At 47.1% G+C, this 277,364-nt stretch overlaps 19 protein-coding genes across 36 annotated transcripts in view; 9 read left to right on the forward strand and 10 right to left on the reverse strand.

Moving 5' to 3' along the window:
- Positions 1 to 18,111: 18,111 nt before the first annotated feature.
- On the reverse strand, positions 18,112 to 28,838 carry snx5 (sorting nexin 5). Its single transcript, XM_088933710.1, has 13 exons — positions 28,632 to 28,838; positions 25,033 to 25,137; positions 24,634 to 24,744; positions 24,288 to 24,409; positions 23,803 to 23,926; positions 22,557 to 22,652; positions 21,997 to 22,102; positions 21,829 to 21,904; positions 21,618 to 21,657; positions 21,287 to 21,373; positions 21,044 to 21,203; positions 20,036 to 20,121; positions 18,112 to 19,830 (listed from the first exon to the last, which is right to left on the reverse strand). The coding sequence occupies exons 1-13, from the start codon at positions 28,665 to 28,667 to the stop codon at positions 19,780 to 19,782; spliced, it is 1,200 nt and encodes a 399-aa protein (XP_088789836.1). The 5' UTR covers positions 28,668 to 28,838; the 3' UTR covers positions 18,112 to 19,779.
- Positions 28,839 to 28,934: 96 nt separating this feature from the next.
- mgme1 (mitochondrial genome maintenance exonuclease 1) lies at positions 28,935 to 32,806 on the forward strand. The gene is made up of 5 exons (XM_088933711.1): positions 28,935 to 29,128; positions 29,720 to 30,336; positions 30,961 to 31,183; positions 31,651 to 31,783; positions 32,126 to 32,806. The coding sequence occupies exons 2-5, from the start codon at positions 29,790 to 29,792 to the stop codon at positions 32,258 to 32,260; spliced, it is 1,038 nt and encodes a 345-aa protein (XP_088789837.1). The 5' UTR covers positions 28,935 to 29,128; positions 29,720 to 29,789; the 3' UTR covers positions 32,261 to 32,806.
- Positions 32,807 to 33,476: 670 nt separating this feature from the next.
- On the forward strand, positions 33,477 to 34,369 carry pet117 (PET117 cytochrome c oxidase chaperone). The gene is made up of 2 exons (XM_088933729.1): positions 33,477 to 33,611; positions 34,226 to 34,369. The coding sequence occupies exons 1-2, from the start codon at positions 33,516 to 33,518 to the stop codon at positions 34,367 to 34,369; spliced, it is 240 nt and encodes a 79-aa protein (XP_088789855.1). The 5' UTR covers positions 33,477 to 33,515.
- Positions 34,370 to 34,827: 458 nt separating this feature from the next.
- Positions 34,828 to 41,215, forward strand: kat14 (lysine acetyltransferase 14). Its single transcript, XM_088933702.1, has 10 exons — positions 34,828 to 35,154; positions 36,138 to 36,259; positions 36,482 to 36,603; positions 36,707 to 36,888; positions 37,345 to 37,764; positions 38,318 to 38,913; positions 39,197 to 39,330; positions 39,495 to 39,670; positions 39,961 to 40,151; positions 40,529 to 41,215. Exons 1-10 carry the CDS (start codon positions 34,884 to 34,886, stop codon positions 40,700 to 40,702), a joined length of 2,388 nt encoding a protein of 795 aa, XP_088789828.1. The 5' UTR covers positions 34,828 to 34,883; the 3' UTR covers positions 40,703 to 41,215.
- A 364-nt stretch (positions 41,216 to 41,579) lies between these two features.
- Positions 41,580 to 54,656, reverse strand: dzank1 (double zinc ribbon and ankyrin repeat domains 1). The gene is made up of 20 exons (XM_088933730.1): positions 54,548 to 54,656; positions 53,895 to 54,048; positions 53,039 to 53,219; positions 52,753 to 52,837; positions 52,119 to 52,243; positions 51,646 to 51,728; positions 51,286 to 51,403; positions 50,582 to 50,695; positions 50,051 to 50,143; positions 49,321 to 49,443; positions 48,740 to 48,895; positions 48,079 to 48,310; positions 47,874 to 47,977; positions 46,508 to 46,582; positions 45,960 to 46,059; positions 45,690 to 45,778; positions 45,361 to 45,441; positions 44,137 to 44,264; positions 43,859 to 43,933; positions 41,580 to 42,874 (listed from the first exon to the last, which is right to left on the reverse strand). The coding sequence occupies exons 1-20, from the start codon at positions 54,654 to 54,656 to the stop codon at positions 42,709 to 42,711; spliced, it is 2,391 nt and encodes a 796-aa protein (XP_088789856.1). The 3' UTR covers positions 41,580 to 42,708.
- A 2,626-nt stretch (positions 54,657 to 57,282) lies between these two features.
- polr3f (polymerase (RNA) III (DNA directed) polypeptide F) lies at positions 57,283 to 64,297 on the forward strand. Of its 2 annotated transcripts, XM_088933714.1 has the most exons (9): positions 57,283 to 57,451; positions 58,065 to 58,182; positions 58,663 to 58,730; positions 59,377 to 59,444; positions 60,449 to 60,561; positions 60,879 to 61,022; positions 61,834 to 61,941; positions 62,284 to 62,475; positions 63,440 to 64,297. In XM_088933714.1, the coding sequence occupies exons 1-9, from the start codon at positions 57,396 to 57,398 to the stop codon at positions 63,515 to 63,517; spliced, it is 945 nt and encodes a 314-aa protein (XP_088789840.1). In that variant the 5' UTR covers positions 57,283 to 57,395; the 3' UTR covers positions 63,518 to 64,297. The 2 variants fall into 2 exon arrangements, with proteins under 2 accessions (XP_088789840.1, XP_088789841.1); XM_088933715.1 differs by lacking the exon at positions 61,834 to 61,941.
- rbbp9 (retinoblastoma binding protein 9) lies at positions 64,093 to 68,209 on the reverse strand. Of its 2 annotated transcripts, XM_088933726.1 has the most exons (5): positions 68,115 to 68,209; positions 67,045 to 67,150; positions 66,708 to 66,793; positions 65,022 to 65,100; positions 64,543 to 64,741 (listed from the first exon to the last, which is right to left on the reverse strand). In XM_088933726.1, exons 1-5 carry the CDS (start codon positions 68,146 to 68,148, stop codon positions 64,663 to 64,665), a joined length of 384 nt encoding a protein of 127 aa, XP_088789852.1. In that variant the 5' UTR covers positions 68,149 to 68,209; the 3' UTR covers positions 64,543 to 64,662. The 2 variants fall into 2 exon arrangements, with proteins under 2 accessions (XP_088789850.1, XP_088789852.1); XM_088933724.1 differs by lacking the exon at positions 65,022 to 65,100 and having other exon boundaries at positions 64,093 to 64,741; positions 68,115 to 68,208.
- A 1,945-nt stretch (positions 68,210 to 70,154) lies between these two features.
- On the reverse strand, positions 70,155 to 74,183 carry LOC148819831 (glycine N-acyltransferase-like protein 3). Its single transcript, XM_088933716.1, has 5 exons — positions 74,085 to 74,183; positions 73,379 to 73,486; positions 72,068 to 72,191; positions 70,992 to 71,124; positions 70,155 to 70,739 (listed from the first exon to the last, which is right to left on the reverse strand). The coding sequence occupies exons 1-5, from the start codon at positions 74,157 to 74,159 to the stop codon at positions 70,304 to 70,306; spliced, it is 876 nt and encodes a 291-aa protein (XP_088789842.1). The 5' UTR covers positions 74,160 to 74,183; the 3' UTR covers positions 70,155 to 70,303.
- A 634-nt stretch (positions 74,184 to 74,817) lies between these two features.
- Positions 74,818 to 80,005, reverse strand: LOC148819832 (glycine N-acyltransferase-like protein 3). The gene is made up of 5 exons (XM_088933717.1): positions 79,750 to 80,005; positions 79,471 to 79,578; positions 79,264 to 79,384; positions 78,626 to 78,758; positions 74,818 to 77,488 (listed from the first exon to the last, which is right to left on the reverse strand). Exons 1-5 carry the CDS (start codon positions 79,822 to 79,824, stop codon positions 77,089 to 77,091), a joined length of 837 nt encoding a protein of 278 aa, XP_088789843.1. The 5' UTR covers positions 79,825 to 80,005; the 3' UTR covers positions 74,818 to 77,088.
- A 2,108-nt stretch (positions 80,006 to 82,113) lies between these two features.
- LOC148819833 (cystatin-like) lies at positions 82,114 to 84,638 on the reverse strand. Its single transcript, XM_088933728.1, has 3 exons — positions 84,370 to 84,638; positions 83,973 to 84,089; positions 82,114 to 82,443 (listed from the first exon to the last, which is right to left on the reverse strand). Exons 1-3 carry the CDS (start codon positions 84,586 to 84,588, stop codon positions 82,363 to 82,365), a joined length of 417 nt encoding a protein of 138 aa, XP_088789854.1. The 5' UTR covers positions 84,589 to 84,638; the 3' UTR covers positions 82,114 to 82,362.
- Positions 84,639 to 87,439: 2,801 nt separating this feature from the next.
- Positions 87,440 to 90,309, reverse strand: LOC148819834 (cystatin-like). The gene is made up of 3 exons (XM_088933727.1): positions 89,818 to 90,309; positions 88,582 to 88,698; positions 87,440 to 87,760 (listed from the first exon to the last, which is right to left on the reverse strand). Exons 1-3 carry the CDS (start codon positions 90,034 to 90,036, stop codon positions 87,680 to 87,682), a joined length of 417 nt encoding a protein of 138 aa, XP_088789853.1. The 5' UTR covers positions 90,037 to 90,309; the 3' UTR covers positions 87,440 to 87,679.
- On the forward strand, positions 90,155 to 97,404 carry LOC148819835 (cystatin-like). 6 transcript variants are annotated; one of them, XM_088933721.1, is made up of 5 exons: positions 94,131 to 94,238; positions 95,172 to 95,207; positions 95,427 to 95,710; positions 96,198 to 96,317; positions 96,921 to 97,404. In XM_088933721.1, the coding sequence occupies exons 3-5, from the start codon at positions 95,519 to 95,521 to the stop codon at positions 97,002 to 97,004; spliced, it is 396 nt and encodes a 131-aa protein (XP_088789847.1). In that variant the 5' UTR covers positions 94,131 to 94,238; positions 95,172 to 95,207; positions 95,427 to 95,518; the 3' UTR covers positions 97,005 to 97,404. The 6 variants fall into 6 exon arrangements, with proteins under 6 accessions (XP_088789848.1, XP_088789847.1, XP_088789844.1 ...); XM_088933718.1 differs by having other exon boundaries at positions 94,141 to 94,238; positions 95,485 to 95,710; XM_088933722.1 differs by lacking the exons at positions 94,131 to 94,238; positions 95,172 to 95,207 and adding an exon at positions 90,155 to 90,226.
- A 152-nt stretch (positions 97,405 to 97,556) lies between these two features.
- Positions 97,557 to 104,710, forward strand: ephx5 (epoxide hydrolase 5). 2 transcript variants are annotated; one of them, XM_088933708.1, is made up of 9 exons: positions 97,557 to 97,722; positions 99,745 to 99,964; positions 100,816 to 100,996; positions 101,172 to 101,384; positions 101,568 to 101,697; positions 102,302 to 102,516; positions 103,130 to 103,238; positions 103,577 to 103,702; positions 104,133 to 104,710. In XM_088933708.1, the coding sequence occupies exons 1-9, from the start codon at positions 97,700 to 97,702 to the stop codon at positions 104,200 to 104,202; spliced, it is 1,287 nt and encodes a 428-aa protein (XP_088789834.1). In that variant the 5' UTR covers positions 97,557 to 97,699; the 3' UTR covers positions 104,203 to 104,710. The 2 variants fall into 2 exon arrangements, with proteins under 2 accessions (XP_088789834.1, XP_088789835.1); XM_088933709.1 differs by lacking the exons at positions 97,557 to 97,722; positions 99,745 to 99,964 and adding an exon at positions 100,501 to 100,663.
- Positions 104,711 to 105,002: 292 nt separating this feature from the next.
- Positions 105,003 to 106,878, reverse strand: mad2l1bp (MAD2L1 binding protein). The gene is made up of 3 exons (XM_088933713.1): positions 106,626 to 106,878; positions 105,746 to 106,008; positions 105,003 to 105,590 (listed from the first exon to the last, which is right to left on the reverse strand). Exons 1-3 carry the CDS (start codon positions 106,876 to 106,878, stop codon positions 105,072 to 105,074), a joined length of 1,035 nt encoding a protein of 344 aa, XP_088789839.1. The 3' UTR covers positions 105,003 to 105,071.
- Positions 106,879 to 110,579: 3,701 nt separating this feature from the next.
- Positions 110,580 to 123,385, forward strand: LOC148819838 (GTP-binding protein 2-like). The gene is made up of 12 exons (XM_088933707.1): positions 110,580 to 110,936; positions 113,133 to 113,159; positions 113,634 to 113,818; positions 114,125 to 114,233; positions 114,499 to 114,696; positions 115,574 to 115,748; positions 117,500 to 117,719; positions 118,171 to 118,306; positions 118,747 to 118,805; positions 118,893 to 119,064; positions 119,771 to 119,935; positions 120,327 to 123,385. Exons 1-12 carry the CDS (start codon positions 110,742 to 110,744, stop codon positions 120,489 to 120,491), a joined length of 1,806 nt encoding a protein of 601 aa, XP_088789833.1. The 5' UTR covers positions 110,580 to 110,741; the 3' UTR covers positions 120,492 to 123,385.
- Positions 123,386 to 126,039: 2,654 nt separating this feature from the next.
- On the reverse strand, positions 126,040 to 134,621 carry polh (polymerase (DNA directed), eta). Of its 3 annotated transcripts, XM_088933704.1 has the most exons (12): positions 134,516 to 134,621; positions 134,059 to 134,169; positions 133,385 to 133,535; positions 133,155 to 133,289; positions 132,676 to 132,911; positions 132,286 to 132,458; positions 130,313 to 130,416; positions 129,895 to 130,014; positions 129,448 to 129,571; positions 129,182 to 129,247; positions 128,339 to 128,511; positions 126,040 to 127,640 (listed from the first exon to the last, which is right to left on the reverse strand). In XM_088933704.1, the coding sequence occupies exons 3-12, from the start codon at positions 133,519 to 133,521 to the stop codon at positions 126,695 to 126,697; spliced, it is 2,214 nt and encodes a 737-aa protein (XP_088789830.1). In that variant the 5' UTR covers positions 133,522 to 133,535; positions 134,059 to 134,169; positions 134,516 to 134,621; the 3' UTR covers positions 126,040 to 126,694. The 3 variants fall into 3 exon arrangements, with proteins under 3 accessions (XP_088789830.1, XP_088789831.1, XP_088789832.1); XM_088933705.1 differs by lacking the exon at positions 134,059 to 134,169 and having other exon boundaries at positions 134,516 to 134,582; XM_088933706.1 differs by lacking the exon at positions 134,516 to 134,621 and having other exon boundaries at positions 134,043 to 134,160.
- A 3,882-nt stretch (positions 134,622 to 138,503) lies between these two features.
- Positions 138,504 to 174,460, reverse strand: tp53bp2a (tumor protein p53 binding protein, 2a). 2 transcript variants are annotated; one of them, XM_088933692.1, is made up of 19 exons: positions 173,969 to 174,460; positions 161,252 to 161,399; positions 159,243 to 159,356; positions 158,577 to 158,638; positions 157,315 to 157,416; positions 156,634 to 156,805; positions 155,455 to 155,636; positions 154,777 to 154,941; positions 152,225 to 152,272; positions 150,659 to 150,866; positions 148,278 to 148,394; positions 147,828 to 147,973; positions 146,319 to 146,724; positions 143,845 to 144,665; positions 142,453 to 142,590; positions 141,927 to 142,060; positions 141,319 to 141,485; positions 140,399 to 140,598; positions 138,504 to 140,122 (listed from the first exon to the last, which is right to left on the reverse strand). In XM_088933692.1, exons 1-19 carry the CDS (start codon positions 173,993 to 173,995, stop codon positions 140,081 to 140,083), a joined length of 3,399 nt encoding a protein of 1,132 aa, XP_088789818.1. In that variant the 5' UTR covers positions 173,996 to 174,460; the 3' UTR covers positions 138,504 to 140,080. The 2 variants fall into 2 exon arrangements, with proteins under 2 accessions (XP_088789818.1, XP_088789819.1); XM_088933693.1 differs by lacking the exon at positions 152,225 to 152,272 and having other exon boundaries at positions 173,969 to 174,442.
- Positions 174,461 to 177,886: 3,426 nt separating this feature from the next.
- Positions 177,887 to 206,765, forward strand: xpo5 (exportin 5). Its single transcript, XM_088934377.1, has 32 exons — positions 177,887 to 178,132; positions 179,819 to 179,940; positions 180,261 to 180,333; positions 180,579 to 180,716; positions 181,224 to 181,406; positions 182,608 to 182,634; positions 183,465 to 183,650; positions 184,125 to 184,201; positions 184,664 to 184,763; positions 185,307 to 185,390; positions 186,191 to 186,316; positions 186,568 to 186,658; positions 186,881 to 187,009; positions 188,101 to 188,216; positions 189,015 to 189,170; positions 190,457 to 190,498; positions 190,931 to 191,020; positions 191,387 to 191,586; positions 191,948 to 192,047; positions 193,219 to 193,400; positions 197,606 to 197,706; positions 198,274 to 198,370; positions 199,330 to 199,465; positions 199,753 to 199,851; positions 200,523 to 200,569; positions 201,242 to 201,345; positions 201,812 to 201,871; positions 201,973 to 202,073; positions 202,167 to 202,274; positions 202,741 to 202,878; positions 203,620 to 203,784; positions 205,110 to 206,765. Exons 1-32 carry the CDS (start codon positions 178,028 to 178,030, stop codon positions 205,260 to 205,262), a joined length of 3,636 nt encoding a protein of 1,211 aa, XP_088790503.1. The 5' UTR covers positions 177,887 to 178,027; the 3' UTR covers positions 205,263 to 206,765.
- A 32,960-nt stretch (positions 206,766 to 239,725) lies between these two features.
- Positions 239,726 to 277,364, forward strand: part of efemp1 (EGF-like fibulin extracellular matrix protein 1) — a 39,412-nt gene continuing 1,773 nt past the window's right edge. The window contains exons 1-11 of one of the 7 annotated variants that reach the window (XM_088934442.1): positions 239,726 to 240,339; positions 241,050 to 241,140; positions 242,281 to 242,329; positions 243,642 to 243,848; positions 269,247 to 269,369; positions 270,005 to 270,124; positions 272,101 to 272,220; positions 272,845 to 272,964; positions 273,960 to 274,083; positions 274,514 to 274,706; positions 276,135 to 277,364. The exon at positions 276,135 to 277,364 is cut by the window's right edge and continues 1,773 nt beyond it. In XM_088934442.1, coding sequence (XP_088790568.1) covers positions 239,849 to 240,339; positions 241,050 to 241,140; positions 242,281 to 242,329; positions 243,642 to 243,848; positions 269,247 to 269,369; positions 270,005 to 270,124; positions 272,101 to 272,220; positions 272,845 to 272,964; positions 273,960 to 274,083; positions 274,514 to 274,706; positions 276,135 to 276,296 — 1,800 coding nt within the window. In that variant the 5' untranslated portion in view covers positions 239,726 to 239,848 and the 3' untranslated portion in view covers positions 276,297 to 277,364. Of the gene's footprint in view, positions 240,340 to 240,396; positions 240,548 to 241,049; positions 241,141 to 242,280; positions 242,330 to 243,641; positions 243,849 to 269,246; positions 269,370 to 270,004; positions 270,125 to 272,100; positions 272,221 to 272,844; positions 272,965 to 273,959; positions 274,084 to 274,513; positions 274,707 to 276,134 lie in introns of those variants that run through there. The other 6 variants (XM_088934443.1, XM_088934448.1, XM_088934444.1 and 3 more) reach the window with 6 other exon arrangements.

The following is a 277,364-nucleotide window of genomic DNA, read 5'->3' on the forward strand; positions in this document are numbered from 1 at the left end:
ATCGTGTTTATTTCTCATTTCTTTCATAAATACAGTAAAGTATTAAAGATCAATGAAAAATAAAAGACATAATCATAAAAAAATCATAGGAATGAATCATAATAAAAACATTCTACAGACTCCCTACAGCAATTTCTGGCTGGCTGACACCAGTTCAATACTGGGGGAGTGAAGTGTCATGGCGGGTGTGCCAGCAGCCCTGCACAGGACACAGTGATGCTCAGAGCTTGGTTATTGTTTAGTCTGGGCCACAGCAAGCAAGGATTTTATCTGCCTCATCAGAGCTCAGGAATTTCACTGAGAGTGGATTAGGAGGTGATATAAACAAACCTCTGTCTTGCAGCAGAATCCAGCAGAAGAGGAAACTGTCTGTGACCATTTGGTTTCTGTTCTGTTACTTTTCATCGACCTTAGTATCCATGGCTCCAAGACTCTTCTTTTAACATTTTTGCTTAAATTTGTATCCATCTTCTTTATTGGGTGGCATAACAGACGTTCTGCATGGTGTCAGCAGCTGGAATCAGGTATTTTGTCCAACAGGTGTCAATCCCATGAGACCCATTCCAGATGTGTCTTGAAAGCATGTCTAGATACTCCAGGAACACACCATTTCCTCCTGCTGTCTTCCAGACAGCCATGAACATGTGGTTGGACATTCACTGCTTATGATGTGAACCACTTCAGTCCAGTCCCCTTATAATCCTTAATGTTCGGGATTTAAGAGATGCAGTTCTCTGACCCCGTGAGATCAGGAATGGTTAATATGCCTCTTGTTTTTACTGTTTGTTCTCCATCATCAAGGAAAAGTGCCTGTTCAAGAGCAGCACTGCAGTAGTGTACACCTACCCATGCCTACCCATTCACATCCTCTGCACCACATCTAGAGGTGGTCAAGTGTCCAGTGAAACACATGAGGTCCAGCTCAAGCCAAGCAACATGCACACACTGGAATTCAGATTTTCACAGACTAGCACCATTGACTAGTACACAACATCACTCTGCTCTGTAGCTCGTGAACGATGACACTACATTAAAGCGAGGCTTGATCTCGTATTTCAAGACCCAGCTTTTCCCAGTGCTTATCAATGATTGTGGAGTTAAAAGAAGCCATATGTTCTGTCCAGCAGATGTTGCTCTAATCTATAGACACTATAGGCACTCTGTAGGTTGGAGTTTAGCAAACATTTAGCTTCTCCCAAAAGCCAGATCCCTAGTAGTGAAGATCAATCAGACTTGTGCACTTAGAAATATGACAGAAGTAAAAAATGAGAGGAAATCACTGATCCAAGCCTCCAGGTCTGAAATACCTGCTGTTTTCAGCCCTAAATACTTCTGCTTTCAATTCTAGTTTTTTAAAAAACATTTCAATTTTAACCTGAAAAGAGCAATCATGTTCTATACAAAAAAAAATGTATTTAAAAATTAGACTAAACCATAATATTTAGGTACATGCATTTGGAAATGAGTAGCTCTTAGCTAAATTCTTACATAAGATATATTTTCAGTACTTTACATACTAACTGTTATTTGGCCTCTGAACTGAAACCAGCCTTCAGATCATATTTGTATTGCTTATATTTAAAACCTATTAATTAGGAAAATGTCTAAGTGTTTGCTGTGAGCAAGTATGGGTTTTGCATAATGAGCCCCATGGCGATGACAGTCTGTGATCTGGCTCTTTTTCAAAGATAGACTGTGGATTCTCAAAGTTACAGTGAAAGGTGCCAACACAGCAAGAGACAACATATGGATGCAGACACAGATGCAGGAATAAAAAGTGTTTTCCACTTAATCAGAGCTCTGGCAAATCAGAAAAACTATTTGTGGTTGGAAAAAAAAAGGTGCCCTGGAGCAAAGTCCTGCTGAAAGCCGATACTTCAGAAGCAGGGCTATCTGGAAGCAGAGGAGAAAATTCCCAGGACAGGATCATGTGGCACCTGAGTCCCACAACCGTGATGAAGCAATGTGAGTGATACAGCTGTTCGCCACTGACACAAGGCAAGCGCCTGGCAGTCTTCCCCAGCTGTGCTGACATGCTCCTGGTTCAAGAGCCAGTTAGACAGTTTGTGTCCTGTTTACCAGGATCCTCCACTTCTGTACACATAGAGCAACGGTTTAACTACCTACAGGAGCATTGTTGTATGTATTTAACCTCTGCACAAGCCAATGGAGCATGTCCTTTATTTAAATTTGGATCTCGCGAGGTTTGCATACCCCTGCTGACTCCGTGTACCGTTTCCTTGCTGTGGAACCGCCAGGATCATGAAGACTTCCGGGCTGGCAGCCCGGCCCGGCTCAGCCCGGCCGAGCCGCACCAGCGCAGTGCCAGACAGAGAGGGAGCGCTTGACCCTGAACTGGCCGGGGGCCCGAAACGCACCTCAAAATCACAACATGTGCAGATTCACAGCACCAAGGGGCACCGGCTGCTCCCAGGGGAGCTGTCAGACTGGGAAAGGACAGGCTTTCAATCTGTCTCTGAAAGGAAAGAAACTGAGGGGTGAGTTGATTCATTTCCCTGACTTACTCCCATAGATGACCTATTCCTGGGATGAGTTTATGCAAATTAGATGGATATTCTAATTATTTCGGAAGGAGAAAAAAAATCAAAGAAATGCTAAATTACTCAATTACAATGAACACACAACTAATAAAATGAAAACAAAATAGACAGCTATGTTTTTAGTTCCCTTTCAAGCCTTCCTCTAACTGAGCAGCAGCACCCGAGAAGGGGCACGAGAGGCTCTGTGCACACATGAGCCTGTGTCCCAGCAGACCGAGTGAAGCCCATAGGCCTGTCCAGGTTGCTCTTCTGAAGAGGGCACTGGGCCTGGCTCCTGTTCTGTGTGTGGATGTGTGGACTGGCCAGCTGATGTTCTAGTGAGTCCTCTCACAGCTCCGCTCCACACGCTGGGGCAGGACCCACTGCGCTGCTCTTACCACAGCCACTTTTCTCTGAGGACACCACACGATGAAGACATGTGCCTGTTCACATACATATGCTCAATCCTCTTCATACCGTGTACAGAGCACTGCGGCAGCCTCTGCCTCTGAGACACACAGGCCTGGCTGACAGCTTATCCATTGTTGCACATGGATCGGTGTGTTAAGAGATGCCAGTGATTCATTTAAAGGGCTTGATTAAACAGATCGATAATGTGTTTAATCAGTGTGAGGCTGGAGGGCCCTGTTCTCAGAGCTGTGCGGGGGAAGGCAGGGGGTGTGCAAGCTGTCTGGGGGGGTGGGGGCAGGGGAGGCATTATGACACACAAACAGTGAGCCTTCGCTTTGAAGTTGACCTCCTGCCTCAACGCAGGGTTATGTAAACTGCTGCAGTTTGAGGACGAGAGCTGGGGCAGAAACGATGACCACTGTGCTGCACACACTTGTGCAACACTTCAGTCGAGCAGCACGCTTAACCCCTGAGGGGACTCAGCCCCCGCCACCCAGTACTTTTCCTGAGGCGCCCAGGGAGTCAGACACTGTGAGGATTTCATTAGAAAAGTCCGGCTGGTGTCTGAGGGCAGGAGGAAACAAGTAGAGAAGCTACTTCCTTTTCTCAGAGACACTGCCTGTCCCCAGTCCAACCCCAGTCAGAGGCAGTACACCCACTGGGTCTCAGTTCACAATGATTATTTAATTACTGCACAACTGTAATACGTCTAACGGTTCTGAGGTGGTTTATAGGTACTTATGCCATTATAGAATGTCTTGTGTAACCAGTCATAAAAGACCTCAAGAAAATGTCTATATGAGTGCAACTTAGAAAATAATTAGGTTAATTGGTTAATTCACTCCTCCAGGAACTGGGTGTGAGTTGCCCTGCTGAAGCCCCTGGTAGTCACAGGGCCTGTTGCATGAGTTCCTAATTACCCGATTAAAAGTGTTTCTGTTCCTCATTTAAACTAAACTTTCATTTAGCTTAACGTACTAACAACAGGCTCAGCAGGATCTGACACCTAACATCTTTTAAGACCTTTCTAAGCTGCTGATTTAAAAGGCAAATGTAGCTATAAAATGTTTTCAGGTGTGGATGAAAGCAGGTAATTAGGCCGAAACAGTTAAACAAGAGCCAGGAATGCTGTGACCCCAGGAGACTCAAGTGTGAAAGTTGATCTTTACAGGATTGCACATGCTGTCCTTAGCCATTTCTCCCAGTGCTTATATCCTCATGATAGCACCGTGGTAAATCTGACAGCTGTGATTTTAATAGTTTTTGTCAGGTTTTCTAATGGGTACATACCCTGTACCAATCAGTGAATTTCAGGACAACCCTCGTCCAGTTTCAGCTGAAGTGTCAACACTTGGACTTGTGCAGCATGAAAAAGACTGTTTGATTGTGACACAGTGACACTCCCACCTGTGTCTGCTCATCCCTTAAACCAGCAGAGATGAGGGGCTCCAGGCCCAGGACTGGCCGGTGAACTGTGGGGTCTGCTGGGTGGAATCTGAGTTTGCAGCACCAAAGGTCTCTGGTCCCAGTGGATCCAAGTCCAGCTTGAACAGCGTGTTGCAGCCCTGTGCTGACACCTTGACACGGGCCTCGCCGCCCCCAGGCAGACAGGATTTGGCCGGAGAGGTCCCAGATCCGGGAAGAGCCACAGGCCTGGCTAATGATTAGTGTCCCGTCATGAAACCAGAGAGCAGAACTAGTCAAAGCTCTGTCTCTAACCAGTCAGAAAATAAAAATAAAACCAAGCTTAGAAATTCAAAAAGAAACTTAAAAACCTTCTTTAAAATCCTTTTCTTCTGTCCTGTTGAAAATGCGAAGCACTGGGAATAGTAAATCACATTATCCTGGGGTACAAGGAATTAGATAGTACAAAAGGTCCCAGATTAGAGGAGGCCACTTATCCTGGTCTGGTAGTCCAAGAATCTTGCATTCTTGAAAAACATCAGGGTATCAACAATATGGCTGCTCAACGTGTTTCGCACTCCTACAACCTTTTGTGTAAAGAAGTGTCTCCTGTTGACAGTTTTACAAGCATGTATTTACAGTAGTTTCCATTTGTGCCCTCTGGTTCGTGTTTCACTGTTGAGTCTGAAGAAGTCCGCTTGATTGACCAAGAACAACAGATTGACTGTATTTCCACTAGGTTTAAAAATCCTCTGCATTTGACATCGAAGCAACACCAGAATAAATCTGGTTCAGTATTAGGCTTATTTTATCCGCCCATTGTAAGAACGTATGTGGGCTGACATCATTTTGGCATTGAAGCCAAACATTTTACAATTATTTCATGTATGTTGTTGCTGACTTATTTGTTACTTCAATGTATGAAATTAGACCACAGCAGGTTTTTGTTGAAAAATTAATAAAATTGGGGTAGACTACTGTTTGTAGCAGTATGTTTTTACGTGTCAACTGTGTGCTTCCAGAATTGCATATTAAATAAATCAATTCATCTGATGGTAATAACTGTAAGATTTGTAAGAAAATATACTATTTGCTTTATTGCATTTACTCCTGTCAGATTTGATGTTGCTTTCCTGATCCCACTGTTAGCTTATAAGACTCTAACCTGCACACAAATTTATATCATCCAGCTCTCAAAGCTACTGCTGGTCTGTTTTTCAATAAAAATAGTCTCATGAGCTGCAATCAATAGAGTATTTCCTAGCTTTTAACTAAGGTTGCGTGTACAGTACATACACAACAAAGTTTTAAATAAAGTTGTAAACTAGTCAAACACTGGAGTATGACGTGCTGTAGTAAAACACTGCTGCATGTCACTTTGTTTGCCATGATAAACCATAGTATCCCAAAGTACTTGAATTTGGTGCCAGGACCATAGAACAGGTTTTGCTGGAATAGTTGTTCCAGAAGACCTAAAAATAATCACAGCAATCACAATGACAGAGACTCAGCATGAATACACACAACAGGATGTGAAACTAGTCAAAAACAAGATAAAATGAGAGAGCAGATGGTACCAACTAAATTTTTAAGCACAGTTGTGGCCAGTGTTACATAATTGTGGTAAACTGTAGCTGGCAGGCATCACCAATAAAGTAACTAATTTCATCAAGTATCCTGGCTTGGGAACAATTGAACACAGTTCCCTAAATTGATAACAAAACATATATGTTTACTGAAAAACCATATGGCTTGCTCCTGTGTGTAATGATGAGCTGATTCCATCATTAAAATTGTTATCTTTAGATGAACAGCTGAGGCAGTGCTAATTACATTTTTTTTTATTTTTCTGACTTAAAATCGATAGTTATTTTTCTTATTAGAAGCCCACCCAATTTCAGAATTGCTGGGCTCACGGCTACAAACCCTGTAGCCGCACACGGGGAGAGTGAGGCTCGTGCCAGAGGCTCAGTGCCGATCAGAGTGGTGGGCAGACTCATTCACCTCTGACAGCCCCGTGTGCCTGCAAGTGTTCGTAAGGCTGCAGGGGGCGCTGTGTTACCCTCCCCCACCTGGCTCAACCAATCAATCAACCAATCACTTGGGTACCCTGTTTGAGTCAGCTGGTCACATGACTCAGGCTCAATCCCACGATGCTCAAAGATAAAGGAGCTGAACCTGCATTCGGGCCCTTACTGGCTGAGTGCTTCAGAACTGGCTGGGTGATGCAGTCACTCATGAACCCCAGAAAAGCAGAATTTCTGCTAGGTCGTCAGCTCTCAAGCTGCATCTCTGACCTTGCAATATACTAAAAAACTGGATTGTGCCCTGAACCTAGATCACGTCAGTTGAAGTATTAGTTCAATGTGTCCCTGTTTACTAATGATATTAAACCCCAAAGTTTCTGGGGTAGCATATACCCTACAACTCCTAATTTCCTATCTCAAGCACACAAAAACACTAGAATACAGTATCCAGTGGAAATAATAGAACATGGATATTTCTGCCCTAGAAAGAGCTCATGTAAGTATAATTATTTCTAATGCAGGGAACGAATTATTCAAATGTGCCTCATTAAGTATTCAATATCCTCAAATGTATTGACAACCCATAACCAAGCAAAGCGAAAACTTTAAGATCAGTAAAGCAAAGACACGAGAACAAGAAATGTAAGGAACGGCTCATGTAGAAATGAAAACATGAGGCCCTACCTCGCACAAAGAGTTGTGGATGTCTGGAGTAAATTATTCATGCATTTTGTTAAAAAGAGTTTGTGTCGGAATTTCTAAACATAAATTGAGCTAAACAGGTCAAAAGCCCTCCTCTCCTTTGTAACCTTTCTTAGGTTTTTATGTCCTTATGGGAAGCTGAAGTAGTTGCCTTGGTTCTTCGTGAATTAAAATAACTTCCTCTGCAAAGAGCCATCAGAAAAATAAACAGCAAAATTCCTTCCCCCAGGCTGTTCAAACGGGAACAGTTTGGAGTCTGCTGTTGCATTGAGGAGGCGAACACCACAGTGCTGGAGCAAGGCATTCAGGCTCTCCCCTCTGGGCATCCTGGCTCTTCCTCCTCGGGAGAAATAACAGCGACCCAGTTCACTGCACTGACAGAAACGGCTGAGACAAGAGCATCTTTCTAAAAAAGGACAATGCAAATCCCTGAAAACCAACAATCTTTAGAAGAGGCACCACAGAACATTCTTCTCCTGAGCATTTCAGGAGACTAGGTCCGCTTTTCAGTGCTAACGATCACCTCAGCTCAGGCAGCTGTTGCTCAAAGACTGATTTGTCCCAGTCATTACTCTTCTGACAAGGCATATTTCTCAGAGCCCCTAGACCCTAGAGAAAAACGACAATACCAGGCCTGTTGAATAAAGCTCTGCTTTTATATAATGATAAAAATAGAATTTATCTGTAAAACATCCATAGTGGATATATTAAATCACAAGACAACAGTCCTTGAAAAGTCCTTTAGAAAATGTGACTTATTGCTGCACATATCGACTAAAACCTACATTTGGCTTTATTCTTATCTTGTGCTGAGGTGCTGTGCTGAATGGCAGACATTGTAAGAACACAACAACAGTTACAAACTATTTGACCTGTTTGGTAGTTAGTAATTGATTGATCCCAGAATCTCATTAATCCATTTTTTAAAAGAAAAAAGGATATCAGTTTTAACAATGTGGTTAGTTAGTTTGTTTCACACTACCACATTGTTGGAATCTCTAATTCATGTTGCAGTGTTGATGCTGAAGACGTCTGCTAGGTTAAGCTGTGACAGTGACTGTGAGGCTTTTGAATATGTGGGAAAAAATCCTCTCGTAGTCTTCTGTTTCTGCGATTAAAGAGTTTTGGTTTTTTGAGCCTGTTGAATATTGGAGTGTAGGACAGTCCCTTAAGTCCCAGAATGGGACTTCTCTGGACTGATTCCAGATTAAACTTTTTGTGTCATGGTGACCATACACTGTATTGTGACTGGGGTCTGACTAGTTACTGTGCCCTAATGAACCCTTTTCACCACGTGACTTGGTCACAGTGCATTATCTTCGATATGCAGCTGCATTTCGGTTCTCAGAATGTGAAGGGAAACCCCCAGTGTTTTTTAATAGACTATGTTGCAATCATTCGAAAGCAGCCCTTCCTTGTAGCAGCAGCTGTAAAGGGCCAGGCTGCATGACTGTCTTGCGCACTCAGGTTCGAAAGTGGCACTTGCAGAGGCAGCGCAACCTCTCGCCACCTCTCCTGTTGGTAGTCCCTTGATTTGCAGAAGAGCTGCAGGTGTTTGGGTCTGAATGCCTTAAAAAAGGCTTTTTCTACTGGTAAGAATAGGAATGATCTTCATTCTTTGCAGCCACTGTACATTTCTGCAGTTTAGAGTCATGCTGGTGCTCTTTTTTTATTGGCCTTCTCCCACCTCAAAACACTCAGGAAACAAAACTAGATCTGAACGGAGCCCAGAACAGTCACACAGTAAGAAAGAGTCCATTTGAGCGGCATGCAGAACTGAGTGCAGAACTGCTCCTGTGGCCTGGACACGGGCTGGGCCTGGTGCAGCCAAGAGCCCTTGGCCACCTGTCTCCACTCCTGCTTTCGCCTGCTGTCCTGCCCACCATCAGCCACTTCCATCTGCACTTCCTCCTCTCTCCACCCCCTCTTCTATGCTTCTATGTTTTCAGCTGATTCCAGATTGACCCTTTTCCAAGAATGGTGGCAGAACACTGGTGTGCTTCTTATCAGCTGATATGAAACTAGGCTTTATAGCTGAACTGTCCACTGGACACGCAGAGAGTAAGTGTTGCAGCAGAGTGCCAACCAGAGCGATTTCCCAATCTGTGGGCAGCACGCAGTCAGATTGTCACGATCGTAATCCCTCCTCTTAAGGGCGCTCTGACTCTTTCGTATTTTAGTTGATTACGCGCACCTGCCCCCTGTTTTGTCTGTTATCATTTAAGCCTGGTGCTCTCACTATTCCTGGCTCAGCATTGGGAGAAGGACGCCCAGAAGCCCGCCTACCAGCGGGTCCAGGAGAGACCTGATGGCATAGGCTTCATCACGGCGTCCTGACCATCTGAGTCTGGGGCTCGGGTGCCCCGTTAACCTCGTTACCCTGGTTTTACTCCCTGTTCCTGTTCCGGATTTTAACCTTGTTTGTCTTGGATGGATCTCCCAGTTCCTGGACCCTGGACTGCGCCCCACATTCCCCCTTTGGACTGTCTGGATTTGTTTGGCTGCGCTACTCCCCCCGAGCACGGGATCACCGTTGTCACGCCCTCCTGTCTGTCAACCCGTCCTGATCCTCTATATCTTTTCCCTGTTGTCCTTCTCCACTTACTTCCGTCTGCATAGGGTCCTAAACTACACTTCACGGGAGCCTGGACCAGCTCCCATTACACAGCTGTGGGAACACTTTCCCAGACATCTCCCAGTCCACTTTCAGTTCTTAGGCCTGGAAGTCATTACCAGTCACTTTGAACTCTCGCCACTTCTGCTGAAAAACTTCCTGTTTCCAGTCATAGCAGAATGCTAAGGTCACTGGAGCCCTCACTGAGCTTGCTGTCCAACCACTGTGTGCCCTGGGCTGTCTGTCTGTTACATCCATGTTGTTTTCCATCCAGAGCTGTTATCAGAATATTAAAGGGGTAGCTTCTACCTATCCTGATGTGTGTGTTTTACTAAGCGAAACAGAAATGCAGCAAATTGGGTTACCTCCGGCACTGAAGCTGCCTCTCAGAAATCTGTGCCAGCCTCACTCCTCTCAGTCCCTGGGTCTGCAAGGAGCTCCCGGCTGGTGTTTCCTCCTGTTCCTGCTCATGTGCAGAGTCTGTAGGCAGCCACACTGAGCAAGCCGCCTAATGGCAAAAAACGGCAAGAGTCCAGTAGCAAGGCACAGGAGAAGGAGAGGAGTGAGGAAGAGGAGAAGGAGAGGAGGAGTGAGGAAGAGGAGAGGGAGAGGAGGAGTGAGGCACAGGAGAGGGAGAGGAGGAGTGAGGCACAGGAGAGGGAGAGGAGGAGTGAGGAAGAGGAGAGGGAGAGGAGGAGTGAGGCACAGGAGAGGGAGAGGAGGAGTGAGGAAGAGGAAAGGGAGAGGAGGAGTGAGGCACAAGAGAGGGAGAGGAGGAGTGAGGCACAGAAAATGGAGAGGAGGAGTGAGGAAGAGGAGAGGGAGAGGAGGAGTGAGGCAGTGGAGAGACGAGGCTCTGCTTTCTTCCATGGGCAGTTCCAGATCCCGGCACGAGATCCGGCGAGCAGTTTCGTTTCAGAATTTCTGTTGTTGTGATGAGGGGATCTGTTTAAAAAATGACACAGCCCAAGAGCACATTTATTGACTTGATGTTTTTGGTTGTGGGGTATATAAAGACTCGTTCGACACCTCTCTTCCCTGACTGAACTGTGGCAATAACACATTCTCCAGAACACACTTCATTCAAACACAACACTTGCTGACATGTGCTATCATATGAACAGATGTGCTCTCCCATGGCTCAGCTAAAAGCATTTCTGTAATGTGACAAAAAACATGGTGAAGTTCACGACAATTTGCTTTCATCACATTTTCTCCAATTGTCTGACCAACATAAAGCTGCTCTTAAATCCCATTGCTGTCTTCCAGTCCTAGGTTCCTTGTTGAACTTGAAGCAGCTGAGCTGAATTGTGTCTCTTCTCGTGGGAAGTCTATAATTTCACACTCAGGATTTAAATATGTGGCTTGTAGACCATGGAGCGCATGCAGTGTTGCAGTGTTCCTCTCCCCTCAGTGTTTATTCATCCTGCAGAATGGGTCTCCGTGAGTCAGGCACTGCTACATGTCTAATCATTGACCTGGAAAAATGAGTTAGAAAGCGAAGCTGAGAGAGGCCTGCTCTCTGTTCCAGTATTCAGCAGCTTAAGAAGGTAACAGTGGCCAGTGAAGTCCTGCCTGTCACTGCAATGTGGAAGACAGCAGTGTTTGCTTGGCTCAGTTCAGCTCCATGTTTGGTCTGAGGACCTTGGGAAATCAAAACTGCTGTTCTCTCCAGATGACCAGAGAACACTAGTACACACACACACACATAAAACCAAACACACAAAGACACACAGTACAGGAGAGAAATCAGAATCTTGGACACAAGAGACTTTTCCATGTCTTGTGCTGCCTATTGAGAATAAGTGGAATGAGACCCACAAGAGCACCTGACACATTGCTTGTCCAACTTTCTTCACAGCACATACTTGAAATATCTATTTCACATGGAGAAAAGTTTTTAAAAATGTTCTCTTTAGCTGTAAACTGTTCCACACTATTTGTAGTCTTACACTATTATGTTTTCTTTGTTTTTTAACTGAGTTACAGTTTTGTAGCATTGCTTATTTTGTTATTACTCTTTATATTCAAACATTTTACATCCTGGAGTTGCTGACATTAGCAGATGTGAAGCAGTTTTTAACAAGGGCGGTACATGCAGGAACAGTGAAACATGACACAGGGGACAAAGGTGGGAACTACAGGAAAGTGCATTTAGAACCAAGAACAGGAAACACATCTTTACACAAACGGTGGTGGGAGTATGGAACAAGCTACCGAGCCATATTGTTGAAACCGATACCCTGGCTTCTCTCAAGAACATAAGATCCAGACATCAATTAGCTTCTGACTTCCAAACAAGAAAAGACAAATGCTCTTGCTTGTAACCGACCTCACTTTTTATGTTATGTTCTTATGCATAACCAGGTTTTCTAAAGTTGTAGTCATGAAAATGAACAAATCAAGTCAGCAAAACTCCAGTGTGTGTGAACTGTGTTATCTGAGCTTCACTTCCAAGGTGCCAGTGTAAATTTCCTGTTGGCATAGGGCAGGTGGCAGGTTGCTGCAGAGCAGGGAACTCTGCACTGGAGCAGTGCTGTGTGTTTACTTGCTTTGCCTGTGGTATTTCATTTAGGTAGTGTTTAGCCCCTGTCTGACTGGAATATGTCAGTCAGCAGGGGGTCTGGCTCCAGAGTCCACACAGCCCCACTACAGAGAAACATGCACAGATATAGTACAGAAACATATTTACAATCATGTGCTGCATATAAGAAAACAAAAACAATTAATAGATTAAACAATCATATTTTAAAATAACCTTCAAATATTCCTGTACTGTTTGGAGACTTGCCCGCTTACGAAAAGATCCCAGATTCATGAAGGAACTTCACAGCACATCACGGAAAGAGAATCAGGCTCATTTCCTGATATACCTTTATTTATTTTAGGATACATTAGTGTAGTGAAGTTTCTCACTCCTATCTCACTCTTTTTCAGTCAGAGGTCACACGGGGTTGGGCTAGTATTCGGTTAAGTGTGATGGCTAAGAACCTCAGCAGGCTGGAACAGCTCCACCTGATAGAAGCTGAGTGTCAGGATAAAGGAGTGTCAGTGTGGTGACTGCAAGCCTTAGACTGGACTGCATGGGTGCTGGACAAACATCTGATCCGGCCAAGTTACACAGCAGCCAGGAAACTCCGACAGTAGGATGTCTGCACAGTACATTACAGGCCTTCTGAAGAGAGCCTGTTTTGTTTGGGTCCTGTTGCTAGGCAACACTGCCCCTGACAGGAAGTGGAGTGTGTGTTTTGGTTGTGGCAATTCTCTGGAGGTCTTTGGCATTTCCTGTTGTCCCTCTGTGTCAGATGGAGCTCACCTAGAGGCCAGTCTACTCGCAAGTTTCTGCAGCTCTCAGTATCACCACTCACAGCTCAATTATGTCTGCATTCTGTCTCCATGCAGAGTCCTGCCTCTGTGTTTAAAGTGTCACGACTGATAAGTTACAGTAGCTACAGAAGGCTTTAAGCTTTAGATCATTTCAAGCACGTTGGCTGCTGTGTGCAGCATACAGTGGCAGAAGCATGAGAAGCACAGATGTCTCAAGTGTCTCAACATTGTGGTTTTATTGTAGAGTCTGGCTGGCCTTGTACATCATCGCTTTCATTTGTGTACTGAAGACAGTGCGGGACTGTCTGCCTCTCTCTAGGAGCAAGGATGGCAATTGGTCTTAAAAATAAGGAGTGATTTCATTGCAGTGAATTTTTTCCAGGCTGAGATGAAATCACACCTGTACATTTCTCTCTAAACATGTTGCTCTGGTGCTTAGGTCCACACAGTCAGAAGCCAACTTTTCATCTCATCAGCAGAAGACACAAGATGGCATTGCTGTGTGTTTATCCATAGAAACCCTTCGGTGGAAGAGTCCATGGTCTGATGTGTCTCCTGTAGGTGGATACTTCAGGCCCTGTGCTGACAACAGTGTGAAGGCTGTAAACTGTAAAGGAGAGACGTACGTACCATAATCTACCCTTGGGCCTGAAACCTGATCTTTCAGGAGGCAGAGATCTCTGTACTGCCCAAGGAATGGGTGGCACAAAGAGTGCTATACATAGTGAAAAACAAATTGCTCCACATTTTCTTGATAAACAGATGCTATTGGACTAAAAATGGAAAAGTAATCACCACTTTTATGGGGTTGATGTTTTCAAAACAGGAAACCAGGGTTGAGTGCTCCGTGCAGCCCGACTGCAGAGTCTGGTCGGCTCTCCAGTCCTGGCTTGGTTCCACGCAGATTAAGATCTGAAGCATCAGAGAGTCAAAGGAGATGCCAAAACATTCCATTGCGTCTGACTGGCTCTGCTGGTACAGCACTCCAGACAGGAGTCTGATGGCTCTGCCCCTTTTGTGAAAGAAGCAGAGCAACACCACCCCAATGGCTCTCACAGTGCCCACTGGTCTGAGCAAGCTGCTATGAAAAGTCATTGTTTTTTCTGCCGGAAAGCAAACGTCAAACAAATGTACTGTGAAAAACACACAAGACTTTCTAGACCTACTCCAGCCACAGTAACACGGTGGGGGCTGGTACAGAAAACACAGGTGAGAATCTGGAAGGTGTTTCTTAATGTCCTCAGTCCTTAAATCCAGTTTAAAGAGTCATTGAAAGGTAGGAGGAGCCTGTAACAAAACTGTTAATTACGAAATGGGATTTCCTGGCTTTTCCTTTCTATCAGTATATTATTTCCATTACCAACCACTGATCAGTTTTACTTTCTGCATATCATATTTGAAGGGCATTGATTGTTGATTGCAGCTTTATCTAATGTGCATTATACAGAATAAATACTAAATACTCCAGGATCAGACAAACATTGTTCCTTACAATGACAGATCTAATCCCGGAAATTCCACACCTGCCAGAATCAGAACATCTTCTAGTCCTGCTGGAGGAGGAAACTCAACAGAAGCTGCAGCCCAGTATATCCTGTCACGCCAAGGGAACACAGAGTGAGTCTCTCAAATAAAACTAATATTTTTGTTCTAAATATCTAAAACTAGTAATATATTTTCTGTAATTGTTTTACTAATTATTATTGCTTTAGCTAATTTGATTGTACAAAGGAATAATCATCCACAAGAAATTAATAACATAAGAACTTTTTTTTTTACAACCTTCTTAATGCAAGGTCAGACAAGTCTTTTGATAGTTGTGCATCTCAGTGGACAGCCGATCTCTGTAGGGTCAGAGGACATAGACTGGGACACCGTGTGGCACAATGTTAGTTATCCATTTAGAGATATACATAGCAAACTGCTTCAGTACAGAATTTTAAACAGACTCTATTATACCCCAGAAAATTTGAAAAAGATGAAGTGGCATAATACAGGAATGTGTTCAAAATGAAGCACACATAAAGGATTACTATTGCACTGAATATGGTATTGTCAGCACATGCAGTCATTCTGAACCTCCACAGTGGGGAAAGCTCTAAGGTACCTAAATATCTCAATTCCACTTACTCCCATTATATGTATCCTTGGTGATTTATCAAAGGTTAAAGTACCAATTCAATATAAAATACTTTTTTGACTCTCTGTATTCTTTTTTAAAAATTAATAATGCGAAAATGGGTGGACAGTACAGGACCGTCGTACAAAGAATGGATTAAAGAGGCTGTATCACAAGTTAAATTTGAAAATATTTCATATAATTTAGAGGGGAAACTTAATGGGTATAGGAATGTTTGGGCCCCATTAGAGACATACTTGAATGGCACTGGATGTTCAGAATATTAGTAGGAAGTTTTTGAATTAATATTTTTTGTGAAGTTTATTTTTGTTATTGTCTAATAGGAACAGAAATTAGTCCTCCAAAGTTTGGGGGGGGGGGGTTGGAGGTGGGTTTAAAAAAAAGGTCTTTAAATTGCATTTCATCATGTCCTTGGTGCACAGGGTGTGAATGGAGATGGAGGGTATAAACACAAGAGCCTGGTTCCTTTTCTGGTCTGACTGTTAGGGTCCTTCTTCTCTCCACCGGGCACCTGCTCCTGTGCCTTCGTATCACAGAGGGCAGCCTGCCCCTGCCGTGATTCTGCCCTGGGGATCTCCCTTCAGGCAGCCTGGGGGAAGCCTGCATGCTAAATTTAAAACTCCTCTTTTGGAAAACAGCTTTCATGCAGCTGATTGTAACTGGAGCACAGCTGGGTCAAGGACATCGATGTTTGTAAGGATCCTCTGTGATGTAGGAGCAACAGTAGGGAGCGGCATATTGGATTGTGATTAAATGCTTAAATAGAACTTGCTGTCTCTCCATTTGCCTGTGTGTTTACTTGATTTTCACCTCAGTGGCCCTGCCTGGGGAGCATTCAGGTCAGCTTGGTCAAACTGACCCCCAATCCAGACGAATAGCAACACCTTTCCAAATCCCGTGCCTTGTTTCTCAACAGGGAGCCATGATCTTGATATGGTTTCACACGGAGCACAGAGTACAGATGGGAAGAAAGGGCTAACACAGGGAAAGGTAAAGGGCAAATAAAACATAGACTCAGGCAAAACCATGTGAAAAAACCTAAATGGAAGCAAAAAGAAATTTGGCTTCCTTTTTTGTTAGGTTTGGAAGTTAGGAAAGCAGTTTTGTGCTTTACAACACATCTGTACAGCTGTATTAGAGCGAGAACATTTGTAGTTTCCTTTTGCAACACACAGCCAATCCAGAGTCAGACAGCTGCTAAGGTTCCCCTGTCTCAGTCCAAGACAGGATTTCCTGTATTCCATAGCAACCGACTGGTATTCCTGGCATGATCAGACACACAAATAGATATTTCCATAAATCCAAGAATAAATTCAGCAAAACAATGCACCATTTGTATTCTTTCACACCTTTATTTATAGTACAGGTTTAAAAAAAAAGATAGCTGTAGCATCTTTTCTCCTCCACAGCGTCCTTTAATCCTAAGGTTTCTGGCGCTTCATTTTCAGCCTGCCTGGATGGCTGCAGATTTCTGTTGAATCCTGTTTACTTACAGTCCAGTCAGTCCCTGAAGCAGGAAGTGTGGATCCTAGCTGAGCAAGGCAGCGCTTGTCAGCTTAGAGATCTCTCTCATGTGCTGGTCGACAGTCTGTATGAGAGTCTGGATCTGTACGACAGACAGGATCAGCAGCATATGCAGGGACTGAACAAATATGCAGGACAGTTCCTAATTGAACAGGATCTCCAGCACAGAGGGTATTTACAGAAGACAAAGATAGCATTCCGGTATGTAAACCGCCTAGAGGAAAAGCAAACATTGCTGTTGACTTAATGCATTAAACCAAATGTAATAAGGAGAGCAGTGCCAACCCAGCTCTCCTGCAGTGTTCCAGGTCTAGAGTCCTGGTCTACTGGGCTCTTTTAGGCCTTGGTTTCCCTGCTGTACTCCTCCTTGCTTAGGTTGTGTGGCAGAATGACCTTGCAAAGCAAGATGAAATAAATGGACACAAATTAAGAGCAAATAACCCAGCTTTGCTATTTCCAGATTTTGGAGGTTTGATTTAAACCTAAATTGACCCAATCTACAATATGTTTGATCACATGGTCCAAAAGAAATGCTGTGAGCTGACAACCTAGTTTGTAGGAAATGTTCAGATCAGTAGCAGCTCAGGACATGGACTCTGCTGGAAGTTTCCAAAATTGAATTGATTTCGATGTGTATTGTGGAGCAAAACATAGCTTGTGGCACTCAAATTAAACACCAGAGTTGCCTTTTAAAAGGCGAACTGAGGGAATTATTGTATTGGAATCCTGCAGCAGCCTTTTTGTATGAACAAAGCTGCATTTTCACTGTTTCCAGGTCTTTAATTGCCAAACACAGTACAGTTTCTATGAAACCTGCAGGACCTTTACAAACATTGACCCAATGTGTGTTCAAGCACATGATCTGAAAGTAATGCTGTGAGCTGAATTAACCCAGTCTGTAGGAAATGTTCAAGTCAGTAGCGACTCAGGACCAGAGATCAGAGATCCATGTTCTTCTCTCCAGCTCGGTGAATGGTAATCCTTGCAGGAAAGAGTACAGCAGACTGTGTGAAAGTATGGCTCGTATAACAGCTCAGCAGAGCGACACAAAGTCTTCACTCACCATCAGCACACTTTAGCTGCTGAAGAATAGCCACGTAGCTTTAGCCTCGTGTGCCATTACATTCTGGAGATGGTCAAACACTGCCCTCTGATGATAAGAAATTAAGTTGCAGCTTCATCTGTTTACATTAGAATATCTCTGCACTTAAAAAAAATTGCTACAGCAAGTACCTACTTAGTAGAAGTTCCCATGTAGAAGGCTGTAATGGTGTATTGATGATATACAAAAAAATACTATGTGTGAAAAAATAATTAATTGCACATTCAAGGCATAATGTGTTTCAGAAACGTCTACTTTTTAACACTTTAACTCACAAGAGTGTCCCCGTGTCCGTGTGATAAAGACTCGTGCACAGATCAGAATGGCTAGAGTCCTTTATTTAAGTGTTTTCAGTATTACAAGTTTCTTCATAAAACGAACAACTCCAGCCATTCTGCGGGAGGAATCACATCTAAAGAGTCTGAAAGTTTTTTCTCTATTAGAAACAGTTATAAAAAAACATAATTTCCACTTGCCGATGAGATACTGACATTCTTTCTATAATGACGTAATACATTTTTATTATTATTGCTTCGTTTTTATTAGTGTGACAAGATTAAACATTTTGGTCCCTTACAAAGTGTCGCTTCCACAGGTAAATAAGCTTGGTACTATCCGAAGAATTCAACACCACGCAATTGTAAAACTACAAAACAAATTAATGCATATCTATCCCAGACACGGCCCCGTACGCTGTGCATAGAGATGACCGGACACGAGGAGCTGGGCGAGGGCACATGCGCCTGTCCGAGGCGGAACCGAGGGGAGAAACAGTCTCGAAACGCCTCAGAGCGCTTGCAGGACAGGACGGCGTAGGCACATAGGACTTCCAAACCCGTCTGTCTGCATCGCGGGTGCTGTGGGATGGTACATTCCTTCGCGCCCCTCGCGTTACAACACGCGCCGTTCAGTACGAAAAAACAATATGGGACGGCCAACTGCTTTTCCTTTTCGACCCCCCAGTTTCAGAATCGACAGTTGCTCCTGAGCTCGGATGACGGCGCCGTCACGGTCTAACGTGGGGTCCCCACGCCGCGCTTCTAACGGCGGACAGATACAGCTCTTATAACAACGGTGCAGGCAGGAGTGTGGCCACGCCACAGAGGGGCGCTGTTTCCCAGCTGGCTGAGGGACTGTGGACTACAGGACCCTGTTTGCACGCAGAACAGAGGTTTTTAAAATGTATGTGGACGCCAACATAGAAAAAGCGGTTTTCTAACTCCTGGCAGGACTTTCTCATGCTGCCAGGATGCCCTGTCCACTGGCTGAGGGCCCCGTCACAGCACCGGAGACTGCAGTCCTCCTAGCTCCTAGCCTCCTGAGGAGTGGAGGGCTGGATTCCTGAGCCGCCAAGTGCCAAACTCCTGTAGGCTCCTGAAAAACCAGCACGTTGTTTTTCCCTGCAGCTCAACATCGTCATGCTGTTGCAACTGTGCTCAGCAGGATGCCTTACAGGCCGCAGGCCCCGCGGTTGCGTGGCAGAGAGCCTCTAGGGGAAAACTCACATCGACTGGATTCCCACAGTTACCAGTCAAACAGCAGCGCGAGAAGAAGGTGCAAGCATGGCTTTGTTTCACGTGTTTTGAAAAGGACTGCGGGGACAATAAGAGACAGAGGACAGTTTCACCAGGCTCCTCCAGTTAGCAGCCCTCTAGCTTATGACCTGAAGACATTCAGATGGCTGAAAGATGAAATGTTTCCTTTGCATCAATTTTGAATTATTTAATACTAGTGAGCTTGATTTAGCAGGTCTGCCACCTGGAAGCCTTTTGCAAAACTGGCACAGAATTTCTTCACCACCCCCCAGCACACGGGAGACACACAAACGAAGCTGCCCGTTGGACAAGACAGAGAGGGAGAAGAGGCTGGGAGGTTCAGTACAGGGAAGGCTGGTCTTGTAAACACAGAGGCAGCTGCGCAGGTGCTGTGGAGACTGACCACGGCCCCCAGAGCTCCTGCTCAGCCCTAAACTGCACCAGCCTGCACCCTCAGTTGGTCTTCAGCAGCTCAATGCAGTTTTGTAGGAGAGACATGTTGCTCTGGAAATAAAAGCAGCACAGAGAATACTAAGCGTGACTTCTGTACATTATGTTCTGCTTCCAATTCTCTAAAATCTTTTTTTTACAGAGCAAAGATAAGAAAAAACAATTGGAATAATAAGAAACAATGAGAATTTAAGTTATATTTAGCATTAATTTGACCTAGATTTTAAACGTGCACACTTTCACTGCGATGAGAACTTACTTTGGCATGTTTGATTTCTAACTCGGCCATTTCTATGAGATTCTTGCGAAAAGCCACCACTCTGCGTGCCTTGAAGGTTGTTAGTTCTGTAAAACGACAAAACAAGGATTTTTTATCTGCACAACACGCAGGCTTTTCTCATCGTTCACTGGCGTTTTCTGTTTCTCCACCCTGGACAAGAGAGCCCAGGGCCTTTGGAGAGAAATGAGAGAGAATCACACGACGGGCTCTATTCTTCCTACCAAAACTTACACACTGCAGGCTCTTATTCATCCACAACTGTGGGAACAAATGCAAAGAAACTAATCTGTCCTAAAATAGAATGTGCTTCTGGAAAATCTTATCATCTCCCAGTTCCTGTTCCTTTAACAGTGTATTTTTCACTGCATGGTCAGCACTACCCCACTGCTGCTGTAGCTCTGGGTGTTTCTGTGGAGCACCACAGCTCACACCTCACACAGCACAGCAGTTCATCCCAGCTGTGATGCTTAAGCACTCTGGGTTAGAAGATAAAACCACACAGAGCTGATTGTGGCGTGGGGCAGGAAAACTCTTCAAAACCCAGTAATGACTGGAGGTCAATATCCAGGACAAGAGTGGGCCACCCTGGTCTCAGAAGGCCGGGGTGTCTGTAGCATTTCAAGGCCTCTTTAAAGTGGCAGTATCTGGAGAGCAAGGAGAAGCTGTTGATTTGGTCCATGTTAACCAGTTCATTTGGCTCATTAAGAGCTGAGATGGAATAAAAGCTCACAAACACAAATGCCCCACAGGACAACGACTGAGCACCCCTGATTAAGGACATATTTTAGAATGTAGCGGTTTGGCCAGTCTGTCCCTGTCCAGGGTCTGATATAACCCGCTGTCCGTACAACTGACTTGATTATCAGGCAGTCATGTCACAAACAAGCTTGGTGCTGCAAAATCCTGCTGTGAAACATGCTGGAAGGACTACCTGGAACCTGCTAGCTAGTGCACAGTGAGGACACAGAGCCCTTAGCGACAGGGTACCTTTCTTCGCCGACTCGGAGAGCATTTCGAATTTCCGACAGCACAGCTGCTGTTGTTCCTCCGCTTGCTTCACATCCTTGCTTTTCAGGCGGGCCTTATCCAGGGCCTTGTTGGAGTTCTCGTAGTTGGCCAGCGCCCGCGCGCGCCGGTACAGCAGGTCCTGACGGGAGAGAACAACCCATACAGTGTGGTTCCCTGGCATGCGTGGACGTGTCACACCACAGCTCTGAGCCACACGCTTACCTTGGCTGCCTGTATGTCTCTCATGTAGTATCTCAGCAGCTCAGTCAGCTTCAGCTCCTGGTCCGAAGCCACTCGCGCTTCCACTTTCTGCAGGATCACAGGAAACAGAAAGTGAGCAGGAACAGCCGTGTCCTCTCTCCGAGAAGAGCGTCACGCAGGGTTCTCAGCATACCATAAGTCAAGGCTACCTGAACAGCTTTCAGTTCCCTTGCCTGCTGTGTTGCCTTATAAATGATTCAGCCAGGGCTTCTGTTCCAAATTAGGACTAAAAATATTATCCACAATTTTATAAATTCTATTAAAGCAAATAATTACCAAACCCAAGTCTTACCTTCAGCTTCTCAAACAGCTCTGCTAGCTTTACCAGGTGCCTACGACAGGTGAAAGATCAGGCTTTAAAATCCCATCTTTGAACAAGTAGATGTAATATAAATCAGGTAAAGCACAGTTCCAGTATAGGACAATAAATGACTTGTTAGTAATTCCTTTCAGATTGTGACAGATCTTAAGGTTGTTATAAGACAGTGTGGATGGGATCTCACCCCTTCAGCACTGTGTTTTCACCTGCAGACAGGCTGTTCAGGGTGGTCGAGATAAGGATGTAATCATCAGCCACATCTGAGGAAGCAAAGAGGAGCAATCAGGCCATTCGTAAAACAACAGTTCATTAAGAATCTTAACAAGGACAAGAAAGTGAAATAAAAACACACTTTTGTGGGACTGGGTCATTCTCTCGGCTTTGGCAGTGGAGTCTTTGATCTTGCTGAAATAGTCGAGGAGGAAAGTCTTTTCCTGGTCGAAAAAGTCATCCACCTCCTGGAAGACAGGAATTGGTTAAGCACCATACAAAACACTGCTCTCCTAGGAAAACTGACATTCCAGCATTGGAATTACCAATTTATTTTGCTTTCATAACTGTAAATCATTAATCAGCTCCACTGATTGAGACAAGAGGTGAAGACAAGGAGAAAACAGGATAATGGCACATCTATTCCACCTCTATTCCCTCAGAGGTGGAATAATGGGGTAGAAACTGCTCAGATGCTGGTATGGCCCCTGTAATTTGTTATTCTACAGGTAATTCTGGTATGTTGAGTGCAAGTGAGGCGAAATGAAGGTGCTTAACTCACCCCCTCACTGGCCTGCATCTCGTATGTTTATCTCGAGACCCCTCTGAGCGAGACAGTGCTGCGCAGCAGGTCTGGCCCACAAGTCCCTGACAGTGTTTTGGCGCCAGGTGGGAGCTCATTTAGGAGGAAACACAACTGACCCTTATCCCAGAGATGATAACTTCGTCCGCAGTCTTCACCATGTTCTTCAGGAAACCCCCAAACATCTCCTTAGCGTTCTTTCTCCGGACGCTGAGCTGCACAAGAGCGAACCGAGAAAAGAGCTTTGGCATCTACAAGTCTTGTGCTATTCACATGCAGGCCTGCAATCAGTCTCATAATAGAAAGTAACACTAAAAGAGAAGCCCAGATTTTGAACTTGGATTTTTCCAACAGTGAAGAGATTGCTTGAAGGGGGCGACAGCTCGAAGCCTGGGTGGGGCAACACCAAGATACAAGATCCTGCTGGCCTAGTTTTGTTTTTCTTCAATATTCTGGGAATAATGTCTGCAGCTTCTCTGGTCTCTCTGACGCAAAATGGCCTTGTTCAACTTGTATGAATTATCTCTGTGCCTGCAGTTCTTAGTTTGCCTATCTTAATTTTACATTATGATATATATAAAAAAAAACAACTGCTCCAGGGGCGCCGTTTAAATGGCTGACCCTGCGCTCTGACCACGAGCTTCTCTCTGTGTGTCTGTGTGTCTCACGGAGAGCAAGTTGGGGTCTGCGAAAAGACAAATTCCTAATACAAGAAATTGTATACGGACAATAAAGTGATCTTAGATCTTAAGAAAACAGCTGACAAAGGCTCTGCACTATACTCATTTGTGGGTTCGTTTTATAATAAAGTTTAAGATTCAGATTCGGAACAGTATTTGTGTAACAGGAAACCACAGATTCTAAGACTAATCACCAGAAAGAGGCCCAGTGTACACCCACCAGAAACAGAATTAAAACAGAGCTACTGTTCAAGTTTCCCCCAGGTGTCCTTCGGCCCGCTGTAAAAACAGCCACCTTTTTGTATGACTGTCAGAGCTCAGGCCAGGCACAACACACAAGGCCAAGATACCAGACTCCGCTGTGTCTGTGCCTTCTGTGACAAACAGCTTTCGGTCAGGAACGCACATGATTCTAAATCAATATCAGCATCAAATCTGAACCACTCTGCATCAGATAAAAAGGACAACGTGCAACCTGATGTCACAGATTCCTCACATCAAGAAGCCTCTAAGTACCTTGAAACTAGGGTTTGTGAAGACCTCAGCACAATGCTTCTGCCAAATGCTAATTCACTCTCACTGAAAAATGCAGGGTGTTTGAAAGGAAATTCAAAACGGAAAGCAAGCACCCCCTCTCTACTTCCTGCGCGTACTGGGGAAGAGGAAATGAAAGAAAGCTGCTTACATCCTGCTCGTATTCCAGGAATATCTGGAAGTTGCGATCTTTGCTGAACACGGGATGAGAGGAGAGTCTCTGCAGGAACACTTCATGGACTTGCACTGTCTTCTTAAACACTGCCAGGTACTCCCTAGCGCAAGTGAGAGATAACGTCATGGGAGACTTCTAGGGAGGCTCCACGAGGAGGAACGTTGTTTGAATTAGTAGCCTGAACCTTGGTCACTGCAGCTGACTGTCAATACCCCTGAGGAGTGTGAGCTCTCCCAGTCTGTCCTGCCCAGGACTGCAGAGACGCACCTGGTACTCCTGCACCACACAGCCCTGAACCCAGCCCTCATCACTGCTGGCTAGTTTTAGAGCAGCCGCTCAGGCTACAGAGGCCAGCGCAGTTCTCTGAGCAGGACCAGACCCTCAGGCCGCCCGGGGCTCTGCTTCCCGTAACCCCACCCTGACCCCGCCTGAACCCCAGGAACTGCCGGGCTTCTTCTTACGCCTCCAGCTCCTGCTTCATCTTGGCGTACTCCTCCTTCGTCATGGAGGCCTCCCCTTCCCCCAGCTTGTGCATCTTCTCCCGGGGGCTCTCGAAGTCGGGCTTCGGGGGTGCTGGGGGGATCTGTGGGGACACAGGACTCCAGTGAGCACAGGGGCCAGGCAACACAGGGGCTGCAGACACAGCTCTGCAAAAAGGCTTGGGAGGATCAGAGCCCTTCATTGTTTTCTTCTGCAACTATCACCTTTTTACAGGATTGTAACAGTGACAAGCAAACCTCCCAGCTAGGTCGGGAATATGAATGTCGACTCCCCAACAAGCCTCCAGGGCCGCCGCTGGACACTCACAATAAGGCCGGCGTACTCCTCCGTCTCCACCAGGGTGTCATGCAGCCAGATGAAGTCCTCGTGCTGCCTGGGCACCGAGGACTCCGGCTTCTGGAAGGTGCCCAGCGTGGTCTGAAACACAGCCAGGAGAAAGATCAGCACAAAGGAAGAACGTGTTTCCCAGGCAGGACCCATGCTGAGCTGCTCGACAAAGGGCCAAGCAGAGCACGCGCTGATGTCTGCTCACGAAGGAGGAGCGGATCAAGAAGATGAATAAATCAGCACTCAGAAAACAATGGACAATCTTCATGCTTTCATGCTGCATCATTACGTTGAAGTTCAGGGACTACGTGGCCTGTCGTTTCTGACTCTATATATCAAGAATCCAAGACCGTGAAGTCCTTCCTCCGGCACCCTTACCTTGGTGTGCACTGTGAACTTGACCTTGTCTCGCTCACACAGGGCGTCGGGAATGTCGATCATGAGGGAGGAGTCGTTGTTCAGATCCACGGAGACTGAGCGCACCTGGAGGCAGAGTGAAGGAGAGACTGCACAGGCTGGTGGCAAGCAAGCCATCTTTATCACTACACACTGCTGAAAATGTTCACAGACAAATTCCCCTTTGCCGATAGTGTTCCAAGCACACTGGTGAAATGCAAGAAGTATTTTAAACATTTTTAAGATGGAAATGACTTGGATGAAACATGTTTCTACAACAGCTATTAGCAAGAATAATTTTGAATCGAAAATCAGATGACTAAAAAAACACCTGAAATATCTGAGAATCTGGGACACATCAAGAGCACTATTCTTAACCATGCAGTGCTGCAGAAACATCCTGAGCCCTGGGCAGGACACATCACAGCAGCTGACTGCTAAGGCACTCGCACAATCGGGACCTGCCCATGTGATGTGTGGTGTCTTGCAACAGACTGCAGAGTATTTGGCAACCAGGGCTGTGTTCTGCCCCTGCAAGTCAGAATGCACACTGTCTGCAAAACAGCCAAAGAGCCAAACTGACAAGGCAGTACTTAATAGCAAAGGGATCTCTGTTCCCTGAGCTGAAGCTGAAGTAGCACTCCTGCACCTCAGAATGCTACAGCAGCACAGAGGAGTATTTCTTAAAGTATTTAAATAGGGAAGCTACACTCAGATGTGCAACATGCTTGTGTTTAACGTTCTTCCAGACTCAGAAGCAAAAGCCTGGAAATAAACTGTTTTCCCTGATTAATAATTCATCATAACAGCATTTCCACACCGGCTGTGTTATAATGAAAGGACAAAGAGGCAGTGGAGGAAGTTAAAACATGCAAAAAGACCAGAATTAAATGACTACCTAATGGGAAAATTTGATAACATTTGTTAGACCTCAGGGAGGAGAGCTTACGATGCAGAGAATCCAATTCTAATGGGAACAGCTAAAACATCTGGCTACACGTTCCACAAGAGTTTCAACAACTCCAGATGTTTCTCAGAGACGTGCATCCAAATGGCACTTTTCCACACCATTTGTTAGCTCAGATTAGAAGGCTGCCAAAGCAGAAAAATTATGTTATTCTCATCCCCCCATATTTCAATGATCTGTTTTGATTTATCATGCCCCCTGGAGAGCCACTAAACAAGCAGAGGTGGTCTGAAGTCCTGGAGTGAATCAGCCACCTCCTGGCCTTGTCACACCACGACTGGGACACGAACAGCTATGTGCCAATACAACGTTTGCCATACAGAAGCTTTTAAAGGTCCTATTCATTTCAAGGTGTAGGAAAACCCAGCCCTACAAACATCTTTCTGTTGACATTCCTTCTAAACTCACCGGCTAGCCAGATGTGTGGCTGCAGCAATACAACTGCACTCGCCTGCGCTGACACTAGCAGGAAGTGTCTCACACTGGCTGACATAACTTGACAGGCGTACAGTATGAAACTGCATCAGGTTACACATATCTCGAGTCCAAACGAGAATCAGTGATATTTAAACCTCAAGGTGCTCATTGCAAACACATGGTACCCATATATGATGCACAAATCTCAACACACCCCATTTCTGTGTACCTGACTAAGACTATAAAAACAGGGTTTCTGTGCACTTGTAGCTTATACACGTATGGAATGGTGAATGGTACACTGGCCACATTGATATCTGTGTTGATATCACATGTCCAGCAATCACTTTTGAATCAAAAATATGATGAGTCAATCCCACGATTCCCATAGGGCCAGTAACTCAAGGTCTAGATGATCCTGCTCTAGAAAGAGTTCAATGACAGGCCATAGAACTTCATGACAGACACAGACTTGTTCCTCTCGTCCTGAACCGAGGAGGCTGTGTGGACCAGACCACAGCTCACCAAACCCAGAGGAATATCTCAATGTCAAATCTAACAAGGTAATCTTACTATGGGATCAAAAAGGAAGCAAGGACTGAAAAGGAAAATGGGAGTTATTTAGAAACTCAAACAAGGAGGTATGTCTTCTTTAAAAATGTGGGGATTCGGAACAAACTTCCCAACCAGGCTGTGGAAACGATTCAGTGATTCAATTAACTCTCTCAATAGTGAGCAGGACAAGATCAAATAAAGTGAGTTCATGAGCTGGTAATCTTCTTCTGAGATTATTTTGAAACAAAGAAAACTACAGATCTAAGAGCCACTGCTAAAACCTTAAGAAGTTCAAAGTACTCTTGAGTCTGTGCTTTAAACAGCTGACTGCACTGTGTGGACTGATGACTCAGCAGAAAGGGCAGAAAGGATAAGCTGGAAATAACCGTTTCCTCTGGAATGCCTTTCAGGAAGTTTTAAACAAACAGGACCTGTGAAATGCTGACTCCTGAGGTTTCTCCCTGTGCTTTATTAACTCTTGCACACTCATAATAAAGACACAAAGCATCCAAGTCGCATGGAGAAGAAAATGTCATCAAAAGCTAATTCAATTAACTGCCCAGCCAAGACAGGCAACCAGGGGCCCAGCTGGTGACTTGGAAAACACCTTCCTATCCCGGACATTTACTGTGTTCTCCACAACCTCTTGCAATGCAAGTCCTTTCGAGCTGCTGCTAACAGTCACTAGGACAACCCGCAGAGAGAGCTGAAACTTCATATCTGAGGATGCCTGTAACTAAACCTTTTCTGCCCGATACCTGTGTATGTTAACACTGCATCATCCTCTGCAGGACTGCACCAGAGTTTACACTCAATCACATACCGACATGGGCATTTCAGAGGGGATAGCACCTCCTACAGTGTCCCTGGCCACCATAACAGTTTGGAAATTCCTGTCCAGGGGGCTGTGTGCCACCTACTGGTCCACCAACAACCTGCCCAAATCTGCAAGCTCTTTCTTTGAAGCAGTAGGCCTCAGCATCTCATCTTATCCTTGGGAACGGCTCTCTCCATGACCCACAGAGGCCAGTGCAGAAGAAGAGCAGCAGTGGAGTAAAAACTGATATTTATAACCAAAACCACAACGAAAAGACTGGAGATAGGTTGCTCTCAATCGACAGCCCCTCTGCAAAGTGCAATTTCAATCTCTTGCAAGCATCCTAAACCTTCTCTTTCATTAACAGACCACGGGTGCAATAATTCACCATACAATCAATGCATCAATCGCTACCACTTAATAAGGAATTTCATATAAGGAATGCTGAAATTTGATCAGCTAACTTCTTTAACACGATCTCAGGGGCTACAGCTTTTTTAACGGACAAAAATCCAAAAACGGAGCATCCGGAATGGGAAGTTTATTGCTACACTTTCGAGAGAACTGACTAAACACCAGAAGTGAACGACATACAATTCTTCTATCAGTCTTATGCTTGCTGACACGCAGGGCAGCAGGGCGAGGATCTGCGGTTTCTTGATCTGAACCTCCCCGGATCCCACAGCGCAAGGCGCCGCTGAACTTCACAGACCGACTCCGCTGGAAGCGCGTCCTGAACAGGAAACCCACATGACTCGAGCTGCGGATGGCCAGCTGTCTGTGGAAAACAACACTTTTCCAGTAACTCCGGCATTTCTTCCTTACCTTGTCGTTTTCCATTTCCTCGGGAACTGATGCCATCTTATGCGAAACGACGTCGAAATAGCAACTATCTCAGAACCCAAAAGCTTTTCGCACAGTGATAGTAAGTTGGTACATCAACTCACAGCTGCCCAGATACCTCCCTCCGCCGTTTCGCCGTACCGTCCCTGTCACTCCACCACTTCCACTAACCCTGCTCAAGCCCCGCCCACCACCGCTTCCGATTGGCGGGGGGTCAGCGACTACCGCGCTCCTATTGTATAGATTGCTTGTTAATCACAGCAGATCCCATCGTTTCAGTTAACTCCAGTCGAGGCAGGAACTTGCTGTACCCACACGGACGGGATTGAAAGACGCACACGAGCGGAAGTACTACACTGTGGGATCTGTAGTTTACAGACGTGGACTGAAGTCTTTGGCGCCACGAGAAACTATGATTCCCGACACCCACAACCGGAAATAAAACAATGCCCAGGCGCTCGCCTAGTTCTAGTTCAATGGTAAGAATGAAAATGAATTGAATCGGGATTGTGTGCACTTTAACTTCATATCTTACAGTTATCTACTGGTGTCTTTTTCATTGCTACATCTATATGGTACTGTTGTACAGTAAAGGGCCTCGTGTCTGTTTTTTTATTTTTTAATACTAAGTACAAAGTTTATTTTCCACGGTGAAACGTTAAATGCGGAGAACCAGGGATGTGTTGTAATAAACTGACGAACGTGACTCGATATGTTATTGACACGGATTTTGTAGACAGTATAACCGTCCAACACCTTCACCATGAAACCATTTACCAGTTCATTCATCTGAGTTATGAACCACGATTGAAATGGAATTTAGTAATGCAATAATAATGCAAATTAATGAATTGATTTGAAGTTGTATTCAGATATTAATAGAGGTGTTTCCACTACATATCCACTATACCTAAAACAAATCTTGGCGCAATACGACACATGCTTTTTTTTATTTTGCACTGCATTTCAGTATTGACTAGTTTTATCAAAATCTTTTTATTCTATAAAATATCTTAGGTTCTTAATTCACTTTCATTGAGTCACTGATGTATTTCCCTTGGCTTTTAAAGGCGTGTTTCCTGCGGTTGTACATATAGAAGAAGCTGCAGAAGAGCTCGGTGTGAACCGAGTGCTGGGAGAATGAGGATCTATCGGCTCTTGAGCGCAGTCAGGAGCGCGAAATCACGGAGCTTGTCCGTCGCGCTGGTTTCCCAGGGCAGCTTCAGTGTGGTCCGGCGCTTATCCACATCCTGCCCCTGGAATGGACGCAGAAAGTCCAGCCAGTACGACTCCGTGGACACGGAGAAATACTCCTCGCTGGTTCACTCGGTTGTGTCCTCGAAAGTTAGCTACCAGACTCCAGCCAGTCTAGAGGAAGAGGACGGACAGCTCTATGGACCTGTGGTCAAATCCAAGCCTGCTGCTAAGGAAGCCGAGGCCAGGACTCTGAAGAACATCGTCCCTTTGCTGAACCACGCGAAGGTGCTGGAGCAGCACACCGCAGAGGCAGAGCTGCCACCTCCCATGCGCATCGCCCTGCAGAAAGCCCAGGGCAGGCCCGCCGCCCCCAGTGTGACACGCATCCTGCAGCACAGCATGCCCCTGGAGCAGGCTTTCTACCTGGAGAGGTGGAGGAAGAGGATGATCGGGGAGCTGGGAGAGGAAGGCTTCAAGGAGTACACTGCCAGTAAGCCAACTAGCTCTGCTCCAGCGTCAAGGCTGAACATCAGGCCCCAGAGGCATGGCGCTGTGTCTGAGCTTGTCTTCCCTGCCTGCGGAGCTCTGCCACGCCGTGCCAAGCTGGAGCAGCTCAGTCCTCTGGGAAGGCTCCAGCTGTGGAGTTCTGTTTCCCCAGCAAGGAGAACCAGAGTTTGAGCCTGGGCCTCAGTCCTTCTGCAGCAGGGGCTTCAAGCTCCGCTTGGATTTACTGTCCTCTGATTTTTAACCTTCACAGCTCTATTATATAGTTTGTCTAATTAATTGACATCTTAACTGTAATACTTCTAATAAGATTCATTTGTGTTCTTCAGTAACTACCTTTAACAAAGATTTTTGTGAGTTTTCAACTTTGAAAGACCTTCATAAAATCAAATATGTGTGTAACTAAGAAATAATTAGGTTCTTTGCTTAACTGGCAAAAATCATCATGATGACTAAGGAGCTGACTGTAATATTTATAAATGCAGGAACCCTGACTGAGAAGAATATTGTCCACAAATACTCACTGAAAGCAAGGATCTCTTAATTGTCTGCTGAGCAGTGGATTGTTATAAACACCTGACTGCTCAATTAGTCAAATTTGTCTCTCTAGATCTTTTTAGGCAAGGAAAGCAGTTCCATGCAGCACTCGAGGCCATCCTGATGTCGACAGAGGTGACCGAAGAGGCGGAGGCGCCTGCGGGGGGCGTGTGTGGGTACATGCAGAGTGTGCAGCACGTGCTGGCGGACATCAGCGGGGTGCGCGCCATAGAGAGTGCCGTGACCCATCAGACTCTGCAGTACGTCGGCCTGGTGGACTGTGTCGCCCAGTACAGGTGAATGGCCTCTTAACAGTCAGTTTGCTCCTTGGATTCGGTCATGCGGCATCCCATGATGCATTGAACTCCTTATTCTGACATTGAGGATCGATCTCCAGGCTCTCTCCCTTCAAAACACAGGAGAAAGGCAGCCATTACTAGGCTCAAAGGTAATACTGTGTTTAATTAGGCACCCCAGAATCTTCCTGAGAAAATGGAGAAATTGTAACACTGCAGGACCATCATGCTCTGTAAATGTCACCACACACAGGCATGTGAACTGAAAATCAATGTATCTTTCATTTTTGCTAAATATCATCCTTGTAGAATATTATCGTCTTTAATATTTATTTAGGTGGAATTGTCGTCTGTGGTGTTTTCTTTCAGATGTATTTTTAGATTTTTTTAGCAACAGCACAGAAGCTCTGTCTATGAGTGTCTGATTCATGAGAGACACGGTGTGACCCAGGATTCTTTCCTCACAGGGGGAAGCTGTGTGTAATCGACTGGAAGACCTCAGAGAAGCCCAAGCCACTTCTGCACAACACGTTTGACAACCCCTTGCAAGTTGCAGCCTATATAGGAGCCATAAACAATGATGACAACTACGGTTTTCAGGTTTGTGTGATTAAAACTGATGACTTCTTTCATTTGTGTTTTTTTTTGGTCATATAAACATTTTTAATCTCATGTACTTTGAGTAGTTACTGTTTCTTCGTGTTTCAAGGTGTCACTGGTAATCTAGCTAGAGAAGTTGGAGTTCTGTGAATTGTGAGCCCTGTGATGAAACTAGTGTTATGAAACTCCAGTACACTGAAGTACAGAAAGGATTGCACATAGAAGCCGATTTGCTGAAGTGCCTTTTATAAAGAGACTGCAAAGATCTCAGGAATAAATATACTACATTTAATCAAGATGGAGGTGTGCATGTTTCCCTGTTTCCCTTCTGCTTGCCTTCAGGTGGAAGACGGGCTGATTGTGGTGGCCTACAAGGACGGGTCCCCTGCCCACCCTCACTTCATGGACTCCGCGCTGTGCCTGGAGTACTGGACCAAGTGGCTCTTCCGGCTGGAGGAGTACCTGGAGAAGCAGTAGAGGGAGCGGGAGAGAAGAGCACGGGAGTGCACAGCTCTTAACCGGGACACGGCTTCCAGGCTGCTTCCTTTTCGCACACTCGTCACGTGCTGCCGCGGCTAACAGTGCGTTTGTCACGTTCACCCGCTTTCCTTTCTGGTTGTTTTCAAATAAAAAGTGTTTTCTTTTTCAGTTCTCGGTGGTGAACAGTCGTGGCCGAGGGTGTTGGGGCAGTTCTGAGCCAGAGCCTGGAACCAGGCAGCCCGTGCGCTTGTTGCACTGGGGTGAACACACGCGTGCACGTGTGGACACAGCCATAGCCAAGGCAAGGAAAAACGGGAAAACAAAGAACCCAGCGTAGGCAGCACCCCTGGGTTTTATTCCTCAAATTGACCTCGGAGAGCAGGGAGACCCCTGTGATTGAAGAAAACGCTTGTCTGTAATCTCCGTCATCTTGATGCACTGTATGTTTGTTCTGTTCCTTCACGGCAAAGGATCCACTGTATTTACATTTAAGTCACTACTAATAAATAAAACTCTTAAATTGCCCCTCTGGGGATGAATAAAGTATTTTGAATTGTGTTAATTACTAATTATTCTTTTCTATCTTCATGGGTAATAATTTCATAGGGACCTGCAGACCCTGCGGGACTGTGTTTCTGGCCTGGGAGATCAGAGCAGAGGACAGGAGGTCCTTGATTTCACGTACTGCTTCTCCTGGGTTCCCTTGTAGTTTCAGGTGCTTAATATGAGTTTTTATTGTCCTCTGTCAGAATTAAAAACGTGGTACAATCTTATCTACTCTGACAAACATTTTCATAAAATATATATTTTTTTAAATTTGTGACAGTAAATTAAGCAAGTTGATAAATGGGAACGTTTTATACCCGATGAAAGTAATTGGAATTAAATCTTATTATAATGAAAAAAAATTGTCTACGAAGAGATAATAGGAGATCGTGTGTTAGTAAAAACTCTCATCACTCGTGTGCGCTCGTACTGTCAGCTTATGGGGGGAAACGTGAAGCCACCTGCCAGGACCTGGGTACGTACAACGTTGTGCATCTCTTCAACGCTTTCAGACTGTCCCTGACCGCGCTGTGGTGAACCTCGAATAGTTCTATACTCAATTGATTTTGACTGCGCGATTATTGCGTCATCGCCATGCGCCGGGACGGGTCTGCTGTGAAAACACATTGGTTTTACTCGAAGTAGTGCCCTTGACAGATAATGTGGTGTTGGAGCGTTTCGGATTTTTAAGTGCATTCCTTTAGCTATGTCTACAACCTCCAAGGTGGTGTTAGGGATTTCTCTGGCTCTGACTCTGGGAACGGTGGCGGGAGTTCACATCAAACAAAGTCTGGATCGAGAGGTGAGAGCCCGGAGACGCCTCAGCTTTCCCAGGCCGGTTTGTTTATTTCGATAGCGTTTCAGCTTCTGCTGCTGTATTCCCGTGAGAACTCACATCGTCGCAGCATTTGTTTCCTTCTCTACACGGACAAAGGCTTGTAAACGAATGCACCAATAAGTCTGGGGGGGGGATAAAGGACTTTTAGCAATGCATAGAGTTTGGCGTAAGAGGTTCCCTGTGAGGTACCGACTGGATACAGGATATGTGGGCGAGTTAATTGAAGGTCAACAGATTTAAAACAATTCTGGACACAGACCTGTTAAATACATTAACAACAGTGTGAATTGAAAAACGTTGTTTTTTCTATGAAAACACTCTGTTGCTATGCTGCTACTGCAGTAAGTTAGTTTTAGCTGATGAATGTCAGAATCTTGTGTATGTGTGCACGCATAGCCGTGTATCTATACTTGTGTTTGTCGTGAATTAGTCAAAAGAATGAACTAGTCCTCCTGTGCTTTAAAGAGACGTTTAAGGGGTTAAATCAATTGCAAATCCGACAGAGTTGTCTCAAGGAGTGTGAGAGCCACCTGTTGGTGCTCTTGTTCTGATCGTGCTGCTCCCTGGATCTCCGGCAGAGACTTCGGGAGGGTGTTGTCCGGGACCTGGAGCGGCAGGCCAGGAAAAGGGAGAACCTGCGGCAGCTGGAAGAGCAGATCAGTCTGACCAGGGAGCTGGAGAAGGAGCGGGAGAGGAGAGCAGCAGGCGCTCAGGGCTCTTAGACTGGCAGGCCACCCTGAGAGAGGCTCAGACATCGCCAACAGCTTATGTGAGTCAGGCTGGTCCGCTGACTGTGGGTGTTCTGGCCTGTGTGGCCGATGCTGAATGACTCTGTCCTCCAAGCCAGGTGTGTGTACCTGAACGTGTTGGATGGGCTCTAGGTCAGCAGTGTCTTCAAGTTTTAGTTTATTACTTGAATTTACTTGAAATTTTCAGCAGATAAACATAATTTCAAAATGTGGTGCTTAAGCAAGCGATCTGTTCAATCCCAGGCTCAATCATTTAACTGAGGGTTTGCTCCTTGAAAGACCTTGTTGCACCACTGGTCTGGATAAAATCCTATTATTACTGATTCTCTCTCTTCCTCTGTAGTATCAACGCAGGACCTGCTTTGCCAGTTGCATCTTGTTTCCCAAATGTATCAGTTGAAGTGAAACTGTCCTCTATCCCGCAGGGTTGCGGGGCTCTGCAGGCAGCCGGCCCAGAGCGCCCCTGTCGAGCGAGTACGTGCCAGCGATGGACGGGGGGCCTGGTGAGATGAGGGGCCTGTCCAGCCAGCGGATGGACGATGAGGCCACGCGCACCTCAGCCTCGGAGGGGCTGGAGGAGGGGGAGGTGGAGGGGGAGACGCTGCTGATCGTGGAGTCGGAGGACCAGGCCTCGGTGGACCTCTCCCATGACCACAGCGGGGATTCCCTCAACAGTGACCTCGGCGACGAGCCCGACTCCAGCTGGACGGAGGAGATGTCCTTCTACTGTGACAAGTGTCACAAGTGGATCCCGGCCGGTGAGACGCACCTGCAGCACGTTACAGCTCACTGCCAGCTTCCGAATCTGTAATAGTGACTGTGGGCTTAAAGCTTATGTTGCTCCAGTGTGGATTTTCGTCCAGATAGCCTGTCGTTGTTCCATAGAGGTTCAAAGTGAAGGAAATGTATTCCCATATCTCCTTTGTCCTTTTTAAACTACAGTCTAATACTGGCTCTTGTAAAGAAGGGAAGGATTATCTCTGCAGCCAGGAAGCTCTCCCCAATGCACTCAATTCCGTCTTGGCCAAACTCCCACTTTGATTCAGCCAGCCGGATGATGGACTCTGACAGACGTCAGCTACACCTCTGTGGCTCTCCTTGTCCTTTCTATTCCTTAATGCTCTACTGCCACTCCATTACTCTGGTCCCTCTGTTGGCTCCTTATTGACACACACATCCCCCTCAAAGCCCTTGTTCTTGCACACTGATTTCTCAGCGCCTCTGCTCCTGCTGGTCCTCAGTCCCTTATCTCTCAGCCTCCTCACGTCCATCTCTGCCCCTCCTCTTCACTCCCTCACGTATGGAGTCTGTTCATTCTCCACCCTCACCCCTCAGGGGTGGAGTAGACCTCCCCCAGAAATTAAAACTGCTCACTCAGTCCCTGAACACCTTTCGGCACCTGCTCAAGACTGGCCTGTGTAGACAGCTCCTGGGATCTCAGCTCTCATCTGCATCCTTCAGTATCCCTTATGCTGCAATAACATTGCTAATTCTTAGACTGGTAAAGTGGCTTGCTAAGTTAAGTTCCTCACAGTAAAGAAGGCATAAAGACTTACAGGGTGTTGACATCACAGCTCTGTATTCACACTGTCTGAACTCTGACTATTCCTGGGAGGGCGTTGACCTTAGAGTAATTCAATTCAATTTATTTTTATATCTGCGCCCAAGGTTGCCCCAAGTAAAGTAAAATCCTATTTTTCTGTGCTGATTCTGAACATTATCTTTCTTGTTCAACATCCAGGTCAGCTGCGAGGAGACCAGCCCAGCTACCTGAAAGGCGACAACTTCTTTAAGTTCACCTGCTGTGAATGCTCAGAGGATGACAAGGAGCACTTTGAGAGGATGAGGCTCACCTGGCAGCAGGTATGAACCAGGGATATTCTCTCTGGGCCACCCCTGACCGCTCAAGGGTCTCCTGGCTCCAAATCATCTGAATGAGTCCAGTTTAAAGGTCTTATTGCAGCTCTCCAGAAATATAATTACTTGTGCGGACATTTACGATTTTGGGCCATATAATACTATGACGTTATCGACACTGTTGACACCTGTTGATGTTTGAGGTGGTCATGACTTCCTGTCCTCCAGGTGGTCATGCTGGCCATGTACAACCTCTCGCTAGAGGGCACCGGCCGACAGGGCTACTTCCGGTGGAAGGAGGACATCTGTGCCTTTATCGGGAGACACTGGACCTTCCTTCTGGGATCCAGGTAGGACGCTGGGGGTAATTGCTAGCACTGGCAATTGAGAACAGAGAGAACGGACGACAGCAGTGTGTGTGGCTGATCTGCTGCCTCTGACTCTACCGTGCAGGAAGAAGACATCCACATGGTGGAGCACAGTGGCGGGGTGTTTGTCGGTGGGGAGCCCCATGTTCTTCCGTTCTGGAGCCCAGGAGTTTGGGGAGCCAGGCTGGTGGAAGCTGGTACACAACCGACCGCCCACCCTGAAGCCCGAGGGGGACAAGACCTCCGTCTCCTTGCTGAAGACAAAAGGTGAAACGCTGCTCTCTCCTCTGGTTCTGAGCTGAGGCATGTGCCTGGAGCACAGGAGTAAAACAATCCAAAGAATGGTCTCATGAGAACATCTCATTTCTGTCTGGATAGAGGTCATATGGCCATGGTGATCAACTATTCTAGGAAAATGGCTTCTCAAAGCTTAATACCAGCAGTCAATCAAGGGAGACAAAGGACTTTTTCACCCTGACATGATGGGCTTCCCAAACATCAGCAAGGTTACAAACACCTGCAAGAGTCTTGGTCCAGCTTTTTCTCGCAGGCCTGCCTGGGGAAAGCTTCAGCAGTAAATCTGTTTTGCCTGTACTGCTGAACTTGTGCATGGAAAAGTTCTCATTCTAGTTAGTGCTCAGTTCCTGCTCCCCTGTGTCTGTGGGGAGGGGGGAGGCGGCCGTTTTCCTCCTCATCTGATTGTAGTGTGTTTTGCCCCCTCAGCCCCCTCCAAGCCCCCGCTGGACCCCATCATCACGGTGGAGGGCCTGAGGAAGCGCGGGGGGCGCAACCCGGTGGAGAGCGCCATGCAGCTGAAGGAGAAGCGTTCGCGCACCCAGGAGGCGAAGGACATCCGTCGGGCCCAGAAGGAGGCGGCCGGCTTCCTGGACCGCAGCGCCTCCTCCACGCCCGTCAAGTTCGGCAGCCGGGGTCGGCGGCCGGAACTGGTGCTGGAGAAGGGGGAGGTGATCGATTTCTCCTCCCTCAGCTCCTCGGACCGCACACCGCTCACCAGCCCCTCCCCGTCCCCGTCGCCTGACTTCTCCGCCCCCGGCACTCCGGCCTCCCACTCCGCAACCCCCAGCCTGCTGTCCGAGGCCGACCTCATCCCGGACGTCATGCCCCCCCAGGCGCTGTTCCACGGTGAGGCTGCCCTCTCTCATGTGCGGCTGGGCTGCAGCAGACCGGGCCCGAGAGCCTTTTCCATCTTCCTGGCGATGGGTGTCTGTAAAGGCTTGAGTTTTCGCCATGTAAACATTAGGGGGTTTGAAAGAGACCCTGGGGTCTGACCAGCAGCTGTGTTACAGATGCAGTGGATATGTAAAGGCTGAAGTCAAGACAAATCATGTCCGACCTTTTTTACTTTTAATAAGCTCTTGTAACCAACAATATTTAAGTGAATAACATGGACACTGATGGATCATTTTTAGGAAGAATAATTCAAAATAAAACATTTAAACCAGAGATCTTCACTCCAAGCTCTTCATTCATGCAGCTGGTATTGATTGGCATTGTTTGTGGTCTTGGGGGAGTTGCAGTTTCCTATGAAGAATGCAGAGCTGTGAATCTCCAGGAATAGGGCTGAAGACTGTTGCTCATCATAATGTCATATGATATGGCACCCTTGCAAGGGAAGAACCCGTTTCTGTATGGAAAGCGTACATGTGCTGAATCCGTCTTGCTTTTCTTCCCACAGACGATGAAGAGCTGGATGGGGAGGGTGTGATCGACCCTGGAATAGAGTACGTTCCCCCTCCCAGCCTACCCCTGGCCACGGGCGCCCTGATCATGCGGAAGAAGCTGCAGCCGGCCGATCACATTAAGCAGGAGGTGGAGAGCGAGGAGGAGAGGGGCGGGGAGCGGGGCGAGGAAGAATCAGACCGCGGCCCGGACGAGGGCGGCTCCGCACAGGCCAGCCGGGGCAGGGGGGACAGGAAGAAGCCGCTGTCCTCGGAGAGAGAGGACGGCTCCCCTGCGGCCGCCGCCAGCCCGCACTACGCCCCCCTGAGCCTGTACGAGGAGCGGCTGCTGCTGCGGCGGCTGGAGGCCTGCCCGCAGGCCCTGGCCGTCACCCCCGAGGCCAGGCGGCTGCACAGGAAGCTGCTGGTGCGGCAGGCCAAGCGCGAGAGGGGGCTCCCCCTGCTGGACCTGGACCAGGCCGTCAGCGCCGCGCTCAGCCTGGTGGGGGGCGTCTACGGCGCCCGAGAGGACGCTGCGGGCCAGCGCGGGGGGGCCTCTGTGGGCACCTACCGTACCACCAGCCAGGACCTCCGAATCCTCGATCGCTTCCAGGTACGGACAGGACTCCACCCTCGTGTCCATTACTGTGCGAGTGAGAAGGGTCACAAACAAGAACAGGCACAGTCGGCTCCTCCTGCTCACTTGGCTGCTGGATGCCTAGTTGCTCAGAGTGCAGGTGCTTTTTGAAGGGCCATGGCGCTCGGCCAGACACGCTGTGACTGTTGGCGCAGTGCAGACCTGATCTGGGGGCACAAAGTCTGGGCCACACTTACAGCTGGTTGAGGAAAGCCTTCTTAAGGGGTAGTGGTCAGCTTTGTTTTGTTTGATCTTCTAGACCACTGTGTCCACGAGGAAAGGGTACAATCAGCCCACCACCTCTTTTTGGCATCGGCTGATGGGGTTGGACTGCACCCTCAACCAAGGCATCAGAAGCCCCTACACCTCCCGCACCCTGAAGCCATTCATAAGGTACAGTTGTGCACGTGTAGTATAGGAATCCCGGTAGCCAGCACCACATTGTAAAAGGAGTCTGGGGTTTTATTACGGCCTCATGCAGTTTTGCTTGATGTTTTTGTAATAAAATGTTTGTCCTTTCCAGCAGCAGTTTCAGTGTGTCGTGTGTGTGTATGCAGGAGAGACTTTGAGAGCAAGCCGCTTAAATTGCGCCTGCTGGCCGAGATCAGAGCCTACCCCCACAGGAACGACCCCAGCTGGAAGCCCGAGCCAGAGGCCCCCATCGACTACTGCTACGTCCGGCCCAACCACATCCCCTCGGTCAACTCCATGTGCCAGGAGATCTTCTGGCCTGGTACTCCTGCACTTCTCTCCCTCCTTCTACTGCTCTTTGTTGGGACTGCAGCTGACATAATGTCATGTCTTGCTTTAGTGAGATTAGGTCCAGAGGCACGCTCCTGTTTCTGGGTTGATAAAATGAGCAGGCAGACATTTACAGAATTCACTGAAGAGCAGCAGGTCTTCTTGTGATCAGAACAACCTCAGAAAGTTTTCATGCCTGCACATGTCGTTCATCCTTGACAGTTCCTTCAGCCTTGATCATGTTATATCTAAGATTCCTTATCACCTGTGTGTGTTCAACAGGCATCGATCTGTCAGAGTGCTTGCAGTATCCAGACTTCAGTGTTGTGGTTCTGTACAAGAAAGTGGTCATTGGGTTTGGGTTCATGGTCCCGGATGTGAAGTACAATGAAGCCTACATATCATTCCTGCTGGTTCACCCGGAGTGGAGAAGAGCAGGCATTGCCACCTTCATGATTTACCATCTTATACAGGTATTTGCCCGTAAAGCTGTTACCTTGGGTGTAGAAAAGGCAAGTTCTGTTACAGGGTATCATCTTAAAGAGGTGCAATCTTATAATCTTATACAGGCATTGTCTTATACAAACACTGTCATTAATGTTACTTTGTAGGACCAAGACCCCAACCTTTGGAAATATCATCTGTAACTGTTTCAAGGTCAATGTTTTTAATGCTCTAAAGCAAGTTTGGGCATGAATGTAAAGCTTCAAATCTGACTATGAATTACATCTTGTTTCAGACTGTAGCAAGACGCATCTGAAATGAAAAAAACATGCAGATGACAGGTGAAGCTGCAGTGTGTCTTTCCAGGTGCCTGGCTAAGTCTGCAAATGCCTTTTCTCTCCTTCAGACCTGTATGGGCAAGGACGTGACCTTGCATGTTTCTGCCAGTAACCCCGCCATGCTGCTGTACCAGAAGTTTGGCTTCAAGACGGAGGAGTACATCCTGGACTTCTACGACAAGTACTACCCCGTGGACAGCAAGGAGTGTCGCCATGCATTCTTCCTGCGCCTGCGCCGGTAAGGGCCTTTGACTCCGCTGGGCACCCCTCTCCTGGCCGACCGCGAGGGCACTGGGCCCGCTGTGCCTGAGTGCAGGAGCCCGCGGCCGTAGGAGCACAGAGAGGACTTCTTCTGTTTCGAGTGTGTGTCCAGAACCCTCGTTCCTGTGGTGAAATCCAGACAGTTGTAGGAAAAAAACACCTTGCACTGAAAACGGTGCCCAGGCTGTTTTCTGTTTTCAGTTTTGACAGAGAAACAAAGGGAATCTTCTCACAGAAATGAGTTTCTTTTGTTAATTTAGTGTTGTGTTTGGGCTGCAGCATCCACGAAACATGTGTTTCAAAGGTTAGTACAGCGTCCAGGGATTTACTCTGGGACTGTTTTTTCTTATTTTAAGGACTGGTCAGTGTTATCAGCATTGTTCTTGATTTTGGAAAGTCATGTTTCTAAATTATCGGTCTTGTAAATCCATGTTTTTACACATTCTGATGTGTAGCCCATGTGTTACTTTTCCTATTAAAAGTTTTTTCTTACATGTGTTCGTCTTTCCTATTTATATCAGCTATAGCAGCAGTGTTTTATGGAGGAATATGTTTTATTTAAAAGACTGATCTACTCTTTTAAAAAGTAGAGAATTTGAAAAACGGTATCCAGTATATTTTAAACTTAATGGCTTATAAATTGTGCAGTTCTTCAGCAATAGGTTGGTGACAATAGCAGGCATTAGAGCAGAACTGAACCAGAGGATTATTCAGACATCTGTTTAGTGTTAACTGGATAACTGTTGCTTAACCCACAAGAAGAGATGCAATGCTGCACAGATAAAAAAGGTAACACTGATTTAACTGAATTGAGTTAGATTACAAACATTCTTGAATAAAAAGTAGAAGACCTTTGTCCTTTAAAGACTGAAGATAAGAAACGCTTTAATCAAATGTAAAGTGTTTTAATTAAAATATTGTATTTTCACATGAAAATCCTTAGAATTACACAGGGAAATCATCATATAGCCTCACCATCATTTCTAATAGCTAGTTAACGGGCTCTGAATAGTCATTTAATTCCATTTGATGTTAGCACCAGCAAAAATATGAAGCTAGAAATATTTTAAAATGATTGATCTAAAAAGTTTGTATTTCAGAGGCATAATGGTGACAAGTGTAATTTAAATTATAGTATTATGATTTGTCCACACACAGCTGATGATGCAATAGATCAAAAACACAAAAGGCAAAAAGAAATTGGCTGTTCTGAAGTAAGATTTATCTTAAGTGAATTTTCATGTGTAAAACTCACAACCCCTATCAATCCTTTGTTCTTACCATTAATAATATTTGAACATTAACAATAATGCAGAAAGCTAAAGCCAAACAAAATGTTAGGCTATAAGGGCAATCAACGGTGTATAATTCAAATTACGGGATGTTATGTAGTTTTACATACACCAGTAAGGATTCGTTCTTCAGAATACTGTGCACAATTTTGGTCACCACTTGAAAAAAAAGATATTGCTGTTCTGGAATCAGCCCAGAGAACAGCAACCAGAAACATTCTGGGGCTCAAGGCAAATGTCCTGCATTGATATCACTGAGGGAACAAAGCAGCGAAGACTAAGATGGGACCTCATACAAGTATTCAAAATGTTGTTAAAGCCGATACACTGGCTTCTTTCAAGAAACAGATAGATGAGATCCTGGGATCAATAAACTACTAACTACCAGATAGGCCAAATGGTCTCCTCTTCTTAAGAACCTTATTTTGGCCTAGGTCTGTCAGAATCCGTTAAGATTCTTTCATTGTGATTTAAATTACTTCACTGTAATTCATTTGCCTACTGCACTGGTGGATGGATTGCCAACCAAGACAAATCCTAGCACACGCAATAGAAAAGAGTTCATAAATTGATTTGATTTAAAAAAATACACTCCCATAATCTGACATTGTGAAATTCCACTTCACAGAAACAGGCCTCTAAGTAGAGGACTGTAGCAAGCAGATGTATGTGTATGTGGGCCTCGGTGCCTGTTGTTAAAATGCATCTAAACTAACGGTCCTGGGCTTGGACAGTTTGTCCACCAGGCCCTGGCCCATTTTGGCAGCAAACAACGAAATTAGTGGATTGCAGCCCGACTTCACAGCCAGGTCATAAACCGTCAGACCCTTGTCGTTCTTCTTCCTGATGCTGGCGTTACATCTGAAAGACACACAAACAGCCGCAGTCTGATCACATGCAAACCAGCAAGACCCAGACAGTGGCCTTTCTCTTGAATACACTCATACCCTGGTATAAGAACGTTTGGTATCCGAATTTTCACAAATCCGAACATGAAGAATTGATAACTTGTAATTCGTTATAAGAACAACATTTTGCTAATCTGAACTTTGAAGTTCGAAAGTGACCGATTTTGGCCAAGAACCTCCTGCGAACATGTGAATTCAGCGCCAATGAACAGCTGCTTGTTTCTGCGTGGGCACAAGGCATTGTGGTTGAGGACGCCATGGGGGAGCAGTGCTTTGTTTACGATACCAGCGAAAGCTTATGCTCTCATTTTCAAAGTGTTTGTTTTGTAGTTGCTGTTCATTATGGGCCCTAAGGAAGAGAGAAGATTCTTTAGCGTGATGATCGACAACGGTATGCACATCGTTCTAGCCGATCGCTTCGATAGCGATCTATTGCGAAAGAATGAAAAATGTAAATATGATATCAATTATTTTACAGCTATAGTTGGCTTTTTTGAGTAGAACTGCATTGTTCAATAAGCTTCCTATAATGCTCTGTATGATATTATATATTTAGGGTGGTTTTTGAATGAACTTGTCTTCGGTTCAGAACGGGGTGGAATTTTCCCCATAAGAAATAAAGGAATCTTTATTTTCAATTTACTCCCGCCTTCCGAACAGATTTTCAGGAACAAATTCAGTTTATATATCGGGGTATGAGTGTACTGGAAAGTATTGCAGTGAGTTTAAGTGGTGGGTTTTCCCTTAATGTCACTGTGCTCTACTACAGACACAAAACAACCTACTCTGTTACTGATGCTGCTTAGTTTTTACTTGCAAGCTGGATAATCCCTGCAAAAGGCACTTCTCAAAGGTGTTCTACAGGCAGTACAAGGTTCTCACTGAACTCGACTTCGGCTCTGGAAGGACACAGACGAGCCAGACGGGCGGTTCTCACCCCAGCAGTGTCTCGGCGCACTGCAGCCCCTGGTTCCCCAGAGCAGCCGCCTCGTGCAGGGCTGTGTTGTTCACCCTGTGGAGTGGAGGACAACAGGGACACACAATGTGAAAATAGTCCATAACGGCTTCTGTAGATTATTTGCACCACAGGCACAGATCTGGGTGTCACAGGCTCAGCAGAGCGATGATAATTATCCCCTTTTCAGTACGTTAATGGGCATCACTTAAAATAGAATAGAGCCTTTTAAAACTGCCTTAACATTAAGCGTTACTCACGGTCCCGACTGCTGGTCGATGTCGGCTCCTTTGTGAACCAGCACAGGGATAGCCTCATGGTGCCCACCCAGCACAGCCACAGTAAGAGCTGGGCGCCCGTCGCTGTTCAGATGGTTCGGGTCAGCGCCCTACAAGGAAAAGACATGAGGTTTCTGCACAGGTCTGACCTGCAGGCTGTGGGCAGTGCTCTGAGGACATCTCCATCCTGTCGTGGACACGCTTCCTGAGAAGCCCAGGCCTCAAGCATTACAGCCTTGGGAACCTCCCAGAAACCTCTGCTCTCAGGCAGACGAAGCACAGCTCTGCCCTTTGATTCTGCCTCCTGAACACAGAGCACCGTGGGGTATCTAAATCTACTCTGAACAAACTGCAGTATGTCCAAAATTCAGCAGCCAGAATCCTGACCAGGTCTAGTGCAAGTGTTCACATTACTCCTATCCTGGAGTCCTTGCACTGGCTTCTGGTCAAATTCCGTGTAGACTTTAAAATCCTCATGCTCACCTATAAGGCTCTGCATAGCTTGGCACCTCAGTACCTGTCTGAACTATTATCGCCCTACTCCCCACCTCGCAACCTTCGCTCCTCTAATTCTGCTCTCCTTACTGTCCCCCAAGCCCGTCTACATTGTATGGGTGACAGGGCCTTCTCCTGTTATGCCCCCAAGCTCTGGACCTCTCTCCCCAAGGATATCAGAGAGTCATTTTCTCTAAACTCCTTCAAATCCAGACTCAAAACCCTCTTCTTCAGAAAAGCCTTTACTTAACTGGTTCCATTCTTCACCCCTCTGCTCTTCTTAATACCACCTTCCACGGTCTCCTCTATTGTTATTGTTGTATTGTTGTAATTATAATTGTGTCCTATCTTGTGAAATCTTCTTATTTATTGTTGTAATCTTCTTATTTATTGTTATTGTCATCCTGTAAAGCGCTTTGAGAAGCCACCTTTAAAGGCGCTATATAAAATAAAGTGTATTATTATTATTATTATTATTATAAAGCCTAGAGAGGATAGTAAAGCAGGATACAATCTATACCAACCACGGTAAGTCTTGCACAAGGAAAATAATTTTTAAGATTTCAAAATATAGCAAAAACGTCTTTCTCCTGCCCAGAAACACGCAAGCTACAATGGGCAGGAGCCCCTGTGAGGCAGGAGTGGACAGTACGCTGCTGCAGGTCTGCTTTGACACAGGGGGCATGCTGGCACGCGGCCTCTCACTCTCACCTCATCCAGTAACTGCTGCACCACGGAAATCCGGCCTCTCCCCTGGGGCCCCAGCTCCTGCAGCAGCTGCCTGTCCCGGGACTGCGAGGAGACAAGGAGACAAGACTCAGACCAGCCTGCAGCTCAGACCCCAAACCAACCCCCTGTCGTCCCAATGGAGGCAACGCATGAGAGACACACAGGCTGTGAGGTGGGTAAGGGAATGACACAGTTCTCCAACTTGCTTTCTGTTCTAGGTTTAGGAAGCAAAGGGAGAATGTAAAGTTATTACAGCCCCTCGCCTGTATTCAGCAGGTTTGTAGCCTACATGCCTTGTGAAAACAACTTACTGGTACACTGTCCTGCGTCTCCAAGGGCTTTCTTTTCTTCTTTTTGGATTTCTTGGGAACTGCAGCAAACAGGACATTGTTTTCACTTCCTACAAACATGCAGAAAACAGACTTACAGACATTTGTCCATCCTGCGTACGGAGCACACAGACATCACAAAGATTTCAAATGAGGTCGCTTGAGACCCCAGTGGCCCAAGCTAACACAAGCCAGCTAATGTCAGTTCAGTGCCTCACGTCCTGAACACCCTGAGCAGAAACATCTCCTCACCTAGGCTGGCCTGGCTGCCCGACAGGCTGCTCCTCCCCTCCGTCACGCTGCTCAGTAGGTTGTTCTCGGACGGCCTGAACGGATTGCCTGTGAGGCCGTGCTGGCAGGAGGGAAGGAGCGACATGAGTACCAGTCTCCCGTCTCCCGTCTCCCGTCTCCCGTCTCCCGTCTCGCAGCCAGACCGTTTGGCTGACGCACATTCAAATACAAATGTATTAAATTGTACTGCATTTTACAACTTTGTGTGAAGGCAAGCTAAGTCAGTACTCTGTAAATACGGAGTTTTATGTAAGTACAGATTCACATAGGAAAAAAGGAAGGAGGTAATTCAGGGGTTTCCAGCCAGACCCCTGGCTCTACTGCCTCTCATTCCAAATGAGTTCTAAACAAATTATTTAATTGAAAACACAGCTAGACAACTACAATACCTTATTATCTGATAGTGCATGGCTAGCATTTAAAAACCCTAATCTACACTACTTTGTGTGCAATACCAGTAATTCTATTGACAGTATTAATGCTAATAGGATGAAAACTGATTTACAGACCTTGTCTCCTGCCAGAACGAAATTGATTCTCAGACTGACTTCGTAGTTGTCTTCATGTATAACAGCTGAGATCATCTGTGAATTATCAGAATGGAATTTTGTGGGAAAACTTCAGCCATCAATATAAAAAGAGTAAACCTCTTTCTATACAAACAATAACATATCCCAGAAACATCATACAAGAACACAACCTTTGAGAAATACTAAAGTAAAAAGAACGTAAAAAACACCCATACTAACTGCACAACCGCTTACTGAGGATCAGTATTCAGTCAAAGTTGAAAAATAGATGAGGCTTCCATTGCACAAGAATTCGATCCATTTCAGGTGTTACAGATTTCAAGATCTGCAGCAAGCTGATGTCAGCAGGCATGATGACAGCTCATGATATTTTGAAAAATACTGCACAGACAATTGTGCCGTGTTAAATATTAAAAATGCTTCTTTACTGCTTCAGTAAAACTTGAAAGAGACCTTAGTCCCTGTCCAGTATGGCAATGGCAGGAGTATGTTACACTTCTGCTTCTTACCAGCAGACACTGGGAAGTCTGATAGGAACATAAATGGACCAGAGTACTGGCAAATCTTAGAGGAAAATCTGCTTTGGATCTAAAACTGACAAAAAAACACTTTTTAGTAGGACAGCGATCCAAAGCACAAGCCTAATGCTACACTGGAGTGCAGTGTCCTGGAGTGTCCAAGTCAAAGTTTTGACTCTGTGGGATCACCTGAAAACTCCCAAAGCAACCTGAGAGATTTTGAGCAAATCTCTCGAGAAGAATGTGCAGGGATTGCACCAAGTGCTTGTCCATTTGCTGGTGGAGAGTTACCCAAAATTACAGTAAGCTGTAAATGCTGCCACAGGTGCTTCCACCATACACTTCACAGGTCTGAATATGTATGCAATCAACACAGTTTACTTTTTTCTCCAGTTTTGCTGTAACTTATTCTTCACCTTGAAAGTATTAAGCATTAAGATTTGAGTATAATTTTAAGATAAAAATATATATACATCATTTTGTAATTTCAATTCAAAATGAGACACTATAGAAAGTGTCTTACTACTTTTGAGCAAAACACTGTAATACTATGTACTGATTTCATCTTGTATGTTAGAGTGATCATTGGACTCGTTGATCTGGATGATCTGGATCTTGTATCTCCTTTAGATGTCAGATAGAATCCACCGTTTCATCTTAGTGCTGCTTAGTTCTGCAATTTCCCTCACAGGATCAATAAAGTATCTATCTATCTGTTTGCTTTAGCACATGTATCTGAATCAAGATTTTGTAAAATCACACTCAGATCTGACTTAACCTTCTTACAAGATTATAAACTAACCAATTTAATCAAATAAATTTATGACCTTCCCCATCCGGGGCTCGCCGATTAGGGCTCGGAATTCGGTGTTGTTCTGCGTGTAGCTCCGGAGGTGGGCGCAGATGTGATCCAGCTGTTTCCTCCAGTACCCTGAAGGGGCAGACGAGAGCTGAGTCAGTAAGACGTGGCCTCGTGTCGGGGGTCAGCGTGTCTGACCCTGAGCCCGAGCCCCTGACCAGCGCCAGCTCTACCTCTGCCGGGGCTGACTGCCGTGAGCAAGGGTTTGCGGTCCCTCATCTGCTCCTGCTTCTCCAGCTGCTGGGCCACCTGCTGCTCCTTCTTCTGCAGCTCGGTGCTGGACGGGTAGAACAGCCCGACTGTCTGGGTCTGCCGGTCCACTCTCTGGGTCTGCTCTGCCCAGGGCTGTGGCAGGGACAGGGAGAGGGGCTGCCAGGTGGCGTCCTGCGCCTGCATTGAGCGGATCTGCGAGGACATGGGTGAGCACAGGTGGGCACACGTGGGCACAAGTAAGCAGAGGTGGGCACAGGTGTGTTATGAAATTGAAAAACATTTTAAATAAATTGAAAAGCAGACAAAGCCCTTCAAAAGCAGCATTTCATGATTAAACAATACAAAAAATCCTAAACAAATATAGATAATTTCATGCACCCAGCTGACTAGACGTATTCAATGGGAACTAACAATGAAATCACACATTACTCCATGTATAATTACATTGGGATTATTTTTCCACCTCTGGAATAATAATTATTGGAATTGAAAGTATTATCACCTACTGCAACATTACACAGCAAATAGTAATTTAAAGTACACTGGGAAATATTACTAAATGCTCTTGGGAATGTGCTGTATTTCAGGCACACATAAGCCTGTCTGAACACACGGACAGACCTGGTCTGGGTCTAGAGCTGACCAGGACATGCTGGCACGAGAGTCTGGTCTGGGGGGCGGCTCCAGGTACACCCCACAGGAGCCACAGAAGTTGGCATAGGGGTGACTGCTTGCCCCACACCGAGAACAGGTCACGTAGCTCACTGGCTGCGCAGGCTGTTGACCAAAGAGACAGACACATCAACAGGACAGGCTCTTAAAGGAAGGGGCTGATTTCACAGGCTGGTGAGCCACAGTTATCTTTTCAGAGAGCAGCACATGCAGTATGGCAATCTCTCAGAGAGCAGAACGTGCACATTTATGTTAATGAAGGCTGTCCTCCAGCGACAAGGTTCTAAAAACAAAATGCATGCAATTGAAAAGAATAAACGAAATCGGTCTGTGCAGCCCCCCCAAAAATTACATTTTAAATGACAATAACAATTTCCTGTCTTCAGTAATATCAAAACCAAAATGCAGAAATCAAAACAGAAGGTTCCTACATGTAGAACCTACACCGTACATCTTACCTGACAGAAACATGAAACAAAAAAACGACAAATGGGGGCTTTCTGGTTTAAGTACAGATGAAGGTTGCCCACCTTGGCGCCACACCAGTCACAGAAACGGGCATCTGATGTGTTGACTCTGCCACATTTGGAGCAGGAGAGCATCTTGCCATCAGAAATGGGCACAGGTGTTGCACTCTGTCCGCCAAAGACAGCCTACACATTGAACAAGGCATGCAGTCAGACCAGTGTGTTTAACACTTTAAATAGCTGTAGACATCCGCAGGCAAGCAGGACGGTACATTTCTGCAACACTGTGTGTTACTCCATAGAACAAGTCAGAACTGAGCACTGTGATATTCAGAGCTCTGTGTAACCTGGACCTCTTTGTCTCTTACATTGAGCACAGTGATGTTCAGAGCTGTGTGTAACCTGGGCCGCTTCATCTCTTACACTGAGGACAGTGATGTTCAGAGCTCTGTGTAACCTAGGCCGCTTCATCTCTTACACTGAGCACAGTGATGTTCAGAGCTCTGTGTAACCTGGGCCTCTTAATCTCTTACACTGAGCACTGTGATGTTCAGAGCTGTGTGTAAACTTCATCTCTTACACTGAGCACTATGATGTTCAGAGCTGTGTGTAACCTGGGCTGCTTCATCTCTTACACTGAGCACAGTGATGTTCAGAGCTCTGTGTAACCTGGGCCTCTTAATCTCTTACACTGAGCACTGTGATGTTCAGAGCTGTGTGTAACCTTCATCTCTTACACTGAGCACTATGATGTTCAGAGCTCTGTGTAACCTGGGTCTCTTCAGTCACTTACATTCAGAGATTCAGGCAGCTTGGTCTCACAGGTGACGCAGTGACTGATGTGCACTGGGTTGCCTGTCCCACACACCTGACATATGAGCTTGTCCTAAAACAGCAGGGGACAGCAGAAGACAGGCTCAAGGTCAACAGGCTAGTATTTCCTCTTAAGTCAGCAAGCACAAAAGCACTGTTCATAGGTCAACATTTCATGAGTTGGCAAAGAAGGAACTTTCTTTCTCTATTAGAAACAAATAACATCCTTCCTGAAGCACAACCCCTCACAATGAAACTATGTGTACTACAGCATACCTATCTGCATTCTATTCTGTTCATACAATGAAAATGAACACAGTAACTGCTGCAGATATTTGGGATACACATGATCACAGCAAATGTGCCTGTCTGTTTGCTCTGGGGTAGCATGAGACATGTAGAAAGAAATTAAGTTTCAAATTCCACTGCTATTGACAGCCACCCGAACCCTGTCAGAGGTTTCAGTAGCTGTCAGTGTAACCACAACAACAGCGCCTCCCCCTGGCTGCACCTGGAGCCTGACGCCGGCCTGGGCCTGCAGCTGCGGGGCCAGAGGAGCCTCACAGATGACGCAGGTGGAGGTGTTCAAGGGCACCATTGTTTTGCAGTGGACACACATCACCATCTGTGGAAAAAAGACAAGTGAGACCAGACTAACACTATAACTGAGCACAATATACAATTACTGTAAAAGGTCCCTGTGACACTGGCTATTCATGTTTATTTTTATAATATACAATTATCTTTTTTTTATTATTTTGGGAGAGAACTAGACACCCAGTCACCCGCCTACAGAGCCTACAGCCTACAGCACCTGACACAATCCTCCCTACAGGTGTTCTAGCACCACCTGGTGGAGCACTGACATCACTGCAGGCCTGCAGGAGTCTAGCAGGTCACAAGGGGGCCCTGTCTGCCCTAAAACTGACAGAACCAATAGTATGCTTATCAAAAACATTCCTTGTATTGGTATTCATAAAGGGTAGTTTCTCACAATTCGTATTTATAGGAATTTCCACAGAAAACCCTACTTGACAGGCAGAGGAATAAAACACAGAGGGCAAAACATCGAACTGCTTAATAACCTAACAAAATGACCGTGCGGCTACAGGACAGGTCCTGGTTCAGGGTTCTCTGACCCTCTAGAAGCCACACAGCACTGATGAGATTCAGCCCCAGTGGTGCTTCAGTGTTCCTGAGTCGTCCCCACAGTACCTGTCCTCCTTCTGGGGGGGGCAGTCGTTGGCCCGGCACTGGGGGCACAGGAGCGCCGCACTGCAGGCAGAAACGGGCAAAGGGGTCCGAGGGGCGAGGAGAAAGGCACTGGGCACACCTGCAGGGACACCAGTGGACAGTACCGCATTGTCACTGGGGCAGTGCGGGAGAACACCACAGTAAACAGGCAGCTATTATCTGGCTGCTGAAAATCCCAAAACTATCCTGACTGGGATGTCCAACTGGCCCATCATTTGAGTTGAAAGACCAGCAAGTTAAAGTCACCAGCCCCAGGGCTCAGACACGAGTAAACACACAGAGGAGGGAATTACAGCACAATTTCAGATGCAGCGCTCTCACCTAAGGAAGTCCGTTTCTCTTTGGATTCGGGACATCTGGGTGCTAGTCAGACTTTTCCGGGGATTGTCTACAGAGTCCTCTGCCTGAAACGACAGGAGAAGATACTTCTGGCTGCCCCGAGGTGACAGCTATCACTTCAGACAGCAGGAGGCCACACCAGACCTTCAACCCACCCACCACTCAGATGTTCAGAACCCCCTTGTCCATTTTGATCAGTGTCTACTCATTTACTAGAACCTGTCTGCCAAATCAAATTAAAGAGTCTATAGGCATGAGTTACACATCAGTAGCCCCTGCAGCACAGCCAATAACAACAGGATCTCAGTCTGATGTCTCAGCTAAAGGAGCACAAGGAGAACAATTTCACACAAGGTGACACAAAGCAAAACGGGGGGCACAGCGAAGGTCTGAACCGGGGACCCAGCAGTACAAAAGCTTTAACTGCTGTCCCACCCATATGGTGCCTGCTGTACCTGTGGCCGGTGAGAGGACAGAGCGGAGACAGGCTCTGAGCCTGGCCAGAGGGGACCCAGGCGAGTGGTCAGGTAGTGAGGTCCCTTGGGAGGCTTGTGGGAGAGGCGGCCCTGGATCTTCACAGCTGAGAGACATTGAAGGATGAGTCAGCTGAAGAGCAGATCAAAGAGTTCACTGGAAATCCATCACAACATGTGTCATTACAGCCTGGGTGCTACAAAACTGCCAATATGCTGAGTCTGAGTCTTAGTGCTGCACTGTAACGCTCACACATTCAATGTAAATATGGAAACGACTACAGATGAATGGCTTTCTGGCTATGTAAAAATGCATGCCAACCCCACAACAATCTTCTTAATTAGCATGTCTGTTGCAAACACAGGCTTTAAAATTGCTGTTTAGATCAGTGGATTTGTGATACGGATCACTGTGACAAGTCCTGTAGTGTGTGTGTGTGTGTCTGTGTGTCTGTCCACCCACTGATCTGTCCACCTGTGTATCTGTCTGCCCATTGATCTGTCCAGAGAGGAACAAGGATTAGTGGACATGGCCTCCTTCAAGAGTGATTGTGACCAGGTTCTTAGGCATCTTGAAGCAGCCTCTCGTCCACTCTGCCTGAAACCTCAAACACACCTTGGAGCTTCTGTGCTGTCTCCTCCCAGGCGCTGCCTGCTGCTCTTCTCCCGCCCGGAAAGAAAGCGCTTCCTTCCAGGGATTCCTGCAGGTGGAAAGGCATTGAGAGTGTGGTGAGACCAGCACGGCTGTGTGGCACTGCAGCAGCAACAAAGACCTGAGCCCTGGTCTCACTGATTCACCCTGCCAGGACCAGAGAACTTCACTCTGAGCACACTCGAGCATCAGCAGGTCTGTGTCTAAGAGCCTCGCTGGAGCGAGTTGTGACGGGTGAGACTTCGCTTGCCTTGCGGGCAGTGTCCCGGGACGTGTCGCGGGCAGTGTCCCGGGCAGTGTCGCGGGCTGTGTCCTGGGTGTACTCTTCAAGAAAGTTGTCTTTATCATCTTCAAGTAAGGCTGGGCCATCAGGAGGAGGAAGATACTCTACCAGGAAGAACTTGGTGACGACTGCGCTCTCCCTGCCATCCCTGAAACAGAACGAGAACACGCCGTCATCAGCACCGCTGTACGTGCAGGGCTGAGGAAGCTCAGCTTCTTGGTGACACCACGGTGATCAGATGCCGCTGAAACAAACTGCACACACAGGACATAACAAAAATATCCTACTTGGAAACACAAAACTTTGTCAAATTCAGCACTTAACAAAAAATCTGAAAGCAGCAAAGCAAAGATTTACATGTTAGCCTTCAGAAGGCTGGTATTTAAATTGCAAACAGCTGCTGCAGAGAGAGTCTGTAAGAGTGTCTGAAGGCTCTGGACACCTCAGTGACACAGGTACATTCTAACTGCACTCTACAGAAGCTGGAAACTTCAAATCAGGGTGCCCACATTGAGCCTCCTGCACCTTTGCTAACTTCTTTGACTAATGGCCACTCCTTGCTTGTTGCAATCCACCACTTTCAGGCTGCGAGTTAACAGCTGATCCTCCTTTGTTTTCTAACATCATTATCTCCCGGGATATACGCAGGGCAAGGCCAGATCAGTGCTAGGATGGGAGGTATCAGGATCAAGCTGTTACTGGAGGTGTCGACCAGTAGGTGGCGCTATTTCCTCTTTTCTCTCTGAATCAGGATTTCTAAACCAAACTCCCTGGTTCGGTGGGAGGGGGCCAGAAGCACCCTGGACCTTCCTTTGCAACCCACCTGCTAACAGCGAGTGCTTTCACCGTTACCTTCCCCTCAGGTAAGGCTACGGGCCCCCGGTACCGCAGCGTGCTGCTCTCTCCAAACCCCGGCTTCTTCAGCACCTCTGGTTTACTGCCGTCCAGGGTGAAGAAAATACTGACGTCTGGGGTGTCTGTGAAGGAGACATGCTGTAACCTCGCCAGCCACTCAAGTTCGACACACCAGCCTAGTCCCTCATATTCCCCTCGTCGCGTAGAGAAAGCCCTGAATCCCATTCGCCATCCCTTCCCTGCAGAGAGTGACAAGTCTGCTGGCCAGCACTGCCTCTGCACACGGCCTGCAACTCCAGCTGAGGAACTTCCGTTGAATTGGATCAATTCATTTTGAAACTGACTGGTTTGTTTTAGTGGGAGAGTGACCGACTGACATGTGGAGGATATCCTTATATAAAGGTCAGTTTCTACAAGGTACAGCATTATTATCTACCTGAGAAAAAAATTGCACAACATTATCAGGACATCACTGCAGCCTCCAGGCATTTCCAGTGACTTGAATAACACCTCCAGCATGTTCAGCAAGACAAGCAAAAACCCAGAAAACACAGCAGCTCCCCGGCAGGACACTGATGGTTCCACGATGAAGACTTTGGACCTGGCACTCCTGGCTCTTACCTGACTTGATCTCCACGGGCGTGTTGGTGTCTATCTGGTGCTTGGCCTTGCCGGGCAGGGGAATTCTGATGGGAATGATCTGAGGTGCCACGATCGAGCCTGCCGTCATGTTCACTCAAGAAAACGACAGCTCTACCGAACTGAGCCTGGAAAAGTAGAAGTCCAGTCAAATATAGATGCATAGTTTTCATGCACTCAGCAGACAGTGATGCAGAACAGTATCTGGCTATAATACAGCATCTCATTTGTGATCACTCATGACTACAGGGCAGGTCTGGTTTTTCATCTATTTTCCATGCAGAAGGATCCATTCTCTCATTTTCAGAAAACTGCTTCTGGTGAGAGCAAGGCTAGTACCCCTTTTCCCAGGCCAGTAGAGGTGCTGAACCAGATCCCAGGCATGAACTGCTCTTGTCCTGCTCCAGAAAAACACAACTCTCTCCACAGAAACCCAGACACCCCCTCCAAACCCCGAACCCGAACCTCTCCACTAGCTGTGCCTGGGTATCCTGCCCAGGATCAGAACTGGACAGAACAGCCAGTGCAGCAGGAAGGTGTGTCTGCATCCCAGAGGACAGCTGGAGAGAGGAAAAGCTCATCCGGACAGTAAAGCCGGAATGTTGACCTCCGTCCTGCAGCCCCCACAGGATCACTAGGGAGGCTAAGGCGGGCTGTGTCACAACCTGGAGCACCAGCTCAGCCTGCATCCCTCCGGCCTGGTGCTCTTGAGCCAGGATCTGACCCTGGGCTGCGTTACACAACACTCTCGAACCACACCTGGAGCGGCCCTTTACATGCACATACAGTGTGGGGCTCCTGAGGGCTGTTACAGCAGCTGTAGGATATTCTACCTGCTGATCAAAACGATTGGCTGTTTTGTCCTTACTTTTTTAATATACCATTTGACCCAAAACGTTCCAAACCTATGATTTAATGCAATTCATTTATATGGCTGGCACACTTAAGGCAGCATGAAGGAGGCAGATATTTACCATGTGTGATTGAAAACTACTCACAAGTTACTCAGGTCTAGATCGCTCTGTGTAATAACAATAATAACAAAAATAATAATAATCCCTTGCAACTAGTATCAGTACAGAAAACAACAACTTGCTACACAAAGGGTCCAGAAGGATCGTTCAATACAGGAAGAGACCCATCACGCCCCTCACTGAGTTCAGCTACTGAATTAATGAGAGCGTGAGGGGGGTGAGACTGTGAAGACCCAGAGCGGAATTCAGCCCGAGCCCTGAGGCTCACAGCCCTGCTCTTACAAACAGCGCTGGAATCTGTAATGAACAAATGAACAAGCAGTCAGGACTTCACTCAACGTCACACAACGGGACACGCTATTGAAGACCTCTTTTTCTGATCTTAAGGCTATTTAAAAAGAACTGCAATTGTAAAACTGTCGGGCTACCTCTGAATCAGTTTCCGATCAATTTTAAGCGTACAAGAAACACGACAAGTGTGCATTCGTATTCCAATTACCAGCTGAAGGCGAAACAAATCCTGGATATGGATTTAAGGTGATTTCACGATCTTTCCATTCGTCCCCCGCACGAACTGCGATGATGTATATTTTAAAATCCCAAGAAAAAAATATATTTTCATAAATAAATTGTATCTATTTAATTTAATATCTGCACATATACAATCAATCAATGACCGGACTGTGCAGTCGCACTCCGCACCAGAATTGCGTGCAACCAGCTTCGCTACGGTAACCAACACAACAGCGCAGCTCAGAATCCCATTGGAGGACAGCTTGGCCCCTAGCAACCAGCGGACCAATGGCTGCTAAAACAGCAAAGCTCGGACACCTAATGTACAAGCTGCATTCACCTGGAGTGGAAACCTATAATAATAATTGCTTACACTTATATAGCGCTTTTCTGGACACTCCACTCAAAGCGCTTTACAGGTAATGGGGACTCTCCTCCCCCCACCTGGATGATGCGACTGCAGCCATAGTACGCTCCCCACACATCAGCTCTCAGTGGGGAGGAGAGCAGAGTAATGAAGCCAGTTCACAGAGGGGGATTATTAGGAGGTCATGATTGGTAAGGGCCAATGGGAAATTTGGCCAGGACGCCAGGGTTACACCCCTACTCTTTTCGAGAAACGCCCTGGGATTTTTAATGACCACAGAGAGTCAGGACCTCGGTTTTACGTCTCATCCGAAGGACGGCGCCTGTTTACAGTATAGTGTCCCCGTCACTATACTGGGGCATTAGGACGCACATAGACCACAGGGTGAGCGCCACCTGTTGGCCCCACTAACGCCTTAGTTTTTCCCAGGAGGTCTCTTATCCAGGTACTGACACACCTGCTGAGCTCCAGTGGGGCTGCCATTTGGGAGTTGCAGGGTGATATGGCTGCTGGCTATTGAAACCTATTCTTGAGACTAATAACACAAATATCACCTTTAAATCACAAATTAAGCCGATTAAACCTAAAGATCCATTTAAAAACATATATTCTAAAAATGCATATCATGTATCTGTTCTACAGACGTTAAGTACATCACTTATATACAATTGTATTACAATTCAATTATGTCTGGGTGTTTAAATAGTCTTAATTTCTCGTGCACTTCAACATAAAATAAAAAATATATATTTGAAAGATTTCCTACGCGGTATAGGCTTTTTTAACTTCACGTTTTGGTCAGGCACTCAGAGAGACTACTAAAACTGCGACACGAAGTAGAAGGACCCCAACCTTTTCGGAAATGCAGCATGGTTACCACCTAGAGAAGCCGTGTTGACATAGAGGTGGTGTTCCGGAGTTCATCGTGAATTAGGGATTACTGGATAGTTCAGTTGTGTTCTTCTGTCAGTTGAACATGGCAGAAGTTAAGGTAAAACAAGAATCTGCGGATCCCGTGGACATTGAAAACAGGTTAGGTTTGTCTTTAACCGTATGTCAACACGAAGTTAACAAGACAAAAACGCTCAAGAAACGTTACACACCGTCTCCGACAAAAAAATAATAATTAGGCTGTTACGTTGATTAATAAAGTGCTCAAGTCATGTGGTTTTGCCTAGCGCCATTTCATCTTAGAATTAGATTATTTTAAAAATTGAAGTTCGCTGGAGCTGAAAGTGTCGCGATATCCTTAAATGCAGCGACCTTTGTAACTCGTGCAGTTTTGAAGATACAAGTTACAATAAGACAGTTCACGAACGAGAGGTCATGGGCTCTGTGTAGATCGTTAGGATAATGGATTTGATCGATCTTAGGAACTCGTCCAGTAGTTTCTGAGAGCAGGGAAGGGTATACGTTTAAACAGTAGATTAGGCGTTTTTTTATATGACGTGCACCGAGTTGTTGTAATGTCTTGCTGGGTTCTGCTTGTCTAAGTGTTGGATAATTTGTCCAAACCAAAACTTTGTATGCAGTCCTTCAAGGAGCTTTAAATAAGGCGTGTTGTAAATTAAACACATAGAGGACAACTGAGAAATGACAGCATGAGAACCTGGATAACTGACCCTCAGTCATTCCCGACTTCCAGAATAAAGGAGCTGTGCCAGCAGTTCCCGCACGGAATTACAGACCAGGTGATCCAGAACGACATGCCGCATGTGGAGCCACAGCAGCGGGCCATGGCCATCAACAGGCTGCTCTCCATGGTACATCCCGCGAACCCTCTTTCATTGCTGTCAGCACACTAGCTAGCGCTGCGCTCCTGTCAGGGACTGGGGAGGCCACACTGGTTTAGAGGAAGAGGAATGGTTTGTTTCCAAACTATTTTCCATTTCATTCATTAGTTACTCATTTATTTTAATGTACAATGGTTGGTATTTGGCAGATTATTAAGATGCTTTTAAACATCTTTTTATAATCTCCTGTTATTGGAACATTGTGATAACTATTCAGTTATTATGTGGGGATCGTAAACTGAGCCTTCTCCTTCTTTCTTTTCACCTGATACTGCTGACTTCAGACAATAGAAAGACAGAGGACCTAAAATTGTACATTCAATGCAGGAAATTAATAATTGACACACAGGGAAACAAATCTAAGGAGTTTATTCCATGCTGAGAAGCTGCTTGATATCTGGTTATTGGCTGATAAATATGTAAGATTTGTAAGTCTCTTGTATCTTTCAGGGTCAGCTGGACCTCCTGAGAAACAGCAATGGTCTTCTGTACAGGCTGAAAGACGCACAAGTGGCCAGGTGCTCATACCTTTTACCTCAACACCATTGGACGTGACAGACCCTGCTTTGATTGAACTAAAATTGGAGATGAGCAGTTTTTCTGTAGAAAATCTGAAGTTGTATTCCAGTCTGAGAGGGTGATATTTTGGCGCTGTACTGCTCTGCCATAGAAGGACTTCTTTGTGCACACAGAAATTATTTCTAAGCAGTTAGATATTTCTTCAACTGTGTGGTATTTAGTGTAATCACTGTAACATGACTCAAAAATGACAGTTGTCCAGTAGGGTAAAAATGTTTCACATGATTATGTAGCAGTGTTCAAGAGGCTCAACAAACTAAGTGAACCACAGATTTTCTGCCACCTTAGAGTCTGTCTAAAGCTGTAGTGACCTTCAGTCAAGGAAATAGGTCTTATGCATGCAAGCTAAATTTGTGATTCTCTTTGTAATGTAAGGTGGTTAGCATTGTATAATGTCTTCTCAGTGAGTTTAAAAAAATGCACTGGCTGTCTGTACTTACACTGATGGACACCTACATCTTAACATTTTGCATTTGGTTATATGATTAAATTGAACATCAGTTCATCATCATTCATGTACTCCTGTGTGCTAGTGATTCAAATCACATGCTAGTGATTTCAAGTGAAATTTACTCTTTTCACCAGTAAGATGAAGGGCTCAGACAACCAGGAGAAGCTGGTGTATCAGGTCATAGAGGATGCCGGAAACAAAGGTGAGCTTTCTGCTGTGGAAATCAGGATCTGCTCATTTGCACGCGTGCTTTACCACATTAACGACAACACTGCTGCACTGCTGTAGCTGTAGAGGTTACATTAATTATCTGTGTAGGAGATGAAGACATGAGAGAACAGGAGGTTAAGCCACTGTAATAACCTCTTCATATGGAGCAGTTGTTTGCCTTGAGCCGTTTGTTTTCTAATCACTTCTTCAGATTGACATCAGGAGTTTGTTCAGCTCAAAGCCACTGCCTACATGTCAAAATCCTTAATATGTCCCATCGCTATCATTGAACATCATAGTCTGACTTGAAATGAAATGAAACTGGAGCACTGAGGTCACAAGTGGGGTAGCAGTGCTTCACAGTTCTGAATGAATCAGTGGGCTGCACTACTGCAGTTCCTTGAAAGTAAACGAGTACAATGCTTCTGTTTCATTGGTTCATATTTGCAGACCTCCATGGACCTGAGTTTGTCATATATTTTCAGTGTGTTTTTTGCATTGCATTATTAATAATCTTTGGTTATAGAGAATCACAGAGAACACACCTTTAGTAAGATTACACATATTAAAACTGTTATACAGCTTATCTATATTCATTGCCCCTTAGAAGCTTCACCTCTTCAGGTCTCTGAAGCTAAGCAGGGCTGGAGCAGGTCAGGTAGTACTGGGATGGGGCACACTAGGATATTCAGGTTTCTGACAGAAGTAACTCTGGGGCACTACCAGGAGGCACAAATTCATCACAAACAGAAAATCCAAACCAGTAGCTCAGTATGGCTGATGTCCTTAGTACTATACGTGCACTGTTGCTTTGGGCTCTTTGAAAAGAACTGATAAATAAAACTATTTTATTATTTACCAACATGCCCAGTGTCTTCATTAAAGATAGATCTTTAACTCAAAGATATATCTAGTGGAAAGGAATTTTGATTAAAGTGGTCTTTGTAAAATAAATTTGTATTATAAACACATTCATCTTTCCCTTGACTTTGGCAGGAATCTGGAGCAGGGATATCCGGTACAAAAGCAACCTCCCTCTGACGGAGATTAACAAGATCTTGAAGAACCTGGAGAGCAAAAAGCTCATCAAGGCTGTGAAGTCAGTGGCTGTGAGTGGACTCTTCTGGATCGTCTTTGGGCCAGGTTTCTCTCACTGCGCAGGGCAGTTCTCTGAAGAAGGGCTGGACAGTTCTTGACAGTTCTTTTCCTTGAGGTCTTCTAGTTTGTTTATCTAAACAAATTTTAGTAATGTGTTGGTCATTAATTGGTTAAATAGTCAAAAGATTATTGTAATATAAGTGGGTGAGAATGATCATGTGTTCCAGGTGTTCAATGGTGCAGTGTTGCTGCATGCAGTCTCCTCCAGTTGTACACAGCATTGAAGTAATGCAGTTTACTGACCGATTGATGCTCTTGTGAATTCCAGGCCTCTAAGAAGAAGGTGTACATGCTGTACAACCTTCAGCCAGATCGCTCAGTGACAGGAGGGGCATGGTACAGTGACCAGGACTTTGAGTCTGAGTTTGTGGAAGTACTGAATCAGCAGTGCTTTAAATTCCTGCAGAGCAAGGTAAGAGAAAAAAAAATACTGCTGGGAGCTATGAGCCTGAAACTGTGCCTAAATCCCAGAATATCAGTCGCTGGCCAACATTCGACAAGCACTCTCTCGGTACTGCACACAGACTGACTGAGAGATGCAGGGGTTGAGTAGCTGTGAAATCAGCCATGGCTTCCTCAGCCTGCCTCATCAGTCTGCTCTGAGCTGGCAGTGTTATCACCCAACAGGAGTAAATCGAGTTGACAGTTGGCAATTGCAAAACTCCAGAGACCATAGTGTGAATCCCATGACCAAAATCCCCCATTCTACATTGGAAGACAAAAACTGTAGTTGTGTAACTGTGACCCAGAGAGCTCATTGGCTTTGGTGATTTGCTGACACAGCTGTGCCTGTATGACCACAGCTGGGATCTTTAAACAGAAAGTAGCAGTCTGCTGTGAGCTGGCAGTGTTATCAGTGGGGTGCATCGGGGCTTCATTGCACCCCTAGGTCTCTGTGTTGTATTGTGTAGTATTGTTGTGCTGTATTCACTGTGTGAAACAGGATGACAATGAGGTCATTAGAGGTTTGATTATGGAGTCTTCACCATTCACATAAATCGAATTGACTTACACTTGGCAATTGCAAAACTGGGCTGGCAGAAATAAAAAAAACTCCACAGACCACAGTGTGAGTTTCATGACCGAAATCCCCCATTCGAGCCCAACTACATTGGAAGAACAAAATCGCAGTTGTATAACTGTGTCCCCAAAGAGCTCATTGGCTTCACAGCTGGGGTCTTTAAAGAGAAGGTTCACTTCTTAACGCTGGTGTCCCTCTGTAGGCGGAGGCAGCCAGGGACAGCAAGCAGAGCCCCATGGTGCAGAGAAACAGCTCCTTCGCCTCTTCCCACGAGGTGTGGAAGTACATCTGTGAGCTGGGCATCAGCAAGGTGAGGCAGTATCCGTCACAGACACAGGAAGCCGGTCTGTCCGAGCTGTGCTCATGGATTCTTGGTGTTTGGTTGGGTTCTTAACAAAACTTCCACTACACAACCCATTGGTATGAACAACAGTTAATGTGGCCTTTTCATAATATCTGCTGCCTTGCCCTCTTTCTCCGTCACTATAAAAATACGGCAGCTCCTCCATTAGTCCTTATGTGCTGTTGCTACAGTCCAACTCTGGGATTTTAGATTCCTGGGGAGGCTCTTCCTTATTGAATGGATCTTATTATTTGGTTAAAGAAAAACATCCACAACTGCTAGTTTTCCATGCAACTGCTTGTTCGGCAGGTGGAGCTATCGATGGAGGATATCGAGACCATCTTGAACACGCTGATCTATGATGGGAAGGTGGAGATGACCATCATCGCGGCCAAAGAGGGCACTGTGGGCAGTGTGGATGGACAGATGAAGCTCTACAGAGGGGTGAATCCCATCATCCAGCCCACAGGCCTGGTGAAGACGCCCTGTGGCGTGTGTCCTGTGAGCCCCTGTTATTTACTTGTGTTTTGGTTACATCTCCTCGTCTTGGGCCATGTGATATTAACCCCCATAAATCACCAACTGTGGGTGCTGGGATGTCCTGTGAAGTTGGCACCCGTACAAACAGCACAGTGAAACCCACCATGCTCGTTTGCACTGCTGAAAGTACCATTTGTGTTGCTTACGTTCCTGAGATGCAGCCGGGGAGTCACGAGACTTGTCGCCGTTGTCGGGGGCCAATTTGCCAGAGCTGCCTGTGCACCCCTGGGGTCACGTGTGACGCATCGTGGAAGAATGTGCAGATATTTCTAGATTTTTAGCCACGGTATTGGTTTCTGACGCTCTTTGCCGGGGAACCGTTTCTTCTCTCTGAGGACATGCAGCTGCAGTTTGGGTCAATATTCTGATTTAAGCTGAGCCCAAACTTAACCACTCTTCTGAAAGTTAATGTAACCTAATGTCCACAAAACATCTCTTTATCAGAAAACTGCTGGTGTTTGGTGTCATGGCAAGCCAGAGCCTGTCCCAGGGGACACCACACCTGTCACACAAGTAGTCCTTTATACTGAGAATTTTGGGAGATTTTATATGAGTATCCTAGATTTAGTGTACGTGACCCTTACAGCTTGCTTCCTCTTGCATGCTGTGTGTGGTTTATAACAATGCTACACCAGCACCTTCGGTTCATTTCTTGCGCCTTAATGAGATCCATGTACGAAGCCCACAGGATTTGTGACTGATTAGCTTTTAGGTTTCAACTCTCAGAAGAGAACATTATGAATGATAGAAAAGTGTAGAATCCTTACAGATGTCTTTTAAAGCTACATTAATTTTGTAGTCTTGGTTACATTGGAAAAATTGGTATTTTTTTCATCTAGAAGAATCTACTAATTTCTCCATGCTACTAGTTGGGTGAGCAGTTCAAAGCTCAGACCTGAAGTGAGTGAAATCCTTTTTCTTGAAGGTATTTGATGACTGCCACCCGGGAGGCGAGATCTCGCCCTCTAACTGCATCTACATGACCGAGTGGCTGGAGTTCTGACTGGGCTCCCATGTGTTCTGGATTCTGGACTCTTCCGCGTGCCGGACTTTGCCACGGGGGTCGTTGCAAGATCGCCAACTTTAATTTGGTCTAAAGAGAGAGACCGAAGTGATGGCAGCAGTTTTGTTTTATTTAACCTGCAGCAAAAATATTTTATTTTGTCTAAAATTATTTATATCTCCTAAAATAAAAAAGTAATTGCCACAACACTGTACCAAATCCACCTTAGGGAGATCTAAAGTTTTTCTTTCTCCTTTGGACCTGTGATGTGTGCTGCAGTGTTTCAGTAGTATTGCAATTTCAACTACACCACCTCACAGCTGTATCCCAGTATCTGCACTTACAGCTCAGTATGTATGGGGACAGTCCTGTGTGAAAGAGTCTGTGGATGCCAGTGCTGTAGCCCAGCAGTGAATCCACCTAAGTGGCCTCATAGGACACCTGGACAGCACCACCCACCTGTCCACCTGTCGTCACTGGTGCTGCCCTCCTCTGCACAGCACGGTGCTTTGTGAGCAGAGCCACACAGTGCTGGGACTCCAGCTGCCCGCGTCTTGGACGTGTCGCTCATCTGGTTGTGTTGTAAGGTTGTTTTATTTTTTGATGGATTCTAGATATTTTAATACATCAGCTGTACAGGAAAGACCAGAGTGTTTAACAGAAATTAAGAGTTTCTGCATCACAATGCAGGGCAGCCTTTTAAATGGTAAAGTCCTGTCATGTGAATGGCGAAACACAAGCACCTTTAGTATAAATAAATGTGTATATAACGAACCTGTCTATCTGTCTCAGTTTGTCATTTCTGTGTGATGTTTGGTGTTGAACTGACTCACTAAGAGACAGCAGTCCTGGGCTCAATGTCCTACATTGCCAAACTCTATTTCCAAGTCTTTTTCCCATTTGCTCCGGGACGGTACAAGTCGAGGTTGTGAAGGCTCAGTTTGCTGGGTGAGAGCAGGACTCCGAGAGCGAGCTGTGCTTGCCGGGGGGCTCCTCCTCCTCACACTCCCACATGGATGCTGAGGATGGCGCTGACGAGCTCCGGGAAGTGCAAGCTCTGGAAGTGCCCGCGGTCAGAGTACTTGTGCAGCTGCGAGCCCAGCCCATCCGCCACAGCCTGCTGCTCGCTCCAGGGGAGGAAGGGGTCATCGGTGGAGCCGAACTGCACGATGTGCCTGCAGTTGGCCTTGATCTTCTCCCATAGCCAGGGACGGTTGAAGTAGCCTGGGGGAGAACAGCAGAGGGGTGTTAAGATCCAGTCCTGAGCAACTACATCAACAATCAGGCATCCTGTATGAAAGGATCATACTGAGTTGGATGCTGCATCACTGCCATGGATCCAAGAGGGACATCGTGGATATAGCTATCGTTTAGGAGGAATTTACTGGTCTACAGAGATCTGCACACAAAATACATGATGGCTGGATGGATTAATACCCTCATCCTTTCCTTTTTTAAATTATATAATGTTAGCATGCCCAGAGCGGTTGGGCAACCAGTTTACCTTGGACCCCTAGAGGTTTTTTCTCTCCTTACTAAGGAGTTTTTGGTTCCTCTCCTCCGTTGTCTTCTGGTCTTCTGTTCTATATTGACAAAATGTATCATCAATTGTATTAAGTGCCTTGGGGCAACCTGGTTGTGAAAGGTGCTATATAAAAATAAATTGAATTGAAAGGATCGGGCTTTATTCTCCACCTCCATGTGGAACTGACAGTCTGTGAACAGTGTGTACCGTACAGACAGGAGTTGTGTTTACAGACAGCAGCAGCCTTTTTCACTATAAATGCATGAAAAATCTTCTAGTACTTACACTACACATGTTGTTTAGCACATTGCATATCCCTAGTGAAAAATATCTTCTAGCACTCAGTCATGAGGAATTGTGCACACACAGAAGAATGAGTCTTGAGTGAGAGCCAAAACCCAGCATGTCGCTACTGAGATGTCAACAGGACACCTAGTGTGTTTCCAGGGTCGGCTCTAGGCACAGGAGAACTAGGCAACTGCCCAGGGGCCCCTCAAGGTTTTTTTATAAGCACATTCAAATGTAGAGAAAAATTCCCTGTAGCGGCTCTTCCTGTTTCCACTGTAGGCCGTCCTAATGGGAGGCCAGTCAAAAAATGACCAATTATAATCGAGTATGTAATTTGTTTTTGCAGTGCAGAAAAGAAGAGCAGGATAAAAGCTCTCAAAATAGAGGTCTGAGTGATAATGCATTTGTTTTTCATTTGGATTTGAGTCTGTCAGATCCATGTCACTAGCGAAAGGTAGACAAGCCACATTTTCAAGCTACACACGTAGCCTTCTGGAGGTGTTTTACTAGAAGTTAACAAATTCATGTTTCCTGCAATTGTACACATGCCATGTGGGTTGCCTGCCTAAAACTCAGCACGGGCCGACAAACAAAAGTGTGAAAACAAATGTAGAGTACAAAGACTGCTCAGCAATTATGTGTAATTGGCATTAAAACACATTGTTTTTTTTCCTTGCAGTTTCTCCTGTATTTCAATGAATGGGGGTACTGTGAACTGACTGTGTACTGTGACTGACTACAGTCGCTCTCCCAGTGATAGTGCCAGGAGCAGAGAGGACGTTCTGAAGCACAAGCTGATTAAAACACAGCTGAGGTCAGCCCTGGCACCAGAGTGTCTCAATGGACTGGCCATCATGAGCATCAATCATGCAGGGAGTCAACCACTATTGTATGAAGACCTAATTGGTGATTTTATTTATCATTATTTATTATTAATGGTTCTACTTATTACAGTCAACATTGAAATATATTGTCTTAGTAAAATTTGTGCTTTTAATTCTGTGCTAGTTGATATGTTTTCTAGTTAAATAATTCTTTTTTTAAATTGTTCTAAATAGCAAAATGAGGTTGTGTTGGGAGTTGATAACAGTAGTGTCTCTGCAAATCATGATGTGGAGAGCCCCTTTCCAAGATCTTGCCTAGAGACCCCAAAACAGGGCCAGCCCTCTGTGTCACTGTCGTTCTGGAGGCTCCACACTGGCGCTTACTGACAAGCCAGAGGTGTCAAGACAACTAAGGCTAGATTATTCTTCTCAAATTAGATGCACCTAAAAACTTATAAAATGCTGATTGGGTAGCACAATCCCCTTTTACTTTTTACACTCTCTCGTGGGATAGCCCCTGTTATGGAAATCCCTGCCTATACAACACACTCACCGCTCTCCTGCTCGTTTTCATCACCCAGGTCCGAGGTGTAGGCGCCCACCAGCACAAGAGCATACACCTTGTGCGTCTCTGCGTACCTGTGCCGAGAAACAGCCGCTTCACGTGAATCAAGGACACAGAACTCCTGTGCTGGAAAACCCAGTAGGATATTTTCAGTGTCGAATGGGTGTTTATTACAGCACCTGACTGTCTGACAAACAGCTGTCTTCCACAACTAGAATCCCATTTTCAATAAGCTTTTAATTAAGAAGATCCCATTTAAGTAACAGCAGATTTGGAAGTGTCTTTGACTTTCTTTCTCTGTGTGGACTCCACACTGGGCACCAACCTCATGGCGGCCGCAGCCCCAGAGCTGTGTCCGATGATCACCGTGTCCTGGTCGCACTGCAGCTCCTGCTCCATGAAGGGCAGCCACACGCTCTCCCGGGCTGTGACTGCAGCGAGAGGACGACACACCGCTGAATCTCACACAAGATGTGAACTGTTGGATTAGAATCGCATACTGGACCCTGATAGTCAGGTTGGTGAGAGTCGCTCTGGGCTCTATGTCCACAGGTGTGACAGTTGCTCTGGGCTGTGTCCAGGCATGTGGAACAGTCGCTCTGGGCTGTGTGTCCAGGTGCGTGGGGCAGTAGCTCTGGGCTGCATGTCCAGGTGTGGGACAGTCAGCTCTGGGCTGTGTGTCCAGGCATGTGGGACAGTCGGCTCTGGGCTGTGTCTAGGCATGTGGGACAGTCGCTCTGGGCTGTGTGTCCAGGTGCATGGGACAGTCACTCTGGGCTGCATGTCCAGGTGTGGGACAGTTGGCTCTGGGCTGTGTGTCCAGGCATGTGGGACAGTCGCTCTGGCCTGCACGTCCAGGTGTGGGACAGTCGGCTCTGGGCTGCGTGTCCAGCCATGTGGGACAGTCGCTCTAGCCTGCGTGTCCAGGCGTGGGACAGTCGGCTCTGGGCTGCGTATCCAGGCGTGGGACAGTCGCTCTGGGCTGTGTCTAGGCATGTGGGACAGTCCCTCTGGGTTGCATGTCCAGGCATGTTGGACAGTTGCTCTGGGCTGCGTGTCCAGGCATGTGGGACAGTCACTCTGGGCTGCGTGTCCAGGCATGTGGGACAGTCACTCTGGGCTGCGTGTCCAGGCGTGGGACAGTCCAGTCACTCTGGGCTGCGTGTCCAGGCATGGGACAGTCCAGTCACTCTGGGCTGCGTGTCCAGGCATGTGGGACAGTCTGCTCAAACCTGGATTTCATGGTTCACTTGGCAATTCTAATACAAAATGAAGATATTGTTCTTAACTGTGGAAACCTGGCCTATGCAGAGAAAGTGCAGTAAACAAGCACAGGTGCAGTTTTTCTAGATGGACTGACAGATTTCTCATAATATGAAAAGACTTCGGACTTACTGGGATCAGGCATGTTTTTAAGCAAACACGACATGTCTGGAATCTGCAACGGGAAAATCGCCAAGCGTTAGAATTTTTTAATTACAGTGATATTTCTGATTTTCTGCAAACAACCTAGATCATCTGGTCGTCTCGCAGCTGGGATGAGCCGAGCATGTGGTAGCAGTGCAATGACGAAACAGAAAACTGCTTTCTGAAAAGATTTCCATAAAATATTCACTGCTGAAAGGATTTCACGTCGGATTTATTTTGGATGGGTGTGTGTAAAGGAAACGGGAGACTGGAATGAGACGCATTGCTGGAGACGGCAGTAAGACTGGAGCTCTCCTGCTCTGCTGCTCAGACTGCGATAACTCCAATAACAATAGGAATAGAGTTGCATGTGTTTTTGTCAAATCCTAAATGGACGCGTCCTGAACAGATCTAATTCTTGAACATGTGATTTAATCATTGTCCTAGGTTCAGCTTTCTACTGCTGCAGATTTCATTGAAGTAGAATGATAAAAATGGTCAATTTTGCTACAAATCAAATATGGCCATCAGACCATATACCAGCGTTAGTTTCACTGAAACACAAGTTCCCACTTGCCTGTAACTTTGACACATTTCAGAAGTTTACATCCAGAAGTTTAGATTTTTTTTTTACATTTAAAACCTCTTCCCTGGATGTCCTTCTGTCTGGACACTTTTCTCAACCACTGTCTTTTGTTCCCTGCTGCTTTCCTCTCTGATTACTTCCTGATCTTTTATTCAGAGCAGCTTACATTTGTACAGTGTATAGTTGTATGATTTTCCATTTATACAGCTGGGAGTTTACTACAGCACCTTGCTCAGGGGAACAAAAGCTGTGTCTTCCTGGGCTTTGAATCCACCAGCTGTAAAGTAATAAGTCCCAAACCCAGATCACTGTTACTCTCTCTTCTTCACACCAGAAGAAGGCTTAACAACCCAGACAGTGTGTTTCTCCTTTTGCTTTTCAGTGCAGAATTAACCTTGAATTAATTTAATTAACCAGCGCCGCACTCAAAACTCTTTTAAAATATCTAGGAGAAAAAAATAATCCAAGCAACATAAATAAGCTTGGTCCCATCAAAATATTAAAGCTGCAGAGTCAATACAGCTCTAACCCTGTGTCCTGCTGAGTGTCCTGTGTAACTGAAACCCCCTGCAAGAGCTCTCTCTGAGGCTTCACCAGCAGGCGGAGAAACAACAGGACACAACAGGACACACCCACCTGCAGCTATAGCTGTAATAATAATAATTGCTTACACTTATATAGCGCTTTTCTGGACACTCCACTCAAAGTGCTTTACAGGTAATGGGGATCCCCTCCACCACCACCAATGTGCAGCATCCAGATGATGATGATGCGAAGGCAGCCATAGTGCGCCAGAACGCTCCCCACACATCAGCAATTAGTGGGGAGGAGAGCAGGGTAATGAAGCCAATTCATAGATGGGGATTATAAAGGAGGCCATGATTGGTAAAGGCCAATGGGAAATTTGGCCAGGACGCCGGGGTTACACCCCTACTCTTTTCGAGAAACACCCTGGGATTTTTAATGACTACAGAGAGTCAGGACCTCGGTTTTACATCTCATCTGAAGGATGGCGCCTGTTTACAGTATAGTGTCCCCGTCGCTATAATGGGGCCCACATGGACCACAGGGTAAGCGCCCCCTGCTGGCCCCACTAACACCTCTTCCAGCAGCAACCTTAGTTTTTCCCAGGAGGTCTCCCATCCAGGTACTGACCAGACTCACAGCTGCTGAGCTTCAGTGGGTTGGCTGTAAGCCCAAAGACTGTGGCAGGCAGGTTCTGCAGTCAAACGATTCCTAAGGTGTAGCTTCTTATGCTTATTTGAATAAAGCTGGTGCCTAGAGCAATTCATACAAATTATAGTGAGTAGTTGTGAGAATGCAGTATAATAAAACTAACTTTTAAACTGTCAGAAAAATTAATAATTTTCAGTACTATGCAGGAACCAAACTGCCATGAGTGCTAAAAAAGGTTCATTCATTATTTCTGATTCATTCACTGCTCTTCAAACTATTTATTTGTACTCTGAGAGTATTTTACTCTGACAATGCTGCACATGAAAGCCTTCAACACAGAGCAGCTCTCTTTCCGAACCAGGTGTCTGTTCTCCAGAGGGTGAGGACAGCACTGCAGGGCAGGACTCCAGGGCCGTCACAAGGCAGGAGCTCCACTGCTTCCGGCCTGTTGTCGGAGACTGAGCTGGAACCAGACTGCTCTGTAATCTGGTTTGTGCCTGAAGCCCAGAGAGGTGAATAACTGGTAGGATATTCGGTTTTCTTCTTCCACGAAGCAGTAGACAGGGTAGCCCTGCTCCAGGAGCTGCCTGGACATCTCGGTGACCAGCAGCCTGGCGTGCCCCTGCCGTCGGTGGTCTGGGAGGGTGTACAGCAGCCCCAGGGCGCAGTGCTGGTACATCAGGATCCAGGAGATGGGCTTCCCCCTCTCGTCCAGCACGCACAAGCTGGGATTGTGGGAGATGTAGTTCAAAACGGAGTTGTAGCTGTTCCTGTCACCTCCAAATGACCAGTTTGCATTCACCAGCTCAGCATGAGAGGGACTGAGCCGTGCCAACCTGCATCTGGCATCACTGTCAAAGCAAAAGAAATCAGAGCCACAGGTGAACTGATGAAAACACACCTATGTGCCAGTGTAATATATATAGGTGGATATTGAGCCAAAAAGTGGACAAGGCCCTTCTGATCTTAAAAAGGCAGGACAAATGTGAGCCAATATTGCCTCCACCAACTACAATCAGCGGTCAAGTCAACCGAATGACCAAAAGCCCATGGCTACCAGTCACCAGTGGACATGTCCTCAGTTTCCTTCTCCTAATTATTACCTGTGTTCAGGCAGCTGCCTGAGCTGACTGCTGTCTTCCAGTGTCATCACATAGACAACAGTTTGTGTTCTTGCAGGAACATTTCTTGAAAGTGCCAGATCCTTCACAACATCCAGATGGTTGAGGTCGACACCTTAAACAGAGGCAAAGATGAAAACCCTTGCCTGACCTTTACTTTTTCAGGATAGGAAGATACATGAAAGACACACATGAAGACACGCATGAAAGAAATCATTGATCACGTCATTGATCATACTGCTGGTATGATTAATGCTTTATTAAAAAATAACTCCTAGTGAAGATTTTTCTGGGGTAGCATGGTGGCACAGTGGTTAACATTACTGGAGCCCTGGGTCCAATTCAATTCCTGGTGTTCTTTCTGCATGGAATTTATATGTTCAATCTGTGTTCATGCGGGTTTGCTTTGGGTGCTCCAGTTTTCTTCCACAGTCCAGAGACAAATTGGTAGGCTATTTGGCATCTGGGATAACTGGTCCTGGTGTGAGTTTCTGCATGTCTTTGCCTGTGTTTGTGTGTCTCTGCCCCGTGATGGACTGGTGTCAGTCCAGGGTGTATCCTGCTTGAGCCTGTTCCCTGCCAGGATGGGCTCCAGCTCCCTGCAACCCTGAATTGGATGAAGTGGTTAGAAAATGGATGGATGGGATGGAAGACTTTACTCAGATTGACATATAATGTCCACTGACTGCTGACAAAAAGGTTTTCAACATCTGTGTGTCCTCCTGAGATATGATTCCCAGACTCGTGCCCTCTGTGCCCCTGGCCAGTCACTGCTCAGGGCTGCTGCAGAGGGACAGGGGTCCAGGAGAATATCTGAACTGAAGCATGACTCATGTTTTCTGTTTTCTGATATACAAGGTTTTATTTTTTTAAGTAGCCCTTGGATCGCACAAATTCACCAGCCTGTGCATTGAAGGAAAATTATAACAGCTCTTTCAGCACAGGTCACTGATGAAGCTGCACCATAAGACGTCTTGAGCTGTGCAAAAACCTTTAGTCAGTTACTGATCTGTAGTGGTGCGTGTCACCTTCCATAGGAAAGGATTAGCTCTTTTCACCTGCTAGCAGAGAAAACCGGCTCCAGTCAATAACACCAGGCCTTTGCAGCAGTTTCCCCAAACTCTCTTTGTCCCTGGAGAAGATGCTGTGTATGTTGAAGTCTCCCTCTCGGTCCAGGACGCCCTGTGACACAGCACACCAGTGTCAGGGCTACACTCCTACAGAAGCTCAGGCAGAGTGGGGTATAAACGAGAGGAGCCCTTTCAACTCATGCAGCTTGTTTTTCTCCAAGCAGTGAATTAATCAAAAGAACTGCAATCCACTCTCCTGAGCAACACACGCTTTAACGCTTTAAGAAATGGTTGAGACAGGTGAGATGAGTAAGATGTTAATCACAGGGTATGAAGTCCAGCTGTGACTTCCCAGATCAGGCTGGAAGGACTGTATCATTTAATTATTTAAGTCTTCCATGTCTAGATGATTAATGCTCAGACACAGTGTCCTGAAGCTGATAGTCTGGGCAGTTGACACAGTTGGTATGCTGCCAGGTGTACAAAACATGGCTCAGCATGTCAGTCCGAGAGGAAAGAGCTGCTTCACTTCAGGAATAAGTGTTAGTGCAGACGCCCAGATTAGACTTCAGATCTGTGATGAAACTTCTGTTCTGCACAAAGAAAGATTGTCACTGACCAGAGGACACAAATCAAGTGTGTGAGGACTAAAGTGCCTTTATGACTGAGAATAGGATGCACTTATTTTTATAAAGAATCATGAGAGTCTGGAACAGTCATTGGGAACAATTGTGTTGTTAAAGCAAACAACCTGGAAATCGTCAACTAGCTAGATTAGATTATTCACATGGATTTCTCACATTTGTAACTCATTTGGCAGTGCAGCTACCTGCAAGGATATTTTTTGTATCTTTTTGTTTTCACTTTTTGTTTTTGTGTTACAAAGGAGCAAAACCTTGTCTAAATGAAGTAACATTGCTGCTGCATTATAAAACTAGAATTAATCAACTTTTTACTGCTTCCTGACTCTGTTTTTGAAGTTGTATTAACTGACTGTTATTTCTCTCACTGTTAAAAAAGAAAGAGGTTCCTCTAGATTAGATAGATTCTGAAAAATTGTATTATAGAAATGTAACAAGTAAGAAACAAAGAAACAACACAAAATTAACAGATGGCAAAGTTTCAAGTTCTAGCACTGCGGTATGTCACAGCGCATGTGCAAGATCGAGAACACGCTGTGAATTCTGGGTACTGCGTCATGGTTCTGTAAACTGTAGTTATCAGAAGACTCCAGAAAGAAACGTACCAGGACCGACTGAATTGTTTCTCAGCACAAAGCCTTGCCCTACAAGTCTTTACCTGTCGTTTTGGTCGGCAGAGGATGACTTTAAAGTCAGGCCAGGAGTCAGCAATGACTTCTATGTTGTGCGGTTTGCCTCTGTTGATGTTGAAAAGGCAGCCATACACCTGAAGAAACAAAGTACAGACACAGGCAGCAAGTTAACCAGACATTAATGCAGCAGATTATCCTCCAGAATTAGCAACGATAATTGATGTAACTGTTTTTGTTTTGTATTTGTGCCTCCATGTATGAAGCACTGAAGCTAATAAACATTTGCTCACAATAAAAGTATCTGAGTGCTGAGGAGGATAATGTCTACCTTACTAAATTTGCTTAAATACTGTGTAAGAAGTGAAGGATTTAGGTTAAAATGCTGTGTGACAGTGAAACGCCTCTCCCACTGCACTTCGTACTCAGCGGCGCGTGGGAATGTGCAGCTTCCACACCTGACGCCAATCAGCGCTGCGATTTAAGATCCCCACACGCCCACAGACGGCGTTCACTCGTTCACTATAGAACCGAATTTCTCCCTTAGAGAAAGATTTTCCTCCTGTACGAGAGAACCACAATCTCTGCAGACGTCTGCACACCGCAGAGAAGACATCACGCGCTCTGCCGGTGTTCAGGCAGCCTCCTAAATCTACCGACACTATTACAGCTGTTAAAAAAAGTTATCAAAATGAAAACGTGGCCTGCTTCAACTGTGTTCTGTCAACAGCTCACCTTCAGGGACTCTGGGAGGAACTGTCTCAGTATCCCCTCTGCTATCTGGAGCTGTTCTGACTCCAGCACTGCCATTTTGTTGCAAAGCTCTATTGTGTAGCTGACAGGATCGCAGCTGGGGCAGGAAGTCATTTGACCTACGACTTCACTCTGGGAGGAGTCAGTGCTGCTTGAATGGGATGGGCTGTGGTGTGGAGTCTGGCAGCTAAGGAGGATCTCTTCAACACTGGCCAGATTATCAAACATGAAGGATAATAGGTGGACTTTCATCTTTTCTGTCTTTAAAAAAAAAAACTGTTTATCATCAGATAATAGTGTCCAATTCATTTACATACAATACATTAACAAAAAATCACAATGAACAAAAGTTGTATTAAATATGTGAGTACAGTAAAATGGACTTAATATTGGTAGATACTGTAATTGCTCATCACCATACATTGTTAATTATGTACATATATTAGAAAAAGCCACTTACAATGACTGAGAATTAAAACAGGTTAGTGCAGTGCAGGCTATGGTTATAAAGACATTGACTGTAATGTGCACAGGCTCTGTGCTGAAACATTCATGTTCTTCTGCTGTCTCTGCACCCTGAAGGGACTCTCTGTGAGAGTCTGTGCTAAAACTGCATAAGTCTTCAGCTGGATTGTGATCCTGCAATATGAACTTTTAGTCCAGCTCCTGTTTTGTGACTTTTTTATTTATGTTAAGACATAATTATACTGTTGGAAGCAGAGTAGAAAGTTTTTATTTATAAAATGCTTAAACCACACTGTACAGAGGTGCACAACAATGCTGTTATAAACTGGGCAAATAAAACTAAAACAAGCCAGAAGAAAGATGTTGCATGATATCACAGAGGGAGGCAACTTAAACAATGAATATCTTCATTCTCACTCTTGTACAAAAACTTGAGTGAGCCCTTTAACTCTTTACCAAATCTTCCCCGCACCTCTTCTGTCTCTCCTCCATGGTCCCGGAGCACAGCAGTCGCACAGCACCAGTCAGGCAACTCTGAGCAACGAGCTCCTCGGAGACAGCAAGCGTGCACTAACTGCCCCAGGCCTCAGCCTCTCCACAGCAGAGCGGTTTCCTCCCGCTGGGGAAGCAGCTCCATTATTCCCTGTGATCAAAGCCTTGGAAACCCACCCCCCTCTGTGACATGTAGATCTGCTTTTCCTGCAAAGACCAGCTGCTCCCTATCTCTGCCTCAGTTACACCAGTTCTGTGCAGAAAGATGTCAGGAGTACTCAAGAAGTGTTTGAGAAGAAAATACACCCCCAGATCCTTAACAAGCATTCTTGTACAGAGGCAAAGGCAAATGAAGAATAATCAGCACTGATGATCGGAATGGTTGGGGGCAAAAACATTATTCTTTAAGAATGGAAATGTGTCATTGAACCCAGTGTCAAGAGCTGGCTCGATGAGATGATAACTTACAATGTCATCCCTATAGGATTTGGGGTCCCTTCTTTGAATGTTTTGAAAGAGACCGAGCTTTATACAGATCCCCGATTGTTTTACACATCCAGTCTGGCCGTTACGTGGTGGTCCGGGCTGAGTCTGAAGATGTTCAAGAGGTGCTCTGAGGCTGGATGTCCTGTGCTTGGGAACTGTGTTCCCTTGGGAACTGTTCTGCGCTTCCCAACTGTCCTCCCCCACGAACCGTTTTCCCCTCGGAACCGTTTCTCAGGAGCTTTGTGTTGCCTGTTTTTACAGGAACTGCAGGTCATTCATTGGTTGAAAGTTTCATGGGCATGGCATGGGCCATGTGGGCTAACCTGCCCTACCAGTTCCTGATTGGCTGATGATGAGTAACTATGCACTCTGACCTTAGGGTCGTAAACTCAACTTTGAATAACACTTTCCCTTGGAATCTCAGACTTTTAGGCGCCAGAATTGAGATTTATTAAGGTGGTTGATGGGTACCAGCTTTTGGGAGTTGCTCCTTACCAGGACACTATCAGCTAGAACAACACCTTAATTGTGAACTGTATCAGGCACCACTGAGATGAAGGAGAGAGGGACTGGCAAGGGAGCAGAAAACTTAATTCCTGTATTTTAATAAGCCTCGCCGCTACAAGTCATTCTGTGATTACTTCTAGATTTTGACTCTATGCTTATCTCCATAAGAAAACTGTAAATGCATTAGCAAGTTTTGAGCTTTTTGTTCTTTGTCTGGCTGTAGTTTTCCTGTTTGTTTTTTACATGTTGTGGTTTTATGTTTCTTAGATTTTGAAAAAGAGACCAGAGCCTTACCTGCTGCAGGTCAAAGATGGAGAGGCAGACTGACCCAGCAGCACTGAATTCAAGGACACCAGCAAGAGCTAACTCTCTCAAGACTAGTCAGGACCAGAGCTGCATTTCAGGCAGTACAATTCTCCTCACTCATCTGAGTGTATGATTGAACGGTACTAAGCATCCTGAATTAAGCACGTCACACTGATAAACATCTTGCAACACGGTGCAGGACTGTTTTGGTGTGTGACTGACCAGGAATCTGAGTATTTCAAGGTGATCGCCCCCTGCTGGAAGCCTCTGCGTATTACAGCTGGTGTACAGACAAGCAGAGGTAAGCCAGGTACCAGGTCTTGCTGATCTGTCTCAGCTGCCAGGATTACAAGATGGATATTGGCCTGTACTAGCCCAGACAGAGCCAGCAGGGGGATCTCAGTATTGCAACTTGACAGCATCTCCTGTCTCTGTCTTGTTATCCAGCAGAGTCACTCTTGCTTGTCTTCTGACTGGCACCAAGCTATGACCAGAAGGTTGCATTACCTTAGCTTCAGTCACATGTTAGTATTCCTTTAATAAGACTGTTTACTGTAGCATATAAGGGAAAGCAGTACATTGCAGCAGAGCACAGGAAAACCATGTTAAAAGTGTGCTCATAGTCAGGGAAGCATGATAAAATGTGACAAAATCCCAACTAAAGATTTTCCAGGAGAAAGAGTTCCAGCAAATGGATTTGTCTTTGTATCACATGGACCACAACACCTTGTTAATAATTCAGCTCATACCAAGAGGCTCTGTAGTCAGGGGCCTCCGTGAAGCCCAGGCCTTTGAACAGCCTGTAGGATAGCTCGTTCTCTTCTTCAATGAAGCAGTAGACTGGGTAGCCCTGGGCATGCAGCCTTCTGGCAATGGTGCTGACCAGAATCTTGGCATAGCCCTTCCCGCGGTGCTCCGGCGCGGTGTACAACATTCCCAGCGCGCAGTAATCGTACAGAAGCACCCAGGAGATTGGGCTCCCACCGTCATCTGTGATGCAGCACGAAGGGAAGCAGGATATCAGTTTGTTAATGAGCCGAAAGCCCTGCTCGTCACCTCCAAACTTCCAGGCCTGGTTCACTAGGCCCACATGAGATTCGTTCAGAGAGGAAATTCTGGCCGCTGTGTCACTGAGAAAAGGAAATGAAAACAGAACATGTGTTTGTTCTCTGAAAAAATAACTCTTTGTTACACGTTTCAGCTCGTCTCCTTCAGAATAATTTGCTCGGTTCAGATTCCCCAAGGAAGAAACTTACAAATGTGTTTTTTTCCAGAGTAGATGCCAGGGCTCTTAAATATACAGTCACAAATATTTTCACAAAGTCCCCTCTCAGGAACTGTTTTTCAGACCTGAGCTGCATTAAACCTTCATCCAGGGGCCAATTACAAACACAATCCTGAACGGCTTGTATACTTTGCATTGAAGCATAATGTCTTGGACAAACCTCAAGCCACATCAAGTACTTTGTGGACTGCTCTTATACAGTGCTTTTCATCCTGAAGGATCCCAAAGTCCCTTTCCTACAGGAGCAGACCCACCTCACCCACTGCTGAAGAGCAGCTCCACTGCAGAGCTGATCAGGTGCAGAAGTAAAAAATGATTTGTCCAATTAAACTAAGGGTGTGCATTAAGAATGCCAGATTTTAAAAGCCTAGAGTAGAATTTAGCGAGGAGACCAGGGTTAACATCCCTACTCTTACAAACTTGCCCAGGTATCCTCAATGACCAAGTAGCTAGAATTGTACATTTTTCTTTCATTCAGGTGCCATCCTTCAGGTGAGACGTAAAACTGAGGTCCTGACTCTCTGTGGTCATTAAATATCCCAGAGTGTTTCTCAAAAAGAGTAGGGGTGTTACTCCTGGCCAAATTTTCTCCAGGTCTTCACCAATCATGGCCTCCTAATAATCCCCATCTCTGAACTGGCTTCATCACTCTGCTCCCCTCCCCACTGAGAGCTGGTGTGTGGGGAGCATACTGGCGCACTCTGGCTGCTGTCACATCATCCAGGTGGGGCTGCACACTAGTGGCAGAGGTGGAGGAGAGTCCCCAGGAAAGCACTTTGAATGGAGTGTCCAGAAAAGCACTATATAAGTGTAAGGAATTTTTTTCTTCTGCCCATTGTAGCTATTGTTATTGCAAAATGGATAAAAGCTAAATTCAATGCCCACAATTCACTGAACCAGAAGCAATGCATGATGTAGTTTTTACCATGGACTTGTAATGATGTGCTGAGTGCATTAATATCACACAGATTCAGTCTTTTACCTGTCAATCTTGAGGTCAGGCAGGTGACTTGGGTCCTGCAATCTCATTAAATGCTCGACAGTGAGGAGTTTAATTCTGATGCCCCTGTAGGCAGCAGCCTCCTTCAGTATGGTGGCATAGTTGACATCCAGTCCTTTCAAAAAAGAAAATGAAAACAGCTTCAGGACAAAACAAGTATGGTCTCACTCTCAATGGTAAAATGGGAGGAAAGCAACAGGAAACTGGGGCTCCATCAGGTGTCAGACTGTAGCTGTCCAGGCAGGAGACACGTGTATAAAACCGTTCAGCACTGCAGCTGGTTTCACAAGATCCTTTGAGGAAAAGTGGAATTAGAGTCTGGAGTTAATAAATGACAAGTAACCAGCAAGAGAAGGCTGTCAGGAATGAGCTCCCCTCATTTACAACGTTTATCTTTCTCTTAGTCTCCCCCAACTGTTAGATAAAACATCCATTTACAGCTCATTCACAGGAAGAAAAGACATAAAACAAATTAGGGCAAGAAATTAAGAACAAATGCAAACAGAAGTCACTTCTTCTCCAAATTTAAAGAGGTACGTAATGCAAACACGTTACAGGTGTTAAAAAAAACATTGATTGCTGTGCTTGATAAGCGAAAGAATCTACTTAAACAGCCTCACCTCCTACCATGAAATAGGCTCTCCAGTCTACAGCGCTGTGCTCAGCCAGGACACTCCTGAGGCCCGCAGCCTCCTTGCTGAAAACTGTGACCTTGTTCAGGAAATCAGCCGACCTCTCATTCTGTTCAGGGGACAAGACAAGTTAGCTAAGGGTTCCAATCGAGGGGACACTGAGAGCTCAACAAGTTATCACAGGGAAACATGCACCTTCGAGTCTGGTCGGCAAATGACGGTTTTAAAATCCGGCCAGGAATCCACCAGGACATCCAGAGTGTGGGGTTTATTTCTGTTAATGGCGAAGATGTATCCGTACACCTGCGAAGAGAGAGGCGCAGAGAACCCTTTGTGAAACGTTAGAGAAGCTGGTTGCTCCGGTTGGTCATTGTGTTCCTCCAGTTGTACCATAAGTCGCTAAGTGAAACAGCAGAACATCAACTCGCCCAGTAGAAAGCGCTAGATCACCGTGGATTGTCATTGTTATTTTACCTTCAGACTCTGAGGAAAGTACGGCTCCAGAGCTGTCTCTACTCTCCCCAGTTCTTCTGAGTTTAAAACCTTCATCGTCCTACTTCTTACTGCCGCGTTCTCATGCCAGGTTGCTGTGTATCTAAAAGTGTTTTTGCGTCATTAAGTGCACATTTTCCTTATTTTGTGACGGTATTAAACAATGTATTTTTATTAAATCCCACATTGAAATGAATAAAACTAACTTTGTGGTCTATACAGAAACACATAAAGTGTAATAGCGACTACCTAGAACGAAATGGGAGGGGCTTATAGAATGACGTACAATTCCGGGGACCGTAAAAAAGCTCCTTGCCGGCTCTCGTGACGACATATAAATGAGGCGTCGTATGCAGATATGTGAGTGGCTGTTCTAAAGGAACTCTCAGCAGAGGGCTAGTATATTAATTAAATGTGAGGTGTTTATTTTATAGGAGATTCTAGTTGGGTGAACATTAAATTATTAATTTTCTTTAAAGTTTGGGAATTGAAAGGATTATATATTGAGTTAGGATGTGTCGTTAAAGAGCGAAAAGGCAAGTGAATCTATCCGATTTGAAATAACATCTTTATATTTCTGTACCAGGTGTGTATGTATATATCGCTTTAAACCACTGATTACAGTCACGATGTTTTCATGAACGTGTTAATTATTATCAGCATTCGATTGTGTTAATTCGCCTCTCTTAGTCTTTCGTAGCCCTTGATAAGACATCAGTCGTTGTCAAGACTTTTGCTGGCTGCAGTCTCCATCTTAATATAGTTTTGCCAGTCGAACAAACTCTGAAAAATACAAATGATAATTTTGTCCCTTATTGCCTTTGTTTTTTTCTTTAACTTCAGGTCACTCTTGCCACATGTTGGTCACTTACACACTAAAACACGATTAAATGTTTGCCATTGCACAATAATTCAAAGTACAGTTGTGCTTTTGTGTGGGTCTGCTGGGGTTAGAAAACCTCCCAGAATTTTGTTTCTGATCTTTGCACTGATAGTTATCAAGGTTTTTCTGTCTGTCCCTGACAGTTCACATCTTCAGCACACAAAGTACTGACCCAGGGCTCTTCCCACACGAGTCAAAGGGAATGGCCGTGATGTGACCGGAGGCGTTTACCTGGTGTGACTGTCAGAGCTGGACTGTAGGCTCTGGCAGCAAGCCTCAGCTGAACATGAGAAAAGATAACACAGGGCATTCAGCCGATCCTGCTCGTTAGGTAGTTTGGTTCTAAGTGAATCAATAATGTAAATTCTAAAAACCTGCTGTCTAGGACGCCTGCTCCAGATTCTCCCAACTCTGTGAGTGAAGAAACATTTTCTCCCTCTGCTGTGATTCCCTCTTGGCAATGTTCCCTCTAATTTTTAATGGCCTGTGTGCACAAACATTTCAAGTTGTGCAAAGTATTTCCCCAGTGACAAAAACTTGTGCATACTAAAGTGAGTGTATGTAAAATTATACAAATGAAATTCATATAGGCATTCTCATAGAAGCATAGAGATCCAAAAGACAGCGATTCAATGAGCCCAGTCACAGAGACTGAGTGTCGAGCGAGCATGAGCAGGGAGGTACAAGACTATGAGAGCAGAGATATCGAGGATCGAGTAGCAGTAATAATGTACACAGCCAAGGTGGGCCTCGCGCAGCCAGTTTCATGTGGTCAATTTAACATTTTTCAATTGACGACCGTGTTTGTTTTATTATTATCATACTTTTTTTGGAATTCACATTTTTATGTGCAGTTCAATTTCCTATGTGCACAGCTTAGAGGGAACATTTCCTCTTGGTTTCCAGCTGTGACTCTTTGTTTTGAACAATTGAGGTTTGCAGCTTCAGCACAGCCACCACTGAGACTCACTACCTGACTTTCTCCTGAATCCTACTTGAATTCAGCTTTTATCTGGACTAAAGTTTCTGCCTTTTTACAATGTCTTACAAGAAAGTAAACTCAAGTTTTCCACCGATTTGAATTCTAGATTCAGAAAACCTTTAAGCTGTGACGTTGAGCTCCAATACCCTGGTTTCCTTCAAGAAACAGATGGGGGAGATTCTCATGTCAATTAGTAACTACCTAAGGTTCCCGATAGGCCAAATGGGGCCAAGCTCCTGAAGCAGATTCCCTGAGTTTTTTCATGAAACAGCTGGCAACCAAATGAGTAAAATAAACCCAGTGGCTCCCTGCTCATTTTAACATCTTTTGCATTTTTAGAAGAATACATCCTCTTTTTGTTTTGCCTTTAATTTAACTGGACTCCAGATGGCAAACACAGCGTGTTCTCTGATTAGTTAAATTAGTCATTCCTTATCCCTTATGTAGGAAAACCTCTTACAAATGACACCCAAACCTAAAAGACCTTAATAAATGTTTATTTCACTTTAACAAGTTGCACAAATTGCATAGCTTTCAACTCCAATATAAATCAGTCAGGCTTTTAAAAATAAACAGAATTAGTAAGAGTTAAATCTCACTATATTTCCGTAACACTGGTTAATAAGCCTGAAAGAGACGTTAGTTTTTGCTTTCTTAGCTCTGGCTGCAGAAGCTTGTTAATAATAGGGTGGATGTGTCTGGACACTGTCCGCCAGGGCTCTGCAGATCTTCACTTCTGGCAAGTATTCTTCACCATCCTCATATCGGACAACCAGGGGCGGGACCACACCTCAAATGTACATCTCTTGGTCTGAAATTGAAAGAGAGATGTATGAACATGAAAGTACTCCATGGAAATACTTTTGGAACAGTACTGTGAATTAAATAAATACCTCAGTAGCTGCTATATGTTACACTAATAGCAAAAGGAGTTATCATGCTTTCTGGCTGAGCAAAAACATTTTAATTATTTGTATAATATCTGTTTAATGACTTTAAAACTGCCCAGAGATTAAAACAGTGGCATCAATAAAGAAAAGGCTTTCGCTGTCCACAGTGCAAGACAAACAAAAGGAAATTTAGCTTTGCTCCAGAGGCCATCAGGCTCACAGACAGTGACTGTAAATCATGTCTTTTGGACAGAGCCCCCCACCCCATCCCCCCCACAGATGGGCTGTGGGGGGTGTACTAATACCTTCCTAATACTACACAGTGTTACTGTCAATTGCTTTTATGGTTCATTTGCCATTATACCTATGTATACTTTTTCTTAATTTTTTTTGGTTTGTCTTTGTTTTTGTTTTGTGTTGTTAAATTGCCACCCTGGGATGAATAAAGTATCTTGAACAGAATTCTAATAATACAAAATCCAATAAATTGGAAAAGACTGCCAATGGTTTTCACTATAATCAACAATGTGTGAATGTAATTCTAATGTCAGTATAATCATCAACATTAACTATGGAGTAAAATCACTTGAAGTCCCCTAACAACCAGGGTTTTAAATAACTTGCATTGGCTCCAGAGCAGCTAAAATACTGCACCACCCACAGGTCAGGTGTGGAAGAAAATAAGATGTTACTAAATGACCAGGAGGGGGCACCACAGTGGTACACTAAGGTGCTGTCTGTGTCTCAGCTTGAGCTTTTCCTTTGGGAAAACTGTAGCAGATTTGCCAGCACAATGCTTTAGAAGATGCTGCAGATCTTGGGAAAGGCTGTTGCAGTTTATCTTACTCATCCTGGTGCTGTTCCCAAGGAAAGGGTAAGGTTTCAGCTGCTTCTCCTTCCAGCCGAGCTGCTAATGACTATGGAGATTGTTAAACAGTTAGAGAAGATCTTTTTTAATCATTTCCAATTATTAAAAGTCTGATTGTCCAAAATCAAAACTGGGTACGTGGCTTGAAAACTACATTTCACATAAACACTTGCCGAGTTAAATTTAAATTGATGAGCAGGCCAGCACAGTGGTGCGGTGGTCAGCATTGCTGCCTCACAGCTCTGGAGCGCCGAGATGCTATCTGTGTGGAGTCTGCATGTTCTCCCCATGTGGTTTCCTTCCACAGTTCAGAGAGAAACTGGTAGGTTAACTGGTTTCTGTAAAAATTGGCCCTGGTGTGAGTGTGTGCATGTCTGTGACTTTCTGCCCTGCAATGGGCTGGTGTCCTGTCCAGGGTATACCCTGCCTTGTGCCCCTTGCTTGCCTAGATAGACCCCAGTTCCCCGCAACCCTGAATTGGAATAAGTAGTTAGAAAATAGATCCTTTGGTATGAAAAACAATCACAGCGCCATGCATGATCATGAGGTGCAGAGCTGTGTGGCAACAGTGTGTTTCATTACCTTGGCAAGCTGAGGATCGTTATAGATGGCGCAGACCTCCAGATTCCCCTCTGTCCCCTTCCTGCAAGCCGTGCGCCCCATCTCCACCGTAATGATGTACTTCATCCCTTCGACCACCTGGAACAGATGCAAAAATCCGACGCTTTTATTGTTAACAGAGCAGAGCTATTCAGTACAGTGCAAGATCCAGGCCTTATTCCAACAGTGTCAGGAATATGCACAAGCAGTGACACCAACACCATTTTAATATCTCTGGTACTGTATATAGGTCAGTGCTCTTGCAGTGCCTTGTAAAACTGCAGGGGATCAGTCTTGTTAAACACTGGAGAGCCGGAGGAGAAAATAAGCGGTCCTGTCAGGTTTCCCAACTTCTTTCCGCCGAAAGCCCGTTACTTACCTGCTTCTTGACGTCGATGACACGGACAGGCTTGCTGAAGAACACGTCGTTGTTGCCTTTGTTATATTCAGCAACTGCAAACTTCAAAGCCTTCTGTACCCCTTCTTCCGAAATGTCAGCCTTGACGGGGGCTCCGCCACTGGGGGATTGATCCGCGACGACTGCAGCCGCACACAGGACGGCGAGCAGCAGCCAGCTCATCTTACAAGACATCGCCATCTCTGCGCAAACAGCCTCCTCTCGCAGCCTCTCCGCGGGGGGCTTTAAACACTGACGTCAGCAGCGGTCTGCCCCTCCCAGGCACGTGAGCGGTGGCTCCCGCTCCGAGTCAGCGGACCGAACCGGGAACCGGAGGCGGGATTCGGTAGCTGCTGTAAATGTTCTACTCAGCCTCTAATTTTCGTAATGCGTAGTGTACTCCGATGAATGGTTGCAGACTTGTGTGTCCTAACAGTATGTTTCACTGGATACCGCAAGCCTTGGGCATCACGATACAACAGCTGTAATTATAAAAGTAAATATTTGCTAATATAGTCCACATAATAAATCATTGCTTCCCATGTTGATTAATTCCAGAAATCAACCAAATACTCTACTCAAAATTGACAGCATCACATGTCTAAATCTGTGTTTTCTGATCTCTCTGGTACGGGTATTAATGTTTTAAAGCAATGGAACATTGATAATTTCAAACAAATCTTCACCTAAACAATTTTATTATCGCTAACTGTGCTTGTAGAAGCAAAATCTGTTAACGCCAAGCAGGCTGTACAGACTGGAGTCTGTGAACGTGCTGTCATTGCTGTCATGTTTGTGGAGCTTCTTATCTGAATCAGACCCCACGAAGTCCACGCAGGCCTGTGAGCACGGAGACAGGGTGTGCAGTTAAGCCCTGTGACCTTGACTCCTCTGCGCGCTGAGGCTCTGCCGTCCAGCTCAGATAACCCGGTTAATCGGCCTTTGTGCCGGATCTCCAGACAGAGCCTGCAGAGCAAATATTAGTCAGAACCGCGCTGGGGTATTAATGCTCCACTCCAGGCTGATGGAGTGATACTGATGGTCACATGTAAGCCAACGGTTAATATCCCTTTTCTGAAACTTGCTCTTGGACTTACCTGTGAGAAAAATGTTGACAAACTGACTTAAAAATACTCTTGTGTTTTGCTCATGGACTTCGATTATCTCCCCGGTCACAGAGGTCAGCAGCCTGTGGAAGGGAAAGGGTCCCTGCTGCAGTTACAGGAGCTGCACGGGGGATCTGCTTGCTGGACTCCTGCAGTAAGAGCTGCCCTGCAGGTTGCATTGGCTTAGCAAAGGAACAGGTGGGGCTCGAGGTTGACCCCTGGCTGTGACTGTCAGCTCTTCACAAGAACCGCTTTCAAATTTGAGCCTGAAGTTAAATTCTGGACGTTGTTTCACTTGGAGCAGGAACTAGGTGATAATGGCAGTCCGGGACAGTTAAGGTTTTTTTTGAGCATTCGGAAAGTAATGTTTCAAAGCACCACGTTGACACACTGTTTTTGTTTAATGTAAGCAGGACTTTGTTAGTGCTCATTTTTTGTGACTGACTGCACTTCTGTAACTGTAATATATATTAGTAGAACAGACAGGGAAACAATAAGATGGCATTTGTAACCGAGAACAGGGGGCACTTCTTAACCCAAAGGGTTGTGAGAGTCTGGAAGAAGCCGCCCAGCCATGACATTGAATCTCAGTGCAGTGCCACAGTTACACGTGCCTCCCTCCCTCTTGCTCTCCCCTGGCAGGGCTTCGAGCCGTGTCTTTAAAGCCCAGTCTACTGGCAGATAACAGTAAGCAGAAGCCAGACCAGAGCATCTCCAGAAGCACAAGTAATGAGAGTACTGGGCAAGAGACAGTGATATACTGGTGAAGAGCAGAGGACTCCCAGCAGGCCTTAACTATGATGCACTCTGAGACTGAGTGTCAGGCCGCATATGGAATCCGAACTTATCACTAACCACAGCATACAAATAGGCTTACATTCATCTGACAAGCCTCAATTTGCATTCTTTATGAACGTGAATTATGATGAACATTTGATCATGTTCAATTGTCTCTGTTAATCTTCAACTTAAGTATTTGAACAGCTGGAGTTTAACCCTTAAAGAGACATCATACATCGTTGTGGCCTTTCCTGGCTGCCAGCACACAATGGAAAGTCAAGAACAAACCTTGCTCTCCATTCTGCACCGGCAGGCAAATCCCTGGTAAGACTCTTCAGAGCTGGGCATCAGTTCCTGAGTCCAGCTGCACAGGAAGGGCTCAAGTAGACACAGTGTACTGGAGTGACGACAGCACTTTAGATGAGAAGCTCATCCTTGCATGAGCAGCAGCTTTCCAACCCATTCTTTCAGCATCTTAGAAATTCACACACTGAAACGGACAATGAAGAGGTTTTGCCATCACCTGCCATTCAACCCATCCTGCTCATTGGGTAGTTTGGTCCTAAGTGAATCAAGAATATAAATTCTAAAAACCTGCTGTCTAGGAAGCCTGTTCCAGACTCTCCCAACTCGTGTGAGTGAAGAAACATTTTCTCCCTTTGTTGTGATTCCCTCTTGGTCTCCAGCTGCGACTTTTTGTTTTGAACAATTGAGGTTTCTGGCTTCAGCACAGCCACCACTGAGACTCACTACCTGACTTTCTTCTGAATCCTGTTTGAATTCAACTTTTATTTGGACTAAAGTTTCTGCCTTTTTACAATGTCTTACAAGAAAGTAAACTCAAGTTTTCCACCGATTTGAATTCTAGATTCAGAAAACCTTTAAGCTGTGATGTTGAGCTCCAATACCCTGGGTTTTTTCATGAAACAGCTGGAGTAGATGTTTGGATCACTAGGCTATTGGCAACCAAATGAGTAAATAGACCCAGTGGCTCCCTGCTCATTTTAACATCTTTTGCATTTTTAGAAGAATACATCCTCTTTTTGTTTTGCCTTGAATTTACCTGGACTCCAGATGGAAAACACTTTGTTCTCTGATTAGTTAAATTAGTCATTCCTTATCCCTTATGTAGGAAAACCTCTTAAAAATGACACCCAAACCTAAAAGACCTTAATAAATGTTTATTTCACTTTAACAAATTGCATAGCTTTCAACTACAATGTAATTCAGTCTGGCTTTCAAAAATAAACAGAATTAGTAAGAGTTAAATCTCACTATATTTCCATAACACTGGTTAATAAGCCTGAAAGAGACGTTAGTTTTTGCTTTCTTAGCTCTGGCTGCAGAAGCTTGTTATTAATAGGGTGGATGTGTCTGGACACTGTCCGCCAGGGCTCTGCAGGTCTTCACTTCTGGCAAGTATTCTTCACCATCCTGATATCGGTCAACCAGGGGCGGGACCACACCTCAAATGTACATGTCTCAGTCTGAAATTGAAAGGGGAAAAGTTCTGAATACAATACTATGAATAAATACCTCAGCAGCTACTGTATGTTGTGAGTTACTATATCTACTTTTGCCATTAGTGTATCATGCTTTCTGGTTGTATCTTGATCAAAGGCATTTTAATTCCTTGTGCAATATCTGTTTGGAGACTGCCATCTTAAAAAAGTAGCATCTATGGTAAAGAAAAAGCTTTCAAACCTTTGATTGCAAAATCCGATAAATTGGAAAACACTGGCAATGGTTTTGACTATAACAATATTTATGTACTTATTTTAATAGCTGTATAATCAATAACTTGAGTAAAAGCAGTTGAAGTCCCCTATAATCAATAGGGTTTTAAATAACTTACATTGGGTTCAGAGCAGCAAAAATACTGCACCATCCACAGGTCGGGTGTGGAAGAAAATAAGATACTAAATGACCAGGAAGGGGCACCACAGTGGTACACTAAGGTGCTGTCTGTGCCTCAGCTTGAGCTTTTCCTTTGGAAACTGTAGCAGATTTGCCAGCACAATGCTTTATAAGATGCGTGCAGATTTTGGGAAAGGCTGTTGAAGTTAATCTTACTCATCCTGGTGCTGTTCCTAAGGAAAGGGCAAGGTTTCAGCTGCTTCTCCTTCCAGCTGAGCTGCTAATGACTAAGGAGATCTTTTTCAAGGTTTTCCAATTATTAAGTCTGACTGACAGAAATAGCAACAAAATAGTACCCAGTGCTTGAAAATCACATTCCACCTAAGTGCCAAGTTAAATTTAAACTGATGATCCCCTCTCATAGTCTAGAGGTGCAGAGCTGTGTGGTTACCGTGGCCGGCTGAGTGTCGTCTTGCATAGCGCAGACACCCACGTTCCCCTCTGCCCCCTTCCTGCAGGCCGTGCGCCCCATCTCCACCGTAATGATGTACTTCATCCCTGCAACCACCTGGAACAGACGCACAAAATCGGACACTTTTATTGCTAACGGGCACAGTGCAAGATCCAGGCCTTGTTCCACAGCTCGAGGCGCACAGCTGTAACCAGAGGCACAGCAGCCTGGGGCCTGCAGCTACTGCTCAGGGAAATGGGCTGTCCTGTCACACGCCATGATGCCCCCCTGGTCCGGACTTTGGCCTGGATGAGCTCCACTCTGGAGCTACAGGAATGGAAAGCAGCTGTAGGCACAGCTGGAATTCCACATGTCCAGAGCACCTGGAGGGACTTGTTGCCAACAGCACCACGAATTTGCACAAGCAGTGATTAAAGATCTTTTCATACTGCTGGGACACAATCTAGTTTGGAAAGTAAGCGGTATTAACAAGGGTGTTGGACTCTATTAGCTATTGAATCACAAAATATTTTGAATAAGTTCCATGTTCTGGTTCTGGAAAATATTTACATCATGATTGATAACTCTGCTTCCAAACATGTCACATGTTCCTGATTAACAGAAACCGCGTGTGAAGCTGTTGTCCCAGCCTGTTCGAGTATAATAAAACATAATTTAGGCACACCCGTTACATATTTTTGTGAGGCGGATGTCCGTAGGACAACTAGCAGAACAAACACACTCAACACAATGTCTACGCCGTGACGTAATGATTCTGTGCCAAACCACAGGTTTCCCAACACTAATAACTGAAAATATAACGACCCTGCGTCCATATTTCAACACAAATCAGTTCTTTCCCATACAATGTTTGAAAATCGCTGCATTCACCCGTTTTGTTGCACACGGCTTATGAATGACGCTAATGTATTACTGCGAGTACTCTTAAGAGATACACTACTGCGACCATTCAAATTAAAAAAATACAAGAAACATTAAGAAGTAAATATCTACTGAGAGGCACTAAGAATTAAATACAACACATTTCCGGAACCAACACCATTTTAATATCTAATTGGAAATCCGTGTATAAGTCAATGCTCTTGCAGTGCCTTGGAGGCCTGCAGGCGATCAGTCTTGGCAAACACTGGAGAGCCGGAGGAGAAAATAAGCTCTGTCCTCCGAACGGTCCTGTCCGGTTTCCCAGCTTCTTTCCGGCGAAAGTCCGTTACTTACCTGCTTCTTGACGTCGATGACACGGGCAGGCTTGCTGAAGAACATGTCGTTACTGACTTTGTTATACTCAGCCACTGCAAAATTCAAGGCCTCCTTCACCCCATCTTCCGAAAGGTCTGCCTGAATGGGGGCTCCGACTAAGCCCCCTAATGCGCCGACGACTGCAGCCGCACACAGGACGGCGAGCAGCGGCCAGCTCGTCTTCCAGGACATCGCCATCTCTGCGGATCTCTGCGCAAACAGCCTCCTCTTACAGCCTCTCAGCGGGGTAAACAAGCGCAGCCCGGTTGCGGGGGGCTTTAAACACTGACGTCAGCAGCGGTCTGCCCCTCCCGGGCACGTGAGCGGCGGCTCCAGCTCCGAGTCAGCGGACCGAACCGGGAAGCGGAGGCGGGACTCGGCAGCTGCTGTAAATATTCAACTCAACCTCTAATTTTCGTAATGCGCAGTGTACTCTGATGAATAACAGGGCGGCAGACTTGCTTGTCTTAATGTTACGTTTCACTGGTTACCGCATAGTCTCGGGCGTAACAATACGTCACCCTCTGATTATAAAGATATTTACAGTACAGACCAATAGGGAACGGAATTATTAACTGTAGATTGTGTTGATTGTTCGTCCAAAGTCTGTATTCTTTGTCAACAACACGTGCCTAAATCTGTCTCTTCTGATCTCTCTGGTACTACTGGCATTTATCTTTTAAAGCCATACAACACTGACATTTCAGACTTATCGGAGCTACAATGACAGTAATCTTCACCTAAACAATGTTATTGTTATCCCTAACTTCGCTTGTAGAATGGAAGTTAGGGATAACCTGTTGACAGTTGACACCAAGCAGACTTGTTTTTGATCACGTTCACATCAACGTGTCTTTTTGATGGTGCGCAGGTCCTGTACTTGGATAAACCCAGGTCACTGCAGTTCACTCGAGTTACTGTCTGGTCAAACCCCACACGGCTGTACTGTAATACGCTCGGCTGCACAGATTGTCTGTGAACGTGCTGTCATGTTTGTGGAGCTTCTTATCTGAATCAGACCCCACGAAGTCCACGCGGGCCTGTGAGCACGGAGACAGGGTGTGCAGTTAAGCCCTGTGACCTTGACTCCTCTGCGCGCTGAGGCTCTGTCGTCCAACTCAGATAATCAGGATCGGCCTTAATCGGTTAATCGGCCTTTGTGCCGGATCTCCAGACAGAGCCTGCAGAGCAAATATTATCAATATTATTATTATATTATCAGGACCGCGCTGGGGTATTAATGCTCCACTCCAGGCTGATGGAGTGATACTGATGGTCACATGTGAGCCAACGGTTAATATCCCTTTTCTGAAACTTGCTCTTGGATTTACCTGTGAGAAAAATGTTGACAAACCGACTTAAAAATTCTCTTGTGTTTTGCTCATGGACTTTGATTTCCAAAACCAGCCAGCAGTCATGTCATCCTGCAACTCACAGCTGGCAGCCCACTGGAGCTCAGCAGGTGTGAGCCTGGTCAGTACCTGGAAGGAGACCTCCTGGGAAAAACTAAGGTTGCTGCTGGTAGAGGTGATAGTGGGGCCAGTAGGGGGTGGTCTGTGGCTCCTAATGCCCCAGTATAGTGATGGGGACACTATACTGTAAAAAGGCACCATTCTTCGACTGAGACATGAAACCAAGCTCCTGACTCTCGTTGGTCTTTAAAAATCCCAGGGTGTTTCTCTGCTGGCCTTTGTCAATCATGGCCTCCTAATAATCCCCATCTCTGAACTGGCTTCATCCTAACTGAGTGCTACTCTCCTCCTCACTGAGAGCTGGTGTGTGGGGAGCAGACTGGCGCTATCTGGCTGCTGTCTCATCATCCAGGTGGTGGAGGAGAGTCCCCATTATTTGTGAAGCGCTTTGAGTGGAGTGTCCAGAAACGTGCTATACAAGTGTAAGGAATTATTATTATAATATAATATAGCAGCAGCCTGTGGAAGGGAAAGGGTCCCTGATGCAGTCTTGCAGCTGCAGGAGCTGCACCTGGGATCTGCTTGCTGGACTCCTGCAGGGGGCAGCTGTGCAGTACAAGCTGCCCTGCAGGTTGGGTTGAGTGTTTTGTGCCATTCTCTGCCACACTCTCCTGTAATATCTTTCTTACCTGTACTGGCAATTCTTTCTTGGCAGGCACGTTCTTTTTAGGTCATGTCTTAAAGTTTCACATAAAGCATTGTTGTGTGAGCTGCTGCCTTCTAGCCTGTAATTAATTTACCCTTCAGATGAATCTGCTGAAAAGTGAACCAGAGGGCAATAGTGGAAACTGTGTAGGAGTGCATTTTAAACCGAGCTGGAGGCACTTTGTTACTCAAAGGGTTGTGTGAGCATGGAACAAGCTGGCCAGCCATGTTGTGTTTCTGATGTCCCCTTGTTCCTGGGGTCACAGTTGCTGGAATAGTGTCTTTATAGTGTCTGGTTTGGCCCAGACAGCAGAGCTTCAGTAGAGGTGAACAGGAGGTGGCAGAAATGCAGGAAAGCTGTCTAAAATTGACTGATTGTTGCCATTATGCTCTAGGTCAAGTTTTCTGCATGACTCAGCACTGTGGCTATCATGGAGCCCCCACAGTATTGAGGAATCTAGAGAGTTTCTTAATCAGAAAGTTTCCTCAGTCGTTCTTATCTTAGTCGTTTTTGTCCTGATTGTCAAGCTTATTTGCAACACTCCTCGTTTTACAAATCTGAAGTTTATCCTTCCTTTCAGCAATGGCAGATAGATAGCAGTCTCACTTCGGTCAGTGTTCCTGGCATCTTTCACTTGCTTTCTTCCAAGTTTTAAAACCAACAACTTGAAATGCAGGATCTGAAATGCTTTGTTTCTGAAATGGATGAGGCATCATCGGGGGCTTCTGTCACATTGTACTAAAGCCATTCTACTTACTGCTCCACACCTGACAGAAATTTCTGTTTTTGAAGCCATGGGCACTAGCTGGAAAATCAATCAGACCTTCTGGCTGTACAAACTTTCTTTAATCTCTAATCTCTGTGCCTGAGCTGCAATGCAGTGCCACAGTCACACGTGCCTCCCTCTGCTCTCCCCTGGCAGGGCTTCGAGACGTGTCTTTAAGTCCCAGACTGCAGGCAAATAATAGAGTAAGCAGAAGCCAGACCAGAGGATCTCCAGAAGCACAAATAATGAGAGTACTGGGCAAGAGACAGTGATATACTGGTGAAGAGCAGAGGACTACCAGCAGGCCTTAACTATGATGCACTCTGAGACTGAGTGTTAGACAGAGTCTGTAATCGAGACAGGACGGTTTTAGAGTCTTTATCTTCCATAAGAAATAAATAGATTGGAATGTCAGGCAGGTACTCTGCTCCGTGTTGTCACTCTCAAGCAGAGCTGGTGAGACAGTCACATCAAACCATGTAATTTGCTAAACTGTTACAACAGCGTTTCTTTCTTAAGACCTTGGTGAACCCACATAATTAGTTTATTCCTTGCAGGGAAGCAGCCATGAAATTATTTTTCGGACCAAGAGAGCCCAGTCTTATTCAAAATATTATTTCCATCCAAATGTACATGTTCTACATTCTCTTTTTAGCAGAGAGCAGCTGCTCCCTCTGGGTTTAGTTCAGAAGTATAACTGCCTTATCTGTTTTATCAGCTTAAATTCTGGAGATCAATGTATTTAATCAAGAAACATTCAGTTCTCTATGTTTGAAATTAACGTTTTAGAAACTCAAACTTGGCATGTTCATGTTGTGGTGGCAACATAATTAGAATAATGGTATTTGGCAAGGTGGCACAGTGGTAAGTATTGCTGCCTCACAGAGCTGAGGCCCTGGGTTCAGTTACTGGGGTTATATCTGCATGACGTTTGCACATTCTCCCTGTGTTCACATGGGTTTCCTCCTAAGAGCAGGTGCTCTTTTGTCCTCCCACAGTCAAAAGACGTGCTGGTAGGTTAATTGGTAGGTTAATTAACACTGGCCCTGATGTGAGTGTGTGCATATTTACCTGAGTGAGCTCTGCATTGGACTGGAGTCCCATCCAGGGTGTATCCCACCTTATGCCCAATGCTTCCTGGGATTGGACAAAAACAGCTATTGAAAGTGATGTGATGCCGATGTGATGTTTAGGTGTATTATGTTTCAATTAAATCTGATATCGGTGCCCCTTCATGTTTTAAGTTCCATGCTGAAATAACTGCAGGACATTTTTGTAACATCCAGCGTCTCAGAGGTAGTGAGGGCTCTGGCCTGAATTCCTGCCTGTTTCCTAGCAGGAACTTTGCAGGCCATCTCAGGGAAGGGCCCTGTGTGGAAAGAGGAGTGTCAGGTGACCAGGAAGCAGGATGTGCTGCTAGCAGGAAGTGCAGCAGCTGGCAGAAGTGCTGACATAGATGTACACTACAGATGTCAACTTAACAGGAATCCATGTTTTTTAAGCATCAGGATGGCTGGTAAGGGGGCTTAACTGTTTTCTTCGCATTTGCATGGCTTTCCAGGATGCAGTCCCTGAGCAGTGCAGCAATCAGTGCTGTTCCGTGGTTGGAGCAGTGTTTTTAAAAGGGATTTTCTGCTGCCTGTTTTCTTATCTTGTCTAATTTCCTCCTCGTTTCCTAACTGCTGGTCATTGGGGTTTCCAGCCTGGGGCTAGGAAAGCTGCAGGGACCTGCCACCCACACTCAATTCCAGCTGCCGTGTGCCGAATCAGAACATTGATCGGTCTAGTAATCAATCAGAAAGTCACTGAGGGCAACAGACTGAACCCTGAAGGATTGTACCTCAGATACTCTTGACTGACGATCTTGGACTATTACGTTAAAGAAATCTTTTCAGAAACATATTTTGAATGGAATCATTATTATTAGTGAAAAGAAAATCATAATAAAGACAATAAATAAGCAACATCAAAGAATGAGACTCCCATAGATAATATCCCAGATAAAAAATGAAGATCTATGTAAATACTCTTCTTAGATAACCAGTATGTGTTCCTTTTACATGTGCTTGTTTTTTCTCCTTCTGCCAGACCTCCTGTTTAATGTGCTGAATGGAGCAGATAAAGTCTAATCCTCAGCTAGCTATTGTAATGAGAACCTGTCACACTGTGGTCAGTCTGGAGGACAGAGATTTTAATTAGATACAGTAATGTGGTGATTTAAAATATCAGAGTGCAAAAAAGACAGTACTGACTCTTTTTCGAGAAGAAACGTAGCCAGGCAGTGTTTAGACAGTAGCTCTTACTGGTCTGAAGGACCATACTGTGGGGAGCTGTGCTTTACTCTCTACAAGCGACAGCAAAGTACAGAAAGAGATACAGGAGTTTTTTTCCACTGCATTAGAAGATGTGAATAGTCTTTTTCTTCTTTCCTCTCTATTCCCCTCTGTAGCATGCTTCAAAAGGTTGCAAGGATTTGCATTATGAGGTAATATTTGTTAATTTCATCACAAAACAAATTAAAGCCATTTCAAGCCCCTTGTCTGATACAATCTGCAAATAAAGTATTGCAAAATTGTAAAGAAATGTGTTCCAAAAAGCGAAGATAATATTTGCTGGTAATGTGTTTTTAATTGCCATTAAGTGGCTTTTGTGGCACCCTATTGTTAGAAAGTGCTGAGATCATGTTTACCTATCTCTTGATTAGAATCTGAAGAGTTTGTTCTGTGATAAGACATCCTTAAATACTGCGGACCTCTGCGCAGACCTGCACCTTGTTCCTGCAGCCTCAGTGGAACGATGAGCGGACTTCTGCGCTTCCTGCTCCCCATTGTCGTGGCGACCCTCTCAGTGAGCGCCGCGCCGGAGCCCATCAGCACCAGTGACCCAGGGGCGCGCCGCGCGGCGAACTATGCCATGCAGGTTCACAACGAGCTCTCCAAGAACGAGTACGCCTTCCGAATCGTCAGGATCGAGTCAGCCAGCTTTGAGGTAAAGCGTTCTGTTCTCAGTTGGCCTGCAGTCCTCTGGGTAAGGCCTGATTGCCTCCTGATAGCGCAGAAAACAAGCCTTCACACACTCTCGACCTGCTAGAAAACAAATCGGCTTCTACAATTCTGCTAGAAAACAAATCACAGTAGATTTGGCAAAAAAGCCCAGATCCTTACCGACTCCCGAAAATCCACAAGTGTCCCTTTCCCGTCCTTACAGCAGAATTCCTGAAGGAGCCCCATTTTGGTGTGTTTCCAGGAGTCTGTAAGGAATGTGTGCTGATGTTGAGGAATATTACAGAGAGATGTCAAGGGTGTTAAATTCTACACTGTCACTGGTGTAACAATGGAGTTCCTTTCACTTTGAATGAACCCCCTGCTCCCAGTGATCAAGATTACTGGCATTACTGTGTTACAATAGGTTCTCATTCAGACTACATGCCTGTGTGGCTGCAGGTTTAAAGCAGATGTCTGTGTTCTTGGTGCAGATGTTTCCTCCATCTCGAGTGGAGTACTTCCTGACAGCAGAAGTGGGCAGGACCGTGTGCAGGAACGAGCAGGGCTTGAACCCATCGGGCTGCGCCCTGCAGAGCGGAGCAGACGCCAAGGTACGATGACATCTCATACAGTCACAGTCACAGCCACAGCTGTGTTCAGTTACCCGGAATCCAGAAGCTACTAGACTACGTATTGAGTCAACAGTTTTCTTGCTTTCAACTTAAGATATACATAGAGCGTGCCCACTAGGATATTGGCTATTTTTCCCAATTAAAGATACAATGCATTGAAAATTCAGTTTCAAGTAAAGTAGAACCTATCTCACTTAATAAAGTTCTCTATCCATCTCTTCCTTCAGTATGTATTCAGGATTTACAGGCTCTTATTCCTGTCTGATAGTAACACCTGAACAGGATTTGCGGTGGTGCGTTAGGAGAGCCTGTCGATGCCAATGGCCTTGCTCAGGGTGTTATCTGAGCACTGAGGACGCTGGGTGGTTTTCACAGGAAGGGTGAAACCAAGCTAAAGCTTTGTGTCTGGAGTAAAGCTATTCCAAACCTCCGCCTTCGAAGGCCTGATTCAAAGTGTCTTGATGTTTATCCCTTTCAGTTAGGGTAGAAGAGATGCAACTACAGCGATACTACTACTGCTGCTGCTTTCTCCTTCTACTGGGGAGAACCTGCCATCCGAGGTTCCTCTCTGTTCCCTTTCAGACCGTGGTGTGCAGGTTTGTTGTGTTGGCCGTGCCGAACTCCAGCGTCCCCAGCCACCTCCTGGAAGACCAGTGCCAGGAATAGACCGAACTTCACCAGACGGTTTGGAAGGGTGGAGCCCAGGACTCGTCCCACTTTAAATCTGGCCTTTATAATCCTGCACAAGACACGGAGTGGGCATGCAGAAAAATGCACTGAAGTGTTTGATCTGTGTTTGACACAGGTAGCGAGCAGTTTTCTTACCACCTATAATGGCTGTATGACCTTACAGATGCCATTGATGTTGTAAATGTTTCCTATTCAAAGTCTATAGTGGGGAATGCAACTAGACTTTACATTTTCTTTCACTGAATATTCACAATGAGATTTTATTGGGGAATACAAATTTCAATTGAAACATTCCGCTGTCTTCAAAAGCTGCTAGATCTTGCAGGATTCCTCCAATTCATCTGCTGATACTTCAATAAAGTGTTTTATGGATGAAGTTCATTTGAGTGGTTTTACTCTTATTGTCTCTTAAAGTCCTCATTACATTATTAAAAAAATGAGTCGACAGTTTAACTCAACACTGAGATCAGTACGTTAACAGCAACACGGTTCCACTCTTACTTCTCCACACGGTGGCAGTGACGAGCCTTCAGCTTCTGAACTTCTGAACTAAGGTCGCGTGTTTTAAAGCGTCGACATTAACTGCCCAGTGCGCTGCAGAGTGTTGTCTCAGGTTTACCATCCGAGTCCTTCAGGTGTGCTTCGTCTTCTTGTACTCTACGGATCCTGATATGCAATCTCTGGAAGCCGCTTAGTGAGTAAAAAAAAAAGTGTACAAATTGCACCGAAGTCACTGTATATTTGTGTGTAAAATATTCAAATTGTATTTTATACGCTTTTTTTCTACCATATTTGTTTATTTCAATTACAGCAATGTGGCTTTAAACATCTGTCGATGTAGGGTCAAGACGGAATTAAAATAAGGTTCCCCTTCATTATTCTGAAAGTTTTCCTAATTTTGAAACGATTAACTAATTATTTTGCACAACTTGTCGAAAACGCCCTTGTTAGAAGTCATTGTGTCATGTAGATATCACAGTTCGTGCACTATATTTGTATAAAATGAACGGTTACTTGTTCTAAACGGGCGACAGCGCCGATTGTAGCTGTACCCTGCCCTGCGCCCGTTGCTTGCCGGGATAAGCTCCGGCTCCTCCGCGACCCTGAGTTAGAAGAAGCGGTTAGAAAATGGGTGGATGCCGAGCTGGATTTCCCACTGGGCACTGTAGGCACAGGGCCTAGGGCCTATGAAGGAGGGAAACATTAGTGACTGACAAAAAACGAGCTGAAACAACATGCTTGTGATCGACTCTAGGTGCTCTAAATCAATAATCACACGCTCTCTAGCGGCTGTTCTAGAAACTAGAAGTCTCGAAGTGATTGGTAGCTCGACTCCCCTCCATCAATCAGGTGGTTTAAATAGTTTACCCCTCTTCTTGTACATTTCGGAGTGAAAGTGCCTAGGGCCTATGAACACCAAAATCCGGCCCTGGGTGGATGGATGAATTGTAGTATCACATTCAACTATATTTTTGTTGAACGTCGTACGAGGATGCAAAGGAACAAGTAACAGGTTTATTCCATGCTGGAAAAAAAAGAAAGAAAACACAGCGTTTCGGCCGTGGAGCCTTCTTCAGGTGTGAGCTGGGAAGATGATGTGGAGCTGTCTGCCGTAGAAATTCCTTAGTCTCTTTGTTGTTGTTATTGGAAAGGATAATCTGTGTTTTGAGGGAGAAAATGGTAGAAAGCATTAGTTTCCTAGAAAATTGTTTTAGAAGTCTCTGAGTGTTACTCTGGGTGGTATCAGAGTCAAAAGAAAAGGTATTAAATTTCAGGCGAAATCCTTTAGGGATGATATTATGTCGACGACGTCTGTAAAGGAATAGGAGGTGGTTAGAAAGCCTGGTCTTGGAACAGATCGCTATGAAGAGACGGAATGCTGGTTTAGTGAGAGAAGCGGGCAAGTGGCCCAGGGAGGAAGAGAAGGAATGACGAAGAGATCTAGAAGAAGATTTGGAGGAAGGCATAGTGGGTCGCAGCAGGTGTAGGCTGTAGTAGTTCAGGTGGGGAGCTGCGTCAGCATGCGTAGGCTGCAGAGGAACAAGTAATAGGTTTAAAAGAAGAAAGAAAACACAACGTTTCGGCTGTGGAGCCTTCTTCTGGTGTGAGCTCTCAGCAGAGAGCCTTTATTAAAGTTAAAATTAAAAGAGAACGTTATCCTTCCATCTGTTTACTTATAACCACATGTCCTGGTGACATAAGGAGGTTATTGTTTTCTTTACTTATTTGTACTGCAGTTACACACTTTTTACATTCCCTTTTCATCTTAAACTGTATATTAATATTATCATCACCTTAATTTGCACAGTAAAACTGCAAATGGCCATGCATTTGTTGTCTGAGTCACTTAAAAATTCTAATGGTAGTAACTCAAAGAACAAAAATGGCAACCTGAAGTGCAATTTAGAAAAATAAGCTTTCAAGAATTTTAAGAAAGTTTACAAACATTTTGCCCCTTTGCTAATTATTAGATAATTGATCCCAGGAGCTCATTCAGCTATGTCCTGACTGAAGCCAGGGTATCTGCTGGCTGGCTGGGCAGCTGTTCCACACTCCCACACCCCTCTGTGTACAGCAGTGCCTCCTGTCCTGACTGGAGGAGCTCATCTTGCTGTGTCTTGAGAGAAGCCAGGATATCTGCTTCAACAACATAGCTTGGCAGCTTGTTCCACACCCCCACCACCCTCTGGGTAAAGCAGTGCCTCCTGTCCTGCAGCCAGGCTCTTGCCTGCTCCCTGGAGGCGCCTGGCCTGCGGCTCCTGGCGGCGTCCACGGCGGTTGGTGTCGGGGGGCTGCTGGTGGGGTACCTGGCCTGCCGCAGGAGAGCGAGGACCCTGCCAGTGGGGGAGGGCTGGTGGGGGGCTGGGGACAGGCCGGCTGTGGAGGACAAGGAGATTCGGCCTTTCGTCATTACGACTTCGGACACAGAAATCGAGGTAACACCAGGCTTGCGTCCAGCAAGAGTGGTGCCACATTCCAGGTCACTTTTGTAATAGTCTGTGCTTTAAACTTTTATGGACTGAAGAAAAAAATAGAAGCAATTGCCATAATACTGTAGAAAGGCTTCAGTTCTTAGAAAATATCAAAGATTTCTTTGTTACAGCAGAATATGTATAGGCTGCTAACAGGTCTCTGCACCCACGTGGAATATCCTGATGCTGTTCGGTGGGTAAATGATTGTTTTCCACACACAGTGCATAGATTTTGCAAAGATAATAAAGTGAGATACATTCATAGAATAATGAATGATTAATTAGATAATAATGATTCAGTTACAAATCAAAGAGTTCAATGAAAAAAACATTTTATTATGTGTGGTGAAACTCATAAAAGCAGTTTTTTTTATTCATGTAAAGGAGAACTAAGCTGAGGTCTCTGCAGTCTGGTGCCTTTGGACATTACACTGCAGTCCCGCCTGACCAAAAGCCCAGATTCAGAGTACACAGACGGAGATTTTTCAACTGACCGGACTTTTATGTCTTGATAGGATGTGAAGGATTAAAAAAGTGTATGTGAAACTGAATGGAGTTGAAAAACTGTACACTTTAAAAGTTTTTATGCAGCTGAGGGGTGGTAAACATATCAACACCAGGCAATTTATAAGCCCTGTCCTGCTTTCAGCTAGAATACTTGAGGTAAGAGAATGCCCACTGACTTCATTAACTCCACACTGAAAAGTAAAAGAAGAAGAACACAATTATGGATCCTCTTGAGGTGTGTGAGGGAGAGAGTGAGAATATACAGCCTCCACTGATTCCTGATGTGTTGGTTGTGGTGTCTCTGTCAGGATCTTCACAGGCGTATTGATCAGATGAGGTTCAGTGTGCCCCTGGAGAACAGCTGCTTCCATTATGGCTTCAATCTCACTTACCTGCAGAAGGTGGTTTCTTACTGGAGGAACCAGTTTGACTGGAAAAAGCAAATAAAAGTCCTCAACAAATACCCCCACTTCAAAACCAGAATCGAAGGTAAGACTCTGGTGAGCCATACTGCTGAGGCAAATGAAGTTTTATTAGTGTCTCTTTAACTGTAGTACATGAAACAAATTCACAACAATGAGAATCTCCACTGTGTGTGTGTGCGGAGGGTGTGCATTGGGCATTGTGCAGCAGGTGACGTGATGCCAGTCTCTTTGTCGCTCAGGCCTGGATGTGCACTTCATCCATGTGCGCCCAGCCACAGTCCCACAGGGCTGCACCCTCCGACCCCTGATGCTGGTCCACGGCTGGCCAGGCTCCTTCTACGAGTTCTACAGGGTCCTGCCCCTGCTCACACAGCCCCGGGACGGCCTGGTCTTCGAGGTCATCTGCCCGTCCATCCCTGGCTACGGCTACTCCGAAGCCCCCCACAAGCAGGGTGAGAGATGTGCAGAGACGGAGGCCAGCTGCTCTTGTAAAGCTGGAGTCAATTTTAGCAGAGTAAAAAAAACTGAGTAATCCATTTATTTTGGGAATCCAGAATATTGCTGCAATTTAAAAATAAAAATGTCTGCCTTGTGTATTCCTGTCTCTATCACTGTGTCCCCACTGCTGTTTCCAGGCTTTGACTCGCTGGCTGCAGCCCGGGTCTTCCTCAAGCTCATGGAGCGGCTGGGCTTCACTGACTTCTACCTCCAGGGGGGGGACTGGGGGTCCCTGATCACCACCAACATGGCCCAGATGAAGCCTGAGTAAGAGGCACCAAGGGTGTCCAGTCCTCATGTTGAAGGGCCAGGCTGTCTGCAGAATTTCATTTCAATTTGGCAGCTAATGAGCTAAATCAGCTTGCTGCTGGACTATCTGGATGATTTTAACAACTTCTCCCAGCTCTTTTGATGCAGCATTTTTAAAAGAAAGAAAACCTGCAGATAGTCTGGCACTCTGAGACAAGGACCCTGATTTAATCAGTCTCAAGGAAGAGGTTTTGAGTTTTGAGATGCATCTTGAGTTCTGAAATGAGGCTTTTCAGTGGTTAAAGTCTGAGTTCATCCTGGTGAGGCCAGCATGTGACGAAGTCAGAAGGTGAGATCAGGAGGTCAGGAAATCAGAAGGTGAGGAGGTCAGGAGATCATGAGTTCAGGAGATCAGGAAGACGGAAGGTGATGGGATGAGGAGGTCAGGAGATCAGTAAGACGGAAGGTGAGGAGATGAGGTCAGGAGATCAGGAAGACAGAAGGTGATGGGATGAGGAGGTCAGGAGATCAGTAAGACGGAAGGTGAGGAGATGAGGTCAGGAGATCAGGAAGTTGGAAGGTGAGCAAATCAGGTCAGGAGATGCTCTGCGTGTTCCCCCAGGTGTGTGAAGGGGCTCCACCTCAACATGTTCTCGGTGACGCAGGGGGGGCTAGGGATGCTCCTTTCCCTGCTGGTGGGGCCCTACCTGCCATTCCTGGTGGGGCTCACCCGAGAGGACGTCAGGCGGCTCTTCCCCTACATGGAGAGGAACGTGTACGAGATCCTGAGGGAGTCAGGGTACCTGCACATCCAGGCCACCAAGCCGGACAGCGCAGGCGAGTGTAGCAGCGCACAGCTGGAGCCACTCAAACCGGGAGGCCAACTGCTGGGTGAACCTCTGACTGCAGTTTCTTCTGCAGATGAGCTACAGAGCTGTATTGTAAAGTATGTCGTGTCAATTTATGTGTAAGGGGGAGATAGCTCTGATTGCACTGCTTCTTTATGATCAGTGGTGTGGATGGAACTGTGAGGGTTTTCACACATGGTTAAAATGCAAGTGCTTAATTTGATTATTTAAAAAAACTTGTTTGTAGACAATAGACAACTCTGAGCACCTACTGTATGAGAACACATAGCAGTAGGACTATGAATAAACGGGTAAAACCCATATTCAGGAAAAGACAAATCCAAAACTTTTCACTACATCAAAACACCTGTTTTATATCTTACTTTGATTAACTGAATTAGAAAAGGCCTCACGTCTGCTGTATAAAAATGTAAATGAAAATAGGAATTAAAAATCTGGAAATGAAGAACGTGAGCAGTCAGCCGCTATTAGCCCAGTTAATGTTAAACTGGGATGAAAATGATCTGGGAGAACACTGGGCTCTGAAACGCAGCTGGTCTGCTGCTCACCAGAGCTCAGAGGGGCTATGTCTCCCCCTGCAGGCTGTGGGCTGAACGACTCCCCTGTGGGCCTGGCTGCCTACATCCTGGAGAAGTTCTCCACCTGGACGGACTTCCAGCACAGAGGCCTGGAAGACGGGGGTCTGGAGAGGTAAGAACATCTTGCTGCTCCCAAAATCCCCTCCAGGGACTGGAATAAATAAAATGCTGACCTTTGAACTAATCCTCTCTCTGCATAGACTATGAAATTAATGTATATTTTAACATTTTAATAATTTGTTTTCAAAATGCTAAGAGCACGGAACTGGTAGAGCTAAGGCCTTGGGGACCAGTGCTGTGTGCAGCAGGTGTAATCCAGCACTGGAAGTACTGCAGTTGCTCCGGGACTCGCCTCTGCTTGGGAACGAGTTTCAAGAGCTGTGTGACCCAGGGGGGACAGCAGCAGGACACGGGGTGGTTTGTTCACATGAGATCTGCCTTTTCTTCCAGGAAGTTTTCCCTCGATGATCTCTTGACGAACGTCATGTTGTATTGGACCACAGGCTCCATTGTGCCTTCGATGCGCTTTTACAAAGAGAACCTGAAGGAGAACATTCACAAGAGGGTGGACGCCAGGTGAGATCACTTTTCTGGACACCCTGAACAGGGGTTCCTTACAGGATTACTCCTTTCAGTTTCTGGCCTCCTCTCCCTTTGGGTCCCAATTAGATACAACATGCTTGGAGGATGCAACTTCAAAATCTTCATAACAGCACAGGGAAGCTGTTACTTCCCTCTCCTGTTGGCGCTGTGCGGGCTCCAGGCAGGGCCTCACTGGGCAGAGGAAGAGGCAGGTTGAGGCAGACTAGTGGGTCATGTCTGACTTCTGCCTCTGTCCAGATGTTCAGCAGGGCTCCCGGCCACGGCGGTCTTAAAGTGCTGGTCTGGGTTAAACAGGTGTGGAACAGCTCTAGCAGGAAGCTGCAGTGCTGGGGAGACAGCAGTGGGTCTGATGCTTAAATCAAGGCCTGTTTTAACACCGCCCCTGGCCTGCGTGTTTTGGCAGGGTGGGCGTGTACGTCCCCACCGGCCTGGCGGCCTTTCCCCACGAGCTCCTGCACTGCCCGCGGTCCTGAGCAAGGTGGCGCTACAAGAACATCGTCTCCTACTCCTACATGCCCCGGGGGGGGCACTTCGCCGCCTTCGAGGAGCCGCAGCTGCTTACCGACGACTTCCGCGAGTTCGCAAAGAAAGTGGAGAAAATGGAAAAAAATTAAGAAGAGGATCCTGCTGGCCTGGTCCTGGAGCACTGCTGCATGTTCTGATTTTGAGATCTCAGTTACTTATCGACCAATTATTGGCTTCGTTAGTTCAGATCAATGAGATTGTATGAGGCATCTAAACCTGATAGACTGGGTTCTCCACAATGGGCTTGTGATGCTGCTGAAGGGGATTCTAAATTAGCACTAATTGTGAAAGGTGACATGATGTTTAGATTAAGAGTTTAACACAATCTGACAACACACTAAACTGCAGCTCTTCAGAAAGGCACTTTACAGCAGATTTAATCCAAACTTTAGAGAAGGCCCATGGAAAAACCATCAGGTCTACTCCTTCTCCACAATAAAAAACTTCCAACAGCAATGAAACTGGCGGCTGGTGCTATAACCTGCAATGAATTTCCACATCATTAGGGAAGGAAAATCTCACTTCCTGTGCTGCACTCTTTAAAACTTTAATACTTTAAACGAATTTACATTAGAATTGAAAGACATCCACACAACGAAAACCAGCAACACAACTTACAAGTTAAAAAAACAGCACCGATGGCCTCCCGCACTGACCATGAGGAGGCTCCGCAGAGGTAAATTTCTTAAAGCAGGAAAGGGGGGCTTTCTCCCTGTGTTGATAACCCCCACAGTCCCATGCTGACTCATGCCCAACTTTATTTTGCCACGTCGCTTAGTGTAACGTGTATCTCGTCTGCCTCTCACCCCATTGTCTTTCATTTGCAAAACCCCTTGATGACCACAGGCGCCTGGAACCAGATATAATCCTCCCAGTCCTGCTGTTCGCCCTGGGCGGGGGCGGGGGGGTGCGTGTCGGAGGACAGGGCGATCACCTGCCTCTTTGCCCTGGTGGGCACCGTGTAGTCCTGCCTGGGCCGGAACCAGCCCACGCCGCACTCCCGGTGGCCCAGCGCCATGACGGTGGTGGCCACCAGGCTCCTGGGCTGCGGCTTGAACAGGACGTCCGCCACGAAGAGGGTGTGGAAGAGCTGGCGCAGGCACGAGGCCGTGCCCAGGCTGCCGGCCTCCTCGCCCAGGACCAGCGCCTCCAGATCAATCTCGAACAGCTCCTTGGGCGCCATGACGTTGCCCCCCAGGAGCAGCAGCACGCGGGGCACCAGGGTGAGGGAGAACAGCACCTCCAGGTTCTGCAGCACCTCCTTCAGCTCCCGCAGCGTCTGCTGACAGCGCCGGCCATCCAGGCCGCCCGTCTTCATGGGCCTGCGGAGGGCGCCCTGCGGAGGAAGGGCAGAGGTCAGACCGGAGCGGCGCTTCCTGGGGGAGCGAACTGCGTCCGTACTCTTGCTCCGTGCACCGCCCGGAGTCCCGATAACGAGCCAGGCCCGCGTGTCCGTGTCCGTGCCCGCAGGAGTGTGGGTGCCCAGCTCACCTGGCGGCCCGCCGGCGCTGTCGCCTCCTGCAGCAGCAGGAGCTGGTCGTAGGGCGCGGGCAGCTGCTGGCGCTCGTACAGCACGAACTTGAGCAGCTCGCAGGCGAACCTGCAGCAGCTGGCGTGGGCGACGGCACCGCGGAACACCACGCACACACGGCCGTCCTCTGCCGGCGTGCGGGGCCCAGAGCCTGCAGCAGGGGCGTCCACACGCCAAGGGCAGCCGGCTGACCCCCCAGTCGCAGTGTCGACTTCCACTAAAACTGAAAGGAAATCACAGCGGAAAATCCTCCTGTCAGGGATTTCTTTTTCTACACCACATACACAGAGGAGGAAAACAACACTGGACAGTCCTACACTGTTGTGAAACACTGGAGCTCAGTAACCCACACTAACCTGGAAGACCATTCCAGATCGGCTCAACCAGAACTTGATTTGTGCTGGAAATACACACCTGGGGGCTTCGGCTCACCCAGGTCTGAAAAGCTGTTAATTATTCATCCTAAAGAGCTCCCACGTGTGAAACATCGGGCAGTCGGACAACAACACCCACCTTTTCTCTAGTGCTGGCAAGCAGTGACGCCTAGACCAAACTGTCAGGAGCGTTTTAATGACTTAAATTTAATCTCGAAAGTACAGCCGTCTAGGCTACAGTACAAAAAAACGTAGGTCTGTATACTGAATGCCCACACAAACCACAAACATGTTTAAAGTAGTAAAATATTTAATATGCTTATGTAGTTCTTTCGGAAATGAACTTCTTAACCCAATTAAATGATTACTATTAATCTAGCTGGATTCCTATTCCTGATACAGGACACGCGAGGTGTCTGGGCCAGCGGAGGCCCCTGTCCAGCCGGGGCGGCACAGCCGAGCGTACCTGCGGCCTGACCCGGCCCGGGAAGCCGGTTCTCCTTCTCCTCCTCGCCGCGGCCGCCCGCTCCCGTCTTGCCAGGCAAGGAGGCGTCTGTGTTTTCCGACCTAACCGCCGCACCGATGTCCAGCACCGCCATCCTCTGGTCCAGGGGCTCCGGGTCCCGGTACACCGTCACCGGGCTGCCCGGCCGCCGCTGCTCCGCCATCCTCAGCCTCAGCCCCGGCTCGGTTTGAATCCGCCGCCGCGGCTGCGGCATCACGGGAGCCCGCAGGAAGTGGGGTCTGACAGCACGGGGCTCTTCACAGCCCCAGCGCAAAACTCAGCCGCGGCCGTGCCGTGCGATCTTAATTTTAATCGTGTACTTGATTTGGTTTTGTATTGTTATTTTTTAAATCTCTTTCAGGTTTTTAAAAACGCGTCACTTCCTGTACGTCAGACGGACTGCCGAGCCCTACAGTCTGCGCAGCTGCACCAGCGGCAGTCCAGCTGCTGAGGCACACGTAGAAGCCAAGTCGGACGCCGCCTAGACAGTACAGTACACTTCCTTAATTACTCTGGCACACAAATAAGATCTCATAACCCTCTGTCAAAAAGTGCCATAGCCCCGGATGCCGCTTAAAGGTGAAACGTAAAAAACACTCTTGACGCCTGGTCACCGCGGCGTGCAGCTATATTATTAAGATTGTTTTATTTTCTGCTCGCTCTTCTTGAATCTTGAATAAGGGAGCGGTATAACCTATTATACCCCTATTGGGTTTGAACACGGCAGGTTGCGGGTCCGAGTCCCTGCTGCAGGCGCTGCCTCGATTGCCTTAAGTGAGATACTGTACCCCATTTGCTCCAGTTCACCCAGTTGTGTAATAATAAGTTGAGGGATAATTCCTACACGGAGGGGAGTTACGTGCTCTCTCGTCCGCTTAACTCGCTGGAAACCGGGCTGAGCTACTATCGACGAGCCGCTGTGGACCTCATCATTCTTATCTTTCACGAATATGTCATGCCGCTGGTCTTCAGGTCTATCTCACGCCTGACCACAAGGCGGCAGCAGTCTTTCACTGTCTGAGACTGCCCAACTTTAATACACAGCGTCTCTGGGCGCACACTGTCAACGTTTTCACTGTCTTCACTAGTCATCAGGACTCCACAATTGTCATGCAGACATAGAGAGCAGAAGAGTAAATCTTAATATTACCAGTTATGCTTATGGATATCCTCAGTGTTAAGACACTTACTGCAGCAAATGTACAGGGCGGAGCAGTGGCTCTGTGCCTCAGGATCTGTGCCTGTGGCTGGAAGGTTGCTGGTTTAAGTCCCGTGGCTGGCAGAGGAATCCTACTCCATTGGGCCCCTGAGAAAGGCCCTTAACACCAGCTGCTCCAGGGGCGCTGTACAATGGCTGACCCTGCGCTCTGACCCCAAGCTTCTCTCCCTGTCTGTGTCTCATGGAGAGCAAGCTGGGGCAGGTGAAAAGACGAATTCCTAATGCAAGAAATTGTATATGGCTAATAAAGTGATCTTACTAAGATACAGAACACACCTTAAGACAAAATTAATTTTTATCAAGGGCTTTTTTGTTGAAATTGTACAATGTACCAGAAAGACCTCATTTAGCATGTTGTATACAACTGTTGTCTGTGTGTTATGAAAATGATATTGTTGCTCTGGAATCAGTCCAGAATAAAGTAACCACATACATTCCTGAACTCAAAGGAATGTCCTGCACTGACGGGCAAAAGGACCTAAATATTTCTAGGCTTGTACAGAGAATACCTGATACAAATATTCAAAATCCTGAACCACACTGACAACTCCAGCCCAGTGGAACAGCAAAACACAAACCACAGGACACAAGTGCAAACTAGGTAGAAGTACATTTAAAACCAAGAACAGGAGACATTTCTTTACAGTTCAGTTCAGTACTTCATTGCCGAGTCAAAGAAGCTGATAGAGATTTGCTCTACTGCAGCCCCAATCCAATCAAGAAAAATGTCACACTTCCACAGACAACATACTGAGGTGTCTAATGACACAAAGAGTTGTGAGAGTGGGGAACAGGATACTCGGTCATGTTTCTGAAGATGATAGCCTGGCTTCTCTCAGGACACAGCTGGATGAGATCCTGAGATCACTACAGTATGTTGTGTGAACACGGGCAAACTAGGAGGCTGTCTAGAGCCATCAGGGATCCCCCTTAATGTGCAACACAACATTTTTTTTACTCAGCATGTTCAATTTGTGAGCGAAAAATTCCCTAGTGTGGCTCTTTCTGTTGCTGCTGTTGTGTTGCATTTCCAGCTGATACTAGTAGTATCTGTGCAAATCGTGATCGGAGAAGGTCCCTCTCCAAGACCTTGCCTAGGGCCCGCAGGGAGCTTGGGCCGGCCGTGGTGTTTGTTGTTGTTGAACTAAGAAAACATGTTTTGGCGTTTGCAACCTAGGAGCAGTTTCACAATGAGGACAACAATATTGCTGGCTTCATTTGACATTCTTCACCTCTAACCTTACCCGTCGCTGATGCAAAGACAGGCAAGAGTCGAGCATAGACATCCCCTCTTCTGTGGGCGGGGATTCTGATTTGAGTAGTAGCCAATAGGAGGAGAGATTGGGTTTAAAACCCAGCCCACTTTTGGTTCCTCATGAATATTCAGCGATCATTGATAAGGATTTCCTGATAAGGATTTCCATGGAAACAGTTCCATGTGGATTATCCTAATGGAAGCCCGCTCAAAAAATAACCAATAACCAAATAAGTTTCTGAAGCGCAGAAAAGAAGAACAGGATAAGCGATCTCAAAACAGAGATACCCTCAAATCATTGTAATAATACATCATTTGCATGATAATGTAATTTGTATTTCATTTGCTTTTGAGTCTGTCAGATCCATGTTAGTAGCAAATAGTAGACGAACCACATTTTCAAGATCAAGACAGTCTACGAGAGGTGTTTTACTTGAAGTTAACGAATTCATGTTTCTCTAATTGTATACAAGCTGTGTGGGACACCTGGCTAAAAATCAGTGCTGCTAGGCCAAACAAAAGCTTGAAAGTGAATGCGCAGTACAAAAAACTGTTCGGTGTTTATAAGTGATCAGAGTTAAAACATATTGTTTTCCTTGGGGTGTCTCCTGTATTTCAGTGAATGGGGGTATCGTGAACCCAACCTGTAGCCCTTCGGATTGCAGTCTCTCTCCCAGTGACAGTGGCAGGAGCAGAGAGGAGCTGCTCAGAGCTCAAGCTGATTAAAACACTCCTGAGGTCAGCCCCGGCACAAGGCCATCATGAGCATCAGTCAACGCTGTGGGGCGACTACTATGGCATGAAGATGCAATTGATGATTTTGCCTCCCAAAAATCTAGTCGAATGATTTATAGAACATTTTTTTGGAAAACTTTCCCATCTGCTTGGCCTGTTATCTTTGTAAAATGTATGCTTCTTGTTATTGTCTGTAACGTATTTATGATGTGCTCTTCAAAGTTGGATAGTAAGTTTTCTAGTTAAATAATTAATTTATTATAGTAATTAATTTAAACAGTAAAACAAGGTTGTGTTGGGAGCTGATACTAGTAGTGTCTGTGCAACCAGGGGAGGCCCCTTTTCAAGACCTTGCCTAGGGCCCGCAGGGAGCTTGGGCTGGCCGTGGTTTTTGTTGTTGTTGAACTAAGAAAACATGTTTTGGCGTTTGCAACCTAGGAGTAGTTTCACAATGAGGACAACAATATTGCTGGCTTCATTTGACATTCTTCACCTCTAACCTCACCCGTCGCTGATGCAAAGACAGGCAAGAGTCGAGCATAGACATCCCCTCTTCCGTGGGCGGGGATTCTGATGTGAGTCATAGCCAATAGCAGGAGAGACCGGGATGAAAACCCAGCCCACTTTTGGTTCCTCATGAATATTCAGTGAACGTCATCGAAAATATTTCCCTCTCTGTCATCATCCTTGACGTATATCCGCTTCAGTGAGCTCAGTGCTGAGGTATCGTTTTCGGGTGCAGAGGGGGTGCAGTGTTTTTGTTTTTATTCCCTCTCTGTAGCCCAGCAGATGCGTTACCGGCGCTGTCCCGGTTTTCGGAAGTCGAAAGAGCCGCGACGCATCTGAGGGGGAGGAGAGAGGCCGCAGGATGGACTCACGGATGGCGGAGCTCTTCGGTACCGGCTCAGGCTTGAAGCCGGGCTCGCAGGGACTGGCTGCCGGTTCGGGGAATGGGTTCGGGATGATGTCCAAAAAGTCGACCTCGAAAAACGGCAAGAAAGCGAAGAACCGGGCGAGCAGAAGCACGAAGCCCAGCAACAACCCGCCGTACCTGCCCCCGGAGGTGAGACCGGGTCTCGGACCCAGTCAGAACCCGTCCGGGCTGCAGCGTGTTTGTGCTGAGCCGCAGTTCGTGTTCCAGCATTGCTTTCTGTATCGGATGAGCAGATACGAGCTCCCGCGATGTTACAAACGCATGTAATTTGCAAACAGGAAGACAGCTGGTTAACTCAGAATAAGAGCCCCGAGATGTGGTTAGGAATGAACATTAAGACGACAGTAGCCATAGTATCAACTACTATTAATTTAGTTTTTTTTCGCTAAGTGAACCAATAGAGGGAGAGAGTGCTGTCAGGGCACAGGACGGAAGAGAGGTTGTTTGATTGTCTAATTGTGGACAGTCAGCTGACAGATGTTGTTTTCGCAGTGTCCTGGTTGTTGTTGTGTTATATAGTTTTTTTTCTGTTGCAGTATAGCTGTTTATCACGTTTCGTAGTTTGTTAGTTGTCTGTTGTGCTTTGGTGTTATGGTAATGTTGTGGTTCTTAGCCCTGGTCCTGGATTACTCCTGTGTGTCTGCTGTTTTTTTTTTCAGCTGGGTTCTTAATCACTGCAAATTTATTTTGATTTCTGATATTCATCTGGACTGAGGCAGAAGAAAAAACACTGACACAGTGATACAAGGAGAATCTGATAGTGTCACTCTCACCTGTGTGTGTTCATCTTCAGTCGGTCACATGTTAAGAGCAGTTTAGTCAGGCAGTATGAAGCAAACTCTGAATGACCTAGCTGATATAAGACTGCATAAAGTTGTGTATGTTGAAGTTAAAAGCAAAATAGTTTAGCCCAGATATTTTAAAGCAAGAAATGAGTGCAGAGATGTGTTGTAACCAGCAAGCAGAGCAGTTACAGGGATCAGTCAGCACTGGAGATTATGGGACAAGCAGACACAGCTGTGCCTCAGGACCAGGTCTGAGAGTCATTGCTGTAATTGACCTGTCATGCTAATACGTCAGCTCACTTAACAGAACATCTACAGACATTTACAATACAGACACATCATAAGACATTTACACACAACATATAGAACATTAGACAGAGACAGATTCACTGTTCCTCAGGCTAATAAAGTCAGTAAGAGAGAGAGGAGCGTCAGTGCAAAACAACTTCTGGACCTCGGTACAGTTTTAGAAACTTAATCTATGAAACACTATCAGCATTGATGCCTCAGGTGTGTCAGATCACACAGCGGAGGGAACCGAGCTCTGTCTCCACAGGCCCCAGTCCCTCTCTGCCTGCTGACTTAATCTGTGTTACAGTATAACTGGGAGGCAAATAGCCCATCAGAGCTGAAAACAGGAAGAAGTCATGTTAGCTAATATCACTTCTAGCATGTCCAGAGCTGCTGCAGTTGTAAGGAACTGCACTTGTGTTAGATGAATTAATCTGACACATCACAGGAGTGGAAATAACAGCGGGGGAAAAACGTGGGCAGATTTACTTATTTCCGAACTCGGGGTCCTGGAACTGTTGGGCATACCACCGTGCAGCACAAGATCTTGAACAAAAATGTTCGGAGTTACTGTAAACAGAATAGTGTATCTGGAATGTGTGCCCTGCTGTCTTCAGAGCGGATGTGAAGACATCTGGGAATTGAACATTTTTTGTCTTTCTGTGGGCGGCGCGGAGTAAGCGTGCCACTCTGCAGGCTGTGCCGTGCTGGAATGTAACCTGATCCCAGCGTTTCCACAGCAGCAGCCAGGACGCACTAAAAATAAGCCGGGATAGTGGGCTGACAGGAGTGACAGGAGGAGGCCACGGTGTCAGAGGAGTTTGAAATAGTATGGACTGGTAACAACTCACAGACTGACCTATTCTGTTTGAAGAGGAACCTGAAATTCAGATGTTAGATTCCTCATGAACAGCATACTTGTTTGTCAATACACTGTATTGGAAAATACATTTCCATACAATACACTGCATGGACAAATGGATGGATCGGGGAATGTGAAATAATAAGCCTTATTATCCAATATCCTGAACTGAAGAGAGTAGAATCCACTAATAGATTCCGAAAACAGAACACACAGTCTCTTCTAGATGATGCATTTGATGACTCGAGATCCCTGGAATGCAGGTTTTATCCCGCCCTGTGGTGCTTTGCCTGTCCACCTCTGTTGGCATATTGTTGAGTCCTGTGTGCGGCGGCAGCCTTGTTCTTCCAGCCCTGCGTGCTAATAGTCTCTCTTTCTCTCTTGTAGGCTGAGGAAGGAAACATAGAGTACAAGGTAAGCGCCTGTCCTGCTGAGGGATTCTCCCTCATGGCCCCCTTTCCTCTTCCACAGCAGGGCTCAGACAGACACTGCCGGGTCAGGACGGGGCTGGTCAGGAATAGCGGGGCTCAACGTTGACAGTTTCCTTCTGGCCAGCAGGGGCTCAGCTGGTAGAGGCCCGAGGTTGGCTGGGTACACTCGTTCTGGGACTGTGGGTTTAAATCTGGGCTCGTCTTAGACGCCTGCGACCAGGACTCGTGCAAACCTTGGCATGTGCTGCCAGCGGGTGGGCAGGGTTTCCTCTGTGTTTGGGCCCATGGGCTGGCAGCTCCTCCTGCCTGAAGCGTAGCCGAGTCTTCTGGCGATTGATTAAGAGAGCAGGAGGACTGGAGTGTGTGACGGGGAGGAGCAGTCGGACAGGGATCAGGGGAGCTGGCCGCCGCGAGTCCCAGTGCGCCCCGCACTCAGCCGAGCTGTGTGTCTGTGCAGCTGAAGCTGGTGAGCCCCACGCAGTACCGCTTCGAGCACCTCGTGACGCAGATGAAGTGGAGGCTGCAGGAGGGGCGCGGCGAGGCGGTCTACCAGATCGGGGTGGAGGACAACGGGCTGCTGGTGGGGCTGTCGGAGGAGGACATGAGGGCCTCGCTGAAGACCCTGCGCCGCATGGCCGAGAAGTAGGTGGACCTCACCAAGGAGCAGCCTGGGAGCAAAGACCTGCCTCCTCACACAGGAGTACTCGGAGCTTTGCTGCCAGGCTGCAGACAGGAAATGCATTAATTATGTATATGTGATGTTTTTTAAGCATCCAGACAAATAAGTAAATTCATTATTGGCAAGTGTGACTTGAGTTTAAAATGATCAAAATAGTTCACAAGTTAGAGATGATGATGCAATTACACTCTTTGCTCAAGTAAACCATTAGGATCAAAATGTTTGTGGAGTTTATATGACCCTTGACCTCTGCCTGGGTCTGTGTCCAGGGTTGGCGCTGACATCACAGTTCTCAGGGAGAGAGAGGTGGACTACGACTCTGACGTGCCCCGAAAAATCGCCGAAGTCCTGGTCAGGAAAGTGCCGGATGACCAGCAGGTGAGCTGTTTTGAAAGAGCGCTGCTCCTCACGACCGGTAGATGAGGTTTGATGAGACAGTGGAGTTGAAACATGTCGTTGCCAGATGCTTCACTAAAAGAGAGGGCTTCAGGGGAGTCCTGAACAGAACAGCACAGCAGTCAAAGACTGAGAGGAGTGGCGAGGGTACTGACTTGCGGTTGCTGGGTAGCATGTGTTTCTGGCGATGCAGTCTGTCAGCCAGCATTCACCTCTGAGCGCCCTGCGCTGTGCCTGTGCTCTTCAGTTCCTGGACCTGCGCGTGGCCGTCCTGGGCAACGTGGACTCGGGGAAGTCGACCCTGCTGGGGGTGCTGACGCAGGGCGAGCTGGACAACGGGCGAGGGCGTGCGCGCCTCAACCTCTTCAGACACCTCCACGAGATCCAGTCAGGCCGCACGTCCAGCATCAGCTTTGAGATCCTGGGCTTCAACAGCAAGGGAGAGGTAAGGAAGCCCTGTAGCGCTGCAGTGTCAGGAGCTCCTTACTATCCATAGATTAGAAGTCCTGACCTTCAGGTGGATCTGCTGGGAGCACAGACTTCCTTTAAAGGAATTGGTATTCGATTCAGGAGTCAGAGCCATACTGGAGGCTATTTCTGACTCAGGATAAGGACCGTATAAGCTGAATTGCCTTGTTCTGAGCATGGATCGATTGGCTTGTTTTACAAGATATTGCTTGTCAAGTTTGGATCAGTAGCCTGCAAAGGTATTCTGACCAAGCATTAACAGCACAGAAGAGACACTGGCAGTCTATTGCAAGTTCTGATCTTTGAAGTGGTAGCACTTCTTTGTGTAGTCCAAACTAGTGCTGCTGAATTCACATATATACCTTTTTTTTGTCACCTTTTTTTTGTCATTCTGAAGACAGAAGTATAAGTTTTTCAAGATGAGGCTGTCGTGTGTACGTGCACTGCTGTTTTTGGACCTGAAGAACCACTGCAAACTCCTAATTGTTACCTAGTGCACAGGTGCAAATAAGCAATTACAAAGTGTTTTTCATCCAGTCTAGGGTTTTAGTTGGATTGAAGCAACTCTGCACTTGTTGCTTAGTAATTTACATTAATTTTGAGTACATTTGCATGCATAGGCAGGTAGAAAGAGAAAAGGTGTTTGCTTTCTTGCATGCAAAAAAGAAAGTATCAAAGCAGCTCAGCTGCTTTGCAGAGAGTCTGTCCTCTGTCAGTGTGCCCAGCGCGTGACCCCTCCTCTGAGGGTTGTTTCAGGGTGATCATGTCCAGTGCAGTCAGTGGTGGAGGGCACCAGGGCTGCACGCTGCAGGTTTGCTATCTGAATCCCTAACCCCCCCCGCCACACCTTGCAGGTGGTGAACTACAGCGAGTCTCGCACAGCAGAGGAGATTTGCGAGAGCGCCTCCAAAATGATCACCTTCATCGACCTGGCTGGCCACCACAAGTACCTGAAGACCACCATCTTCGGCCTGACCAGCTACTGCCCAGACTTCGCCATGCTGGTGGTCGGTGCAAACACAGGCATAGGTAATCCCTCCTAGAGGACTGACAGAAACAGGGCTGGACAGGTCTGAGTCATTTACTGTGTTTCCAGGTCCGGGTGCATTGTTTCTCCCTCTTCTGTTGTGCAAATACCCTCACTTGCTTTGTGGACAATACTGTGTCCTATGACCTGTGATCAGGCTACCTTGCCCTGGAGTGGCGGGAACTACAGCACGTTTCTCACAGCAAAGGAGATCTGCATTGCTGGGGCTGTTTTTAGCTGCCTGTTCTCCAGGGTTCTTGGGTTTCAGTGCGTGACAGAAGTGGGGGCAGAGTGAGTAGAGAGCTTACTCGTGCCAACATGACCTACATCTGCAAAACTGTACCCACCTTTTAGTGTTGGTGAGTTAAAATATCAATTTACAGCAGCGACTGTGAGGTTGTCCTAACTTCTAGATATGTTTTTAAAAGCACTCAGCAGTCACGATTGCAGCTGGCACAACCTATCTATGCTGACATTCAATAAATGAAGACCGAGCAGCGTTTTAAAATGGCTGTCTTCCACAATCAATTATTAGTGTGATTTCCGGTGTGTGCGTCTTGGAAGATTTACCCTGTCCTGGAAATACAGAAGGGAGCTCTGTGACTTGGCCGTCAGTTCAGACGAGCCTGCTCTTGACGCGAGCTCAGGGGTGCAGGAACAGGATGTGGAGGTGCTCTCACGGACAGGGTAGTCAAGCTGGTGTAGGAGCGAAGCCCCATGCAGCCAAGCGAGACCATGTTCATTCATAGGATCAATGAAGCCCGGCTGTGTTTCACCAGCACTGAGCTAGTAGTGAACAGGACCAGAGGTCAGGCTTTGCACACCTGAGCTGCTGCAGTACCTGCTCTCTGTGTAAGAGGTGTTATTTTTAGGGAAGCTGTGCTGGGTCGGCTGACAGCTGTATGTGTGCAATGCTGGACACGTGACACCGGGGAGACTGGTGCTGCTCTGTGCAATTCTGCTTCCCTCCTGCCTCGCTGTTAAACCTGCTGATGGCTCTCGGTCTCAGCGGCCCGGCAGAGCGTGCGGCGTCCAGCTCAGCTCAACCGCCGTCGGCATGCCTGGGTGCACCTGGGGGTGTTCAGGAGTTCAGGCAGTGAAAAAAGAAGATGTGAAACAAGCTTGAATGAGTCCTCTTTCAGTGTCGAACAGAGATTGTAGCCATTTACTGTACATACAGTATAAGGACAAGATCCTGTCTCTGAAGTTCAGAGGTTGGGATTCATACACAGCCAATGGAAAAGGTGGCAGTGATCAGGGCTTTTGATCAATGGGACCAGGAGAACTGTATTCGACTTCCTTTCCATTCTTCACTTTCAATATCACAGTGTAAAACCAGGGTGAAGAGATGAAACAATGGACGCAAGCTCACAGTATTTGTATTTCATGCAGTATTTGTATTTCTGACTTTGAAATTATCGTTCTGAAGCTTGAGTTCAGTGCTGCTTGTTTTTCCAATGTCCTTCTCTTTCATGTCTTATCAGTTCTGTGTAACTTTCCCTTTACAAGTTGAAAAGGGGCCTGCCTGGTAACAGAGTTTTGTGTAACATGCTCATGTTTCTCTGGCTTTATTTCTTTAATCCGGACTTTTGTGAGTAGAGCTCTACTAAGGACCATTTTGCATTCTTTGAACTTATTTATCGTTCTTATTATTCTAGTTTGCATTGCACAGTGTAACATGCTTACAGATGATCAAGTTGAGCGCTGCGTCTGTGTGACTCATCAGGGAAACGTGTGTTTATCGTGTCTGCAGCGGGCACCACTCGGGAGCACTTGGGCCTGGCCATGGCTCTGAAGGTGCCCATCTTCATCGTGGTCAGCAAGGTGGACCTGTGCACCAAGGGCACCATCGAGAGGACTGTGCGCCAGCTGGAGCGCATCCTCAAGCAGCCCGGTTGCAACAAGGTGCCCATGGTGGTGTCCAACGCTGACGACGCCGTCACCGCCGCCCAGCAGTTCGCACAGTCTCCGAGGTAAGTCACTCTCTTTAGTTTCCACATGGTTTGCTGCTGTCACCTTTAACAAGCAAGAGAGAGATGGAGCCACACGTGTCCTCTGGAATGCCCCCAGGCTCGATTCTCTCCCTCTGCAAGCCCATGGCTTCGGCAGACAGACCGGCCAGCCCGTGGGCACTTGGCAGGCCTCAAGGGCTGCTGTTACTTGGCAAGCTGAGGATACCAGACCTCAGGTTCACACGCTTGGCACCTGGGTGCCACTGTTTGGCTAATCGTGGTCCCAGCTGGCTGGTGGCGCAGCACATATTCAAATTTTCTGCAACATGGAGCAAAGCTTGTGCAATGAAAACCATTTGGTAATACTCTTTAGAAGTATTATTCATTTCAGAAGCATTATTTATTATTTATTTCACTGAATGACTACGTTTTTTTATTCTAGTGTTCGTTTTGTTGTGTTGTCTTCTCACAGCATCACGCCAATCTTCACCCTGTCCAGCGTGTCTGGGGAGAGCCTGGACCTCCTCAAGGTCTTCTTCAACATCTTGCCCCCCCTCAGCAACAGCAAAGAGCAAGAGGAGCTCATGCAGCAGCTCACCGAGTTTCAGGTACAGTCAGGCCTAGGCTCTGCACCACACTGGACACTGCAGGTCCGGTCAGGCCTGGGCTCTGCACCACACCGGACACTGCAGGTCCGGTCAGGCCTGGGCTCTGCACCACACCGGACACTGCAGGTCCGGTCAGGCCTGGGCTCTGCACCACACCGGACACTGCAGGTCCGGTCAGGCCTGGGCTCCGCACCACACTGGACAGTGTAGGTCCGGTCAGGCCTGGGCTCCGCACCACACTGGACACTGCAGGTCCGGTCAGGCCTGGGCTCCGCACCACACTGGACACTGCAGGTCCGGTCAGGCCTGGGCTCTGCACCACACTGGACACTCATTCACATTGTCTGCTGTAGTGTGGTGGTCAAGTGTTTTTGCCTCTTTGTGTGCTTCGTAAAAGAGGTGTGTGTTTGTCTTTGTGAAAAACACTGCTCTCTCCCCAGGTTGATGAGATCTACACCGTTCCAGACGTGGGCACAGTGGTTGGGGGAACCCTGTACAGGTGAGGGCTCTGCGGTGTCCCTGCAGTCTGTGTGGCTCCCCGTGCAGCTGCAGCGACTGAGCCGCCTCCCTCCCCCTCTCTCCCCAGCGGGATCTGCCGGGAGGGCGAGCGGCTGGTGGTGGGTCCCACCGACGAGGGGAAGTTCCTGGGGCTGAAGGTGTGCAGCATCCAGAGGAACCGCTCCGCCTGCAGGGTGCTGCGGGCTGGCCAGGCCGCCACGCTGGCGCTCGGGGACTTCGACCGCTCGCTGCTCCGCAAGGTGAGGCGCCGGCCCTGGTCTCAGGAGCTCAGCGCTGGGGCTGGGGTGGGGCTGGGTACACATGGGGCGGGCCTGGTGCGGGCCTGGTGCGGATCTGGGACGGGTGGCAGACCAAGTGGTTGAAGTTGATACTTCGGCCTCCTTCAAGAAATGGCTTGGTGTGATCTTGGGGTCGATAAGCGATTAACTATCAAACGGATCAGATGGGCCAAATGGCTCCATGTTCTTGTGTACCGGAGGACCAGTACCAGGTCGCTGATGTCAGGGGTGTGGGTGGACCAGTAGGTAGTGCTGTTCCCTGTGGACCAGAGGTTCCAGATGTTAAACCAAGGTCCCAGCTACATGGTTAATAAAACTCTAAGGGCATTTTTATAGACTAGGCTAGAGAGCAGCCTGGTGTCCTGACTCCTGGCTTGTTCAATTTCAGTGCAGCTGGTGAGGCAGTTTCGTGGCTTGAGCAGCTGGCTGTCACTCAGGTGGAGCTGCTTTTCAGGGGGCATGAAGTGGGCCCTTTATATGTATGAAATGCTACGGGTTCCTTTGAGATGAAAAGAGCTACAGGATATAATTTCAAGAATTTACTATTTACACTGGAAATGCTCCTCAAACACTAGCATTGTATCTGGAGTGTTTCTGCAAAGTTGTCTTTTTAAGCCTGGTAACAGTGACATACGCGAGAGCACCTCACTGTTGATCTTGGCTGCAGGGAATGGTGATGGTCAGTCCAGAGATGAATCCCACCATCTGCTGGCTGTTCGAAGCCGAGATTGTGCTGCTGTTCCACGCCAAGACCTTCCGGAAAGGCTTCCAGGTCACCGTCCACGTGGGGAACGTCCGGCAGACTGCGACCGTGGAGTGCCTGCGCGGGAAGGTGGGTGAGGCCGGCCGGAGTTCGGGTCGGGTGCAGTCCAGGCTGTCAAAGTTTCCATTTCACCCCCCTTGTCTATTAAGTTGGTCCTCCATGTGCCCACCTCTCCTATGCTGAGTCCATCCATGTGTATTTCCATAGCACCTTTCTCAGTGCAACAGTGCAACAGCCCACGTTCCAGTCTGCCTATTTAATATCGAAGAATGCGAGGGTTTTCGCCTGCACCTGCCAGTGCTGATGGTGGCCAGTGTGGTTTGGGGAATGGTGTTTTCTCTTCCAGCTGTGCATAGTACAGGGACCCCCAACTGCTTCTAAATGATCTTGGCGCTGTTGGGTTGGTCTTGTTTCGAATGCTTCGCTGTGGCGGTAAAGGCGCTCTCTGCTCTCATCTCAGGACGAGCTGCGGACTGGCGAGAAGGCGGTAGTGCGCTTCAAGTTCATCAAGCACCCCGAGTACTTGAAAGTGGGAGCCAAGCTGCTGTTCCGGGAGGGGGTGACCAAGGGCATCGGCCATGTGACCTACCTGCAGCCCGTCTCCCTCTACCAGCACCACCCTTAGGAGACAGACGAGACTCCTAGGACACCTCATCACCAGCCAGTCTGAGCAGAGGGACCTACGTTTTGTTTGACCTGCATTTGCTCGCCTTTAATCTGACAGCAATCATTACAGAAGCGATTGTTCTTCACACGTATGCCTGGCCCACAGCCTTTTTTTACTTGTCTGTAGCTTGGCCAGCTACTTTTAATTTCAGCCAGTCGAACTTTAAGTTTTACACTTGGGTCTCCTTTCATTTTGCTGTTTTTTTTTAAGGTGCAGATTCTTGTAGAGACTCTCTCTAAGTCCCGTGTGCCTGGGATTATGTCCACAGAGATTAGCCAAATCTTTAATTGGTTCCAGGATCTCGGATTCAAAAAGTCTTTAATTTCTGACTTTAATTTCATGAAAAGCACCATTCGAACCCCCATCAGTCCCTCACAATGCAGGAGTGGCGTTATGAGTGGAAGTGAATGAGTTTTAGCATAGTGCGTACTGTGGTTTGTACACAAAGTTTTATTTAAGAACTGAACCTTTCTGCTCCAAAAACTTTGACAACTTGCTCTGCGATATTTACAGTACCAAACCTGAAGTGATGTAGCAAGATGGTCTTAAAACAGTCTCTGACCACTAAAACATCTTCAGTCAGTCTTCCTATGAAAGGAAAGTTGAGCCTGTCGAGAAATGGATCAGTGAGCCACTGAGAAATATTGCTTGGGAGGTGCAGCAGCATCTTTATGTTATGCATGTGATCATCATGGTAACATAATTTTGAAGATGATTCCTTCCAGCAGCTGTGACTGTTTGATTCAGTTCAGGCTTTATTGTCCCCACGGGGAAATTTGTGTGACTGTGTGTTCTGTCGGACTGTGTGTGGGGTCCTGAGTTCAGTGTTACAGGATCACGTGGCAGCTGGTGTCCTCATACAGCTTCTTTACCTTTCCTCTCCTTATGGGCTTTGCTTGGCTGATCCTCCGCCTGCTGGGTGTTGATTGAAGTGTTTTTTTCTGTAAGTACCTTTAACCACAATGGGGAAAGTGTCCAAGTGCGTTATTTTCTCTGGATTGTTGTGTTTTCATACAGAGAAGCAATCTGTTCTTCTCTAACATAACCCTTCTTTAATAATAATATTCCTGTTTAATCCTGAGCAAATCTGTCTGCAGTAGAAAATAGTGACCTAACGAAATTGCCCTGTGGGCACTGCAGAGGCAGTTTTGACTTGTCGATGTGGGGTGGTTCTGTGCGCTAGAGTCTGCCCCCAACTACTTCTGGGATTCTTGCACTCTTCAGAACTGTGAGTGGGGCTTTGTGCTTTTGGAGAGGTTGCATTATACAAGAAGGGGTGAATTATTGCCTTCAGTGCCTGAAACAGACCCACATGAAGCTGTTGTGACAGCAGCATGATGCAGGCTGTGCAGAAAGGCTGAAGGTGCTGTTTTATATGCCCAATACTGTGATGCAGCCTGCCAACTGAGGTTATCTACAGATCTGGGGTGTTGTACCTTTTCAGTTACATTTGACTTGGCGCAGTTCTTTATTTCCATATTCACAAGTGACTTTGTGTTTTTTGTTGTCTCTAATTTCGTACGCAATAAAGAACGTTGTGTTTTGGTGAAGGAGAGGCTGCCTTTGGTCCAGTGTCCAGTGCTCGAAGGCCACAGAGCTGCCTGGTCCTGCGGCCTCTGCAGGGCCCCGTCAGGTGCTTTGCTGCAGTCGTTGCTTTCCAATGGGGAGCATTGTGCTTGTGCTGGACAGGGCATCTGCCACTCGTTCAGGACTCTGCAGCTTCTGAAGCAGAGTTCGTGAGAAAAACAAGTTGTGCAGGTTTTTAGTCCAGCCCAGCTCTCAAGGGGCTGATTGAACTAATTATTGGCTTAATTTGAGCAGTCTAAAAGATTCTCCAAGCTCTTCAGGCACTGCATCTTGGTAGAGACCTATTGTACACACCTGGAGCTGGGAACACAAGTGAAGTCTGCCTTGACAGCTTGCTTGCTGTGGAATTAGTTTCCCTCTAAAGTACTGCAGCTCAAGATGTGCTGAGTAATGGAGAACACTTGAATTGGTGAACGTGCTGCCTGCCACACCCTGAAAGCCAGCTTTCCTTCATGCTACAGTGTCGGTCTGCTGTCCAGCGTGATGTCCTGAGAATGTCGTTAACATGGGGCTACCAGCTTAGTCATGGTGGGGAACTTGAGTTGTCAAGGTACAATTTCAGCATTGGATTTCAGAAAGGATAAACTGAAAGTTCCTACACAGTAGCGGTACTGCAGTTATCTTTGTATTTTCCGCCAGTGGATTGTTATAAAGGGGATTGAAATTACAGTGCCTATAAAAGAAGGACTTCTTTTAGAGCTCTGTGGGGTTGGATTGATTTTTTTAATGTTCATGTGGTGCTATTCTTTAACTCGACATTGTGTAGGGTGCTTGGGTGGGTGAACAGAACCCCTGTGAGCTCTGTGTGTGTGTCAGGTCTGTGACTGCTGCTGTGACTGCTCCATGCATGTGGAGCATTGCTAAGCCGTGCCTCCCACCTCACTGGAACACACAGCAAACACCAACAGGACTGCTGCAGGAGCTCCTTCATCCTGTTTCTGTTCTTACCGTTCTTTTCTATGTTCTCGTGCAATGAAGGTATGCAAACCAAAAAAAAAAAAACTTTCAAAATGTTGAATGAAATGCTCATGTTAACTTGTTTGCAGAAAAATACTTTTATTCTTGCATTGAGAAAATGTTTCTTTGGTAAGATTTTTTATTTCCACCCACGTTTTCCAGAAGACTTTTTACAGCAGTCTCCGATTTCACAAATATTAGTCTGCACAAGTCCTCTATGTTATTTTAATCTTCTTTTGAGTGAAGTTATGGAAATTTATGTACAAAATGCAGTTTGTATATAATGACATAAATAGATTTTTTATTTACTTCTGTGTACTGTGTTCATCTTCTGTGTTGAGAAGTTTAAAGAGCTGAATGAGAATTGCCACTGGTGTGAGTGAAGGGACAAGGAGTTTGAGTGTTGAAACCTCAGATCATCATTAACGAGCTGGAATGGATAATTATGAAAGGAGGTGGTTTCCTTTTCTCAGTGAGATAATCGCAAATTAAAGTTTTCCGTACAGTGCATTCTACTTACACAATTTTTATTTTACACTTAAAAAGATTAATGGTAAAAATCAATGTATCACTTGTTCTTGTAATCTTACAACATGTCTATCTTTATAAACATGTTTTATACATTCTCACATATTTACAGTTGTATCCAAAGGTTTGGGCACCCCTGGTCAAATTGCATGTTTAACTGAATCTCTAAGGGAAAGTAAGTTAACTCGATCTCTTCAAGGTACAAACTTAAACCTGACATATTTCTGCATATTTTGCACAATTACTATTGATTTGCTGAATTTAACCGATTGGGAAAAAACAAAAAAAAAAGTGTATGTGGTGTTTGCAAACGTTTGGGCACCCTTCCAGTTGGTTAATACTTTTTAAGGCCTTTTTGATTGACTTGTTAGATCTTAATTTAAGACAGATAAAGACAATTCCGGTGTTGAATAAATAACCCCTCTAACCTTTCAGGATGTTGTGCCTAGTCTCAACAACCATGGGCTCCTCTAAGCAGCTGACTCAGGACTTATAATTGACTGTTACAAAGCAAGGGAAGACTATAAAAGATATCTTAATGCTTCTAGCTTGGAATTTTCACTGTTATTATCGATCATTAAGAAATGGAAGTTAAGGGGAACTTGAAGTCAAGGCAAGATCTGGAAGCCTCAGTAAAATCTCTGATGGAATTGCTGATAAATTGGTCAGATATGCAAAGCAGAATCCACACGTGACTGTAGAGGACCTGCAGAAACCTTTGCACATGTGACATTCATTTTTTTTTTCAATCTGTTAAATTCAGCAAATAGTAATTGTTCATTAAATGTGTAGAAATCCGTCATCTTTAAGTTTGTACCCTGCAGAGGCTGTTAGCCTCTTTTCATGAAATGTGAAACATGCAATTTGACCTGGGGTGCCCTGTATATGATGAAACACAGGTGAAGAGTTCAATCAAGAACAAAGAGCTTTAAACTGTTCCAGGAATGAGATTAAATTAAATTAAATTCAATTCAGCAGGCACTCACTACGAGACTTGGTTCTGAAAACTGTTGTAAATACTGACACAGACAGGCTTGAGGGTGTCGAAACAGAAGCCCTGAAGAAGCTGGAGAGCTGCTGCTCTGATGATAAACTGTCCAGATGCTTGATAATCCTCAGCGCTCAACCCTGGGCCTCCACAGGGAGATAAGCGAGGGAGAGGAACCACAGGCCTCACAGTCCAGACACAACAGTCGAGTACCAGAGGGCGCCAACGTGGCCCCCTCCGCAAACAACAAGAAACAAATTCATTGCCAAAACAGAACCCTGAATACTAAGGCCTCTGTCTGAATCAAACTTAATTGTATCCAATTATGTCCTTAATCACACCTTCTCAGTTGGGGCTCAATGAACATGTAGGCCATGAAATGTGTTTTAAAAATGGAATAAATGGCATCGTCCAAACATTAAACTTTAATGCTACCTAATTTTCTTTAATACAATAGACAATTTCAGATTTTTCATCTGCTCTTGAATGGAAATAAAACCATTTCACTTCAGCAATTATTTACAGCTATGCAGCCCCTGAGTTGTGCATAAGTGGTCTCATCCGAGAACTGTACAGCAGGCAGAACTAATATGTTGCCTTATTAGTATAATGGCAAAAACCATTCTAGAACAGCAGTATTTTTCAGCGTGCATTGTGTCAGAGTACTCTGAAGCCAGCACTCAGCAGGCAAGTCTTTGTTAAACACCATCAGCAAGGGCGATCATTTCAGGAAAATGAAACTAAAACAAAGCAGGTGGAAATCAGGGTCAAAGGGACATGACTGAAAGCAGCACACTGCTGTATAATAGGCTTTGCTGCAGCATGTGAGAGACCTGGTCAGTCCCACTGCCCTAGGGAGCTCAGCTCTCCAGGACAGCAGCCCCAAATACAGGCTGCCTACATTGCTCTTTCACAACAAGCAATTCAGGAAGGGCTCTTGAGAAAATGTTCTTTGTAAGGTATTTTTAGCTGCTCCAGGCATATATCATGTCTCACTTTGCCTTGCCCGCGTCCTATGATCTGTATCATGGAATATAAAACCATATCTCTGCATGGGTGGCCAACAGACACCTTACCCTGTAGTATTCTCTCCATTTTTCATTTTAAATACTCCATTGAATAGTCAGTGTTCAGTTTAAGCTTCTTTAAATTCTTGAGATGTGAGAGTGAGACTTTAGGAATACCCATTTTACCCAAGCATGATGCTTCAGGAGTTGTCTTTCGGTATGAGAGGGGTCAGTTTGGTACATAAACACTACTGCAACAACTTCTTATTCCAGAGCAGGAGCACAAAGCATCAAAGAGAGTCAAGCCCTTTAGCTGGACAGAGCTTCTCCACAGCTTCAGAAATGATTTTGCATTCAACTGCAATAACACTATAGCAGAAACACCTGGTATGATGCTTTGTACTTTCTAAAATGTTACAGAATGAACGGTACAGAGAGCAGCTGCATAATAGATTTTAATAGGGTAAACATGCTTAAAAATTGAAAAGATTTTTTAAAATAAATTATCGATCATTCAACACTCACTTCTTGTATATTCCTCAATTTACATACTACTTAAAAATAAATGTGTCCATTGTTAAAAAGCAGTTTTTGCAATTTTGAAAGGTAAATTACATTTGTGCAACACTTGATAAAAGCAAAAATGTACTTAATTGCAAAAAGCAGATGGGAAGTCAACACTGTAGATGGGCCATTATAGTAAGAGCCCTGTTTTCTCCACAGAAAAAGAATAAAAGGAACAGAATACATTTCAGCTCCAGTGAGACCACACTGCCCCCTTGAGGAAAATCATGTTTTAAACTTCAGAATCAGAAGGCAAAACAGGTACAAAACACTATACACAGGGCCATTTGACAGTGTTAAAATTGAACAGTGACTCAGCATGGCTGAAAGCAGACCATTATGGATTTATCCAATCATGATCCTTTGATTCAAACAAGAAAAGGAAGCGAGTCGGCCTTCTGTTGGTCACTGCTTCTCTGTGCTTTTTTGCTTGAAAATGCTCCAGCTCCTGGAGTGCCCTGGAATGGAACCTGCACTCTCGGCACTGACTCCCACAGCCTGAGGTCATCCGCGTCCGCGGTCTGGCCGGCCTAGCTCCTCTTGAAGAAGGAGTCCAGGGTGTGGCTGGAGCCCTGAGACTTCGGCCTCTTGGGGCGAGGAGCAGGCTGGCTCCTGGGTCTGCTCTTGCCCCTGCAGGAGGGGCCAGGGTTACCGAGGGTGTGCTGCGGCCGAGGGGAGATCTGAGGGCTGGAGGAGAGCGCCTCCTGGAGGTCGAGGGCAAAGTGGTAGTCCATGTGCTCTGGCATCTCCCAGGCCAACACCTGCTCCCTGCACTTCTCACACCTCAGCAGGTCCACATCGCTCAGCAGGGCAGGGGCTTCAGTACTGTCAGGGGGGACCCCAGGGGCAGCAGTACTGTCAGGGAGGACCCCAGGGGCAGCAGTACTGTCAGGGGGGGCCCCAGGGGCAGCGGCGCTGTCAGGGGGGGCCCCAGGGGCAGCGGCGCTGTCAGGGGGGGCCCCAGGGGCAATGTGCTCCACGGCTTTCTCTTGGGTTTCTGCACTGCTTGCTATGCTATCAGCTCCTGCTGCACTTTCTGCCCCAGAACTCTGCTCCTCCCTCAGACCCACCCCTGCCTGTGCCCAGGCTACTGGTCTGGCCGGATCCAGCAAGTGTTCAGAGAGACGCCCTCCTTCGTCCTCTAGAGCCTTCCTGTGAAAGAAAGAGGAGATGCCAACCGATGGCCTGTCCGGTGAGGGAGTGGGGGGATGGTTTTCAGAGGGAGGAAGAGATGTCAGGTCTGAGGAGGAAGACAGCGCTGACATTTCACAGCCCTCCTTCTTTTTGACAGAGGCCCTCTGAAAAAAGGACTGGATGGCACCAGGCTTCTTGGGTCCTGCCTCTCTCTTTGGGCTGGGGGGCATCTGCGTCGCTGCGGCACCGCTGCTCAGGAAGCTGGTGATTCCCCCGGCCGAGGCTGCGGGCGGCTCGGAGAACTTGCTGGCAGACAGGTGCAGCAGAGTGAGCGCCGGACTCCTGCAGCACAGAGCACAGGCCGACATGAGCCAAGAGCTCACCCCCCCCACTGCTCACCACCCCTCACCCCTTGCTCATACTGCTCATCCAACGCTCACGTTTACTGCTAACAACAAACTAAGAAACCTGAAGATCTTGGGAATCAAACCTTTCTTATATATCAAAAAGGAGACCTCAAATAAAAACCTGCCACACTGCACTTAAAGAAGATCCTAAGCAATGAATGTTGTTTAAGGATTTTAAGATGGCACATACCAGTTGGACAGCTGTAGCACCAGAGGGGCAGGTGTGCCTGTATCTGCCTGGGGAGCAATGGGGATCAGAGCAGCAGAGGAGCACGCTGGACCTGACCTGAGGTGAGCTGGGTTTGAGGTGCATCTTAAATTCACAGACAGCTGTTGCATGTGACATTTCAGCAATAACTGAAAGGCAGGGATAACCTGATCAGGAATAGCCACTGTGCCATGTGGACATATTTTGTATAGTTCTAATGCATACACAATGATCACTTCTAAAAACCCATTAATGGTAGCAATAGAAAGTGACCAGAACTGTACTCAGGCTGTAAAACCTTCCTGAAAAACTGCTTGGATTCAGAGCACCTCTCCCTTCAAACCTCCACTGATCTGCGCTGTGAACTGCGCTGACTGCGCTGACTGCACACGCAGGACAGCAGCAGCCCGTGGGGGGTCACTTGCCATGCAGCCTGGTGGGGGCCAGCTGTGTTGAGGCTCTTGATGAGGGCGTAGCTGTCACTGGAGATCTTTGCGGCCTCGTACCGCGCAAGCGCGCAGCAGCGGGAGAAGCTGCTGGCCCGGCGGTCCCCCATCACGCGAACTCCCACCGTCAGCAGCCGAGCAACCCTGTTGTTCTGCACAGCGAGAGGAGGGGTCAGGAGTTCAGAACAGTCTGCACTCTTGGCCTGCCCTTAGGGATCTGGCAATCTGTTTTATCTTCTCTTTTTTACTCCTATAGATCGGTCTGGCAAAACACTCATTTACAATAATGACCTGCAGACATGTTCACATGGAGGCAGTGTGTGTGCCTGACAGTGGGGTCCCATTTGGGATCGGGACCCACAACCCCTGACCTTTACGCCAGACTGCTGCCTGAAGCACAAGCTTCAAAGGCACAGTTCTATCCATGGTGGCTGACAGTGTTAGATACAAACTTATCAATAATCAAAACGGAACAGGAAACACCTGCTGACTGTCACTTTATTGAGCCATGGTGTGGCCCTGTTTCAGCAGCCAGAAAACACAAAGACGAAACAGAAGTAATGTTTAACAGCCCCTGTCAGTCCATCATTATCACTCGTGTTCAGGGGTTTTAATAGACATACAGCACATAGAGTACTTTCAATCAGAATCTGGTTTTACGGTGTTGTTGGTGATAACTGTTAAGATTAATCTTTTACACTTTTCAACTGTAGTAGAATAAAAACATGCATTCATTTGCATATTTTTGTCCCAGAGTTGCTCACAATTTTTACTTTAAAACTGTAAGAATGTGACACTGTCTGCGGGACAGCCAATTCTCACCATCTCTCTGTCCTTGGTCAGTCTCTCCTCGAGTTCAAAAGCCAGCTGCAGAAACCAGTGCTGCACCTGAGGGCACAGACAGAGACTAAGACCCTTCATGGGAGCACGCACATACAACATTAATACATTTTCACAGGTACTACACTGAAACACGACATCCAGCAGTGAGAATCTGCAAAACTGTCAGGTGACAAACTGTTGAAAGAAGCTTCTATCAAAGATTTGAAAATGGAGTCCATCGTAGTTGTGCGAGGATGCTGGGATACCTGCTCTCGGGTGACCAGGGCAGTCTTCCCTGGGAAGTTCTTGCTGCAGCCAATGGATTTGGGCAGCTGTCGGGGCTTCACCGGCTCAATCTCGATCCCTCGGCACAGGTCGTAAAGCCACTGCCTGGGAGGAGACCAGAACAGACACTCCAACATGGAATCTGGATTTTTTTTATTCCTCACCCAATTAGACTTTCTGACACAGACATTTAATTTCTCTTAATTGATAAGAGCAGTGCTTTAACAATACAATTGATGCAAATTCTCCATTAACAAGCACCTGAAGCCACTTGTGTCAAATACACCTGCAGGCCTGGTACATTCAATCACTGCTCGGCTGGTGGAACTTCATATGATCTTTCCTATTTGCTGGTGATCCTGAACACCTTCATCAGGCTTCCCAAGGAGCTAGAATTACAGAGTCTGTCTCCTGCTGGGCGGACTCACCCCGTCTTCTCCCCAAAGCGCTCGGCCAGGTGCCCCTGTGTGAACCGGGTGAGCTCTCCCATGTGCTCCACCTCCAGGCTCTCGGCAACAGCGGCTCCCAGCTTCCCCCCCAGGTGACGTCTTCACCACATGAACAGAAGAGACCGCAGCTTCAATACACAGTGAGGGAGCACAGAGCTGTCACCTACTCGCTCCGCGAACTCCCTGAGCTCACGTCTGTATGGGCTGCGATGTGTCTTGTTACTGCACATTCAGTAAGTTTTGCTTACGTGTGTCTCGTAAACAAGAAAATGTTTACATTACAAGAGTCTGCAAGGCCGGTACAGGGAGCCTGGCTCCTGTGGTTTAAGAGATGTCTGTGAAGGCAGTGCAGAAAACTGAAACTGGGAACGCGGGCGTGAGCACAGACAATACTCACACTTTGCTGATGGGCAGAGTGCTGAACAGCTGAGGCACAGACCCCAGGGGCAGGATGGTCTGTCTGTTCGGCTTGTTCAGGCCACAGGCAAGTTTCGACAACACCTGCAAGAGGGTTGTAGTTCTTTTTAGTGTGTGCATTCAAAAATCACTGACAGAACATCCTCTTCAATTACCAGCTGGACGCAACAGCTCTCTGACTGTCTAGAGCAATGGTTCTCAAACTGTGGTACGCGTAGCACCGCCAGGCGGTACGCCATATGACCCTGGAACTTTGTTGTGTGCACTGAAAAATTGGGACGGGTTTTCATATTTTCTATTTTAATAAAATTAGTTTGTGTCGAATACGCAGCCTACGTACTACGATACAGCTTGCGCTAATATTTGAGTGGACACAAGAGTTACTATGTAATTCTATACCATTCTATAGGAATGCGTGCTACGAACGCAAGTGACCAATTTATTTTAAAAAAGTTATCTCCAGCAAATAGGGAGGTAGGAGAATGTGTGTGATTTTGGAACAATGCCAATGTTGTAAGCACAGGAAAGCATAGAAATGCATGCTAGGAACGCTGGCAATCTTGTGAGCACAGGAAAGCGTGATAGATAACAGAAATATATTTAAGAACTGTTCTAGGTTAATTTGAGAAAAATACACCGAGCGTCTCTGTGTTTTGCTCCCATGCGCATGAAATATAAACTTCTTTTAACTTCTGAGACAAACTCCTGAAATGAAAACGGGGAAAAATGCAAGCTTACGGATTGCTAAAGCAGGTAAGCCCCACACTATTTGTGAAGAACTTTGTTTACTGTTGGCAAAAGAGCTGACACGTATTATGTGTGGAGAAAAAGCTGCTGAACAGCTCGACCTGTTGCCCCCTCCGAAAGACACAGTCACTCATAGAATTATTGATATGGCAGATGATGTCAAAAGTACACTGATAGAGCGCGTTAAGATGAGCAGATGCTTTTCACTGCAATTAGATGAGTCTATAAATGTCGTTGATTTGGCCAATTTGCTCGTTTACGTTCGATACAAGTTTGAGGGTACGTCCCATGAGGACTTTCTCTTCTGTAACCCGCTACCCACAGGAACTACAGGAGAGCACATATTTCAACTTCTGAATGAATTTATCGAAGAGAATGGCATCGACTGGATCAAATGCGTCGGAGTTTGTACAGACGGTGCTAGAGCGATGACAAGCCGAAACAGTGATGTAGTTGCACGAATTAGAGAGATTGCTCCAGATATGAACTGCAGCATCCACTGCAAGGCCTTGGCCGTCAAGAAAATGCCTGACGATTTAAAATCTGTTAAGACTCTGTTGTGAATTGTATCAAGGCTCGACCAATGAATTCACATCTCCTTTGCTCAACTAAACAGGCTCACCCCTCTCACTGAAATGGTGCTTTTTTATTGTTTATTTTTAATTGTTGTTGTTCCTATTGTCATTCTGTGAAGTGCTTTGAGAAGCCACCTTTAAAGGCGCTATATCAATTAAATTTTATTATTATAATATTTATTATAAGTGTATGTGAGTGTGTGCGTGCACGCGCACTCATGTTGGTCATTGAGATTTTCTGGGGTTCCTATGAGAAGATGACTTGTAGGTGGTACTTGGATGCTTTGGTTTGATCAGGGGTGGTACTTGGTCCAAAAGGTTTGAGAACTACTGGTCTAGAGAAGTGCTGTTCACTGCTGCTCCTCAAGCCAAACTGCCCGACCCTCTCAATCACCAGCTGGTGAAAATCTCATTTGGTCCAATTAAATAATTATTTCAGTTAGGGAATGTCAGAAGATTCTGCAGGTCTAGGAATACCCAGTGATGTGAGGCAGACAGATTGCAGGTCTGTTAATTCCGACACACCATGGCCGCTAAGCCATTAGACTGCCCTAGTGGCTGACGGCTGCCCGGACTGTCCCCCGCCTTCTGGTCGCTGCAGGCCTGTGAACGGGGGTTCGACAGGCCTCACCTTGTTGTGCGAGATTCCTGCCGAGCAGCGGAAGCCAGTCTCCTTCTCCACGGCAGCCCTCATCTCCTCCACAATCATAGCACCCACCGCCAGCTGGACTTCGGGGCAGGCCGCGGTCAGCGGGGAGGGCAGGGTGGCCAGCCACTGCTGGAGGCCCTGACAGCGTCTCTCCTCTGCGAGACACACACAGCAGAGCACAGCTAGCTGACCCCAGCCAGGATGGCACCACACACACAGCTATGAGCTATGAGACCGTCAGAGAAGGGGATGAACCTCACTCTACAGAAGCACTTACATCAGCTACATCCGAGTTGCAAACAGCTCTCAACACTTCCTGTTCTGGATTTTTTTCAGTGCATGTTTAATCATTTTTCCAAGCTGCAAACACACCTTTATCCTGCAGAGTCTGCTCCTCTGGCTCCCCCTGCTGGCCAGAGGCTGTCCGGGGAAACCCCTCAACATAAGTGCTCCTCAGCAGACTGGGATCAGGACACAGCTCAACTGCCTCCTGGAGTCTCTGCCGCACAGTGCTGGTCAGGTCCATATAGGCCTCATCAATGCTGGCCCTCTCAATCACGGCAAAGCGAGACATCACCTCAATCACCTCCACACTGGCCTCCCGGTAACTGGACAGGGACACAGACAGACATTCAGAGCGCAACCACTCAGGACCGGCACACATTACAATAGAGTTCTGGTAGCAACATGTTACATGGGGAGTCTATAAACTCTATATATCTGCATCACAGAAGAAAGGTAAGCAAAAAAAAAAATCTGATTCTAAACAGATTATTCTGGCTCTGGCACAAACTATAAGATTATTTCCTCGTGTTGTTGTTACGCTAGTTCAAAGCGAGCTGCTCACTCACAGGGTGAGGTCAGCTTTGCCATGGGCCTCTCGAACCCGGGCCACCTGCAGATCAGGGCAGAGCTTCTTGGCCTCGTCAGCCCACATGTTCCTGGTGACTCCGTGCGCCCGGGCTTCATAGCTCACGGCAATGATGCTGGAGAAGGAGAAGGACGGGACAGGACGTCAGGACGAGAAAGAACCGGCGATACTGGTGGACACTGCGGCCCCCCGCGCCCCCGCGCTCCTCACCCTCCGCCCTTCCAGGTCTTGTACTGCGCCACCACGCAGGGCTTGTCCTTCAGCTCGGGATTGAGGCGCTGCTCCACCTGCACGTAGAAACAGTCCATGTCCACCAGCGCCACCACGCGCTCCTTCCCATACTGCATCGCGGGCACGGCTCCTGAGGGGCGGCACACACGGCGTTCCCATGAGTCACGTCAGAAACGTTCGGTATCGGGGGAACAGTGACACCTCTAGATCTTGATCAGTGCCACCGCGCTGAAGCAGTTATTGATTTATTTTTAATTACCTATCCGTCTACGAGGACTTTTAAGGTATAACAGCAGTCCAAGAAAGGGAATCAGCACTTATTACCCCTGCTCATGATCCAACAACACACACTGGGGAATGAGGTTACCGATTTGTTCCAAAGCGTCATTTCAGATTTCATAGTGAACAGAAGATCAGTACTACACTTTTACTGGGCATGGGAATTAAATATTCGTTCTCATCTACATATAACGTGGCTATATTTACTTATTTTAAATTACTGTGCAGTAGGATATTGATCTGTACCTGCTGCAGCTATATGTACTAATTTAAATCACAGAAGAAAAGTGATCTATACGTGCGGTGGCCATATTGAGTTGTTTTAAAGTACGCTGCCGAAGGACAGTAGCGTGTTTACTTATTTTCCCCGATACCTCCAGCAGGTCAGGAAACACTGGCCGGCGGCAGTGACACTCAGTCCACACTCCACGCAGGAACACGGTCTCTCGGGTGCTCGGTGTCGGCCGTGTGGCTGATTCTGGAAACTGGAGTTAGAATGAGACACTCAGATCCAGACGGCTAACAGCCCAGGAGACAAGCACACCCAGGTATTTTATCCCGACAGCGACTATGACTGTAACTCTAAACTAAAACTACCAACCAAGACGCAGTCTTTACAACGCTGAAGAAGGAAGAGAATTACAAACGCCGGCATTCTCAACAGTACACACTGTTACAACTCGAGGTGTAAATGTGTAGTGGTTATGTTTATGTTAACTCTGCTCTTTACCTTCCGATGTTATCACAGACCTCCGCCTGCATCATTAAGAACCATCGAAATAAATTTTAAATACAACATAAGAACATTTCAAGCAGAAACGATAAACTTACTACAGCGGTCCCCACAGAGCTGTCGCGAAACCCTAAAACCACAACCAAAACAGCCTCCTTATTTCAGACTTCCCTCCAACATCACAGGCAGCGGCAACACGTCATCAAAAAGAGCCGGTGATAACGTCATCAGTACAGCTTACAGCGCTAGCTGGGATGGCAGCGAGTAAAGAGTAAATAGCCCTGAAACTATTCATCATTTGTTTTGGTTATGTCCTAGGGTAAACATTTTCTGGACTATGTTGCAGAATTATATTAAAAAAGAGACCAATATTGATATTTGTTTTTATGAAAAAGATGTTATGTTAAGTTTCAGCCCCATCAAAAACAATATAAAAATTTTATTTGTAATACATTTATTTATTATAATGGAACGTTATTATATACTTAAAATGAAGTGGTCTGGGAAGTGCCCATTTTAAAATGGAAGTAAGGGGGTATTTGCAGACTATTTCGAAGTGCAAAAATATGAAAGCAGTGCGGACATTATTTTTATTTAATTTGTTTTATTTTTTTATAACTTGAATTTATGTAGTAATATGCACCCCTGACGATATTTTTGTCTTGAATTGTTATATGTACTCTTGTTTGTATTGTAATCTTTGTTCTTTTGTTAAGCATAAATAATTTTTAAAAAGTGCGTAAAGAGTAAAAGGTGTTAAGTATTATTTTACTTGAAGGGATAATCTTATATGCCTCTAGATGTAAAATGATGGTTGGTATTTCTTAAATCATTCGGTTTAAAAAGCACTTGTCATGGGTACCTCTCAGAAAATCCGTTTTTTGACCACCTCGTTTGAGTAAAATGTTTCTGGGAATTGAGAAGGAGAGCAGAGTAATGAAGCCAATTCATAGATGGGGATTATTAGGAGGCCATGATTGGTAAAAGCCAATGGGAAATTTGGCCAGGAGGCCGGGGTTACACCCCTACTCTTTTCAAGAACCACCCTGGGATTTTTAAATGACCACATTGACCTTGGTTTTACGTCTCATCCGAAGAGACGTAAAACGTCTCATCCGAAGGATGGCACCTGTTTACAGTATGGTGTCCCCGTCACTATACTGGGGCATTAGTTATATGTTTATATAAAGTATAAACATTTTTTTCTCCTTATGCCTACAGTCTTCACTGTGATTCAAAACAGGATTTAGTCTTAGAAGTCTCCCTGAAACTTGGAATGTAGGTGGCATCTTTCTTACCTTGTACAGAAATAATGTACATTATTAGGCTCTGAAAGATTACTTGTCTGAATATAAGGATATGATGGAGTCTGCCAAATCCAGCTGCTTCTGACTGCTGAGGCCAAACTGTCCCACCATATTACTGTCACGCCCTCTGGCTGCTCCTTCTCTGTCCTGTCCCTAGTTTCCTGCCTGCTGTCCTTCCGGTCCCTCTCTTTCCCTTGGGCTATATATTTCCGGGTCTTGCACTCTGCCCTCGCTCAGCATTGACGTTCGGATGTCCTGAGACCCGCCTAGCACCAGGTCGCCCCACGTCCGCTACCTGAGGGTGTAGGTTTCTATACGGCATTCCTGAACTCTTTGCACTAACGAGCCCGGGCCTTTTTCCCGTTCCTCCGCTATGCATATGGGTCTTTATCCGCTCCCCTGCTCTCCACGGTTTGTCCCTTTGGACGCCCGTGACAATTACCTGCCTCATCACAACTCTGCAACACTTTTTTAGATTTCTTTAACTCCAGGATCCACAACATCACATTCTCTCCACAACACAGGTCACTTCCACACCTCCCCCCTTCTGTTTGCCTAACTTTACAGGTTCCCTTCTCTCTAAATGCTCTCTTCTGAACTCTGCAATCACCAGTAAAATGGTTTACCACCACCTGCCTATTAGATCCAATTCCCACTTTCAGTCCTCTTTCAGAGTCCTTTCTGCCCCATTGTCTTCAATATAATAAATTAATCCTTGAGCACTGGTGTTGTACTAGTGGTCCTAAAAACTTCTGCAATTACCCCTGTATCTTAACAATTTTGCCCCTTTTCCAACTTACCCTTTCTTTCAAAAATTCAAGAACGTGCTGTTGCAATTCAATTAAATTACCATCTCATTGCAAATAACCTTTTCACACCCCTCCAATCTAGTTTTCTGACAACTTCACAGTACAGAAACTGCCCTGATCAAAGTCACTAATGATCTTCTAATAGCTTCTGATTCTGGTTCTCTTTCTATCCCTATTTTTATTATCTCAGTGCTGCTTTTGACACTGTTGACCATGACATCTTACTTTCTCGTCTTGAGACTGTGTCTGGAGTTTCTGACACTGCTCTTAAATGGTTAAAATCTTACCTCACTGATCGCTGTCACTTTGTCTTGGCAGATTTAGGTCTGAAATTGGACTCATCTGGCATCCCTCAGAGCTTGATACTGGGCCCCCTACTTTTCAGCATTTACATGTTTCCACTTAGTCAGCCTTTAAGATCACATGGCCTCAACTACGATTTCTATGCTGATGATGCTGACTCAAATCTACATACATACCAAAGCTGACACCTGATGTAGTCTCTATTCTAATTGCTTATTTGACAAAACATGGATGACTCAACATTTCCTTCATCTAAACTGTGACAAGACTGAAGTCATGCTTATTGGCTCCCCCCTTTAAACTCTGTAAAGCCAATCCTGTCACCCTATCTGTGGATGGTATAACACTTGAGCTTCAGTCAAAATTGAAAATCCTGGGGGTGATATTTGATTCAGGCTTGACATTCCACCCACATGTGCAACATATTTCTGACAAGAAAGTGATGTTTTGACAATATCTCCTACATCCTATGTTACCGTTAAGTTTTGATGAAAAGCTGAGAAACACATTTTCTTCTCCTGAATTGACTACTGTAACACTACTGCTCTACACACTGAGGTTTCTAGATCCACATTGAACAAACTCAAGTATGTCCATATTTCAGCAGCCAGAATCTTGAACAGGTCTGGCACAAGTGATCACATTACTCCTATCCTGGAGTCCTTGCACTGGCTTCCAGTCAAGTTTCATGTTGACTTCAAAATCCTCATGCTCACCTATAAAGCTCTACATGGCTTGGTACCTCAGTACCTATCTGAGCTACTATCATCCTACTCCCCATCTCACAACCTTTACTCTTCTAATTCTGGTCTCCTATCTGTCCCCGAAACCCATCTACACTCTATGGGTGACAGGGCCTTCTCCTGTTATACCCCAAAACTCTGGAACTCTATCCCTAAGGATCTTAAGAGTCATGTTCTCGAAACTCCTCCAAATCTAGACTCGAAACCTTCTTCTTGAGAAGAGCCTTTACTTAACTGGTTCCGTTATATACCCCTTTACCCCTACCGTATTCATCTACCGTCTCCTCTCATTGTGTATTTTCATCGTCCACATCTTGTGTATTTTTTTTTGTCGTCATTCTGTAAAGTGCTTTGAGAAGCAACATTTAAAGGTGCGAGATGAAATAAGTTTATTATATAACTCATCTTTCCTCAAACCAACTGCTTGGTCAGAGAAGACCTATAGGGTAGGAACTGTTCAGTCCTGTGAGGTGTTACTGCAGAGAAGGATGAAAATACACAGGAGAGAAACAGACCAGTGGTTTAGTTGCTAGTAACTCGCTGACCTGAGCTTTGGGTGCACCTTCCTGAAATATCCCATGGTATCCGATTCAACAATTTGGCTCAGCAGCTCGTTAAAGATAGTTTTGCCAATTTAGGCAGGAAGTTGCTCCTACTGCCAGTTTCACCCCCCGATTCCCTGCTAGAAGCCAGGACAGAAAAAACTTTATATGGCATCACATTGTTTTTAACTCTTCTGATCAAGTTCACACCAAAAGAGGTCAACAAGCATGAATACCGAAGATCTGCAACTTGCAGTTTATAAAAGCTGAGTTGGATTAGGCTGCTTTACCAACAGCAGGATGATCTGATGGTGAGAATGTGCCAGCGCCACCCGAGACAGAACAGCTTCTCCTCCGTTCACAGAGACACACAACACACCTCTTGACAAAAGCATTTTATTGTAAATTCTACAAGTGATGTTATTACTTCTAGTCAATATCAACACAAAGAAAATAAATACATTTGTGGGGAAAAAAAGAAAAGCATCAGTACCCCTCTCTCTCCGCTAGTGCAGGGGAACAGCCACCCGGGGACGATGCTGGGACAAATCGCACTAGTGCACCAGGGGATGGGGGGAGGGGGACAATTCAAATTAATACCGCCAACCAACCCCAGGATGGAGTGAGCTGCGCTGCTATCAGGGCTGACAAGCGCACACTCCAGGAGGCTACGTTAGTCAGATGGGAATGCACTCTGAGTCGCAGTGCAGGTATTTACACTGAGCTTCATGGCAGTGATGCAATCACACCCTCGCCCTGGCCTCCCTCGCCACATCCGCAGTGCACCGGCTTCGATCTCGACCACAGCACCACGGCCCACTCCAGCACTGGTCTTACTGGTCCTTCACGTACATGAAGTCACTACATATCTGACCACTCAGTGTTGCCCACAGCCTTGTCTCCATCTGACGCTATTCCAAGGCATTGAATTGGACAGATCCTTGAGACATATAGATATACTAAGTGTAATATGCGTTTATCTGAATACAGGCAACATTCTGTTTTGTGCTCATTTACATAGATAAAGGAACAGAAAGATGTTACACTAGTATTCTGATGGTAGAGGCCTTATGAGTAACCTACAGTGCTAGTGCATTAATCATAGCTTAATGAATACATAGCATATATGCTGAGTTTTTATTTCTCTTACTTTACTAAAACTAATATTCCTGTAGGCTGAGATACATACAGAAGCTGTCTATATTAAAATGAACACCCCAACAGCACTAAAGTTTCTCCCCTTTCCCCATTGTACTTTTGTGCCATATTGTTGGTCACAGCCTCCTGTGAAGGACCTAAGGCCACACTGATACAAACGTGCTTGAGTCTGCTCCCTTTCATGCTTGGTGTTCTGCACCAGGCACATTCTCCCTGTGCCAAAGCTGTTCATTTTAATAGTGAGGCTCTGCGTCCATGTGCACGAGTATATTATGAAATATCCAGTTTTATTTCAATCTGTACTAAAAAGCTCTGCACCTCTCTGATAGAGAAAGTTTTAAGTCTTAAACAGCACTTCAACCCTGCTTCCATTTAAAACTAATTAAAAGAATCGGCTCATAAATGCATTTGTGGAAAAAGAAACTATGGAAAATACTGTTTTTAATTTAGAGGGAATGTTATATAGTTCGTTCAATACAAAAATTAATTACAAACTTTCTTCTGCTAGTATGATGCAGATTGTATTCAGATAAATTCCCATCTCTTGTTCACTGAAAAAATATCTCCTTTTTAAAATCCTCCCAAGATGAAAATAGTGGCGTGTGCTTCTACACACAGCCTGAGGTCCAGCCTGTCAACACCAGTGCGGTGTGAGACTCAGTTTTGGTTGTTCCCGAATGATAGACAGGAAAAGATTATTCCTTCATGTATTAGTGTTCTTCATTCCCGGCATGAGATTCCTTCTTTCCCCAAAAGAGAGGAGTCGAAGTTTAATCTGTGATGAAGTGCAGACCAGCATCGTCAAGCCAGGCTTCTCTGTCTGGGCTTGATCCTTGGATACAGCTGTCAAGCAGAAGAAAAACATTGGTCAGTGCCTTTCCAATCACAACAATTACAATGCAACAGAGAAATACTGTGAACCTTTCCAGGAACAAGAAAACAAAAATCACTGAAAAATCTTTTTCCTGCGGTTTTCTATCTTTCCCTTAACAACTGAAGAGGTGTTCTAGGCATTTCTACATGCAGTTACTGGCAGCAGGTTCTACAGCTCTGTGCACTGGGGAGGAAGAGCGCCCCCCAGAGGTTGAAGTGGGACTACATATCTAGTCACTGACTCACCCCCAGCAGGTTTCGGGGAATGTAGCCCTCCTTCTCTCCCAGACGCGCCCACCACCACTCGATCTCATCCTCGTCCTCCCGGCGGATGATAGTCATGCAGTCGCCCTCCTTGAACTCCAGCTCGTCCTCGTTCTCCGACTCGTAATCCCACAAGCCGTACACCACCCCCCGGTTCATGATCCCCATCTTCTCCTGCACACCTGAGGGACACACACACACAGGTCATCAGGCCATGCAGAGCTCCTGCACACCTGAAGAACACACACACACAGGTCATCAGGCCATGCAGAGCTCCTGCACACCTGAAGGACACACACACACAGGTCATCAGGCCATGCAGAGCTCCTGCACACCTGAAGAACACACACACAGGTCATCAGGCCATGCAGAGCTCCTGCACACCTGAGGGACACACACACAGGTCATAAGGCCATGCAGAGCTCCTGCACACCTGAAGAACACACACACAGGTCATCAGGCCATGCAGAGCTCCTGCACACCTGAGGGACACACACACACACAGGTCATCAGGCCATGCAGAGCTCCTGCACAGCTGAGGGACAGACAGACACACACACACACACACACACACACACACACACACACACACACACACACACACACACACACACACACAGCTGGTCAGCTGCAAAGGGACACAAAAAACTCAGAAGACTCCAGAGAGTGCCTGAGTGAGGGAAAGCAGTGACTGGTCAAACCTCTTACTTTAGACGACACTAAGAAATCAACAACAATAAAATTAAGAAAGAGTAAAAACGGCACATGTGTTGTCTTCTCCAGAGGAGCTGCCAGGGCTCAGACGCACCATGTGGCCAGGCTGCTGAGGCCGTGCTGGAGAGATCAGCTGTCTCGTCTCTTCAGAAAGAGAAGGAAGAGTGGAGAAGGACTGCCTCACTCACCATACAGGAACTGGGAGCACTGGCTGTAGCCTTCCTCCATCTCCTCGCACTTGTCTGCTGCCGTCTGCATGTCGCTGTAGGTCATGGCAAACACAGCCGCCCCCGACTCCACCAGGAACTTGCACACCTGCACGTTATTGCAGGAGGCGGCGCAGTGCAGAGGCGTCCTGAGAGCAGGGGACAATGCTTCATCAGAGGGACGCCCACTTATTTCCTACCAGCCTGCCCAGCAGCTCTTAAAAGGTTAAACAGTTACTCCATAGACCAAACCTGAGGCACGAATACGGCGAGCAGTTTCCGCACAGTGAGGATAAACCCTGTGCTTCTGCGAAGCACCGAGTTCCTCTCAGTCTGAAGGATTCATCAATATACAGAAGTATCTCTCGAGAGCTGCATTAAAGCTCACAAGGACCGAAGCGACACTGCTGGCATCTCAGTTCCAATGTCCTTGACTGGCGGACTCTGGATATCCAGAAATAGCTCAAAAACCCTTCCCTGGCACGAATGATGACCAGATAACAAGGTCAGTACCAGACCGGCTATGTGATCTGAACCTCTTTTAACCGTGCTGAAGCAAAGTTCTTGGCTTCACGAGGGGAGATGCTCACCAGCCATCGCTGTCGGCTGCGTTGACGTTGACGCCGAACTGCACGAGGAACTTGACGATCTCCGTGTGTCCAGCACAGACGGCGTTGTGCAGCGCTGTGATGCCCTCGTCATTGGGCTGGCTGGGGTCCTCCACCTGCCAAGACAGGAGACAGAGGGGCCTGCTGTCAGTATGGGCCCTCCCACCATCCCTCTGTAATCTCAGCACCCACCAGGGACATTGAGGCTGTGAGGCAGAGCTGCTCCAGTATCACTGAACCACGTTCCAGCAGCTTTTTAAATTAAGTTGTAGAACATTAACCTTACCATCAGTCAGTGGTAGCACTGAAGTATTCCACTCTGCGCCTACACGATTCCGCAACTAATCCAGGAGCTCTGGTTGTGTGAAAAAGGCCCCCGATGTGTTTGTGACTCCACAAGGCACAGAGGTCCTGCTCACACAGGGCTCCCCAGGAGCACGAGCCGAGTAAGAGGCCTCAGCCGCCTCAGCACCTGACACAGCTGGCCGGCAGGGAGGAGGAGACGCACCTCGTAGATGATCCTCTGCACCAGGTCGAACTCGCCCTCCAGGGAGGAGTCCAGCAGCAGGGCCAGGGGGTTGAACTTCACCCTCATGCTGTGGGCAATGCGCTCTGAGTCTGTCTTGCGCAGGTTGGTCCTCTTGCCCTGCAGCACAGTTTAAAAACACAGTCACTGCGAGTTAGGAACACACCCGCCACCTCCAACCTGCTCCTCTTATCAATCAGCTCTGGATGACACCACTGTTCAGCAGCACAGTCAAGACAGAGTCAAAGCAGGGTGTCCAAAAAATAACAAAAAATAAATAAATAAATTGATCATTATCTGTGCCACACAGATCCATTCCTCTACCACTGACAGGGGTAGGATTAAGATGGAGGAAGTGCCATTTTGCCTGACCTGTCAAATTGCACAAGCAGGTCAAGCAGGATGAAAATAAGTGAATTTCTATGGTTTAACATGCCAGTGGGCTCATTAACTGACAAAAGAGCCTGCAGAAACGAGCCGACAAAGCACTTTCTCAGAGCTCAGGCTCTGGCTCCTTCTCAAGGCTCTTTGGCGGCAGAGGAAAAAGAAAAGGCTAGAAAACTGTCTAATTCTACTGCTGTCCTTCTACCGACAACTAAGGCGCACCAGCTGCACCAGGCCAGACCCCCGTTCCAATAGACTATGCCCACACACAACATCAGGATTGGTTACACCTCTGAGATCCTGTCAGTATTCAGATACAAAATAGACTAAATGTGCCTATAATCTTTTCTAATTACATGCACATAAATATTAATAATTGCTTACACTTATATAGCGCTTTTCTGGACACTCCACTCAAAGCACTTTACAGGTAATGGGGTCTCCCCTCCACCACCACCAGTGTGCAGCCCCACCTGGATGATGCGACGGCAGCCATAGTGCGCCAGAACGCTCAGCACACATCAGCTCTCAGTGGGGAGCAGAGCAGAGTAATGAAGCCAATTCATAGATGGGGATTATTAGGAGGCCATGATTGGTAAGGGCCAATGGGAAATTTGGCCAGGACACCAGGGTTACACCCCTACTCTTTTCAAGAAACACCCTGGGATTTTTAATGACCTCAGAGAGTCAGGACCTCGGTTTTATGTCTCTTCCGAAGGACAGCACCTGTTTACAGTATAGTGTCCCCGTCACTATACTGGGGCATTAGGACCCACATGGACCGCAGGGTGAGCGCCCCCTGCTGGCCCCACTAACACCTCTTCCAGCAGCAACCTTAGTTTTTCCCAGGAGGCCTCCCATCCAGGTACTGACCAGGCTCACACCTGCTGAGCTTCAGTGGCGTTCTCTCTCTTGTCTAGAAATGCACAGAAACAGTCTAGAAACAGTGAACCAATCGCCTGACTGGAGAGAGTAAAGAGCGGGGCTCACCGGCGGCAGGGTGAGCTGGCCGGTGATTTCGGGGGGCCGCATGCTGAAGGTGTCCTCCCCGAGGCTGTCCTGCTCACCGACAGCGGGGTACGGGGGTGGCGGGTAGGGGGGGTACTCCTCCACGAAGCTCTCGGGGGGCGGGGGCAGGCCAGGCTCCTGCTCCTCCTCCTCGCCAGCAGGGGGCGGCGGCGGCGGCGGAGGGAGGCCGTGAGCGTCCGGGAGCCCCTCGGGATGAGCGGGAGGCGGGTGGGAGGGGGGCGGCGGAAGGACGAAATGCTCTGTGGGCTCCTGGGCGGGCGGCGCTTTGGCAGCGGCCGGGACGTCCGGCGGGGCCGCGGGCGGAGGCGCCTCTCCTTCGGCGGGGCCCGTGTCCGCGCTCTGGGCAGCCGCGCGCTCCTGCTCGGCCCCGGACTCGGGCTGGAAGAAGGGAGCGGTGATGGAGCCGATGGTCTCCATGGCGGCCAGCGTCGTCTTCTGGTACAGCAGCTTCTGGATGTTGGGGCCGCTGGGGCCCTCGGGCTCGGTGATGGAGCTGCGCTTCTTCAGGGGCCGCGGCGCGTTGTGCAGCTTCTTGCGCAGGGCCTCCAGGTCCACGTCGCTCTGGTTGCGGTAGGGGTTGGAGATGAAAGGCAGCAGCTTGGTGGGGCTCAGCGGCCGGGGGATGCGCTCAGTCTCCTGGGGCTCGGGCGCAGGGGCTCTCCCGCTGTGATCCGTCTCCGTGTCCAGGCCACCGGGCCGGTCCTGATAGGGATTCTCCGGATGCATGGCCAGAACTGGCTGCTGCCCGGATCCGTTGCCACTGATGACAGGCTTTCCGTAAACTGCCAATAGAGAAGCACCAGGGATAAGGCGAGGAAACGGCGCAGAGGCCACATGGCAGACCGGCCCCCAGGCAGAGAAACTGCCGGACGCTCAGTCTGCTGTGCAGGGTCATGCCCGGAAAAGGCTGAGGCTACAAAGCAAATGCATGTCATGGATAACCAAAAATGCTGAATTTCTACATATTCATCCATACTTTAATAAACCTGAGCCTTTTCCCAGCTTGCCACACAACATGAGAAGGATCTCCCACTACGGCAGATTATCCAGAAAAGCCTGTGAGATCTGCTGTGGGATACAGGACAAATAAGTCTCTTTTCTGTCCGGCCTGGGGTTGGGCTGTGTAAGGGTGGGTTCTGGCTGCATCCCACAGAACGCTGGAAACAGACACTGCTTCAGCCACACAGCCCGTCAGTGGAAGGAGCTCAGAGTGGTCTCGGGAGCAGGCTTGCACGTTTCTGCTCTGCACAGGAACGCTGGCCTGACAGATGTGCCACGCATGACTGCTTCAATGGGCTTTTCTCAGATTTTACACATCTGACTGTGCAAATAAAGTCAGAGCTTTGTACTCCCCTCCAGGGGGGGTCACAGCAGTCTCCCTTCACCCCCCTTCACTGCTGGCCAGATCCAGCTCGTTCTGCGTCTGCAGGATGTTTCTCTGTAAGACATCGCTTTCAACAGGTCTAACACTGACAGTAGCTTATTTGGAAGAACATTTAAATTCTTCCAGTGCGAGATTACAAGCCCTCATGCTTCTTAAGTGCAGACTGCTCTACCCCTGAAGGCTGTAACAGCAGGCCTGTCCCTGTAAGAGGCGCCATGGACTCTAACAGCTGGCTGCCAGGGCAGATAAAGCCAGAGCAGCTGACACTCCCACTGCAGCTGCCAGCTTCCAACTTCCAATGCACCTTTTATCATCCTCTCCAGAGCTGGTGGCAGCACACCAAAACCTCATCATCAGCAGATAATTCTATAAAAAACAGGATCATCTGAGGGAGGTTTAAGATTGATTCCTGCCTTCCACCCCATTTTCTCTTAAAGGTCTGTGCTGGTTAACAAATGATTCTCCTAATGTACCGGGTGGAGCGCTGGCTCTGTGGCTCAGGATCTGTGCCTGTGGCTGGAAGGCTCCCAGTTCAAATCCCTTGGCCGGCAGAGGAATCCTACTCCCGTTGGGCCCCTGAGCAAGGCCCTAAACCCAAGCTGTTCCAGGGATACTGTACAATGGCTGACCCTGCGCTCTGACCCCAAGCTTCTCTCCCTGTCTGTGTGTCTCATGGAGAGCAAGCTGGGGTATGCAATAAGATAAATTCCTAATGCAAGAAATTGTATATGGCTAGTAAAGTGATCTATCTAAAAACTGAGAACAGGTGGGTGATGGGAGCTTGGAACATGCCGTTCCGTGAAGGTGCTAAAGCCGATATCCTGGTTTATTTCAGCAAACAGCTGGATGAGACCCTGGGATCCATCAATTGCTAACTATTAACTGAGCTTCTTCTCGTGTGGAATCTTTCTTTCGTCCTTATGGGGAGCTCCCTTAAAAGCCACTTCGACGCGAGTGCTGTTTTAGCAGAGGGCGGGCACTGTGCGACCCCAGGAGGGATGTGAACCCGCTGCCCTCGGCCTGGCGCGAGGGAGGCGTGTCCGGGACTCACCGCTGACGAAGGGGTTGGTGCGGCTCTGGGCCCGGGTCAGCGCGCTCTGCACGGCCTGCTGGAAGTTCTTGCCCAGTGTGGGCTGCTGGGTGTACATGGAGTAGATGGAGCTGGCCGCCACCGTGGGTGGCTTGCAGAAGGGCTGGGGCGCCGGGTCCCTGGCCGCCACCTCGGGGGTGAAGGGCCGCACGGTGGCCGCCGGCGGCGCCTCCTGCTTGGAGGGCAGAGGCAGGGTGTGGGCGGACTGCTGCGCCGCTGGCTGGCCCTGCCCGGCCTGCTTGGATTTGCCAGGGAAGGTCCCTGTGCTGGAGGCCGGCTTGCCGACTGCAGCCTGGCCGGGCAGGCTGACCTGCTTGGGTTTGCTCGGCACGGGCGGCGGCACCTTCGCAGGGGCCTTGGCTACGTTCTGGGGAGCCAGAGGAGAAACAGCTGTTACTCTCCACACTGTCAGCACAGATCCCCACAATCACACACAGCCCACAGTCAGCGGCCGCTGTCCAGCTCCTCGAGAAGCGGAGTCACTTTCTAGGGATCATTTAAAACTAAAACTTAAAATGGGGGAACTGCGGTCCCAATTTTTTAGACGGATTATTAACTCTCGGTAACAAAATAAATGAACTGACTTTATAGAAAGAAACGACAAATTTCGAATGAAGCACCAGATCATGAACTCTGTGAAAGTCGCCATGGTAACGAAACTCGCCTTCGAGTTCCCACGAATTTGGGATGCGAAGCGGCCCTTCCTGCTCACTAGTCTCTGTAATGACTGATGTACTGTGATGGAGAGCGAATAAGTACAGGTTGTGCAGCAGATATTTCACTGCAGAAATGTTCCAACGTGATCTGAATGCAGAGTTAACAAGTAGCATTTGTCAGCAAAACCATCTAAGAAGTCTAGAGCAATATTTCTACTGGATTAAAAGAGATGGATTCATGAGCCTGCTTGGTTACAGTGTAATAAGGCCACAATACATCACCGGAAGACTTGTTGCCTTGTTCTGAATCGCAGAATATGGTGCTGCGCACACCTGGAAATTTAATCCATTTTGTGATGTAAAATGGAGGTTACCGTTTTCCTTTTTCCTGTTATCGCTGTTCGAAATGCCCTCAGCAATGCTGATTCTTTCTAACCCTGAAATATAAAACTACCGTCGCAGTTCCCCTTCCATTACTTCTAAAACATTGTAAATTATTACCCATCAAGGCCCAAGACTCTTCTTGAGCCGATTGGCTGCCGAGAGCAGCTTGCAAATCACTAACACAGAGCCAGATCTGTGGCTGTCTGAGACACTTTTAGTCAAGAGCTTTACGGAGTTGAAGAAAGTCAGTTCAATCGATTGAAACCGAATACCCGAAGAACCGAGCACGCTTTTGCCTAAACAAGAGATCACCAGGAAGACAGCTGCACTGAAAACATTTCACCGGTTACACCGCCAGCGGTTTCGGCCGCGTGCTCAGTACCGATGCCAGAAAGCAGGAAGCGGGCGGCGAGACAGGCGCGGCCAGTACCTGGGCGTCCCTCACGAGGTCCTCGCTGCTCTGGTTCTTGCGGAGAGACGCGGCGGAGGGCGGCCCCGGTGCCGGCTCGCTGGACTCCAGCATGGAGAAGGGCCGGACCTTCTTGTCCTTTTCCCTCTTCAGCACCTCTGTGTCCTCTGCAGCCACAAGGGAAAGAGGAATCGGCAGTCAGACCGAGTCAGAAATCCCAGCTCTTCTGCAGCTCCAGGAGAGCTGGGGTTCATACAGACAGGAGGAAACACCTGTGGCCATTATACCCGCAGCTTCCTATAGTCCAGAAATGATGCCAACTATCACTCCTGAGTAACAGTACTGAATCCAAGCCTCGACGGGATCTGTTTGTTACTTATTTGAGCCTGGCCACGCACTGCAGCCGGCAGAGTAACAGGACAGGGAGCCACGGGGGGGGGCCCCCAGGGGTGCAGCGGGACAGGGGGTCACCTTGCTCCGCACTGCTGTGAGGGCCCATCCTGGGCAGCGTGGAGGACGAGCCGTGGCTGCCGCTGGACTCCGAGCTCCACTCCGACAGGGACTGGGCGGTCTTGGCTGGCCCCACACCTGCAAGTCACAAGAAAACATGATGCTACCGACCAGCTCTCCGCAGTCACCTCCTGTCTGCAGTTCCCAGCAGAATGGCTTTCCGAGTCCCAGCTCCAGACCCCCCACAGCCTCTTTGCTTCAAGCAACACGCCAGACTGGAATAACCTTGAGATCCCTGCTTTAACAACTAAAGATACATTAAACTTAGTAACAACAGTGGCCAAGTACACCCATCGCTACACATGCACGCACAACAGAAACTCCAGGTCCAGAGCCCAGGCACTGCACTGAAACATCGCTTCGTGGTAGAAAACAAAAGCTAGCTGAGCAGGACAAGCTCAGTATGTACCTTTTCTCTTAGCCCACAGCTCTTTCAGAGATTTGAGCACGAACATAGCTTCTAAAATTGCACAGGTTGGAAGAAAGGCAAACAAAAATAAAATGAAAATAAAACAACCCCTCTTTAACACTGAGGAGACAAGCTCAGAATCCACAGGAGAACCTGAAGTCAAGCAAACCACGGCTTCTCAAGAGGCCAGGATGAGGAAAGCAGGGCTATGCGCCGTGAAAACTCCTGCCTGCTCTTTCCTCTCACTGCCTTTTCGCTCACCATGCAGAAACAATTGCATCCAACATCACGGCAGGCTTGTGAAAACCTGTTACTTTTAACTCCTGCCTCTCTGTGCACATGCCTCTTAAATCAAAGACATACTGGAGGCATGTCAGAGAACCCCCATCTTTATTGATTGACCGGTGATCTTAATGAAAACAAACTGAAGTGTCATCCCTGGGAGATCTGTTTAAAGAATGATCAGAGCTGACTCATATCTGAGAAATGTCCACTCTCAGGCAGGTTCCTTCCCGTCCTCATTATAAGCGCTGCTTTTCATCACAGAACATCATGTGCTTACATGCCATATCTCCCATTTACTTTTCAAACATGCACAACAAGTCTGTAGGCATGCAAATTTCCTCTCAGGGATCATTAATATCCTCCCCAGCAGTCACGGAAGATTTCTTTGGCTGACAAGTGCAGAGGCAGGAGGGATGAAAAGGCAATGCTTTCAGCCACTGTGCACACAATACCAGGGAACAAGTCACCCCTCCGAGCTGCCCCAGGAGGAAGACTGCAGGATGAATGGGATTGGGTAAAGGACAACCCTCAGGTGCTCAAGCATGGATCCTGTCGGGCAATGCCCTGACCCCTTCTGCTGTGATCTGAACACAACTCCTTCCCCGAGCAGGGCACACAGCTGTCTGCACCTTATGTTTCTTATGTGCAGTTGTAGTAGCACACATGGCCAGTAGGTGGAGACAGTCAAGAGGGGAAGGCAAGCAGAACGCACAGCCACCCAGGCGCAAGAGAACTGCGACAGGGAACTGCAAAGCTACAGGGATCGGGGTCCTCTCCCTCCCCAGCTCTAATGCACGCAGAGGAGGACTCTGCCCAAGGTCAGGGGCGCCCTGGCCTGCTCCACCCCCGTGCAGGAACAGGGACACAATTCCGATCACATTCCTGCACCAGTCACAGTTTCCAGCTCCCAGCAGCCTATCACAACTCCCTTTCGCTCTCCTGTCTCATCTGACACTCAGGCTCCAGTTCTCCCTGTTCAGCTGCCATGTAGCTCACCGAAAGGGAGCCCAGCTCAGGTGGCTTCAATAGGACTGTGAACAGCGGGAGGAATATGGGGCAGAGCGGTGGCTCTGTGGCTCAGGATCTGCGCCTGTGCCTGGCAGGTGGCCGATTCAAATCCCGCGGCCAGCAGAGGAATCCTCCTGAGCAAGGCCCTTCACCCCAGCTGCTCCAGAGGCACCGTATAAATGGCTGACCCTGCGCTCTGACCCTGTCTGTGTCTCATGGAGAGCAAGCTGGGGTATGCGAAAAGACAAATTCCTAATGCAAGAAATTGTATATTGGCTAAAAAAGTGATCTTATCTTTTCTTAAAAATACAGCTGACCCTGCGGCTACTCACAGCACGGCTCGATCCCAAGACTCTTTTCATCTATCCGTTATGTAAATCAACAGAAGACAAAAGGGCATTCGTGACCTTAGATGAGGAAAACATTTCCTCTGCGAGAGAGAGAGAGCTGAGGGGCAACCAAGAGGTCACAGCACCACGTCTGCAATCCAGTGGACACACAGTCCTACTCGCGCCCCCCCAGGACAGACTGCAGAGGCAGGTCCCAGCCTCGCGTTTCAAGTCTCAGAGCCCAGCAGCGGCCAGTGGGGGAGCCCCCGCAGCGGGCTGGGCTGGAATTCTCGTGCAGAGTGGCGCCGTACCTGAGGGGGGCCTGCTAGCGGGCGCCCTGGCCGGGGCCTTCAGCGCGTTGTCCTGCATGGGCAGAGGGAGGGTGCCCCCAGGGTAGGCCGGCTTCAGGAGCTCGTGCCTCACAGGCCCGCGGGGCATGGTGGACGACTGGACATAGGGCTCCACAGCGGCCACCCGGCTCTGGGAGGAGGAGGTCTGCGGAGGGCCATCCGGAGGGGTCTGGACACACAGGGACAGAAGAATAAATCAACCGTGGAGAAAACAGGGCGAGAGGAAGCATGAAAAAAAACAGGTCTGGAAGCAAAGACCGGGATGCTGATGCATTTCCTTTTCTTCAACGAAAAACAGGATCAATTATTTTTCTTCACCTCTAATTTGAATCTGCCAGCAGAGAATCAATTCGGCTTCACCACCAAAGGCCTGGTATATGAGAATATGAGAACAGTGGCAAACGGGAGGAGGCCATTCAGCCCCTTTCTCGTTCGCAGGTCAGCCACAAGGGGCGCTGCTGAGCTTCAGAGCTGTCTAGGCAGCAGCACTGCGTGACAACCTCTGAAACCCTCTCCAGGCTGGCAAACAGGTAACACTGTGTGTTCGCAGGGCACTGCTGGTACAGAGAAAACTGATTTTCCTGCTAAATTCATAGCAATACTTTTAAAGTGTAGTATTCAAGACACTCCTGTATTCCTTAATAGTTTAGATTCCTTCACATAAAATTGTCAGGCATCTAATCGCAGTTTATTTGCTCTACATTTAAAATGACAAGTGATCAAAAACATGTTTGCAGACACGGCTATATAAGATATACACAGTTGAAGCCAGCAGTTCAGGAGCCTGTGTCTCAGGACTTTCAGATATGTTCTAAAAGTCTTAAAGTTTGCTGGGTGTCTGGACTCCTTTTGATATTCCTCAGCTAACAGAACTGAGATCAAATTAAATTCTGCCGTCACATGGTTTTCAGATATATTAACACTTTACGCTCGTCTTTCCCTTGACAGTAACTGACCTTAACAAATAACCAGCAGCATGTTTTAACAGAGAGAAACTCTTCTCATGTAGAACTGTTTTATAAAATAGACACGGATGTGTTAATAAACCGTCGTTCCAACGCCTGACAGTGCTGAAACCACACGGTTAACACTGAAGAGGGGACAAGAGCACAGGCTAGCGCGTTTCTCCTGAAACCCCCGCTGCTCCAGTCAGCACGAAAGCCCGATATTGAAACTGACTGGCACACAGACGAGAGCTGGAACTTTCCACACTGGATGTGCAATTTTTACCGAACAGTTGCTTCACATCTTATTGTCCCTGCAGGAACTTCGCAAATTACAGCAGAAGGAAGGCTGGGTTGCAAGCTGCTAAATCAACTTTAAATACTGACCGCCAGCCCTGTTACTGACATTGCTAAAAAGCCCGAGAGAATATATTAACAAATCAGCATGAACAAACCAGAATGAAAATTAAAAATGTTTTAAAAAGTCACACAATACAACAAAATACAAAGAAAAAACTCTGGAACAACTTTTCTTGCATCATCACCACCTTGATCTAAAACATTGAGGTCATTGGTCGTTTACCTTGTACGACGTCTCTTTTGAAGCCTTGTCTTTACCAGGAGAGCCATTCTTGAGGGAAAAAAAGGAAGAAATTCAATAAAACTGGCTTGTTTGTTTTAAAAAGGCCAGCCCGTCTGGCTGCACGAGCCCTGCCTGAGAGGGTGGCGCGAGTGCCGGTCTGCCCGCGCCCCGGCCTGCTGATTGAGATTCCAGTCAGAGCAGGCACTGCAGCACTGCGACAAGAGCCCATTGAGCTGACTGGAGCTCTCTCGGCAGCCGTCACACTGCGCCTTTCAGAACCGGGCCTCTGCGCCTTTCAGAACCGTGCCTCGACCGGAATCGGCCTCCTCTGTCAGCCTGTGTTTTCCAGAGGAAAGCTGCAGCAGGCTGCCACAGTCAGTGCCCGCGAGTCAGCCCTGCAGTCCGATTTCACTGGGGAGTGCTTTTAAAGCTCGGCTCTGTGGGCTCAGTCCCAGGGCACTCCTGGTACGATCCAAGACCTTAAATGCTCAATCAATCAATTGATCAATTGTGTCTCACAGCAGCAGAAAAGAGCTGCCCCACACAGCTGCTGGACAAACACCTCTAACAAAGCTGGAAAATATCTGTTTTCTGGGATCCTTTATTTCTCTACTCTTGTTTATTTATGGGACAACCTTGTATTATTACAACAACAATAATAATACCACATTACTGAGTTATTACTGTTCCTGTGACATACAATGTAGATGTAGAGCTTTGCTTTAAACACTATGGCTATGAAACAGTTACAGCTGCTCTTCATTATTGAGGGTCTTACACATCTGCTGCACAAACAGCACATGAGCTGCCTGGACGGTTTCATTCTCACAATGTCCAAAGCAGTTTAATGGTACAATCTGAGGATATGTGGACTTAATCCTCTCAGATTGTTGTGCCACACATAGAATACCAACAAATAAACACAAATTCTAGACAGAAATATTCAGAAACCTCTATCACCAGACATGACATTCCAGAGCTTTGCAGCAATGAAAGCGTGTGTCACACTGATCCAGAACATACAGACTCCTGTGATTCTAAAACTACTTTTAACACCTTACACTGGTGGTAAACTGCACTCGAGCAGCCTTGACTCATTGAGAACACCAGACTAACCAACAAGAGGCTGGCAGTTTACAAACTGGGGCTCAGACTCCTCAGCTTCGGATGTGTGATGCTAATTTATGAGCACTTAAAAGCCCTTAAAGAAACTTAAAAGTTTCTTCCGACTGGGGGGAAAGCTGAAGGAACTTGACATACTTAAGAGAGACCTCATCCAGATAGGAAAAGAACTTAAGACAACACTTCAGTAGAATTATGCAGACAATGATCTAAACTTACAGGGCTGAGAACGAGACAACTGCAGAGTATTCAAATAGTATTAAAAATACAGCTGAACAAGCCTAATGAAGTTACACATTAAAGAAGCTAACGTCACACAACAGTGGTCTCTGTTTCTCTCAGGGCCTGAGACATAGTAAAGAGGATCCAAATTTTCTCACACTTCCCAACCCAACACCAGGGTGGACAGTCCTAATCCCACAGAGCCACAGTGGTCACTCTTCCATCTGAGTTTCTAAAGCTTAAAACAACTGAACAATATTGATTTGATCTGAACAAGGTGATTTGTCAAGTTATGTGTAGAGATCATCTGAAATGAGACTCTTAGCACCCTCAAGGTCCACAGGTGGCCTTGATCATTTTTGTTTGTTCTGCACACAAATGTTATAATAATTAATAATAATTGCTTACACTTATATAGCGCTTTTCTGGACACTCCACTCAAAGCGCTTTACAGGTAATGGGGTCTCCCCTCCACCACCACCACCAGTGTGCAGCCCCACCTGGACGATGTGACGGCAGCCATAGTGCTCCAGAACACTCACCACACATCAGCTATCAGTGGGGAGGAGAGCAGAGTGATGAAGCCAATTCATAGATGGGGATTATTAGGAGGCCATGATTGGTAAGGGCCAATGGGAAATTTGGCCAGGATGCTGGGGTTACACCACTACTCTTTTCGAGAAACACCCTGGGATTTTTAAATGACCTCAGAGAGTCAGGACCTTGGTTTTACGTCTCATCCGAAGGACGGCGCCTGTTTATAGTATAGTGTCCCCGTTATTATACTGGGGCATTAGGACCCACATGGACCGCAGGGTGAGCACTCCCTGCTGGCCCCACTAACACCTCTTCCAGCAGCAACCTTAGTTTTTCCCAGGAGGTCTCCCATCCAGGTACTGACCAGGCTCACACCTGCTGAGCTTCAGTGGGCTGCCAGTTGTGAGTTGCTGGTGATATGGCTGGGGCACACGTATGAGTTATCAGAACTCACACGTGTCCCAAGTCTTGACAAGCTGCTGAGTCAGGGTGAGACCCGCTGGACTGTGGTTCTCCAGGGCCCATGTTGTCCCACATCGTGGAATGTTGCTCCTGCATGCACCCCCCTTCAGCGCCAGGCCGCCATGTGACCCACATGCGAGCCCTTCGGTGCCAGGCTAACAGGCGGCCCATGTGTCCCCCCCACGTCAGTGCCAGGCGGCCATACTCACGGGCAGGTTCTCTTTCTGCTGCAGCGCCACCTTCTTCTTCCACAGCCGGTCGCGCAGCTCACTGACGCGTTTGTCCATGGCCACCACCTCCGCGTTGCGCTTGTTCAGACACTCCCTCTGCTGCTGTAGCTTGGTGTTCTGCTCCTGGTTCAGCTTGTTCCTCAGCTGGCAGAAGGCAGAGGGCAGGGATGAGCCCAGTTGCCTGGGAGGGCACTGGAGCCAACAGTCCCATCCCACGTGTTTTTACTGTTCAAACAGTTGCCCCTGCCCACCACTGGATCCCCTGGCACTCAGGTTTCATCGCAGCGATCTGGGACCAGTGGCAAAGGATCATACTGATCTCAGACCATTAACATTTGTGTCAGACTGAAGTAATGAGGGCTTAGATGGAATTAAGTGTCTGAAAGTGGCAACCCAGGTTCAGACATTGATGATTTTCTTTTGGCTTAGAGGTTTGTCAGGCAGGCAAAGCTAAGAGACTAGTCTAGATGGAGCTGCAGTCCTGAAATTAGCCAAACTCTTGTCTTCACTCGCCTGTTCCTAGTGCTAATGTGTCTGCCTCTTCTGTCCAAAGTGACTGACATTTGTACTCCTTTATGCAGCTGGAGGTCTTACTGCAGTAATAAGAGTGGAGCCCCTTGTTCAGTACCACCAGAGCCCTGACCCCTCCTGCCTCACCTGCAGCTCCTTGTACAGCCGGTCCAGCTCTGCTACAGAGCTCTGGCTGTTGTGGAAAGTGTCCATCTTGCCGTTCTTCAGAATCTCCAGCTGGCGGCTCAGCTCCTCCACTCTGGACACGGCTGTCACCAGCTCCCTCTGCTTCTGCTGGAACAGGCTGTTCATCTGCTCAATCTCCTCCACTGCGGGGAGAGGCACAGGGGTCAAGACGGAAGCAGGGTGAGGGAGGCGAGGCAGGCAGAGGGAGAGGCAGGCAAGGCAGGCAGAGTCTCCACCATTTCCCCCCTGCCCGTCTTGCCAGTGTGATAACATGTAGCACTGAGCTCTTCTCTGAATTCTTAATTGCCTCACAAATGACATGTTTCAACAACTTCCTTCCAGTCCTCAGAACTAAGCTAACAATCCACCTATTCAAATTCAGGCACATTTCCCCATCTCATCACGCAGGTATAAAGACAGAAATAAGAAGACATCAGTATGCAGATGGAGGATGATGATATTCTGTCTATTTCTCTCCTACGGGTGTCTGTTAAGACTGGTATTTGCCACTGTATTGGCAAACTGCAGGACTGTCACCCCGAGACCATCTTGTGTCTTTAAGACAGAGACAGGTTCTCCTCAGGATGTTTAGACCCAGTTTTTTTATCCAAAAAGATTTAATGCATTTTTTAATCCTCAAATGAAATTTTCTAAATCAATGCTTAAGACTTCTGCCTCAGGGAGGAGAGGTGGCCAAGCTGCTAAAGAAAACAAGTCCATCTTGTTTTCAGGAGCTCCCAATTCAAACCCCAGCACTTCCTGAATCTCCACATGGTCGTCTCTTCGAACGACAGATCCCCGGAGGTGATGACATCACTTGGGGTAAATGACTCCCGAGGACAGTGACCCCAGCATATTCAAGAAGACTCAGAGGAACACCTAGCAGCTGACACTTATTCTGTGGCACATCGACTAGAGGCGTTTAGCATCTCAGTCAGCATTAATGACCTGAATGAGATAAATACATTAGACTATGTGCGCAACTGGCCCTGGGGGACAGCTGCTCGTCCTCAGACAGAATGTAAATCTGACTCCCCGCAGCCCCGAATGACCGAAGTCTGCCTCCACGGGGCCCTGATGCCCGAGAGAGAAGTGGGGTCGGGGGACCCGTGCGCCAGTCTGCTCCCCGCCCGAGCTCACCTAGCCTGCCGTTGCTGAGGCGCTTCTGCTCCACCTGGCCCTTCAGGGCCCGCACCTTCTTCAGCTTGGCCTCCTGGCTCTCGGCGTTCTCGCGCAGACGCTGCAGCTTCTCCTGCTCCGAGGCCTGCTGCTGCCTGTGGTCCTGCTGCTTCAGGTAGCGCAGCCGCTGCTCCTGCAGGGGGCGACACGCTCAGCTGTGGGGCTGCAACTCTCCCGGCGCAGGCTCTCCGGCCACATTCCCTCAGCGGCCGGCAGACACAGCCGCCAGGTCCACAAGCTCGCACTACTTTTGTATAAGTTATTAGTAAATGTTAAACATCACTGCATTACAACAGCTCTAGTTGTAATTTTAAAGAAATAAGAAATACAATAAGTTTTTCTCCGTAGGAAAACAGCTGCTTGGCCATTTCAGCACTCAGCTGTCAACTGACCGAGGAACATGACCCCTCAGGCCCTGTGAAGATCTGCACACACCCCCCAGTCTCCTCCTCCATCTCTCCTGCAGCTCACTGGACTGCAGTACCTTTGCATCCATATCGGTCACTCGCATGACAATGTGTGAGAGACCACAATCCCCTTGTGAACAGAGAGGAGTCGTGCTGGATCAGCAGGACGAAGGTGAGAATCTGACACTGACTTTTGCGCGTTTCCCCAGCCCCCCTCCGAGCCCCAGATCTCTACCTTGGAAGCCAACAGCTGCTGCTGGGCGTCGATCTGCTGCTGCTGCCTTGCTGCCATCTCCTGGAGCTCCGCGAGAGTCATGTCCATGCGTGGGACAGCCACCTACAGGGAGAGGACAGCAAGGTCAACCTTCCTTCAAGAGTGCTCTCCAGTTCTCCTTGAGTGTCTTCCTGTTTCTGCTTCAGCCCTCTCAAACCAATTTTAGTTGGTCAGATCTGACTGTAAACTGAAACTGGAATCACCCTTAAAGTTATCTTAAAACACATCCAAACATATTCAATTATTAACTCACACCTGAAGCTGGAATGGCACCTGCCACCTGAGAGAACAACCTCCAGCGGCTGGATGATTCCAGACATGTTTGGATAGGGGATTCAGTTTTTAAAGATCAGAGAAATATAGGCTACAACTCAGGCCTCTTCCTGTGAGTAGAGCACCGATTCTGGTTTAAGTGCCTACAAGGAAATAGATTACGACTGCACAGATAGAGCAGTTCAATTAATTTTAAGTCCTTGTACAGATGAAAACAGGTGTTTCATATTTAGCGTGCAAACACTTTTTGAACTGGTGTCCTGAAGGTGACTGCAAACCCGCCTTTGCTGATCTCCACACCTGCCAGCACGCGCCTGACTCATCAGAAACACAGCGGACAGACTGGTGTGGTTTTCAATAGCGGAAAAGTTGAGTATTCTCCCCTCCAGCCCTGCGTATTCACTAGCAGGTAGCCCAAGGCATTTCTTTGCATTCACCCCGTTTCCGAATGAGCCACAGGTTCTCCTGAAATCAGCCCCTGGAGAACACTGTCAGAAGGACTAATGTACCGAGTACAGTGGTGCTTGAAACTAAGCTTCCCAGAAACAAAAGGATGTCCTAAAAGTTAGGATAGAGCAGGAACTGACCCTACACAACTTGTCAGTCTTTGGTTCTAGATTCTCAGGTCATGAAATATCTTCACAGAGCCTCTGGAGATGAAAAGGTGTAACACCAGCGTCTTATCAATGGTGAAGTGCTTGCTATTTCTTCACCCATCAATCCCACAGCCCGCATAGTGCCATGATGAGGCTTGGTTAGCAAGAGAGGGCATGTTTCTGATTCACACTGCAGCAGTGTAGTCGGAGTTTCTGGGATTTGGTGTCTGGTATGCTCAGAGCCAATCTGGGAGGTACGCTCACAGAGGACAGCAGCGCAGCCCTCCCAGGTTGTAGATCTGCGATGTGTGGAGTGGTAGAGACTTGCAGTAGCAGTGCCAGTCCTGTACTTACCCCATTTTCACTCTGCCTGTTCATGGGAGTCTTCAGACCGTTGCTCTGAGCCCTCGATCCACCTGATAGCGATCACAGCACACTGTTAGCATATTGTTTGCACACACAAATGACAAAAAAAACATGAGTCCTGAAATATTTCCAAACAGTGGTCAACTGTTAACACGGGCAATCACTCAAATTATCTTAATAACCAGGCTGTCTGTTTTAGGGAGACATATGGTTGTTTTTTGAGACTGCTTTCTGTTTTTTTTTCTGAAATCTGAATTGTAACAGAGGATGGAAAAGACTTTCACCCAGGAGGGGAGGAGGACAGGAAATTCTGATGCAAGGACTGCCATGAAGGCCAAGACTGGGATTTGTCCGGCAAGCACTTTCTCACACCAGAGTCTCCTCTCAGAAACTCTGCAGCGGCCTTGTGCAGGTCTGCCAGGCACTTCATGCAGGAAAGCAGGGCCTAGTTAGTCCTTCTATGCCTCAGTACTGTGCAGGGAGACAACTTGGTTCTTATATAATAAGGATCAAGAGCTTTAGTAACTCAAACAAGACAAAGCGCTCACCCGGGCTGTAACAGTCCACTAGTGTTAAGCATTGCGCAGCTTGTTTCATGGTGATGTTGAGGCGCCCCTCCCCCCCTGCTCAGCTCTGCCAGCACGCTGCACTCACCCGGCTCCCTGCTGGGCGCCCTCTCGTGCCGCAGGAAGAACCGCACTTCCGCCCTCTGCTGGCCCCAGCGCTGCAGCACATCCAGCATCCTCTCGCCCTCGCCGACCGCTCTCTCTGCAGGGCAGACACAGCGAGTCAGCAGACTGAGCGACCGGTTCCATTCCAGGACACCCCGGGCCAGCAGACTGAGCCTGCGGCCCGATTCCAGGACACCCCGGGCCAGCAGACTGAGCCTGCGGCCCGATTCCAGGACACCCTGGGCCAGCAGACTGAGTGTGGACCCCAATTCCAGAAGACACACGCGACAGAGGGCAATAACACTGTGCCCATTTGGAAAAAAGGTCTGAATTCTGACACATCAGACCAATAGAGACACGGGACTGCAGAGCATCTACCTTGGACACTGGGACTGCTGCGCTCTCATTACTTAATTGAAGCCCTACCTGAACTGATCGTTTTGCTTAAATAAAATTGTCTATGATGCTTTCATGTTACACAGCAGGCTCAAAGTCCCATGAGGGAAAGATCGTTTGCTCTGCATCTCTAGTAAAGCCACTGTGATGAACTACAACTTAAATGTGACCTTGCTGGCAATGCGGTGGAGTTGCTGAGACAGATCACGTCACTGTCAGAACAGACACCCATGAGGTAATGGACACAGAGGCCAGTGGGAAGGAAGGTTACTGTGGACTTGAGGCACGAGCCAGAGCCAAGGTGAGACTAGAGGTAGAGAGGCAGAAGGATCTGCTGGCAGACAGACGGGGTGACGATACGGAGGGGAGACTGAAGGAGCTGCAAGATGCATCACTCTGGTCAGGACACAGCTGCAATTAAATACACCATTGGTGTGCTTCTGAAGACTAACCCACCATGACTCCACATATTTACAAAAGCTTTAAAAAAGGGCTGACAAAGCTTCAGGATTCCTGAATATGGGGGGCTGTGTCAATTGCCATGATGGACTGTCCCTGGCTCTTGAACACAAAACTCCACAGCAAAACTAGACTCGTGGCAGAAGCCAATGCGAATGAGAAACAGTCAAGTTTGCCAAGTACAGACGGCGAAAGGCAACACAATGGAACAGGTTCTCAAGAGAATGTCAGAAACGTGACCGGTCCAACAGCTCCAGCTCGTCTAATCCACATTTTACAGTGGTGACACAGGCTGAACGCTTCTGGCAGGCAAACTGCAGCGTCCTTGAGCAGCCAAACACTGAAACACTGGCCAGAGCTCACGGGCTGCACACAGTGACCTTCACGGGCTGAACACGGCAGCCCGGACCCCGAACCCCAACCCAGCCTGACTGCAGGCGAGGCCAAGCCAGGAGGGCAGCCTCGAAGTAGGAGACCTATCATTTGCCAAGTTTGGGTACCGTTTTTGTATTTAGTCCTGCACTACTCTGGGCTGTCCAGTTGTGATTTACGGGTATCTCTGAGTGTCACACGTCTTTTTCTGAACAAGACAGCGGAGGAACAATAACCTCTATTCACACCAGTCTGTCACACCGCACAACCCACAGCTGTCAGGGTGAGCGACGCTGTGAACTAGAAAACATCAGCCCTTCAGACGCACTGACTGGACGCCCTTTTTCTTGGCAAGGTAGCCCTGGAGACCGTCTGCATGAGAGCCATGCCACCAGGATCCAGGATCCTGGATCCTGGATTGTCCGGCTCTGGCAAGGCTGCCGTCTCACAGCTGAGCGTGATCAGACTGCGCGGCAGGTCCGCACCTCTGTCCCACGGCAGCCCAGGACCCACCCATCACGCCGTCCAGCAGACAGGCCGCTGACCCAACACGAGAGGTGTGAGATACCGCAGTACGACATCCCAGAAATAAGACAAAAACACAAGAGCGCGAGACTTTACAGAAGGAAAATTCCCATTTCCACCAGTCCCTGTGGACAGAGCCAGAGATTTTCCCTTGCATCCAGAGTTAAAAAGCCTGAACTGGACACATCTGTGGCGGGCCAAAGCCCGGAGCCTACAGAGGTACCCCGCTCCCAGTCTCACCAGAGCCTCTCCACATTTCCGCCAGGTAACAGTCGGCCTCCCCCGGCTCCTTGCACAGCTCCACCACGTCGCGGCAGCAGGTGTCGGGGGTGATGGGCACCTCTGTGAAGTGCTGGTCGTTGTTGCTGAGGTACACGGTCAGGAACATCTGGGGGGCAGAGAGGACGGCTCGTTAGCACTGTTAAACTCTCGACAACAGCTCCGAGATCCCTGCGCAGCCGTGCTTCCAGGATCCTCGAGGCAAGAGTGCCTGTGAAAAGGCAGTTTAGATCCTAAACACAACAGGTCTGATCATAACCTTTACCAGGAAATACTGCAGTTTTCAGAGGACACAGATTTGATGATGATTGTTACAGTGCTTTTCACAAGGCATGCAGTACAGGGTTGAAACGTGGACCATGTGGCCGCCAGGACGATTGCTCATCACTCCAGGCCTCCTCACACCTTCACACAGGTGGGCTAACAAACTTGTTACACACACCCGCAACTACTGTAGGTGGTATGACTGTTTAACAATCCTGTAACTTACTTTTCTACTCACAATACGCTCTCCTATCCCAGCCGTGACAGACTTTTTACCTTTGTGCAATGTGACCTTAATTAAAACCTTAAGGGTACTTGGAGAACCTAGATACACACTTTTAAAAAGACTCTGATATTCGACCAGAAGCCAGTTGTTTATACCTCAGTTGAGCTCCAGTGCACAAACCGCTCCTGATCTCATTTCTTATTCACAGAAACTACAAAAGGTCAGGATGCAGTTAGGGGAGAGAGAGGATTCCCCAATGCCTTAAACACAGCTATAACACATTAGCTGGAGTTTCTTTACAGAAAAGGCAGAAACATTTTACATATTATCCTGTCATTGCTTCCTATTCCTGTAGTCCTAACCTGGTAACTTTTTTCTGTTCTCCTTCAGGCTTCATCATAAGCTTTTCCTCACTGCTGGACAGTCTTGAGCAGTGAAGCAATACAGACTAGGACTGCAGCACCTAAGACAGATGCCATCCTCACTTCCTCACGAGCTCCGTCTCTGGGGCTAGCACCCTCTTCCCTGCCGCACTCTTACACTGTGGTGTTCAGCAGCAGCTGCGCTGATCCAATGGGGATCTGCGGTCTCGTCTCCGAGGGGCAGGCCCAGAACATCTGTGTCACAGACTCGCTCACAGGAGAGAAACATGTCCACCTTCCTTTACACTTCCAAGAAGACGGATGCATTTAATCACAGCTGTGGGACCGATTTCTTGGAAAGGTGGGACCTGGGCCTGTGTTTCTTGAGAGGTCTCTGATAAATCAAATTAAGAAGGTTGCAAGAACTCTGAAATCAGATGAAGACACAGTGCTTCCGTTTATCCAAAACAAAGGCTGTTTTTTGGGCGAGGAAAGCAGATTTGTGCGTGATCAGGCTTTAATATTGCAGAACCGTTTGCACTGGCTTTGTAGAACGCGAGGAAATCCATCTGCCGAGTAGCTTCTGTGAGCTGCTTTCGCCATGAAGCCTTTTCTTTAGGTGCTCAGCCCATGAACCTGTTTGCTCTGAGCTGATACAGCTCCGCACTCGGCACAGTTTGGGATCTGGTCTGGTAAGTGGGAACGAAGGGAGGAACAGAAAGCAAGAGGATGTCAGAGGGCACGAGGAATTTGTTCCGACATTCTGGTTTATGATGAAGTCACATTTTCCATGACCCTTCGTCATGAGACGACATCAGGGTCCTCCACAGGCACACAAGACGCTATTGTACCAACACCGCACAGCCAGGAGGGGGGGTCACATCACGAGCAGGGGCCCCCGCATCCCCTAACAAACAACACCAACGCCCTGTCCTCCCTGCTTTGCTGAGCTTTTCTCAGGCTACCTGGAAAAGCTGAGGGCTGTTGAGTACTCGCTATGTAAACAGGCTTTCCTACTATCTGTCGTCCTCTCTCTCTACAGCTTGCATTCCCTCTTCGTCCAGATCAGGGAGAAGGAGCAGTCTGTGCAAGAGTGTGCGCACTAAGGGCGGGGAGGATGGAGATGAAATTGCGTCATCAGCCCTCTCCTCTCCAGGTTCCTTCCCCTGACCGAGTACTGCCCCAGCAGCCCCGGCTCGGCCTCAGCCCTGTCTCAGGGAGGGCGCTACAGCACACCTGTCTCGACTGGTTTCCTGCCCCCAGATCACCGAAACCGCCTGGCTGCTCTGCACTGGCTGAAACCAGAAGTTCACAATCTGAGATGTTCTCCACTCAGAGCTGCAGGGGTTCCCTTGTCAGAATCCAGTAATCAAGCAAGCATTTCTGGTATTCGGCATTCGGCTACCAGCTCTCGGTGGCAAAAAAGGTCACTCACTAGTCTTTTAAGATCATGTGCGCTTTGCAGCACACGCTACTTTGAATGTGCTTTTACGCTCAACAAAACATCCGTTTTGGTTTTTGGCTCAGACGTTTGTTTGCAAACCAACTTATATGTTCCGGGAAAACATGCTTGAAGATCTTGGGATACGCAATGTTAAATCAAAGCAGTTTAAAACCCCTAACTACGCACCCCAGGATTCCCAGATAATTGCAGATCCCTAAATATGATCCACAAAATCATCCTGAGCAGTTAACACGTGAACCATTTATTTAAGTTAAACATTTAACAGAAAAAAACAGAATGCCGCATAACCCCTCCACACTCATCCAGTTATCAAACACTTCGTCTGGGCCAGTGCAGACAGGGTGAGCAGAATAATATTGCATCTACAGCTGAGGGTCTGCTGGTGCTCTAGGGCAGGAATGAGAGAGACAGCTCTCTCCTGATTCTGCTAAAGATGGCATCAGACAAGCTACAGCACAGGGTACGATGCCCACAATCCTGGGCGCAGTGCAGTTTTTGCCAGGCTCACGTCTGTGCCATTACAATCAGCATCAGGGTCAGGCTAGTAGGACCAGTCTGATTACCTCCTGCACACCTCCTGCCAGGTGCAGAAGAGAACCCAGGCCTTCCTGTTTCACTGAGGGTTACTGCCCAGGGCAGAACTCACTGCTAGTTCCCTAAACCTGTCTTCCGACACCGGGCCATTGTCCACCTGTGTGACAGTCTCTGATCACGAGGAAAGCGTGCCATCAGCATTTTCTTGTTTTTATTTGGGAACTGACAGACCTTTAATGGGAGATACAGAAATGCACAACAGCTAAAGCTCAACACAAGACCACACGACACCACAAAGAGCTTTCAGACACGCCCATAAGCCATTGGTCAGACCTTCTGCCTCTCGCAGGCCCAGTTTCTTCCACTGCGGCTCTCTGCACAGCCACAGCACAGGAGGAACAGAAATTCTCAGGGTCGCCTGCATAATCCAACTATCTGTTGCCTTTCCTATGCAAGGCTGCCTGACTTGGGGGAACAACAGTCTTGATGTAACCTGTGCTCTGGCCTGCTAGCACCGAAGAGGCGTGACGCTCGGTGGGTGACTGCTCATTTATAAACCAGAACATACTCAGCTGTAGTTCTGTTTTCCACACAGCGAGTTTCCACCCTGTCCCTTCTTTCTTTTTGCAGCCAAACATTTGGAAACACCTGCGTCGTGCCGTATGAGAAATCGCAGGCAAGAGACACAGCGAAACAAGCGCCTCCGAGCACAATGAGTCTGGACGCAGAGGGTGGGCTCAGTCCAGGTGCGTCACGAGCGTGCAGGTGACCTGTTGCACCCTGTGCAACACTGTTTGCTCACCAATTTTTAAAGGGTGGTGCAAAAATAACACTGTCTAGGGAATGCAACTGTGTGGCAATGAAACCTCTATTTGATATAAAAAGTACAAACCGCAAAAACAACCACCATATTTTCTAAGCATAGCACAGTCTGAAAAAGTACAATGAAAGAAGGAGACAATACAAAACCATCCAATTTTTTGAGGAATTTCTTCTACTGTGGGAGAAAAAAAAGCATTCCACAGAAGTTTCCATGAAACCACCAACCAAGGGATAACTCTATAGTATTGCACCATAAGCAGATGCAAGTCATAAAAAACTGCCTTTTTGTCTGAACGGGATCAAAATAATTCAGCCTGAATATCTACGAATTTAGAAAAATCAGACTTACCTCAACAAATGACCTGACTACACAGAGAGCGAACTCCGTTCTCCGGCACGGCCCCAGCCCGTGTGCGCGCTCCCAGCCGACCCGGAGAGAGAGCAGGCTGGGAAGAGACACGGAGGCGCGGCTTGGCAGAGCAGCCCCCGGCCCCCAGCACTCACGAGCGAGAGAGAGAGATGGGGACGCTCGGACTGCAGAGGTCATTGGAAGAGGTCACAATGCACTGCAGCTGTGTCCTTTGCAAAGACAAAAAAAACTGCTCTACGTGTCGCAGTCAAGCTGCTCGGCTCAGAAACACTCCTTCTCCCATTAACGATATTGCACAGGTAAGCAGCCCATTCTGTCAAATCAGCAACCTCCAAATTCAATTATCGAAGACAGGAGGAAGGACATCTGGGGACTGCAGCCAGCCCTGAAAGGACAGGGCGACGTTTTGACACTTTTCCAGATCACCAAGGTCCTATATAATGTCAACGCAGCAGAAGATGCACAAAAAAAAACCCCTCAGGCATGGGAAGAAACTCCAGAACGGGAGGAATATTCCCTGTCCGCTGGGCTACTATTCCAAAACGTTCCATGTGTGACTCGCTCATGTCCTTGAACCCAGAACACAAGACATGCCCCTGTGATGGTGGCACAACCAGAATCACTGTGGCTTTTTCAGAGGAAGGCAAGACAGAGCTCCAGACAAAACAAATTACTTGGGAGCAACTGGCTCCTAAAATGAAACATTTAGGAGCCAAATGACTTTTTTTAGTTGCCAAATTACAGAATAAATAGTTCACATACTGCATTTTCTGCTCTGTGCCTGTAGGTCTGTCCTCCTCTTTCATCGCCTGGTTCTTGCCCTCCTCCATTGTGCCTGACCTCTGACGGCTGATTGGTCCGTTTTTCAAACTTTAAAACTATAAACTCTTTTTGTTAGAACAGTTAAACTATATACGGTCACAAACGGTGTGTCTACTCATCAGATTCTGAGCCAGTGTCACTCGGCCATCCTGTGTACTGAGGCCTCCTCTTCCTCTTGAGCTGAGCCAGCGCCTCACAGGGCTCAGGCTCATGCTGCTCAAGTGAAGGGCCTGCTGAGCTGATCCCCATGAAACCCTCCAACACGGAGGCTGCTTTTTCACAGGCGCGGGGCACAGCCCGGGCTAATGAGCACACTTCGCATTCGCACAATCACGAGCCTTTTGATGCTCCTGACTGCCCCCCTGTTTTTTTACCGTTTCTTTTGTAAAACGGTTCGTCCTTTTAAAAAACTCAGTTTTCCCTGCAACTTCCTGGCCAGCTTTAGAACAAAAGCCAAATTGCTCGATTTAGACGGCTGCTCAGATGTCGTCCATACTCACATAAACTTCGCTGGCTGGATTCTGAGGATCCCCGGCAGTGGTCGAAGATCCACCAGGAGATGCATCAAACTCTTTCGAAAAGTCTGTAATTTTACGCTTCGCCATTGTTAGCAGATCAGCCAGCGTGTGGCACGCTTGTAGTAGCCTGTGTCCCAGCGCGCAGCTTCTTAGCTTGCTACCTTTAAACCAACAGTCACTGCCGTGTGCTGTGATGAAGGGACGTACAGGCGTGCACTCTAAAGGTGGAATTAACGCCTCATCACTAGATGAAATTTGACCACATATCGACACAAAATAAAGTTTTGGTGTCCGTCGCTAATGGCGACTAGATTTTAAATTATTGTTGCAAATTCTAATTTTCTGTCGCACGTGCAACCATTCCAGTTGCAGTCTGGAGCCCTGCAAGACCCTTTAAAAATCTGATGACCTGTGAACCCCAAGACACTAGTTAACTGTTTTTGAACTGCACATCAACTCGTGGTGACGCTGACCTTCCCAGACCTCTCTACACAGTTTATTGGTTGATGACCAGTATGCTTACACTTCCTAAAGATGAATTGTAAAAAAAACGTAAAATACGCACTTGTGTCCTGGTGCCTTTTCAGTGGAATCGACAAAGAAAAAGTTCAGCATCGATACATAATGTGATGACCAGCAATTGTCCAGCCAGTCCAGCAGATGTGGCGTGACCACATGGCCACTCTCCAAGCTACCAATCAGCTCTCTGCTGCTGGTCTAGTGGTGGAGGAGTAATGTCCTGGAGTTGTCTGAATGGGACTGCATTTTATTTATGACCAGAGAAGGTATGAAAAGCTTTGAAGAAGAATGACTGCTTAGTCTCCCCTCAAACTGCCCTTTTTCCACTGCTTGCTCTTTCAGAAAGTGATTAGCCAGGACAGGGGACTGAACTGATTTAAGCCACTCGCCCCCTGTGGAGGGAAAGTAGTCTGGGTAACTCATGACTAAGGACACATGAGTCAGTGTCCTTGAGCCAGCGCAAGGGACTCCAGACCAGAGGCCGGTCTGCTTCTGGAAAACGACAATACCAGCTGGAGTGACGAAAGAGGGTGACTCACAGGATTACACAGGTCCTGAAACACACCCCCCTGCTCCCAACTTCACATTGCCTGCATCTGCACTGTTGACTGAATTCTTAGAGCAAGAAAAACGACGCTTGGACTGACTTACAGAGGGGGAAAACCAGACTCCCACTGCATAGCCGTCCGGCTTTCTGAACTGCATGGTCATGTACAAAATACAAGTTCTTAGATGGAAGGTACCAATTAAGGACAAAGGCTGGTATATCTGGCAGTAATAGTACTTCAAATGTATGTCTGAGGAAATGTACAGAAAATGAGGTAGCAGGGTCTGTAACTACCTTACAGTCAAAAACTAGTGTTGAAACCAGCGGTAACGCACACAAGCTGCAATGAAACGGGAGTCTTTTGTGTTTTTCCCTGTGAAGAAGAGTTGTAAACGCTGATGTAAAAGCAGTTCCGGATCAAAACAAATACCGCAGTGCGTGAGGGACAGGTGTGTCTCCTCGCCGTCAGTCTGGGTTTCACCTGAGCACTTCCGTCAGCAGCGCAGGTGACCCCTCCCCTGGGGCAATCAGGCCCGCCCAGCCGGCGGCTCCGGTTTCTGTTGACACCACCACAGCAACCGCGTAACCATAGCGGCACACACCCCGCCGGAGCGCACAGGACTCTGTCGTACGGACGTCCGGAAATTCCTACAAGGTGCTTCCTGGGATTACAACGCCAATCACAAGACTTATCAGGGAACAAATATCCTGGAAAAGACTAGTACACATGCTGGGGAAACTGCAGGGAGTTTGTTGAGCGGTTTGGAAGCCAGGAGCTGCAGTGCTCACTCAGGCTGGACAGCACAGGGGGAGGCAGGGGGGACTGGCCAGAACCTCGCTCGACCACACCCTCCACCTGCACACCGGCAGCAAGCCAGCGAGGACCAGGAAGGAAGAAACTGCCACTAGTCCCTTTCAAGTAAAAGCATTATACAAAGCTTTCAAGGGAAGGGTACAAATATAAGCCCAGCTGAACACAACCTAACAAACCTCACAAAATACACACAAACCACAACCTAACAAAATACTTCTTCAGCAAGAAGGCTCCACAGCCAAAACGTTGTGTTTTCTTTCTTCTCTTTTCAGCAGGGAATAAACCTATTACTTGTTCCTTTGCAGCCCACGAATGCTGACGCAGCTCCCCACCTGAACTAATAAATAACTATATAACAAATACAGGTCAATTTTACACAGCTTAAAAGGGTCAAATGGATATTATGGCCAGTCTTAAATCCACCAAGATTTATTTGGAATAAAAGTCAATTGAGGAGCTCCAGGAAATGGGACTAATGACTAACAGACAATGTGAACAGATAAGTCACTGACTTGATGAGATTCTGACAGGGAAGTCATTAAAAGCCCAACACCTTTCCAGCCCTGGGGAGCCCAAATCCACTTAAGAATTAGTGGATTGAAGCCCAGGAGAGCTCAGAGATCGCACAGGCCTTGAGCTCACACTGGAGCCACACTGTGCACACAGAAACCCAAGCAAGCGCCTTGGGTTCTCACACTCCTCAAGAGAAACAAAGGCATGCTACGTTTCTTTCGTCACTGGCCAGTGAAAATGGAAACTCTTATCAGGGCTGCTCAGGAGTTTTTCACACAATGCTCTGCCCTAAAATCTGTAGCAAAAAAAATGCTCAGAAACAAGGGCTGCTCTTATTCTCCCTTAAAAAATAATGTGGCCATTATTTGGCAGGACAGCTGGAAAATGAATCCCACCATGGGTTTATGTGGTAGAACATAATCGCTCAGCAAACGTCCCAGTTAAAATGACACGCAACCAGAGAGCCTGCTTACAGCAGGGCTGAGGACTCAATCCATGCCCTGCCCCCCGGACACACATGTAATTACCCACTGCAGGACATGAGCCAATGTGACAGCAATGCCTGGATCATCTGTTAGTCATTTTCCTAGGTTGCAGAAACTGCAGCGGTTCAGAGCTCTGATTGATTTTATCCTAACCAACCTAAAATGATCAGATGTTTCTCTACATAGAAGCTTTTGCGCAATCTGTGACAGCAGAGCATGCTTTTGCTACAGTTCAGTTAGCAGTGCAAATAAATGAGCTTAAACAAAACACTCTGCTCCTAAGCTGTTGGCAGGTATGCACCCACTCCACTGTGCAGGAGGCGTGTGCACTAACCTTATTGCTCTGTTCTGTAAAACAATAGCTTCAGCTGAGCAGCCTAAGCCCAAACCTGAGCTACAGTGGGCTGTTCTCTTCACATAGAGCACTTGCTAATTTCAGAAAGCCCATTGTGCTCTCCAGCCTCGCCCAGACCACCCTGCCTGCGCCCTCCTCAGCGAGGGATGGGCTGGAGCAGCAGGGCGGAAGCCCAGCATTGTGCCTCTGCCCTGGCCTTCAGCTCAGCTGGGACACAAAGATTCATATCTGGTGGGTGGGGTTTGGCTGAGGACAACTGGGGTAATAATTAACCCAAGCAAAGCAAAACACAAAAATGGCCCCTCAGATGTCAGAGTAAAGAAAAGTAACAGATGTTCAGGGTGTAATACCAAAGCTTTCCAGCAGTCTGACCTGCATGCCAAGAAATCTTGAAAGCCAAGCAAAAGAATACAGAATACAGGTGCTGCCATTGTGCCAGTCATTAGGTGCAGTTCTGCCACTTTTCATCGTTAATCTGCCTGTACCCTTCCAGGACACAGAGAGCCACTAATGACGTTGTGCGTTATGTGGCAGTACAAGAAAATATCTACGCATATACATGTATAAATATGAATAAGCATGTAGAAATCTGGGTTCTGTTGGCCTCGTTTTGGGTTCATCGAGCAATTCTCGCCCTCCACCTGTTTCACTGGACAGCTGGTGACTGCAGTGAGGGCACAGCCCCAAGAACCTCCAGGATGCACATACTCAACACACAGTTCCACTCTCCCTGCTGCATCCATACTGAGCACTCCAGGATTCCTGGCCCCACGGCCCTGTCCGCCACACACGGCCCAGCTGGTCGACACCCTTCCCCTCGTCTGCGGGCGCCGAGACCCAGCCCTCGGGTCTGCACCGGGCAGGACAGGAGCAGCACCTGGCAACGGGCTGCACTGGGCCGGTCCCACACCTGCTGTCCTCACTGTCCTGCCTGCAGGGCAAGCAGCACTTCTCACTGGTACCTGCATAACGGACCCAAGAGCCACAGCAGGGTCCGCTCAAGGCCCCAGCGTCCCACTTTCCTGAGTCTGGAGGTGCAGATGAATCGTTACGTGCTGGTGTCGTGAATAACCGAACCCATGACAACTGTTTCCCCAGACCACTCAACCCTGTTGGGAGAAGACGCTGTGCTCTAAACGAGCGCAAGGAGAACGGTGTGTTCAGTGCCAGCGGCAGACGTGCACTGAAACTGCTGTACAACAGGAAACCGCTTGCTTCTCTCGGTCTCTGGGCCCACAGGGAGGAATCTTATCGCAGACATTTTTGAGGATCAGATAACCGAGAGTGACTCATTACTTCAACAAAAATCAGCAGGAAGCCAGTGTTATGGAAAACCAACAGGGAATAAAATAAAACGTTGTTGGTGAGCAAAATCCTTCCGATTAAAAAGATGCAGCTTTCTTCAAGAATCAATCCGTTTCCCCAGGAACACCTCCCTGTCGGGGATCAGTTGGGGTCTCACTGACTGCCAGCATCAGCGCCCCCTGTGGCGGTGCAGGTGCCTGTAAACCTGCAGTACTGTCAGTGAAACTCAACCACATCACAGCACAGATCAAACAGCAATATCTCACACACACACAAACACAACATAAACTGGAATGCTACAGAACCCTAAACAGACAATACACACTAGCCGAATATTTGACCAAGATAAGAAACAGAGCCCGCAGAGCCCACACACTGGGCCCGGGCCAGGAGAGTCGCTCCGCTCCACCTGGGCAGCGCTGAACCCCCGCGGGGCTCCTGCAGCCCGCTGGCGCGGCGCCAGTCGCGCGGGGGAGAGGACTGGCTTCATTAGCCCGCGCTGGAGCGCGACGGCTCTCTCCCTGGGAAATACCAGCCCGACGAACAGCAGAGGCGCCGGCAGCGCAGGCCTGAGCCGATCTCATTCAGCTGACCACAGGCTCTGGAGGCACTGCTGCGCAACACGGATTTACTCACCGGCTGTTCCAGCAGAGATGAAAGCTCAGACTGGAGGGAGAGAGGGAAACGAGAAAGGGCCACTCTTGCGGAACCGGAAAGCCCCTGACCGGTCTGATCCCGGACTGCGGTGTCGAGACGGCAATCTGAATTCCTCCGGGCAGACACGGCTCGCCCCCACAAGCCTGAGGTCCAGCCGGGCTGCGACTGCAGCTGCTGCTCCCCGGAAACACCGACAGACACAAGGGCGCAGCGTGGTAAGCCTTTCTGGCTGGCACCTAAAAATAACCACCACCACCCTTCCTGTCCCCGGGAGCAGCGCTCGTGCCGGGCAGCCCTCCCGCGGCCTGGGCCAGCAGCCAGGAGCCTGTCTGCGCTCTGGACCGGTCCTGTGGGCCCCAGGACCGAGCTCCACGGAGAGACAGGTCACAGACACAGAGGAGTTGTACTGAATAACCCGGAGGCGGGTCAGTACAGTATTGGCTTATAGCTTAGTTCCCAAGGCTGGAGGACGTCACCTCTTCAGAGTGTCTGCAGGTGTCTGGCCTGGGCTGAACCTCTCAGCACTTGTGCACTGGCGTCCGTTTCCTGTACCACAGCCCTGAGCCGGGAGCATCTCTGAATACACAGGTTCTGACCCTGAAGCGGTTCTGAAACTGTGTGGACCAGGATTTGAATACCTAAGACGATGTGAAGCTACCCCCCCCCCCCCCCCCACTGTAATCATGTAACGTCACAGTGACACACCAACGATCAATCGCAATCGGCAACGCAGACTGACAGCAACGCTCACCCAGTGACGCTATTTTAACCACAAGCCAGCCCAGAGCTGGAGTCCTCACAGGAGCGCCCCGACTTCCATCGCAGTGTCCCCACAGAGCACAGCTGGCAACACCTGGACAAAACGCCATCGCCTGTGCGGCAGGCACATTCCGAATTACAAGTCCCCCCCCACACTTTGTTTTTGTCTCGTTCCTCTTCGGCCCTTACACTCCAACGCGGAATAAACTTTTCAGAGCGGAAAGACAGTATCGTGCCGTGTGTCGGGGCGGCGAGGAGCGACGCTTCTCCCGGCCGCCAACTGAACGGAGACGGTAGCCGAGCGCACCCAGCGGGCCCCTGCAGCTCGGTGTCCCGGGGCAACCACCTCTTCCCGGCCGGTCCTGTGTTCAGGTCAGCCGAGCCACCTGCCAGCCCCGGGCAAGAGCGCCCCTGGCCGTCGAGAGGGAGCTAGAGCCTCGAACCTCCCTTAGGGAAACATTTCGCGTAGAAGATGAGATCCTGCGCACATGCTGTAGTTTTGCGGAGGATGCAGATCGAGTTTCAGCGCAGCGCCCAGCCGCTACCTGGCTGTGCTCCGGAGACAGAACCTGCGCTCGCCGGGAGCCGCTCAACCGCAACTTGCTGAAGAGCCTCGCTTTGTAGTACCGTCGCCCGAGATACACACACATTTGAACTCTTGCTTGTAGATTAAAATATTCGTCCATAAGCAAGATAACGCCGGTCAGGAAAACGTATCCATGTTTCATATACCTCTAAACATATCCCACTGAACAAGAGTGAAACTCAGCTGGGCGATTAAAAACGCTGCTACGCTTTTACCAGGACGACGACGAGGAGAAAGTACACGGCCGGATATAATGGATTACTGTTTATGTGGCTGAGGCTTTCATCCAAATCGACTCTACTCGTGTTCGCACTCTTTTAGACGACTGGGGTACTTCACAAGCGCAGTGTTTAAGGGTATAACAGCAGTGTCTCATCCACAACCTTCCAGTTACAAGCCCGGAGTCCCAGCTACTCCACACTGTACACCGCGCCTAGATCTGAATCTTAACATTCAAAAACGTTTTAAGTCAATTCTTGAAGGGCCATTTCTCCTGCTCTGTGACCTACGGATCTAGCCGCTTCTCTCGTCAACAGGTACAGGGCGCGCAACAGGCGGACAGGGGCATTAGCAATTCTGCTGCACCACAAATTGTAGGAAAAAAAGAGAAGTATGAACTGGATTAGATAAATTTCGACCAAAATTGCTTCAGTCACTTTTTAAAATATAGTGACAAAACATAACGCATTTTATCTTAATCACTGAATTTATTTACGTGTCCTACATATAAATTACATGGTTTATAAACAACTTACCGGCATCATTTTAGCTCCGTACCGCATTTAAACTCCAGTCTGTAAATCTTGTGGATCCGATGAAATAAAGACGTTTCGCTTGATCCGGGTGATTCCGAAGTCAGCAGCAATGGCAGACGACGAGTTATCGTCTCTCGATCCCTCGCCACTCCTTCTCAATTTCAGACTAAAATCGCACCTGCGGAGCCGTCGAGCGCTTTGTTGCTCCCGACAGACCTGTTGCAAAGGCACGGCGAGGCCTTCTCGACCTCCTCGCACAACAAGGAAAGTTTTTCCCCCGAGAAGGAAAAATAGATCAAAAGGGAAGACCTAATTCAAGCGGATGCCGAACTCTCAATCGTGTCTGAAGCATCGCCCTGGAGATTTCAATCTCATTTCGAAAAATATAATTACGGACGAACTCAGAAACACGTTTAACAATGAAAAGGCTTCCAGCGCTCGGTCGTCAAGGCTTTCTTAGCGAACTGGCTCTGCGGGCTCTCCGGTTGGATCAACAAAGTGCAGCCCAGCCCGGAGTGACGTAGCGGGAGGAAACTCATCCCACTGGAATTCCGACTCCTCCTCCTCCGTATCCAGGGAGGTCTGGAGGAGCCTCTCCGTGTCTCCCGATGCACCTCGGCGCAACCAACAGGCTGGAACGAACTGGGGACGAGCTGCCCATCGGAGAAATAAGCTACGGAAAACCTAATGATCTAGATAAGACCAGCGGTATTATTTCTGTGTGTAGTCCTTCTTGTGTTTTGACTATTTCCGGCTATTTTAAAAATTAGTTTCATATAGCCGTGAAAATTTCGCAACGTATTATCAATAAATATAAGGGTGAGCTTTTATTCCGATTGGATTAGTCACACAGAAATTGTATTACACAGGTGTACCTGCAGTATTACAGGTGTGCAGGTGTACACTCCGTGTTACAGGTGTACCTGCAGTATTATAGGAGTAAACTCAGTGTTACACGTGTACCTACAGTAGTACAGTTGTACTTTCAGTGTTACCAGTGTACCTATAGTACTACAGGTGTACACTCAGTGTTACAGGTGTCCCTACACTATTACTGGAGTACACCCAGTGTTACAGGTGTACCTGCAGTAGTACAGGTGTACCTGCAGTAGTACAAGTGTACACTCAGTGTTACAGGTGTACCCATAGTATTACATATAGTACTTCAAGTGTACACTTAGTGTTACAAGTGTACCTGCAGTATTACAGGTGTACACTCAGTGTTACAGGTTTACCTACAGTACTACAGGTGTACTTACAGTATTACTGGAGTACACTCAGTATTACAGATGTACCTGCTGTATTACAGGTGTACACTTAAGGTTAAAGGAGTACCTACAGTATTACAGGTGTACACTCAGGGTTAAAGGTGTAAGATTAGCATTAGCAAATCAATACTGGCACCAGACACGTGCACGCCGCAGGCAACAGTATCAAATACCCGTGGTTCGTTTCTGCTTAACGCTGATGAAATGCAACCCTGAGTCCAGTCCGGGTTCGCTGGGAACGGGCTCCCGCCGTTGGGCTCACGCGAAGATGGGAGCTGAAAAGCTCGTGAGGAAGAAGGGGAATGTGGCACGCGGATCTCCTGATGCTAGAGGGGCAGCCGGCCGGCACCGACATGTTCATTTCTAATAATGTCCAAACTGAATCCAGACTACTTTAAATTCCACGTTTATCACCGTGAGCGCTTACTCGATGACTGTATAAGTGTGAAAGCATATAAACAAATAACCACTATAATATAATATAATTCAGAAATAAAACGGGACATTTGGAAGACGACGGAAACGAGACTAATTGACTAATTTAAAAGGCGGTTTAGCAAGGGGGCAGCAGTTACCTCTTCTTCGTGAAAACATTTTTGGACGAGTGGATGCGTTTTCAAAATCCATTAAGTGCTCCCACTTCTGTTTTATTTAAACATGGAAAATAAGAGAGCATGCATTCTACCGAAAGATTAATATTCTACCACCCTACTAAGTAATTAAGTGCGTCGCTGTCCCCTCCACCAGACCCCTCACGCCCAGGAGCCTCGCCAGCGCCTGGCTTCCGGTGTAGCTTCAGGACAGCGCCATCTCGCGGCACGGTGCGTGCAGGGCTGCGCGCGGGGCTGACGTCTCCGTGCTTCCTCTGTGTCTGTCTGGTGCGCGAGCGCTGTTGCACTGGACTGCCGCTCGGCACGGGCAGCAGCGGCCTAGGTTCTGCACTCGGAGCTGGAGGGCTGTGGGACGGCTGGCCCAGGGGGACAGTGCTGCAGTGTCCTCGGCAGACTGGCTGCAGTAGAATACCCAGCCGTATGAATGGGAGCAAACCTGCGTTGCTGTGGAGACAGCAGTGTCAGCCAAGTAAATCAGTAATTGGTCAATTAAACAGTGCATTGTCAAGGTGGCTTGAAAATTAAAGATATTACGATGTATTTCGTCCCTCTATGACATGTGGATTTACTTTGTGTGTTTAGGGATGTAATTAGAAAATTAATGAAAATTTGAAATTAACCATAATATTTTAAGGGACCATAAATATTGGGACACATTTGCTTTAAGTCCATTTCACCATGTAAAAGTCTCACAAATTCAGCTGACTTCTCTATAAAACACAAATATCAGTTTTGACTGCTGTGGTTGGTAAAGACAGCTGGGCTCTGAGCAGCCTGCCCCTTGTAGACACTGATGTGGGATGGGGGTCAGTATGGTGACCTAGTTTTGTATCGGACGAGTCATTGCACCAGTTCGATTTCAAGCAGAGTGTCTTGGTCTGTTCGGGACAGGGCTCAGGGCAGTTCCTGCAGATGTTTGAGGGGAGACTGAATTTCACGGATACTGTAGCTCTGCTTGGGCAGCATGGCAATGTAGAAGAGCCAATGACTGACACAGTGTCGTGGCACCTTCTGTGTGGAGTCTACATGTTCCCCTGTGTTCAAGTGCATTTTTGGTCTCGGGTTTCCCCCACCTCCCAAAGATGTGCTGCGCAGGTTCACTGATGTCTCTAAATTGTCCCTGTCTGTGTGTCCTGCAATGGGCTGGCGTCCGATCTGGAGTGTAGTCCTGCCTTATGCAATGTGTTACCAGGGCAATTTCGTGATAATGTCAAGGGTGTAGCTTTGTTATTCTGTGTGTCAATTAAAATGTTATCCAGACCCCTCTGAATCTTTAACAATATAATATTCAGGTTGAAAATATTACTTAATATGTTTTGATGGAGATATTTTCATGCATAGGTATTGTTTTATAAAGTTCAAGTTGGGAGCTGCGTCAGGATGCGTAAGTTGCAAAGGAACAGATAAACGTTAATTCCCTGCTGAAAGGAAAAGAAAAAAGACAATAGTTCAGCTTAGGAACTTCTTCAGGTGTGAGGGAGAGAGGGAAACTAGCGCTGGAGAAATTCTCTACTCATTTGCAGATTCACACCTGTCCACACCTGTCCTCCCCCCTGCTCCCTGCCCCTTCTTACCTACTCTGTCTTCTATGATTTATTTATCTGCTAGTTTCCCTTTCTCCCTCTCACCTGAAGGAGGCTCCACAGCCAGTACATTGTGTTTCTTCTCCTTTCAGCGTTGAATAAACCTTTACCTGTTTCTTGTTTTCTGTTTCACAGTGGAGATAGAGATCTATTTATTTATCCATGTATTTACTGTTGTAAATAAATATATACATATTTAAATTAATTTAAATACATATTTATACATATTGTTGTTGTGATTTAATGTACTTTATGTGATCTAATGTGTCTTTTATGTTTTGCTTGTGTGTTTTGTACTTTTATGGGAAAAGCCAAAGACAAATTTGCACAGTAGTGGAATATAGTATAAATAAACTAAAGAATATATCGACATACAGTACACACACTAAAAACTACAACTCCCAGTATCCCCCACAGCCTTCTGAAACCCATGCGCCGTTTCCGTCTCCCGGCCTAGCACGTTGCGTGTGTGTGTGTGTACAGACTATAGAATTGAGCGTTTGGGTTGCTGTTCTGGTGTTCGTGTCGGATTTGAACACTGTACTATCGCACCGGGGGTTTATTTCTCGCTGTTCTCTAAAAGCAAGCGTCGAAGCCATGGCGGCCGAGCCGGTAGCAGCGATGTGCGAGCAGCTAATTAAAGCGGTGAATGTGATGATGGACGCGGAGTCCAGCCAACGGTACCGCCTGGAGGCCCTGAAGGTAATTTTCTGGGATGGGATCGTGTGTTGCATGTCTGCAGGTTCATATTAATGCACATTTCGGGCGCTCCGCGGAGACTGCTGAAGAGGGGTGCCCACATTGTTGAATTTTAATAAAACTGCCGGAGGAACACGGCTGGGGGTGGCGCTGTTTCTTTATTTTAGCTCTTGAACGAATAATGTGAATTTGTTCACAAAGAATTAGGCACTCGAGTCTTGTAATTTGTGAAAAGTGAGCCCGTGGTCGCGTCTTTCATTGTGTTGTGTCAAAGGCAGACCGTGTTCCTGTGTCCTGTGTGTGGGTATTACTTGGAAAGGCTGAGGCAAACTTTATACCGTCCTCTGACATCGCTCCGTCGTGTAGCGACACACACCTGCGGCGAGCAAAGTCGCAGCGACTCGCCGAAAGCAGAATGTCTGTAGAATTTAACTACTACATCAGATACAGAGGCGACCGATAAAAACCTTGGAGTTCTTTTGTGCATTTCTTCGAAAAGATATGCATGCTTTGTCCTGCGGGAGTTGTTACCACGTTTTAAGTTTAGGGATACGGGGCAGCCCTTGCGTGCTCATTCATCCATCCATTTCGTGCACAGCTTTTCATCCCCAAGCGATGTCTGTGTAGGAAGGAGTGTGCAGCCTATCGTACGAGCGGTCGATCGGGAGAGGAGAGAGAAATTATCGGCAGTTGGATTGAGGGGGAGCTCTAGGGCGGCCGGGTTGAGCCTAGAGTTTAATCAGGACGCCAGAATGAACACACTTGCCCTTTACAAAAGGCCCATCAGACGGCTGTTAACTAAGCAGTCAGCACCTTGGTTTACATCTAATCCAAAAGACTGAACTTCCTACAGTTCAGTGTCCTCAGTCACCCTACTGGGGCATTGGTGTGGAAATTCTGGTCAGGACGGAAGAGCACTCCCTACTGGTCCACCAGCGCTACTTACCGCAGTGACCTGCTTTTCCTAAGAGTGTTGGATCTCAACCCTAGTCCTGGAGTACTGCTGTTTTGTTTCACAGAGCTCTTAATCGCTAATTGACCCCCTTGTTTGTTCTTAGTGAGATTTTTTGTTTCATTTGTTTAACATGCACAATTTGGTTTCAGAAATATTGCTGCAGGTATTTTTTTAAAAAGAGGTTTAGCAAGCTGAACATTGTGCATTCTCTCCTCCTTATAACATGGTAGCAGCGTTATTTCTGCCTACACAGCTCCACATGCTGTACTAGAATCCCACTAATTAGAGTTCCTGAGTTCTGCAGAGGTTAGCCCTGAATGTGTGGGATATAAGAGAATTCTTACAAAGCACAGGTTAGTTAAGGGTTGATACCAACACCACATGTTGACACCATACAGCATTTTGAGAGTTTTAGCAGTTAACTGAAGATCAGTTGACCTCAGAGGTTAAGGGCTCAGTTTGAACCAAGTCCTGGCAAGACTGGGAGTGCTTCAGGATCAAGGCCGAGATCCTTAGAACCTGTCCATCTCGGTACTGGTCAGTCCCAGCCTTGTTCAGCTCCAGAGAGCTGACATAGTCAGGCATACTAGGTGGCAACACAGCTGTCTAAACCCAACTGAGAGTAGTTCCAGCTGCATTGTTTTTGGAACGTGGAGAACTGTATTTAACTGTGTCACTAAATAGACAAATGCTTTATAGCTGTATACACTGTCTCCCCTTGCCTCCTTCCTCAGTTTTGCGAAGAGTTCAAGGAGAAGTGCCCCTTCTGTGTGCCCTGCGGGCTGAAGCTGTCAGAGAAGTCCCAGCCTGCGCTGGTGAGGCACTTCGGCCTGCAAATCCTGGAGCATGTCATCAAGTAAGAGTCGCTCTTCCTCCTCCTCTTCCACAGCAGCAGAGTGACGGAGGGCAAGGAACTGCGCTCAATCACCGCACCTGCTGACTCATCTTAAAAAGGGATAAGTTTTGAAATAAAGGTAAAAAACATGCATTTCAGATAAGAAATTGTCTTGGCACAAACAGGATTTCTACTCATGCGCTCTAACAAAATCTTAAGGGAGCAGTTAAGGTAGCTGTGCTATAAATGAGGGTGAGGAGTATAATGTACTGTCGTTGCGTGAGCACAGTGTTGGAATGGGTAATGCAGCCTGTGGATGTCCCTTGTTTTTCACACCTCAGGTTTCGCTGGAACAGTATGCAACAGCGAGAGAAGATCTATCTGAAAAACTGCACCATGGGACTGCTTTCCACTGTGAGTTACCTATTGTAGAACTGAACTTCGAACTCAGTTGAGCTCTTGTGTCTGGTACAGTTACAATACCGTTAAATCAATATCTTTAAAACAGAGATCAGAGTTTTCTCTGTATGATGCATGAAAGTAAAAAAACAGGAGCATAGGGAAGAAGGAAAGTAGGTATATGGTTTTCTGATCCTTTGTGCTCATCTGCTTCAGTTGGTTTAAATTTTATTGTGGGGTGTCTTTTTCCCAAATGACAGGGCACATACCCCATCTTGGAAGAGGAGAGCCACATCAAGGACGCCCTGTCGCGCATTGTGGTGGAAATGATCAAGAGAGAGTGGCCCCAGCATTGGCCTGATATGCTGAAGGAGCTGGAGGCGCTCACCAAGCAGGGGGTAGGCTCAGATGTTCACCTTTGCTGTGTGGAGCTGGGGTGGGGTCAGCCAGGGGGCTCGTGAGCTGTTTACCTCTCAGGCCTTTAATCTGTCACTCGGACGCCTCCTGTCTGCGCAGTGGCAGCCCCTGTGACGGGATCTGACTCATCTGTAGCCTCTGCGGGAGCTGCACTCTGAGCACGAGCAGCTGTGTCACTTCCTGGGCTGTGGCCAGGGCCGGGTTAGCCCACTGATCGCAAGTGACAGCTGGCGGCGTCTCATCTGGGGAAGCAGGGCTCGAAGAAGTGCCATATCAGGACACGTACCAGAGTGAGAACAGCTCTCGCGGATATGAGGAAGCTGGCCAAGGGAATGCAAACTGCTGTTTGGTCAAGGCTTCTCGTCTGAACCTGTGAATCCTGTAGGGCTGTGCCCCTGATGTTTAGCTCACACTGTGAGCTGTGTGCCTGTGCCCGTGATGCGCCGGGTGTCTGACCCGACAGTGCGTCTCGCTCTGTTCCCTCCCAGGAGGCCCAGACGGAGCTGGTGATGCTGATCCTGCTGCGGCTGGCAGAGGACGTGGTGACTTTCCAGACCCTGCCCACGCAGCGCCGCAGGGACATCCAGCACACCCTGACCCAGAGCATGGACAGCATCTTCTCCTTCCTGCTCTCCATCCTGCAGCTCAACGTCAACAAGTACCGCAAGCTGGTGAGCCCTCGCCGCGCCAGGGCAGCAGAGCCAGAGGAACAGAGTGGCCTAGCGACTGGCATCTCATGTAAATTCTCCTATTCGCTCCTGTCTAGAGTGGCCAGAATGTGTCCAGGCAGGCCTGTGGCTTTAGATTAACTAAGGAGGTGCTGGTGAGCTGGCCTGTCGAAAGAAGAGACTGAGCGCTAATGCTTAAACTCGTTCCCTGAGCTTGAACTGGGTGATTCCCCCCCCAGCCTGCGGCCCAGCTTTCAGCCACTTCCTCAGCTGAGTCTGGGATGAAAAATTTGATGTCCTGCGTGTGCTTTCTCTCTCCTGTCTCCATTGGTTTCTGAGTTCTTTTGTGCACAGGTGTGCTGCAGACACCTGCCCTGCCAGGTGGTCAGTGTCGCTGTAATTGTCAGCTGCAGCTGGGGGTGTTTTGCTCATGGCATCCAGTTTCCAAGTCTGGAAGAGACAGCCTAGATATTATAGTTGAAATAATTAATTTCTTCCATGTGAGTGTTTTATAATTCATCCTGAATGTGGCTGATGTTTAGAGGGTAAATCTAGTTTCTGAAATTTACAGTGAAGGGGCATCTCACAGACTGTAACTGTAACAGATGATGTCCCCTGTCATCAGTCTCCTGTGGTTTGCTATTCAGTCGTCCTGTTGTTGTGCTGTGTGTCAGCTGGCACCAGTGATGTAGAGCTCCAGTCCAGTCTTCAGCTGCTGATGCTCTAAGGTGACCTATCCTGCTGGATTCTGGCACTTGAGAACTAGATTAGGGCACCAGTGTGCAGAAGCTGAGAAACCTATTACTTTACCTCTTAGCTTTATCTCAGGTGATTTACAAAGTAAGCACTTCAAACCGGGAAACAGTGTTGTAACACTGTTAAAGTGTGAAGTCAGTTGCTTTTTTCATCTTCTATTTAAAAAGGTCATCTCTGTTTTCAGACCCACTGTGATGAGACTGTGTTTGACTCTCACCTCTATTGGTCAAAAGCCTGTTGTTATATGTTCAGCATTTTCTGATGTTTCTGTTATGGGTTAGCAACTTATTCCTTTGATCAGCTTCTCAAGAGCACTGAGGGAGCCCACTCGAGCTGGCGGGCTCAGTTGTTCTGTCTCATGCAGTCCACCATCCACACTTGTTTAATGGCAAATAAACAGTGCTTGTCCGTTTGAAAGAAAGTTTTCATGTCAATATTTATTTTTCAGAAGCTGGATCCCACCCAAGAGCTGAAGGTAAGCTCTAATTGCTTCAGGCACTACGATATTGTGCAGAACATGTGAAATCGGATATCTTGTGAGTACTTTGTCCTTTGACCAAAATGTAATCCGAACTTCGAACGCTTGACAGTTGTGTGGCAGCCTGCCGGTGGTCTTTCACAGCGTCATTGGAGAAGTTATTGAGGTTTTTGTTTAAATACTAACATTATGATTTGAAAATGGTCCTGTGTAACAGACTCTGCCCTCTATCCTAAAAGATTTTAGATCCCACTGAGTGCTACAGGTAACTATTAATCCCCTGTGAATAAAGACCTGGAGACAGTGGTCTGCATTAAATTCAGACCAGTGAAGCAAGCAGCTTATTAAAGATGCTCAGTCCAGAGGGCAGTGAAAGACATGAGCAGGAGTGAATATCGGTGTTCTGTGATGTGATAAGACAGGAGGCAGCTGTTGTCGTCTGTACTGTAGAGTGTGTGACCAGACCACACACAGGCAGTGATGGAGATCCTCTAGGAGCAGAGTCTGAAAGAGGGAGAAGTTTATTGGCCATGTACGTTGGGATTCGTATTCACATTGTACTCTCTGAACTTGCACAGTACAACAGACTGCACCTTCACACAATGTGCTCAGTACAAGACGGTAGATAATAAAATGTAATGACAGGACTACAAAACATACAACAGGTAGTAAAGTCAGGTAGGGAGTGCATTACGCAGTTAGCAGTTGAGGATGCGCACTGCTGTGGTGTAGAGGCTGTTCTGAAGCCTAGCGGTCCCGGCTTCGAGTGAGCGGCACCGCTTGCCAGAGCGCAGCTTTGCTTGGTCCCAGCCCGTCTGTCCTCCCAGGCCAAGGCGCACTGCCGTGTGGGAGTGGCCACTCTGAACACCCTGGCGGGCTACATTGACTGGGTGTCCCTCGTCCACATCACCCACGACAACTGCCGGCTGCTGGAGATGCTGTGCCTGCTGCTGTCCGAGCCGGAGCTGCAGGTGGAGGCTGCGGAGTGCCTGCTCATCGCCGTCAGCCGGAAGGTGAGCAGGCTCCCCAGACACTTGGAGCTCAAGGTGCAGTGTCCAGGGCCACGGGTACGATTATTGATCTGAATGATCTCAAAAGGAAAGCTGGGAACAAACCAGAGGAAACGCATTAATTTTATAGCCTGTTAAAAAATTAGCATATGCACAAAATCTTTCAGAATTTTGAAATTCTGAGAAATTGCCTCAGAGAGGCTGGATTTGGGATTAGAGCTCTTGTTAGAGCCGTAAAGGCACAAATGTGTGGTGGGTGAATCTCTGAATCATTTCTGGGTTACTGGTAGTAAAAGATGTGAAATTGTGCCACTGTGGTTTTTACACACTGAGACATGGGTCTTCTTTCTCCATGACCCTGTGGAGTGGAAACTGGAGGCAGGTTCAGCTCCATCTAAGTGCTCAAATAAAAGCATGATTTCTAGCTGAGGCAGGCCTGAGTGTTGTCCTCTCATAGCCCTGTGTTTGTCTCACTAGGGGAAGCTGGAGGACAGGAAGCCCCTGATGGTCCTCTTTGACGACGTGGCGATACACTACTTCCTGTCTGCTGCACAGTAAGTGCTGGGGCGTCCCGGTCTGGGCCCGTTCGGGCAGCGCACAGTGCTCGTCTCGTGTTGGCACAGCGTGCCGTGGAAGGAGCTGGGCTGAAAGATTCTGGCTGCGTTGAAAGCAATTATATTAAGACAAATTATCAGCTATCTAAATTTATTTTTACATTTTTTTGGACACTTGACAAATACCTTGTATCTATTGAAGTCAGTGGATCTTGCCTTGTGCTGGGCGACGTGCCAAAAGGCCAGAGAGTCCGCCAGGATTGGTGTGTTGAAGTGGCCGATAACTAAGGATGTGGAAAGGGTTAAATGTGATTGTTTGTTCAAAGAATGTGAACCAGTTAAGTGTGTCTCATTTGTGAAATAATAGACCTTTTAGAGACATGAGGTGTGTCTGTAGTTAAGTGCTGCAGATTGAGTTGTGGGGGTTCCTGTGCTGATACCTCTGGTCTCGCTGTGTGTCAGGACCGCCGACGGGGAGGGGCTGCTGGAGAGACACTACGTCTTCCTGAAGAGACTGTGCCAGGTGCTGTGTGCTCTGGGCAGCCAGCTGTGTTCCCTGGTGGTAAGTGAACTGCCAGCACGCTGGTCCCTGTTGCTGTGTGAGCCAGGGAGTCGTCCTCCTTCCTCCTCCTCTGGCGGCAGGCAGCATCTCCTCCGGCTCGGGAATCACATGAATCCGCTACACAGAAGGTGTAGAGAGCCTGTCCGTGACCGCTGTGGGCAGCAGGAGTGGGAAGCACTGTGTATCGCAGAGATGTCAAAAACCATTACATTTACCAAGACACCTTTGGCTCTTTTGTGAACAAATATAAAGATCTTGCTTTTATTTTTAACGGGTTGTCAAACTATTTTACTGGCTTTGAAGGGCTTTCATTTGATATGGGTGGCTTGTGTGGTTGCTGATCAGAACTTCAAAGCCCTACATATACTCGGGTTTTAACAGCAGAGTTAGAAAGGAGAAAGTCACAGCCCCCCGGTACAAATCACTGCAAAACCGCAAGAACTCAGCAGTGCATTTGAAAAGCATTCTAGGTCCTTGAACAGTACTGTAGGCCTTTGACTGTCGGCTCTGCAGATTGGTGATAGACGTTTCTTTCCTGTTAAGGGCTCGGATGTCAAGGTGGACGTCCCTGCCAATTTGGGAAAGTACATGGAAGCGTTCCTCGCCTTCACAACTCACCCCAGCCAGGTATGACTGCAGCCGCCATGAGGTGACGGAGGAGGAAGAGCCTTGTACCCCCAGCCTCTGTCAGCTCCTCCCTGCTCAGCAGCCATCTCCTGGAGTTTCGGCCTGGCAGCAAAGCACAGCTGTCAGGGGGAACGTGGGGAAACAGACCCTGAGACATGGTAGACAATAGAATGAACACCTGTTTCAAGAGATTTAAACAGAGATTTCAAGAGACAGTCTTGGTGCAGCTACTGCCCTGTCTCCGGGACAGTCCTGCGCTAAACAATAGCAGCTCGGGTAACTAACAGAGGGAAGTCTCGTCTCGGAATACACATGAGCTCAGACCCACTAAAGAAAGGCTATGTGCTCTAGTCAGGTCCTTGAGATGTGATGCAGCCAGGCTGCTCAGAGCTCTGACACTCAACAGCAAGGGCTTACTGTCGGTCTGGGATCTAACGGGGACCCTCTGTGGAGTCAAGGGTTTAGCACTTGTTTGGATCAGGTATTCCTGAGACACGGGTTCGAGCCAGGGTCCAGGGAAGGCTGCTGCATCAGATTTCTGCTGTCTTATTTGCCTTATATTTGTCTTATATGCCCAAAGGGGTTGGGCAACCAGTTGACCTTGGACCCCTAGAGGTTTTTTCTCTCCTTACTAAGGAGTTTTTGGTTCCACCCTACCGTTGTCTTCTGGTTTTCTGTTCTGTATTGATAGAATGTATCGTCAATTGTATTGTTAAGCACCTTGGGGCAAACTTGTTGTGAAAGGCGCTATATATAATAAAATGAATTGAATTGAATTATTTCTGCCTCTTTGCCCACAGTTTTTAAGGTCTTCCACCCAGGTCACATGGGGCTCCTTCTTCAGACACGAGGTCTTGTCGAAGGATCCTGTCATCATAGAAATGACCAGCAAGTACATGAGGGCCACCATGACCAACTTTGTGAAGGTAAGGAGCTCTGGATACCTCGTGCTCCTCAAGGCTCTTGGAAATTAGGGAAGGCTGAACTCTCTTTTCCTCAGAGTCTTCTAAACCCAGGACTGGAGGGACCTCTAGTTGTATTCCGTATGTTCTGGAAATCCATTGCATGGTTTAGCAGTGTTTAAAGCAAGTTGAGTTGGATAGTGTTTGGAAGTTTTCATACCTCCTCACATCGGACTGCCTGTCCAAGCTCCTGGATTCTCTCCTCTTCCTTCCAGACTGGCTTCCCTTCAAAAAGTGACAGCCCGAGCTGCGAGTACTCCCGCATGGACTTTGACAGCGACGAAGACTTCAATTCCTTTTTTAACTGTGAGTTCCTCTGCTGGCGCTGTTGCTCGCAATGTGTTTGTACATAAAGCAGAGGAAAGTCTGGGGTGTCAGACTGCTGTGATTGGCTTGTTTTTGCGCCATCTACCACTGCTTCCGTTCACGTGTCCGTGTGTCTTCTTCGTGCCGGGAGTGTCCGGTAGCGCGTGTTTAAAGCGGTGGGTTTAAGAGAGAGGTTCGAGCCCATGTGTTTGTTGTGTGCAGCTTTCCGGGCTCAGCAGGGTGAGGTGGTGCGGAACGCCTGCAGGATCATCCCCCTGGAGGCCTTCCAGATCGCTGGAGAGTGGCTCCAGTACCAGATCAACACGCCCATCGACATCGGCACCACCATGTGTAAGCTGCGTCGCCATTGCCCCCACTGACCTGGACAGATATTAAACTGAGCAATAGAAAGCCCTTTAAAAATCAGGTAGTGTGGTCCAAATGTACAATTTACAGTCCTGTAAATTCAGTGCAATCAGCAGTCTAGCATGGGGACTGCAGCAGGACAGCGGACAGCAGCTGCCGCTTTCTGAGTAACAGTTCTTAGTGATCAGTTAATGATGAACAGACACAGGGTGGAATATCTCTGTATCAGACACGCCCACAATGATCATTTATCCTTCTTCACGGGTCCATTTGCTGACTTTTTGGGAAACACCTGAATAAGGGTACTTCTGCACCTAATATTTATGCAGGGTTGATGCCAATCGCAAATCCCATTTGATTTTTAGGAGCAGGAAGAAAATTCACATGGACAGATACTTGTGAATTTTCAGGCATTCAGGACAGCACGTGTGTCCTTATTGAGGAGTTAATAAATACCGGACAGGGAGGCCTTCAGTCTGGAGTTAAATTGCTGGAGTGATACAGAGAGGAGGGAAGTATCAAAGTATTGTCAGGGAACACTGAGGCAGAACAGAGGGGAAGTTAAACATCAAGATTCTTTGAACAGCCGAGCCATCATTGAAATGGACAAGACTCTCTTGTGTTAGTTTTTGTTTCTGCTGCCAACCCTTGCGAACATAGCAGCAGAGCTCAACAATAAGAATTTGTTACTCTCTTGGCATTTGTATTTAAATTGCTGTTATATTCCCTGTTTTAACTTAACCTTTTTAGTATTATTGATTTTCAGGGGTAGAGGATATACTGGAATGTGCAGCTCAGAATGTGCATTACGTACCAGCAATATTGAATTAACAGCAGAATTGAGAGCTTTCCAGAGCTCTTTTAGGTTAGGTCAGGTCACAGAAGGGCACAGGGTGTTTGTAACAGTGCAAACAAAAGCGAAATGATCAGTATTGACGCATGTCATATTTGTAAGCATTTGTACAGTATGTAAAAGCTTACAGGAAGCTTGGCCACAATCCCTAGTAGGGCTGTGCCTTCACAGACAGACCAGTGTGTTGAAACGGTGTCCGTTTCACCTCCTGTTCCCTCCCCAGCAAAGACGGGTGAGGGCTTGTGCTCCATATTCTCCCCCTCAGTGGTGCAGTGGGATGCCATGACCTTCTTCACGGAGAGCGTGGTGGGACAGCTCTTCAAGAACGTGGAGGAGGAGGTGGGCATTCAGGGCCGTGATGAGTCCGAACAGAAGCTGCCTGGTGTTTCAGCCATGCCTGGCTCGATATTCTCTCAGATCTTAATCTCGGCCAAGTATAACACACCACTGCCGGTCAAAGGTGCAGGACTGGCGGGAGTGGTATTAGAGGATCCTGTCATTTTTAGTTACATTTCAGACCAGCAGTGTGACTGTCAGTAGATTACAGTGTTTCCATTCTTGTCATTATCTCTAGGACAGTGAGCCTCAGCAGTTCAGCATCGTATGGACTTGATGCCACTTTGAGCTCTTTAATGCCTTTGTTGATTTGATCAAGATCTTAATTGTCCCAGTTAACCATGGTTTCCAGGTCTTCAGCCTTGGATATGTTGAGGTACCTTTAGACCACAGGCTGGGCCTCTACAGGAGCAGCAGTGACAGGCGCTCGAGGATCCAGCCTTGTGTGGGCTCCTCAGTCTGTCCTGCTGCAGCTGTAATCTGAGGTGTGAACTTTGCTCTAGGGCTTTGTGCAGCCTCACCACTTTGACTTGAGCCCTGAACTGCATTGGTTTATACATTATACCTCCAAACATATTGCAACTTTAAAGCAGTGTAGACTTTGCTTATGTTTCCAATACCTACAGTTATTGAAGATCTCAGGATGAAAACAAAAGATTAAGTTTGTTTTAATGTAATCGAATGTATGCATTTTAATTAATTCCAACATATGCAGAGATGAATAAAACATGTATTGTTTCTAATATTCATATTAATGTCAATCCTAACAGCATAGTGACTGTTGTTGTTCCTCTCTCCCAGAAACTCCCCATTGACCAGGGCATCGAGCTGCTGCAGGCTGTGCTGAACTACGAGACCAGGGATCCTCTCATCCTGTCTTGCGTGCTGACCAACGTGTCCTCCCTCTTTCCCTTCGTTACCTACAGACCTCGCTACCTGCCCCAGGTCCTCTCCAAGGTCAGCTCTGTCTTCCTTCTCTCTCCTCTAAGCCAGAGGCCGGACCTGTGTGCTTGTGGGGTTTGGAGTAGACTCCTCAAGGCCCAGTCACTACCTTAGTGTTGACTCTAGACCCCATTTTCCTGTTTTTGCAGTGCTGAAAGTGATACTTTTTTTTTTAGTATTTCATTTTCATGAAATTTCATTAATTTCATTATAACGCTCATTCACATAAACACATTAACAAACCTTAGGATCTAGGACGGGTCACCTTTCCTGGGTAAATTATCCTGGCATAATGCCAGTCAACATTTGAGTTCTTAGCCTCTGGAATCCTCTGGCTGTCGAAGCAGCCCTTCGCACAGCACCTCTCTGAGGGCAGGCAGGCACACCACCCTGAAGCACATGCAGTAGATCTCACTGTCCAGGTGCTGCTAGGAGGTGCAGTCCAGGAACTGGAAGTTCTGGTTGTAGAAGCAATGGTAGTTCATGGGTAGAGATTGGTGGGCATGGATGTGCAGAGTGGAAGTGTGGCCTTAGTCCAGAAGATTTGGGCGGCTCTCAAAGAGCACCATCCAGATAGCTGTCTGATTGGAGTGTTCCGGTGTTCCGGACTCTGTAGTTGTGGCTGCTGTGTCTGACCAGGGTCTCCATCTCAGCCAGGTAGGTCAAGGACTCTCCCATCACAATGACATTGGTCTCCCTGCCAGTCATAGGCGACTTGAAGATGGCCCAATCTGAGATACAGATCACCTTCTCTGAACCACAGGGCACCTGCTGGCTTTTAGAATCCTGCGTCCCTGTTTTGAATTAAGCTTGCGATAAGATCAAGGCACCTTGATTTCCCATCTTTGTCCTCCTAAGGTGACATATGCTTCACCGTGTAATGCTTCCTCACAAGCCAGAAGTAAGAGGCAGTGTGGGCAATAATCAGAGTGTTCAGCGGCCTGCCTTCTTCCACCACATAGGCACTGGACTGGACACTGTCCTTCATTGAATCTTGACTTTCAGAGGATCTCTGAACTTGGTCTCCTCCAGGCTGCTAGCAGGGAGCGTCACAGTAATGCACACATGACTGCAAGAGATAGACAGGCGAGTCCATTTTCAAGTTCTGTGTCAAACCCGGGACACGTTGCGTCCTCAGCTGTTGCCCTAGTGATCTCTGGCGTTGTCCAGTGTGCAGCTGTCGAGAGGTGTCGGCAGAAAGTCCGGCACCACTCCAGCGCCGGATCAGAATGTGCATCACTCTGGATGATGGTGTGAGTCGTGGAGCTTAATTTAAGAAAACCCTTTCCTTTCATTTTCAGCTGTTTGCATCCATTGTATTTGAAGTGATCGAGGAAAGCAAGGTAAGAAAACTGCATGTTTAATGAACGCATTTAAAGAAAGTCCTGCCTTATTTTTCACTGGGCTAAAATGATGCTTACATCTTTATTTGTAGTTATTGTAAATTGTGTTCAATACGTCTGAAGGGTTTTCTGCACCTGTAGCTTGTGTAGAGCACTCTGATTAAGACTTAATTATTCATGCTGCCTGCAGGCATGCCTGTTGTTTCAGGTATATATAAATGCTTGCTAGGGTTTTTGTATTTTACCATTTTAATGAACGTCAGTTGTCCCCCATTGCCTGACACGTTTGCCTCTGTTCATGCGTGTTTCGGCTTTGCTCTGGGTGTGTGCAGCCTGGGACAGATGTGTGGTGCTGCGTGTTGCAGCTGTTGGCTCGGGGGCAGGCGTGATTTTGCGCGGTGCTGTAAGGTGCTGTGATTGATTGCTCGCCAGGCACCCAGGACCCGCGCTGTGAAGAACGTGAGAAGGCATGCCTGCTCCGCCATCATCAAGATGTGCAGGGACTACCCATATTTCATTCTGGTGAGTAACTGGGCTTGTGCACAGAGGGGGATTTCTGTGGCTCTAGCACCACACTTTCATTTTCACAGACGTCGCACCTCGCTGATCCGCTGGCCACAGTACAGTCTTGCAGATCGGAAAAGAAGCAGTTGTTATTCACATGCATCATACGTGACCTCCAAAATTTTAAAAAAAGAGAGTCTAATTGCTTTCCAAGCTGTGATGGTTACCATATATGTTCTGTTTTTAAAAAAATCCCACCCACTGCTTTGTACGTTACACATTACATAGTAGACGTTGGTTGATTCAGTGCTCTCTGAATGCATGAATCTTCAGGTACAAGCGCTGAATACAAACTAAAACCAGAGTGTGTCCCCTGCCCTGCAGCCCTGTTTCGACATGCTCTACACTCACGTCAAGAAGCTCTTCTCCAACGAGCTGCTGCTCACCCAGATGGAGAAGTGTGCCCTGATGGAGGCCCTCGTGCTCATCAGCAACCAGTTCAAGGACTACGAGAAGCAGAAGGCCTTCTTGGAGGAGCTCATGGCACCCGTGTCTGCACGCTGGCAGTCTGAGGAAATGAGACGGTAAGTAGGCTTTCTTCCTTGCCTGCTTGTTTTGGTGGAATTGCCAGCTGCCTGTCCTCATTCAGCTGCTCTCCTCTCACAAGAGCGCAGACACGTGTGCAAGAGCTGTCAGTGTGAACAATCTCAGCAGTTGCCCGTGTGCTCTTGTGTGCACTGAGCTCTGGTTTTCAGTACTGCGAGTGCTGAAAAGTCCAGGAGTGAAACAGGTCAGAATCCAGGCAGGATGTCACTACAATGATTCCACTGGGAGAAAACGGAGAGCGTGACTTTTCATTGTGGCAACAGTGCAGAGCCAGATACGTACCTTAAATTCTTTCCCAGCTACAGCTGTGACACGGCTCCTCTTCCTTCTCTCACTCAGTGTGCTCTGTGATCCGGGGTTCTTCCTGTCTTACGTCGGCGCCGACCAGAAGCTGAACGACCCCACCATCGATGATCAGAGTGGCATCAACAGGTCCAGGGTGAGCATTCCTGCCTTGGAGCCCAGCGGCCGCCCACTCAGGCCCGGCAGCTGCTCCTGCCTGCTTCAGCGGCCACCCAGTCAGGCCCGGCAGCCGCTTCCAGAGCTGCTCATGTGCAGAGCTCCAGTTCTTTATACCTTCTCTGTTTCCTTCCGGATGGGAGGTATTTATTAGATATGCATTTCTAAATCAAATCTAGGTGGACAAATGCAACCTTAGAAGGGGAACCTTAGAAGAACCTTTCTTGGGGTGCATTCTTAATGTTGAATACAGATTAACATCAGTCTTAATTTGCGTTTAGTTTTGTTCATGTAGCGTTCCCCTCTCTATTTTCGCTGTGATCTTGTGTCTTCTGGAGCTGCGGTTAGGGGTTAAGAGTGCACTCCTGTGCGCTGTGCTGTGGGCTCGGCCCTGGGACGCTGCCCGTGAGCTCAAGCTGCCGAAGAGGGACAGCGGGTGGATGCAGCTCAGTGTTTGTCAGGTTGCACCACTGGAGGGAAGGAGTTGTTTCTCATATCTTCCTCATGGAATTCTTTCTCTTGTTTCAGCTATTGGAATGTGCTTAGGGAAATGTTCATTTCCTTTGATTATGAGCTTTGGCAGTATGGGGGAATTTGCACTATATCTCTAGGAGTAATCAAGAAATCTCTTTTTAACCAGGCGCGGTGCAGTTCAATAGAGATAGTTGTTTCCGGTCCTGTTGGTATCCCGCAGGTCGTACAATATTTTTCAGGTATTTTGTAGTGATTTTTCCCTTGGAAACTTTTGATAGGGACAAAATGCGTTTTGCCATTAAATGAGTGTGTACCTGTCTGCTGGGGGGGGTTTTGGCTCCAGCAGCATGGGGGGAGGGTCGGGTCAGCCTGTGGAGAGCTGTCTGGGTGCCAGGGATGGTCTGCAGGCCGAGCAGGCAGAGGCGCTGCTGTGTGTGCACTGGAGGGCAGCCTCGGCGCCAGCGCAGCCCAAAGCGATCCTTCTGTCTCTGAGCGGGCACTTTCCCTCTGTCCTGCACACCGCCTTCCCCATTCCTGCTCTGTCTGTTCAGATGTGCTTTTCTGTGTACAAGAATTTATCTCTTAAAAAGCAGCTTTCCTCTTTTTTTTATTTCCCCGTTGTTTTTATGATTTATTTTTTGCCCCCACCTTCCCCCCCTTGACCTCTTCTGCTGTAGATCAGCTTTTGTGTGTACACCATTCTGGGCGTGGTCAAGCGGGCCCGCTGGCCTGCTGACCTGGAGGAGGCCAAGGCTGGAGGATTTGTGGTCGGGTTCACCCCCAGCGGCAGTCCGGTCTACCGAAACCCCTGCACTGAGCAGGTCCGAGCCCTGCTGCCCAGCCTGCTCACGCTCATCAGGTGGGTTCGAGTCGGACGTGAGTACCGAGCCGCCCTGGCGGCCTCTCGCTTTGCTTTGTCCTGGAGTGCGCTGCGCACGCGCTCTCCCATTGGGAAACCGTGGGAGCGCGGGGCACCGGGGCGCCTGGCTCAGTACTGAGGCCTACTTCTGGGAGTGGGCGGCAGTACTGGGGCTCAGACTGCAGAGATTTCGAGCCTGGGCGGGAAATGTCTCCTGGACCGCAGCTCCCGTTCTCAGCCAATGGGAGTGAGCGTGCCGGGAGCCGTCACCTTAGCAACGCGCGCAGGACCACCTCTCATTGCTTTCCCAACGGGAGTTGGTACTGCCAGGGCAGGAGAGGAAACAAAGTCGTGCCTCTTTTTTTTTTCCCCTTTTTTCCCCTCTAATCCTTGACCCTTTCTTTTTTTTTGGTCTTGAGGGAGGTCAGTGTTCTCTCTTGTTGCTTTCAGTGGGAGGCAGTATTGCCAGTGCTTTCAGAAGCTTTCTGTGTCTTCTAGAGCAGGTGCATTTTCCCCTGCTAATTACCAGAGGGAACCTACGGTGGTCAGACAGGTGTGTGTAGCACAGTGCTGTGGACGCAGCTGGACAGGGCCAGACCGTAGCTGGCTGACCGACAGTCCTCCAGGTTGTGAGGTCTCCCTGCAGGGGGGGCGCAGGGGAGCAGCTCTGGTGTTGCAGCACCTGGATCAGGAGTTCCTGAGGTCAGAAATATGAACGTTTACTCTCTCCAGATGCCCCCGTTCAACAGCCAGGATCAGCAAGGTCCTAGACACCCTTCTGAACCTCTGAGCGTGTCTGCTATGTTCGTGGCAGCCAAGGAAACACATTGATTTGGATTGAGAACAAGGTCAATGTTTAGATCACATGGGCTGGCTTGCCCTTCACTTCTGAGAAGAAACATGCATTGCTTCAGCCTGGTCTTCCGATCGCTACAGGCTGGGAAACCCGGAACGCTCCCGATGTGTTTATTTATGCCAACGTGATCAGCCAAGCCCAGAAGGGTTGTACTTCAGTGCAAACCCTTGTACTGGGATCTGAGCCGTGCCTTCTGAGTTGTATCTGGTCTTAATTTACTGAAGCCTTTACTCTTATCCAGTCAAGAAGATTACCTATGTATTGATGACTTCCTGCATGAAAGCATAAATTAACAAACGAGAGGAGCCATTGACCACGGTAGCGTATTTGGTTGCTGTTAGCGAATTGATCTGAGGATCTTATCCAGATACTTCCTAAAAGAAACCAGGGTATGGTTTCAACAACACGGCTGTACCTTATACCAGACTCCTGTAACTTCTGGGGAAAAGATGTGCCAGTTCTCAGTTTTGAGTGCGCTTTCCCTTCATTTCCACTTGGGTCCACTGGTGTGTATTTCACTGCACAGTGAGGTGACTTTGTTGATGGTTTTTAGGATTTTGCATAATTCTCTCTTGAGCAATGCTGAGGGCATCAAAGAGTTCAGGCTAGTGGTGCATCTAGGAAGGCGATGCATTGTGCTGTATTGTTGCATTTTGTTACTGCTCTTGGTGTTGATGGAGCTGGGTTAACAAGTTCAGCGTTAACATGGAACCGGTGAGAGTCAGTGGTAGGTCCTTGGCATTGGGCTTTCATTTGCAATTGAGGTGATGCCGACCTTCAGGAGATGGCGGCATGCATAGTGTCTTTTGCCATTATAATTAAGATTAAGGCTTTCACAGAATAAGACAAAACACATGAGTGTGCTATTTTTGGCCAATTAAGCAGAGTATGAATCACAGAGCAGTGACCGTGCTGGATTGTGGTGGCGAGAGAACAGTCTGGAGAGGGGGTACGTTTCAATTAGAAGGGTGAAGTTAGTGAGCTTGTGTCCTGATGAAGGCACACAGCAGGGAGGACATGTGTTCTAAGGCATCACTCTGTGTTTGGGAGATCATTAATGCTCCATGGTGAGGAAAGGGGTCTGGGGGCGTCCAGCTGCTCTGAGACAGTAGCTCAGGTCAGAGCATCCTGATCTCTGGGCCATGCAGTGTGAAGAAAGAGAGGCCCAGCAGATCCAACACTGCCTCCACAACAAAGTAAAGGCGTGTGCACTGGTTGTGAGTCTGCAGTCTTGGATGACAGGTAAGTGAAAGGACCTTGCATTCACATTGCCATCTCTCGAGGTCTCTTATTGCTTTTTTCTCAGTGAGAGATTGCTGAGGTGTTGAGTCCCTCAGTGTTGAATATGCGGCTCGTACAACACCAAGTGCGGCACAGAGCGTCCAGCAGAGCAGCTGTGCGCAGAACCTCATGTTGAGGGCATCTTGCAGGGCCTGAAGATGTTCTCATTGTACTCTGGGCATGGAAATGTGGGGAACACTGAACTGCTCTGATGTGTATGAAGTGGCAGGGCTCTGTACTACCTAGAGGTAACAGCAGTTATTGCTCTTGATTGTTTTTCTGGGAGAGGAATAAAGTGAGAAGATTAAAAATTGGGCCACAGCTGTAGATTAGCTTTTGTAGTATGGATTCTTCAGAGTTATTGGGAAGAAATGAAATTAACATTTGGAGTGGGATGGGCAGTACTGTGAAGTACTGTACTTTGTAGGAATAAAAATGTGTGAGAGTTTGTGTAGTGACTCCACTGCTTCCTGTATGTTTCCATGCTGCGTTATTTAGCATAAAAAAATTAGCATCTAGGAAGTGTCTGCAACATTTCGGCATTTTTCCAGACATATTGGCTGCAGTGATTCTCAGGTTTTAGTTCATGGACCTCTTTTCAAATCCTAAGTTTAGTAATGACCCTCAGGTGACCCTGCTGAGAGAGAAATGGGGAAGGGAGGCTACTCTTAGTCCTCTGTCTCTCAGCAATCAGCCCAGCTGCTGGTCCAGACTGGGTTGGTGTTTGCTTGTTTGTGAGTTTTGATTTTCGGTGAGTGGGCTAAAATCCCCAGCAATTCCAGCTCAGCTTTTCCAGTCAGGTGGCCGTCTGTCTTGACAGTGGTGAAGGGGTTTGTGCTGAGTTACTCCCCACTGCAGTGCGCTGAGCGACAGTGACAGCGCCGGTGTCCTTGGATAAACACGTTCCGTATTCCAAACAACCAACCTGCAGGCCAGCCTTTCAACAGCAACCCTTGTGTAAGTTGGGGAATTTCTGTCCCTGTCATCCTTCCTGTTGAACCCTTGTGAAATAAAAAGGTCTTCAGGGTTGTCCACTTCCACGCAGAGTACAGAATCGAGCAATGGTGTCGCTTTGCCAGCAACCTTTCCAGGTTTTGACTCTTTCATCTTGACGTTTGTGGTTGTTAGACAGGGAAACAGCCTTGAGTTTGTTTTTTTTGCCATCTCTGCTCCCCGCCATGGTCTCACACATGTCCTCTGCTGCTGGAGTATTAACTCCTCTCCAGGAGCAGTTTCTCAGCCTTTGCAATCCAAACAGCTGTTAGGAAAGTCATTTTCGGGGCTTGCTCTGGATTTTTGTCTATCTCCCTCTCCTGTCGACAATAACCCTCTTTCTTAAGCTTAAAGAATTCTCTGGATTGGTCACTGCGCTCGGGGTGCTTTGTGGTGAGGCGTCATTTCTGCTTGACAGGTTTCTTCACCTCTTGTAACTCTCGTCATTGTATTTGTGAGCTCAAAAAACTTTTCTGTCTCACATTGTAGTATTCCATCAAACTTAAATCCATGTACCTTTCATCATTACTGCCTTATTTTGTTTTTTTTTACTGCTTCCCTCTGTGTTGTTCAGCTTTGCTAGCAGTTGCAGAAATCTGTCCAATTGATTTGCTATTTGAACACAGGTGCTTTATTGCCATTTCTACCTACCTGGTGAAGCTGCTCAGAAATGTCAGTTCCGATGGGCTGTTCCTAGTACAGTATCTGATAAAAGCATTACTCTTCTTCACACAGCAAGTGATGTTGCTTAAGCACTAATGGAGAATTGATTGGGTTTGTATGTTTGAAGTGTGAGAAGCCACTCTCCCAGAGCCCGCTGGCATTGCAGGGGAATCTCATTTACAGATTTTGGCAATTTAACCCCTAACCATCCTAGTTCAGGACCTGCTGCACTGCTTGTTTTGTGAATGACATGGTTAACCTGTGTGTGTGTATCTTTGTTTCTTTTGAATAATGTTCAATATCCAGGCATTCCTTCTTCATCCACTCTCAAGGCAGGGGTTATCAAAGGTTCCTCTTCTGCCCTGCGCTCTGTGAATAAGGGTTTGACTCTTGGACCAACTGTCGCTTGCAGGATCCAGAACGACCTCTTCCTGCCTGAAAACGTGGCCAGGCTGAGTGAGACCTTCACCCGGGCCTATGACATGATGGACGTGGAGAAGAATGTTGTTTTGGGTAAGGAGTGTCCCTTTGTCCTGAAGGTTATGCGAATGTGGGAGCTGCTTCCCTTGTTGGGACTGCAGTGCTGTCCGTTATCTTGCCTGCTGCAGTTGTGGCTGAAATATGGGATTGAAATGTCAACGCCGAGTGAGACACCTTTTTCATTCAGAACCTGACACCTTTAATCTGATGCTGTCTGATGCTGTTTTCTGCTATTCCAAAAACTGTTTGCTGTGAATGTCTCCCAGTTGTCATCCACTTGAGGATTGAGTTTTGTGCCCTAAGTAACTTGAACAGTTGGAGAGAGTAAATTTGGATTTTCATCCACCTGGCTTTATTTCTTAGGAATCTTTCTATGCTTTCACAGGCTGAAAGCTCCTCATCTGAATTAAAAGTAATGCATTGAGTAAATCACTTGTAAGGGGATCATGCTGCAGTCTTCCTTTAAGAATAAACCATATTGCACCTCTCTTTAAACAAAGTGTGGTTCTCTGTGCTGCTGCAGAGTTGTCTTGAGCAGAGCAGTGGCTTTGCTGGAGGTGTGCTGGGTGTTGTCATGTGTCCTCTGGTACTGTGTTCTAGGACTGCCCCAGCCTGTGCTGGAGATCTACGATGCTCCTGTGTACAAGACCATGCTAGAGCGCATGCAGGGCTTCTTCTGCACACTCTACGACAACTGGTGAGGGCTCTTCTCGGTCGTGCAGCCTCTCTGTCGCTACCTGTCTTTGTCCTGTGCTCCCCAAGCAGTGGGTGAACTGTGAAAAGCCACTCTCCCAGAGCCTGCTGGCATTGCAGGGGAATCTCATTCACCACATGGGAACAGACAGGACTACAGTTTGATTATATTAAGAAATGGAACCCTTTTGCGGTGACGGGGGTACAGCTCCAAGGACACTGGAGCTGCCTGCCTTCCTTCAGGATTTCTCTTGCATGGGTCTGGAGTTCTGGGAAGTGGTTGTCAAGCTATTGTGCTGGAGGTACCAGCAGTTTCTCAGAGTTCAATAACAACACGGCCACTGTAGTCAGGGAATAACGAGAGGTTAAGGTGGAGCAAAAAACAGATGCTAACTTAAAAAGATATATGTAGATGTATACATTAGAAAATAACAGCTTAACTGCGTACACCATTGCCATCTCTCCGAGATCCCTATTCCAGACCATCCTAATCCTCTCGGAAGTGGGCTGAAACCTGTAAGAAGGAAAATAGAACTGTTGTCAACTACATTAGCACCCTCTGAACCAGTGGTACAGAGGACACAGATGCATCCAAATAAGCAAGAGGGACCTACTCTTCCCGGCAGGTTTACTGATGGAAATGTAGACAGCTCTCTACAGATATGAATGGAGTTACTTTCCCTGAAAATAGTGGAGGTCCCTTAAGTTCTCAGCTCCCTGTTTTGGTTCATTAAGGAGGGAAGACACTGCCTTCTCTTCTGCCATGCAGGATGAGTTCTGTAGCAGCAGTGAGAGGGGGCGTGTTGAGGGCACTGGGAGTTCTTGCACTAGGCAGTGCCCAGCAAACCTGTGACAAATCCATGTGCTGAGGTGAACTGTGGGAAACAGTCAGGGTTGTTAGCAGGCAGGAGCTGAGGCTACTGGTTCCTGGTTGGGTCCCTGTGACCTGTGTGTCTTGTGCAGTTACCACATCCTGGGCAACGCTGGCAACTCCCTGCAGCAGGACTTCTACGCCATGGAGGGCCTGGCAGAGCAGATCGTCAGCTCCGTCTTTGTCAACCTGGTGCACATTCCCGACCACCGCCTGCGGCCCATGCTTCATATCCTTGTGTGCAGGTGTCCCGACTCTGCGATTCCGGGGGGTGGGGCGGAACAGGCGGGGCGGGGTAAGTGATACGGGCAGGGTGGGGTAGCTGTTGAGCTCCGCCCCTCCTCTGGTGGGTGAAGGGAGGCCTGTCCTAGCTCTGAGGCACTATGAGCTCCTTTGCCTTCCTCGTTTTGGTCTGGCGCTGCACTCGAAAGCTGTTTTAAAGAGAGCGCTAGGCCAGTGTAGACAAATGTACAGTTCGGCGTGTGTTGCTTTTCCTTAATGTTGACTTGTGCCCACGGGTCTTCATGAAGCAGCTGGTGCTGTCCTGCCCGCCTGAGTACTACGACAGCTTGCTCTGCCCGCTGCTCGGGCCACTCTTCACCTACCTGTTGCAGGTAAGGACTTTCTTGCTTAGCTCCCCAGTTGCCTGTCTGTGACTTTGAGATAGTGTGCTGTGCCATTCTGCAGGGAGCCACTGGGGACCTCTCTCCTGGACACTTCTCTTCCCTACCCAGCCTCGCGTGTTTCAACCCCCCACGCAGCCGTGTCTGTAGTTAACGACGAAAGATGTGTCGCGCTTGAGGGGTTACAGGGGCACGGGAGATGCTCTTAAGAACCACACAGGGTGTGGGAGGGCGAGTGAACAGAAGCACTGGCATGTTGGATGTTTTCCTGACCTACCTGCCTTGCAAAATACTTGGACAAAAACAGGACTGGGCAATGGTCAAATTTCACATACTGCTATCTGGTTGAAATATTCTGATGTGATGTGCCTAACTATACGCATACTGTCCATATGCTGTTGTTTTTCAATTTTCTTCTGTAAAAGCAACTGAATCTACTTTTGTTGTAATTATTAAAAGGCCGGATACGGCCATCCATTCTCAAGGAGCGGCTTATTCCTGCTAAGGGTTGTGGCAAAATGGAAAATCTTAACAAATCGTTCAAACTCTTGACGCCAGTAAGGTTTTTTTGCCTCCCTGAACCAAGGCGTGGTGATTTAGAGAGACTGTTTGGATCACTGTGGCCCTGATCATCATCTCTTTTTTTCTTCCCACCAATACAGAGGTTTCACCAAAGGTGGCAGATTATCGATCAGAGGAGCAGTGCTTGGTAAGATTTGTGTTCTTGCCTCTGAAATTTACTCCCCAACAGGCTCCACCTGGGCAGAGTAATGTCTTCAAGAGCACAGGACCCAGAAAGTTGTCACAAACCTAGATAAAATAGCAGTTATTCATGGGAGAGACCTGTATTTAACTCTTCGCTGTTGCATGGAAATTTTGATTTGTGTCATGAAGTCAAAGGGGCAGGTGCCTGAGTCTGGTGGTTCCTGCAGTGTGTGTCTGTCATGAGTCTGGTGGTTCCTGCAGTGTGTGTCTGTCATGAGTCTGGTGGTTCCTGCAGTGTGTGTCTGTCATGAGTCTGGTGGTTCCTGCAGTGTGTGTCTGTCATGAGTCTGGTGGTTCCTGCACTGTGTGGCTGTCATGAGTCTGGTGGTTCCTGCACTGTGTGGCTGTCATGAGTCTGGTGGTTCCTGCACTGTGTGGCTGTCATGAGTCTGGTGGTTCCTGCACTGTGTGGCTGTCATGAGTCTGGTGGTTCCTGCACTGTGTGGCTGTCATGAGTCTGGTGGTTCCTGCACTGTGTGGCTGTCATGAGTCAGGTGGTTCCTGCACTGTGTGGGAGCCCTGAGTCTGGTGGTTCCTGCACTGTGTGGGAGCCCTGAGTCTGGTGGTTCCTGCACTGTGTGGGAGCCCTGAGTCTGGTTCTTGCTGCTGTCTGCAGTGGCGCTGACGAAGAGGAGGTCTGCGAGGAGAAGCCGGTCACTCAGGAGATGCTGGAGGAGCAGCTGGTGCGCCTGGTGATTCGCGAGATCCTGGATCTGCTCAGTAAGTTCTGGCCGGTTGCAGTGGCTGGTTTTGTCACTGCTATGGTAAACCTGAAACGCCTTTGGATTTCATAATAGGGCTGTATGTTTGTGGTGTTTTTGTCTATTTTTTGGTGTTTTCAGAAGAACAAAACGAAGTCACTTAAGCCAATTTGCATTTTGTATTGTTGTTGTGTCCCAGTAGAAGTTTTCTTGGTAACCACTGGAGTGCAGGTTATCCAGAATGCACTTGGTCAGTCACTCTCTTATTGTAATCCCTGGGATAAAATTGGCAAATCTCTAAAAAGCTTTTCTCTAGGACCACAGGTGCTCTTGGCCATTCATTCTGTTTCAGTGCTGGGACCCTGTTTTTTAAATGCACTGACCAGGTAGTCCCTCACACAGGTGCACTTACAACTGGACTCTCTGCACTTGTGCATGTCCACTTAGCTGAAATAACAGCTGACCAGTGATTTTCTGTATTTCAGCGGTCACCTGCATATTGAAGAAGGCACCTGAATCTTCAGGAAATAAAGAGGAATTGGACGGTAAGGCAGATTGTTTCACTTTCTGTTCTTGAAAATTAAAAACCGATCCCTAAAAAGCACTTTTATATTTTTTGCTATTCTTTTTAATTCTGGTCTACTAGAAGAGGAGATGATGGCCACGGACTCCTCTCAGCCCCCAGTCGCCCCGACATACCCCAGTGATGAGTTGACGGAACTGGGGAAGTGTCTGCTGAAACACGAGGTAACTGGCCAGGGTCACCCTCGGGATCAGGCTGGGATGAAGCTGTCTGGCGTGAAGAATGTTCCTGCTTGATGTTTGCCTCTGCTCTTTCAGGACATATACTCCACCCTCCTCACCATTGCATTCAGCTGCCTGTCCTGGAAGGACACCAGTAACTGCCAGAGGACAGCGTCCGTCGTCTGCTGGACTCTTCTCAGACAGGTGGGTCACTCATTACTGATGATCAGTACAACTGGGTCGGAATTGTTCTTAAATGGAGTAACAAATTGCCGAACCTGCTGCAAACACTGATCATATTGGGATGTCTGTCCCCTGTCTCCTGGTTCTGTGAGGCTCTGCGCCGAGTGGCGTCTCCCCTGTCTGTGGGAGACTCTGCGCCGAGTGGCGTCTCCCCTCTCGGTGGGAGACTCTGCGCGAGTGGCGTCTCCCCTGTCGGCAGGAGGCTCTGCTCCGAGTGGCGTCTCCCCTGTCGGCGGGAGGCTCTGCTCCGAGTGGCGTCTCCCCTGTCGGCGGGAGGCTCTGCTCCGAGTGGCGTCTCCCCTGTCGGCGGGAGGCTCTGCTCCGAGTGGCGTCTCCCCTGTCGGCGGGAGGCTCTGCTCCGAGTGGCGTCTCCCCTGTCGGCGGGAGGCTCTGCTCTGAGTGGCGTCTCTCCTGTCTGTGTGTGCAGGTGGTTGGCGGGACTCTGCTGCCTGACGCCGTCAGCTGGTTCTACATGAGCGTGCTAAAGGGCCTGCAGGTGCACGGGCAGCATGAGGGCTGCAACGCTGCGCTCACCCAGCTGGCCTTCCAAATCTACGACGCCCTGGTAAGTCCTTGGGGCTCTGTGCCCTGCTCGCAGGCCCAGACGGGCCCAGTGTTGGAAAGTGTCGTTTCAGCATCACTTCCTCATTATTGCTTCGCCTCCAGCAGAGGCTCGAAGCTCAGCAGTCATCGCTGCTTGCTTGCTCTGACCTCCGCTTACCCTGTTCACATGGTAGCACCTTCTCTCCAGCAGCGGATAAACTGGCAGAAAGGACACTGAGCTGTAACAAAGTGGACAGATTTGTTGTGGCCACACTTTCTCTACCGCAGTCAGCAGTAACTATAGAAAACTCTGCTCCAGACTTATGGGTTGATGCCAAAATTCACGTTTGTTGAAAAGTGCTTCTGAATTAGCTTTTGAAAAACGATCATCCTGAACAGGATGAATAGGTCATTCCAAACGGTGATATACAGGAAAACAAATAGTGGACTGTTTTAAACATTTTTTGAAAAGAAGGTTTTTAATATAGATGAATTAGAAGAGCAGGAATGGTTTGGGGAAAAGGTTTATTTCTTTCACTTTCCTTGTTTCTGGTCTTGTATGTTTTTCTGGGTTCTTTGGTGCTGTTAAATTCTCGTTGATGAATGTTTCAGTAGAAGAGAGAGCTGAATATTCTTTTCGAAACGGCAGTCAAGCCCGCACCTGCCTGGGATGCCACTGTGCACCAGCCTGAGAGCTGCAGAGGGCACTCTGTGTGCAGGTGTGAGGCACGCCCCCCCGCTCAGCCGCTCTTGTGCTTCACAGAGGCCGCGCTATCCAGAGCTGCGGGCCGTCATGGTTCAGATCCCGAAACTCCAGATCGAAGCCCTCGACCTGTTTGAGCAGAAGGTCTTGAACCCCGTGCCTCAGAAGCAGGGGGACAAGAAAAGGAAGGATCAGTTCAAAAAGCTCATCACTGGCATTGTTGGGGTAAGAACAGTCACAGCCTGAAGGTCATGATTTATTATTATTATAGCCCTTTTCTGGACACTCCACTCAAAGTGCTTTACAGGTAATAGGGATCCCCTCCACCACCACCAGTTTGCAGCCCCACACTCCAGTCCGCTCACACACACCAGCTCTCAGTGGGGAGGAGAGCAGAGTGATGAAGCCAGTTCATAGGTGGGGATTATTAGGAGGCCATGATTGGTAAGGGCCAATGGGAAATTTGGCCAGGACGCCAGGGTTACACCCCTACTCTTTTCGAGAAACGCAGTGGGATTTTTAATGACCACAGAGAGTCAGGACCTCGGTTTTATATCCCATCCGAATGACTGCGCCTTTTTACAGTATAGTGTCCCTGTCACTATACTGGGGCACTAGGACCCACACAGACCGCAGGGTGAGTGCCCCCTACTGGTCCCAATAACACCTCTTACAGAAGCAACCTTAGCTTTCCAAGGAGGTCTCCCATCAGGGTACTGGCCAGGCTCACACCTGCTGAGCTTCAGTTTTATAGTAAAAGGAAAAGTTAACAAGGAGAAGAAGTAACTATTGACACAATTAAAATCAAGGGTTTAGAATGTAAAAGGTGATGCACGGAGCAGTCACAGGACTGATTAAATAAACTTTTTTAAAAAGGTTTTAAATCTGGATTTTAAAGCACTCAGGTAAGATTTCTTTCTTTGATATCCTTGGGGATAGAATTCCAGAACTATGGGGCGCAGCAGGAGAAGCTCCAGTCACCCATTGAATGTAGACAAGCTTAGGAGACAGACAGGAGAGGAGAGTCAGACGAATGAAGGTTGCGAGGTGGGGTGTAGGATGATAGTAGCTCAGAAAGGTACTGTGGTCCCAAGCCATGTAAAGCTTTATAGGTGAGCATGAGGATTTTGAATTCGACAGGAAGCCAATGCAAGGACTTCAGGACAGGAGTAATGTGATCACTTGCACGTGACCTGGTGAGGATTCTGGCAGCTGAGTTTTGGAAATACTGAAGGTTGTTCAGAGTGGATTTAGACACCCCCACACTGAGGCAGGGGGCTTGCTGGCACCTGACTAAAGGGAAGGTTTATGTGGAAATGAATCGTCTCTGTAACAGTACTATGCAAAAAACGTTTTTAGCATGTTATCGAAACCAGTTCTTGAGGTTAAAAAAAATCCCTGATGGGTTGTTTTGGAAGTTATTCCTGATTTGTAGATACAAATCTGTTCTTAAGATGGTGCTCTTTGAAGATGGTTTGCTACCTCACTGTAACAGTTGGATTAGGCTCTTCAGTGTCAACTGGGAGTGAGCAGCTCTTGTTTCCTGTCAGAAACCAGTGGGACAGCAGTTCAAGAAGGAGGTTCACATCCGCAACCTCCCTTCACTCTTCAAGAAGGTGAAGCCGGAGACCGTTGTGGAAGTTGTGGACGGTGAGAATTCGGATCTCTCATCTCTCTTCACACCCCAACCCGAAGACCTCTAGGAAGAGACCAACGCCTGCCAGGATCCCAGCGGCCATCAGCCTGCATCCACTGGACTTTCCGATCCCCAGCCCAACCCGAATGGCGCGTGACTTTTTTTAAAGAGTAAATGTAGAATACATATTTCATTGTACGACAGCACCTGTACTTTCACGGCAGTGAGAACAATGCGATTTCTCGATGGCTGGTTAATTGGGCCCTGTCCACACACCTCAGCCAGTTACTGTTACAGTTTATGTAAATTCTGTCCAGGGGCAAGTATTTTCTTATTGTTAGCATGTACACGACGGAGATTTGCCTAAAAAGAGCTGAATGGGGTATTTCCAGGAGCTCAAGATGTCCTGAGATCATTTAGTACTGTTCCTCTTCACAAAATCAGCAATGTTTTAGTCATGACATTATGTGAAAGCAAATAATTTTAAATGTTCAGTTCTTTTTTTTAAAGATTCCTTTACTCCCACCAAGAGGAGGATGAGGTAATGACTAAAACAGGATGACTGTTTAAGCTGACAGTCTTGTCAAAAGTTGCAGGTAAAAACAACCTAACTAGAAGGCATCAGTAGGGATGGGTATTTACATTGAAATGACCTCATACAGTACATCTGAATAGTGCAGAGAACAGGACAGTTAAAATCCTGTTCTCTTTTCAGTCTGGTATGGTCTTTGAAACCTAAGTATACAAAACCTCTTTATTTTGACGTTCAGTATTTTATATATTTTATAAAACTATTTATGTGATACAGATGAGACTGGAGTAGATTTTAGGTGCAAGTTGTTCATGCAGTGTCAGTCCCCGGACGTCGGTTCTAATACAGACAGGAGAGTGGCTGAGAGAGTCTCTCTTTCAGAAGCCCTCTGCTGCCTGACTGCATTTCTTCCTCCTTTCAGCCTCGTTTGGCAGCAGTTTCTGAACACACTTCAAAATGTGTGATCTTGCACTACACTCATCGGACGGTACTCGTTAGTAACGTTAATTTTAATGATCAGTCTTGTGTGACAAGTAATGCCACTTAGTGTTTCGGTCACTATGGTTTGTGGATAAGCCTGGCAGTAAATGATGAGCCCTTCAGAAAACCTTGCACTTGGTCGTAGATGCTCTTAGTAAGCGAGTGCAGTTAAAAAGTGGCTGATTTGATGTTCTGTGTTAGGTGTGGACAGGGCTCCCAGTTTTCTGCACAGGAGCCTCACATCTTAAGTGCTGCCAGCTAAAGGCCTTTAAAATTGAATGCATTTCTCCAGCCACTCTTGAGAAATATCTCTGCCAAAGTCTGTTTTTCCTTTTTGTTGATGGATTTTGGTTGGCAAGGACTACATTCCACTAAAGTTCCAATTTTTTCCCCCCTTTCCTGTACATTTTTCAGAGTTGCCTTCTGTTCGTTTTATTTTTTACTGGTTGTAGAACACTAACTGAAACAGATTTGTACAGGAATCAAACCAGTATCAGCAAGTATGTTGTGCTGTTGATATTATTTTAGCATTTTCAATAAATGTAGACGATGACGTCCTGTCCTTTCTCCTGTCTTCTGTGAAGTCGCTGCAGACACTCTTGGAGCTCCTGTGAGAAACAAGCAGCCGGCAGTGGAGAACGATAAACTGAGCCACTCATTTCTATAATCGGATGGGTCTGCTTGCAGGGCATCGCTGTGCCACAGAGAATTGCAGTTTGTTCTCACTTGTAACCACTAGTTAAAGCCAGGTAGTAATCTTCGTCACATCGACGGTCTCAGACTTGATTTAGTTCCTAGACGAGGAGCACTGTGGTTTTTATCTGAAGTTATCCCTTGCTGTCATGCTGACAGGACACGGGCAGGGGGTGGAAAACCACCTGTCCTTGCAGCATGTCTGAGCCCTGGCTGGAGCAGGGGAAGGTGCCAGGCGGAGTTCTTGGCATCGCTCTCGGCAGTGGAGATGGTGAGCTGTGCTGGCCGACCTCGTTGTATTTAGAGATGGCAAACTGTGCCACCTACTGGACATCCTTCGCTACAGCTGAGCAGGTCCTTGTTCTGCTTTACCAGGTGGGAAACACAGCAGGCTGTCAGGTTTTATCATAGGGATGTGCGGTAGAATTTTGTACCTGAGCTCCCAGTCTCAATCGAGAGTCTTGTTTAAAAGACACTGCAGTCCACAGAACTTCATGCAGTCTCTCCTCAACCTCTATATCAGGTTTGCTCAATTTTTGTCTAAATACAATTTCTGATGAATGGACACAAGGGGGAAAGACAGTGTCTCAAACACCCCCACAAAGAATGTTTTTTCCTTCGCAGCGGTCCAGTTAGTTAATTTTCAGGGGTTTGCTCACTCAGATGTTTGTGTCACGGATCAGAAAAACTGCTCTGCTTTTTACAAAATGGACGACTGAAATAGTCACCCCGTAGTTAAGAAATGAGCTGGAACAAAAACCAGAAGACACAGGGTACTCTGGATTGGGAACCGCTACTCAACTCGAGGTGGTGAAGGTTAGTGAACAGGATCTTGAAAATGAAGGTTTGGTGCCACTTGGGTTCAGTCCAAAGAGACCCAGAACTGATGTGGCTGTGCAAGCGTGGTCAGGACCCCAGAAGCTGAGTGGGTCTGGTCAGGATCGGGGTCAGGGGGTGGTGTACTAGCAGATGGCACTCCTCTCTCGGGACCACAGGCCAGGGAGAGGTCTGCCGTGGCAGATGCCCTCCGGCAGGTGAGAAGTTAAACTGGGAAGCAGAACGAGATTTGTGCTTATACTTGGGGCCTGTGCTTATACTGGAAATACTGTGCTTTGGGGCACAATTTAGAATGATTTGGAAATGTGCAAAAGCATGTCAAGAATTATTACTGAAAAACATCTTCACTTTATTAACCATGATTCATATTTACAATATTTCTTAGAAATCGATTTTTCTTTTTCAAATTATGTTCTTCTAGGTGGGTTACATATTGACTGTCCCTTTAAAGACTGTGGGCATTTGCAAAAGTGATTTATACATTTTAGTTGCAATAATCATGTTTTATGTATGTTTGGATGAAAAATAACCAACCACAGTCAATCCTGTTAGATGTGGGGATTTGGGACACCACTGTCTGTGCATGGGAGAGACGTTGTGGCTGATATAAATCTGTTTTTCAAGCCATTAAGATGGAGAGCTGCATCCCTTCTAGTGATCAACTCCTTTGCCTGAACTTATTTCCCCTTTGACCTGAAGAATGTGGAATATATTGCAGTTTCTGCTGAGGCTTAACAGTATTATCTCCTTGTCCACATGGCAGGCAGTTGGTAAGAAACGTGCTGAATTTTTGTAATGTGGGACCTTAGAGAGGGTGGTAGCTGTCCATAAATTAGTACCCTGTGAATTCATTATTGCTGAAGAGACAGATTTTCAATTACTTCCGTCCCCAATGTAAGCTGCCTTGTTTTGCTTCTGTCTTGCTCAAGCTTTTCCTCAAGGATTACAGGCATTTTCAGATTATGTCTTAATATCTGTCGCTGTCTGTGACCCCCTTTTTCTCCCTTTGGTTACGCCTCTAATAGATTTACTGGCAACAAATGCTCAGAATGAGAGTAATGACCTCCAAGCACATTGTTTGCATGGCAGGCCCAGTCTGATCTTCCTAAAGCCTGGCTTCCCATTGCTGTGCCTGTGTCCTGTGCATCTCTCTGCCTGCTGCGTCAGAGCCAGGCCAGGCTGAGCCTGCTCTCTCCGCTGCTGAAATTCCACTCAGGAAAGAGCGCAAGTACTTGAGTGTGTTGGTCTCCAGGTTAAGACCAAAACTGATCTGGTCAGTTATTCTGTGTCCACATTCCTCAAGCTCAGAGCAACAGCTGTGAAAATACAGTGGCAATACTAGTAGTACTGGATTTATATAGAATCCTTCTTTGATAGTCATTGTAATCAACAGGATGCGGAATGTTAATATGTATAAAATGTATAAAGAGAATTACTTTCTGATGGACTGCAGATACAGTAGGAACGTGACACTGTGCTGGTGGATAATGGTACGTACAAGACAGCGTGGTTTCTCTAACGTCCAACAGCGCTGTGAGTCACATGGAGCCCAAATCTGGATCCTGTCCCTTTGTTGGTGTGCTGATTGTTAAACAAGACCGTGATCATGCTGACAGGTAAATTATAGAGGATCTTTTGAAATCACGCAGCATTTGGCTCCTCTGAGGCTCTTGGCTTCCTTTTTTGTTCACAGTTCAGGCTCTGTAGGGTCTGTTGAATGCGGAAGGGTGCCAGATTTTGTTGGATGTGGCCTTTGGAACTGGGAATTTGCTTCAGCTTAGGAGGGATGCTGAGCATTTTTGTTGCATCATTGTCCGTAGCTCATCTCTTGGGACAGAAGGACCCAGGAGTTCAATGCATCTGCTTCCTTCCACAGCTGGTGAATCATTAAGTGCAAATTGAAGACCTTGAATGAGACACTCAGTGATTCTGTCCATCTCCACTTCTGTAGGCTTCAAATTAGACCCAGGAGAGCAGAATACCAGCCCTGTTCTTTGCATAAACTGATCATGATAATAGATAATTTACGCACCACTGAGGGATTGACTGGGGAGGGAACAGAGGGGTCTGAGGCCCCAGTGTTGCTTTCTCCCAGCAGGAGTTTGTTCTCTTCTCTGTGCCCACATGGTCTCCTGTTATCACATTGTTAACTGCAGTACGGATCTGTGAAGCGCAAACTTATGTGTGAGGCACTATTGGCAGTCTCTGTTACCTGATACACTGTCCTTACCTGCCCTGAGCCTGTCACTGAATGGGGTTATGTCATACAGAGCCGTCTATCCGGCTGCATTGCAAGGTGTCAAAATGCCCCCTGCAGTGTGAATCACCCACATGATCTGTACAGCGTGTTGTCCTACTCCCAGTGTAGATGACTTTGCACCTGTTCATGTTCAATTTCACTGCCTTGTGTCTGACCACTCCACAAGGAAGTCTTGTAAACCTTTGTTGCCCTGTTTGCCAATTCCTAGAGCAAACACTTTGTTTACTAACCGTTGAAATCCAACTTGTTGGTGTTGATCAGAAGCTCAGTGGATCGAAAATGGATCCCATAGGTACACCACAGCTGACGTCTGCTCAGTCAGACAAGGTGCAGTCTCCTGTTAGTGTGGATTCCTATTGCTCATTAATTTGTGAATCAACCTTATATGAGGAACCTTATTAAAAGTTTTCTGAAAGTCGGACTGTATCAGGTTGTGTTGTTAATTTATCTACTATCCTTGTTGTTTGTTTGAAGATTTCTAGTTCAACACGGCTGTCTTGCCAGAACGTGCTTTAAGAGGGCACAGTTGAATTCTTGGTCTCCTGCTTCTGCCTAGTTCTGCCAGGTAAAAGCAGATTATGAACAAGTAAAGGACTCAAACACAGTTTCTCAAATGCAGGGGAGAAAAAATCAATTTACTTCACCCTTACTTCAGCTGCAGTGTCACGCTGTTCATTAAAACCTCGAATGAAATCCTTTCTGCTGCTCTGGCGAGGGGCGTCCCAGCCGAAGCTGGGCACCCCCTGCTGGGTGCTCTGCAGCACTGCTCCAGCTGAGGCAGCGCCTCTCCCCTCCTTAGCTCCATGGTGAGATGGACAAATATTCTAATACTAAGTGTTGTGTCAGGAAACAATTATAATATTTTTTTTGCATTTATATGGCACTTTTCATCCCAAAGTGCTTTAAAAGCTGTATATATACAAATACAATGAAGATACGCTTCATGCCCCACTGAAGTGCACTCCCTGCACTGCAGGCCAGAGCCAGGAGAGAGAGACTGCTGCTCCAGCTGAGTCAAAGGGCAACTGCAGGGAGGCCGGACTGTACCAGCCCGGAGAGGAATTTCACCAGGACACTTGGTCACCTCAATTCTCACCAACAGTGCTGAAGGAACTTTATTGACCAATTAGTCAGAACCTCTATATAATGTCTCATTTGAAAGATGGCTTCTCTTAAAACACGGTGCCCCTTCCATCATACTGGGATGTTGGAATTGAAATTCTGGTTCTGGGGGAAGAGCGCCACCTCCTGGTTCAACACTGTATGCATCATCAGCCTGTGTCCCAGCCCCAGACCTGCGGAGCTCCTGACATCTGAATAATAATAATAATTGCTTACACTTACATAGCGCTTTTCTGGACACTCCCCTCAAAGCGCTTTACAGGTAATGGGGATCCCCTCTACCACCACCAGTGTGCAGCCCCACCTGGATGATGTGACGGCAGCCATAGTGCTCCAGAACGCTCACCACACACCAGCTCTCAGTGGGGAGGAGAGCAGAGTAATGAAGCCAATTTATAGAGGGGGATTGTTAGGAGGCTGTGATTGATGAAGGCCGATGGGAAATTTGTCCAGGACGCCGAGGTACACCCCTACTCTTTTCGAGAAACACCCTGGGATTTTTAATGACCACAGAGAGTCAGGACCTCAGTTTTACGTCTCATCCGAAGGAAGGCGCCTGTTTACAGTATAGTGTCCCCGTCACTACACAGGGGCATTAGGACCCGCATGAGCCGCAGGGTGAGTACCCCCTGCTGGCCCCACTAACACCTCTTCCAGCAGCAACCTTAGTTTTTCCCAGGAGGTCTCCCATCCAGGTACTGACCAGGCTCACACCTGCTGAGCTTCAGTGGGGCTGCCAGCTGTGAGTTGCAGAGTGATATGGCTGCTGGAGACATCAGGCCCAAGGTGGTGGCTGTCGATCTTGTATAGAAGGATCAAAACAAATGTAAATTCCTGGTGGTACCCCAACACTGAGTTATCCTAATACTGAGTATTTACCACCACATTTTCTTAATAGACAGGTGTTGCATATGAAAATGATTCCACGCTTATCTGCAATTAACCCAACTTTTGAAGAAGAAGAGCTGTGATAATGAGAGGGGGTCTGAGCAATGGAATGAGAGATGGTTTTTAAACGCTAAGCAGGGGTGTAGGGGGTGGACTCCAGAGAGAGAAGCATGCTACATGTGCTGCTTCATCTTAGCCAGACAGTAATTTCTCTAATTACTGCGGCGCTAATCAAACATGAGAAAATAAGAAAGAGCTGGCCGGCTCCTACAGCTTAGCCTGCAGGGGTCTGGTCTAATTTCAGTGATTTAGACAATCGTTTCCATTAGTACATTTTAGCTTGAGCTGTACACAAGCCCTCGGCTCTGTAGCAGATGGCGAGGCTGGTGCCCCCCTCTACTGTGCCCAGTAAGGTGCCACGCCCAGGCTCCCCTCTGCCACCCGGCCCGTGCGGCGGGCTGTCCTAACAGGTGTGGGGTTTGTCTCCTGCTGAGCGATTCGTCCCCACGTGTGTTTGTTCATGTAGACTATTTGTGTGAAAATTGTTTTTTTGGCAAAACCTCAGAATCAAAACAATTTTATTTCTTTGATTTTGTGAAAGGCCCATTCTAAAGAAAAAAAATGGATGAGGGAAACACCCTCCCTCACACCCGTGCAGCCTGCGCAGCGAACTCCCCCGATGACAGCTCGGGTCAGAGGTCAGAGGTCAGAGGTCAGTGTCAGTCAGTGCTGCTGACAGCGTGACCCCTGAACTGCCTCACGCTTGTCTTTCTTCCCTCTGGCGGCAAGTGAAGCACTATCTCTTATTCGTCTACAAAGTCCGCATTCTGCTTTCTAGAGGACCCGAAGAAAAGATTTTGTTGTGAACCACTTGTGCAGCAACAGTGGGTCACTCCTCCAGAGATGACCCACGTGCTGTTCTTGTAGATGACCTTTCATCCTATCCGGTATTCCTGGGATTCTGGCGCTCCTCTGTGGTTCCCCCAGTCATCCCAGCTGAGTTTTCCAAGGCTTATCTCCATCGAGGGAGTGAGACTTAGTTCCCCACAGCCTGAGTCCATGACTATTCCCATTAAAATCACAGACTTTGTCATTTACTGAGCTTTGCACACAAAAATGCCTTGATTCTAAATGAATGTTTCAGATCTTCAGGGTTTGTGCTACTATTTTATAATAAATTCATTTCCAGGACACTAATTATTGGGCAAACATTTGTTTGGTACTGTATATTGTTAAAGCAACCATTTGGTAGCCCAATTGCATCCTAGAGAAACTCCTATGATTTTGCAGATATTTGAAATATTTTTACAAAAAAACTCTTATGTGGGCAGTTATCTGCAGTGTTTGGTTCTGCTCTAGCTGGATGGGTAGTGACTCAGAGCTGCGCTGCTCTAGTGGGTCAGTAAATGGATTGATGCCTAATACTGCAGCCAGGCTGGTGTTTCCTCTGCAGGGCCATTGACTTGACTTAATCATTGTGCTCAGTGTGTCCAGAGTTTGTTTCTAGACAGTGAAGCTGCCTTTAAACCTGCAATCAGGCATCAGAAGGCCAGTACACTTCCTACCAAGCTCAGCTGTGTCTGTTAGCGAAAGGAAGGTTTCTGTCTGTGCTTAATTGTGGTGCACCACTCATGAGGCACACATTCAAGAACCCAGGAAGAATTAAACCATTAAAAACAAACACATAAATAAGTCTGTCCTGGATAAAGGTACAGCAATTATACAAATGCTTTGTGTTCTTTTCATTTTTTGCTAGAAAAGTTTTCAATCAGAATGTACCAGACAGTGTAGAGTTTAAGTGCAGTTCCAGTGTATCACATGGGACTGGGTGCTGGCCCACCGTCGGCAGTTCTGCGAGTGACACTGTCCACATTCCCCTGCAGCAGAGGGGCATCGGAAGGTGTCTGTCTCTGCCGCCTCTTCCTGCTTTGCTCTTCCAGTTTATCTGAGCCCAGGGCTCAGCTCCATTGAATGGATTTGCTCTTGGCTGTTCTTGTGGTTTTTAACAGCAGTAGTATCTAGTAGATAGATTAGTTCAGGAAACACAATGAGTAACATACTCTCCACCATGGCTCCTCAGCAAAAAGACCCAAACTTCAGTACTGGTTTTCCAGCGCTTACTTAAAATACGAATAATGTTCATTCAATTCCTCTTATTCCTTCTTTACTCAGGACAGCCATTGGTAAAGATGCATTTATTCGTCACTTCCATAGCAAGCACCGCTGGCCTGATCAGAAGTGTGATTGGTATGAGACGGGAAATCTGAATTATTCCACTTACAGCATAAACAGGTCGCCTGTTTTTCTAGCTAATGCATACTTTTGGAATAAATTGTGCAGGAGTACGAATCTAATTAAAGATCCTTGAATTCAGCGAATAAATTCGATTGGAGCAGGGCCTTTCATTCACTTTCACAGCTAATCCATTTTATTCCTTGCTACTGCAACGTAATGTGATGAAAAAGTCTATTTTTGCACCAGGTCTTCTGTCCTTTGGATGAGCTGCAGTGCTTGCCGCTCTCTGGTCTTTTAAAGTTCAGGTCTTTGCACAAATGTGCTTTCATCCAAGCCTGCTTGTTTTTGGACCCGTGTCTTGGGTGTGCACTGTGTTTTATCCCACTTCCCGAAGGTGAAACTCCCCCCCTCTGGCTCTCAGTGCGGTGCGGGAAACAAGCACAGGAGAACCCCAGAGCTGCTGGGATTCAAATATTACAGCCGCCGTGACGTCTTTCAGAAATGTAACCTGGTGCACAAGCTATTTTTTCTGTCCTTCTCTCTTTCCTTTCCTTTGTATTTCGCTTCCAGCCTTGCTAAAACCATGGGTTCCCTAGCAATAAGGAGAGAGAAGAAAAATCAATACTTGCCATGTAGCATGTAGCCAATGGAATAAGGGAATGATTTATGTATGGATGGATACAGCCTGAATCAGCTGGGGCTTCGTGCAGAGAGCGAGAGAGGGAGAGGTGTGTGTGTGCAGGGCGCGAGAGCTGGACTGCAGCGATCATTCCAGGGACCAGATTTTCCTTATTCTTCAGCGTTAATCCCGGCTGTAGTATAATGAGACTGAGTGAGGCCACGAAAAACGACACACACCAAAGGGCAGAGCGGCAGTTTGTGGACCATCAGCTGGCCCGGCCTGTGTCTCCTACAGATTAATGGCTCTGTATTAATATGAACAAGAAGGGTGCCGGGGCTGAAGCGCGGACAGAGCTGGAGCTTGATCTATGGGCTGCGGTCACTCACCCTCCCTCCCCCAGCGTCTCGGCCCCAGTTCAGGTCAGTCCGAGGGACAGCTCGCAGGCTGCAGCGCGCGGAGCCGAGACGCCACAGGAGCCGGCTGCTCTTGCCGAGCACCTCGCCACGGACTGGCACACCTGCTGTGCAGCTGACAGTTGTGGCTCTCCTGTAAGACAAAAGGCAACTAGTTTCAAGAGGTAATTTTTTTCCTTGTTTTTACACATTGCCTGGAAGTAGTACCTGCTGGTAAGCTCTTCATTCCTGGCGAATGCACTTTTTCCGTGATCAAAATTGCAAATGCTGAGTTTTGACAACTTTGTGGAATCAGGACACAAAAACAGACTTAATCAGTTGGCAGCTGGCAGCGGCTGGCAGTGTTTTGCACATGTAGACAATAGTTGGCAGTTCTTGTTGTGATGTTCCTTTTCGTGCCCACCTTGTTTGTCAAACTGCACAGACTTTCTGCAAAGCTAGACTTTTTGAGACGCAAGCCTCTTGTCTATGATATGATCGTGCGCCGAGAGATGAACGCTATGGCATATTCAACAGAATAGATACAAACAGTTCTTAAACCTGACTGGGACTCTATGCTTATTGATACATGCTGATAACATGCTGGACAATAACATTGTGATTTGTTGTAGCAAGGCGTCAGTTTCCATAGTTTAAAGGAAGGTGATTGTATTTGCATTTCATGAACATACTGTATTATATTATACTAATGAAGCCAGTGAGAATTACGGGCGTTTCCTAATTTTATTAAATGGTGCTTTTTAACTATGATTAAATCCCTGGTACAGGTAGTGTTTCAATTCTTGCAGATAGATGCACTGTACTTGTATTTGTGTTAGTGCATCTATCTGCAAAAATGCACTATGTTGGTATGCATATGTCAGACAAATCTGAGGCCTTGATACAGATTAGAAAACCATTAAATGAGCTATGCTTGTCAGAGATATTGCTAAACTTTGAAGAGTATATATATATATTTGATGCTTCTAGTATGAATAAAACAAGCAGGTTACAATTTTAGACATGTTAGGTGTGCCAGTGATTCTGTAGCACATAAACATTTTGAAGTACATGGAGAGATATTTGGTGTTATTTTAGGTTTAAATAATATGAGATCGAATTATTGTCCTTTCCTGTAGCAGGACAGCAGTGAACCACATGTTCCCCTTTCACGACAAGAGCAGCTCCATTTCCATTGCGACAGAGCTACCTATTGATGGACGAGGAGAGACTGGCAACACCAGGCCCTCAACACACATTCAGCGTTCAGCCTCCACTTGCTTTAGAAGAGAAATTAGCCCTGAGCTCACGGCATTTTGCAATAAACAGGTGTGTGCGCCGACACAGAATCCAATCTATTTTAAAAAAATAAATAACAGAATTAGTACAGTAGATAAAATAGACAGCTTTTTGCATTGTAGCAGACAAATACAGTTTTCTCAGCCCGTGCACTTGTTATCTGGGAAGGAGGTGGGAACGTCCGTGCAGGCGGTGCTGGCCCCAGCCAGACACGGCCAGGGTGCAGGCTGACCGCTGCAGCCAGGGCTGCCGGCATGACGAAGCATGTGGACGACGAAAGATGCGGTCAGCGATGTGGCTCGTCCAGAGGTGACACAAGGCATTTAGGAATCGCTGGCACTTGGCGGGGAGGGTGACTCGTTTTGCTAGACTATCCCCTGGCTTTTAAGGGCAACCTGAGCACTGAAACTGCTGAAGAGTTCTGCTTCCTCTGATACAATGTTTGTGCTGCTCAAAATGTCGCTTTTCATTTGTTCATATATATTTAATCTCATTATATTTACGGTTATTAATTTTTCATTTTATGAAATCTCAGCTAAATGTTTTTTTGCCTGTTATTTTTTTGTATCCCGTGTGTTCCTAACATGACTTGAGGGCAGCTCTCTGTCCTTTCCTCTGTACGTATCAACGTTAGCCTTGGCTTTTATTACTGCTTGGTTAGTACGGGTCCTGCATGTGGCCGAGGCAGGCGAACAGAGGCCACTGTAGGTCATCTCCCGGAACGGAGCACAAAGGGATGAGTCCTTTCTTCTGTTCCATTCGCGTGCTTTGCGCTCCTAATGGCATTAGCCCTGGGCATGCAGCTGAGCCGGGGAGCTTCCCTGTGCGGCCGTAACGGTCACTTTCCTCAGGCCGGGAAGCAGGTTAACAGAAGGCCAGTGAGGACTGGCTTGTGGTCATCTTTCAATTTCACTCCTTTCTTGGCAGGGGTCAGCGGAGGTCATCCTGAGGCAGAGGCTAATTAGTTTAACCCCAGAGAGGGCAGGGTCACCCAGATTGCTATTGGGATAGGGTCCCCTATCAATCACCTTAGTGCTCAATTCTTCACCCTCTCTGGTGAATACACCAGCCATATTTATTGATATGGGACGCAGCTTATAAGATACCATTCCAAACAAAATAGCCCTCAACCCAGACTCTTTTCCAGGGATATTGCACTTTAGCTAATTTATTTCCTAAATATTAAATATTTATGGCCCCTTTACGTGTTCAATATGATTTAATCATCTAACAATTCTGCATAGGTTATTTTGTGAGTCACCTCTCTTATTGGGTTGTTGGTTTTGTTTTAGCAGAATATCAAGATAATTTTAAATCAAGAGATCTGAAGATCTCGTTTTAAAATTATTGTGTGCTGAAGATTGCACATGTAAACAATTGTTCATTTTAGTGCCCATAAATTATAGTTTGACAGGTCTATTATTTGAACAGCAGGCCCTCTAAAATGATTTTAGACCTGTAATACTTAGATTTTGAAATACTAACTATTCTTTTTACTAAAAAGTTCATTTTAAGACAAATTCCAAGTACTAATGTGTTTGGAACACATTGCTCAGAAGTCACAGTTATCACACATTGTAAAAACAGAACCTGTTTACTCCCATAGCAAACATCGGAAACGGTGGAGGATGGAGACCCTGTCAAACAAAGTCACTACTGAGTGCTGCGTTCGTCTTTGGTGACTGGGGGATGGGTTAAAATATTCTTTTAATCCAGCTTGTATGGCAAAAACATCCATCTTTCTATTGTCAGAAAGATGCTTATTGCAGGTAAAGGCCACAGCAACCCAGAGATCATCCCAGAAGCACAGAGCATGAAGTGGGACACCAGTCCATCACAGAGTCTGTGGTTGGACATCTGATGGGACAGTCTATCACAGAGAGCCCATTACATCACACACTCACTCACTGCAAATACACAGGGACACTATAGAGACAACAAGCACTCTTGCCAGCACATCTCTGGGAGGTGTGAGGAAAGCACATAACCAGTAGACGTAGTGTACATCTTAAAGGTTCATGTTTGACTTTTTAAATGATTTACAATATCTAATAATATTAAAAAATATAATAGTTTAAGATTACGGATTTGTGAGACACAACTAAGGCTTGTAATTCATATCCAGTGGACATTTTGTTTACAAAACAATGCAGCTATAGGGAGTACAGAAAGAAGGGGGCAATCTGTTCTTATTTCCTATGGCTTAGAAAAACACTTTTAAAACCGGACTAATTGTACGACCTGACCCCACTAAATAAAACAGCTTGAATTCATGACAGTAAATCATCAGTTTGTCTGTTCCCATTCTACACCAAAACATTGTGGTCAAGGCTGCTGCAGGCCAGGTGAACTCACTGGTAGTTTCAATAAAACACTCTGTGTCGGAAAGAAGGCGCAGTGATTAGATGCAAAAGTAACAGTTGTTTATACTGGAGTGGTTGAGGTATACTGTATATAACATGTTATAGAGATAACTGAATCCAATTTATGTTGCCTGTGATTGCCTGGGATAATCTTGGGCCTCTGGAAAAGCATTGCAGGCTTTCTCCTCACCTCGTGAGCAATGTCCATGACTTACATCAGATTCTGAATTCCTCCTAAGGGGGCGTGTCACCATCCAATTAAACTGGACAGCTGGCTTTACCTGTGGCTTAAGCTTTGATCATCTGACCAGGCGCTGCCACCATCTGCTGCCCCAGCAAAACCCCACTCCAGAGCATCGGGGCCTCTCTGCTCCTGTCTCTGGGTCGTTATCTCCCTGTCTCCTCCCTGTCCGCGCTGGACTTTCTGCACATATTTCTCCCTTTTTGGTCTCAGTTTAACCTGAAGCAACACGGTTCTTTCACTTTTAAAATGGGATGGCTAAGGAAAGGCGTACGCCAGAAAACCATTTTAAAAAAAATTGCAAATCATGTTGGAGTTGAATAATTCAGGCACATTTGAATTCAGAAATCTGTCTCATAACTGTAAGGACACAACTCCTCAAATCTATTCTAAGCCCTCGTTGAAGGATCCTGATGAATCAGATCCAGCAGGGAAGGGCAGCCCCAGTCCTGCGGGGGGCGCTGTGACTGCAGGTATTCCCGGTCTCCTCAGAGCAGCTGGGAGGAGCTATCAGACTGGTCCCATTGAGTCCATGATGAGCTGCACGCAGCTGGACTGAAGGCCTGCAGACACACCAGGCCGCCAGGGTCCGGATCGCTGAGTCCTGGTTTGAAACACTCCACAGCCGGCCCGCACAGCGCCAGTGTGGAGCAGACTGCTTGTTCCCACACCCGGCAGGACAGGCAGCAGCGAGTCTGGAGCAAGCACAGGCCCTGTCTGTGAGTCACGCTTGTGCCATGAGATTACTGCTGGACAGGAGGCACCCGCAGTGAATCACCATCCTGCTGACGAGCAGCAGGAAAAGCCTTGTGAAGGAGCGACAGTTTGATATGGGAGGAAAAGGTACAGCAGCCACTATTACAGAATCACCACTGCAACGCCACAAGCAGCCCTGTTAAAACAACTCTTGTCAAAATGTTTGCAGTGTTTTGAAATTTAAGACTGTGACATAAGCATCTGTCATGGGATATTATGAGCTGGTCACAGGAGGGCATCCAGGCTGTATCTCCTTTCCTGCTCCAGGTGTTCAGAATCCACTTGCTTTTGAGAGACATTTTTGGTCTTTTATGTGCAGAAACAAACAAAACAAAACAAAAAGTTTGCAAGACATTTTAGGCTGATGCTCTGCATCCAGGACTAATCAGATAAGTAATTAATCAGGGCATAAACCTGAATGAAAATGAACAAACTGTGAAAGTGGTACTTTCTGCGTTGATAGTTTACTTCGTCTTTTTGTGCAAGAGAAAAAATCAAAATGTAATATTTTTTTTAAATGGTGACTTAAGTTAAAGTTTGACTTTTAATCTAGAATTGGCAGGTACCTTGCACAAATCACAGTAAAAGTGTTTTCTGTATGTTATCAATATAGAATGTAGAAGCTACTGCATTTAATGTCCTCTTTATTGTAGTTTATTTTTATGCAGTATACGTTTTCATTTTATAGAAAAAAGTTACATTTCAAAATGTGCAGGAACATAAGACATCAGCGCTCATTAACACACCTCCCACCTGCCAGGTGAGCCAGGGCTGTTCAGGGAGGTGCTCGGGGAGCTGTTCAGGGAGGTGCTCGGGGAGGTGTGTCACCTGCACTGTTGCAGTGGAACACCCAGCTGCAGATGTGAGCTGCTTTGGGTAAAAGTGTCAGACAGCCAGTAGTCTGTCACACACTGCAGTTCTGTCTGCCAGGCATCTGATAACCTTCTATTATCAGACAGCCCTCTTCCTCCTTTTACCATGGAAATACCAAAGGGTGAGCTGGATTGAGATCTTGGACTGTGAGCAACACTGCTCTCTCCTGAATGGATCCCTGTGTCGGGTTATTGGAAAAGTCTTTGTGCCCAATATCTTTGCCCTGATCTCGTTTCAAACTCAGGGCCTTCTAAAGTTTAGAGATACTACTCTCAGAACACAGGAGCAGCATCCTGCTAATCAGTTCCTGGTTATTAGTCTTAGGTAATGGTGTTCAATTGGATTAATTAAGTTCAATTAACCAATTAGAAGCTCAGTTGGCAGGACAACCTGATGACCCTCTGGCCCTAGTCAGAGGAGTTGAAAATAAGGTGCTTCTAGTGCTGATGGCCTGTCTGCACCGCTGTATGAGCTGTTTGAGTCAGGGCTCCTGCACCGACCAGGGAAGTGTGCTGCTTCTCCTGAAAGCGATAATCATGACAGTTCTGCAAAATGAGTTTAACTGAGTCTCAGCCCATAGGAATTTCCACAGTGTCCACAGCACTGTGGCACCAGTGTGTCAGGGTGAACAACACCCTGTACTGGGAGTGATTGATCTGGAAACAGGACTGAGGCTCAACGGTAGTGGACATTCTGTACGAAACATGAAAATCTAACCCGAACTAACAAAAATGCACTGGAAAATTGATATATCACTATTTTGGGGATTTCCAAATACTCACACTTTGCGCATTTTTTACGTTCAGTATCCGTTTAGAAGGAAAGCTACTTGTATGTCTAACTGCAAGATGAAATTCCTTCCTTTTAAAATTTAAACCGTTTGAACGGGAACATGTTTGAATATTGTCAAACTCCAGCGATATCCACTAAATGCTTGCCCACACGGGGAAGGACTACAGAGACGTTTTAGACTGACGTGCAGTTATTTATTTTCGGTTACTAGTCAGGCAGCCTGACGTCTCTGGTGGTTGTCCGCGCGAGCACTTGCGCGTCGGAACGTGGCGCGTGTCGTTCGCACGACTTGTTTCGCTCCCGGCTCGTGCTGTTGCCCAGGCGCTCGGGCGCTCGGGTCCGGGCTCCGGCACGCGGTGCCATCAATCACAAAGCCGGCCGGAAACGCACCGCTCGCAGTCTCGAGAGCTGTGCAAGCTGTGCCTTACAGAACATCCCGCCAGCAGAAATACCGTCTTGAAAAACTTGCTAAAGAATGAGTTTCACTCAAATTACCGATGGAGTTTCGCAGCATTCACAGAATTACCGCATTCCACGTGTATAAAATCATCGCAGGTCTTCGTTTCATGATGGGAAAGCAATTTCCTTAATCACATCTTCTGGGTTAACTAAAAATTAACATGTATGTACAAGCACTACTGCGAAAAAAAGAGGCTCGATTGTATTTTGCCATATACAGTATAGCAGATCTTCAGTAGTACAATCCGAGCAGCGGGTATAGCTTTCGCACAGTGACAGGAACTGTCGGGTCTCACACACAATTTACAGCCGCCACAGAATTTGTGCATGGCCTGGAAGCATAACCAGTATGTTGCAGTTTTCCAGATGTGTAAGTTTTATTTTTGAATCACATGAACTCATCGTTCCCACAGATGACCGACCAGCAGGGCGGTGCTGCTGCAGGGAGGCGGAACAGCTGCCCACAGGTGTGGATTTTCACTGCGGTGATAAAAGGCAAGAGACCGGGCAGGTGGGTCTGAGCAATGGCTGTTTTTACAGTGTTGCTGCTAATACAACTATCAGTCATCTCACGGAGAGGCTGAAAGGCCGTCCTGGAATCCGCAGCCCGGATTTAGGGGTCTGCTCATGCTTCACAAACTCGAAAACCAACACGAACTGACAGGACCGGAGGAAGAGCTTCGTCTCTCCCTGAAAGCTTTGGGTGCAACTAGATATCGGACAGCAGAGACTGTGATCATTTTTAAACGTATTATATTTAAATAGACGTGTCTGACTGTACTTGCAGCGCTGGGAAAGCGAGACGGAGGCTCACCTGCGCCCGCGCGCTGCGGGCTGCCCCTCGCGCAGGAGGCCTTGAGCCCCCGCCGATACCGGCGCGCGGACAGGTGGGAGCGCGCAGCGAGAAAAAGCCAGCTGGCGCTCGGGACCGATAAGACACCCCATCAGCAGTGAGGGGGCAAAGTGCGGCCCAGCAGAACGCTTCTAACTTTAATACCCCGGACACCAGCGTGCCATTTCAGGAACTGTGACTTATATGCCAGCAGCCATATCCATATCACCCTGCAACTCACCACTGGCAGCTCACTGAAGCTCAGCAGGTGTGAGCCTGGCCAGTACCTGGATGGGAGACCTCCTGGGAAAACTAAGTTTGCTGCTGGAAGAGGTGTTAGTGGGGCCAGCAGGGGGCGCTCACCCTGCGGTCTGTGTAGGTCCTAAAGCCCCAGTATAGTGACGGGGACACTATACTGTAAACAGGCGCCGTCCTTTGGATAAGACGTAAAACCGAGGTCCTGACTCTCTGTGGTCATTAAAAATCCCAGGGTGTTTCTCGAAAAGAGTAGGGGTGTAACCCTGGCGTCCTGGCCAAATTTCCCATTGGCCCTTACCAATCATGGCCTCCTAATAATCCCCATCTCTGAACTGGCTTCATCACTCTGCTCTCCTCCCCACTGAGAGCTGGTGTGTGGTGAGTGTTCTGGCGCACTATGGCTGCCGTCGCATCATCCAGGTGGGGCTGCACACTGGTGGTGGTGGAGGGGATCCCCATTACCTGTAAAGCGCTTGGAGTGGAGTGTCCAGAAAAGTGCTATATAAGTGTAAGCAATTATTAATTATTATTATTTCAACCCCTTGAGCACTGACGCTGAGCAGATCATGGTGGCAGGTCACATACTGAGCGGGTGTCCGTAGGCTCTGATTAGTGAGGCAGGACGCCTGGGCCCAGCTGTTGTGTGCCCAGCCTTGCTTCCTCTGCGAGGGTGCTCATGGACAGGCACACCACCCAACTTTCTCTCCTGTTCAGAGTGGGCACTTTCGATTGTGTTGATAAAAATAGCCTTTTCCAATCAGGTCAGTTCTGCGAAGTCCCTGACTCCCCAGAAAGCTTTTTTTTTGCTTCTTGGCGTTGACGTCCCTTGATTTCTTCATCCAGCGATGGTGAACTGCACGTCATCGCCCATCTCACCAGGGAGTGGAAGAAAGCCCCCTTCAGAAGATCTGAAGAGCAGCGTCCATCCTAAATTTAGCTTCCATAATAATCTCTAGGATGTAGGATGTAGGATGTAGGATGGCATTGCATTGCAAGAGCTGAACAGATTTTATAAAGGCAATATTACTATTATTGGGATACTTTTCATCTGTCAACCTACAACAGCTACTTTCTGCGATTCTGTGATGTTAACAGTGAATTACAGCGCCAGTCTGTTGAGACTGGAGAAGCTAGCTGGAGTCTAGTGTCCTTCATCAGCACATTAATGAGTAACCTCCACCACAGAACTGCCAGAGGGGTCGTTCTGATAGCAGCAGTTTGGCCTCGGTGGACAGACAGCCTGCCTGCTGTGACAGACGCCTTACCTCAGTCTGGCTCCGGAGACTGAATTGTGCAGATTTATAAGGAGATAGGCTTGTGTCTTCCTTTCGTGTAGTGCCGTCATAAAATCATTTTAAAAGGTCACTTATTAGAATGCACAACCTTTTGTGGCTGTTCTTCATCTGAACGAGCTGGTAATTGGCTGGATGAGGAACGGTACAACGGCGATGTGATCTGGCCGTTCATCACACGGGGAGCGAGGCTGCTGGACCGGCTGCGCAGAGGGGCGTCTCACTGCTGACCCCCCACATGCTGCTGCGGGGGCACGAGGTGCCCCAGCCCCGCCGCCGTTTCATCTGCAAGACCAGCCCCGGGAGCCAGCTGGGAGCCTCTCCTGAGGAAGGTAAGGAGACGTGTGGCACGTCTTTCACATCGTTTCATTTTGCCTTGAAGAGATGCAGGTGATCTGCTGTCTCCAAACCAGACTCTCCAAGGATCTACTCAATACAATGCCACCTGTCTTAATGCAGAACTCTGGGAAAGACCTTCAAAGGCAGCATGTGTGGCTTTTGTGGCTGTTGTAAGTGTGGCCTTAATAAAGCTGGGATCTGCACAAGCACAGGCTGTGGCATAAACAAGCATTGAACCTTTGGAGTCTGGTTTTGCCAGAGTATTGACCTGCATCTGAAACGTGTTTTTCTTACATTATTCAGTTGAGATAATATTGCTTGTCAAGGGGCATTTATTTTAAAATGATCTAGTTTCAAGTGTACTGAACACTCCTTGATCCTCGCGAGAGGTATGAAGGGTATTCCAATAAGTCATCTGGTACCTTTAGAGAGTAAAGGTTCCGGTGCATCATAAAGGTCTTTTGAATTGCAGAAATAAGTATTGGAATCATCATGTGTTCACTTATTTGCTGCATCTTCATGATTACACGGTAAGATGCTGGGTGTCAGTTTTTCTGACTGAATACTGAATATTCCTGCAAGATCCATTTATAATAGTATCATAAATGTTGATTGAAAAACCTATTCCAATCAGAACAATGCGATTCATAATATTGTCTATAATGGCAATATTAAGGTAAAAGGAACACGATTTGGACCACATTTGATGCTTCATTTTCATTCGAAAAATTAGGAGAGAATTGTTTTTGGTCACAGTTCACCAGGTTCTCACAACAGAAAGCCATATCAGGGCTTTACAAGATTGACACTGATAAACCTGAGGAATAGCTAAAAATGTGTCAGGTCTTCCTGAGCTTTGATTGCTTTAGTCATTTCTGTATTCTTTTCTTAAGCACATGGATGAACTGAGTACAATTCACACTCATTTACAGTGATAACCTGGAGACCCATTTACTGTATACAGCTGGGCTTTTACTTGAGTGGTCTTAGTGAAGGTCACCACTGTACAGCCCTGCATGGGATTTGAACCATCTGGTTCAGAGTGTGTAGCCCCTGACTCCTGCTCCACGCTGCTGCCTACACCCTGTTATCAGGTCTCAGTTTGCTCAAGTTACTGCACTGGAGGTAGACATGCCAGTGCAGGGCCTCTGTGAACTCTTCTTGCCCGAAGGTCTGTGTTACAGCAAAAGGCAGTGGAATTAGGGGAAAGAATGAAATGCCACTTCCGTAGCAAAAGCATAATGAAAATCCAGCTATAAACCCCTCATATGCGTGGTTTGTATTGATCGCTGTGATCACCCAAACAGAGAACGCAACAGAAAGGTCACTGATTTCACAAGCTCTAAATTGCTTTCCCTTCATTTGCATGCAGCATAAATGCAAATTTAAACCACTGCAAATCGCCGGGGTGATATATGCAAACCTGTAAAATGTAATCGCACTCCTCCTCTGTCAGCTTTCTATGTCGTCTGACACAATGGGGTGTTGAGAAATTATGTGTCCAATAAAGAAGACCTGAAATAAATATTGTTAGATGGGAATCAGCGCACGATGTGTCACCGGCCTATTTCATTGCTAACAGCAATGACAAGGAGGAATGTAGTAGATGAATTGGTAATTTGAAAAGGTTCCTGTAATCTGCGATGCCCTTAGATGAAATTAATTGGTTGATGAAAAAGCAGCCAGGTCTACTTTACAATGTAACCCACTGCTTAATAATTCAGACAGGGGTGTCCAGTCCTGCTCCTGGCAGGGGGCTGTCAGCAGGCTCTCCAGCTCTGTTTAAAGCACAGTAGCTGTTCAACAGGTCCAGTTAACCCAGTAACGAGGTGGTTCAGCTCGTTAAGAGGTCGGACGGAAGGCTTACAGGCAGGACCAGGTCTGGGAAAATCCAGAGCAAGGAGAGGCCGGTTCTCCTGCAGTGCTTGCCTGCCTCCTTGCCCCCTCCCTCAGTGTCATTCTGCACAGCGCTGTGGCCTCCGGGCCTAAAGACCTGCAGTACAATTAACCTCTGCAGGAGGTCACTGCTGCCCCGACTCCTTCAGACTTCAGGCGGCAGGGCTATTCTACAGCGGGCCTTTGAGAACTGCCTCCAACCGACAGATTCCATCTTGTTTTTTCTTGGGAGAAAACTGTAGCTGCCAAACAGAGTCTGCTAGTTGAGGGGAAAAAAAAACTCCAGGATTATTCCAAAACTTGACAGCTGCTGTACTTTTCCAAAATGCTGTGGTAGGACTGGTCACATAACCTAATGTTTCAGTGGGATCTGGAAGCAGCAGAGCTTTTTGTTAAGTGGCCTCTGCAGTCACTTTAAATCTTTTATGTTTGGAGAAATCTAGGATTAGGTGTTGGAATTTCTTGAAGTAGCATACAGGTGGTGAAGATTTTGAGGATGAATCCCAGATAAGATAATATTACGCACGGGGGTTACATTAGTGTGATCCCACTGGATTCTACATCTAATGCTTTTCCTGTGTAACTGGTGAGAATTGCCCAGTCAGTGTTATCTGTAAGAAGTTACATTTTGGAACCGATTGATTAAAACCTGCAGTTTTAGGAATATGTGGTATAACTGTTATCACAACACTAAGGAGGAGGACCAGATAATGAGAGCTGTTGCATGGGCTCTTCATGTTGTTTTGAACGGTGAGGAGGATGCTCTCCAGTGTGGTTGTAATAAATAACGATTTACTCTCAAAGGTTACTGTTATTTTTTTTTTTAATGAACGTCAACATAGTTGAACTACCCCTGCATCTAGTTAAAAAAGTTGACAAAAAATAAAATTTGATTTAGTTTGGAGCTAGAAAAAAGATGTTGAAATCTGTTCTGGTGTGCATCCTGTTTTAAAGTCCTTATTTTGTATCAATTTAGGCTAATTATATGTTGAGGTAAAAGGAAAAAAATAATGTTACTGTTGAATGTGTATTGTAAAATTAGTTTAGCTTTGAAGTAATGACATAGGAAAATCACACTGTGTAACAGCAGGCGTTTTCGCGACAGTTAAGCTCCGGGAGTATTTTCTCAAAATCAGCAGCTCCGGTGTGGCGGAGGGACGGTGAACTGGCTCGCGGCCCCCCGCCCTGCGTCACTGCGGGCTCCCGGGCCGGGCCGGCAGCTGGTGCGACACACATAACCAATACCCACCAGAAGAGTAGCAGAGGGCAGCAGAAAGGCAGCAGGTGCGGAGACAAGGCACTGCGGACCACTGCGGTCCGGTTAGGCTAGAGAGCTGCTTCTCTTCCCAGTCAGATATTTCTGTTTGCGAAAGCCTTTTAATCACTGCTAGTATACACTGTCGTGTACTAATAATTGTAATTAGTGATTACGTTTATTGATAATGAGTTCACAACATTATTTCTGCAAAAAAAGTACTGAAATGTTTTGTTTTTTTAGATGCGCAAACCATTATTGAGAAGGAATCTGGTGTCAAGACTGACGCCTGGACAGGTGGACTAACGGTGCTCGTCCTGTCTCAGCGGCCCGATCTCTGACTTACTCGACTTCTCTGTCGCGTAGCCTGCTTGTAGTATCGATACGACTGCGCACGAGTTTGTTGAAATGCGCCAGTGTTTTTTAAGAGCTTTGTTCTGGTCTTTTTTTTTGAAAAAGCCAAATGACTAATGGCTGAACCGTCGTTTAGCCATGTCGGACAAATTGTTCTGCTTTTGTACACTTTTTTCAGCTGTAAAGCTGCAGCAGACCGGTGCCCTGACAGATGGCGTCCAGCGATCGACCCTGCTGCGCGCAGCGGGGCCGCGGCTCGGAGGGTCAGGACTGTCAGAAAGACTCTGCCCATTGACTGAATAACGCAGCCAGCACCGCCAGCCTGCTCCGTCCAATAAACTTTACATTTCTCTGTTGTCGGACAGAAAAGAGCACTCCAGAGTTACTAAGCGCTGGCCCGTGTCAGGGCTGGGAGACCCGCAGCTTTGTAAGAATGACTAGTACAAGTTTTATTCTTCCTTTCATCTCGGAGGCGCAGTTACCACAAGCTTAGAATCAGGTAGGCCGTTTCTCGAAGCCCTTTCTTGCTAACGCGGTAACCTGTAATGAAGTAGAGTAATTACTCCGTGTAAACTTAAGCTCATAGATGAATGGAAGAGTTGACGATTTAACAAGAGTGTGCGTGTGGTTGTGGCTTAGTTCTTACTAGGTGCACACTTCGAACTTAGGTCTGTTTAGTTCAGCCGAATTTCTCAGGTCTGGAAACGGAGCTTAACAAATGTTGCTACTGGGGTATACTGAGATATTTTATTCGATATTTTATGACAGAAATGTCATCAAATATTTTATACCGGTATGTTTTCATTCCAATACTGTCTTCACTACACGTTTTAGCTAACGTGATTTAGGTATGGTTCAGTTTAATCGATCGGGAAATATTGGCTATTTTAATGCTGCTTCGCAAACAGTATATTAAAATTAAAAAATAAACGTGCTCGTCTCTTACTCTGTTTGGATGTTCTCTGAACAGAATGATAGATTTTAAGCAAGGAGATTGAAATTACGGCATGTTAGGTCATCACAATTGCATTAGGTATTCGCAATTTAAATTACTATTTGTATGTTTTTAAATATGTTTGCGATTTCTGTTATCTTTTAGGAGATTTTTAAACATGCCCCTTCTCTTGGTATGCTAATAATTGTAGTTCTCTGAACGGTAGTCTGATCGCTTACAAGTAGCAACTTCCTGGGAGCTGAATCGCAGGACTCATAGCTTGTAATGTGATATTTAAAGGCATAATGGTGTTTTGGGATAATTGTTTTTCCTGAATAGCAAAGACAATACTCGCCCAGAATGGCACGAATAACACAGACACTGATTTCTGGATCACGTCAGACTCTGCGTTGTGTTTTTGTGAAGGAGCGGCCGCAGGACCCGAGTTTACAAAGTGAGAAATTACCCCTCACTTTAGGACATCTAAGCAGTGTTTCCTCTGTACTGACATATTAGTAAACCAGAAGAGGGAGCCCACAGCTTAAGCAACAGCACTAATACCAGTTGCAACTCAGAAACATTTACTTTTCTCTGTGTTGTGGAGTAAAACAAAACGCGAACATTTCATCATTTGTGAATTTAAGAAAAAACTCTTCTACTTGAATAGTTCTTATTTAGATGGTGTTATGAAAGAAACCTGAATGATCTTTTGTGCCTTTTGCTGAACGAGGCCGCGAGCAGTATCTGTATGAATCCTTCCCAGATGTCTGGTGTTGCTCTGAGTGGAAGGTTTAGGAAAGGAAAATGAGAAGTATCCTTGGTAACCATATGTGTAGATTAGTTTACCACATTAAAAAATCAGATTCAGTGTAACACTTTAGCATGTGCAGCATTTTGTTTTTGTAGGCAACAGCAATGAAGTGTTTGTTTTTCTCCCCCATCCATCTTTCTCTCCCCCCCCACCTCTCCTGCCTTTACTGCCTCTCAATTTGTTGCCGAATCTGGGAGGGGGGGGGGGTCAAAAGGTCGTGACCTCACTTTAAAGGCGCCTCGTCCCCGGGGCCCGCGGCTCACCCTGGAGGAGGGGGCGCCAACAATGGGGCACGTGCGGCCTCCGCCGTCGCCACGGTAACCACCGGCCTCTACCAATGGCAGAGGTGTCCGAGCTGCGGGGGGCTCACCGAGGACAAGACATGTGGCAGCTGTTGCGCTGCTCGCCAGCGGGGGATTAACCGTCAGCGGGCACTCTGCCACTCGCCAGGCTGGGCAGCAGGTTAAGCTGTTGTTTACTTCTCGCCGAACACCATTGCATCACGTTTATTCACATCCCGAAGGGAGACCTTGCTCCAGCCCCAGGGACAGGCCAGGAAGCTCTCTGGGAAGTACTGGAGCTCCCAAGCCCCAGAGCGCACGGGCAAGTGACTGCCGTCTCACTTCTACAGGAGCAAACAGAGCAGAAGAGTAAAACATAAACCTGCTGTGGTTTAATTTATGTGACTGTTGTTGCTGCAGCTAAAAACATCTGTATAAGTTCAGTGAGAAAATCAGCATGCTGAATCCAGAACAGACCTTTATTTTAAAGGGTCTTTTTTAAAAAAGAGGCACATCCTCTTATTTTTTCCCTCCAGCGGTATTTATTTGCCAGTAAATGTGGAGCTGATCGCTCCAGTATCCCTCCAGCCCTGTGGGTTAATGCACAGGGAGCTTTGGAAGCAGAAAAGACCATGCCACTCCAGAGGCACAGCAGGAACATGAACACACGTTCTGTTGTTTGACAGGTAGGATACTTAAACCCGGAGGCTGTAAATCCGCCCAGTTCGTTTTTCAGCGGTTTTGTTCTGACTTTTGTCCAGACTGTGGCCTCCTCCCGGAGCGGAGGCGAAGCAGGGGGTCCGCCCTGCCGGCCTGGGGCCTGACTGTGTAATCTCTGCAGGCAACTGTGACGTGTTTCCGTGTCTCACAATCACCTGGAGAGATTCGGCAGTCCGTCCACTCCGCGCCTGGACTGGGACCGGCCTGCTGGCATCCTCTCGCTGCAGATCTCCCGGGCCCCCACGATCACAGGTGAGAAGAGGCCGCTCACTCCATCAAGCTCGTTTGGTTCTGTTTCTCTGGAGCCTCATTGTCACGACTGGTTGTGCTGGGAATAAAGTGTCAAATCCCTTTGATCTCCCTCCTGGATAGGGACAATGTAGAAAATGACTTTAAAATAAGCAGTCGCACCTAACTTGCACACGGTTGGGAGCCAGAAGCACCTAGCAAAGCTTATTTTAACACAGACATAACATGCAAACTCCACACAGACCCTTAACCCTGGAACTGTGGGACAAGTAGAGCCAACCACCATCCCACTGTGCTGTTTCCTCAAGCGAGTCCTTAAAAAACAGGTTCACGAGGAATGACAACGCCCCAAAATCAAAGCGTGGCGAATGTTTGGCTTAACCCGCTTGGCTGAGGGCCGACCTCCTGGCCAGAGGACGAGGAGGCCAGGACCCCCCGCAAGGTGACCAAGGGGCAGCTGCAGAGGGGGAGTTGGGGTGGAGGTGGGATGCAGAAGTCTCACGCGAGGGAGAGAGAGAGATCGCATTTGGTATTTATAGTGTTCGGTGGAGGAAGGACGAAGGGAGCGATTGCTAATCGCTGACGGCTGGGGATGATTGAGCGTGGTTGTTGTCATCCCTCCCGAACTTTAGTTAAATAAACTCCATTTAGCCTGTTCACAATTACCCACTTTACATCAGCTGGTTAGATATGATTTTATTTCTGAGCAATATGGAATAAAATCAATTTAACTCTCAGATCCTAGGAATTACAAATACAGAACATGAAATCACGGGTTGTTCAAATAAAATTTAAGGTTAGATTGTTTTTTTTAATTGAGAAGTCCCCTGTCAGTTTCACACTGGGCAAATGTAACCACCCTGACATACTGATGAGACAGATTCTCTGGGATAAGATTTCAGATCAATAAGCTACTAGCTGACAAACCCCAGCAAGTCGGATTGAACGCTCTCTTTCGGAACCTTTAATATGTCTCAAACATCTTCCTACTTGTCAGGAATCCTTTGAACGTTCTCCTCCAGCTCCCATCGCTGTCTGTCCCTTCTGGAGCTCGGAGGAGGGAACTAGCTCTGGCTCAGTCTGCGCTGACAGAGCCCAGCTCGGGAGTCTCCAGACTGCACTGAGGGGTGATATTCCTGCCTCTTGGCCTGCGAGGATCTGGCCCTGCAGCCCCCACAGGCTGTGCCACAGGGGCGCCGTGCGCCAGCTCTGAGCTGCGGGTGTGTGCCCGCGCGCGCCCTCCTGCCGCCCGCCTTGGCGGCTGCGGTCTGGCGTAATCTCAGCTGGCAACTGTGAGCAGTTAATAGCTCCTCTCATGGTGGCCGCTGGGATTATGCTAAACGCAGTGATTTTACCGCGCCCCAGGATCGATCGGCCCCCCGGCCGCCGCTCAGAGGCTGGGGGCAGGAGGCTCTGAAAAGAGATGTCACTGCAATTAAGCAAGCGTGTCTTAACGAGTTCAACTGCCCCGGTCGAACGTACCGCCTGCTGCCTCTTCTCTTGGCCTTTTTATGTCCTTTGTTTCTTTTGTTTTTCATTTTCTTCCTTCCTTCTCATCCTCATCCTCACCTTTCTGATGTTTTCATTTAAATCCAGTGCGCCTTCCTCAGTTGCTGGCCTCACCTCTGCTGATTCCAGATGCGGACCAGATGCTGAGCCGGCGTGCGTGCTGGGGTAACCTGAGCTTTCTGATGTGGCAGATACTGCATCAGGAACTGATTGGATGATGTAGAGGGGCCATCAGTTCTTGATGCATTGCCTTCAGCATCGAACGAAGCACCACAGCACTCTGGGACTATTCAGCACAAAGTGTAGCGTGTGCCACCAAAGGAAAGATGCAGTAATGGAAATAAAAGACAGTTTTATTTGGTATGAGAAGAAACAAGATAGAAGAAATAAAAATATTTCTGGTTCTTAAGCTATTTCTGATTCAGCAGTGTAATTTAAATCCATCCCTGCATAAATAAACTGATCAGTTTATCTTTGTCATGATATACCAATATATTGATCGTTTAGACAGCACTGGAAGGCCGTGACTGTTTCTCAACAGTTTTGTCATAGTCATTAGAAAGAGTTTGAAATGCACAATCATTAATGATACAGTATTAATAACAATAATACACATAAGATGATTTCAGTTAAGGGTTATGTTTATGGAAATTTTATTCCTGTGTATTGTAAACATAGATTACAAAACAAGAAAGTTAGAGAATTGCGTAGTTAAACCTTTACATTTGTTCATCCAGATTATTCATATTATTTGTACAATTTCTTTTTCTTCCAATTGCTTTTCTTTCCTTTTGTTTTTTAAGGTGAAATTGATGTTATAAATATCCATCAAAAAAGAGGAAGAGACCATTTTATTTTTACACCTCCCAAAACAGCTGTATTTAACTTTCTGTATGACCTCCCACTCTCTGATCTCTGCCCCAAGAGCTCAAACAGATCTTGTCTTAAACTGATTGCATTAATCTCAGGTATTATGCAGGAAATGTTGTTACAAGACCAGCAAAAACATATGGTACTTACTGTGCCAAGCTTTAGAATTTTAATGCTCCTTTACATTATTAGTGAAACATAACAATTCAGCATATATTTCTCTCTCTAATATGAACTGAATTAAGACTTTCTTTTTTGCCATTTCAGTGAATTGTTCTATGGCACAAACGTCAAACTTTTTATTACTGAAAAACAGGTTAAATCCTCGAGCCCATATAGATTTCCTCTTACCTCCCTGAGACATGCTGACTGGGTTAGTCAGTGTCTTGAATTTGTACTGGTGTGGGCATGTGTATATGATGTGTGGGGTGTGTGCCTGTGTATGTGTATATACGTGTGTGTGGGGTGTGTGTGCCTGAGTATCGGTGTATATAAGTGTGTGAGGGGTATGTGTGGTTATGTATGTGTGTATATCAGTGTGTGGGGGTGTGTGCTTGTGTATTGGTGTATATAAGTGTGTGTGGGGGGTGTGTGTCTGTGTATGTGTGTATATAAGTGTGTGTGTGGGGGGGTGTCTGTGTATGTGTGTATATATGTGTGTGGGGTGTGTATGTGTGTATATAAGTGTGTGGGGGGTGTGTATGTCTGTGTATCTGTGTATATAGGTGCGTGGGGTGTGTGTGCCTGTGTATGTGGGTATATAAGTGTGTGAGGTGTGTGTGTGTGCCTGTGTATGTGTGCATATAAGTGTGTGGGATGTGTGTGCCTGTGTATGTGTGTATATAAGTGTGTGTGGGGTGTGTGTGCCTGTGTATCTATGTATATAAGTGTGTGAGGGGAGTGTGTGCCTGTGTATGTGTATATATAAGTTTGTGGGGGGTGTGTGCCTGTGTATGTGTGTGTATAAGTGTGTGGGGTGTGTGTGCCTGTGTATGTGGGTATATAAGTGTGTGGGGGAGTGTGTGCCTGTGTATTTGTGTATATAAGTGTGTGAGGGGTGTGTGTGCCTGTGTATGTGTGTGTATAGTTGTGAAGGGTGTGTGTGCCTGTGTATTTATGTATATAAGTGTGTGAAGGGTGTGTGTGCCTGTGTATGTGGGTATATAACTGTTTGGGGGAGTGTGTGCCTGTGTATTTGTGTATATAAATGTGTGAGGGGTGTGTGTGCCTGTGTATGTGTGTGTATAAGTGTGAAGGGTGTGTGTGCCTGTGTATTTATGTATATAAGTGTGTGAAGGGTGTGTGTGCCTGTGTATGTGGGTATATAAGTGTGTGAGGTGTGTGTGTGCCTGTGTATGTGTGCATATAAGTGTGTGGGGTGTGTGTGCCTGTGTGTGTATATAAGTGTGTGTGGGGTGTGTGTACCTGTGTATCTATGTATATAAGTGTGTGAGGGGAGTGTGTGCCTATGTATGTGTATATATAAGTTTGTGGGGGGTGTGTGCCTGTGTATGTGTGTGTATAAGTTTGTGGGGGGTGTGTGCCTGTGTATGTGTGTGTATAAGTGTGTGGGGTGTGTGTGCCTGTGTATGTGGGTATATAGGTGTGTGGGGGAGTGTGTGCCTGTGTATTTGTGTATATAAGTGTGAAGGGTGTGTGTGCCTGTGTATTTATGTTTATAAGTGTGTGAAGGGTGTGTGTGCCTGTGTATGTGGGTATATAAGTGTGTGGGGTGTGTGTGTGCCTGTGTATGTGTGTATATAAATGTGTGGGATGTGTGTGTGCCTGAGTATCTGTGTATATAAATGTGTGGGGGGTGTGTGTGCCTGTGTATGTGTGTATATAAGTGTATGTTGGGTGTGTGTGCCTGTGTATGTGTGTATATACAGTAAGTGTGTGTGGGGTGTGTGTGTGCCTGTGTATCTGTGTATATAAGTGTGTGTGGGGTGTATGTGTGTATATAAGTGTGTGTGGGGTGTGTGTATATAAGTGTGGGGTGTGTGTATAAGTGTATGGGGTGTGTGTGCCTGTGTATGTGTGTATATAAGTGTGTGTGTGGTGTGTGTGCAGATATCCTACACAGGACACCGTCCTGCCTTCCTGGCTGTTTGGTCTCCCCTCTGTTGCAATGCTCCCCAGTGAGCCAGTGTTTGATGATCAGGAATAGATGATTTTATCATAAGAAATGTTTAAAATACATTCAAATGGAATTTAGACCTCATCAGTCGTGAATATTACTTTTTTCAGTCCATGCAGGGGAGTGAATAATTTGACTATTGACTCGCCTATGTCTGGTACAGACCAGGGGGTGCAGTGCTCGTCCACAGCCATGGGAAGGCCAGACAGAAGGCCTGTGGCTACGACAAGCACTGTGATTGTGGGTAGTGATTATCGAACCACTATAAACCCTGACAGGAACTACGACGATACAGGCACCAAGTCAGCTTCGCGCCAGGTCCCTCGCGTCAGGCGCGGGATCTTCTCCTCTCCTTACCGTGCGCTGGGAACGAAAAACAGATGAAGAGTGCCACCTTGTGGTCAGCCCTTCACAGCCCCGCTGTGAGCTGACGAGGTCCGAGCCCTGTGTCCGGCACCGTGTTCCTTTTCCCCGAGCTGAGCAAGTTTACCGCAAACCCGACATCACAGGCTCAACTCGCACATACTGGCGGACTGTCAGCGACACCACTGAATGGTAAATAGGTTCGGATAACTTTTTTAGAGCCTTTGCGCCGGCTTATGACCCATCACAGAGAGTATATCATGTATTTTTCATCCAGTCCTGTATGATGCAGAGATCTAACTCTGGCCCTTGACCTGGCTTGAGGGAAGTTAAAGAGATACCTGCTTTGGTAGGTGACACTTCAGGAACAGCTGAAAGGCGGGATAAAGTCATCAGGAACAGCCGTTGGGCTAATCAGGGAAATCATCGCTCTTAAAACCTCTTTAATGGTAATGGCATTGCCGGACTACAAAACCCTCTGTAACTCTGTTGCAATTTGTGGCATCTTGTGTGTGTGTGTCTCCGTCAGCATTGTCCGGAAATGTCCATTTTCGTTGCAATTAAACTTACCTCAAACTGCGCTGTGACTCCTCGCATCCCTACGATGTATTGGCTAAATGCTACAGCAACAGCTGTTCTTCTTTGTGATCTGGGCCCCTACCGTCCGAACAATAAGCGCACAAGTCACGGGAGCAGAGCAGAGCGCCGGGGGGTAGCTGTTAGCGTCGCAGGGTCGTAGTTTCTCTGCATCGATGTGTGCATTCAAAACCGGTCGGTGTGTGAGAGAAAAGAACTCGGCCGTGCTGCATCAACACGGTCCTGCAAGGTCTGAAACAAGCAGGTACAAGCAGTGGACGGATTATTACTTACATTTGCAGCTTCGGTTGGTTCGTATTCCTGCATAAGCTGTTTCCGTCTTAATAATAGACCTTGAAAGTGATATACTAAACAGACCTTCAGAGACTGTTCTGTACTCTCCACTTACTGAAGCAGCAGCTTTGGAATGCAGGTTTCGTTCACATGTTGTAATGCAAAATAACAAAAAAGATCACATGTATTCCAAGGTGTGTATCGGTTTTCAATAAATTATGTGTGATGCCATGTAAGATATTTAACCTCGCCGCATGAGTGACAGACCCCCGGTTCGTTTAGCACATCTGTCATTGTGCAGAAACCTGAAACTGGGGATAGAGCAGCTCAGTGAGAAACGAGAAACAAGAAGTGGAGAGTGATTTTAATAACTTTGTCACCCAGAGGCTGTTTTCCTCTGAATGTGCACTAATGTACATAACAGATTTTTTGTAAGCAGTCTACCATCCGCACAAACTGACAGCAGATAAGACAGGGGCTTCTGAAGAAAAAAACAGCTCCTATATTGGTGGTTTCATATCATATATCATGTCTTGATACTTTTGCCAACACCTCAAGGCAAGGGGGAGCAGACTCAGCTCAGGTCTCGAAGAAGCAGCAGAAAGCTTCTGCACCAGTGAAGACGTACAGATTCCAGACTGGGCTCGTGACTTGTGTCCCTGCACTCAGCGACTTCTGTTCCTCGCTCCAGCTCGGCTCTCGGACAGCCAGCTGAACTGATCTGTTAAAAGTGGAGTTTAACCAGTTTAACCCTTTGCATAGGGTCCCTGGAGACTTCCCAGAGTCCTACTCGAGTTGTGCTTGAGTCCTGCTCACATCCTGCTCATATCTGCTCGAGTCCTGCTCGAGTCCTGCTCCACTCCTGCTCGAGTCCTGCTCATGTCCTGCTCTACTCCTGCTCATGTCCTGCTCAAGTCCTGCTCTACTCCTGCTCATGTCCTGCTCAAGTCCTGCTCACGTCCTGCTCCACTCCTGCTCAACTCCTGCTCATGTCCTGCTCAATCCAGATCCAGAACCACAACCAGAACCGGAGCAGGAGCCGAATCTAGATCCACATCCAGAGCCAGATCCAGAACTTGAGTTGGATCCAAATCCAGATCCCGTACCTGAGCCGGTTCCAGATCCAGATCCAGTACCTGAGCCGGTTCCACCCACACACACATGGAGCCGCTGCTGGAGCTGCTGGCTCCCTCTCACAGACAGGGTCTGGGAGTAGGGGTTCCCCACTGCACCCTGGAGCGCCTATCGCGCCGTGGGCCCCGCACACAGGGTCTGGGAGTAGAGGTTCCCCACTGCACCCTGGAGCGCCTATGAGCGAACTAGGCAGAGCCGGGAAACCAGTCCGGAGGAGACAGAGCCAGAACCCAGCACTCGACTGGAACGCCAGTTCGTAATCCAATCAGTTCCAAACGGGCATTTATTATTTCTTTTTCTCATGTCAACCACCGTGTAAATCTGGAGAAAAGAACGTGCATGATTACACATCTGTAAATCCGGAGAATCTCAGACATGAGAGAAACGAGCAAAAAATGTTACCCTCTCACAATGTGCCGTGTGAAAAAACACGAAATATCTCTTTAAATCTTACGTGTGCCCAACAAAACTTGTCACAAATATGTTTTTACTCCAGGAAAAGTTGTAATTGGTATCCTGAATAAACAACAGCCCGTCGGATTTGATCTTACCGCAGCCTGGTGTACAGCAGACAGGTGAAAAGCACACGCCGGAGTGAAAGGGGCAGAGAGTTCCCCGGTGACTATTTTTACTGTGACACTGGCTCCGCGGATCCGCAATGGTTTAGTATAGTCCAGTCATTTAAAATGTTTGATAAACAGTAACATTACATCGCTAAGGTAGAAATCGAATAGCGACCCGATCGATCGACCAGTTTGTGGTTTACTGTATCTGCTGTGTGATCTGACGAATTTCACCATAACATCCGGGTAATATATTTAACAGATGTAACTGTGGGGTCACAACAGACCCGGTCGATATCAGCCTGAGGGGTGATGGCTTCAAAGCCGTTATTCTCTTCCGGGATGCAGTCTTGTAAATGTTTATCAGATTATATCGAGATCGAAAACACGGTGACCGCCTTGTGTTTTAAAAAAAAAAACTTTATTTTGAAACATAATTAAAAGAATACAAATACAATTTGTTTATAAGGAAACTGAATATTGATGTTAAATTACAAGCTAGCCTGCAACGCCAGCAAAGGGGTATTTTTTCAGTTAATATACTTACAATACAGTATGTACGCATATATACGAGAACGACAGAACAGCACCGCATCTGGAAAACTGTGATAGCTGTTATATCATCTCAGGAGCAATCCTCATCCAGCCAAGACGTACATCAACTCTCCTCTGAGCCTTAAGATAAACTTCCCAGCCGAACGGTTCCGTCCGGTCCAGCTCAGCGCCGGGGAGACCCCAGACTCACTTCAAAAACACTTCAAAAACACAAGGTGTCCCGGCGGCAGAAATCTCCGTGTCTTCAGCGGGACCCCTCTGCGTGCTGTCCTTACCGTACTTTTGCACAAATTCTTGGATTTTTATTAACGAAACCCGACAGACTAACGCAGCTAACAGCTCACTCGACATTCTGTCGTTTCACGTCTGCGCAAATAATTAATCTAAGTCACCGGTGTACCAATGTTGTTTTCTCAGCAAGTGTATCAAATGCAGTTAGTTGCACTTCTCTATTAACCGTCTATTCTAGGATTACTGACCACAGTTCATGACCACTTCATTTGTAATGGTTTAACTCATTTCAAAGCAGGGTTTGAACAAACATTTTTCTTTACCTCCATTCCGTCTCCTGTTGCGCATTTTTCCCAATGCCGGTTATAACTTTGTGTCGATACTTATTATTTAATCATAGCAGTTTTTCTTTTCTTTCCCTGAAAGAAAAAAAACCCATCGCATTGATTAAATATCTGAAACATTTGCGCAACGGTCTTACACTTCACAGCGCCCCACTGTCAGCGAGCAGCGCAGAGGCGACGGCAGGGGGCGCCCCACCCTGCCTTCCGCGCCGCAGGGCTCGGGCGATAAAGGAGACGATAGAGATGAAGCGCACAGAGATCCCCTGTGCTCGCCGCTGCGTGTGCGACCTGCGGGAAGCGCCGCCCCCTGCATTCCACTGCCGCCGCGCGCTCGCCGCGATTGTAGTCGGTATTAAACCCCGCGAGCTGCCGCCGCCAGTTACTCTACCATGCGGAGCGCCGCGAGCCGCAGGTCCGCCGCCGCGTGAAGCACGTGAATCACCCGCCGGGCTACCGCGCTTCCTGAAGCCTGCGTCCCTCGCGGACAGGAGGATGTCCCCCAGGTAGGGAGGGGCGCTCTCCCCCCTGACCAACCTCCACCCCCCCCCTCCCGGTGCGCCGCTGTCGGCTCTCACCTGCCCGGCGCGCGGACTCTCCGGTTGCACGCGGCACCTGCGCGGACGCTCCGCATCCTGGACTCGTGTCGTTTCGAGGCGCCGCAAGACACTGACATAAACGTGCTCGCGTGTCCATCGCCGAGAGCCGCGACACGTAAATAACTTGATGATGACTAATCTACTCTAGTGCAGCACTGTTTCAGGTTTTGTCTTAACGCCGGGATGTCGCTGTTTCAGATCAGAATAATAAGTTATCAGACTTGTTGTACAATGTGCAAACATGTTGCATTACCGCCGATGCCATGCTGTATGTTCATGAGTGCACACAGTATCCTTACAGTATCTTTAGAATCTGTTTCCATTGATGTGAGCGCAAGCCCTGATCGCTGAGCGGCAGCGCTTGATCAGAGCGTCCTGAGCGCACGGAGGGTCTTCTGACTGCAGACGCAAGCAAGCTGCTGCCTCCCAGTATTTCAAGTTTACCTGGATTCTGGCCAATAAAAACAGAGCCAGTCCGCAGGGAGAAGTTCACACTTGCTCAACAATTCGACTACTGATGTAATTATTGGTGTGTAAATTGTGTTCATCGTCAGGGGGAAACGCTACGAGCGAAAAACATCGCAATTTAATTTCTCTCCGTATCCACTCTTTTCAAGACGATTCACAATGCTGAGAGCCTGTTTGTACCTGAGCGTCTTTGTCAGATGCGCCGTTTCCCAAGATGTGGAAGAGACCGTCACCTACACGGTAAGTCTCGCAGGGGCGCGCTCGTGCGTGCGCGGGCGAGCGGGCGCGGGGGGCGAGAACGCGGGGAGGCGCGCGCAGCCAGCGTCGCACCTGTCCCGCGGTCACCTGGGCGGGAGCCGGCCACGCGCCAGTGCGCGTCTCGGGGCTGAGTAACGGTTTAACACTTGATTCCTGAGACATGTTTAACGAAGCGTTAATAGTCATCCTTGAACTGACGAAATGTGAGTCAGACCTTTCTTGTTTCAACGCAGGGGGTTCGTAGTATTTGCAAATCTTTGTTTTAAATCCCGGACTGGACTGAGCGGCAAGAATGTTCTACTTGAGTTACGTTTTGTGAAGATGCCCAGAGCCCAGAGCCCCAGAGCCCCAGAGAGAGCCCAGAGCCCACAGCCCAGAGCCCCAGAGAGAGCTCAGAGCCCACAGCCCAGAGCCCCAGAGAGAGCCCAGAGCCCACAGCCAGATGCCCAAAGCCCCAGAGAGAGTCCAGAGCCCACAGCCCAGAGCCCCAGAGAGAGCCCAGAGCCCAGAGCCAGATGCCCAAAGCCCCAGAGCCCCAGAGAGAGCCCAGAGCCCCAGAACCCCAGAACCCCAGAGCCCAGAGCCCAGAGCCCAGAGCCCAGAGCACAGAGCACAGAGCACAGAGCACAGAGCACAGAGCACAGAGCCAGGCTGTTATACTCTCCGCGCGTCTCATCTGTGGTGACTGTGGGCCTGGTTTCCAAAGGGGGGCGAAATAAGAGCAAGACTTCTAAAACCCGTTTCAGGTCACCAAATTCATATCTTGAAAATAAAATTGTCAAAGGTTTGAAATATTGAAAGTCTAAAAAGGTTTAGTTCAGGCTTTGTTCCATTTTGAAATTCGGAGTGTTCCGTTTTTATTTTTCTGTTGCAGCAGCGAAAAACCGAAAGAATTGGCGCTTACCTCGTTTACAGTCGGGCTCGGCGCCGTCGCTCGATGCAACAGCATCAAAACCCAGTGCACACCAGGATATCCTCTGCCTTTAGACACGCAGCTGCGCTGCTCTTAATCCTAAAAAAAACATTTGCTTTTTATGTAATAAAGTTCAGAAAGTTTAAAGCTCCTGCTTGATGCCTTCTGGGCCAGCAAAGTGAAAGCTCACTCTCTGTTCTCGCCCACAGCAGTGTACCGACGGCTACGAGTTCGATCCCGTGCGACAGCAGTGCAAAGGTGAGTCACAGAGCCGACAGGCTGACTGCTGCTGCTGCTTCTAGTGTCTCTCGCACTCCTACTGCAGCTGGGTACTGTGTTTCTTTTAAAGGGGAACTGCAGTCCCAATTTCTCAGACCAGTTATTAAATCTCCGTAACAAAATAATTTCATTGACGGTATCAGAAATCTTTTACAAGTTTTGAATTGAGCACAAGATAGTGAACTTTGTGAAAGTACTGTATTGCGCCATGCTGTCGCAAGCCCCTCGTCTCGCCACAGGCGAGAGCAAGAGTTCGCGAGAATTATGATGTGAGGCTGCCCTTCCTGCTCACTAGTCTCTGTAATGACTGATGTACCGTGGTGTAGAGTGAATAAGTACAGGTTGTGCAGCAGGTATTTCCCCACAAAAAGATTGCCAAAGTGATCTGCATGCAGAGTTAACAGGTCAGTAGTATTTGTCTGCAAAACCGTCTCGAAGTCGAGAGCAATATTTCTATTGGATTAAAAGAGACGGATTCACAAGCCTGCTTGTTTACAATGTCATAGGGCTGCTTCACCTCATCAGAAGTTTTGTTGCCTCGTTGTGAATCGCAGAAAATGTCACTGTGCATACCTGGAAACGTCCTCTTGTTGTGATGTAAATTGGAGGTTTGAGGCTTGAAATGCACTCGTCAATGCCGATTCTTTTTAACCCCGAAATATAGAAATAGAATTGGAGCTCCCCTTTAAGTTTGACAAAACTTACACTTACAGTACTGGTGTGATTAGACAGAGGGGTTGAAAAGAGGGGTGTGTGGGGTATCACGCGCAATCATGCGGGCGGAGGCTGTGACAGGTGTACGCGCTGGAGGACAGCGAGAACGGTCCACACCACCCATGCTGGACTGAGAGTCTAAATAAAAGAAGCTGGTGAATTATCGCCAATTCCAGATTATGACAAGGGAAATATCGGGCCTTGTAAAATGCGAAAACGGCTGAGTTTGGCTGTTTGTATTTCAGAACGGCTTGGTTTTTAAAACTTCCCTCTGCCTGAGTGTGTAGTGACACGGCGTCCATCAGCGCCTGGGATCGATCCTCCCTGCTCTCTCGGGACCAGCCTGAGGTCCGTCCTCGGTGCTCAATTTGTTATCTTCCTCACAAGCTGCAAGGGACAATCCTAGAGTAGCTCCAGAATCCAGCTGTTAGTCCTTCTTCAGATGGTGCCCTTGGAAAGTCTAGACACTCGTGAGAGAGCACGTGCCAGGTCTGAATGACCCCTCGTACACCCCGAGAAGGCGATGTCCGCAGACCGGCCGGGCACCTGTAACCCTCCTTCCCCTGCCCTGTTGCAGACATCGATGAGTGCTCCACGGTGTCGGACGCCTGCAAGGGGGGGATGAAGTGTGTGAACCATTACGGGGGCTACCTGTGCCTCCCCAAGACCGCGCAGATCTTCACCGAGCCCCCGCCGCCCGTGCCGACCCCTCACCGGGAGGTCCTGCACAGACACATGCGCTGCGCCCCCGGCTTCGCCCCGGACGAGCAGAACTACTGCAGAGGTGAGGCCTTCACGCCCGCGGGCAGCAGGGCGCGTCACAGCTGCCGCGACGCCTGTGGCCTGGGCGCCGCGCTAAACACGCCCCAGCACGCCCAAGCAGCAGGCCGCGCGCTGGCTGGGACCGCAGAGCCGCCATCCCATCTTCCAGTCTAGAGTCCGAGCCCAGGGACAGCCACACACAAGTGATGGCCAGTCACTTGGTAGCTAGTAGCTAACTGGTCCACCGATGTCACCCAGCTGGTGTTGTACTTGGTTCAAAAACATTTCATTTTTCAAAAAACTGCAACTTGTTTTTTTTTTTCAAACAGTATTAATTGTTCTTTTTGGACCATTGTAGAAATGGCTTTCTACATCAGCGCAGGGAATAATGTGAATGACTTGTTCTTGATCAAGTACAATCAAGTACACGCATTCTTAGCCTGCATTCGTTTCTGGCTTCTGTGCTGGCGAGCTGTGCTTTAGAGTTCCTGATTTCTCCCTATTCTAGCTGAGCCCATCCTGGTATCTGCTACACAGTACAACAGCCTGCGACTCCTCTGACACACAGATGGCGTAGATAATGTCACCTTCCCGCTGGAATGAGAAGTTTCATCGAGTCAGTTTGAAACACTGTCGCGATTGGCCTGCGATTGCATGAAGGGAAACTCTTCTGTTCCCGGATGGGTGCGGACCTACAGGTTCCCACAGCTTCTAGCTCTGCGCTCAAGTCACGAGTGCTGTTACTGGTGGCTGAGGTTTAAGGCTTGGGGGATTGTTTAATGCCAGTGTTTCTCCTCCCTGTTTTTTGGTCCGTCTTAAAAAGAAAGTGAGAGTGGGGCCCCAGGTTACCTGCTCTTGAGTGTGAACAAGCGTGTGGTTTAATCTTTTCACAGAGGAGTTCTGAAGGGAAGCTCCATGTCCTTCAGCCAAGTCATGAAAGCTGTCCACGGTAGTGGTTTTCAGAACTATGGGATGTGAATTGTAAAGCTAGTTCACGAATTTTGCTGCGTTAATGAGATGGTCAGTGTTTCTTTCCGTCCTGCTATAAAGAAACTTTGCACTGTATGAAAGGAAAGAAAAACACCACACTGCCCTCAAAGTTCACCAGGTCTCAGCCATCCTCCAGTCTCCCTAAAGCACATTATGTGTTAACTGTGACCCCCAGGGTCGTTACCCCATGGGCCTGAGACACAGTTAGCAGACTGGCAAGGCCATTCTTAGGTCCAGAGGAGAGCTGAGTTGGGATTAGAGAGCTTGGGGGCTCCTGGCAACATCTTAATTCTCTCTCCTCTGCGCGTGCTGGACAGGAAAGGGAGGGTAACAGCTCTGCAGTTTTAATGGCGAGCCTGAGCCAGGGGGTAGTGTAAATCCAGGAGCTGGTAACAGGTGTGACCTGCCCACACAGTACAGTATTCTGAGAGTGGCCTGTCACACCACAGTGAGTCTGAGGTGGTGCTGCTGGTCTGCCGGGTCCCCTGAGTCAGAAGATCAGGCTTGTGGCCACATGGCTTGGAGGCTCAGTTAGGTTGAGATTTGTCAGAGAGGACAGAGGTCCAGGATCAAACAGCAGGATGTGCTACATCACTGCAACTTTTACCACTCGGAGACAGAGACTGTTCCCCACTCTTCCAGTCTCTGGTGTGGTACTGCAGTGCAGGCTGTGTCTCTCTCTGGCTCCTGCCTCTGAGCCCGCGTGAGGGGAGAGCCCACAGGGACAGACAGGCAGCAGCTTCAAGGACAGGACCACTGCACCCTGTGGGAGCTGGACCTAAAAGTGAGTGTTGTGGAACTTTAAACTCAGAAATTCAACATCTTCAGCATATCAACATGGCTAAAAAACCCAGCCAACGATCTCAATAGCTGCAGGGTTGTGTGGTGATGTGTAACACAATTTCTCAGAGGTCTGCTGCTTCGATCACATAGTTCTGAAGCTGTGGCCCCATCTGTGAGATGGCAAGGGACCAAACACGCCACGGGCATGACCTGATCATGCTGTTCTGCAGCATTTAGTCTTTCGGACTCTTGGAGCCCAAGGCCCCGCTCTGAGGAGCATAAATCATCAGGAATGCATGATCGCTGAGGTACTTGCTCTCTGTGTTTGCAGTAAATATGGAGAAGAATCGTATTTGTATTGAACCCTGGTGGAGCGTGGCCTTCGTGTGAATGGGTGGTGCCTTCTTTGGCTACCCTGGTGGCTTGCCCTCCTCGGAGAGGGTGAAAAGGGGGGTCCCCCAGGGCCAAACATCCTTCATCTTGATGCCGCGTGAGGCAGTTTTGTGGGGAGTGCACCATCGCAGGAGGCTTGTGTAATCTCCCCAGCTGAGGTCACTGGACTCCGACCAGCATCCACCCTGTCCCGTGACTCCTTCTTTATTCCTGAAGCCAGCGCAGATTAGATGATTCCTTTCCCTCAACGGTTACACAACAAGGTCTTGTACAAGGGGCGGGGGGGCTCAGTTATGAGTCACCTTCAGAGCGATCAGTTCTAGCAGCTGCTTTTCCTCGTCGTTTCTGTTCTTGGACGTGCGCATCCTGCGCTTCTGTGTTTCGTACCTAGTTCTCTCCTGCCCTTTAGCTATGCAGCTCATGTCCACCTGAGATCTTGGCTGATCTCGTTCGACATGAGAAATGGATTAATCAATTGGTTTCGCAAAGGGATGTTGGCTGTGGACCAGCTAAAAAGCCCTTTAAAATTGACAGAGTCAGGAAGACGAACTGGCCGATTGTCAAGCAGAGGGCAGCACTTCGATAAGAAGGCCAACTGAACGTAATGAGAAAATGCTGCTGAATTGGGGGAGGGACACATGTTTATGAGATCATTACATTTATTATCAGTAAATATTAAATAGGCAGGCCAAGGTTGTGCTGCTGTTTGCGTGCTGTGTCTAGGTTCTGCTTGGAAATGAAATATTAAGGCTTTTAAATTCGGCACTTTAGTGAAGCAAATCAATACATTCAACCAATTCCAGTATTTCTTGTTGGCAAGTGAAGACTTAAGATCTTAATGTTTTTCCAGGTGTTAGAAGAGAATAAAGGAGCTGGGGAACCCCTGTCTTGTTATGTAAGTTCTTCCTGCTGAGCACTAAGGAAAGCACAGGAGACGCCAGACAGTGGCTAAAGTGCTCTTTCCTCCGCCTTAGAAATGTTGCCCGAGTCCAGCCTTCCTCATCTGATTGAGCTGAAGAAATCAGGGGACTGTTGCAGGACTCCGTCTCCCTTCAGATGTCTCAGTCCAAGTCACGCTTCTGTAGCACGAAGTGTTGACCACGCAGCCCACAGTCCACATTCCCCTGCTGCAGGAAATCTGCGCGGCTGCTCTGTCAGATCTGTTGCCACGAGCAGGACTGCAGAGCCTCTCCGGTGACACCTGCTAGCCTGCCAGTCTGCCCAGAGATTCCCGGAGGGTTTTTTCTTCCTAATGACCTGTCGGGGGGGTTTATTTCCTCTCCTGAGTGTGGATGTATCAGGCCAGCAGCCAGTTTAACAAGCCCTCGTGGTTCTGCAGTTTCTGAGGTCCTTATTTGCTTTAGAAATGTTCCTAAAAACTCTGCAAAATCCTGGCCCCTCTTGTGATTTTGGACTGCTAACACCCTACACTTTTAGATGTTGTCGATGTTAAAGTATACACTTCTGAATAAAATCTTTGTCAATAACAGTGCAGTAAATTAAATGCTGTGCAACTATGCATATATGCAACATTACTAAGTATAGGTGGGTAGCTGTGTCAGCATGCGTAGGCTGCAAAGGAACAAGTAATAGGTTTCTTCCATAGTTTAGAAAGCAGTCTAGGTCAGCACATTTTGTATTTGTGTCTGTACGTCTACATAGGAATTTTGCAACGTCTGATTACAATTTGTTTTGAATACACACTCTATGAATGAGTATATTTACAGTAGGTTTTTGGGCTGCGGTATTTCACGACATTATTTGTGTGTAAAATGTAGTTCAGTAGTTTTCTCCGGGAAGCTCTGTCTGTTGGCCCGTTTAGTAGTGGCTGACAAATCCAGAACACTGTGCTGAAGGCGGCTTGTGCTGCTCTGGTTCCTGTCCTTTGATGCCAAGTTACACTGACTCAGGCTGCTTCCAGTAAGATATTTTTGGCCAGTGTGCAGTTTCCTCTGAAAACACGAACATTAAAAAATGCTTTGAGAAGTTCTAGAGAGCTGTTACAAGGGTTCTCTCTGCACTCTGGTGCTTTCATTGAAAAAAACTCCAGCTTTCCAGTGACATAGATCCACTTTCTTTCCACTGGATTTCTTCGTCTTCTTTTGTCATTGTTGTGTGATTATTCAAGGGCTTCTCAGTAATGGCCGAAGACCCATTGCTTAGATATCCTGTAATTAAGGCAGTTTTTTTCTGTTTCCCAATTCTTTCCCACTGATAGTTGACCAGGATATTAATACAAGTTAAATTCACATGAGAAATGTGCAATAAATCTCTGAATTATGAGACTTATTCTACCCTAACTAGCCTTAAATGAGTCCTACTTTTGAGTTTCCACCAGAATACAGAGGTCTTCTGAGAAGGTTTCAACATTTCAGTGATTTTAATCAGGTGTGTCAGGCGCTGAACTTTGTTTCATTGCACAAAATGTTTCAGTAACGTTGCTTTCCTGAAATATTGCAGTCTCGTCTGCACGCAATGTCAAATTTTGAAGCAAGAGACATGAGTTAAGTAATTTCTCTTCTCAGGTATCTTTAAGGATGGGACTTTTGTTGATATGAAGCCCAGAAGTTGAGGGTTCTGCTCAGTTTTCTTGATGCTGTGGGTGCTGCTGTGACAGACCCGTTTGGACCCACTCCTAACTAGCAGAAACATCAGACAAAGGGGAACAGCAGTTAAACAGGACACCCAAAAAAATAACCTCTAAAACTGTTCAAAAACACGGAGACAGCTTGATTTTTCACATGAGTCTCCTAGCTCGTGTGCCTGTTGAAGTCTGCCTTTGTTGTGGCCTCATGGCTACCAGCGATAGGACACCAGCAGCCTGTTACAGTTTGCTTAAGTCATTAGTTAGTAAAACATGCAGCATGACCCACTCTTTAATTGCTTGCAGATGTTTGCCTTTTCTTTCCAGTCCAGCAGCTTGACGCTCCCTGGGGGATGTGATTTCGTGTTTTTGAAATAGTATTTTATTACCCAATGTTGCGTTTAGAAACTTCGGTTCAAAACAGAACAGCACTCAGAGGACCCTTCCATGCTGACATCATGTTGGAGGCTTCTGTGTTGATATAGATGTAAATTCCCCTTGGAGTCATGACATGACACTCTAACCGCATTTATTATGCTCTGTTTGACTGGATTAAAGACTGCCTGTGCATGACTCACATTTACAGCTGTCACTGGCTGTATTACCTCCTCATGTTGTGTTTAGATAAGTCGTTTTCTTCCTGTTTTTATTCTTCAGTTTTATAGAGTTCTTCTGCTGTGTGTGCAGCAGTGAAGTCCCAGTTCGAAGGTCTGAGAGGACAGCAGGGAAGTAAGACAGGAGTACAGGTACAGTATTAGGAATGATGGGGGATGTGCCATCTGAGTAGTGTGAAACTCCCATCACCTCTTGGCCAGTTTCTCCTGGAAAATGTAGAGCTTGTCCAGCATTTAAAACTTATCTGTCAGAGAGCACTGATGGAGCCTTCTTTTCCTTTCATAACACTTCAGGCTAAACCATCCCTTCATCCCTGCATCCCTTCGTACTCTGTCCTGCCGGATGCTGGCACACACGTCTCCAAACTGGTTTTGTTTGCACTGCAGGGCCGTGCTCCACCACAAAACACGACGGAACTGGAGACAGCCCAGAATTCAAAGCCCTCCTTTACCCTACTGCTGCATAAGAGCTGTTGTGCTTTCCTGATACCTCTAACCCGAACCAGTTAAATATCACACAGTGATGTGTATTATGTCTAAAACAGTATATCTTTCGAGATCTGGTCTTCAGACCGTAACATGCAGTGCTCAGCCGACTCTCCGGTAATCCTTGTCCTGGTCAACATCAGAGATTAATTTTTCAAGTCAAGACGTGTGCATCACTGAGATAAATAGTTCACACAACAATAGATGTTTATCTTCTCACGCAATGCATCCTGTTCCTCACAGCTGTTCCCTGTTGCTGGGTGCACAGCTTGACTGCCAACCTGTTTTTCATATATTTATTGTGATAAAGATGAAAGATTCAGATCACATTTCAGCAGATTGTTTTGCTGTCCAAGAACATTCACAAGGACAGTATAGTGTTGTCCCTGCAGCTCATCTCAGTCCCTCACAGCATTTTAAAAACATTGTTAGAGGACAGAGGAGCAGTTTCCTTAATCAAGATTCATTCATTTACACTGAAATGCACAATCCTGGCACTGTGTGGTCCTGCGCTGTTCTGCTGGAAACTTGATTCTTCCTGATTGCAGTAATGGAAAAACAGTTGGAACCAGGACTTTATTTAAGTATCTCTGAGCTGCAAGGCTGTCGTCAGGCGTTCTTGTGTTAAAGGAGACACTTCTCCACGTCATCACCATCCTTGGCTCCATCGGTTGGCTTGGACAACACATCAGTCAGTGTTACACTCACCGCAATTCCTTCTGTCAGGCTCGTCAGGGGGAAATATGCCTCATCACTGAATGAAACACCACCACTCTTCTTGGATGCTGGATGTTCTCTGGTCACAGTCGAGTTTGTCTCTTGACTGTAATTCCCCAAATGGCCCCAGAGCACACAGATCATTTTCATTTTCTTACAGACAGAGAGCTACAGCCGTTTGGCTAATGAGCGGGTTATTTCTTATATCCTCTCGTGTCTGAGAAGATGAATCAGTTGGATGTGATGGGCTGGTTTGGTGTCTGTCTTCCAGGACATGGCCTGTGTCTCACAGGGCTGGTTTCCTGGTTTCTCTGCCCTGGTCTGCTCCTTGTTGCTGCTCATTCTCACTGCAGCTTCTCAAGATCATGCCAGTAGCAACCTGGTGATCTTGGTTACTCATATCTTAAACTGTTCCTATGTTTAATTAAAACTCTGTACATATTCTTATTCAGTCCACTTTGACAAGTCTCAAGTCTCAAATGAACTGATTCAGTATCGAACACTCATGACTTGAGCTCAGTATTTTATTATCCCAAGGAACTCTATTTACATAAACATCATAGATGTACCCAATGAGCAACAGATGTAAAACATAAACTTCTACAAGCACAAGAGTGTTCAGCCTTAGTTATTTAGTTATAATAAGGTACTGCAATGTACTAAAACACAACCATACGTGTGTATCTTTATAGTGTTTATATTCCCCTTCTCATTCATCCTGAAGAAGGTTTTGTTTCATTTGGAGTCTGTTAGTTTTTTTGCTGCATTTGTGCTTCAATGGGCTTTATTTAGTGCTTAGTTTGCATAAGGGCTAGACATTGACTCAGTCTTCATAAATTCATTATTGCAGAAACCTCATGGTATCAAATACTGCTTACGCGACAGCGCGCTCCTCTGAGAAATCTGGTTCTTATATTCTGCCAGGCAAGGGCGATGGCAGTGCTGAGTACCAAGAGCCAGAGGGGAGGCACACTGTGTGCAGAGATCCGCTGTGTCTCTCAGCCCACACCACGTGCAACTCCGCAGCTCAGAGCACCCCATGAAATCAACTCTAAAGTCTGTCACGTGTATCACGTAAAATTAACACAGATGACCTTACACATTCAGATGTAGATATTTATTTGAGATTTTCAGAGCCTGGCCAGGTATGTCAATTGCAAACTCGTGTACAGTGACAACCTGGAAACCCATGAATACAGTGGGGAAGTCCAAGTGCAGTACCTTACTTGAGAGCACAACAGCAGCATGGCACCTGGAACTTGGACCCACCGACCTCTGGTGCAGATACCCCAACCATGTCTGCTTAAATATCATTACAAGCTCATGAACTTGGGGGTAGAATTTCTAGGTGACATTTTCAGGAGAGCTGCTGCAGCTGATGCTGTTAAGTCTTAGTGAGTGCTGTTTCATTCTCAGCCGTACATTTTGAATTCAGGGAACATTTGGAAGGCAGCTTGGAGAGAGTCACGTGGGAATATGGTTTCTTAAGAAGATTTAAGCGTTGGAATGCAGTTTTTATACTATTGATTTTTGATTTTTGATTTAACTATTTAATGCTGGCTTCGTCCTTTCTGAAACTGTGATGTCCACTTTTGCCACATTAAGACAAAACAGGAAGCAATAGCTCATCCCTCACGCAGGCCTGACTCCAAAATTCTGTCTTGATGACACTTAGCATGTGAGGAGTGGAGCCAGGAGTTTTTAATAATTTCTGATGTTTGCTTCTTTAGCAGTTATTTCTGACGCCATTTGTTTCCTATTTGTAATGTCAGTCAGCACTGACTGGCACAGGTATGCACACCGTCTGTGAAATGTCAGGGTGAGTGGCAGAATCACACCTGCCCAGAAGTACCAGAGAAACTGTAGAGCAATCAGTGGTTCTTGAAGTTTGCTAGGTGTTCGGATTAATTGCGGACAACAGTTTTTGTTTTCTTATGAGGTAAAACCAAAAATTAAAGATGAACCGTGGCTTGAACATAGACAAATAGACAGCTGCAGTTGCTTGGTGCCTTTTCTCTTCCTGTTGGAGCTGTTTCCTTAGTGCCTCCGTGCACAGCGCTGATCAAAACATGAAATCTGTGCGCCGACCTTCAGGATCTTCAGGATGAGGATGCCCCTCTGCACACACACAATCCGGCACAAACCCTCTGTCCTCCGTGTGGCTCTGTCTGTGCACACGCAGGAGGAGTCCTTGAGTCAGCAGTGGCGCGTGATGTCCTCTCTGCTCTTTCCAAAGCCGAACCAACAACAGCTAAAGCAACATTCTTGAAACAAACAGGGCGCAGTCCATTCTGGTGCTCCTGACCGCAGTAGATAGGAAATGCCTTTTGATCTGATTCTATCAGTGAAGACTCCTTGAAAAAGGAGTTTATAAATATACTGTAGCAGTAAGACTGCAAATGTGCAGTTTTTATGGTAGATAGCCCAACCTGGGCATTTTTGCATCTCACAGTTGAGAAATGTTACTTTGTTTTCATTGGTGAAGGAAACAAATTTCCAAAAGCTAAAGATTAATGCACTTCAAATGCTTTGGAATCACCATTGATTCACTTAGTTATTCCCTGTTTCTACAGTACCTGCTATTATAGGAACTTTGTCTGATTTTTGGGTTTGTATGTTTTAATGCTCACAAAGGAGCAAATCAGAAGTCCCTTTGAAAGTGTTCTGATCTGGGGTATCCAGGTTTGTCTCTGAAGTTCCCGATGAGTCAGGGCTAAAATAACACAGCTGGGACAAGCCTGCTCTTGAGCAGCACTTACCAGGTTTCACATTTTCAGTCCACTGGCCAGTCCAGTCATGAGGCATGTGACCGGTGGGAGTCCGATGTTGTCGCTCTGTGAATAAGAGGAATGTCCAGGTGTGACGCTCGTTCTTTGTGTGGGACAGTTTTGCGTCTCGCCAGTGGTCACAAAAACAACACAAGGACATCGGCCGTCGTCGTCTCTGCCCTTCTGGGGGCCGCAGAGAGGGGGCGCCGTGGCTTTTCTCTGGCTTTCGCAGTCCTGGTAGCTCCTCCTCATCCTTTCACTCCTCTCTTTCTTGACACTTACCCTCTTTGCCCTCTTTTGTCCTCTTCTGTGGCTCTGTACCTCTCCTGCTGGACAAGACACCTGCTGGAGATCAGCCATCCTGGCTGTCAGGTTTAGGGCTTGTGCGAGAAACTCCTTTATAACATTGAAGGCATCTGCTACATGTGTGATGGGGGGTATTAATTATGTGTGTGAATATTAACTATCCCTTCATCCAGTCACAGTGCTCCAGGATATGGAACTGACTTCTGACTTCTGACTTTTGGTGCATGTACCGTAAGGTAAATAAAGTCAGCTGTTGCATGAAGAACTAATTCATTCATTCATTGCAGTTGCTGCTTTGATTTCCCACCCTAGCTCATAAGAGTGGGAAACATAATATAACATGAAACTTAAAACATAACGTATCAGCCCCTGATACGCCAGCGAGAGCCACACACCTGTCACAATTGTTTCCAGAGCTCCTCCATGCCTCTTTGTAGTCTTGCCCACAAAGTGCCCTGGAGCTCTGCCCAGTGCTGCTCCATGCGGGCGCGAGCTGTGATGGAGTGGCCGCTTGCCTTTCTTTCTCCGTCTGTGGCCCCTGGGGCAGAAACAGAGGAGAAACCTCGCTCTCCGCGATCTTTCAGTAACAAGCACAGTGGAGCCCAAGAAAGATCTGAGCCGACAGTCATTGTTTCTGGTTTGAGCTGATCTCAGTCATGAGCCTCCTGTCGAATCAGAAAGTAACAGAAGTAATGCCATTTTATGACTCTGGATCCTTTCGTCTCCAAGGCAGTTAAAGCACGCGTTCAGGAGGCCGTGCTTTAGGAAATCCACCGGCCATCAGTGGACTCGGCACACGATTGTGCTTTTCGGAATGTGACGGTGTAATTTCGTGCTTTGGAGGGCTGCGTGTGTGAGTGAGTCGAGGGGCAGTTGAACTGTGGGCCCTGCTAAGATGTAGACACATCTCACATTTGGTTGTGTACCTCTGCACTCTCTGCATTGGAATTAACTCATTTGTAAAAATCCGAAAGGGCACTGATGTCCTTTCCTGGGAATGTTATTAATAAACATCAGCCTGATGCGCTCATACAGCTTGGCCTTCAAGTTTGCTCCTGAAGGGTAATGGAAAGGCTTTTTAAAGTTCGCAGTCTTGCAAGAGAGACAGCAACATATTTGGAAAAGAGGATTGTGAATTTTAGATCATTTTTACAGAGGACAAGTTTTTCACTGGAATAAATGATATCCCATTCCCTCTTTTATCTCAGATGCTATTGGGTGTGTTATTTTTACATCAAACGCTTTCCATAGAAATGTATATGTAATACAAGTGCTTTTTGAGTCCCTATAGATCTACATTTTGTTTATGAATGCTACACTGCCCCATTCATTTAAAAAACCCATCTATCTCTCTTGTGGCGTAAATGAGCCGAAACGATCACTATTCATCTTAACATCAAAGGGTTGGCGATGCTCGGTATGGTTGAGGAAGGCATGAGTCTGCTGGGAAAGTTATTGTTCCCAGTCAAGTGTTGGATTTGTGCAGATTGTGACTTGCAGTGAACCTGAGATAAATATGCTGCCTCCTCCATATTTGTTCTTTGTGTGTCATGTCTTAAAGGATCTTTCTTAATCTGCAGCAATGCTGAGGCTCAGAAATCACAATACCGCACATCACTGAGATCCACAACCTCGTCTTTTTACCCTAACCAGCAAACACACTTCACACAGAGTTGGGAATTCCCTTTATTTATCGTCCTCTATTCCACTTATCTCCCAAAAGCTTACCAATAAAGCTTTGGATGAAAACTAGTTCTTAGGAATATAGCAACAGTTATGAACTCAACAATAAAACAGGGATTGTTTGGGATGAAATGAATCAGGGATTAAAAATCATTGATGTTCAAAGGTATTGAAGGCAACACACAGAACATCATCAAGAATAATAACCTTATTGTGTATTGAATATTGGGGAGCTGAGGAGCCAGTCGAGGGGTGTGTATTGAATATTGGGGAGCTGAGGAGCCAGTCGAGGGGTGTGTATTGAATATTGGGGAGCTGAGGAGAGAGTTGAGGGGTGTGTATTGAATATTGGGGAGCTGAAGAGCCGGTCGAGGAGTGTGTATTGAATATTGGGGAGCTGAGGAGCCAGTCGAGGGGTCTGTATTTAATATTGGGGAGCTGAAGAGCCAGTTGAGGGGTATGTATTGAATATTGGGGAGCTGAGGAGAGACTTGAGGGGTGTGTATTGAATATTGGGAGCTGAGGAGAGAGTCGAGGGGCGTGTATTGAATATTGGGGTGCTGAGGAGAGAGTTGAGGGGTGTGTATTGAGTATCTGGGAGCTGAGGAGATAGTCGAGGGCTGTGTATTGAATACTGGGGAGCTGAGGAGCCAGTCGAGGGGTGTGTACTGAATATTGGGGAGCTGAGGAGCCAGTCGAGGGGTGTGTACTGAATGTCGGGGAACAGAGGAACTAGTTGTGGTGTGTGTATGTAATATTAACTACCGCTGTAAGTACCAAACTACTGAATGACTTCATCTAATTAAAGACATAAGAAAGACTGTAAATAGGTTTAATTGCTTAATTGACTACACAGATAGGAACACAAACCAGTAGACACAGGGCCCTCCATCAACTGAGTCTGAGACCCCTGACCTAAATATTAATCTAGTTCTGCGCAGATTATAGGAAGGTGCTATACACCTTATTATCGAGAAATTAAAAATGAGGTGAAGTTCAACAGCTGTTTGTGAACAGCTATGTTTTCCAATCTTTTGTAGTTATCAGTGCAGTAGATTTTTCTGAATTGAAAACTGTTTAATAGATTGTGTGATTTGATTATGTGAAGGTCAATGAACATTTAAATTATAAGCATAACTCCTCTCTTGTGATTTGTGTTGCTAGTTTTGAATTGGAAGACGTTGGAAGTCTATCCTTCCTTACAATGGGAGGCGGCTGAAAATAGTTTTTTCATCAGCACAAAGTTTTTATAAGTTTTCCTTTACACAAGCATAGGATGTTAGGTTAAATTATGAAATTGATTCAAAAGTACAGTAAATCATGCATTCATGAAATTTATTTTGGCATCTTTTTGAATGAATAAGAGTTCAAACAAGTAAGGCTATTCCAGGGCTCTCAAGCTCATTTCCTGGACTTCACATTTTTGTTCAACTTTGGGGTCAATTAATCTATTAGCCTTGTTAGTTTTTTAGACCTATATAAGAATTTTCGTCAGGTGCCCTAAAGTTGATGACTCATAATTTTCACTATATTAACTTGACTCGTACTTTTAATACCTTGGAGTTTTGAAGTTAATTAAACAATTTGACTAATTATGTAAATGGAGGTCAGATGGAACAGATGTCCCTCAAGGCACTGAATATTTGATCGCTCAGCTTCCCTCAATACCAACGTGTGTCCCTGTCAAGAAAATGACATTACAGAAGAGGTGAGGCTGGTGAGCCAGTCATTCCTAAAGGTGTCAGCTTATACAACACAGACACCTGACACCATGTGTAAAATATTTCCTGTGCTTATGCTCCACTTGTGGAAATTATGTTAACTTTTCTTTTGCTGATTGTTTTTTTTGGCACAGTTGATTCTGTAGCATCTAGTAACCAAACACATTAATGTAGCCTAAATTCTCAAATATACAGAGGTTTAAAAATCCTAGAAGGACCTGTTTGTTACACAATGCAGCTCTAGCTCACCAAGAACTGCCAATGGCAGCTCTTTTGGCCTGACTAGCTGTGGTTTGACTTTGCACAACAGTCCTTCGCAGAGAAAAGAGTTCAGTTTGTCAACATGAAGTGTAGTTGCAATACTATCCTGGAGAAACCGGTGAAGGACTGGTATACATCTTACAAAATCAAGGCAGGACTTCAAGGTTTGAAATGTAAAACCGAGTATAAAATTCCTGAAAAACCAGCACAGGAGAAGAGCAGCAGATTCCGAAGCTCTTCTGTTCCAGGTGCGTTGGTGTTTAATCTCTGGTGTTGCTCATGAGCAGAGCTGGGTCGTGTAAGGCAATGCTGTGTTCCAGTGTAAATTAGGAGAACATCTTCAAAGACATTTATATAAGCTGGAACAGAACCAGGAATCTGCTTGTTTACACAAGGAGCTGCGGGAATCATAGCAGGCTGGTACAGTTGGCTCTTCCTGTGGTCTAGTACAGAAATCATCTTTCAGATAAGCAGCCAATTGTGACAGCTCCAGTAACAGGCTTAGAACTTGCCTAACTGTGCTTATTGATCTGTGATATGCAGGCATGTGTTTACACTTGATAAACTTTACAGTGGGTTTTTTTAAAGGCCATTTTGGTCAGGAACATTACTTAATTGTCAAAGTTGAGAGCTATTCTGAAAAATAGAACATTATACTTCCCTAACTTTTGCTACAACTTCTAAAGAAACAAGGGCAGTAGAGGTGGAAATTTTCCTGCGCACTACAATGTTTTGAATGACCAGCTCTGGTGGTGTGTGCATGCCTGTGGCATGCCCCCTGGTAGGCCTGGAGGCCCTTCAGAAAGCAATGCGAAGTGTGATAGGGAGGACGCCCGGTCAGACCCAGCCCAACCCTGCTAATGCCTTGTTTCACAGGGCTCTGCAGCCGCGCTGGCCGAGTCCCTCTCGCGCTCAGACACTCGGTTCTGACAGCCCGGCCCGCATGGCGGTGCTGGAATCTCCCAGCGTCACGTTGTCGGCCCCAGACCACGAGCATCTTTGGCTCGGGAGATGCAACTGTCAGGCACTGACAGACCCTCAAGGTCTTCTGGGTTTCACTGAGCCTGAGCTCTTTGTGAGCAAATTGAGCCAGTTTTACTCTCTTCCTGAGTCTGTGATTTTAAAAACGGTGTGGAGATCTGCTAGACTGTACCCGGCGCTGAGGATGTGTGGAAATGACACAGCAGTGTCAGCAATGTTAAGCTTGTGAAGACCCAGGCCTTACGCTGGAGAGCGCAGACGTGTATTCACCAATCAGGTCATTTCTCAACAGAATTTCCTACAAATGGTGTTATGAAGGACAAAAACAAAAAGCTCTTGTTCTGAGTGCCCAAGAAAATAAATAAAAAGAAAAATAAGTAAGCATTTGTTGTTTCTATCTCTCTGACATCACGTCACGCACTGCAGCCAGGAGAGTGGAACGCTGGCTCCAGGCAAGATGTTGGATTGTTTAGACAGACGAATGGAACAGAGTGAAGGGTATTCTTCCAATCTATCATCCGCATCTGTCAGATAACATAACAGAAGAATTAGAAATTGGGAGCAGCTTTCCTGAGGCGTTCGGCCATGTGCTGCACTGTGCGGTGAGGTGTGGTTTAGTGAAGTGTGGTGTGGAGTTACGGTGTGGAGTGGTGTACTGTGATGTCGTGGGGTGTGGTGCGGTGTGGTGTGTGGTACACTGTTTTGTGGTGTGGTGTGGTGCGGTGTGGTGCGGTGTGGTGTGTATTACACTGTGGTGTACTGATGGTGGTGGTGGGGTGTGTGGTACACTGTTGTGTGGTGTGTGGTACACTGTGGTGTGGTACACTGGTGTGTGTTACACTGTGGAGTGGTGTTGTGTGGTGTGTGGTACACTGTGGGGTGGAGTACACTGTGCACTTACAGGGCCTGCTTGCTTGCTCAGAGCTGTGTTTCAAAAAGAATTTAAAAAAGAACAAATTACTGAAGTAATATTGTATATATTGCTAACAATAGAACTCAGCTGTCAGTGAAGTGATACAAGTAACTGTGAAAGAACAATTGAAACATAAGAACAAGTTACATTTAACCTTCATTGACTTTCCATGCGCAATAGAAATAAATAGCACATTATGAAATATTGTGAAAAGAATGAAAGAGCATCAGTGTATCTCAATCCTCTGTCCTGTACTGTCTCAGTGAGGGAGAGTCAGTGTGTCTCTGCTCTGTCTTGCACTGTCTCAGTGAGGGAGTGTCAGTGTGTCTCTGCTCTGTCCTGCACTGTCTCAGTGAGGGAGTGTCAGTGTGTCTCTGCTCTGTCCTGCACTGTCTCAGTGAGGGAGTGTCAGTGTATCTCTGCTCTGTCCTTTCTTGTCTCACATAGTCTGGCATGTACTGTCACAGGTAATAAAGTCATTCTGGAAGCTTTATTATGGACTAGCTTATTTTAGTCTTGTTGTGGGTGGATCAGAACATTGTTTTAGAAAAGAGTTATAAAATCACTGCAAAAACATTTATCTGAATTTTATCTTTATTAATGGCTTATTTTATTTTAATAAAAGGTGTGTTGTGGATTCTCATTGGTGGAGTCAGGATTTACCAAGATTTATAATGGAGGATTAATTATGTGCTACATGTTACAGGTGCACCTGTCATACTTCAAAAATGCTTTAATAATGCTTCTGCATTTTGTCTAAGAAGTATTTTCAATATGTGGAGGTTTGCTGACTTCCCTTTAAACTGGTCACCCCTGAATGTTAGCAGGGTTATTGGAGAAATTATTAGTTGATGCACCTGTGTAGCAGGATGTTATAAAATCCAGGTGAAAATTTACAATGCAAAACATATTAAGTTTTTTTTTCTATTCAGGGTGCAATTTTCCAGCTGAATTAAAACTGCATATAAACTCTTAAAAATTAACAGAAATTTTCCTCCTGCCCACAAATCAGCCTTTTACCATCCTTCTGTAATGATACCACAGCCCTTTGGCAGAAAAAAAAACACTGAGACCAATCACACAAATCTTTTTTTCTTAAAAGAAGCTTCAAAAAAGGCAGGAAAAAATTAGAATGGTTTGAAGGAATCATTAATTTCCCTGTAGAAATTAGGTTTTCGTTTTATGTTGCTTCAGCTTAAGGTTACATAAAAAAATGACTTCAGTGTTCCTAGGCTGGTTCCAGTACACTTTAATTGTGCAAGAATTCCATAATATCAATGTATGTGCGTGTGTGTGTTGTTTACTCTCTGACTCAGCCCAGAGTTGTTTTGAGAAGGGTAGGGGGTGGCTCTCGCAGCTCTTGGGGTGATGTCCTCCTGGTGACTGATAGGCCAGGCCTGAAAAACGCAGTTGCGAAACCTATGGGCTAGTAACATAAAAAAATTCCTTTACTTTGCTCCTGCTTTTGCAAGAAACAGAACTTCCAACAAACTGAGTTGCAAAACGGAATGTCAAACGGTACGAGTCACTCTGTCCTTGGATCAGCTCCTGTTTTCCATTGCAGGGGCTCAAAGAAAACAGAACAAAACACACTTGTAAGGGAGTCAAGTTTTTGCATTTCAGTGCAGATCCCCTTGTGTTCACCTGAATGAAGCCTCACTTTCTTGCTGAAAGTGACCTGAGTTATTTACAGTAACTAAGTGAGCTTTTATTGATTTTATTAGGTTTGCTCATGATACCTCCTGTGTTAAAAGGCTTTGGACTTCCTTAGAGGCCTGATGTTGGTCACTTTCACAAATATCTACAAACTGCAAGTATTTATAGTGCAAGACTAAGAGGTTTATGAGCCAAAAATACCAAAATGAGCTATTTGATTCAAATAGTTCACTGCCACCTAATTCATATTTTGATTCTGCTATGCTCAAATCTTGAGTTCTAGAATATGTTAATTATTATAAATCAACTTCACAAAGCACTCATTGTCATACACATAACAACAAATATAGCATTATAGAACAGAAGCACTTGTCGAGCACTGGAGTTGGACTTCAGGTTGTTGATGTGTGTGTTGGGTGGCACAGAGATATGGAGGCTATTGCCGCTGCCTCACAGCTCTTGGGCCCTGGGTTTGATATCTGAACTGGGATGCCTGTGTGGAGTGTGCATGCTCTACCTCATATTTGCATCTTGTTTTAATCCCACAGATATGCTGGCTCGGTTAATTGGTGTCTCTGAGTTGCTCTGGTGTGATCACGTGTGTGTTCACTGCAATGGTCTGGCTTCGATTCAGGTGTGTCTCACCTTGCAACCTGTACTCGTAAACTCTGGGTTGTCGAGACCCACACGAGGAGTAGGTGGCTTTCTGAAAATAGATGGTGTTCATTTATTAGTTTATGTGTTTGTATCTTCACTGTGCTCTGGGCGTAGCCAGGTGCACTGAGAGTGGAATACTGCAGTTCTCAGAGAATACTGAATACTGCAGTGCTCAGAGAATACTGAATACTGCAGTGCTCAGAAAATACTGAATACTGCAGTGCTCAGAAAATACTGAATACTGCAGTGCTCAGAGAATACTGAATACTGCAGTGCTCAGAGAATACTGAATACTGAGTACTGCAGTTCTCAGATAATACTGAATAATGCAGTGCTTGGAGAATACTGAATACTGAGTACTGCAGTTCTCAGATAATACTGAATACTGAATACTGTAGTTCTCAGATAATACTGAATAATGCAGTGCTCAGAGAATACTGAATACTGGGTACTGCAGTTCTCAGAGAATACTGAATACTGAATACTGCAGTGCTCAGAGAATACCGAATAATGCAGTGCTCAGAGAATATTGAATACTGCAATGATCAGAGAATACTAAATACTGAATGCTGCAGTGCTCAGAATACTGAATACTGCAGTGCTCAGAAAATACTGAATACTGAATGCTGCAGTGCTCAGAGAATACTGAATACTGCAGTGCTCAGAAAATACTGAATACTGCAGTGCTCAGAGAATACTGAATACTGCAGTGCTCAGCAAAATACTGAATACTGCAGTGCTCAGAGAATACTGAATACTGCAGTGATCAGAGAATACTGAATACTGCAGTGCTCAGCAAAATACTGAATACTGCAGTGCTCAGCAAAATACTGAATACTGAATGCTGCAGTGCTCAGAGAGTACTGGATACTGCAGTGCTCAGAGAATACTGAATACTTTAGAGCTCAGAAAATACTGAATACTGAATGCTGCAGTGCTCAGAGAATACGGAACACTGAATCGGGACCCACGGGCAAAGGTGGAACCCCAGCCCTTAGGCCCCATCACCCGTCACACAGTGTCCTGTGCTGCCCTTGGTGCAGCACTCAGCGTCACTTTCACACACGGAGAGATGGATCACACACTTAAACTCCTCTTGCCGGGAGGAATAAGTCCGTGAGAATAGGATCGGCTGTCCTGAGCAGTATGGAGCTTTTTTGTTTTGATTTCTGTCCAGGGGCAGCCCGGTCCTGGTGGTTTTCCTGGGACAGGCTCCTCTCTGCGGGGCTGTGTTTGTACCCGGCACCGTGCCAGCTGGGTGACCTCCAGACGCTCACCCTGCAGTGCACCCTGCAGGCCGGGCGGGAGCGCAGCATGCTGGGCTGAGGTCCTCTGGGTGGCGCCTTTGCAGGGCGCAGACTGACAGTGCAGAGGACTGTGGGTTCTTTCTGCCTGTCAGCTGCTTTCCAAGCCTGGAAGTGGCACAGGGCCGGCTCTGCAGATCGAGATGCGTGCAGGGCGAAGTTACCGTGTTCTCAGAGGCCGAGAGAATATTGGGACTGACTGGGTGACAGTACTTGTGAACAAGGAGCAGAACAGGCTGGATGAGTCAAACCTCCGTTTTTTTTTCCATTCGCAGTAATAGATCATGACTTATTCAATAAAAAAAGCAGGAGAAAAAAATGCAGAGGGCATGAACTGTTCATCTGTTTCCTAGTATCTTGTGTTCAGAGGGGAGATAGAGGTTTTCTGTAAGAGTGCTGTCATTTCTGTTTTTTCTGGGGCTGTGCAGCACCTCTGTTCTGAGCTCATGCCGTGCCTGGCAGTCAAAGCCTAGAGCACACAGCAGCTGCTTCTCTTATCCAAGCAGGGCTGCAGGGATCAAATTAATACACCTATAAAACTGCGAGGAAAAGGGTTACAGCCATCAGGCTCTCCTGGCCTGGATCTCTTCCTTACTGGTTTCTTACCTCCCTTGGGTAACTTAAACTTCACCCCCAAACCCCCTCAGCTAGATCTAAAGCCCAAGGCTTAGGACCCCTAATAAATCAGTATAAAGATGATGAAAGGCACACTCGCCCAAAATCAGATCTTGGAACAGCTGTGTAACCTCACATTAAAGCTTAATGGGAACCTTTTTCTTTTTATGAGCAATTGAGTCAGTTGTAAGTTAAGCCGCGGGAGTGAAGTTGATTTGATGTGCATCCATCCAAAGGCACATTGCTTTTACAAGTTCTGGCTCCCTTAGCAGAGCCGGGGGTATCCTGCCTTTCATGAAGCGTCTCGAAACACTGGGAAAAGTCGAGAGCCTCTCCAACACACGGGTGATGCCCACTGACCGGGAAATCACTAACGCTGAGCTGTTCCACAAAAAGAGAGGCAAAACTGAACAAGTAATTACAGACCTGCAAGTCTTCTGTTTACATGCGACATTATAGAGCCAACAATGTGAAATTCAACTGTGGATCACATGTATTAAGAGTGAAATTCCAAGGAATGGACTGTGTGGCTTTAGAAGTGGCAAGCTGAAATAATTTAAGTAACGGACTGATCAAGCAATGGCCGTGATACCTGGTAAAATAAAAAGTATGATTAGATTTTTTAGGGCTTTTGATGATAAAAGATTTGCTCTCAATTTGCAGGTTGGGTAATTCAAAGTATAGATGCTTTTATAGGTAAGCCATGAATTCTCAAAATGGAGTACTACAGGGGTCTCTATTGGGACCACTGCCCTTTCTACTTTATATCAACTTAGATAACAGATTCTTCTACACCTTCTACATGATTGACTATAATATTTACAATTACATCATAATTTAAGTACTTAATAATTTAAGTTAATGGCTGTTTTATTAGAATTGTGTAATAGAGTTGTAAGGCGTCATTTAGTAATTGAGTAGAATTTTGTTTATCATGTAGCAAAAATATATTGCTCCTTGTAATCTGATATTTCAGTACTCTCTGAGCCCTGTAGTGATGGTTCTGAAGGATTTTTAGTCTTTAACAGACAAGACTGTGAAAAACTCCTGAAAGGCACTGACCAGGTCAGCCCAGAAAAAGTAGTGAAACACAAACCAGAGGGCCCAGGTGGACACTAATGGGGGCCACATTTGAAACTGGGAACAGGAAGCACTTCAGGTCAATTAGCTACTGGCAACCAGACAAGCCTAGACGAGTCGAATAGCCTCCTCTCATTCTTATGTGATCTGATTTGATCTTATTCTTATGTTTTTATATTATGATGCATACGAATGTAAATGTCTCCATCCTGTGAGCAGCTGAGTGTGAGGCTCTGACAGCTGTACAGTAAGAGCTTGGCAAACCACAGTCTTGAAACTCCGGCTCTGTAATTCTCCACAACCTCATGACACTCTAGGAAATATTTTTCAGCATGTTGGCATTTTGTTTTTGCTGAACATTGACACTATGGTTTAATAAGCGTCTTTGTGTTTCTCTTCTGGATGTGTGCGGGGGTCCTCAGTGGACAGGCTGGCTAGGAGACAACTGCGTTTGATCTGATTGAGGTCAGAGGTCAGAGGCCACCATGAAGCTGCTGCTCTCTTCTCCTCTCTGCTTTCGGATGCGGTGTGTCTTACAGGGGAGCCGGAGCTGTACTTTAATTGAACTATATATTTTTGCTGTGATAGTTTTCTACTAGCATTTGCAATGTCCAGCTGTTTAAAAACTGACTTCATTTAAAAGGTCTGATTTATTATTATTATTATTTTGATTAAGGGAGTGGCAATCAGACAGAAATTTGGGGACTCTTCCCAAGACCAGGTTTGTGCAGCCCTGCATGTCAGAAGGGCTGAACAGAAGCAGTCCTCCTTCCACTTCCTGGAGATCGGCTCAGCCTGTTAGTATTTTGCCACTTGTACTCAAAACAAAGTGGAGGTGTTATTAACTGGGATCTTTCTACAGATACTTAGTGGTCTTATGGCAATATTTCCAAGGAACTCTAAATATCAAGACAAAAGTATGAACTGCCTTCTTTGAAATAAGATCTCCTAATCTTATATGCTTCCTCACATTGTAAAACCTGATTTTTGAAGATTTAGAAATGTGTCAGTACAATTGTGCTTCAGACTTGCTTACAGCACAGGTTGCTTGCTGCTTTGCATCACCAGTATGATGTACTGGGTCAGGTCTTCACTTCCGGGACTGTCTGAGCTGTTATACTTGCCTGCCTCCTGATTTGGTGTGCAGTCGCTGGGTTGTGTTACTCTGTCACGAAATCCTTGCACATGCGACTCCCTGTGCACAGCAGTGGACACAGCTGCTGAGTGGACAGTCGTCAGCCCTGAGTGGACAATCCACAGCTGGATGCTGTGCCCAGGTCCAGCATCACCCTGACACACCTGCCGCAGTGTAGGCGGCTGCAGTAATGTAGCGCACCCTGGATGAGAAAAAGATTTGTTTTGTGTGTGTGTGTGTTCTGAAAGAAAGGGTTATTGCAAAAGTGGCTGCTGTTTTGAAACAATTGTTATTTTTGTTATGCTGAGCGTGAAGATTTGGAACAGGAGGCTGAGAGGCTATCGGAAATGGGCTTTGCCTCTGGATGAAGGGAGCCCTCGTCATTTTTTCCACACCACACAGGGGCCCTGCCTGCGCTACCAGCGGCCCAGTTCCAGCTTCCCCTGGGCCGGAGCCAGCCGGGTTCAGCTGGGGTTTGCAAACTGGAAGTGGAGCTGCCTGTAAGAGAACTTGTTTACACAGACTCCAGGCTCCAGTTAAGGCACTTTGCCAAAATGACATAATCCCGTATTGTATGTGTTCCACCAGGCTACCAGAAACTCATGTTAGTGGGACAAACAAAGGTGAGAATGGGAATGAGTTTCTCAAGTTACATCAGAGTACCGTACTCTGTCTCAGGCATGTACCTAGATAAGATCACTTTATTGGCCATATACAGTGTCTTGTATTAGGAATTCTGTCTTTTTTTCGCATACCCCAACTTGCTCTCCATGGGACACACAGACAGGGAGAGAAGCTTGGGGTCAGAGCGCAGGGTCAGCCATTTATACGGCACCCCTGGAGCAGTTGGGGTTAAGAGCCTTGCTCAGGGGCCCAACGGAGTAGGATTCCTCTGCCGGCCGTGGCATTCGAGCTGGCAACCTTCCAACCGCAGGCGCAGATCCTCAGCCGCAGAGCCAGTGCACTGCCCCTGAGAACAGATCACTTTGAGATCAGTTCACTCCTGTGTTTGTGGTATTTGTAGATTTGAATGCCACTGACTGGATCCTGCAACTCCAGTATTCATCTGAATAATCTAAGCATCCTTTTGATGGGCCTGTTTGGAGGTTCTTTTACTATCTGCGCTGCACATTGGACACAAAGGGGTGTTTAACAGTTCTCCTTCAGAGCAGGAAGATAGACCACTCAGAGAGAAAAATACACTTTAGGTTCTGTTGCCTGCTGAGTGATCAAAATGAATAATCCGATGTTAAAAAAGAAAGGGCTGCGTGTGGTTGTCATGCCAGGCACTGAGACGAGTTGAAGAATGTGGATTTGAGGTTTTTTCCAGTGCTCTCAAAACGAAGCTTTTGGAATGATTGTTACTATGAGTCGTTTACATGACCAACCACTGTAGCGTCTCTAACGTGAGCAGGAATAATTTAGTGGCAATTTGATATCAGTGGTCAGTTTACTGCACTTTCTCTTATAACTAAAGCTGTCCTAAATTTGTTTCCAGATTAGATTACAGTGGTGACTAGTCTAACTGCTTGTCTGTTGTGCATCATGGTTAAAACAAATGCAAGCGTGGGATAATGACCCCTTGATGAGAAAAGATTAGGGTGAAGAATCCTGAATATTGCGCATGATGGCGTGGTCTTTTATGTTATATACTGTATAATCCCAACACAAATGTCAAAACTATCTCTAGCCCAGACCTCAGAGCAGCTCTGTCCATACTGGAGGAAATAGCGTCTGATTTTTCCAGACAGCACGGCCTGTGCTGGGTTCTCTGGGCAGAGCACAGCTGGCAGTTATTCTAGTGATAATGCACTTTGCACTACAATTAACAAACTGTTGAAGAGGGACCAAAAAAAGATGCTCCAGGATCACAGTTTCTGGGAGAGGTGCAAAACGTCGGGGGTGTTTGGAACTGATCTGAACGTACAGTATAAATGTGGTGCTTTTCTGAGGCATCCTACCGATCTGTGCATTGCCTTGCTTTGAGATGGCAGCTACACACCTGGTTTTTAGATTCTGGCTGGAGCTTCTGAACAGTTGAAGGAGACTGTGAGTCAGGTGCAGCATTTAGCCTTAACAGCCACTTACAGTACATCTGCCATGTGACTGGAGGGCTGGGTGTAAAAAAGATTTAATGTCCCAGTGCTAATCCTATCAATCCTATCAAGCAGCCAACCCTAGAGACATGAACCTTCTACATACTGTAGAGTACAGCTGGCAGACAAATTATCAACATTGTGGTGCCCTTCACCTCATTTAAACCCTCTCTGATCGTATCAGCCAATGCTTTATTTAAAGCCTTCAAAGCAGAGTCTGACAAGCTCTTTATACAGGTGCATATGTTTTATATCCTGAATTGTTCCCTCTTTCATCTTGGATTAGGCTCTGAAATAACCCCTGCTGCCACATCAAAAGTCCTGGGCTCCTTGCAGTCCCCCATGTGCACAGGGTGGCGGAGGAGCGACTCTGAATTGTGCGCTGGGACTGGTCCCGCCGGGCCTTTCAAGGTCTAATTGCAGCTACTGTACCTCCTCTTCTTTTATCTGAGCAAATTACACCTTGTCTTTCTTTACGGGCTTTGTCAAAACAAAAACATAAGAAAGGCTCTAAATGAGAGGAGGCCATTAGGCTCCTCAGGATCATTTGGTAGTTTGGTAGATCTCATCCAGCTGTTTCTTGAAAGAAACCAGGGTCTCAGCTTCAGCTACAGGGGTGGGGAGCTTGTTGTTACTCTGTGGGTAGAGAGGTGCCTCCTGTTCTCAGATTTCTGCCCCTGGTTTGTGTTTTCTGTTTACTAGGTTGACTGTCAATGACTAAGGAGATATTTTTCTATGAATTTAGACTCGCCAATTAGTTTTGTAATGGCTGAATTTGGAATACTTGGATCAGGTCCTCTAATAATCTTCTCAAGTTCAAGACTCAAAAGATTTAATTCCTTTAGACTGAAGAGTAGTATGTTTCTTACAGCCTCTAATGTATCTGGTCACTCTTCTCTGGACTCATTTGTATGATGGTGACCGTAACTGTGCTGAGGTAGTACTGGTGCCTGCACAGCCTTAAGCTCCCATTCCCTTCCAGGCTGATGAAGTCTTACTAAGATGCACCTCTCCACCTCACCATTAGGTGAAGAACTGGACCTTTGTGCATCCAGCAGCCTTTCAATTGGCTCTTACTGGAATGTGCATCACCTTTGTGCCACTGTTCCAGTGATACCACTGTACCACATCACGTTTATTTCCATTTGAAGATGCTTTTAGTCAGGCAATCGCTGTGTTTAATGCGCGTCTCTCCCCCATGTCGTCATGATAAATAAGAGCTCAGTTGATTTACTGTTTTTAAACATGGAAAGATCTGATCCCACAGTGTTCTACCTGCCCCAGCCCAGCTCGGGGGGACCTGGTGCTGGGCTTTATGACATCTTCAGTTCTTGGAAATTTGAAAAGGCAAAATTATCGACACGCCTGCTACTGATGGCGCGTTACCTGAACCTCCTCAACAGAAAATGTCTTCACCGGTGCCTTTTTCCCCGGCTTTGTTACCGAAAGAAAAGCAGCCCATTGCACATAAACACTCTACAGGCACACGGCTGTGAAGAGTAAGACTCGTAGAGGAAGCAGTGCAGGAGACGGAGGGCGGCACAGAGGGTGAGAGGCGGGGGACGTGCAGCCTGGACAGGGGCTGTGGAGGAGGCGCCCCGGAGGGGGTGAGGGGAGAGGGACAACAGCGCGGTAATGCTGGCTCGTTTGTTCTGGCTTCTGTCTGTTCCCGAGAAGACGTAGACGAGTGTAGCACGGGAGCTCACAGCTGTGGCCCAGACCAGATGTGTTACAACACGAGGGGCTCCTTCTCCTGCCAGTGTTCCCCTGGCTATCAGAGGACCGGGGACCAGTGTGTGGGTGAGTGTTGCGCAGCGCAGCGGGAGGGACATTGCAGGAGGACAGCAAACCCCTGCTGCTGGACTGGCTCGGAGCAGAGCTGCACACGTACTGTCTTATCCTTCCGATCAGCCCGGCTGATGGGCAACACATCAGAAGAGTCACTCACTTTGCCACTGAGACGATTTTAACGAGGCAGGGTCATTAAAACACTATTTGCTCCCAGCTCATGTACATTGGCTTTTAAATTTGAAACCCGCTGAGCTCTTCCTTACCTGAGTGCTCACCGTTAACAGCCCCCTGCGATTAGCTCTCCCCCCTGTAGCACTGCGAGTTTTAAAGGTCACTCCTTACATCACAGCCAGGGGGTTGTGTTTCACAAGCAGGCTCAACAGGACTCGCTGTGAGCAGCTAACGAAACGCTGTCTATTCCGGGGAAGGGCACTGCAGCAGTGGGAAACACCAAGCGAGCCGTGTTCGAAGTTCAAGGGGTTATTCCCAGTACTGGGAAGAAAGGAGCACCTGCACTGAGTTGTTTTATTACAGGGCTACAACGATTGCTCCTAGCAGCAATTCATTTTATTTTCGAATGAGCAGTTATGTAATATCTTGCTCTTGCTCTGTTTTAATGCTTTGTGGTCCATATCACCCCACAGACAAAGACGAGTGTGCTGGGCCGAGTTACTGCATGCACAGGTGTGTGAACACACCTGGCTCCTATTTCTGTATGTGCAATACAGGCTTTCAGTTGGCAAGCAACAATCACACTTGCATAGGTAAGTGACCTGCTGTTCAGCATGTAGGAAAGATCCATTCCTCTCCTTCTGGGACAGTACAGGGCTCTATAGAGATTTTTCAGGCTGGAAAGAAGAGTTAGAGATTGAGGGCAGACACTTTGCAGTGATTTCAAGCTTCCAACAACCACGCAGTGTTTTCATCAGGAAAACAGGATTTCCTCTTCTGAAAACAAAAGCTAACCTTTGGAGCACCCTCTCTAAAGAAACTTAGAGAAGAAACTGTTAAGAAAAGTAAAGCAACTGTTATGCAGTACCTACGGTCATGAACTGGCAGTGACACTTTCTTTCTTTTAATTAGTCGTGAACATTGAAAAACAGCAAACTCTAAACTTTTGAAGTGCTATCGTTAGTGTTTACTGCTTATAAACAACTGCTTTACTCTTGCGCCCGTGTTTTCATTGGGACTGCAGTGTGAAAGTTCATGTCTCCAGGCAGTGCCAGCTGGTAAAATGAGGACTGTGCTGTCGCCCAGCCTTGCCTGAGGCTCCCTGATCAGCCAGCAGCCGTTGGAACTGACCGGTTTGAAGACAGTCAGCTCCTCGTTGTGTGGCCACCCTGTGGCCTTCAGCACTGCCAGTGAGAACTGCGTCAGTTCAAGAACTGAGCGCTCGTCTGTCCCTCACCTCTCCTGCTGGTCCGAGCTGATTCCAGGGGCAAGACAAGATACCTGCTGGTTTCAGAGAGACGAGGGGACCTGAGCGCTTGTGTGCTGTGTGCGATATGTGGGCGTCTGTGTTGGTCTGTGTTGCGGTTAGAGTTCTGGTTTGATTTGGCCATATTGAGGTTGTGACCAAGTGAGATCTTTACAGAAGAAGTGCTGAAGGGCTTGTTTCTCTGACAAATTAATACTCTGCACCCCTGTTTGAGATCTGACGAGTGCTCTTTTTTAATATGAAAGAGGGGACCCTCCCCCCACATTTATTTTTCTATTTCAACCTCTTGTCATATTGTCATGTCCCTGTAAGAAAAAGCATGCCTTCCGCTAGTCGAAATCAGCATGGCTGCATCTGCTGTTGAGAGTAAAGCAATTCGTTTTAGTAGGGAACTCATAGCTACAAATGTATTTGTGCTGCGCTTGTCTTGCAGTTGAACAAATCTTTATACAGCTTTTAAAGGTGTATAAACCACTGAATGTGTTAGTCATACACATTACACTGGGTTAGCAATGAATCTGGTAAGCCTGCAATCTGTGCCTTCATCTTCGGAAAGGGAGACGGTGTTGAATTGAGTACGCAGCACTGTTGCTTCATGAATATCAGCCAAAACTGTGTTCATGCCTTCAACTGTCAGTGTGCCTCCTCATAGTTTCTGAATGGTGTGCTGGATAGAGTCCTTAAAAAGTTGTGTGAGTCGTGACCTCTGTTATTTACCTAGGGAGGAGTCTATCTGTGTTGAGCAGGTGCCTTGTTCTTCGGGGGCCGCGGAGAGCCCATCACTGGCAGGCTCAGAGGGCAGGCCAGGGCCGCAGTTTGCACAGGACACCAGTCTGTTACAACAGCACCCTATGGTGGCGGTGGTGGTGGGGGGGATTTAGAGATGCCAGTTAACCTGCACAGCAGATCTTTGGGCCGTAGGAAGAAACAGGAGCACTTGGAGAAAACCCGCATTAACACTGGTTAACATGCAAACACCACAGATACAGCTGGATTCCAGCCCTGGACCTGTGTTGCCCACTGTGCCATGGTGACGTGACATTGGGAGAATTGTGCAACTTGATTTCTGCTGAGACACACATAAGTAAGAACAGAAGTAAAGTCGCAAAGAGAGGAGATTTTTTTCCTGTGTTGTACTTTGGGTTGCTTGTTGCTCACTTCCCTTATCCCAGAGCAGCAGCAGGGTCTGACTTTCCTTCCCCTGAGCTCTGCCTGTGCCTCGTGTCAGACTGGCTTGGCCTGCGGGGGGCGTGGTGCTGCCGCGGCGCTGCCCTTCAGCCGGCTGCGGTGCTTGTGTTGCAGATGTGAACGAGTGTGAGGTCAGCAACCCGTGCCAGCACCAGTGCTACAACATGATCGGCTCCTACATGTGCCAGTGCGACCAGGGCTACGAGCTCGCCAGAGACTCCGCCTCCTGCCAGGGTCAGTGTCCTTCACCGTCTGCCCTTCTCATCAGCGTGTTGTTCAACAACTTTCCTGCTGCATCCTGATCGCACAGGCAGGGCAGACTGCAGTTGTGAATGAGAACCATCTATTACTGTAGTGCTTTTGAGAAACTCATCTAAGGTCATTTAAATGCGTTAGTATGCAGCCCCAACAGCTAAGGCACAGACCAGACACAAAATATAGTTCCCAAGGCAAGTTACTGAAAGTCAGAGACTGGACTGAGCAACGTCTTTCACCGGATCTATTCCTGAGCCTTAATCTGAGGAGCTTCCCTTCTCTGTTTACAAGAGAACTGAGGAATCCATCAGAAATAGCACCGTCTCTGCCAGCGGGACCCATCCCAACACTGGCTGATTTATGTAAAGCTGCTGAATGAAATGTGAACCGCCCTTGAGATGTTGTCCAGCTTCAGCTTTGGCTGCGGCTGTGCTGGCCTTTACTGAGCGCAGGTGAGGGAGGGCTCTCCACCTGCTCCTCCTGGTGGGCTCGCTGTGCTCAAAGTCATGGAAGTCACACACCTCTCTTACCCAGCCTGCCCTGCACTGCCACCGTCTCCCCTCGCTGCCCGGGGGTCACTCTGCTCTCCCTGGTTTCCTACAGACATCGACGAGTGCAGCTTCTCCAGCTACATGTGCCAGTATCAGTGTGTGAACACCCCCGGGGGCTACTCCTGCTCCTGCCCAGAGGGATACCAGCTGCAGGGAACAAGAATGTGTCAAGGTACCGGCCTCCCTGCCGCTGACATACTGCAGGAGTCCTGTGGGGCGGCTCCTGTGCCCGGGAGCGCTTTCCTGGAGGGGGGGAGGGGTGCGTTGCGTTTGGGAGAGGTGTGGGTAGCGGAATGTGGGCATGCTGGCCTGGGGAGGCTGCTGCAGTCAGGTAAAGTCAACAAGGCAGCTTCATCTCAGCCCTGGCTGTGCTGCGTTTACACGTGTGCCTGGCTAATCTTGAGATTCAACTTGGTTTTTTTTTTCTAATAAAGTAAACAATGGTTTAGATTTCTTTTCCTTAGAAAACACTTGGCACACTGGAGCTCCCCGATGACACTGTTGTGTGGTTTGCCAGTAGCCCGGGAGGCTCACGAGACGTCTGCAGGGCGGCCCGGGCAGGGCGCTGGGTCGGCCGGCTCCGAGCAGAGCACAGTGTGGCCGCTGTGTTGGAGACCTCTGCTTTCTGCTGGAGAGGTTTTCTTCCCTCTCAGTTCTAGTCAGGCCCAGGCGTAAACTGGAAGAACCAGGGGGCTCTGTGTTCTCATTGTCCTGCCCCTTGCCCTTGCGAACAGCCAGCCTGACCAGACTGGGCAGCGCAGACATGGCCTCGGCAAAGAGCTGGGAAATGCTGTCATGTCTCTGTTGAAAGGGATCAAGGGAATAGAAGCAAGAAACTAGAACTGGTGTGTCAGTGCCTTCTGAGGAGGCTACTAACATAAGTGCTGAAACCGTTTCACCTTGGAGCACTGTGTCCCACACTGAATTTCTGAATGACCAGTGAGGCTCTGAGGTAACAGGTCCTGTGCTCTCCGGCTCCAGGAGCAGTTGGGCCTAATAAAGTGAAAGAGTCAGGCCCTTCTCCTGCATCTCAGAAGCAGGGTGGGGAGCCACACCTGAGACTCTTACCCCACAGCCCCCCTGACGCAGGGCGCAGAGTGTCTGACGCGTTGCACAGTCTGACTTTCAAACCCACTTTGCCTCATTGCCCTTTCTCCGCGTGTGCAGACATTAACGAGTGCGACTCGGGGCACAACTGCCGGGAAGACGAGAAGTGCTGGAACTACTACGGGGGATTCAGGTGCTATCCCAGGAACCCCTGCCAGGAGCCGTACGTCAGAACGGCAGAAAAGTAAGTGCGCCCGCGGAGACGGTGCAAAAATGTGTGGAGCTGGCAAGAAAAAAAGGGCAGCAGGTTTTTACCAGACATCTCTGCGTTTCCATGTTTCCATGTTTACACGCCTCAGTTAATCATACATGAAGAGGTGGGGGCAAGGCCTTTAAAAAAATAAAGCCAAAATCACAAATGTATGTACAAAGCTAGAAGCAGCAGGTCAGAAGAATCTGTAGGTCTGTGTGTTTCATCGTAGCCCTACCTGGGCTAACCGGGCTGAGCGACCTGCTCACATACACCCTCTCCAGCTGTCACACACAGATACAAGAAGGTACATACTGCAGGTGCCTTGGATCAAGAAATCTTCTTGATAAGTTCGTATTGATCATACTCATTCTCGTTCTTTATACTAGAATTTTTCAAATGAATTCTCTTTTGTGTCCTGCAGTCGTTGTGTCTGTCCATCGTCGAACGTGTGCAGGGGCCTGCCGCACTCCATCGTGTACAAGTACATGAGCATTCCTTCAGACAGGTCCGTGCCAGCGGACATCTTCCAGATCCAGGCCACCAACATCTACGCCAACACCATCAACACCTTCCGGATCAAGGCTGGCAACGAAGGAGGGGAGTTCTTTCTGCGGGTGAGATCTGAACGGCTGCTCAAGCTGCACACTCTCCCTCAGCAGTGAGCGTTGTCCAAGCCCTTAGCAAACTACACCCTCTCCTCCTCGTCTGCTTTCCAGTGGAAGTGCCCAGCTTCCTAAATCTAGCTTGCGTTTAACAGCTCAAGTTGGTCTGCAGCTGGATAATGAGTGCTGATTGCCCTGGCTGGTCCTCTGCGTGCACACAAAGCACAATGTGCAGCTCTGAGCAATGGGCAGGAGCCGAGTGCAGGACCTGAAGGTCCAGACAGGGCTGCTGGAGGATGTGGAGAGCAAGGAGGGGTACAGGAGAGAGGGCAAGAGGGGTGGGCCAGGAGGCCCCCAACCAGCACCATGGGGGTGACGATGGACTGAGTGGATAGATACAAGTCGCATGGCTGAGTGCCCAGGACCAGCTGAAATTAAATGTAAATCCTAAGAGCTTGAGTTCTGGATTCTGATTTAGTTTTAATCCTACTTCAGCACAGCCTAGTATCAGAAGGTGTGCTCAACACTCGACACAGGGCTGGAGCACAATGAGGACTTGTTCAGCCTCCAAAGGCCACCTTTCAGCACCACCCAGCACTGTGTTTATTGATCTTTCTGCAAATGTGCTCTGCATATGTTTGCAGACCCAGGACTGCCAGGCGAGGATGCAGGAGCAGGGCTCTTCCATAGCCCAGAGCTCAGTTTCCATTCTTATCAGTTGCATTTTCTATCCAACTTTTCTCCCCATTTACTTTAATGGCGACTTTACAGAATCGCATCAGCTGTTGCGAAACGTCGTGACCTCGGAACGGAAACACTGTTTCTCCAGGAGGTGCTGGGTCAGACCACACATGGCTCAGCTGTAGTAGGACTCATGTTAAACTGACAGAGGCACAGATTCAGGGTTACAATCCAGTGATTTTGCAAGCTCTCCATTGCTTGCAAACTGCTTTAATTCACATTTATATTATTTGCTGGTATTTTTGACACCTAGAAAACATGATTTATTTACTTGTTGTTGCAAGTTGTTCTGTAATACCGCTGTGTAAAATCTACAGGTTTGAAATCAGGCACTGAAATGTGAGTTAACATTGTGATCCCAGATTAATACAGTAAGCGTATAAATAACAGGAGTTAAGACAATTGTGAGTATTTTAGTGATATCAGGATTTCCTGAATGATGTTTTTGCATTTTGTTCAAGACATCCAAAACCTTGTGTAAACAGAAGCTCAGCAGTAAATGCCTCTCAGTTCTCCCTGGTGTTTCACCTGGGCTCCTGAGCTTGACTTGGTCAAGAACATGTGAGGATTTTTAATACTTGCATAAAGCCTCCCCCACAGACTCCTCTGTTCACTCTCAAAGAGGTGTCGTGTCCCTGATGTGGCTGAGCAAGACTGATGGCCTGTGCCTGTGCTCTTCTCCCTCTCTGTCCTCCCCAGCAATCCAGCAACGTCAGCGCGATGCTCGTGATGACCAAGCCGCTGTCGGGACCCAGGGAGCACATCGTCGACCTGGAGATGATCACGTTCAACACGGTGATGAACTACCGCTCCAGCTCCATCCTGCGGCTCACCATCATCGTGGGACCCTACCCCTTCTAACTCCTGCCCTCACGTCTGCAGCTGCTTCATAGCGCTTCATTGTAGAGTTATCAAGTAGGCACAGTATAGCCACTGAACGCGTTTATTGCAAGAGTGTACAAATGGCTTCAATTCAAGTCAAAGGTGATGTCTATGAAAGACGACATTTTTTGTTTTCCTACTTTTTAGTACTCTGATGCTTAGAGAAAGCAACAGCAGCCAACCACTGGGTGCCAGTATCTCAGCGCGGGCCTGAAGTGTAAATGACGTAACAGAAGCGTGAGACGTCCTGGAGCCCTGGGCAGTGGGTCCTGGGGCACCTGACACCAAGCACACAAGAAACTAAATAAACTCCACTTTCTTCCAGCTTCTGGAATAACACATCTCCCAGATCCCATAACCCCGAAGGCAGGAGCTTCCCAGGCACACCTGGCCGCTCTCTGTGGTCTGAGGGCTGGGGTTTGCGCGCCGGATTGTCGTGAGCGAGTCTCGGCTGTGCATCCAGCCCTGTGTGAGGCTGCGGTCCTGGCCTTCAAGCACGTCCCGCCCAGCATGTCCCTTCTCGACTTCACACTTTTTTTAACATTTGAGATTGACGGGGTTTTAGTAAAAAAGCTTTTTATTCCTTTTAAATCTTTCTAACCAAGAGGGAAAAAAGATATTTCCTTTTGTTAACAGCTAATGTTAACAGCTAATTCCCAACGAGTGTGAGTGAACCCATAGAGCACTGATGCTGTGGGCAGGCAGACTGAGCATAGCCCTGCAGCTGGCTCTCGAACCCGTAACCCTCTCTCGCTGGGCTCCACTCAGCATGGTTCTGGGTTTTGGACAGTTTTTCACTGGCTGTTTTCTTAGACCGGGAAGCTCCACCTGTCTCAGCAGCAGGTGGGGCAGGACTTAGTTAATTAGTTTGCCATGGCGCTGCTGCAGCTGGAACCAGGAAGAGAAGGTGAGTCCTGGTGCCGGCTGCTGCTGCAGTTTTTAAGTCTTCAATCTGATACTGAAATTCGTCATAAAAAACACAGAAACCCTTAACGTGTAAAAAACAGATATCAAAACTTGCAAAGTACAAAGGAGTAATGTTTCAGA

This window comes from Atractosteus spatula, chromosome 15 (assembly GCF_055471065.1).
Source record: "Atractosteus spatula isolate fAtrSpa1 chromosome 15, fAtrSpa1.hap1, whole genome shotgun sequence".
Lineage (NCBI taxonomy): Eukaryota > Metazoa > Chordata > Actinopteri > Semionotiformes > Lepisosteidae > Atractosteus > Atractosteus spatula.

Coding starts and splice junctions, on each gene's coding strand:
- mad2l1bp (XM_088933713.1), bottom strand. CDS start 106,878: ATGCCGCAGCCGCGGCGGCGGATTCAAACCGAGCCGGGGCTGAGGCTG. Junction 106,009..106,625: donor CGGGCCGGGTCAGGCCGCAG/GTACGCTCGGCT, acceptor ATTTCCTTTCAG/TTTTAGTGGAAGTCGACACT. Junction 105,591..105,745: donor CAGCGCCGGCGGGCCGCCAG/GTGAGCTGGGCA, acceptor CTTCCTCCGCAG/GGCGCCCTCCGCAGGCCCAT.
- snx5 (XM_088933710.1), bottom strand. CDS start 28,667: ATGGCATCAGTTCCCGAGGAAATGGAAAACGACAAG. Junction 21,905..21,996: donor AATGACCCAGTCCCACAAAA/GTGTGTTTTTAT, acceptor TTGCTTCCTCAG/ATGTGGCTGATGATTACATC. Junction 19,831..20,035: donor TAGAAATCAAACATGCCAAA/GTAAGTTCTCAT, acceptor TTTTATTTCCAG/AGCAACATGTCTCTCCTACA.
- xpo5 (XM_088934377.1), top strand. CDS start 178,028: ATGGCGGCCGAGCCGGTAGCAGCGATGTGCGAGCAGCTAATTAAAGCG. Junction 186,317..186,567: donor CCATGACCAACTTTGTGAAG/GTAAGGAGCTCT, acceptor TCTTCCTTCCAG/ACTGGCTTCCCTTCAAAAAG. Junction 192,048..193,218: donor GTGGCATCAACAGGTCCAGG/GTGAGCATTCCT, acceptor CTTCTGCTGTAG/ATCAGCTTTTGTGTGTACAC.
- LOC148819832 (XM_088933717.1), bottom strand. CDS start 79,824: ATGAAGGTTTTAAACTCAGAAGAACTGGGGAGAGTAGAGACAGCTCTG. Junction 79,385..79,470: donor TTTGCCGACCAGACTCGAAG/GTGCATGTTTCC, acceptor TCCCCTGAACAG/AATGAGAGGTCGGCTGATTT. Junction 78,759..79,263: donor AGCCTATTTCATGGTAGGAG/GTGAGGCTGTTT, acceptor CTTTTTTGAAAG/GACTGGATGTCAACTATGCC.
- kat14 (XM_088933702.1), top strand. CDS start 34,884: ATGGACGGGGGGCCTGGTGAGATGAGGGGCCTGTCCAGCCAGCGGATG. Junction 35,155..36,137: donor TCACAAGTGGATCCCGGCCG/GTGAGACGCACC, acceptor TTCAACATCCAG/GTCAGCTGCGAGGAGACCAG. Junction 36,260..36,481: donor TGAGGCTCACCTGGCAGCAG/GTATGAACCAGG, acceptor CCTGTCCTCCAG/GTGGTCATGCTGGCCATGTA.
- polr3f (XM_088933714.1), top strand. CDS start 57,396: ATGGCAGAAGTTAAGGTAAAACAAGAATCTGCGGATCCCGTGGACATT. Junction 61,023..61,833: donor TTAAATTCCTGCAGAGCAAG/GTAAGAGAAAAA, acceptor GTCCCTCTGTAG/GCGGAGGCAGCCAGGGACAG. Junction 61,942..62,283: donor GTGAGCTGGGCATCAGCAAG/GTGAGGCAGTAT, acceptor CTTGTTCGGCAG/GTGGAGCTATCGATGGAGGA.
- LOC148819831 (XM_088933716.1), bottom strand. CDS start 74,159: ATGGCAGTGCTGGAGTCAGAACAGCTCCAGATAGCAGAGGGGATACTG. Junction 72,192..73,378: donor TCTGCCGACCAAAACGACAG/GTAAAGACTTGT, acceptor GCTGTGTCACAG/GGCGTCCTGGACCGAGAGGG. Junction 71,125..72,067: donor CCGGTTTTCTCTGCTAGCAG/GTGAAAAGAGCT, acceptor CCTCTGTTTAAG/GTGTCGACCTCAACCATCTG.
- LOC148819838 (XM_088933707.1), top strand. CDS start 110,742: ATGGACTCACGGATGGCGGAGCTCTTCGGTACCGGCTCAGGCTTGAAG. Junction 114,697..115,573: donor GCTTCAACAGCAAGGGAGAG/GTAAGGAAGCCC, acceptor CACACCTTGCAG/GTGGTGAACTACAGCGAGTC. Junction 119,936..120,326: donor TGGAGTGCCTGCGCGGGAAG/GTGGGTGAGGCC, acceptor CTCTCATCTCAG/GACGAGCTGCGGACTGGCGA.
- polh (XM_088933704.1), bottom strand. CDS start 133,521: ATGCAGTATGGGAAGGAGCGCGTGGTGGCGCTGGTGGACATGGACTGT. Junction 130,417..132,285: donor CAGGAATCTCGCACAACAAG/GTGAGGCCTGTC, acceptor ACCCTCTTGCAG/GTGTTGTCGAAACTTGCCTG. Junction 129,572..129,894: donor CGCTTTGGGGAGAAGACGGG/GTGAGTCCGCCC, acceptor GTCTCCTCCCAG/GCAGTGGCTTTACGACCTGT.
- LOC148819834 (XM_088933727.1), bottom strand. CDS start 90,036: ATGGCGATGTCCTGGAAGACGAGCTGGCCGCTGCTCGCCGTCCTGTGT. Junction 88,699..89,817: donor TCATCGACGTCAAGAAGCAG/GTAAGTAACGGA, acceptor CGTCTGTTCCAG/GTGGTTGCAGGGATGAAGTA. Junction 87,761..88,581: donor ACGACACTCAGCCGGCCACG/GTAACCACACAG, acceptor TTTCAATTTCAG/ACTGAGACATGTACATTTGA.
- dzank1 (XM_088933730.1), bottom strand. CDS start 54,656: ATGACGGCAGGCTCGATCGTGGCACCTCAGATCATTCCCATCAGAATT. Junction 45,442..45,689: donor AGACGCAGGACAGTGTACCA/GTAAGTTGTTTT, acceptor GTCTCCTCGCAG/TCCCGGGACAGGCAGCTGCT. Junction 44,265..45,360: donor TGCAGCAGTTACTGGATGAG/GTGAGAGTGAGA, acceptor TTTTCCTTGTAG/GGCGCTGACCCGAACCATCT.
- pet117 (XM_088933729.1), top strand. CDS start 33,516: ATGTCTACAACCTCCAAGGTGGTGTTAGGGATTTCTCTGGCTCTGACT. Junction 33,612..34,225: donor AACAAAGTCTGGATCGAGAG/GTGAGAGCCCGG, acceptor GATCTCCGGCAG/AGACTTCGGGAGGGTGTTGT.
- rbbp9 (XM_088933724.1), bottom strand. CDS start 68,148: ATGTCGTGTTTGCTTAAAAACATGCCTGATCCCA. Junction 67,151..68,114: donor TAAAAACATGCCTGATCCCA/GTAAGTCCGAAG, acceptor CTCTCGCTGCAG/TCACAGCCCGGGAGAGCGTG. Junction 66,794..67,044: donor GGGGCTGCGGCCGCCATGAG/GTTGGTGCCCAG, acceptor TTCTCGGCACAG/GTACGCAGAGACGCACAAGG.
- LOC148819835 (XM_088933718.1), top strand. CDS start 94,213: ATGTTTTTTAAGCATCAGGATGGCTG. Junction 94,239..95,171: donor TTTAAGCATCAGGATGGCTG/GTAAGGGGGCTT, acceptor TCCCCTCTGTAG/CATGCTTCAAAAGGTTGCAA. Junction 95,208..95,484: donor GCAAGGATTTGCATTATGAG/GTAATATTTGTT, acceptor ACCTCTGCGCAG/ACCTGCACCTTGTTCCTGCA.
- ephx5 (XM_088933708.1), top strand. CDS start 97,700: ATGCAATCTCTGGAAGCCGCTTA. Junction 99,965..100,815: donor CTTCGGACACAGAAATCGAG/GTAACACCAGGC, acceptor TGTCTCTGTCAG/GATCTTCACAGGCGTATTGA. Junction 103,239..103,576: donor GAAGACGGGGGTCTGGAGAG/GTAAGAACATCT, acceptor CTTTTCTTCCAG/GAAGTTTTCCCTCGATGATC.
- tp53bp2a (XM_088933692.1), bottom strand. CDS start 173,995: ATGCGGTACGGAGCTAAAATGATGCCG. Junction 161,400..173,968: donor ACGGAGCTAAAATGATGCCG/GTAAGTTGTTTA, acceptor TCTGCCCCCCAG/ATGTTCCTGACCGTGTACCT. Junction 140,123..140,398: donor TTCCCCGAAACCTGCTGGGG/GTGAGTCAGTGA, acceptor TCTGCTTGACAG/CTGTATCCAAGGATCAAGCC.
- LOC148819833 (XM_088933728.1), bottom strand. CDS start 84,588: ATGGCGATGTCTTGTAAGATGAGCTGGCTGCTGCTCGCCGTCCTGTGT. Junction 84,090..84,369: donor TCATCGACGTCAAGAAGCAG/GTAAGTAACGGG, acceptor CATCTGTTCCAG/GTGGTCGAAGGGATGAAGTA. Junction 82,444..83,972: donor ACGATCCTCAGCTTGCCAAG/GTAATGAAACAC, acceptor TTTCAATTTCAG/ACCAAGAGATGTACATTTGA.
- mgme1 (XM_088933711.1), top strand. CDS start 29,790: ATGAGGATCTATCGGCTCTTGAGCGCAGTCAGGAGCGCGAAATCACGG. Junction 30,337..30,960: donor CTTCAAGGAGTACACTGCCA/GTAAGCCAACTA, acceptor TTGTCTCTCTAG/ATCTTTTTAGGCAAGGAAAG. Junction 31,184..31,650: donor GACTGTGTCGCCCAGTACAG/GTGAATGGCCTC, acceptor CTTTCCTCACAG/GGGGAAGCTGTGTGTAATCG.